Raw genomic sequence first — 264,439 nt, 5'->3', positions numbered from 1 at the left:
CAGATAGCACAGACTTGAGCAAATGCTGAGTCATGCTGAAAATACAAGAACACCGTACACCCCACGTGAAATTAGATCCGTATGTTCAGACCCATTAACATCCCCCTGCTGGTTTTTGTTCAAAACGATGTGTTCTCACAACATGTTGTTCCTGTGCTCATTGATGGGGTGCTAGTTTGAAAATTACTGTTAATGAAGTCTCTGTACAGCTAACAAAAACAGATAAGTTTTCGGGATAAATTCACAAACAGTATTATATATATATATATCTGAACAGTAGTGTGTTTCCTTGATGGGGTTCTGTAAAGCAATTATTAGTTAAAGGATGGTGTATTTGTTGAGTCATATATACATAGAATATCAAAACATGGAATGTAAGCTGCAAAGTTATGAGTGAGCTCTTGGGTACATGTTGGCCTACATGCAGTATCTGTATGATGGCCTGTGTAATCCCTGTGTCACGGTTTATCTGACTGACCCAAGTGTGAAACTGCAGCATCAGGAGCAAGTGATTCTGGAAATATTCCAGGCCTGGGGAAGGCCTTCTAAACAAAACTATATTTATTCAGAGGCCCAATGCAAGAGGAGAACTCTACTGTCTTTCAGTCAGAAGCTCATTTCACAGCTCTGCTGGCCACTGTTCGCTGAGGTGTTTGGATGTGTGGGATTTTTGCTTGACAAATGCACATTTTACAATCATAACTTGCTGTCCACTGTATTTCCAAAATCAAAAGGTCAGAAAAATTATATTTTTCAAAAAATATGAATATGAAATATGGATAGAAAGCGTTTACTCGTTGGGGACAAATATATATACACAGTTAATTTCTGCCAAGTAAACTTAATACTACACCTTATAAAAAACTACTCTCCAGAGACTGAAAATTTTCATTTCTAAACAAACAACAGTAGCCATTGCCCTCAGGACGAAGCACTCATATCAGGCTGAGGATACACACACATAACACTGAGATGAGATTTGTTGACAATAACAAAAATGTAATCGCCAGACTTATCCTTTAAACACTGAACATGTCCCAACAACCAAGGTGTTCAACTTGCTGTAAACAGCTAATTTATTGCTCCACTTCAGTAACTCTCTGATCTTTTGATTCTTTTCAGTCACACTATATAAACTGTAGGTTGGTTGATGTAACATGTTCTATCAAAGGTACAGCAAGATTCAATAATGGACAAATATAAAGAATTGTTGCAGTCATTCATTTTGGCATTTATTTATCATTATGTACAGCATATTTACAACTTATCGACCAGCAATAAATCATACTATTTACATACACAGACACATGTTATCCTATAAACTTCTGGCCATATGCACCACAAACACTGGTAAACTAAATTGCAAATTGTAAACAGTCTACAATAAAATGGTCACTATTTAAGCCTGTGTTGCCAGACTCAATCTGTCCACTGCTTTCATGGAAACATACCCTAAATAACAAATAACATTATGCTATCACATTATCCATACAGTCCAGTTCAGTCTTGTAAACATGAACATCCATCTTCAAAGCTCAGAGCCAGCTGATCAAGATTTTTGATATACATATGTGAATAAGCAATAAAGCATGACTTTCTGGAATTACCCTTTCACCTCCATTTCACATCCATCATTTAAGCCTGAAGGAGCATTTCTTTATAGAAGTGCACAACATTAGAGAGTTTAAAATGCCCCTTTACACTTGAATACTCCTGCCAGCATTGTAACAATACCAACAGAGTCAATGTACATTTAGGAATCAGTAGACAAACTCCCGTCACGATGAAGAGTCTTTGTAAATAACATGTGAGCTCTCTCCACCTCTGAGCTGCTACACTGATAGTGTGACCAAAGGCCTCTCAAACCTTTTGAAGCTCTCCTTTGGGCCTCCACTTGCGGGTGTCATATTCCAACCTATAAAAGCATGGGTCATCACTGGTCATCACTGCACCATAGTGAAGGCTATTTTCTTGTGTCTGTGCATTTCTGTCTGAAAAGCTGCGGTCAAAACGGCGACTCCCAGTACTGTGTTGCCCTGGTCATACCCCGTTTGATTTGTTCGTATGTCACAAACATCACAATGTTCCAGGAGCCCAGTCGCAGGAATGAGGGCATGAACCTAAAGCAGAAAAATGATATAAAAGTAAAGAAGGGTCCCAAACAAGTTATTTTATTTGGTATTTGTTTGGTTCACTGTCATGTGGCTAACAAGACATGTGTTTACCCTTTATAGAAGGCTGTGGGTCCTTCATGCCTCAGCATGTTGAGTGCACAGTTGATAGCGCTGTTGTACTGGCCAGAATGTGAATTCATGTACCGTGTTTTGACTACATCCACAGGGGAAGCCACAATTGTTGTACAGAAGCCTGCACCAAAGGCAGCAGTGAAGTGGCACGGCAGGTTGTCTGGAGGGGAACAGAAGCAACGTCACATCCTTCTACAATAATTCATATTTTGGAATCTCTGCAATTATTTGTTTGCTTTTACACCTCACCTGTCATTATGTCATACTTCAAGATGACTTCTTTGATCAAGTCATAGGTCACCAGCTCTGCACAGTTTACAATGGCATTACGGGTGATGTTGGGCATGCAACCTGGAAGAAAAGCAACAAGGGGAGAGGATGGTTACTTCAAAACCGGGGGAGGGATTTTTTATGATAAGTGATAAAATGTATGTAAATATTTGAAGTAAAAATGGCAAGCACCTTTCCAAAGGCCCCGTACCCCTTCATCTCGGGCAATTGTCTTGTAGGCATCCAAGGTGCCGTTGTATCTCCTCACACCATCAGCCAGTCGTACCTGGGCTTGGAAACGTACCTTCACCACATCTGTTGGTTGTGCAAAAGCCACAGCCATGGCTCCAGTTGTACAACCCGCCATGAGCCGAGTAACAATCCCAGCACCTGTGCAACATGTATATTTGTCACAATGACGAAGTTGGAGGGAAACCACGTTGTTCATGTACGACAATGAGGTTATGCAACTCACTATCAGTGCCTCGAGTGTAGAATTGCTTCATAGAGTCATAAAGTCCAATTCGGACAGAGGCAAAGCTCATCTGTCTCTGGAGTCCTGCCACCAGTCCATTGTAAAGACTCCGGGGCCCCTCTGTGCGCACCATAGTGGCAATGGTGCCAAACACTCCACGATACTTCTTTGCACTCGCCCCTTTCTCAGCCTCTCCCTGAATCTGGGCAACAAGATGATATTCAAAGATTCTTAGCAGCAGGTTAAAAAAAGGCTCAAGACTAAAATCGGATTTGAAAGATAAAATGTGCCAAGTCTTCTAAAACAATGCGCATCTAACCTGTAGTCTAACTTTGGCAGTGTCCAGTGGAAAAGTGACGAGGTCAGCAATGCAAGCTGCGGTGCCCGCTCCGAAGAACTTAACTGCTGCGGAGGGCACCAAGTCTTTGGGTTTCATGCCAGCCATTGCTACACCTGAGCTGATGACACAAATGGAAAAGTCTGCACTTAATGCTCTTTGCCCGGGACTGCTGTGCACCATATATAGCACCACACACACCAAAGAAGACCATTACTCAACTCAACAAGACAAACACTCAAAATATAACTTCAAATTTTATTTTTCCATGATGACACTTAAGCATTTTTGTTTGAACTGATTATAACATCCAACTGTGGTCAAACCTAAGTGTATAAGTAGTGTTGAGTGTACTAGATGTATTAATAACATTTGTGGTGCTCATACTGAACATTCAGCATACCTGCAAGAGAGGATTTAAAAAGAGCTTCAAGTTTTCTCGGGAAGCAAACTATTCTTTGTAAGTGGTTCTGCTGTGGGAATGTCTTGGGCCATAAACTGTGTTCGAAGTGAGCCAGCCAGCACAACACCTCTCCCTGAAAAAAAAAAGCATTTATCATTTACTTGTGATCCAAAAAGAATCTGTATTATAGGTTTCATGTATTTCATAGTGGTTTTATTTGTATAATGGCTGACTGATATATTATGCTTGAATGAAAAGGTACAAGAAACAATCATCAAAACATTTTAAATATTTTAAACATTTAGATATTTATTGTTAATATTTTAATCAACTACTTCAATATAAAATAACATAGTTTGAGTCTAAAACACATGAAAAAACACACTTTTGTTTTGATGTAAAAGTTTACCTAAATGTTCTCCAGGAAAGTTATAATCCAGGACAGTGAAGAGTATTTACAATCCTTTAAGTCATCCCGTTAGTGTCCTCGTCTCATGCTGTGTGCTCACTGCGCTACTGTTGAAGAGGCTCCTAAATTTATAGGCACCTTTTGCACATGACTACAGTGTAGGCTGACAAGTTTTACACACCTGTCATGTGAACCTCATCATGTTTACCAGAGTCTGTGAGACACAGACTGATATTTGAGCCCTTGTTGATGTGCGCCTATCAGTGTCCTTATGGCAGCCTGGTGTGCACTCATGTAAACATTTTGAATATTTTCTTGTCATTTTAAAGTTATTTTAACTTACACTTATTTGCTCAGATTATCATAAATATATTTATGTCAAGGTTAAATCTTAACGTTTTGAGTTTACATAAAAATTCATATTTAACCGGCTCATATTTCTACACTGACTTCCAGGAGCATGCCTCATGTTTCTAGTGGTTGATACTGTGTCCACAGCCAATCAGAGTGAGAGGCCTGTCTGGATTCCACGGGTGTTTTCATGGGGCATTGGCTGTGGTGAATAACATTTGCTCTATATCCGTTTTTCAATGTTAGCGCCCCACAACAAAATGCAAAACTAGTTCAGGAGTTTTAGGAATTCCCTCACACCCCTCCTCCCTGCAAGTAATAAAGTTTGAAATGTTCTGGGCCTAGGAACCGCCATGCTTTTCAGCCAATCCATACGATGAACAAAGGTGGGTGGATGCACATAGCATCTGTAAGCAATCAGTCAAGCCATTAGCATCTGTACAGGCAATCACCCAAAGAACCGGACACTGAATGGAAAGTGTTAAGAGAGAGGCGTCACTTTATTGGCAGAGTGTTGGAGTCTTGAGTGGACATGCCTCCATACATGTGACTTTCCACATCAGCTCCAGGTCATGGCCCCAGAAAACTTACGTCACGTCACGCGGTTGACTCTGCAAAATGTTCTCTCTAAATATCAACTATTTCACCTGCTGATACATGTGCCAAGATGTTACGTTCCAAAAACTGTACTTCTTATCCTTTACTTAACGTTCGCCTCCAGTTTTTTTTTTTTGTTTTTGTTTGTTTGTTTTTTTACCGTAAATGGACTGCACTTAAATTGTGCCTTTCTAGTCTTCTGACCACTCAAAGCGCTTTCACACTACAAGCCACATTCACCCATTCACACATATATTCGTACCTTGATGGCAGGCTGCCATGCAAGTTGCCGTCCTGCACATCAGTAGGACTGTATACTGCTGTTTTATCTTTTTGTCTTTATACTGTACTGTGCATATCTTCAATAATGGATAGACTTATGACATGTTTCCAAAAACTCTTGAGGTTTGGCCTATGACACATTTCCACAATTTACAGTATTTCCAACAATGAAGTGGCCATTAATTGAATGTATATGTTGACTGAGAAGGTCGGCTGCTGGTTGTGATTTTGGCACATGTGAGGACTGCAGGTGTCCAAGAGTCCAGCACCTTGCCTACATATAGTGCAACTGTGCAACTTACTGAAAAAATGAATGAATAGTGTGCTTTTATTGGGATAAATAGACTATTCTAATTATTAAGCTTTGTTACTATTATTATTATTATTATTATTAGTAGTAGTAGTAGTAGTAGTAGTAGTAGTAGTAGTAGTAGTAGTTGTTGTTGTACTATGTTCTAAGAACTTATTTGCATGTAAATACTTTGGTGACAGACAAAGAAAAGTTGATTACTGTGGTCACAGTGCTCAGATGTTTGGGCAAAGTAATCAATTGTATATTATTACTGCCTTTAAAAGGTTGGATTCATGCATTTTCTTTTCTTTAATTTGCTTTTGGATGTGTTTCAAGGCAAAGATGGAAAATTGCTAAACCTTAAACCCATCAACCCCAAGAATGATACGTAAAAAAGGGGAGCTGCTTTCCCCACCTGCTTCCTTCACCCCTAGCTAAATAAGGTTCCTGTGTGAGCCTGCAGCCAGACCAGTAAACAACCTGCCGGTCTGGCTTCAACCAGTCAGCGGTGACCTCCCCTACATTGCCTGAAAATGAAACTGAGCAGGCACACTCCCGTCACCACTATGTTCTCCCGCACTTTGAATACCATGAACTCTGAATCAGTACTGTGAGACAGCTAATCTCCACTATAAATAAAGACCATTACACTATAAATAAGGTCAGCCGCTGCGTCACTTAAAGGTTAATAGAGCACTCAGGAATGTTTTTTCCGTTTACAGACCCATTCGTCTGTGAACTTTTGCCTTAGTTTTAGTTGAACTAAATATTAGGGAAGAGATGAAGGGAGAGAAACTGAAAAACCATGAATATTGATTAATTTCTCAATTTAAAATCAAGTTCATTTACCAAAACTGAGCCATTTGCACTTGACTCCAGCTATAGAGTAATTTATCTTTACAATTGTCAGAGCTTTTGGAATTCATTTTGACATGCAGTATTTCACAGCACACATGAAGAGAATATTTCACCAGGGCAGCAAATGGCCGCACATACCAGGAATGACTTAGCTGTTTGCTAATTGTCTACACTTAGCTTTGACTGGCACTGTTGTTCTCATAGCTTTGTTTTATGTTTCAGCTTTCTGCACACTGTGTCTGTGGCTCTCAGTACATTTTAATAACACAACATGTCAGTGTTAAATGTTTCAAGATATTTCTCTATATATGAAAATATTGCACTCTGCATATCAGGCTGATATACTGTACCTCTAGTCTGTCAGAACAGGAGGTTTAGGTGTATATTGTTTTCTGAAGACATAAATGTGCTTCTAACATTAAGCTACATAAAGAATCAAACAAACAAACAACAGTTAAACCTTTGAGTCAGTGCATAATACCCAAATATTTAAGAGTGGGTTTGGATCTGCATCATCATAAACATGTTATCTTAATAATCTTTTGCCTGAAAGGAAGGCCAACACTGTCATAGAATGAAGTCAACATAAAGATGGCAAAAAAGAGATATGAATGAAATATATTTTAAACATGAAGGTAGAGAAAAACTATTAATTTCAAAAAGAGCACAGGGAGCAAATATCCCATCAACCCTTAATTTGGGCAGACTGGTGACCAACATGGCTTAAGTTAGACAAAGTGCCTTAAAGCAACCGTCCATGAGGTGTTCTGCAGCCGACCAACAAAGGCACATGTTCCGCCTCATGAATGTGCTCCATGTAGTACAGGCCACATGTTGTACATGTGAATAGATGATGTCTGTGCTCTGTTGGCCTCAACTCCATCCATTAACTCTGGCTGCACAGAAAAGATGTGCGATTTCAGCTGAAGGTTTTACAATAGTCAATAAACCTTTGTCACAAGTAGTTATTTTTCCTAATGCATCTTGGTGGTATTTTTGGAAATTATTGTTAATTATTAAGGGAAGATTGTGTGTGACCAGTTATGTCTATTCACCTTCGCCTCTTCGTGTCCTCTCTTGTTCCTCTCACAATCAAATTAGCAAGTCTGCAATTATAGACAATCAGCTGTCATAACATCATTCTCTTTATGTAACTATCTTTGCAAGTCTCTCAAATGCCTCCAGTTGCATAACAATGACTCAGAATACTCGACCGAAACTGCAGCTTGAGTAAAGTTTACAGTCATTACAATCACATGCAGAACTTTTCTTCTTCTTCTTGTCCTTTTTATTATTCTTGTTTATTGTTATTATTACTATTGTTGGATATTTCTCAAGAAGTTATTAACAGCGAACACAATCTTCTACACTTCCCCAAATGCAACATGATAGTATGTTTCATTATACCCTCCCTGCCCTTTTTATTCACAGGATGAGTCATACTAACCATGATGAATGAATGTGTGAATTTAAATTCAGGTGTAAAATTGGTGATGCCCTTTTTAAGTAAATAGTTACATGGGTAAAGTGTGTATTGCTGCCACCTTGTGTTCAAGGGTTCATCACACATCTACATACAGTATTAATTTACTGTATGAAGAGTATTCACAGTACTTTGAAACTATGGCCTTGATGTACAATTAAATTTACATATCTTAAACATTTACTATGTTAAAGATTTGGAGTAAGAACCTGTAGAAAGCTTGAATTTTAGAGGACAGGGCAGCTGGGTGTCAGGTGAATTATTAACGTCATTAAGCAGATGTAATAATTTAGATCATTCCCATACGCAACTGAAATCTGATCAATATGGTACTGGGACATTATTACTGAAGCTAAAGGGCAATTACCCAGTTTTATTGTTATGTAGTAAAAAAGGGAATAATTCCTTAAAACTACTGTAAATTCAAACCACGATAACCTGAATATGACACATTTGTCTCTAATCAATAAACACATCTGTCTCAATCTTCAATGGGCTTCTCTTAACTTCTCTTAACTGATATTTGCTATGTTAAAGTTACATGATAACATTGTAAATCCGAGCAAAGTTACTAAATTAAAAATCAAAAAAAGAAGGAAAACAAAACAGAATTTGTAGATTGAAACATTTTGTTCAAAAACTTAAATCTACAGTGGGCATGTTTTATTTTTAATATATTTGCTTTGTTCATTTTAAAGGGCAAGTTTTCATAAGACTTTTAAGACTTTTGTGACTCCAAAATGACAAAATTTACAGATAGGTTACTTTGGAGAAAGGCCTTAAATCTAACATGACTCGCATGAAACATTTGAAAACCATTTGAAACCAGTGAGAGCAGACAAAAATAAGACAACACTTTTCTTATCCAGTTTCTTTCATTGGTCATTATTTTAAACTAGACCTACATAGTGTTTAAGAGTCATTTTAAACTTTTATTTGCCTACCAGGGGATGCCGAGTTGCATCTGAGGAGTCAAAAAATTATTAAATGGATAATAAAGAAAAAGCTGTATTTGTCTTACACAAAATAACTTTTGGGGGGAAATTACTTTCACCTAAAATAAAACAATCTGAGAAGGGAAAATATCGCTCTTTGGTTGAACTGCTGGCAACCAGTGTTATTATGGTTTTCATTGTTTTTTATTTTTATTTTGTTTTTAATTTTTGTTTTCAATCCAGTTTAGTTTCAGTTTCCAGAGAGGGTTTGCACATTTCAGTTTAGTGTTTTTATATTGCTTAAAAATGTTTAGTTTTAGTTTAGTTTTTATTAGTTTCAGCATTAGTTTTAGTTTTATTTAATATGGGGGTTATTTGTCAGGGGCAAGATTTAAGAAGTTCAGAGTAGGTATTACAATACAAACACAACACTTTGTGACTCAATAAACATATACACCAGTGCTTCCTCATGCTTGTTGGATTGACAAATGTTTGTTTTTTCTGAAGTCAGTTTTTATTTTTCATTTCAATAAACTGAAATGTTTTTCCACACCTAGTTTAGATTTAACTATAATAACCTTGCTGGTTACCTATGTTCACATACGTGATGAGGGGTCACAAGGTGGAAAAATGGGTCATGTTTTTTACAGACAGTAGAGGGCGGTAGTGTTTTAACCTACCAGGAAACAAAATCAGAGAAGAAGAAGAAGGCCGACCCAAAATAATCACAGCAGCCGCAGAAGAAGAGCGATTAGCCTTTTATTAGCCTTTAGCTTGTCAGATAAACGTAGTAACGGAGCAGAGGAAATTCATCCAATGTCTGGCTAGCGTCGGTGCTGGTGTCGGAGAAAAATCTTATGCTGCGAAAGAGAAGGACAGTTCCTGACAGAGACCGACCCCGACTGTCGACAACATGGAGAAACGGCTGCATTTAAACCTGCTAGCTTCCAGACCTCCTATGGCAGGTGGTTTTCAGTCCAGCTCCAAAATGAAAATGGGGTGAGTTTAGCCTGCTCAGTCTTAATAGCATGTTGTTTTGGCTTGATAACGTGATATTTAATCACATCTGCAGTCACATTAGCTGCTCTCTGATTCGTCTGCGCCATCAACACAGCTGCTATGATGCTAACCTGAACAAACATCACATTTATGACAGGCAGCTAATGACAGAACAGCTGAACTGATAGCCTTAGCTACTGCTGCTACCATCAGTGGTGAATAAAACGCCATATAAACATTAATATGAGTATTTACATTAGCTGGCAGCTCTGCCATTCAGGTACACTGATCCTATCCATCATTAGCTAAGATAAGCTAATATTTTTCACTGTGGATAAAGAAAATTCGTCACTCTAAAGCAGTTTCTTAAGATGGTGATGTCAGTGAGGTTTTGGCCCATTTTCTTGTTAATATCAACTTATACAACCTGTGTAGTGAAGGTCAAGACTTGTTTCTGGCTTGTTTACATCACCATGATACAGGGATTTTTAGCAGAGATGCACATTCATGTTGACACTGCATGTGCTGACTCAGGTTTTAACAAACAAACACTTCATTTATTCAGTATTAAGAGCTGTGTTTGTAGGTTAGCAATTTAAACACTTTTATGTTTGGTCATTTTGGTATGATCTCAAAAGATGACCTCAGTAAAGGTAAGATGGACTTTAGACATATCATTTAATCTCAATGGGCCATTAAGGGTTTTGGTGTGGCAGCATTTGATCATGTATAGTTATCAGGGAGTAGTCACCCTCATTAAACACACACCTAATATCTATGTCTTGCTCCTGAACGTTAATGCTTCTGCGTATTTTAATAATCCTGTTTCCCTTTTAGACAATAACAGCCACAGCTTTGTTTACACTGTGCTTATCTTTCATTTTATACAGACCTGGACGGAAGAGAGATTTCACACCGCTGCCCTGGAGTCATTACTTTGAAACCATGGAGGATGTTGAGGTGGAAAATGAAAATGGCAAAGATATATCCTTGCAGATTGCTGCTTCTGTTTGTCTGCAGGAAATTCAACATGAGTGATTTATACTACAAATCCAGTTACAAATAGTTGCACATTTTCACATTATTAGGTGCATTAAGTAATGTTCAGTGTATGTCATGTATGCACTGGCATGTATTTCCTTGACTTCCTTGAACATTTTCAGACTTTACTGCAGTGGCTCCCATGGTCCTGTGCTGCTCCTGCTCCACGGAGGAGGCCACTCTGCTCTGTCCTGGGCGGTGTTCACTGTGAGCATGATTACACAAACTCTGTGGCCTCTTAAGTCTGAAAACCATGTGTTGAAATACCAGCAACACAACATATAATATTTTTGAAACTGTTCGTTTTTCTTCCATGTTTGTGTCTTTACAGGCCGTCATATACAGCAGGATCAACTGCAGGGTGGTGGCAATGGACCTTCGAGCTCATGGTAAATGGTATAGGTAGTCACAGGACACAAAATTAGTTACTAGACATGTTTAATACATAGTTGAGGAAAATTTAGGAGTTTGTCTGAGTCCATCTCAGGACACCTTGATAACACCTGTTCTAATATGCAGGAAAATTGAGGTCTTGAATGATATTTGTCAGTTCAGTTAGGTAGTAATAGCAATCCTCTTTGAATAACGATGAGTGATTTAACAATCTTCTAGGTCACCTACTGTCCTATCCTATCCTATCCTATCCTATCCTATCCTATCCTATCCTTACCACTCTTTGTGTCTTTCCAATTGCAGTGATGAAATAAAGCAGTGATCACTTAATCTTTCATACTGACAGCATAATAACAAAGGTCCTTTATCAGATTTTGCTGCTCACATAGCAGGTACAGTGCCATTAGTGTCATTAGAGGTCAACTTTCCCCACATCCTGTGATCACAACCCACCCTACTTCATTTGGCAGGTCATTCTTCATATTCATGGGCTCAGATGGAAGAAATGGTTAAATTTGCTTATGTCTTTTCCTGCAGGTGACACTAAGGTGAAAAATCCTGAAGATCTCTCTGCAGATACAATGGCCAAGTAAGTAGTGTGTGGGGGTGTGTGTGTGTGTGTGTGTGTGTGTGTGTGTGTGTGTGGGGGGGGGGGGGGGGGGGGGGGGGGGGGGGGTTGTTGGGTGGGGCAAAGGCTGACAATTATTTTGTGAAAAGCACTTACACACTCAAATTAATCAGAGTAGCAATGAACTCTGATTCACTGCTACTCTGGTTCATTGCTACTCTGATTGAATCTCACTAGTGTCTTAATTCATTATTAAATACAGTCTCAGTCCTGAGGTTTCTGTCTGTATATTTAGAAATACTGAAACAAATGAATGGAAATGTAACATGGTTAACAGGTTATCTCTTGCTTTTTCTTTCTAAAGGGATATTGGCAAAGTGGTTGAGGCACTCTATGGAGATAACCCACCACCAATCATGATTATTGGACACAGCATGGGTGGGGCCATTGCAGTTCACACAGCTGCTGCCAACCATATACCATCCCTGCTCGGTCTCTGTGTCATTGACGTTGTAGAGGGTAAGTGCTCCCTCATTGTCTTATAGGGGCATAACTTCGTTTATCAAATCAAAAGGTGTTGATGTTATTCTTTTAGTCCACAGCTCTAGAGTTTTTCAGGCTTAAACTGATTACATCTGCAGTGTATTTAAATTAGAAATACTCATAATTCTTTCAAATGATGTTCTCACTATTGTATTACCGGGTATAATAATGACAAATCATCGTGTTTGCATTCAGGTACAGCAATGGATGCTTTGAACAGTATGCAGAATTTCCTCAGAAGTCGGCCAAAGACATTTAAATCTCTGGAAAATGCCATTGAATGGAGGTAAACATACACACACTGACACTGCTACATCTTGGAAGTATGATTGTGCAAATTATTTGGTTAATGTTAGCAAATAGTGTCATAAACATGATTTACTAAAACTAATAGGAGCCTTGTTTTAAGCATTTGCAATATTTTGGGCTTGAAAAGGGTGTATTTTGATTGTCAAGTTTTCACTTGGTTGAACAGCCTCCATCCTGAGAGTTTGGATTAGTAAGATTTCATTAAATTTCATCCAGTTATGATTCTTGTACACAAGACATTTCTTTTCCTTTCCTTTTAGTGTGAAGAGTGGCCAGATCCGAAACATAGAGTCAGCTCGGGTGTCAATGGGAGGCCAGGTGAAAAAGTATGTCTGCTACGATTCTCATCTGTACATTTAGTGCTGTGCAGGTTTGCAGGTTTCATTTACTGTATGTTACTTTTCCTCTTATGACATTCGCAGATGTGAGGAATCCACGAGCAGTCCAGGTGTCTCTAATAGCATTGAAGGTATAATAGAAGAGGAAGAGGAGGAAGAAGTGGAAGAAGAATCCAACAAGAAAAGAATGAAGGAAGATGATCAAGAGGTTCTGTCTGTCTTAATCCTCGTCTTACTCATGTATCGTGTGTGTGTGTATATATAATGTATATGTCTGTGTGTTGGAGAAAGGTTAAAAAATATCTTAAACAGTTGATTTCTTTCATACAGATAAAAAAGGAAAGTGTCTTCACCTGGCGAGTGGAGTTGTCAAAGACAGAAAAATACTGGGAGGGCTGGTTCAGAGGCCTGTCTGCCCTCTTTCTCACCTGCCCTGTGCCAAAACTGCTCCTGCTCGCAGGTTAGATCAGTCAAATCACCAAAGTGATCACAGTGAACTTACATTATTATTATTGGTACTTCATACACGAACATAAATAAGATCAAGGATGGGCAGATTTGATGGAATTTCAGCGCAGTCTCACTAGATTGGATGAATGCAGATAATATAAAGCTTTTTCCTAAGAAATGTTGCCATTGACTGCACCGTTAACATCCCTGACTTGTTCCATTGTACAGGAGTGGACAGGCTTGACAAAGACTTAACTATTGGACAGATGCAAGGTAAGGAGTACAAACTGAGATTTTCGGAATCGTTTCCGATGATTGTCTGAGTTGGACTGTCACTATATACTTCAGTACACAATCTTAAATCATAAGTGTAGTCACAGAGTGATCAATAATCTCACTGTTTGTCCTCAGGGAAGTTTCAGATGCAGGTCCTCCCACAGTGTGGTCATGCTGTCCATGAGGACGCACCTGAAAAAGTAAGTGGTGTTTAGCTGATCATATGAGCTGTATGTATTATTGAATATGATGTTTTATGTGTGTGTTCAGCTGCCGCTCTTTGATCCAGATTCAGTTTGTTGCTATCTTTCTCGTCATCTGTCACCAGGTAGCAGATGCTCTAGCAACATTTATGGTCCGGCACAAATTCACAGAGTTTAAGGAAGGATATCTGTGGTAAGTGAACTTCCTACCAGTAAGGATGTATACACTATAAAAGATTTGTTAGATATTCAAGCAGTTCATGGATTGTATATACTCAAGGATAATAATCATTCCGAATAGGTTTTGTATAGAATAAAGACTGAAATGTTGAACAAAAAGTAAAAATTACATTAAACGGTTGAATGTTTCACAGGATTTCACAGAATATAGCTGCAATGTGTCAGCTGTTTGAGGACATTCTGTGGTCCTTTTTAAAAGAATTTACAATTAAATTACATTGTTTTCTTTAAAAAATGAATAATTGCAAAAACAGAGATGTAATGTCCACATTGTCTGATTTTGTGTAATCATCTTTCTACAGCTAATTTCCAGTTTTCAGCCTAAATATAGCCAGCAGCCATAGAAGAAATGTTACGACTCATCGGCATCAACATACAATTTAACAGCAAATTAAGGAAAATATAATAAGCATTATTATTATTATTATTTTATTATTGTTATTATTATGTTGCTTTTGTTATGTAGATACTTTGCCTTTCAGCTTTGCCTTATTTTTATTTTAAAACACTGGGATTTGATTGTATTTTTCCTTTACAGTATTTTTTTTTTTTAATCTCTGAAATGTAATGCTACCCTTGTTTTAATGTTTTATTTTGGGTGATTGCATCACTGTTATAATACATGTTTGTAATGTTTGAATCCAAACAACGATTAAAGATGGATGCAGCAAAAAATGTCACCCATGCTTGTACGTATATTTGGAATGTGTATTAAAAGGACGTCATGATCATTTTAAATGTGGTAGTTCATCATTACATTATGTTGCAAGATACACGTAATTGGTGTTTGAAATAAGTGACAAATACATCTTCTATAATTATACTTCATTATATGAAGTAATAATAACCATAAGTCTTCACACCGTAGCTGTAAATGATGATTGTGCACACTTCTCAACCCTCTTCATTTTTTATGTTTTGAGTTCTCAAGTCAACATCTGAAGGAAAATTTTTGGATTTTTGTGAAGGAAATATTTTACATACTTGTCCAGAATTCTGGATTTATGGACCACTTTAGCGTTAGCAACATTAGCAACAAGCAGCTCTATTAAGCATCTCTTTTTACAAGTTCTTCTTTCAAAGCATCCTAAAACAGAAGAAACAAATCCTGTATATCTTCCTGCAGTATCTTAAAAGTTCAGGATGCTGCAGAAGTAGAAAACAACATCACAGTTTTTTAAACTTTGATGGAAGTGACATGTTTTTTTTCATGTGCCTGATTTACTCAAGGGAAAGAAATGCAGGCTTTAATTGTCCCTCCACAGACTAACACACTCAGAAATATCTTGTAATGATGTGCAATATAAACATTTGAATTATTAATGAACTGTAATGACTGTCCTCCAAAGAGCTAAAGCCACTGAGACCATTATGTGACTAGAGTCTAAACAATTTGTGTCCTAAACAGAAGTTCTTTGGTTGCATCATTTTAGGCCTAAAACACATTTTCAACAAAACTTTAAAAACATATGGGTTGAAGCTAAGGCAGGAAAGTGTATTTTTTCCTGTTTAGTAAATATATCTTTGTTACCTTGTGACTCTACGTTCAATAGAAATACTGTAGGATTGACTTACATTGGAGAGATTTTAGTGTGTGAGGCAAGAAACACTGTTGACCCCGACTACTGATTCCACCTGGCATTGAGTCTTTAAACCTTATTTTTCTTGCAACAAATGAAAACAAATCTGTCAATAAGGATCTGTCCACAGTGACTAGACATGATGATGAATCACAACATATTTTAACACTCATTTGGGCACCTGACTGATGTTTTAAGACAGACTTTAAGTATTGTTTAAGTTCAACAATGTGAAACAACAATATAACGCATACAATATATTTTAATACAACTGTAAATAAGCTGTGCTTCAGTAGCACACAACTTCTCCAACTCTTACTCATTCAAAGAAACCACGAGCAATGCTGAACTTTGACTGGCTGTTCAACTGAGGGTTGGGGTGATGAGGTCAAGAAGACACAGATGACTTATAAAAAGGATGTGATGGAGGTTAATTCACTCCTCAGCCCTGTTCACCAAAACCTCATTGTCAAATGAAGACAGACCAAACCAGTAACATGTAAGTAATGTGTCTCGTACATACTGATGAGACAATACATATAATTTCATAGATTGTATTTATTTCTGAAGTATTTTTATTTATTGTGAGACTTTGCAATTGTTGATGTTTTTGTATAATTTTTTACCCCTGAATTTATGACTTTGTTTCAGACCAACATGCTTATTTAAGATATTGTGTGACAGAATCATCCTGAACAGGCTTTTAATATCTAGGAATGATTATTAAAAATGAATGTTCATAATATTTACTGTTGATTACAAACAGTAAATAGTTGTTTTTTTGTGTATGCCCTGTCTTTACAAATGCTGCATGAAGCTGTGGTCATGAATAACACAACAGAAGTAACCCAGGTGATGCCGTTTCAGACACCTATCAAAGCTTTGTTGTCCATGCTGCCGTGTCTCCTTTTCCTGTATGTAAATGCAGTCATGCTGTTCGCCTTGTTGAGGAAGCCCCTCTTACTGGAGTCCTCTCGCTACATCCTGTTCGGTCATTTACTCATCATCGACACCCTCCAACTTCTAGTGACTATGTTGCTTTACCTCTTTGCTGAGACCATGGTCAGAATGATCAGCTACGTTTGTGTAACTGTCACGCTGCTTGCAGTCGCCACTTACAAAATGTCACCCATCAACCTGGCTGTGATGTCTTTGGAGAGGTATGTTGCTATTTGTTTTCCACTGAGGCACACGGACATTACCACCAACAGGACGACGGGCACAGCCATCACTGTTATGTGGATAGTGGGCTCTTTGGACTCACTCACCCAGTTTTTCCTGTTTATCAGTCTGGAGAACACAGGTTTCATTCTGCAAAGTTTCTGCACTAAAAGCAATGTCTTCCGTCTAAAGATTTATTCAACTGTATATAACGCCTTCACCGCTATATATTTTGTGTTGGTGAGTCTGATTATCATCTATACATATATTGCTATCATGATTGTTGTAAAGTCAGCCTCGGCTAATGTTCATGAAGCCATGAAGGCCTGCAAGACAGTGTTATTGCATCTGTTTCAGTTGTGCCTTTGTCTCACCTCCACTCTGTTTAATATGATATCCCCCAATAAGATGGCGACCATAAATACTGCAATGGCTATTACTACTCGGTATGTCCTCTTTTTAAGTCTTATTGTCTTTCCTAAGTGTTTGAGCCCACTCATATACGGCCTCAGAGATGACACCCTCAGACATATCTTCAGATACTATTTCACCTTTGGTTTCAAAGTCACTATTAAGCCATCTCCAAAGTCTTGATAAATAAATAAGAATTAAAAATATGGTTTAAATGTTTTTTGTCTGTTTCTTAAAGGTAGTGTTCACTGATATGCTGATTTTAAACTTAAATTAGTGTTTGCATTTACTCCTATACAAGACAACTACAATGCTGTATAAAGCAGGTATTTTGTCAAGCAGCTGTAAAGTCTGAGAATTATTGTCTAAAATCATGTCTCCTCAATGAACCATGTCTATTTTCAGGGTAAAAGCTTGACTGTAATTAACATAGTGCATACAAATAAATGTCACCCTCAATACACCTTTTTTGGTGAAATGTGTGTTAATAAAAGACCTCATTTGTACACAGTAATGATGTGACAAAGATATTTGATAATACACTGTAAAAAAAAAAAAAAAAAAGATGACAAATTGTGTTAAATATCTAGTCTTGACTGTTGGACAAGTTTGTAATGAGACAAAACCCAGTAAGGTGTCAGAAGTGCACGATGCACTAAACGATTGAGTGTTTCAATCTGTAGTATCTTTAATTTTCTTTCATATATACAATTACCTGTTTTTACAGTATATTACACATAGTGAGAAACAATATCTATACAAAAGAAATAATGATCGATGTATGATTGTGTGCGTTTATATAATATCAATGATAACTCTACTGACAATAAAAGAAAAATGTGCATATTGTAACTTCCTTTAAAGTTACCATTAGAAGAGAAAATCATTCAAATATTTTACAATGAACAGTTTGTTGGTTGATGAGGTTTATTGATGTTTTATTCACATCATTTTGCTTTAGTGCAATGTTTTTGCATCTCTATTTTAACTTGTACACTCAACTATTTTCTGCCTCTTCTCCTTTGTATAAATATAATGCTGTCCACAGTGACTAGACATGATGATGATAGGATATGACGTGTCGATCAGAACAAACAAGACGAGCTTCAGGTTTGTTTATTCTAGTAAAAGTAGAATCAGGTACAGCTACAATTTAATCAGAACAATGTCCGTCACTGTCCGTGTTGTTGGCATATTGGTTCATGGTGAAATACTGTATCAACAATCTGGATTGCAATGAAATTTGGCATTTATGGTCTCCCGAGGATGAAACTGGTTTTGGTCCAAACTACACTTAAAGGTACCCTGTGGGATTTTTGACCACTAGTGGAACTATGTTTTTATGAGTGGGCCCCCATTTTGCGGGCGACACGATACACATTCCTGCCAATGGTTGCACATTATTCCTCCGATGTACAAAAATCACAGCCATTCACCCATAAGCCAGGGAAGAAGACTGCAAGCAAGTGAATAATTGATGTAAACAATGTGTAATGCTTTATGAGGAACGAAATAATTTAACATGTTTTTAGACCTCAAGGAGACACTGACAATGTGTTTTGGTGAGAAAATCAGAAATTTAGTTTACAAAAAACTCCATAAGAAGGCAGCTTTAAGTTTGTGACGGTATACCTTTAATACTAATGATGGAAAAGGTTTGATGCTAACATAGCATGCTAATGCTATTCTAACTCTACAGTAAGAAATGTTAGCATAATGTTAACAAATGGTTTTATGTTTCCTGCATCTCTGTGTCATGTTAATAACAAGACATGGGTAGACAAAAGAAGTAGCTCATACAAATGTAGAACATTATTTGGACATTATTAAAAACACATATGTCATAACTACTGAAGAAGGAGCTTTCAGAAAATTTCCACTCACAAAGTCAAGAATACATCAGCAGGTTGTTCAACTTTTACTTGTGAACAACCACGTAAAGGCACTGTAAGTCCAGCTGAGGTTGAGAACAGCTCAGACATTAATGTGATTCAAAGACTAACAACATAGAGCAGAGCCTCTAACAAGGTCAATGGGAGCATTCAGTTTTTAGGAGCATTTAAGGCTTAAGGTTTTCCTTTGACACTACCCTCAAGCCAACTGAAATTCACATTTTCATCAGTCAGTGTTTTTGCCAACGATATCTCAAGCTGAACCTGCACCAGTCTGCTGATGGTGAAGAGTAATTATGGGAATGATTTTATGGCTTGACAACCAATATGTGGTCAATATGTTGCCATATTCAAACTAAAAGTAACTATATAAAAATGCACACTTCTTGCTCATCTCTGCTGTTGAAGTATTGCCTAAACACATCTGAACAGGCTGTTTTAATAGGCTGTATATGCTGTTGTTTAAATATTGATGACACAATGCAACACAATGATTTGAATTTCCCTTTTAGTTTATAGCTCATCAGCTTGTCAGTTAACCATTTAGAAATCCTCTCACCAATTTTTTATGGATTTTGGCAAATTTTGCACCTAAAGGACAGACTCACATTTTTTCAAGTCCATCTTAAAACAATAGTCAGGTGCCAAAATGAACACTGACACATGTTTTTCTTGCTGTAATCATTCATCCTGTTCATACTGACCATGAAGACATCCCTTCATTATGCACTTTCACTAGAAGTGGTGGGGGTAAATTCCAAATCCCTCCTTCCATGCAAAAATGTATTTAAAGGTTTATTTGAAGCTAATATGAAGCTTCAGCAGTCTGAATTAGTCAAATCAAGTCAATATACCTTTCAATGTGACAGTCTTTTTAGTGCCAAATTCCTTTTTTTTGTTACTATCCTTCTACTGCAGCTGAAAAGGAAAACACTGTCTGTTGAGACACAAGGGAATTTTTACTAAAAAGACAAACTGTGGAAGATATCCACTTTATTTGACTAACTCGAACAGCTGAAGCTTCATATTATCCTAAGATAAACTTTTAAATTCATTTTTGTTCAAAATGAGGAGTGTCGATTTTGTCCCTCATCACATACATTGAAATCACATAATGAAGGGATCTTCTAATAGTCAGTATGAACAGGAGGAATAATTACAGCAAGAAAAACATGTTTTAACACTCATTTGGGCACCTGACTGATGTTTTAAGACAGACTTTAAGTATCCTTTAAGTTCAACAATGTGAAACAACAATATAACACATACAATATATTTTAATACAACTGTAAATAAGCTGTGCTTCAGTAGCACACAACTTCTCTGACTCTTACTCATTCAAAGAAACCACGAGCAATGCTGAGCTTTGACTGGCTGTTCAACTGAGGGTTGGGGAGATGATGTCAAGAAGACACAGATGACTTATAAAAAGGATGTGATGGAGGTTAATTCACTCCTCAGACCTGTTCACCAAAACCTCATTGTCAAATGAAGACAGACCAAACCAGTAACATGTAAGTAATGTGTCTCGTACATACTGATGAGACAATACATATAATTTCATAGATTGTATTTAGTTCTGAAGTATTTTTATTTATTGTGAAACTTTGCAATTGTTGATGTTTTTGTGTAATTTTTAACCCCTGAATTTGTGACTTTGTTTCAGACCAACATGCTTTGTGTGACAGCTTTTAACATCCAGGAATGGTTATTAAAAATGAATGTTCATAATATTTACTGTTGATTACAAAAACATGATATGTTTTTTTGTGTATGCCCTGTCTTTACAAATGCTGCATGAAGCTGTGGTCATGAATAACACAACAGAAGTAACCCAGGTGATGCCGTTTCAGACACCTATCAAAGCTTTGCTGTCCATGCTGCCATGTCTCCTCTTCCTGTATGTAAATGCAGTCATGCTGTTCGCCTTGTTGAGGAAGCCCCTCTTACTGGAGTCCTCTCGCTACATCCTGTTCGGTCATTTACTCATCATCGACTCTCTCCAACTTCTAGTGACTATGTTGCTTTACCTCTTTGCTGTGACCATGGTCAGAATGATCAGCTACGTTTGTGTAACTGTCACGCTGCTTGCAGTCGTCACTGTTAAAATGTCACCCATCAACCTGGCTGTGATGTCTTTGGAGAGGTATGTTGCTATTTGTTTTCCACTGAGGCACACGGACATTACCACCACCAGGACAACGGGCATAGCCGTCACTGTTATGTGGATATTGGCCTCTTTGGACTCACTCACCCAGTTTTTCCTGTTTATCAGTCTGGAGAACACAGGTTTCACTCTGCAAAGTTTCTGCACTAAAAACGATGTCTTCCGTCTAAAGATTTATTCGACTGTATATAACGCCTTCACTGCTATATATTTTGTGTTGGTGAGTCTGATTATCATCTATACATATATTGCTATCATGATTGTTGTAAAGTCAGCTTCGGCTAATGTTCGTAAAGCTATTAAAGCTTGCAAGACAGTGTTGTTGCATCTGCTTCAGTTGTGCCTTTGTCTCACCTCCACTCTGTTTAATATGATTATCTCCAATAACATGTTGAATATAAATACTGCAATGGCTATTAATATTCGGTATGCCCTCTTTGTAAGTCTTATTGTCTTTCCTAAGTGTTTGAGCCCACTCATATACGGCCTCAGAGATGACACCCTCAGACATATCTTCAGATACTATTTCACCTTTGGTTTCAAAGTCACTATTAAGCCATCTCCAAAGTCTTGATAAATAAATAAGAATTAAAAATATAGTTTAAATGTTTTTTGTCTGTTTCTTAAAGGTAGTGTTCACTGATACGCTGATTTTAAACTTAAAGTAGTGTTTGCATTTACTCCTATACAAGACAACTACAATGCTGCATAAAGCAGGTATTTTGTCAAGCAGCTGTAAAGTCTGAGAATTATTGTCTAAAATCATGTCTCCTCAATGAACCATGTCTATTTTCAGGGTAAAAGCTTGACTGTAATTAACATAGTGCATACAAATAAATGTCACCCTCAATACACCTTTTTTGGTGAAATGTGTGTTAATAAAAGACCTCATTTGTACACAGTAATGATGTGACAAAAATATTTGATAATACACTGTAAAAAAAAGTAAAAGATGACAAATTGTGTTAAATATCTAGTCTTGACTGTTGGACAAGTTTGTAATGAGACAAAACCCAGTAAGGTGTCAGAAGTGCACGATGCACTAAACGATTGAGTGTTTCAATCTGTAGTATCTTTAATTTTCTTTCATATATACAATTACCTGTTTTTACAGTATATTACACATAGTGAGAAACAATATCTATACAAAAGAAATAATGATCGATGTATGATTGTGTGCGTTTATATAATATCAATGATAACTCTACTGACAATAAAAGAAAAATGTGCATATTGTAACTTCCTTTAAAGTTACCATTAGAAGAGAAAATCATTCAAATATTTTACAATGAACAGTTTGTTGGTTGATGAGGTTTATTGATGTTTTATTCACATCATTTTGCTTTAGTGCAATGTTTTTGCATCTCTATTTTAACTTGTACACTCAACTATTTTCTGCCTCTTCTCCTTTGTATAAATATAATGCTGTCCACAGTGACTAGACATGATGATGATAGGATATGACGTGTCGATCAGAACAAACAAGACGAGCTTCAGGTTTGTTTATTCTAGTAAAAGTAGAATCAGGTACAGCTACAATTTAATCAGAACAATGTCCGTCACTGTCCGTGTTGTTGGCATATTGGTTCATGGTGAAATACTGTATCAACAATCTGGATTGCAATGAAATTTGGCATTTATGGTCTCCCGAGGATGAAACTGGTTTTGGTCCAAACTACACTTAAAGGTACCCTGTGGGATTTTTGACCACTAGTGGAACTATGTTTTTATGAGTGGGCCCCCATTTTGCGGGCGACACGATACACATTCCTGCCAATGGTTGCACATTATTCCTCCGATGTACAAAAATCACAGCCATTCACCCATAAGCCAGGGAAGAAGACTGCAAGCAAGTGAATAATTGATGTAAACAATGTGTAATGCTTTATGAGGAACGAAATAATTTAACATGTTTTTAGACCTCAAGGAGACACTGACAATGTGTTTTGGTGAGAAAATCAGAAATTTAGTTTACAAAAAACTCCATAAGAAGGCAGCTTTAAGTTTGTGACGGTATACCTTTAATACTAATGATGGAAAAGGTTTGATGCTAACATAGCGTGCTAATGCTATTCTAATTCTACAGTAAGAAATGTTAGCATAATGTTAACAAATGGTTTTATGTTTATTGCATCTCTGTGTCATGTTAATAACAAGACATGGGTAGACAAAAGAAGCAGCTCATACAAATGTAGAACATTATTTGGACATTATTAAAAACACATATGTCATAACTACTGAAGAAGGAGCTTTCAGAAAATTTCCACTCACAAAGTCAAGAATACATCAGCAGGTTGTTCAACTTTTACTTGTGAACAACCACGTAAAGGCACTGTAAGTCCAGCTGAGGTTGAGAACAGCTCAGACATTAATGTGATTCAAAGACTAACAACATAGAGCAGAGCCTCTAACAAGGTCAATGGGAGCATTCAGTTTTTAGGAGCATTTAAGGCTTAAGGTTTTCCTTTGACACTACCCTCAAGCCAACTGAAATTCACATTTTCATCAGTCAGTGTTTTTGCCAACGATATCTCAAGCTGAACCTTCATCAGTCTGCTGATGGTGAAGAGTAATTATGGGAATGATATTATAGCTTGGTCAGTATGAACAGGAGGAATAATTACAGCAAGAAAAACTGTCAAAGTCTGCTCTCCCCCTCACCTGTTGCTGTGGGAATTGTCCAGTCATTCAATCTCACTCTCTGCTCTGCCACACCCCTCATTAGTTCAGCCACTTTCACCTGGTGCTCCCACCTGCTCATCATCTCCAATCAAACTAGTATATAAGCTGCCTCAGTCCACTCCCTCTTTGTCAGATTGTCTATGCTGCTATGTTAAGTCGTCTTGCCTTCATCTCTGGACTGCCTTCCTGGTTCCTGATCGGCTCGTCTCCGACCATCGCTCCTCGTCTCTGCCCTGGTAAACCCACCAGCCTTCTGTCCCTGACTCTGAGTTCTGCCTGCCTGTTTCCTGGTCTTTGTCTGCTTGTGGTTGAGAGACTTTCCAATTCCTGCTCTGCCATCTTCTCTGGTTACATCTGCTCTGCTCCCTATTTACCTGCTGCTAAAGCAGCCCAAAGCCACATCTCTGCCTCCGTACCGCCCCTAAGACTGTGCTATTGACCTCTTGCCTGGGACTTCACCCCCCAAGGGGTGCCTGTACTCCCTGTCTGAGCCCGAGAGAAAGGCCATGGAGACTTACATCAATGACTCAACGCCTTCGAGCTGCTCCAGGGGGCCACCATTTTCACCAAGCTCAATCTGCGCAACACCTACCACCTTGTCCGTATCAGAGAGGGAGACGAGTGGAAAACGGCCTTCAACACCCTGACAGGGCAATACGAGTACCTTGTCATGCCATTTGGCCTCACCAATGCCCCCGCTGTCTTCCAGGCCCTGGCAAACGATGTTTTCGAGACATGCTCAACCGGTTCGTCTTTGTCTACCTGGATGACATTCTCATCTTCTCCCAGTCCAGAGAGGAACACATTCACCATGTCCAAGCCGTCCTCCAGTGCCTCCTTGAGAACTCCCTGTTCATCAAAGCTGAGAAGTGTGAGTTCCATGCCTTGTGAGTGTCCTTCCTGGGGAACATAGTTGCACAAGACAGTGTACAGATGGACCCAGCTAAAGTCTCCGCCGTCACCTCCTGGCCTGTTCCTGAGACCTGCAAACAGCTTCAGTGCTTCCTGGATTTTGCCAATTTCTACCGCCACTTCATCCACAATTACAGCTCTGTGGCAGCTCCTCTCACCTCCCTGACCTCCTCCAAGGTGCCTTTTCAGTGGTCACCCTCCACTGACAAAGCCTTCCAAACCCTCAAAACACGGTTCACCTCAGCACCCATCCTTCAGATGCCCGACCCTAATCACCAGTTTGTTGTGGAGGTGGACGCCTCTGATGTGGGGGTAGGGGCCGTCCTGTCCCAGCGCTCTGCCACTGACCAGAGGTTCCACCCATGTGCCTTCTTCTCTCGGCATTTGTCGCCTGCCGAGAGAAATTATGATATTGGCAACAAGGAGCTGCTGGCAGTGAAGATGGCCCTCGAAGAGTAGCGTCATTGGTTGGAGGGTACCAAAGAGCCTTTTCTTGTCTGGACTGACCACAAGAACTTGGAGTACATCTGATCTGCTAAAAGACTGAATTCCCGCCAAGCCCGTTGGTGCCTACTCTTTGCCCAGTTCAACTTTACCCTTTCCTACTGCCCTGGGTCACGTAATGCTAAACCCGACGCCCTGTCCCGGCAGTTCCAGAGAGCGGAGGAATCTGGAAAGAGGCCAGAGCCCATCCTCCCTGGGTCCTGTCTTGTCGCCGCAGTGACCTGGGACATTGAGGAGAGGGTGAGAGCAGCTGCTGAGGGACAGCCTGGTCCCAGCTCCTGCCCGCCAAACTACTTGTTTGTCCCTCCAGCCTTGAGGTCAGAGGTGCTGCAGTGGGCCCACTCCTCCAAGCTCTCCTGCCACCCTGGTGCTCGACAGACACAGCACGCCCTCCTCCAGTGCTTCTGGTGGCCCAATTTGGAAGAGGACACCCAGGACTTCGTCAAAGCCTGCCCAGTCTGTAATCAACACAAGACCTCCCGCCAGGCCCTGGCAGGACTTCTGCAGGCTCTTCCTGTTCCCCATCGCCCGTGGTCCCACATCTCCATGGACTTTGTGACGGGCCTTCCCTCTTCTGAAGGCCACACTGTCATCCTGACCATCATGGACCACTTCAGTAAAATGCTCTGCCAAGCTCCCTTTAGCCAAGGGAACTGCTCAGTTGGTCCTGCTCTAGATATTCCGTCTTCTCATGGCCTCCCTGTCGATGTGGTGTCGGACCGTGGGCCTCAAGTTGCCTCAGTTTTTTGGAGAGAGTTTTGCAGGCTCCTGGGTGCCACCGCCAATCTGTGCTCCGGCTTCCACCTTCAGACCAATGGGCAAACGGAGCACATGAACCAGGAGTTGGAAATGGCCCTGCGGTGCATGGCCTCCCAGAACCCCTCCTCCTGGACCTCACAACTGTTGTGGGTAGAATATGCCCACAACTCCCTCATCTGCTCTGTCACCAGCCTCTCTCCTTTCCAATGTGCCTACAACTATCAACCGCCGTTATTCTCCACCCAGGAGAAGGAGGTTTCCCGCCCGTCTGTCCAAGCCTTCATCTGCCACTGCTGCAGAACCTGGCTCCGGGCCCGTTCCGCCGCCAACCGCTGCCACACCCCTGCACCTACTTACCAAGCAGGTCAGTGAGTGTGGCTCTCCACCGGAGACCTGCCCCTCCACATGGAATCCAGGGAGATGGCACCCAAACACATTGGACCCGTCGCAATACAGAAGGTCATCAACCCCGTTGCCAGTCCATGACGCCCTGCCTACGGCCTTCCAGCAGTGAGTACTCCCTGCCCCTCTCTGCACACTGCTGCTTCTCCCGGAGCTCTGGACTAGAGACTGCTCTTGAGCAGTGTTGCGTCTTTCTCTTCTTTGTCACCGATCAAGCCTCCCGAGGAACTGTTGGACTGTTGCCAGCGCTGTGGTTTGTCTGCCTTGGGAGTGGAAGATCAGGGTTTGATTCCCGGTGGAGCCATACTCACCAGAACTGTGTTTCTCTGACCGTGCTACTATTGTCTTGACATTGTGTGGAATAAAGGCTGTAAAATATATACTGGTGTCGTTTGTGCTGCAATTGGGTCCATTCTATACCCGTTACAAAAACTTGTTTCAACGCTCATTTGGGCACCTGACTGATGTTTTAAGACAGACTTTAAGTATCCTTTAAGTTCAACAATGTGAAACAACAATATAACACATACAATATATTTTAATAGTGCTGTAAATAAACTGTGCTTCAGTAGCACACAACTTCTCCGACTCTTCCTCATTCAAAGAAACCACGAGCAAGGCTAAGCTTTGACTGGCTGTTCAACTGAAGGTTGGGGTGATGATGTCAAGAAGACACAGATGAGAGTGATAAGGTCTCCCATCTGCACTGAACCTCTTTTAACGCACTTAGACAATAGAAGGCACATATATCGAAGGACTAGTAGGGTGTGTGCGGATCTGACAACCCGGGCCGACAGTCATCTGAGCTGGTGGGGTTGATGGGGGGGGTGGGAGGCCTTGTGGGTCTAGGTTCACGCACCCTGACGCCCCCCCCCCCCCCCCCCCGGGTTGGATGGCACCTCGACTGGGTTAAGGGCCAGAGCATGCAGAGGAACTAACTGGCATCTCTATCTCATTCTTCAACTCTAAGTTCTGCTCTCCCCGTCTCCCCTTTCCAGTGAGCCCCACCTAAACCATACTACCCCAGATCACCATACTCATTGTCATATCTTCGGTACAGTGCCACCACATAACATTCCATACAATCAAACATGCACACATCCATCATACACACACACACTCACACACATCGTACACATACACACGCACACACCCACACGCACACACACACTCACCCTCACAGCCCCCCACGCTTATTTTACTTCCTTTAACAAGAAATCATGTCTTTGTCAATAATGTTTCTGTCTTTGTAAGGTCTGTGTATTTCCTACAATATCTATGTATGTCTAATAATCAATAGTCTCTGAAATACATGTATATGTCACCTATTGCAAAAAAAAAAAAAAAAATAGAAGTAAAAAAAAAAAAAAAGACACAGATGACTTATAAAAAGGACGTGACGGAGGTTAATTCACTCCTCAGCCCTGTTCACCAAAACCTCATTGTCAAATGAAGACAGACCAAACCAGTAACATGTAAGTAATGTGTCTCATACATACTGATGAGACAATACATATAATTTCATAGATTGTATTTATTTCTGAAGTATTTTTATTTATTGTGAGACTTTGCAATTGTTGATGTTTTTGTATAATTTTTAACCCCTGAATTTATGACTTTGTTTCAGACCAACATGCTTATTTAAGATATTGTGTGACAGAATCATCCTGAACAGGCTTTTAATATCTAGGAATGATTATTAAAAATTAATGTTCATAATATTTACTGTTGATTAAGGATGATATGTTTTTTTGTGTATGCCCTGTCTTTACAAATGCTGTATGAAGCTGTGATCATGAATAACACAACAGAAGTAACGCAGGTGATGCCGTTTCGGGAACCTGTCAAAGCTTTGTTGTCCATGCTGCCGTGTCTCCTTTTCCTGTATGTAAACGCGGTCATGCTGTTCGCCTTGTTGAGGAAGCCCTTCTTACTGGAGTCCTCTCGCTACATCCTGTTCGGTCATTTACTCATCATCGACACTCTCCAACTTCTAGTGACTATGTTGCTTTACCTCTTTGCTGAGACCATGGTCAGAATGATCAGCTACGTTTGTGTAACTGTCATTCTACTTTCAGTCGTCACTTACACAATTTCACCCATCAACCTGGCTGTGATGTCTTTGGAGAGGTATGTTGCTATTTGTTTTCCACTGAGGCACACGGACATTACCACCAACAGGACGACGGGCATAGCCGTCTCTGTTATGTGGATATTGGCCTCTTTGGACTCACTCACCCAGTTTTTCCTGTTTATCAGTCTGGAGAACACAGGTTTCATTCTGCAAAGTTTCTGCGCTAGAAACAATGTCTTCCGTCTAAAGATTTATTCAACTGTATATAACGCCTTCACCGCTATAAATTTTATGTTGGTGAGTCTGATTATCATCTATACATATATTGCTATCATGATTGTTGTAAAGTCAGCCTCGGCTAATGTTCATGAAGCCATGAAGGCCTGCAAGACAGTGTTATTGCATCTGTTTCAGTTGTGCCTTTGTCTCATCTCGACTCTGTTTCATATGATATCCCCCAATAAGATGATGACCATAAATACTGCAATGGCTGTTACTACTCGGTATGTCCTCTTTGTAAGTCTTATTGTCTTTCCTAAGTGTTTGAGCCCACTCATATACGGCCTCAGAGATGACACCCTCAGACATATCTTCAGATACTATTTCACCTTTGGTTTCAAAGTCACTATTAAGCCATCTCCAAAGTCTTGATAAATAAATAAGAATTAAAAATATGGTTTAAATGTTTTTTGTCTGTTTCTTAAAGGTAGTGTTCACTGATATGCTGATTTTAAACTTAAATTAGTGTTTGCATTTACTCCTATACAAGACAACTACAATGCTGTATAAAGCAGGTATTTTGTCAAGCAGCTGTAAAGTCTGATGTGACAAAGATATTTGATAATACACTGTAAAAAAAAAAAAAGATGACAAATTGTGTTAAATATCTAGTCTTGACTGTTGCACACGTTTGTAATGAGACAAAACCCATTAAGGTGTCAGAAGTGCACGATGCACTAAACGATTGAGTGTTTCAATCTGTAGTATCTTTAATTTTTCATTTTTCATTTTTTCATATATACAATTACCTGTTTTTACAGTATATTACACATAGTGAGAAACAATATCTATACAAAATAAATAATGAAATGTAATATCAATGATAACTCTACTGAAAATAAAAGAAAAATGTGCTTCTTTTAACTTCCTTTAAAGTTACCATTAGAAGAGAAAATCATTCAAGTATCTATATATATATAACTATCTATAACTATATGTAGTCTGCATCTAGAATCATTCATTCATTCTCTTTACACACTATAAACACTATATCAGCTGCCTTTAAACAAACTAGGACATGATGTCCTATTTTGCCATCAGCTGTTTATTTGTTGGCCATTGCTTGTTCACTAGTTTTTATGTTGCATTCTGGGATCATAGAGCTCTATACAGCACCACCTCAGGCTGTGAGACTCTTCAATTCGTCCTCCGCACTCCAATATAAAAAACAGTTTTATTTTTATGACTTACTATTAATTAATCTATGTATATAATTTATGTTTTTGTGAGTAGTATAGAGGAACTACAAACTACATTTCGTTATACAACCTTTTGTTGTAAAATGAAAATAATAAATTAATCTTTAATCTTGAATTGTGAATATAGGATAAAATAAGCTTCACATAAAAATTCAGACAGCACTGCAAAATAGCAAACTCACCAATAGGACTATGCAGTGAATAGTGAATATTTATCTATATCTTTTGACAGTGTTACAAACAACAGCTTTTTGAATGATATCATGTGGTTTGACCAAAACAGTTTTACACATCTGCACGCAGACTGCATTTGGAGCACAAACATATTAATATTTGAACTAAATATTTAGTGTCATATGTCGACAGATAATTTTCCATAACAGTTAACATTTTTAAAGTAGTTGTCATTTCTCTAGCTTACTTCAACAACATTATAAATACTCAATACCTTGTATTATGATAATCAGGCTAAAAGTCATGACGAGTTATAGCCAATTACAAAGTGACACAAGATGCCAACAGAATGGTGTTACAAGATGAAAAGACATATGTAGAGTGGTGATGTGAAGTCTGAATCTGCATGTAAAGAGTTCATCCTTTAGCCAGCAGATGTCACCTTTGGTTTGTATATGCTGTGGTTCTACAGTACACACTGTGACTTTAACTGCAGCCTTTAACTTTAGTCTGTAGTCTGTAAGCATGTGGCACCTGAAAAAACTTGTATGAGGTTATGAAAAATAGGCATTCTCAGTAACTTATGTTATTATTGATGAAATTCCTGTCCCCTCCTCTTTCTCACAGTCCAGATGGACACTTATGTAGGAGAGAGGATAGAGGCAGAAAGCAGAGAGAAACCAATTTATGTGGGTAAACAGGGAGGGAGGTGCTGACCCGTGGAATAAAAGAAGCGTCTGAGCAGGAGGTGGACTAATTTAACCGATCTTTACTCTGCCACAATCCTCAAGCCCTCTCAATACCTCTCTGGTCTTCATGAAAGAGCACTTGAAGAGTTGAAAAACATTCCAGAGAGAGAAAGTACCTGGTGACGGAGAGCAGCTTTAGAGCGAGAGCAGAAGAAAAAGGTTGTTATCACGATCACAAAAATCCTTCACATCCTCAACTGAGAAAATGGATTCTGTGGCTTTTGGTTTAATAATGGCTGATTTCATTAACACAGCTTCTGTTTTAGTTTTGGTCACTCAGGTTTCCAGTGTGTTGTGGTGTTTTCATTGTACTGTGTTCACGATGAGCACACCAAGAAAAGATAATTCATTCTGAGCCAAATGCATGTCATGTGAAGGTAGAGAGAGACAGAGACAAAACACTTATCTCTGTGTTTGCTATTTACCTGAGATTAAATTTAAGGGAAAAACCCTGAGGTATTTTTTCACACAAAATTGTTTAAACAATGTTTATATATTTGGATCCTCATTAGCTGTTACCAAAGCAACAGCTACTGTGTAACTTGTGCCACTGGGCTAAATGCAGGTAATTTTGTAAGAGCAAAGACTCTTACAAAACCAACTTTTTACAAAAAATACAACAATACATAAGCAATATAATGCAAACCAGTTAAGAGTAGCCCACAATAAACACTACCTTTGTGAAAGAAGTATTTGTATGTTTAGTACATTGAACTCTTTTGATACAGTGTCAGAGAGAAACTGAGTTCAAGTCAGTGGTGATTTGTGTTGCTCATCTATACATGTAGGAGATGGGCATAAACAGCTTACATTATAATACATCTATGTACAATAATAACAGAAGAAGTAAGAAATAGTTAAATGAACACCTCACTCCTTTATTACAGGGCTATATTGGATTGCACATGTGTTTCTGTTATTTCTATGTGTATTAGCTTAAAACACTGCTGGTTACAAAACATTTGACTCGGTTGACTTGGCAATTTCTACTCATGTTTATGAGACATTTGAAAGAAATGGAAGTTCAATTACAAAATAATAAGGTGCTGGTTAAAGTAAAAGGAAATATGATGCAAAGAGCAGAAAACATAATGACATACTAGCATAATAGTGGGGCTCATCATGGGCTAAATCATGTCTAATGGAAAAGTCTACGGCTGCATGAGGAGGGGTTGTGGAAAAGTCATGGGGAAACTTTATAACGTACAAATTCTGATTTGAAAAGAAACCCTTAAATTGAATTGTGGTCTTTAAGTCTCTCTCCCTCATCATAACTTCTTTGCTACAGCAACATACAGTATAGTTTTCATGCTGAAGCATTGCACTCAAGGCAGAATTTTCTGAATGAATTTAAGAACAATGAGAATATTCAATGCACTCATTTTATCCACTTCAAGATAGATTAAAAAAAAGACATGCTGTTATGCTCACATGCACATTCACGAGCACAAACGTTTGCACCATAGAGTAGCAGATGAATGGGATAGTGGGAGAGTAATTGTATCCCTTGTGGCTCTCCAGAGGACAGCACTGAGACTCAAATTAAAGCACTGACCTGGTTAGCTTTCTGTCAGCAGGAGGGGGTGCTGCCCCCAACCCCCACCCACCCTGACTTTGCAAGGATTAACTTGTTGACTGACTGAACTATGAGCGGCAACTTGAGCTACATATGTCTGTCTGTGACAGAGCCACACAGCCGTGACTGCCCACCAAAAGCAACAACCTTAATTTAGTGTCACTTCGACAATTCAGTGTTCGGTAGCCATCACCAATTCAAGTGTAAAAAAAATTATACATATATTCAGTATAATGGTAATTTTGGTAGTCTCCAAACATCACAGCGAAACACCAATTTAATGATACGATAGATTTGAAATAAACCTACCACCATAAACGTCTGTACACCACAAACACGTATTATAAATGATTTTTCATTAGGGACTGCCGTCAAATGAATAGACCACAGCCCGAGGTGACAACATTAACGATGGCTCAGTGTCCCAGGAAGCAGCAAACACTAACAAACCATCAGGTGCATCCCCTTATAAGAGGCCAAATTAAATGGGACATGGCAATCATTGACGCTATTAATTACACCCGAGCCTTTTCTGCAATGACATGTCACCTGTAAGTCTGTTATGAGTCAGTTATTCTATATATATTCACTTATTGTAAATTATTAATGTTGTCAAACAACATTGCACTTGGGAGGTTATCAATGTTTAAGATGTTTTTTTAAAAAGTAAACAAAGGTGATGAGTGATGAACGATATGCAAATTTGAGTTCCACAAAATGGGGCCTCTGTATCTAAATTAAACTTTATAATGACATTACTGTAAGATAAAGGAAGATGAAAATGTTCAGACTGTGTAGTACAATATGAATGAATGCTTGAATTAACAACAAATATGAAAAAACTTAGTTACCATGAGAACTGAAATAAAATTTTAGAAAATAAACAAATGCGTCTGTAGTTTATTGATACTACTGATGTGAAATTATGACATTTGTGTCATCTGCACAGTGTTGGCAATACTGAGTCAGAAACATTTGGCAGATAATTCATGAAAATTCAAAAGAGCAATGGTCCAAGAATAGAAGTATCCACCATGGTAACGTTACTGTAGCTGTGTCTCTTTTCAGACTTTAATGATTCTCGGGGGTCACAGTGATGACTATGATATCATAGTTCTCTGTTTATTATGATATCAGCGAGTATTTATATACTGAAATATCAGTTCAGGCAGAATCAGTTCATTTCACACCTTTTAACCGGTTAGAAAGAGACAAAAGTGTTCATCACTGACAGAGAACGACAGGAACATGTCTGATAAAGTGAATCATCAGTCCTGGACCCCGAAATGGAGGCCGGGCAGCGCATCGACTGCAAGATAAAAAACGAGGCTCTTTGGATACAGGTCGAGGTGCTGAAAGCTCACCTCCTTTCTGCAGAGCAACACATTGTCTGCAAGGAGCAAAAAGTTACTGAGCTCTCCGCCAGGCTGGAGGCAGAAACCAAAGAGAACAAGTTTCTGTGGAAAGAGGTGGTGCGCCTGAGCAATGAGATCCTGGGTGAAAAGGCCAGGAATCTAAAGCTCAGTGATCAGCTGCAGCAGGAGAGAAACATCCATCAGGATGTACTTGAGACAGAGAGGAATTCTCATGCTGAAAGGGTGAGCGAAGACCAGGAGATGCTCAATAAGCTGAGGGCTGAGCAGGAGGTCCTCCATCAAACCATGGAGCAGCAGTCAAAGAACCTGAAAACAAGACTTGAGCAACAGACCTCCACCAACCTTGAGCTTGCCACTCAGCTCCAGGCTGAGAAAGAGGCAAGTCAGGCCCTCCAGGCAGAAAATGCCCAGCTCAGGGAGAAGCTGAAGAAGCAGGAGGATAACAGCATTGTTGCTGTAATAGCCGTTGAAATGCTGGTAGAAGAAGAAGAAGTTTCTGAGGAGAAGGTCCCAAAGAAAAAGAAGAGGTGCTCAGTGTGGAAAAGAATCCGCCACTTCTTCGGTTTGAGGAGGAGAAAGAAGAACAAGCGGGAGAATGAGTCAACAATCAACTAAGACTCCTACACTGCAGTGACTCAGCACCCCTTGTTTTAATATAAATGTTCTGTATTATTGTATTTGATTGTGCTGTAGTTGTATTGTGGGAGGAGCAGGAGGAAAAGACCCTTGTTGCAATAAAAGCCATCAAAATGCTGCTAGAAGAGGATGTTTCTGAGGAGAAGATCCTAGAGACAAAAAAGAAGCACTCAGCGTTGAAAAAGAATCCGCCACTTCTTCAGTTTGAGGAGGAGAAAGATGGACAAGCAGGAGAATGAGTCAACAATCAACTGAGACTCCTACACTGCTGTGACTCAGCACCCCCTGTTTTAATATAAATGCTCTGTATGATTGTATTTTATAGTTCTGTAGTTGTATTGATGTATTGTTGAGTTGTTCTGTTTTCTTTTCTGTCTGTTATCACCCTCTTCATGACATACAATGAAGTCATTTACAGAACAGAAAATGTTCTGATCTTAAATTGTTGTCCAAACAGAAAATTAGAATCTCCTATGCTGGTACACCATCAACATTTGAAGGATTGTTCAGAGTGAGTGACTGCACATTTTATCTAAATATTGCAGTTGAATGATGCCTTCAATCAAGGCATTATGGCAATTTTTGTCAAATGTGCATGCTTACAAGAATTTGGCCTGGTCATATCATAAAAGTAATAGGCTTGTGGAATGCCAAAAAATAAACCACTTACCTTTTAACAGGTTCAGTCAAATTGAGTTATGTACCTAATTTTAGAACATTAGATTAAATTTGTAGCCTACACGTGGACAAGGAAAAAAAATGCTGCAAATACAAAATGGTGGAAAAGGTGGAGGTGGAAACTGGCGTGGCCAATATGACAGTCCATGGTTGGACCAAACAATCAAGAAAAAAAGTAGTCTCTATACTTCAAGGTTCAAGAGTTTTGAGATAAAATGTTAAATGCTAAGTGTATATATATGGTGGGCCCCATCTGCACCAAACATGTATCTTCTTCTTCTTCCTCTTCCTGATTAATTGGCCTTAATGAACTTTCCATCAAATTTGACTGAAATCTGTTCAACAATTTAAAGATCCTCTCCAGCCATGATGTAAGATGTATATAAAATACACTACTTTGAATAATAATTGTGTCTGATATGGTTTTTCCACAAAAAAGGGTCAGTTAAGTGACATCTATCCTTCTCCCTCATTTAAGATTACAGAATCTATAAATATGCAAAAATATTTCATTTCTGAAGTTTAACTGTTGGACACAAGATGTCTCATACATCACCGTAAAGTCCATTCTCAGTGTATGTGCACTGGAAGCTTCAAGTTTCCAAATCTCAATTGTATATTTGAATATTGGACCAGGATTGGCTCCAACCTAGTTGTGATGTCACAATTTGTGATGCTCCTTGGCTTGACCCTCAAAATTGGATTTTCAATCAACTCAGAGAAACTTTCCACTTTCAGCAGATGAATGTGAAAACAGCCTTCTAGTGTTAAACTATGCACATACATCAGTCTGTACAGTGAAGCTCAAATATCCAACTGAAGGAACAAGAAGAAAAACACATTTTTGAGCAGGGGGGGACTTTAAACAATCCTGCCAACTGATACAGAGGGGAGAGAAAACACATGAAAGTGTATGAATGTATACACTTTTTGGCAGAAGTAAAAAAAAAAAAAAACAACAACATATAGATTTATTTCAGTGAGTAGCGGGCAGAGACAGCAAAGAATAAAGTGATTTGATAAATCAATTATGTGGGGTTATCAACAGAGGTGACGTAATGTGTATAGCAATGGATCATTCCTAAGGGGGGGTGTTGCTGTAAAACCTCGACAGATGACCGTTTACTTCCATTATCAGGTGAGCTCGCGGTGTCCCCGCTCTGTGCTGTGTAGATGGTACAGTCCAAAAGCAGTCCGGAGTTGTTGCTGAGGAGCTTCTTCTGTTCAGCACATACCGTCAAAGTGGCATGCAGCCTACGCTTTTGTGTCCTGTTGCAAGAGATTGCATTGTTTGTGAAAATGTTACCGTCTTCTCATCGGAGTTACCTCGGACAGCACGGCAAGGTCGCGTTACTTCACCTTTTTTTGTGCAATATTACAGGTGAGTCGGGAATATTTTGTATGGTAGTTTTTTTTTATCCGCTCCACAACCGTTACACAGAAGTTTTGTGATGGAGCCGACTGTCTCAGCACAACTAGCTACCACCGCGGGCTTTAAAGTGGGGGTTATTTGAAGTAGCAAGTTCTTGGCAAGTTGAGCAGGTGTCATTTAAAACACCAAAGGAAACTTGGTTACAAGTTGACTTCAATGCCTCGGAGTGGTTGCCAGCCAGCCAGCCAGCGCCGCCGCCGCCACCACCGCGGGTGATGGTGCGACCCGAGGCTGCCATAGAAACCCTCCATAGAAACCGGCGAGGAGCAGAGGCAGGGATATCCAGCTGTATATACACTCGGGTCACTGCAGATTCAGTGGCAGCCATATTAGCTCCAGAAACATTTTCTATTAATGTAACATGGTGCTGAATGTGCCACGCCAGCTGCTTTTGCAAAACTGTTTGAGAAACTTGGATTTCTGTTGTCAGACAAGATAATGCTGAATACCAGAGCCTCCCAGGTCAGGATGAGGGTCAGCTACCATGTGCCTGCAGTGGAGCCTGAACTCATTATGGTTTAATTAAGGGGTGGGCAATTTACTAACTCCACCCTAAAACATGGCAACTTTGTTCCCAGTGCTGAAGTGCCACTGTATTAAAAACTCAAAACTGAAAAAGCAAGGATATTACAGTTTATCTCCAACTCTGTATGGAAACTGTCTTCATATCTATTCTCAAGTTAGCACATTGTGTTTAAAATGAACCAGTGAACGTGCATGGCTGAATATTGCAATATGTGATAAGATGTGTTGCTCACAGGCAGCTTTTCTAGACAAACTCCCTTCCCGTCTACAGAAAAGAACAAAGTGAGACGTCAATAATTGGGATTAATAATTAAGAAACGTGTTTGATAATAAAAAGCTTTTATCAAGTGTGACATGTGCATGAAACCAGGCTAAAGACTCCCTGAACTAAACCTCTGCTGTGCTCTGGTAGGGTCAATCAATAGTTTACTGTCCTGTCTTTGCAGCTAGGTGTAGCCTTGCTGACCAATGAGTGAACCAATGACCATAATATTTCAGTTTCTCCTCCACACTGTTTGTCTTACCATATCTGAAGGTAGGAAGAGCACGCTTGACTGATTATATTGCAAATACCATGATACTTACTTATACATGATAGCACTATTTCATGTTGGAGAGGCCGTCTTGCACTTGAGCCTCTTCACAGAAGTAGACGAGTGCTCACAAAGCTGTACAGTGTTCAGAGAAGAGGAGCTCTGGGCCACTGCACTAGGACTGAACTAGAGCTGCAACAACTAGTCAATTAATCAATTAGTCGATTGACAGAAAATTAATCTGCAACTATTTTGATTATCAAATAATCATTTTAGTTTTTTGGATTCTTTGGATGTTTGATCAGACAATACATTTCAAGAAGTCACTATGGGCTCTAAGAAATTATAAGTATTTTTCACAGTTTTATGATATTTTATAGACAAAGTGATCAGGTCTGGCGCACCCTGGTAGCCTACTGGTTAAGACACATGCCACATAACGTCTGTGGTTCGATTCTGACAGCAGACCTTTGTTGTATATCACCACCCCATCTCTCTCCCCTTCATTTCTTCTTGACTGTCGTCACTGTCGCTATAATAAAGGCATAAAATACAACCAAAAATATTAAATAAAAATAAACAAAATGATTAGGTCTGCAACTAACGATTAATCTTCAGATTACTTTCTCAATTAGTTGTTTGATCTAAAATGGTGAAAAATGTCTGTCACTGTTTCCCAAAGCCCAAGAAACAACCTAAAATGTCTTGTTTTGTCCAAACCAACAGTCCACAACCTGAAGATAAACAGTTTACTATGATATAAAACTAAAGAAACCAGAAAATATTAACATTTAAGAAGCTGGAACCAAAGAAATTGGGTATTTTTAATCAAAAATGACTCAATGATTAGTAGTTTATTAAAATTGTTGGCTAATTGTTGCAGACTTAAAAACAATGAATCAATTAATCTGCCAGTTATTTTCTTTATTAATCAAGAATGAAAATAATCATTAGTTGCAGCACTAGACTGAACCCAGAGAAGCATCTGAAGCTCTCTTGTTAAAGACTTGACTTGAGACAGAAGCCAGATTATGAATTGTGCAGCAAAATGTAATGTTCTGCGTGATCTGTCATGTTAACACCCGGATCCTTAAGTCAGTCCCTAAACAGACTGTTTACTTCCTTCAGAGTTCAGGTTAAGGAGCAGAGACAGGTGCCCATTTGTCCAGCTTCAGTTTAAGTCTGCTGTACATTTCAATAAGGGGTTTGACCTTGTGCCTTTGTTGAATGCAAAATAGATGCACACACCCTCTCACCTCATAATGTCCAGTCCTTAAAGGGGAACAAACACTGTTTCTCAACCAAACACATTCTTGTTTCATTAATACTTCATTAATCACATGTCTGGCCACTAAGAGGCAGGAAAACACCAAAACGAGCTGACAATACAGATACAAAGCCACACCATATCTCCAGCTTCTAACACTGTCTACACAGAAAACGTTTCAGCTGTGTTTTTCAGTTGTCCATCTCACACGTGTTTGACGGAACAGATACGTTCCTATTTTAATCAATCCAGCTGTTAACACAGGCCATGTAACAGGTCAGGTTTCATCGCGCTATATTCTTGTAACTGCGACCCAAAGTGTATTTTTACACTTCAAATCTATTTTCTTCCATTTCACTCATGTAACTATAGTGATTGTGTATTTGACTCTGAGAGCTGCCAAAACACTAGTTACCTGCACTCAATACTGTGCCTGAACGCATCCTGTGTTCACACAGATGGAGGCGTAACGTTGTTATGGTTAGCCGGTTAGCAAACGGTTGCTTGCTCACACATCCATTCAGACATGGAGCAACATTAGCATCTATTTGCAGTCGTTTTTCATAGGGGTTGGTGAGAACGGCCTTTACCTTCTAGCTTTTTAAATGATTTGTGAAATTGTGTATCACTAAGAGACATCATATAGCTGATCTGGCCCTTTTCATGTAGTAGACACGATTAAGGTTTCTACACTTGTGCATTACTGCCCTCTGCAGTCGGCTATAAATGCGTATCGCATCACCCCCTGTACACGAGAGTCTTTGTGCTGTAGATTATGAGACACAAATAAAATATACCCATTCAGCAAAACATTCCTGCACAGGCAGCGCCAGTAGTGCTCCAACACATTGTACCATTATGTGTGCACATACTTATAATGAATACAATGACAAGTTAGCTGAGAGTTTTTCTCGCAACAGAACTCAAACAAACAGGTCCTAATGAGATGCACCATTGATGGACAGCTTGAGAGAATCAAGCCATTGTAAAAATGTGTATGTGCATCATTTAAGTACAAAAAGTTGAATTAAAGAGAATCGGATAAGACCAGACTGTCAGGCGACCATTCAGTTGTTCTTTGTCTCACTCTGCACAGCTGGCTCTGCCACTTCCATCCTAACACCATCACCATTTATGTTCTGATTTCCACTTTTAACGAGACATGCTGCCCTCTGGCAAGACACACATATTAATACACTTGCTGCCACATAAGTGGTGCAAGTGAAGGTAATATTGACTAAAGTGAGAACGAGCAGCAGAGTGTCCCCAGGGTGCAATGTGTCCTTGATGCCAGGGTATCTATAATCTGTTTTCTTCTGTGTGTGAATGAGACACATTGTGTTGCATTTGCAAACCAAACTGAAAGTGCCTACAGTAGCTGCTCTCTTTGAGGATACAAGGATTGCAAGAACTTGAAGCAGTTTATTTTCTTTGTCTCTGAAAGCACAAGAAGAAGAGAGAAGAAAGGCTTATTGCTATGTCAAGATAGGCTGCATATAAGATCAGATAGACTTTGCCCTTATTTTCATCACTTCTTTATTCCGAGTAGGAGAAAACGAGGGCACGCTTATGTAAGGTTGTCGTCATGTCACCAATAAAAATTTAATACAGTCGCTATACCTCTTCCATTACATATTCAGTGCAGGAGAAATACTGCTTTCTCTCCTCTTACCATGCTGGTATTCTTACTATCGAGCCATATCGTTGTCCCTGACAAATACAGCAGGTCGTAAGATCAGTTTTCTACCGAGGAAGAGGCTCAATTACAGTTTATGGTACAGTAGTGGCCATCTGCATTCAGGTGTGGCAGTTTTCCATTTTTATAGAAACCACTTACGTTTTTGTACGTTTTGTACGATGTAACGTTAAGTAGAAGGACAAATATTATGCATTCATTCGGAAATAATGAATATCTCACTATGCGTTTCCACAAAAATGTTATATATACACATTTTTAATGGGTGCATTTGTGTTGACATTAACTGTCAATGTGCAATTAAGCAACAGTTTATTTAAATGTGTTGTCAGCTCTCCGCCTTTGTACTTGATCACCTGACTGAGTCCCTTGTATGGAGGATTCTCTGTTTGGGTGACTTACTAATTAACTTCAGCAACTGAACCAAATGCAAACATTAGCTTGGGGCTACGTTCAGAACAGCTTCACTCCTCCTCGGAGGAAGTTGTGAAGTGTGTGTAGTGTAATTCATTGGATGTGGGGGTATTCTCCAGGAAGGTAAGCTTCCATATCTTTTATCACAGCTGGGCGACTGGTGGCTCATTCAAACCACCCGTCATATCTGTCTAGGATTTTTACTACACCACTGAGTCCTGAACTGATCATCTGTTGGTTAAAAGCCACCACAATGTGTCCTTGATGGCAGCTGCCACAACTCTGCAAGCAATGTAACAGCAGTGATGAACTCCCAGTAATACTTGACATTAAAATGTAATTTGTGTGAACAAAGCCTTTAAAGAATGTAAGAGTCTGAATACTGTTGGCCAGCAGAATCAGATGTTATAGAATTTACAATGTTTTTTTGTTTTTTAACCTAGATTGTTGAATTCATATTTAATGATGTAGGATTCCACAAATAATCAGCATCCAGTTTTTCTCTTCAGTGTCTTTGTATTAAACAAGTTTTCATTTGTTTGTATCTGTATAGCAATTTCTCCTGCATTGTAGATGAGCTGAGTGTACTGTAGTGGCCTTAGCAGTGAGTGGAGGTTTTTGGGGTTTTTTGTCAATTTGTTATTTCTATACATTCAGAAATTGTGCTTCCACAGCTGAACATCTGCCTGTCCTGTGTCTGTATGAGCAAGACGATGACTCATGATCCTACTCTGCAAAAAATATGTTAAAAAAAGTTATCATGATTTAATATGAACAATTAAACATTTGGTTTATTCTTTAGATCTTTATTTACAGCCTAAACTGGGCCAACTTACAAAAAAGTGTTAAAAGGTTAGAAGTGTCAATCATTAAATTTCTCAAGTGGATTAAAAAACACAATATTTATTCTCAAATCAGATACAATTATCATTGCTATAATTGGTTTAGCTGTCACACAAATTTTTAGTAATTATCCAGAAGCATTTATTAACTAAAATTGTAATTAACCTTTTAACCTTATAACAGTGCAAACCTGAAGCACAATAATGTCAAATAAGTACTGTGTTCTCATAAATTCAGACTTTATTCAAATGGAATAAAAACTAAAAAAAGAATAAAAGACATTTGTACTTCATACTTGAAGGGAGGGAAATTTCTTTCTACAGTACTAATATTTGAGGACATGGACTTTTGGCCGGAATCAGAGCTGTTGTTGGCAAAACAACAATACAATATTTGGAGTCAGTTGCCAAGCAGCACAGCAGGTTTTGATTTATGATGATGTCTTCCTGCTCGCAGCTTGTTGCAATTAGTGATCTGGTTGAAGGCTTTGGCAGTCTAGCAGTGTTATAATTTCTTTTATGAAATTGTAATATAATTCTTTTTTGTTTGTTTACCAGGATCCTGGTGATACGTTTCCTCTCATTTGCGTTTCATACGTGACTTTGCGTTCGCCTTTTTCTCACTCTCAGCCTTCTTTTTCTTCTCTCAGCGATGATGTCATCTTTGTGTTAGCATATCTCATCCACTCTTTTTTTTTTTTTTTTTTTCCCTGCCTGGCCTGTTCTCTCTTCATATCTCTTTGACTTTCCTCAATAAGATGTTGAGCTCTCCGCTTTTGAAAGGTGCCACATTTCTGACAAGTGCAGGTGACAGACAGAGCATGGGTTAGTTATATTTGGACAAAGGACGTACACACAGCCTGCTTTTAACTCCTGAATTCGGGTCAGGAGGAGGAAAGCTTTAGAGATGAAACAAATTCATCAATTGAATACTCCGTCACACAGTCAGCTGTGTATTATTTGTTGAAAAGCTGAGCGCCTGCTGTGGTGGTATCAAGCTCTGATTCTAGTCTGATCCCCACAGATGTCACATGGTACTGAACTTGTACAGATATGAAATTGTTTTCAACAATTTAGGTCAGAGGTAACACCAGAAATATTCTTTACTCCCTGATGCTCTCATGGTATTCTTAATTTGTCACCCAGTATTAGATTGACGACTCGTCCGTTCTGATAATCCCATCTGACAGTATTAATTGGAAATGTAATATTCTGCATAATCTCTGTGTAGTGAGTAGAATAAAGCAATATACGTCTTGTCAGACAGCAACATTGTCTGCCATATCAACACGGCTGTAACTAACAATGTTTGTTATCAGTAAATCTTTCAATTATTTTTTTAATTACTCAATTAATCATTGAGTCTATGAAAATGGCCAATACAAGTTCTGAGAGCCCAAAGTAACATCTTGAGATTTAGTTGAGTCTGTTCAGTGAAACAAAAGAAAAGCAGCAAATCTTCACATTTTTTTATTGTTGAAGACACAACAAACAGGTGCACATTTGAGAAGCCTGAACCAAGCAGTGTTTATAATTTCTATTTCACTCAGGTTCCTCCTATTTTTTGCTTGATTAAACAACCAAAACAATGACTTGATTATAAAAATGTTTGCACATAATTTTCTGGGGATTGACTAATCAATTAATTGACTAATTTTTTCAGCTCTAATATCAGCATGAACTGAATTTTATTTACTTGGAAATAATGGTTTTATTTTCATAACCTTTTCCATTATCCAGGATAAAATTGCTACTCTACTGCTCAATATTTAACAAAAAGACTATCAATTATCTAGATTTTCAATTTCTCAAAGGTCTCAAGATGAGTAACGCTGTTAACATTCACAAGCGAGTTCTTTTAAAATAACAATTGCACCACAAATTAGGCAAAAAAGACTATGCCTCAAAAAAGTGGACATAATATGTATAATATAGGATGTTTTAACGATCAAAGGTGCAGTGTAAGTGCTTTTTATTCCAAGAGTTTTGATTAATGATGGTAAATTATCCAAACCTGGTGGCTCATGAGTATGATTGTTTCTGTGTCTCCTTTGCAGGTATGTGGGGCAGTCAGGTGGTCGTGCCCCAGAGGGTGAGTGCTGTGTTGGGGAAGAATATGACACTGGAGTGCAGGGTGGAGGTGGGCACAAACCTTACACTCACTCAGAGTTCCTGGGAGCGCCGTCTGCCTTCAGGCTCCGTCACCGTGGCTGTCTACAACCCACAGTTCGGCATTTCCATCCCGCCGGAGTTTAGCAATCGCTTATATTTTCGTTCACCCTCCTCTCACGATGCCACCATCGTCCTGGAGAACGTGGGCTTTGCTGACGTCGGGATATATACCTGTAAGGTTGCTACATTTCCACTGGGAAACACTCAAGCCTCCACTACCGTCACTGTACTCGGTAAGTATGTATGTTTACGTGAACACGTGTTTCGTTGTGCTGTGGGTTCCCGTAGGTAATGTCAGCTGAAACAATTACCAATTCACTGATTAGATGATTGTCAGAAATATGCCAAAAATATGAATATTTATCAAAATGTATGTCAAATGTGAGTATTTTCTGGATTTTTTTGTTTTCTATGATAGTAAATTGAATATTTTTGAGTTTCAGATTGTTGGTAGGATAAAACAAGCAAATTGTTATGGGGATTTTTCACTATTCATAGACCAAATGATTAACTATTAATAGAAATAATCATAAGTTGCAACCCTAACGTCAAGCTGTCACCACAATCCATTTTATTATTGTAAAAGGATTCCAGCAAGTCTGGATCAGATAGTGGTTGTTATTAGCTGCCAGATTGTTGAGTGTTTGCTGAATAAAAGAGGGCTCGATGATGTGGTTAAAATCAATATCACGGCATTAATATGAATATTTTTTTTGATAATGATATATCAAGATAACAACAAATGTTTACCAAGTCTCTCACAAAATTAGCAACTTGATATTCAGTGCAATTTCCGGTACTGTTGTTCCACTGGTTTGCATTACATCAACACATGTAAAACAAAAACTTCAATAACTCATTTTGATGGTTTTTCATTGCAACCTTTATGGATTTACTCATTTTGTTCAAGGATAACACCGTATCATATCATCATGATAACGTTACAATCGAAAGTCAATAAACAGTAATAATGGATTGTTGTCCAGCCCCGAGTCTCTAATGTGTTTGAAGTATAGCTTGACCTCCTCGGTGTGGTGGCTTTGAAAGTATGCCCTTCTGAAGCTTGGATTAGATTGTACTGCTCAGGTGTTCTTTATATTGTGTCCACCCTCTGCATGAACACACTGTACACTTTCAAGTCATCAGGGCTTTTGCTATCGTCAAGTATTAGTCTGCTCAATTTTGGAGCAATAGCAGTTTCTAATCCTGTGTTTTGAATTTTGCTGAAGGATTACCCTTTTCATTTGGATCACAGGTTGTCAGTGCTGGCACACGAACACAGTGTGTGTGTGTGTGTGTGTGTGTGTGTGTCTGTGTGTGTGTGTTTTCTCTCAATCCATTTTCACAGAACAGATCACAGGGCTGGCTAGAGCTGCTAATAATGGGTTGGACTGGGAGTGGAATGACATAAGTAGAGAGAATGCAAAACTGGTATTGATAAACTGAAATGTATTTGAGACTTTCAAACACTGTAATTAACTCAGTGAAATAAACTTACAATTTAACATTATAATGTGGCAACTCTTTTCTTTCTCCTTTCTTATCTTTGCTCTGCTCTCTGAATCAAAGTGGAGCCGAAGGTCTACGTATCTGCAGGATCGACTGCCCTGATTGATGGTGGCAATGAAACTGTGGTGGCCACCTGTATCGCTGAGCGGGCCCGGCCTCCCGCTGAGGTGTCCTGGGAATCCAACCTTTTCGGCCAGTCAGAAGTGCAACTATTTGATGACGTCAACGGCACCACAAGCACACAAGTGCGCTACCTCTGGCAGCCCACACGCCACGTCCAGGGCCACACACTTACCTGTGTTGTCCGCCACCCGGCTCTGCAGAATGACTTCAGGATCCCCTACCAGCTCAATGTGCAGTGTGGGTTTCTGTTATGTTATTTAATTTCCAAAAGCAGTCAGTTGATGATGCTTGGCCTTGTCAGTGTTGACATTTGATTTATTTGAAGCACTTCAACAACAACAATTCATTTTAGAAGGAGATGAATTGACAGATGAAGTCGTTACAGGTATTAATTATGGTTTAAGAAAGGCTGTCCTTGGTGTTTTTCTTATTTTTTTTACAAAGTTTTTATTTCTTTAGGTTTTTCTATGTCAGTACATTTTTGTATTTGCCCCTAAACTGTCAGAAGGGAAAATGTTCTGTCTGAGTCCCCATAGATGTTAGAGCATATATTCGTACTTTGTGGGGCACAAATGGGTCTCTGCATACCATCTGCAAGTAGACCGGTGAAAAGAGGTAAAATGACCTCCTTGAAAAATCTTGTTTCTTTGCATTTAATTTTGGTTCTACTTAGCATTTGGTGACAGCTGGCAATACAAAGTATTTTTATTCTCATTGAGTGTATGGCACAGTGAAAAAACAAAACTGACAGTTTCCTGCAATAAGTATAACAAACATTTTGCTACAGGACAATACCCTGAACTCTGTAATATAAGTAGGTGTCTGTAAAACAAATGCCAACTAACAGAGGAGTTGTAGACGGCTGTTAAAAACCATGTGATAGTTACTTGGCAATGAAGAATATTGGGCCCACAGAAGGGGAATAATGTTGATGATCTGCTTTTGAAATTGTGCAAACCATCATAACATGCAATCATGAACGTGCCCCGTAAGCTGTATTATCTTTTTATTGTATAGATTACAAAACACCTAAGTGCATATTTTGAGGACACCGGCTCATTTCTCTAGGCTGTAACCGACCTTGGTCTCCATATAATGCTGCACACAAGCTAGGCAAAAACGGTCATCTTACATGTATGCTGATATAAAGCGTAGTTTCCATGTGAGATTATGACCTTGTTATACAGGAAAGCTGTTAAACAGAGTTGTTCAGTGCAATTGAAGACTGTTTTCTAAGGTTGTAATTTGATTTTTTTTTGCTTGTTTTTTTTTTTTTTCTTCTCTCTCTGTAGTTGCTCCTGATATTTCAGTTGTGGGGTATGATGGAGACTGGTACGTGGGCCGGGAAAACGTTCAAATGACGTGCAAAGCCAACGCAAATCCGCCAGCTCATCACTTCAGATGGATCAGGTGTGTTTATCTGTATAACTGTGTGTGTAAGACGTTTCTCTCATGAGTTAAAACTGACAAAACAAACAGGCCAAAAGCTGAAACAGCAATGGTGATTTGTTCCCAAGAGTATTTAAGTAAGATTAACTGTCTTCCCTTCAGTTAAGGCTCTGTCCCAAAACACTTCATTGTAGCTTGAGGAGAGTCTGTTCAGTACATCAAAAATGCGCATTTAACCTGCAGGGATTTTAATTTAAAAGTAATGTAGAGCGTCAGTGTGATTTCAATGCACAAGTCAGCACGGTCAGTCCGTCCTGAGCAGCACACACGCAACAGACAGCATCTTCTGTTGTGTGTTCACGTGGAAAAAAAAAAAATTGAAGCACAGTTCTGGCACTAAAGAGCTGTAGTGTGGTCAATTTCACAAATCAGGCACTGCAAAGTTTTTACAGGCTGCTGAAAGCTGAAGAGAAGATTAGCAACTGAAGAGTGATGTTTGCTTTGCTCTACTTTCAAATATTTACTCACACAAAACCTTCACGTCGTTTTTCACAGTATTATTTTTTTAAACATTCAGAAAAAAAAACCTTCCTCCAAATGTTCATGTTTACATCATCTGCATTTAGCCGTGGGTTTGTCTAAAAGTTTTTGTCTCTTGGGTTCCCAGATTGGACAGTGAAATGCCACAAGGAGTGGAAATGATGAACAGCACTTTGCTCTTCCTGCGTCCCCTCCAGCGGAATGACTCTGGAGTTTACAGGTGTGAGGTTGCCAATGACATCAACCTCCGCAGTCGGGATGTGCGCATTCTCATACAAGGTGAGCGGAGTATACACACCAGAACACAGCTGACTCCTATTGCCTTCTCTTCCCTTAGGAAGCATTGTGCATGCACGCACGTCATAGAGGGTATCGCTGCCTGTGACATTGTCCTTCAAGCTGAAATGTGACACTGTATCACTCTTGCCCGTTCTGTACGTACTGACAGTCTATCAAGCAGTCACCCATTTTTCTCTTCAGTTCTTTTCAATCTCAGGGTCTGTCTATGTTTTAAGTGAACGGTTCTATGTTTTGACACTGATAATATTTGACCTTTTAGATCTAGTTTTATTGCATGTCGATTAGCCTTGATTAACATTAGGTCTCCAGATGTTCTGAAGAGGGAGTTCCTGGGCCAAACACATCTGCAAATGTTTAAGGGCTCTTCAGACCACAGTGCACTGCCTCTGCTGTGTCCTCTCTTAGCTTGGCATTAAAGTATGTCATGTCCCTCTGTTGTATATGATGAGCATGTTCCTCTGTTTTCGCCAAATCTGTCTTCTCTATGGAAACTGTCTTCCTGAATGAAGTTCTGATTATGATGTGATTTTCTTTTACGTCTCTCTCGCTTCTCCTCTTTCTTTTACTTCTGCATGTGTCATGCAGTAAGAGGCAAAAGCCTGCAGCCTGACTGTAGATGATGTCCCAGATTTATAAAACATTAACTAGTTCTTTTCAACTCCTATTTATTATTTATTATCCATATTTCATTTTCCTTTGAGAGGATCTGTACAGTTGTGCGCAAGCTTACACATGTTAGCGTACCTTCCGCTGTGTGTGTGTGTGTGTGTGCTTTGCTGTGGGTGTGTTCGCTGCCTCTGCATGAAGTTGTACAATTCATATACTTAGAGATTACAAACCTTGGGGTTCATGTTTCTCTTCTCTCAGATGTGAATATTTTCCTCACATCTGGCCTGGCACGGAGGTTAAAGTGGCAGAGCAATTTTGCAGCACTATTATAGCCTTTAGACTCAGATGCTTTCCATTACTTTAGTTCCTTCTGATCATGGCTTTTGGCTTTTCTGTTTTGTGGGCATCACCCCTGATCCAGTTCATTTTAAGGTTGGTGTTCTAATAGTGACATAGTGAAATAGTGGCAATGCATAATTGTACTTTCAAAATAGGGCGTAAAACATATTCTCATGCAATTTAAGCATACAGTACAAAATAATCTGGTTATTAAAATTGGCATCCCCAAACTTACTCTAGTCACAAAACCTGATATCATTATGTGTCCCATCAATGAGTCACCTCAGTAAGTCTCATATGTGCTTAATACATGTAATAAAAAATACTATGACTTGACATTATTTTTCAACATTTGCAAATACTTTTCAGGCTATAGGCTGTGTTCAGCCTAAAAAATACAAAATGTCAGTGTAGTTGAATCAACTTCTCTTTGAGTCAACAACAAAAAAACTGCAACAAGTTACACAAAGGCAGCATCAATGTAATAACAACTGTAGTGCTGAATGGTATTACGGAGTTTTGATTCACCAGATGACTGATGCTGATATATTTTAATCCATTTTCTTTTTTATTTGTACAAATATGACAAACCCATATCAATATGTCAGTCTTATTATCCGTTGACTCCATCAGCATATAAAGACCCCACTGAGGATCCTGACCACAAGATTGAGAAACTCTTGGATATGGGGTTTCAGTCCCCAACAGTTAGTTCTGTGATTTAAATTTGGATTATTTACTTTGGCAGTTGTAGAAATCAGTGTTTAATGGAGATAGTTACACAGCCAGAATCTTCTCTATCAACAAAGCAAGACATTTATTACACACCTTGTGTAAAAAAACACTTTATTAAACTGAATTAACATAAAACTAATTCTCAGGCAAAGTCAGCGTCTGAGCCAGTAATCTAAAATAAGACATGCCACCAAGGGAAACCTCTTCTAAACTAAAATACCAGTTGGAAATGATCAAGAAACTAGTGTTGTGTACCCGTAACCAAGTGACTTCCCCAACAAAGCCAGCTGAGAGCTGTTTGCAGCCTCAGGAAAACGAGCTTTCAACTGCAAAGTCATGAGACTACTGGAGAAGTCAACAGCCAACACACAGCTTCTGAGAGCTGTTAGCGACCTGGTGACAAGACCTGGTTGAGCAATTGTGACAAGTTTGAAAGGAAACTTTTCCTGTGTGTTCAGGTCTTTATAGACACATTGGCATATGTCACCTTGGTTACAAGTGACTCTGTTGATTTAAGTACTTGAAAGTGTTAATGATTAGATATCCAGGTGCAAAGTACTCTGGCAGAATTTCAATTCAAGAATGATTTGTGTTATATCCTCCATCTTACTTTCCTGTTGTAGTTGCGCCCAAATCCATTCACTCTAGTTGTAGTTTTATCGCCTGTGTACAATATGCTCTGTTCAGTAACCTTTTGGTTTGCTCTTTCTTATGTGTATTAATGTCAAATTAAGAAAAGTGACAATAAAATCAGTACCTGAAACTGTACTTTACTAAGATTTTGTTAGCAAGAATCACAAATGCAGAAGAATAGTCCATAAAAGGTTTGCAAAGACGTTTACCTTTACCTTTTTTTAAAAGATTTTATTTAGATTTAGATGTTATTTGTCAAATTATTGAACAAATAACAGCCTGCTTTGACCAAAGTAAAAGAATACAAAAAAATTGATTTTTAAAATGTATTTTTGTGTGTGTACAATTCAAAGGGGACATTTCAGATCTGTAATTACTGTCACATGGCTTTAATCTTGGGAGAAAAATGAGAAACTACAATGTTATAACGACAGTTTGAGAACCTTGCCAGGAAAGTGGTGAAATATGGTGCTCTTTATTTTAATGGAAGCACTGTTTAGACCCCTTGTGACAAACCCTCTCATTCTGCCATCATCTAATATATCTATTATGTCAGCCCTTTATACCTAATCCTAAAATGTTGATGTTTAACTCACTTACTGTTTAGTAATGCACTCACAATTGACATTGCAAACCTGAGGCTGCTGTGAGCATGTACAGTACTCTGTAGTTTAGTATGTGCAGTAGTTTAGTTGATGTTTTTGTCAGCCTGTCCCTACTTAGTAAAATGCTGATGTAGTTGGCATTGACATTCTCTGCTTTTCTGTCTGTTCATCTCTCCCTTCCACCCTCTGCTCCCCTCTCACCCTCCTTCCCTCCATTAGATCCTCCCACCATGCCTTCCACCATTACTGCTCCTGTCCTAACTGGTTCTGCCTCCTCCACCTTAGTGGATGATAAGCGCCATGTCCTTCTCAGCTCCCCCACCCTTGAAGCCCTACCTGAGAGTAATCTGGGTTCCATAGTGGGTGGGGCCGTGGGCGGGGCCTTGTTCCTGCTTCTGCTGCTGTGTCTGGTTGGTGTGTGTTACCTCCGGAAACAGCAGACCTTCCACGGGAACTACTACACCAAGCAGTACCTGGGCCCCAATGACCTCCAGAAAGCCCCCGCGCATCACGAGCTCCACCCAACCAAAGGTCGCGGCAGCTCCTACCATCAAGACCACGACCGAGAGGAGTGGGGCGACCGGGAGCTCAAACAAGAGCGTGACCGTCGTCACCATAGCAACTATAACGGAGAGGAATATCCCTCTAACGGCTACACTAGGGCAATGAGGGAGAGCAGTCACCACATCAATCAGCAGAATCACCACCACGAACACACACAGTATTCTAGTCCACGGCAGGCCAGATGTGCCAGATACCCTCATTCACCCAAGCCACTGGAAAATGGCTCCCCCTACATGTCAGACGACTGCTACGATAGCGGGCCCGAGGGCGATTACGTCTCTCACACAGACGGCTCGGTCATCTCTCGTAGGGAGTGGTACGTTTGACGAGCTACCTGGTCCCGCAGGAGCAGAAACACGACGGAAATTCAAGGGTTTCATTTATTAAATTTAGGAACACATTATTTCTCTTCTGTACGCACACTTCTACTAATCTCAGTTCTGTAGTTCCCTCGTTTTGTTCAAGCGCCCTGGTTGACACTTGAGATATGTGTCTGTTCTCGATATGGAGCGACTGTGGACTGCACGGCCACTTTGACAGTCAACTTCTACACGCCTGCAGAAGTGGGCGTGTTACGAGTTTGTGTGTGTAGAGACTAACTAAAGGTCATGATGTATGCGCTGTCTCTGCCTTACTACATGGACTGCCAATTTATTTAGAATTACTAATGTATGTCAGTTAAAGAAGCCCTGGGGGCTTAAAGATCATGTGGTTGTCTTAGAGGAAAGTCATTGTTTATTTATACAAAATCAGCCTTCTTTGGCTATGTGATGCTCAATTGTATATGTTGATACTGATTACACTGATTTGTTTAAAAGGCCTGTGACCACTGAATAGTGTTGGCTGATATTCAAGAATGGAATGAAAATGAATCCATGCAATTCAGATGGTCACAGGTCCTTTTCCCCAAACTCAGTAAGACAGCAAAGGCGTAAAGGCTAATTTAAAAAAAGGATTTGTCTCCCTGAGAAATCAGGATCCCTCCGTGATTGATGACCTCTCCACACTGATTCATGGTCATAAAATGAATTGCACTGCCGAATGCGAAACTTTAATGGACGACCACATTATTAGACCATTTGTTTTTCACTAAAATGTCTACAGTTTATGTAAATTACCATGATGGGAGACTTGGGAGTTTGAGGACTTGACCACTGATGTCTGAGCAGTGTCCTTGAAAAATGATGGCCTAGAGTGGGAACCTTAAGAGCATATCTACTGTACGTTCTCTGCTTGTGTTATCCCAGGAGGGAGGGACGGGGGAAGGGACGGGGGGAGGGAGGGCGAGCAGGGAGGCCTGCATGAATGAGGCTCAGTTCACTGTGCATATCACATATTCACTGACATATAGTGAAGATGTGATATGCACATTTGCTACAAAATCATGTCATCCAGTGCAAGTTTAAAAAGGTTGGAATATTATTACTTCTATTTAACTTTGTGTTTCTGGTTAGTTGTCCTCTTCAGTTAGCCACATACAGTCTCCTGTGTTTTTCTACACAATGATAATGGATGTGTTTGAGAAAATTTGCACTCTGGCACCAAACCAGGGCTCTTGGAAATTCAAGAGTGCTGTCAGCAGGGGCATTGTTTAAAGCAGGCTACAGTATGGCAGCCACCATACGCTGGCCTCCTAGTATTATGTTACACAAAGAAATCATTCAAAACTGCAGGCATTACACTCCACCACAAATAACCACCGATGGTCTAATTTCACTACTCAAGTAATCTGTAGAAACTAGACAACGTGACTGTGTCACAATTACAATCTGACGCATTAATAGGCTTATTGTCGGTTATCCATATACACAACTTCAAGCTCTAATCATGATCACCCGTTCTTTTCAAATTAAGCATTCATTATTACTACCAGTACAACAATAAAATGTACAGGACGTAGACAAATCAGGGTTTTTTGTGATAGATGTACTGTGGTTATCCAAGCATCCACTTTTTCATCCACAGCACAGCGCATACTTGCCAGAAGGGACAGACAATAATTCTGTTGCACTGATCATTAAATCTTTCACTCGCAATTATACTTTGAGTAGCTATAAAAAAAAAATACCCTCTGTGCATTTTTTCAAGGATTTCAGGGTGAATTTACAATTAAATCTGCATTTATTTGTTAACCAGCCACATCAGTCAAGACACTTAAACGTTGCAGGACGCACCAAGTACTGTGATTGAACTGAGGAACATGTGTTTTACAAGTCAGTGTCATTGGGCTGAGGAGCCCCAGTAGTTCAGGAGTTAAACTTGGATAAAACTATTATGGATTTAAAGATAAAGTATTTTGGCACATGCACCTCTTTACCAGATAGCGTGGAGGAGATCCAGCAGTTTCCTTCATGTACACTAGTGTTTGTGAATACATGCCAACTTTAGTAGTTTGGTCACTATACAATATTTGCTTCAAGATGCCAAATATTTGTTTAACTTGTATGTATAAATATGATGATGACAGTGTCTCACATAAGTATTACAGACTAGCTAACAACTGATTAGTAGCTTCTATTAACGTATCACTGTTGTATACAGGGTCTTGTAGCCTGAAATAGAAATGAAAAGATGCTTTAGGCCACTTTAATATTACCGTAACAGTTGTCAAAATGGGAATTAGTTATATTGTTATGAACCCTCACTAATCATTTGTCAAGGTGTGAATTTTGTGCAGTGAATAGGCTGCAGTTCTCATAGTGAGATTTGATAATGTGAGAATATGATCCCTATACTGCAAATCATGATGTTTCAACTGTGAAATGCTGCAGTACAGGAAAACTAATTTATCTTTGTAGACAGAAACTCATCATTCCAATAATTACCTTAATGTTAATTTCCACATTACAAAAACATATTTTCTCACTCACTTCTAGTGATGTACAAAGGTTTTAGTTTTATGTGCCCAGGTTTTGAGATTTCCATCTCAGATTTCTGATTTCAGATTTCTAATACAAATGAAGGTGAATGGAACTGTGTGAGGTTCAAAATATTGAAATATTACAGAAGCATGCTGTCAAAAGTTTTCATATGAAGTATTTCTCTGGTAGAACATAGTTCCAATAAAAAAAAAAACATTTAAAGTGCGGATTATCAAAAGTAACCAGGACACTTTCTGTAAAGAGATATTGCTGTAAAATGTTTTTTTTGTTTGTTTTTTTTATTGGAGTGGAGGCAAATCAGTCCAAAACTATCTGTACCACTAGATACGACAAAGTGTGAACATATTTCAAGTGAGAACATATTTCTTTTTAATTCGGGTGAACTGACCTTTTAATGGGACTGTCTAACATGAATGGAAGTGCACAGTTGGCAGTTTGTAGGCTGTTGAATTAAAAGTAATGTTTTCGGGAGGTGTGCTGCTGCCACCTGTTCGTTCTGCCTCTCTGGTCACTTTCACATATATGCAGAGAAGAACAGGAAGCACGGCAGCCTAACCCCTTCTTATGTTTGCCTCTATGCACTAAGACAGAAGTTCCACTAATCAATACACTATTTTTGCTTGACTCGTCAATTTGCATCCCTGCACCTGGATTAATGGAGTTCTTTTGTACTGTGACATTTTGTATAGAGGTCAGTCATCGATATCTTTACCTTGAGAAAATGTCCTTCACTCCGGGTTGAGAAATACAACTAGTGCCTTAGATACCTAGAAGAAGAAATTTAAGTGTTTTCTTATTATTGTTTACTTATTGGTGTAAGAACCTGTTCTGTTGCTCTGTGGGATTTATTTGTTGCCTTTTTATGTTTTGATTTCCACTACATACAGTACTGTGTGTTAGGACTCCGTAGTGCCATATTCACTTTTCTGCCCATGTCACCATGACAGTTAATGACGCAGTATACTTGCAAACCTAGAGGCATTAAAACACACGCAAAAAGACAAAAGCTTGGATGAATCTAGTCGAATCTTCTCTACTTCACAAGTATCACAGTAAACCATCAGACTCCGTGTCAGGGGTTTGGGTTTCTGTAGAATCACTACTGTTCAAAGGACTGAGGGGCTCACTTCAGTCTCACATTGTCATGAAAAGCACCTTGTGGTTTGTTTTTGTATATACAGAAGAAATGTAAGTTTCTTAAAGGGGGAGGCAAAAAAAAAAAAAAGATATTTATGTCAGTGAGAACAGTGGAGCATTCATTTGTCAATCTTTTTGAGAATACTTTATTTCAATAAAGCACCTTAGCACCTGTGAGTTATTTTCTCTGGAGGTTTTGGAGCTCGCTGCTCAGTCTCAGCCTCTTTGTGCTTCTATAAATGACATCATCTCTAGCTCCCTAACGCATAATGCTGCATAAGCCCACCCCCACCCCCTCAAATCCAGCACGCGCATGTGGGACGCCGCACATGATGTAATTCATGTTTCCTCACTTCACCTTATCTTCATCTCTAGTATCCAAGAATGATTTATGTAGTTAATTTATTGTCGTTTGTGTTTTATGGTTAAAACGGGAATCTTAAGCTTTTTCTCTCCACTGGTATTTTTATAGTTGAGGGGGGGAGATCCAGCATCTCCTCTGCTCTCTCCGTGCCCCCTTCAGCAGTCCTAGTTTGCTTTGTTTCAGGACAGAAAGGCCCTCGCTCTCCCCTACAGCTCCTTTGTGAATCCCCCCCCCCCCCCCTTCCTCCTCTCCTCTCCTCCTCCCCTTGTGTCTTTCTCCCACTGTCTACCAGCTGGTAAAATTAAACGCTGAGTGTTTATGTCTGGCCCAAAGTCCCCACTCTCCAGCCCATTGACTGTCCCCATGGCAACAAGCTCATCTGGAGCTGCTGATGGAGGCTGTCTTCCTGCAAGCTCTACCTGGCCACAGAAACCGGAGGGAGAAGGGATGCCGTGGGGTGCGCGGAGCAGAGAGGTTAACTGTGCTGCTGTGAGAGGCGGTGCAGAGAGAGAGAGAGAGAATTAACTACTGGAATTGAAAACGGCCCATTACGCCCCGCTGCACTACAGAGAGCTCCTCTCGCTGTAAGGACACATCACGCTGATGTGACCTTGACATTGTTTAGCTTGGAGGTCCTCAAGACACACTTCCGTTTAAAGTCTTTATTTCAGCTTGACCTCTCTGTCTTCTACATCATGGTCACAGCAGTTGTTGTCACTGCGACCTTGAAGAGGGGCGTGCTCCGTCTGAGAATACACAGTGGAGCTTAGAAAAGTGAAGAAGCTCCACAGCGGTGATGATGTCAGCCAGCAATGCTTAAATTAGTTTAAGACACTTGTGTTAGAAGATCAGTGGATCTGCTTTTTGCCTGCGACACAACAGTTTCCAAGGATACTTTTCACAACACACAAAGGAGCGAGCAAATATCTCAGGCAGCGGGATGCAGAGCTGACGCCTGTGTGAGAGAGAGACTTTGATATTGACTCCCCACTTTAGGTGGGATCAAATTGTCACCATCAGTGAGCTGAAAATATTGAAATAGATGTCTGAGAGATAAATCACAGACCACCTACTGCTCTTCCTCACCCGATCTGTTAAACACACACACACACACACACACACATGCAGTGAGCATCTGCTGCCTGTTGTCTGGTCAACAGCGTGACCCTTGACCCTGCTGTTGAGGTTTTAGGATGAGAAGGGGGGGCGGGGGTTGTTGTCTTGTCATCCCTCGCTCCCTCACTTCTTCTCTTCAGGTCACCCGAGTGTGTTGTGTTTAATTCATGACAAGCCCGTCTGCTATGCTGACCTGGCTGATGCACTTTTCTTGGCTTTGCAGCGATGATGTGTGTCGGATAAAGTGCTGAAGTAGGAGAGACATGCAAGAGAAAGAAAGATCCTTGCACCGGAGCCAGATCCCAGCAGGGACGGTTGAACCACCGCTAAAACAAGCCCCTCCAGGATGGATGATATTTGAAGCAAAGAAATGTTTAAACAGGAGAAATGAGTCAAAACACAACATGCATAAAATATTTATGCATATAATTGTCCCAAATCTTATTTTTAGCTAAATGACTTCTAAAAGCATGAAAGAAACACTGTGCATGATTTATTGATAACACATTTTCCCAAGCTGATACTTCCATTCACAATAAGATGTCCATTCAGTAGTCTAAATTTTATTTAATGAACATATTAAGTCATACTTTAAACCTCATGATGCTCCATGCATTTTGGGTTTAAAGCTTTTTTTATTCCTTGTCACATTGTGAATGTCTGTCATCAGACATTAGAGCAAGCAGCTTGATGAACTGCATTTTTAAAGGTGTTTTGATCAACTCAAGAGGCTCTTGTCATAGTTCAGCAGCCATCAAAGGTAATCGAACGGCTATTAACTGTTAGAGGACACGAAGGGAGTAGAGGGGGAGGGGAAAAAAGGAGGAAGAAGTGCCTGTATCGCTTTCAGGAGCGAGCTCAAAAAGTCTCAGCTTGTCCAATCTGCATCACAATTGAACTGTTATTTAGGATTCTCATCTCAGCACATTATTGATTTTTTTCCCCCACCTCAACAGCTAAATCAACTGGAATTGACCACTTTACCTTGTTTTTTCCTATCCTGTCACCTTTTGTCCTCCAGTTCCTTCAGTGCCACACAATCACAGTTTTACACATTACTGCTGATTGGCCAAAGCTTGCTGTTCTGTGGGTTTAATGCATCTTAATCACAATTAATCCTAATCCCCTCAGTGGACAGCATGGAGCGTATGAAAGCATATGGTCTAACTGAGCTAATTCAGCAGACATTACAGCAGCATCTTGAACTCCACAGACACAAAAGACAAAGAAAGGACAATATAAAGATGGAGGGATGGAGGGACGGAGGTGAAGATGTAACATGGATGTTTAGTAAGTAATAGAGTTTGGAGATGCAGGACCTCCACTTGAACTCAGTTAAACTGCAGCTCTATCCTTTCATATATATTAGTCATGTCTGAACATACATATTATCGTCCTGGACATAAAAAAACAAACACTGCAACCGTGGAAGAAGCACAAGTTTGATGAAGATCACAGCTTTTTGTCAACACTGTTGGAAGTGTTGATTCAACTCATCAGTCTTAATGCTGTTAAATATGAAGCTATACATGATAGCTTCATATATCATATCATATCATATACAGTGTATGTATATATATATACTGTATATGGTATAACATTTATATTTGTATTATACAAGAATATCTAGTTAGTGCGATGTTAGTGTTATGAGGTGGTAGTTTACTCATCTGTTGCTATTCAATGTGTAACCAACAGATATGTAAATGATTACAATAATAGCAAAGTTCATAGTTTTTTCTTTGGACATTTCAAACCTTGTTAGGACCTGCTCACCAGTCCTCTCCAGAGTAACCAGTTTGAGGAGAGAGGACACTTGATAACACTCAGAGCAGCTTGTACTCTTCAGAACAACATGTGCTCCAGTTAACAAAACTCTTAACATGTTGCAGGTTTAAAATCTCAGAAATGCACACAACCTCTCAAAAAGCAGCTACAAAATTAACAAACTTCAGCTGAAACACTCACTGACTTCGAATTGTGAGACATCTCTGTTGTTTGTGTTGATTGTAATGTGTTTGTTCTAAAAGTCTCTCTCCACTCTCAGACCAGTCTCAGGCGGAGAGGTCAAACTCTATTGCCGTGGCCGGAGCTGTGATGGGCGCGGTCCTCGCTCTCTTTCTCATCGCAGTCTTCATCATCGTGATCCTCACTGCTCGCAAGGCCCCATCAGTGGCCGCCACTGACAAAGTGTAAGTCTGACAAATAATTCATGCTGCAGAATATGCTCTGCTCGTTAATTAATGACATGATAGCTGGCGAGGTTGACTGAAGCCTGTCGGTGGGTTCAGGGAGTTACTCCTGTGGAGATACTGCAGCAGTGCGCGGCCTGGAGCAGGGAGGCTGTGGGACAAGGTTGAGGGGTGGCAGATAATTGCAGTCTTGGCAGCAAGCCCTTGTCCTGTTTTGTTCAGTCTGTTCCTATAGTGCACCGGCACTCATGTTAATGTTAGAGCAAAGAAAAATAACTTTGAGGTTAAATTATTTACAGAAGGAGCTGGGTCACACTCTGCCACATTCCTGTGACTGACATGAAATGCTTTGTGTGTGTGTGTGTTCTTTGTCTTGTCTGTCTCTGTCCTAAATAACTGTGACTAGTGTTCGAGTGCACAAAGATGAAACCTTGTGGGTTTGTTTTGATTAATTCTGCTTCTATTTAACATTAAAGTCTGCATAGCAACATTTAGGTGTTCTTTATGTGTCCGACTACCCCTTCCATACAAATCATTATTATGAGCCTGTGGGCCATATCTGCAAGGTTGCAGGTTGATCCCCTCATTCATCCTTATTAGTGTGTCATTGAGGATGCTCGCTCTGGGGAAACACAGTTATACGCTTCAAGCACGTCTCAAAGAAAGCAGCAAAATAACTATAATTCTCTGCTAAATCCTCCCAAAATACAAATTTCATGCCAATTACACAAATAAGTCAATGATGTATGAAAAGAGAATTGAAGCTGATTGGATATAGAAGTTGCAGCTTATAATTGAGGAGAACAAAGCTAAGAGTTGCTGAAACGCCCGACCAAAGAATGTTCATACATGGATTAATATTGTTCCACTCTAAAGGATTTTGGTTTATTTACTTTTTCTCAGCTACGATAACCCTTCTCTGACATCTCAAATTTTCTCTTATTGTCCCCAATAAAAGCAGTCTCATGAACCTCTGTAAAATTTTGCATTGTGATTCCATTGATAGCACCCTCTTCAAGTAAATTGTCTTATCACTAGCAGAAAACAGCACAAATTGATGGAATAAACACTCAACATTTGTGCATTGTGGGTGTTGGCCCTGCATCACTACATTGACACTACAGGATGGTGTGTGTTGGTCTGTGGTCAGTGCCACGACAAACTTAGCATCTTAAGCATGACCGTGGCTGAGGCGTCCCAGTGGGATATGACAGAGGGGGTTGGACGCAGGCCTCGTCCCTCTCCTTCATCACACACCGATGAGAGTGTAGGACAGCAGGTCACTGAGAGCGCTAACTGTAATGTCCTACCGCTTCTCATCTCAAGTATGAAAGAGAGGCGCTGCATCGAGTGATATACAGTGTTAGAAAATCAATGTCTGTCATGACATCGTTTTATGAATGGCCAAGGTCAGTCTCTAGGTTTCGGTATAGTAATGGGCGGGGATTTCAATGAATGAGACAATTACTCTGATAGTCAGGAATTTTTAGAACAGCTGTCAAAAGATCTTCCAATTTACTGTTATGTATGAAAGTCCATCACTCTTAAACCCACGTTGTCAAATATCCTAAACCCCACTGATTTAGCTATGGTGCCATTAGTGTGATTGCAGTAATACCAGCGCTTAAAGGGATAGTCCAGCATTTTAGACTTGTGCTTCCATAAAACTGGGGGACATGAAAGAGACAGATTAAAAAAATAATGGTTTAAATCAATGCAGCGGAGGCTGAAAAACACAGACTTTTATTCCCTAGAATGGGTTCAAACTCCAAAAAGTGCTGGATCCTACATTTCCCACAATGCAACTTGATGTAATCTTTCATTCAATCCTCCCTGCCTGGTGAACACAAATGTCTTTCAAACTCTAGGCCCTCATTTTATTGCAGGTTTTGTGATATACTTTTGGGGTCTCAGCCCAACCCAAAATAACCCCGATGACATCACTATGACATCATCAGGATTATTTCCACAGAGATTACTTCCTCCTCCACAGCCACAGAAGACATTATACAACTGTTTTGTGTTCATGACAAATAAACTGACCTTCATATGTAAAATCTTCTAAATGTCTGTCCATTCTGAGAAATTAAAATCTGAAATCAACGCCATTTCTCTCTCTTATTCTCTGAAGGATTGATCTTCCTCCAACACACAAGCCTCCCCCTCCCTACTCTGAGAGAGCTCCGGCCGTGCCTCTGGGTGTCCACGCGTCACAGGTGGCCTGGCTGTGTCAGGTGAGCCCCGCCCTCACCTCATAACCTATTTAATATCCTGTCAGTAAATTTTGGTTCATCTGAATCATCAAGTACTTGTACTACACCACAAGTTTATCACTTGGTTAGTGCTGAGTCAGGACAGGAAGTATCTGAGGTCATTATATGTGTGTATTAAGCAGGAAAGGTAATGTCTGTACTCATTTAATATGTAGGATTGTTTAAATTTTAATTTGTGTTCTCAGCTCAACTCAAGCCTTTACTTTTTTTTAGCCTCACCTACACAGAGGCGTAAAGGAAAAAACTTTTCCTATTTCTTGACTTTCTGACATTCAATTAAAACGACAATGAGAAGAGAAAACTGTTTTGTGTTTTGTGCCATGAAAGAAAAGCAGCTGGATGTGAATGACGTCACACTGTCTTTGGTTATTTTCAACATGCAGACTCGCAGGGCCGAGCGCAGGTACGAAGGGACTGAGAGGCAGCATCCACACCCAATAAGACCAGGACCGCTGGGGACTCAAAGCCCCACCCAGCAGCTGTCGGGCCTGGAGTGGGTTTGTCATCAGAGTGGCACAGACCGGGTGTACATCAACCACCGTGAACACTATGTGTGACACAGTCCACCGAGCACCTAGTAGTCATTCACTCTGACCAACAGCGAGCTCACCAGCTTCACCTGATTCACTGAGCCATCAATCCAGAGGAGGAAACAGCTGGCAGCACTGGAGGACAACGTCAACATGCAAGCCATTTTCAAATGTTAATCGACATTGTACAAATGTTTTTTGTCTTAAAGGAATAGTTCAACATTCAGGGGAATATACTTGTTAGTTTTCTTATGTGGTATTAATTTTCTCATCTATTGCTCAGCAAGAAAGCAAATAAGCTTATTTCCCAAAATGTCAAACTATTATTGTACTTCAATTCTTTTTTCTCTTTGTTGTTTTGCAAATATCCTGTATTTATCAGTATTTCATGTTTGCCATCATTTAGGATAAACAAATTATACTGAGAAAACAGATTATTAAGAGAGCAAAACTCAAGATATCTGCCCTCTAATCAACTACAGAGTAGCTGTGGAAAGAAAACAGTAAAGGGCTGTGGTTATCTACCAAATCCAAACACTATTTTCATGTTTTTATCATCAGAACCACAAAGCATAAATCTGACATGCTGTATCCTCACTCATATCACCAGACCAAACCAGATCCAAACTGCTGAGGTCCACTGAGACCGCATGTACTAACTGCAACACAGACCATGAAGGGATTAATTAAGGTATTTCTGTCCCAGTTCTGTGATTTGCTGCTGTAATGTTGTGACACTACGCTTTCTGGTGGCAGAAACTGCAGAATTGTAAATGTGTAAATGTAGCCTTTGTGTCGGGATAATTTTGTAGAGTTGTAATCTTCTACTTTACTAATCAGGGAATGATGTTGGTGTGTTTTATATATATACTGTAGAAAATGCATTTGTTAAGTGTTAACTGAAAGGTTGTGGCGAGGAGTTAACACTGCGACAGTCAGACTCCCAGTTTATTGAGCTGGATTTCATACAGCTGTAAAATAAACTGTGCCTGACTTTGATCATGAAGAAACAGAAATAACTGTTTTAAGTGCCATATTGACATTTTGGGGGTATTCCCCCTGAGAATTGTATGCTGTAGCGACTGGACAGTCATGAGCTGTTGTCTTGTCTGATTCATGTATTAAAGTGTAAGTTGTTGCCATATTTGCACCAGTGACATGATGCTGTGGCCTTACAGTGACAATGGATTAAAAAATCTGTTTCCCACTCCAAAGCATAAAAAATGACACAAAATTTTATAGATGTGAAAACAAAAGAAGCTGAAAGAAAGAGAAACAGAGGGAAGCAGTCTTCAAAACTGCTGTGTAAAATCAGATAGCTGCTGGCGTCCGATAAGCTTTTTAAAGTAAACAGTCTAAGAGGTGGAAGCTCTGAGTCACCACATGTGGAAACAAGAGGAGTCCTTGAAGGTTTGAGAGGGAGTTTGAATTGATGTGAGGAGGGTTTTTGAGGAAAATTTTTCATCTCAAGGTCACAGTCACATTGCTTCCACTGTGATTCTCACAGCAGAGGGAGAAGCTGTTTATATCACCAGGAACGTTCTGTGTAAATGATGATGTGTTTGTATGTGAAGAGGCGAAGCCCTCGTTGTAATGACACCACACTGATGGTGAGAATGTTTGTCAGGATTCGTTTATTTCTTTAAGCTCAGTCAGCTCTCGGTCTCTCCGTCCTGCTTATGAAGGGGCGTTGCTGACACTTTCCAAGAGCAACACCCAGTGTTCAAACATGTCAGTGCAGCATGTCCGTGTATCACCAGCACTCCAGATACAGTTTTAAAGTAAATATACAGTATGACTCTTGGCTTATTTTTGGCTTTTCAGTTAAAACTTGATAATGTGTCTGGTTTTAATGATAGAAGAATTATATCAGTAGATTGCTGTGTTATTTCCAAGCTCCACACCATTAAGCCACAGTTGGATCTTTCACTTAAATATGTTATGTATGATTTTTCAAAATTTCATATGGATATCTGTCATAATAGAAAATCACTTACTGATTACGTTGACATGTTGATGTGCGTCATATTGGACTTCAGGGATTTAGAAAACCCCCTGACAGAAATCCAACTGGGAATAATCGCTTTTGTAGTGTTAATTTAGACACAATTGTAAAGCATAACTGAAGATTTTACACATCGAAAAACAAAATACAATATAAAAGAATAAGAATAAATCATGGATGACACACTGTATCCTGGTCACATGTTACATTTTCCGTGATAACCTGCCGTTTGTTGCTTTGCCAAATGTAAGCCTTTCAGTCTTTGGTTTATTTAGCTTTATTAACTTTAAAGGTTTGGTTTCCTGTATTGATGTACACAATAGAAGAGTAATTTAATTAGCTCTTTTCACTGAAGACATTGTAACATGTCACTGTAGGAAAAACACAGGTGTAAATAATTAAATTCATGATTTCATTTAGCTTCTTCAGTTTCAGGGTTCTGGTTGTTCATGCTGGTTCACTGTCACACTGTCATAGATTACTGGGAGCTGAACCATCATTAATGTTATTAATAAGACCTGCTTTTCCTATTATGTCAAGGGAACATGTCCTTTCATGTCATTGTTAATGAAGTTAACACAGGTAACTATGAGGATACAGAGAGCTGAGCACCTTCATTTTTAAGTAACATTTTTATTGGGGAGCAACATAACAGGAAACAACAATAGAAAAAATAATACATATCTATAGAAAGAAGTAAACCAAAAAGTCCATGATTACACTTTTATTTAGTTGCACATTTTTACAGTTGTATTTATTCCTAGAAAAAAAAAAGATCACAGAGACGCCAGTTACATCAACAGCCCAAAATAGGCAGTAAAAATCATATTGTACTGATACCAATATTGCTTTTGAAAGGTGATATCAGCTGGTACCACAGTAAGCTGTTGCATAGGTGCATCGTAAAAGGGTCAGTTCACCCAAATTACAAAAAGACATATTTTCTCACTTACTTCTTGTAGTAGCAGTGGAGATAGTTTTGGTTTAATGTGTACAGGTTTTGAGATATTGTCTCTCTGCTGCCACCCCAAAAACAATGGAGGTAAATGGGATTTCATGTGTGGTGCTCAAATTATTGCAAAAATGACAACAACCTCACTTATCAGAGATGGTTACTCTGGAAATCTATAGACTTTACTTTCAAAGGTGAGTGAGAAAATGTGTCTTTTCTGGGGTTTTTTTAATGATTTGGGTGTACCAACCCTTTAATTTTTTTTCATGCTGTTTCACCTGGGAACATAATATGAAATTACAGTAAATAACTTCAGCTCATTAAGACATGTTAGTATGAGTGCAGCTGCGTTTTAAGTTCTGAAACATCGACCACTAGAGAGCACCACACAGTCACTGACATTAATCTGACGTACAAACAGCAGCTCACTGGCTAAACAGCTGCATTGAAATATCTGTTCTACAGCACTGTGGGCTCAAAAAATGAATACTTGGACACAGAGATGTTTCCTTAAAGGTTTTCCAACATTTTTCATCTCTGTGACAAAACAAAATGCAGCTACAGTATGTTGCATTACAACGACAGTAGAATTAGGCTTCATGAGACTGTGTTTTGTGTAATTTTATGGTGATGTCTTGGTCATTTTTGGTGCTAATGGACACATTTTTGAATTGTTTTGTTGATTTGGAAAATGTTGACATGCAGTTGTGGAATTAGATCCTTGCTGAAAAATTGTTATACTGTGGCCTGACAAAAATATCAAACAGAAAGTTCTTGAGTAATATAATTTTCTTGATGTTGTTGGAGCGATTTCCTTTATTCTGACTTTACACGATGTTGAGCCTTTCCAGGAAATCCCTGAAATAGAACGGCTTGCTAAGATCAATATTTTTGTGTTTGCCAGTGACCTCCGCCCCCTTGTCAAACTGCCCCTCAAGCTCTTCACAAGCTGTCAGCGGCATGTAGCACTATTTGTTGGTTTGGCTTTAGAAGTAAGCAATGAGAGCCCAATGACTCCTTATTTGGGTAATAAGCTTCCAGTTTAATGTCTAATAATGAATATTTCACAAATGGTATAAAATCTGTAGTTGTATCTACTGAAATGTTCTCTGAAGGCAGTTTATGGTGCATCAGGTTCACACAAATATCCAGCTGAAACAGGGTGGACGAGCTATATTCTCATGAGGATAGTTGTATAGTTGAGTAAGGTATAAGACACAAATCATAAGTGTCCTAAGAACAAATGTAGGCAAATATAACAACAACGTAAACTTAAGTACTTATTCTTCCTTTGCTCCACAAGTGTTTGAATAAGAGACAAATAATCATTATTCTTATATCAACAATGGATAACATGACTACTTTTATTGATATTTCTACGAATCATGACCGGACTCTTGAGATTTAACTGAAGCCAATTGTTCTGGTTTTCTGGCCTGCAGCTTTATTTATGGTTCACTCCCACTGCTCTCATCAGCATCATTTTCAGCTGCTTTGAAAGAAAAAGCTCTAAAAAAAACACATCTGTACATTATCAGCTGAGCACCAAACAGCAGACAGGCAAAGTTAACAACTAGCTGGTGAATGTAGCGGAACATTTAGCAGCTAAAGAGTCATATTTTTATCAGTAGTTGGTGGCGAGAACAACACAGCTGAGGAGAATGAATATTGAAAACACAACTCAAAATAAATGCAAATGTAGCTCATTATCTGCTGGATGTGTAAGGTCACTGTTTGCCATCAAATCTGCCCTATCAACTTTATAAGGTCAGTGTCAGTTATTGCAGGTTTAAGTATGAGAACAGAAGTCATCTCTTATCTGCAAAGTAAGAATTGTTGCTGTTTTGAGCCATAAAGCAGTGTCTTTGTGTTGTTATTCAATCTACATTCATTTGGAGTTGCTGAGGACATTTTAGGTCGCTCTCACTTGTGAAGAGCTGTTTTGTTGCTACACTTTCTACCTTTAATCAGCAGACTACCCCAAGAGAAGCAGGGAGTCACAGTTTGAACCTGATTAAACACAATTTACATGAAGAGCAGAGGACAATCAGCTCTCATTATTTCTTATATAAGTCTCATTTAAGTTGTAAGGAGTTGCTTAAGAGAAAGCTAATACTAGTACATCAACATGGCAAGCACAAAGCTATTAATGTTAATTAATGGCTGGTGATGTTCATGTCAGTTTTATTCTAGCAAGCTAACATTAAATGATGCTAAATAATGAAAGCAGCAATAATGCTTCATTGCTTCGTTATGAATGATTCTGCAGCTCAACAGGAACACGGCAAACGCTACTTGTGTAAAAAACAGACCTGTTGCCGCCAAAAAACACAGTGATCTTCTGTGTTGTCCCTGCTCAGAGTAGATGTGTGAACCGGTTATATTAAACGCTGCCCACAGAGAGCATCTCAGTAAATAAAATTCCTCTCCTCATACAGCTCCCCTCCCTCCTCATGAGTGAATAGCAGCTTTGTTTCAGCTGTCAGGGTCGATTAAATCTTGCTCCCGTAAACAAACATCATGGCGGACAAATGGAAATGAGTGGCCCCTCCAGCGGCCCCACAGAGGATGTAGCATACCATTCCAACATTTTCCAAATCCCAAATCCTGGGTGCTTTCAACATGCCACCGACGTGTTACTTTGACTTCACTTTGTGTTTGGGGGCAGGCGCGGGTGCAGGGGCGGGGGCAGGTGAGGGACTCACTGTATCATACATACTGAAAAACCTGCAACAAAACAAAGGACATCACATGACACAAGATCATTTTAAATTATTCTCATATTTTGTTTGCATGATATTAAGAGCAGACATTATATAAAGAGCAGGATACTTACATGTTTCTGATTTTCTTTACAAAAGCTTTCACCGCTCTAACAAACCTCCTCATCCGCAGCTGTTGTCAAAATGACAGATGGGTCAGTGCATTCAGAGTCTATTTGTATCAAACTGCTCTTTCTCTGCTATCAGTAGATGGTTTAACAGATTATTTTCTGCTTGAGTAAATATATTCAGGTTTGTTTTGAATCTCACCTGCTGTTTTTTGTACAACAGAGGAAAGGAAAAAACAGTGATCACGGCTGTAAAACAAGGACACAGGAATAATTATTTTCATCACTTTACTATTGTACAAGTCCATTTTAATTTGTGAATTACCATTGAAATACATGCCATACAAAACCATTTCTCTAAGCAACATATCTCATCCCTATCTCTCAGGATAAAGTCTGTGTGGATGAATGGACACATGAACTGTGTGACTTTGGCACAGGAGAGTGGCTCCTGTCAAAATGAGTTTCTTTTCACCATGACCACAATGTTTTACTGACTGTAACCAACAGGTTTCATTGGAAGGAACTGGCACATTTAAGTTGAGGAGACACAAATGCAGGAAATATGTTGTGTAAGTGTGAGGAGTGAAGATGCACAGTGAGCAAAACTCACCAGCTATCAGCAGAGTCAGTCCGTTGGCTATGATACCGACGTAGGTCAACAGATACAGAAGCACAACAAACTGAAAGAAAGAGCAGAGAAAATGTTTTGAAAATTGATTTTTAAGTTGTATTATGCAGTGATGTTAACAACTGATTAATAATTAAGTCATGTGAATGATTTGATTGTACTGTTGATCCCACTGAGAATCAACACCTGTGCAGCTCTGCTGATTTCAGGTCACTGTTTTCAATTGCTGGTCCACCCCAAACAAAAACCATAAGTTGATTTAAAACTGTGGGAAGATGCTCACAGCTACATACAGTTGCCCTGTTCTGGGGCAGCATTGCTGGCAGCCACAGTGTCTTTTTTAATACTATCACCAGATGGTGCCAGAGTCAGAAATCTTCAAACACACTGTACATGTTTTGGTTTTGTGACCTATGATTTATGGACTTTCAACACTGGACTTTTTTGATGTTCATATATCTGTCATTATTTTATCATCACACACAGACCTTAATAGAGTCAATCATGCTGTCGATGAAAAGAAGGCGTTTGATCTCTGTGACAGCAAACGCGACCAGTAACACCGTCTCCTCTACCAGCATCACTGTCTCCTTATCTGTCAGAGAGCTGTCGTAATCCAGATGGGACCTGAGAAAAGAGATGCACATACAGGCCCTTAAGTACATGAACAGCAATGTGCATCTACCACAAATGAGGCCCTGTATTTGTCCAGAAGTAGCCAGTTAGTGACATTATAGAGAGCAGTGCAGTGGCATATTTTTCTCCCATATAAGATTAATTGTGGGCATAATGTCTAAATCAACATAAATGGACTCACTGGAAGGGGTGCTCCCCCCTGGGGTTCCAGCGCAGCAGCTCCAGCAGCTTATAGTAGAGGCGGAGGGGGAAGGTGACACACATGACACCCAGACAGATGTGGGAGATCACGGTGATGGCACTGAGCTGGAACATACTGGCCAGACCAATCACCAGCCCCGTAAATACCACACCAGTCTTCCTCACTTTCCGCCAATACACCAGATCTACAACTGTAAAAGAAGGTGGACACATGTAAGAAACAGTTAATAATGTGTGATGACACACAGTAAGAGCTTGAACAGTTAGAAACATTTTTTTTTTCTCCTCATAAATATTGTTTGTTAATTTATCAGATGCTTCTGTTTTTGATTTTGGAGCAACCTTTGTTGATCGTTTCAAGGTTTTATTCTGCATCATCTGGCTGTGAAGCAGTCTGGCAAGTAAAAATAAACAGCTTTTTCTTTGCTTTCTTTGATTTTCTCTGCAACATTGATTTTCTATGGGGCTTTTTTTTAATCATTATTTAGCCATAGTCATTATCACTAAGAGAGGAACAAAATAATCAAGACTCGATGGACACACTGGTGCCAGGTATAAATATTATTATACATATTATACAGATGTTGTGGGCATATGAAACACACCATTAAGCTGCATCATGGCAGGTGTAGATCCAGTGTTTTAGGAGCTTGAATCATAGGAAGTAAGTCAGGATGACAGTTCTTCTTTACAATCTGTCTCTTGCAAGTTCCAGTTTTATGGAAGTGTAATGCTAAATGGAAGGAGTACATCTCTCATTGTCATATTAAAATAACACACTGGCCACACAACAAACGAATAGCCATCTTGTCATCATATCAGAATGTCATCAATCTGTTACTGTGAGAATCAGTGTCATCAGCCTTAACAACATACAATATAAGGCATAAAAATGGTCATTTGAGTTTAAATTTGCACAGATTGAATCATATGAAGCTTGTCCTTCCTTCACTGTAAGCATTGTTGCAGTTATATTTTTTCTTGCCCTAAATTTAAATGAGGGAACACATGTTCTTAGTTTTATAAACTACTGTGAAAGTTACACCACTTAACTCTGTGATTCTCAACACTCACTCCTCACTCAACGACCAAGATCATCTTCTTGTGTTTATTACAAACAAACCTGCTGCTGCCGAGACGCACAACAGTCCCTCTGTGCCAGAGACTGTTCAGGTGTAAATGACAGAAAATGCAAAACCTGCCGTGAACTCACTATAGTTTGAATCACTGTTAAATGAATAGCAAAAAGTTAATTAAACACACTGCTTTTGTACTTTAAACATTAGAGCAGAGATACCCCTCATTTGAACAGTTTAGTGAAATGGTATGGACCAATATGAATCTCTCTGGCTGTATATCTCAAAAAATAAAAAATAAAAAACAAATAAAATGTCTATCTACAGAATTGCTTTTTTAATAAGTAAAGTAAGGGGCTGGAGAAAGGACAAAAATGAAAAAAAAAACAGTAAGAAAGCTCAGTACAGAAGGGCGAAAACATTAAAATAATCAATACTAACCAGAAAATCTATTCTCTGCCAGGTTTGCATACACAACACTGGTTTCTTTGTTACTCAAATCAATGACAGTAGCATATTTTTGTTCATATCTTTGTGCCAAAAGAGAAGATATTTCAGGAAACAAATATGTCTTAATGAACGCACTGCTTTTAGTAATGCACTTACTGAACATTCAGAATCAATTATAAATAAATGAATAATAAAACTGTGAATCACTGTATGGTATTAGATCTTCAACTACCAAAACATCTAATGAGCCTACTAACTCCAGCGTTAATCTTGAGGCAATTATCTGATTAAAACAAACCCTCGGGCATCTTACACTTAAACATGTACACACACACAACTCTTTTTTTCGCAAAAGACAATGTGCAAGCAACAACAACCCTTCTTAATAATCAGGTTTCCAGACAAATCTGTAGATGAACATTTTTCAAGTTTTCTTATTTAACAACAAATTTGGACAGAACAGAGACACTCATACTTATGCTTTTACACCTATGAAGTCATTTTCCTCAACACTTAGCATGTCATAACCATAATCTAACTCAGATTCTCACCCCAATAACCAAAATATAACCAATTTTTTTTTTTAAATAACCCTGACAAGAAAACACTTATCAGTCTCATTTTCTAATGAGACAAAGTGGACCTTTAGGAATGAAACAAACATTCAATCAGCAGCAGAGTCTCATTTAGCTGAGCCCCATTCTGTCCACGAAATGAAAGACATGCTGGACTCAGTGTCGGACTGGTCATCCTGTCTGTAATCACATCTTCCCAGCAGAGAGAAGAAAAAATTAATTCTTTCTTCCTCCATCTGACAGCAGACCAATTCACTCCAATTCACTTAACTCAAAGCTGTCACTATTTATTTCCTTACGTTTGGTGGCCATTTCAGCGGCAGTCCTGCTTGCTCTCCTCTCTTTCTTGAGCTTGTTGGCTTGCACTCCAGGCTTTTTTTGGCCACCCCAGCTCCGTCAGCAATATAAGGCCTGGCTGGCCTAATTTTATCCTGTATTGGATATCCCCTGTTTGGATTCACACACTCACTCTCACACACACACAAATTGGGAACTTGAGACGTCAGCATACATGTACTTGTCCCTCGGCTTTCAGAGACTCTCAAGGTTCCTCTGCCTGTCAGTGGCTGACCTGCACCCAGAGGCCTTCAAAGTTAGTTAGGAACAGCTTTTAATGTAAAATTCATCACCAATCAGGATTAATAAGAACACAACCAGTGTTAGTAGGTCACTACAGTATCTCCTCCAGCTGAGTATGCAGCATTCATAACAAACTAATGAATTTATTATAGAGCTTGAATCATAACACGGCACACTGTAATAGAAAAACGATTGAGATGGTTTACCAATCACATTTTAAATGCATGGAAGACATATTTCTCTGCAGAGCACATTATCTTCAGCACATTTCAGCTCCTTGTGACTGTCTCTGTTGACATCTTAGAGTCAGTCAGACCAAAATCTGGAACCACACACACCTCTCAACTCCGTAAGTCATTACTTAACCAAATAACTCACACCTTATAGTTGGAAAGATATTGATTAGTTCTCTAATTTGTTTTTAGAAGCAGATATTCTCATGTTGCAGGCAGATAGCTATGTTTAAAATGTCTACTGTACATCACAGTATCATCCAAATTATTATTATTTTTAGCACCATGCGCTGTACTGTTATAGTTTGTCCCTCTGATCAGTTTTCTGTTGCCATTTCAGAGTATTTTTGCTCATGTTTTGACAGATCATTCATTTTGCTGCAGTATGATGTGTCTGCTCAAGCTAATATACAGCTGTATAATAGCACATTCTTGCAGCAGTGAATAGAAATGTCAATCTAAAAAAACATTTTTGCAAGAATGCACAATGCTCCAGGGGAATTTGGAGCACACACATATACTCACGGGTCTGTTTTCTATTGGTTTTACCTCTGAGACTGAGCTGTTTAAACACTATCATGACTAAGGAGTTATCCAACCTTTCCTGCCTGGTCACAAGAGCATGACTGGCAGTGAGCGTCAGCCCCTTAAATCAAAGTATGTGGAGAATTACAGAGAGCGGTGATGTCATCCTGGCTGACTGCACAGATTTAAGCAGTTGTTTGGGGAACAGTACCAAACAAAAACTGCTGTAAGTCATGTTGTGGTGGCATGCATACTCAAGCAAAACCAAAATCAAATTTCTGCTTGTTCAAAATGAAGTAAACAGATAAGACATGAAGCAATCTTTGCCCCTTTATCTCTCTTTCACATTGTAGACACAAAAACAGTCCAATCTGACTCAACATTAAAGTCAGAGTGCCACTCTGATTTAAGGTCTTAATGGTCTGTCAGTGTTGTGGTGCAAGATCAGTTATGAAACCCTGCAGACGTGCATACATGCACTGTGACCATGTTTAACACACAAAAGTGAAACATCAGTTGAAAGAGATCATCTGTGCGCATAATGAAAATAAGCCTTCTTTCCTTCCTCCACCCTCCACCGTCTCTGTGTCTCCTCTTGCCTCCGTCAGCCACACACTGTGTGCTAAATGGCTGACTGTCCTGTAATCCACAGCACTGCAAGCCTATAATCCAGACCGATCAAAGGTTGAGATTACCAGAGAGGGTGGGATAGTCCAGAGCTGCAGACAGGAGGACAGTGAGAGAGTGTCGATGCAAGACAGGCAGGGATTGGTGCACACAAATAGCCAGCCAATCACAGAGGAGGCAAGGAAAATAACAAGGCAAAGGGAGAGCTGGTGAAAGAGGGAAGAGCTATGAAAAAGCGAGGGAGAAGGTGAAATCACAGCAGCACAGAGACTAGAGACCAAACAAGGAGGAGAGGAAGGATGAGTGGAGGAAAGAGCGCTGATCAGTGAGGTCTCCAGAGGGGGAGAAGGAGATGAGCAGGGAGAGGAGGGTGAGCAGCCAGCACAGAAAACATCCATCAGCGCAGGCAGCCATGCTCTGAGCCCTGGAGCAGAAGGGCTACGCAGACACTGCACAGGCCCAGCATCAGGCCTAGCTCAGCCCTCCATCCCAGCCGTAAACACCGAGGCAGGGACAAAAGAAGATTCTCCACGTATCAGCTGTGCATAAGAGCCATGAGGACAGCCAGGAAGGGAAGTGTGGAGATGCCTGCGTTTGTGCGGCAGCTGGTGAAAGAGACTGAAAAGAGAGTCAGCTCTTTCTTCAAAGGGGGCCGTGGAGGAGCAGCAGAGGGAGAGCAGCCAGGGGAGGGGGAGAAGGAGGAGGTCATCCCCAGCCCCTATCTGGACCGGCCGGTCTTGGACAAGCTGACAGAGGAGGGCTGCGCCCGCTGGGGCCTCACCTACGCTCTGGGAAGCATGCAGGGCTGGAGGGCCAACATGGAGGACTTCCACAACTGTGTGCCACAGCTGGGTGGAGAGCTGGCCGACTGGAGCTTCTTCGCTGTGTTTGATGGTCATGCAGGCAGCACGGTGGCACAATACTGCTCCCAGCACCTCCTGGGTCACATGCTGGCAACAGGTGAAAAATATGGATTTAAAAATGAGTGAATGATATGAATGTAATATATAGAGATTTAATCAAAGATGCTTGAGTCTTTTAGAAGGGAATACAAAGAGAAAAAGCTCTTCTTACAGTGGTTGATGTAAAGAAAGAGAGAGGAATGCTCCCTGTTATCAGATATCAATATCATGACTGATAATTTTTCATTGTATTCTGAAAATACAGAGTACATTGTATGTAATGATATGTTTTTATGGGATGCTTGGATTCTTAAAGTTTTCCATCATTGTATCTGTTTGTGCACACAGGTGGAATGGGACCAGAGGACGACCCCGAAAAGGTGAAAGGAGCCATCATAGAGGGCTTCCTGCAAACAGACAAGCACCTGCACTCTGTGGCACGTCGTGAAGGCTGGGAGAGAGGTGGCACCACCGTTGTGGCCACTCTCATCTCACCGTATTACATCTACTTCGCCAACTGTGGTGACTCAAGGGCCATGCTGTGTCGCTCTGGTCAGGTTTGCTTCTCCACTGAGGACCACAAACCTTACTGCCCTCTGGAGAAAGAGCGTATTGAGAGTGCAGGAGGTTCTGTCTCCATCCAACGGATCAATGGCTCCTTGGCAGTCTCCCGTGCCCTGGGAGACTTCAGCTACAAGGGCGCAGAGAACCGGACGCCCAGCCAGCAGATGGTCTCACCAGAGCCAGAGGTGTGTGTAGTGGAGCGCTCACCAGCAGATGAGTTCCTGGTGCTCGCCTGCGACGGGGTGTGGGACACCATCAGTAACGAGGAGCTGTGCGCCTTCATCCACAACCGGTTGCGTGTCTGCACTGACCTGAGGGATGTCTGCACTCAAGTCATTGACCTCTGTCTCTATAAGGTCAGAACCTGCTACTATCCCATTATATTACAAAGTGATTCAGCACTTTTACATAGTGTTCTGTAGTGAAACTGAAAATACTTTTAACTAATTGTAAACACGAAACACAATTTTAGTTTAAAACGAGTTACATAATTTTTAATGGGCTGTTGATTTTATGTAATAACCTAATCCCTCCAACTGTGACTGTGTTGAGTTAGGTTGGCTGGATGTGAAGGCTGCCAGGATCAGCCCACTTTTTAAAAAAAAAAAAATCCCAGCTTCTTTAAGATAATTCAATGACCGTTTCTATTTAATTAATAGTACACAAACCAAATTGGTCGTAATTTATTTTCCTTATAAATTTCACTCAGGCTTTCAAAAAACTCACCTTTTCTCATATCTAACTTTTCTGTCCAGCTGCTTTGAATGGACAGGTGATACATTTAGTGAGATCGGAAATTTTCAAAACGTGTTTTACTTCATACTTTATGTTTTTTCAGTATTGCTGTAATGGGCTGAGTTACATCTTTAAAAGATAAGACACATGTTGTGAGCACTGGGGATGTACAGAGCCTGGAGTCCCACAAGGGAATGAGCTGGATCCTCTCATTTTGCTTATAATAATCTGAAAACTTTCTTTCTACATACTGAATGCAAATGACTTGGTGGTGCTATCACCTTTAATAGTTGGCAGATTATTTAACACATAGTTGCTTAATTAGCAGATAAACAGTAATATTAGTATTCCAACGGGCAAATTTAAGTCTAGTGTTCACTCTCCTTTCGCTTTAGTTTTTTTCCGGCTCTTAAGAATAACATCTGTCTCTTTAGCTAGGTGTTCCACTTTCTTCACCAGGTAGTTGCAACGTTATCTGCTGCTTGATGCTGGGCTGGTAGTGTACAATGGATTTTAAAGCTTTTTCACTGAACATAGCTTGCTGCTACGGTGGAAAAAGACAATGTGAGAGCAGTGAGAGAGTGAATCTAAAGTAAAAAAGTTAGCTAAAAGTTGCTATTAAGCTCCGTTTAGCAACCACTTTCACATACGAGTAGTCATGTGATCAATCATCAATATAAAATTATTAATTATAGCTGCTTTATACACATTTGTGGCCATATGGATGGGAAGGTCTAAAAGTAAATCAGAGAATAGTGTCTTTGGTCTTAACACCACAGATTTACACTGAAAACGCAGCAGTGACCTCTGCATGAGCTTTAGTTCGGTCTCAATTAGACTGTGGCTGCTGTTCATGATACAATAGTCAGACATACCACCTTAAAATAGACTGCAGAGGTGTCAGAACAGGTTAGAAAGGATTATTCTGGGTTCCAATGAGGACTCATTTCAGCACCTCTCACTTTGATAGTGTCAGACAGTTGAAGGTTGTTCAATAACATAGAATTGTTCGTTGTACCATCCTTATACATGAGGAATAATTTCAGACTAGTGAAGGAAAAAAAGTATTATTGACAGCCAGCCAATAATACTGTTTAATGAAGGACATATTTCACCATACAGCAGAAAAGCTTCATCGCATTAAGTTGTGGCCTTTTAAATTAACTGAAAGGTAATTAATATATGAAATTGTATTTATAGTCTGTCTTGTGTTTTCTTTAAAAGCAAAGAAACACATCAGGATAAACATGGGCCACATGTGCACAGGCTAACAGCCGAGCTGCACTCTGTTTGGCCATCACGTCCGTCATATCACCCGGTTATGTAACAGGGCTGCAGCTTGGAGATGCACAATGACCTCAAAATGTCACAGCTTCCTCCACACTCCATTTACATTTTGCTGCTCCGCTGCATCTGTGTGACACTGGTGTGCAAACCTTGAGGTGAAAAAGATCTATTTCCAACATTGTTCACCCAGGATGAAATAATGTTTCATATGATGACCAGTGAGGTCTGCCATCATAACTCACCTCTGTTGATGCCGCTCTGGTCCACAGGGCAGCTTGGACAACATCAGTATCATCCTGCTGTGCTTCCCTGGAGCCCCCCAGCTGTCAGCAGAGGCACTACACCAGGAGGCCGAGCTGGAGGACCTGCTGGAGTCCAAAGTAGCAGGTGTGTGGTTATACATGATGTGCAAGAGAGGCTGTAGGTGCTATATTGTCAAGGATACCTTGTTTTTTCATAATTTAATGCTGAAATCTTTTATGGTTTGTAGTTGAAGCATATTGAGCTGAAACTCTTCTCTGTCCTGTTTTATGAGGGCAGACAGCCTTGTGGTGACTGCAAGCCTTTAATTTTTATTTCTAATACAAAGATTAATCTAATACAAAGATTAATCAATCAACATCTCTCTTACAAGCTCCCCATTTTAATCCTCTAAAGGATAACGCTGCACTATTCTATATTTTTCTTATTGTCAACAAATCCAATGAAAAGAGACCAAAACCAACAATGAATTGATCCTAGTAACAAGTATTTTACGTGTATCTGTAGTCTATATCTATATCTATATAATATAGATTAATCCTCTTTGCCATAGAGCTCCGAAACTATTAAAAACACATCAGGGAGTCACACTGTTGTACTGGGTGACGTTCTTTCATTATGATGAACACAGTCACTCTAGTTTATTTTGAGTCAATCCCACACACACCTTCCCGGTGTCCTAAATAGTCCCTAACACCAAATGTGTATTGATCCTCTGCTGAAAATAGTTCCCACCAAGTGCACTATTTACTCCTGTTTGAGTAAATTTAGCTAAAAACTAGTCTCCAGCTGTTAAGGGAAATTACTTCACATTAGTAAAAATGAAAAACAAACAAAAAAAATACATATGTGACCCTTTATTAAACATGTTATTCTATAGGAACAAATGGGTGAGTAGGGAAGTCAGAAATTATTGATAGACTAACACATTGTCGTTTTTTGTTGACAATGAGAAAAATATCAAATAACACCAGCCTTCTTCTTTAAGCTGTCTGTAAAACTTCATGAAAAACTATCCAAATGTGCTTGTATGCCTGTTTCTATGTTTGTGTTTTGATATTTGACAGAGATTTATGATGAGCTGTGTGCCAGAGGAGAGGAGCCTGACCTGTTGTCTGTCCTCACAATCCTCGCATCCACCGTCATCCCTGGATTACCACCAGGTGGAGGCATACAGAGCAAGTAAGAGACATAATGTGTTTATGTCTGTGTGTGTGTGTGTGTGTCTGTACACTGTTACTGTAAATTACATCATGCTACTTCTGTGTGTTACAGAAGGAACTGCATTATTTCTGCTTACTATCAACAAAGAGAGACGCACAAGCCCACAGTACCTAATGTAAGTACAAAGTAATCATCTGTCCCACTCTAACCATTAGAAGACATGTTATTTCCATCAGTATGCACAGTATATTTCTCACTCCTTTACCTGTCCATCCAGGGACTGGGAGGCTCCTGAGAAGCCCAGCTGGATTTTGCCACAAAGGATCCATGGAGGGACTGTAATTAATGTCAGTATTAAAACTGTTTTCTTCATGTGTGTAATTTGACAAAAAGGGAGATAATGAACAGACAAGGGTGTTTGTTTACATCATGCTAGCAAGCAGCATCTTGTCAGAACAAATACAATGCAAAAATAGAGGTAATAAAGCCTGATACATTTTATATTTATACAAGAAGGACATTTTGTAAAACTTACTCAGAGACACTGACCCAGCAACAAACCTCTGCCTCATATTCAGTGAAGAGAAGATACATGATGATCAAACGACAGCCTGTAAAACTCAACATCAACCAACTGTGAAATTGTACATTTTCATCAGATATAGTAAGAAATGTGAGTATATGTAAGGTTGTATTTTAAAGCTGAAATTAAAGGTTTTAAGAATGGTAATAATAATATAATGTATTCAGCAGCCTTTCCTCAATAGGAGGGGAAAGTGTGAAACATTGTCAGTGCTTGGCAAAAGTTAGCGTGCAGCTAACATATATTCATTTAGTTTCAACAGGAAACAGCGCCATCTTAGGCAGTTGATGGGAATGCACAAATGTATCTTTTCCCCTCATGGTTGACAGGCAAATAAACGTTGATTAAATATTGAATTCAGCTAATTAAAGGTGCAGTGTGTGTAGGATTTAGTGGCATCTTGTGGGAGAACCTACAGTGGACTCATTCTAAGCTAACGAAAACACAACAATTCTTATTTTCAGGTGATTATATGATAATTAAAACATACTTATGAATATTATATTCCAATTCTCCATTCCGATAAATGCCACCAAATTCTACACAGTGCACCTTTAAATCTCAACACATACACACATTTGGTCAAGAAAAAATACATTTCACACATTGTCTAAAATCTCTCTGAAGAGGTGTTTACTTTTACATTTCTGTGTATATTTTAAACAAGTAGAATCAGATCTACTTGGCTGAGTGATGTTTGGAAAATTTGTTAAAATAATTTGTTACACTGCAATCAAAAGAGCTATACAGCATGTTAAGGTTTGATTATTACTTATAAACCAAATTAGTTTTGGAAAGCACATCTTTAAAAGTATCCAAATATATCTCTATATTTACTGACCAATCAAAATCTATTTATATTAAGAGATTCAACTTATAAACATTTTTTGCAATTCTTTCTATGTATGAAACATATTTCTAAATCCATTCTTCAGTACAGAGCATGTGAAATGTATTTTTTCCATAAGTTGGATATGTACTGTGCTGCCTTATTCATCAATTATATATTTGATAAAACAAACAACAAGCATCAGAACGGGTCAGTTTCAGGATGGGTCAATTTATCAGCATCATGCTGCATTGTTGTATTATTTCAGTGAGTAATTTTCTGTGTATAGACATTACATGTTAAGAGTTATGATTGTTTTCAACCTAAATAAAGAATATTTGACTGACTACTTGCAGTATTTTTACCCACAGTAACTGACTAAACAATTTCTCTCATTGTTTTAAAATGAGTAACAGTGAAGACAATTGTCAAGCGTGACCACTAAAGGAAAATGGAAGATTTTGTCTACTCTAAAGATCGCTCATTCATCATCTAAAGCGCTGATGAAAATCTGCCATGTAGAAATGACAAAATGACACAAAACGGATTCAAATGGGTTTTCTTGCATAGTGAAGGATCTCCTCCAGCTACCCAAGGAGAGCCTGAATCTTGCCTTCCACTCCGTTGATGTGATCCGGTGACTGTCTGTACAGCACTTATTGACATAAGGATGTCCTCTACGGGCCTCGTTTGATTAGATGTGCTCTATTTAAAACCCTGGATCTCAGTGCACTCTTTCATGATTGTGAATTTCAATGACATGCATTGATGAAACAAGACGGGCGATTTGCAAGCAATCAACAAATTAAAATGTTTCTTTCTCGGTGCTCGTGAGCTCCTGTAGTGTGTTTGAGGAGCTCCTTTTCAAACACAAATCACAATCAACATGTTTTATACATGCAGATAGTTATCTAAGAGGAGACTGTAGATACTGTGTTCCTGTCTGCATGTTCACTAATACTGGCTGCCACCTCACATACAACCATATTTGTCGAGGAGCTAAGGGGACATGTGCGGCACTCTTAAATCAGCGGTCCCCTTTAAGTGGTCCTCCACTGCTTCTTTCATCTGATTGCTTTTGTATGAGCCAATCACTTCAGGACATCAGACCCCTCTTCACAGTGATGCTGAAATCTTTAAATTGCATTCGCCTTTTGGCTCTCTGTCTCCTCTCAGAGCAAAATGCGAACAATTATTTGATGTCCAGAATCCACACTGGAGGTCTGCTATTATCTGCATAGACTTCCACTGAAATTGCTCAGAGAGGTGCTGAACAGATGGTAATTGGAGGGGAATTATTCTATTGTGAGAATTTGGTTTTGTCATACTGAGAGGACAAATGATTTTCTCAGAATCACTCAGTAAGGAAATAGTTGGATTAGGGCTCCAATATAGAGAACCCAAAGCATACAAGAATACACATCTTGGTGTTATACAATGTGGTGCTACCTATCCACACTGGTTTCCTGTAGGCGATTATTCATGATGGCCAAGGCTCCCACACCGCCAGAGAATCCATTTTGATGACCATAGCTCTGCCGTGGGCCCTGATGAGCTGTTTCGCTCAGCTGCTTCTGCAGCAGCGCCAGAGACACCTTATTAGACACCATGAACTCATTGACAGAGATCATCTCTCCTGACAGCCGGCGGCCTACATAAACCCCATCAGCCACTGCACCGGCTTCTGTCTCGCTGTCACACACTGTCTCTACTGAGCCCTCCGTGTAGCGGTGTCTTCCTGCAGGGCAGTGGGATGAGATCGGCTGCACGGTGTTGCGTTTTAAGCGTTTTTGCCTGAGGTGTGCAGTCGGACGCCTCTGGCTGCGATTTTTCTTATGGAGGCAGGGGCAGCAGAGCCACCAGCAGCCAGATGTAGAGCAGGAGCAGGACTGATGCTGCCCGGAACAGACAAGCTTACCCAGGATCCAGTTGAGAGTTTGCTTGATGATAATAGAAATGACATTAAAAAGTGAGTAGATGCAACATACTCCCATTAAGATGAAAAGGCAGTTCCCGAGCCGGTAAGCCTCCTGAGACTCGTACTGCTGTCTCTGGCTGCTTACTAGGTCCCCGAAGCCGATGGTGCTGAAGGCCACAAAGCAGAAGTAGAGGGAGTCCACATAGCTCCAGTTCTCCATGGAGCTGTACAGAGTAGATGCACTGCATGCGATCACAATCGAAGCCACTCCCAGGATCAGCATCACATAATAGACCGAAGGCTTCCAACCTTCTAAACTGTCCTCCTCCCGGGACTGCTCCTCCCCGCTCGACATAATCCCCACCCCAGCACATCGCAGCCGACGCTCATGACACCAGCGCATGATGTAAGCTAACATCGTGATGATCCTCTCTAGGAAGAGGTTAAAGAAGAGGATGGTGGCAGCACAACCAATGAGGCCGTAGAAGATTAGGAATATTTTCCCAGCTATGGTCGCTGGTGTGGTCATGCCAAAGCCTAGAAAGGAAAAATAAAAGTTTCAATGGTCTTGAATGATATGCAATACAGTTCTGGAGTTGGTATCTCATAAGGAACATCTACGAACTTCTGAATCAGCATCTCAGATAAACAAAAAAAGCTGCAAGACTTACCAATAGTGGAGACCACCGTGCCCACAAAGTAGAAAGCTCCAGAAAAGTCCCAGCGGGGCCTCAACGCATCCACTCTGATCCCGGCTCCGTTTGCCTCCTCGTACTGGCGCAGCAGAGTGTGCAGGGCCCCCAGGTTGACCCTGTATCGCTGGGTGAAGTTGTCCAGCTGCTGCTTCCAGAGGCGGCGGGCACGGAGCTCGAAGGGGTGTTCCAGGGCTGAGAAGATGGCTGCCCCGCACAACAAGTAGAGCAGGATGAGCCCGGCCAGCAGGCAGAAACGGGCGTTGTCTTCATTCATGGGCGCCCTGGGGCAGCAGCAGCCACCAGCAGCCCTCCTCTGAGCCATGACCACAGCAGCAGCACAGATACACCACTGTAACAGCATGCAACGCCTCTGCCAGTGCTACCAAGTCACACACTCACTGTACGCGTTGCACGCATCACCCGCCACACAACATACATGCGCAAACTATATGAAACACACCTGGTTTACATACACAGCGATGCATTTGGCTCGGGATTGAAAGACATCTCTTGCAGGAGGGCTGAGGGCTGCTTTGATCATTTAGGAGAAAAATGATGCATCTGTAACAAAACAAAAAGGAAAATCTCTCAATATGAATATTATTAATACTAAAATGTACATATTTTATTATTTTATTTTGCATAAGTGTATTGTTTATTCATGCAAAATGATTTTAAACCACAAAAATCTGAATGACAACATGCACGACTTTTGGCTAAATCAATATATTATAAAGTTCATGGTTAGTTAACACTGTAAATTAAGAAAAACTGTTTATTCAATAGCTGTTTATGATATGTAATGTACACACAGGTCATGTAGTCAAAGTTTAAAGTAAAAAGAAACACATAGTACCTGTTGTCGTTCCCTGAGCGCTGCTGGTCTGCTGTGTTCTTATGGATCTGCAGAACAATGACCAGCGAGAGGAAGCCCCTTGAGTTTTTTGTGCAAACCGAGAGGCTGTCTGATGTTTTGTCTGTCACATACTGACATCATCATCCCCTGCCCACCCCCCTCCGTCTTTGAGCACAACCCGATTGGTGCTGTCATCTCTTCGTTTTCAAAGCACTACTCCTCTTTTCAAGCCTTCATCACACCTCAATTTGACTTCTGCTGAAAGAGCCACATGTGACAAAAGGTTTGCTTTCAAAAATTTGTCCAATCTGTGTTACATCTACCAAGCATGGATCAAGGAATTTCAAGTCCTAATTGAAGTCAATCTGGACTCCTCTCTGCAGCCATGTTAGAAACATTAAAGGAGCGCCACATAACCAGATGCTCGCCAGTCTAACAGGACAAAGTTGAGTGGGTACTCGACTCTAAACTGCTCCAGTGGGTTTTGATCAGTAGCAAATAGATCAGACTGTGGTTGTACTGTGCAGCTTGCAGACCCTCTGAGAGGGTTTTTTGTTGTTGCTGCAGACTGTGTGGGAGGATTAGTTGAACATGGCTATCAGTTTCTCTGTCTGTTGTCATCCCTTTAATCTTGTGTGGTGCAGCAGGTAAGGGCAGGGGTTCCCTGTGCCTGCCGTCTGATGGCTGAATGACCATAGAGGACAGGTGTGGACGACAGAGAGCACATCTGCCTTCATCTCACCAGTCAGCCCTCAATCAGGTGTTCAACTTCAGTTTGATTAATATTCTGATGTGTGTGATTCTGACATGATAATTTAATGACTTTAAATGTTAGTGAAAGCACTGATGTAACAGAATTACAGCATGTTTACCAATAAACAAACATTACAATATATAATTACTTTATTAAGAATTGTATACGATGAGCTTAATTTTGTGCTTCATTTAACAAACCAAAAATGTTAATGTCCATGTACAAAAGATTCAACTTTGCATGTTAAAATTCAGTAAAGCCAGGATCTAAATATGACATTGACACAAAATTAACAACGTACTTTTTCAAATATTCTCATCCTTAAGTAATTTACTCAAATACAAATATTTTTATTTGCTTATTTGTTGTCTATTGGTTTATTTATGAGTGTTAAATTTAGCCAAAAGGGTAACTTTAATCCAAAGTCAGTCTGCAATTTGTTAATTATTTTGACTGATCTTGTATGAAGGCAGGAATACAGAAATCACAATCTGCTTGATTGTTTTCAGTGATCCGAAACAGAGTAGAAACATTAAATATCATCGACCTTCATCCCTCAGAAGAGAATAAAAACACTGCGATTAATAACTGATACTGAGACAGATACACATTTCAACCAGATAGTTTCTGTCAAGGTGTCAGCAACAGAGAGAATAAATGAGGACAGTTTGTGTCCAAAAAATATCAAAATGCCAATGTGACATTGACAACAAACTAATCATAAGATTTTGTTAACAGCATATAAAAGCATAAATTCTACTCACTAGTAATTAAATCGATAAATGTAGAAATATTGTGTTGCAATATTACTCATCATGGTACTGAAATACAATGCATCATATATGTTTACCCACTGTTGCTACCTTTGGGTCTTAAGTTGGACTTTTAGGTGAAACACAAACATTCATTCCTCATAGTTAAAAGTACAAAGACAACCCGGAAAATAATATAAAACGTAATGTGAAAATTAAACCATCAACCCCATAAATCACTATAGTATATGCAAAAGTCTAATTTTGTTGGACTACAAGGAACACTAATACTGACGCATGAATGGTGAAATTATTTAACAATCTGATGTGAACATGTATGTGTCACTGTGTAATAAGCCACAATACCGACTGTTCTCATTCCTACACAGCAAAATATCATATCTATGCAAATTATGCATTTAAACCTTAGCAAATACTGATGGTGAAATAGTAATGAAATAATGAAATATCAGTTCACTTTTTGGCATCATAGTTTTAGCACCATTTTAATGACACAGTGTGACATTTTAACTAGTGATCATCTTAAGCCAGAGGAGGCATCCATAGTTTTAGCTTATAATTGCAAGTTCCATATGTTTCCTGAAATAACAAGCAGGACATCTCAACGCAGTAAGGTCGGACGTCTCCTGGTGAAGCTGTAAACTGAGACTGTGTTTGGCTCAGTGTCAGCGAGCGCAGCTGAGTGTAGGTCTAAGCAGTGGTCACACTGGATTTACTGTAAAGGCTCAGGTTGCTCAGGGATCTCATAAATTACTAATGATCATTTAATCAGAGTTGTGTGCCTGATTTACTGATAAAATCTGTTCATGCCAGCTTTCAGTTCATTTTTGCAATATTTCTTGTTATTGTAATCAACCACATCTTCCATTTTACACCCTCATTACTATATTTTCCTCTAAAGTTCATTTCCTCAATTCTGACAACACAACCATTTCAGAAACCAATCCATCTGCAGCAAGAGGTGAAGGAAGGATTGAGAGTAAATTTCCACATGTTTTTCATGTGGTCTTTTCAGGTCAGTGGCAGCATGTTGGCCAGTATATCAATGAGGTTGTCCAGACCCCACAGGTAGCCATCTTCTCGATTGCCCTCCACCCAGGGAGTGCGGTGGTCCAAGGTGAGGGGCGCCGGCAAGGCCACTGTCTTTCCAAAGTCAATCATCCAGATGCCTGTTTGGCCATTCCAGTCGTGCACAAACAGTAAGGAACTACCCACAACCTGCAGGGACACAGCTGTTAGGAAAAAGTTCCACCAGTGGACAAATGTAAGACAAGAAAATGGGCTCAAAAACACCACCATACATTTCCAGTATAGCTCTTTTGGAACAAGGTCAGTGGGCTTTTTTTCCCTTTACATTTTCAAAACATCTACTACATCCTACCTCATGTGTCCTGAAGAAGTGTGATGTCTCCAACGCCTGCCGCAACTGTTTCAGCCGTCTCAGATAGCCCCACTGAAGGGAATGACACAAGATTAACAAGAGAAGAGAGAAACACAAATATACAAATGAATCAGTCATTGAAGGTCACACTTACCACAATGTGTGTATTGGACTCAACAAAGTTGTCAAGTGCCTCCGTCACTTGCTCTCTGCTTTTGGTCCTTTTGAAGTTTGTGTGACATTCTTCATTAGCTTTCTGCGCAGGACATTTATACATTTTGGAATTACAATGAAAAGAGACATTTATTGCTGCAAAAACCAAAAAATATTTTTTCAAAGGTTGTCAACCTAACAGCGTCTATGAATTCAATGACCATGACTCCATTTTGGAGCTTACCCTGAATCCTTCGATACGGAAACCCAGAGTTGCTGTGGAGCTCAGGGTCTCCCTCCACTGCATGTACCTGGTTTTCAGCACTGCCTGCTGGGCTCGTTCCTGGTCTGTTGGGGCCTCTGGGTCCACAGCCACCATTTTCTCGTACATGTCCTTACGAGGCTGGGGCCGCTCTTGGGCCATCAGCAGCTCCTCCTCCTGGTATGTGCTGTCAATAAACACACTGCCTTAGAAGCCGTGTTTCCATTAGATTAGCAAGATAATTTTAAGCAAACTTTTGAAATGTCGCAAAAAGGAAAATGTGAATTAGGTGCGTTTCCATCAACTGGTTTGACGCGAATAAACTAGGCTACGCAACACATAGTTTCATCAGTAGATGGCGGTATAGCCTTAAATAATACGCCAGTAAACAGAGTAGACGAAGTAGAGGTTGGCAACCAGAAACAAAACAAATAGCTATCTGGAGATGCCGGAAGACACAGAGAGCGGAAACAGCTGATCAGTCATGTGAGTTAAACGTTCACTACGTCACTATTTATTCGACAAATGCATTTCCGTTACCCATTTTGTGCATAAACTCTTTTTCGACATTTCCAAAATCCACCTCAAGCCAGCGTAAAAACTTTTTTGCGAAATTGAGGAAGTTTTTTTGAATTTTGGCATTGCCATTAAGCTTTTTTAATGCGATACTTCAAAATGCGCATAAAAATAGGTCAATGGAAACACGGCTAGAGACTGGAGTCTGTCACTTACATATAAATTGTATTTAAGGCTTATACTAAAGCTTCAAAGAGAAAACTTCACATAAGACCCAGTGACATAATTTGTCGTTACAGATGCTCATTTGTTATATATTGGGAAATAATCTGTTCTTTTTCTGCTGATTTTATCACTAAATTATTATTTTTTTGTGATGAAGTTATTCAGGATCTATCAAAAACTTAAAAAAGCCCCTTTTAAGGATTAAGTGTTGCACTAAACATCTCCTCCTTCAATTAGCATTTGTTCAAACTTACCGGCTGCCCATCTTGCAGTCCATGATAGCAGGTGTGTTGAAGTGGGTCAGCAAGTTATCCATCATGTTGTAATCCTGCTCGTCCCGCTGCACAACACCGTGGTAGGCTGGAACAAAGGGCCTGAGAGTGTCCTCCATCAGCTTCAGGTAGCATTGTCGCTCCCCCTCACAAAACCTCTTCAGCAGCGTGCCATAATCCCCAACATGAAAGCACCCTGTGAAGAGGAGCAAGGAAAGGGAGACTCAGAGGAGAGGAGACGCAAAAAAAAACCATACTTATTCCATGAGTTACTTTGAGAATGTTTCACTGGGAAGCAAAAGGGAAGATAAACAAACCTGCATGTCCGACCACTTGCAGCCACTGCTGGGGGTTCTTGGGGGTCATAGGAAGAAGAGATGAAGTCCCGCAATTTTTGTGTTTCTTCCATGCGGAGTTCTGCATGGGAAGACCGAAATCCTCAATCCTCATGAGATGACAGTCATTCTTCAGCACACACACACTCCAGGTCACACTTCCACACTGCACTGTGTTTTTCTGCGTCTCTACAGACAGACAGCGATGACCTCAGACTTCAGACTCGGTCAACTTTTTTTCCTTACGGGTGAACAACGTCTCCGTGGAAACAGCCTTTCACCAAGACTGAGTGAAGACATGCAATGGACAGGGTCGGCTCTGATCTTACGCAACAGGTTCAAACATTTATTAATCATTTACAGGAAGCACTTGTTTTCTGTAAATGTGCGATTAACCACTTAACAAAACAGGCTGAGCACGATGATGTTGATAATGTCAACAGGGAAGTTTGTTCAGACACAATACTGTAAATTAACTGGTGGAAAATGTATCTTCTATTTTTATTTTGACATACCAAAAAAATGTGAAGAGTTGCTTGGTTCTGTCTGTTCACTAAAGCATTATACACAGTCTGTCAACACACCATTTGTCATTTCACACGATGGTGCAATGACAACTAACAAAACACAAGAACTAGTCATTAACACATTAAACACACCCCACACCAGAGTGAACCCCACCTCCATCCAGAGCAAGACAGTAGAACAACTTCCAATATCTTGGACTCAATTTAGACAATAAACACAACTTTGATCAACACATCACTGATTTCTATAAACAATCCCAGCAGAGACTCAATGTCATCCACAAACTCAGAACACTTTCTGTTTATGCTTTAGAAGCATAATCCAACCCTCCAAACTGTTTCTTTACCGTTCTAACCATCTCCAAAGAAAACAAACTTACCAGGATCACATATGCTGCCTCCAAAATCATTCACTCCCCTACGCCCAACCTCTCAGAAATAAACAACAGACCCATCACACGTCTCACACTCAGAATAGCGAATGACACTGATCACCCCGTCAATCCACACTTCACACTACTGCCGTCAGGCCGTAGATACAGGACCCTAAAATGGACACAGTGTATAGATCAAGAATCACCTTCGGGAGTGCAGATAAATGTGTATGTGTTGGGATACAGGTGGAGGAATGATTGTTATGTGTTTATGTATATCAGTATGTTTGCAGTGTGGCTATCTGTACAATAAAGACTGTATCTATCTATCTATTATAATTTAGACACTTTGGGTGTTTTGGCTGTCGGTCGGAATTTGGAAATTACAGGGCACAACTTTGGGCCTGGGTCATGATGGCAATTTGTCAAAATTTTTGACATTTTATGTAACATCTCATTTATGAAACATCTTGTGTCCAACAGTTTAAAAACTTCTGATATTGAATATATTTGTATATTTATAGATTCTGTCATTTTAAATGAGGGAGAAAGAGAACATGTCATTTCAAGGGTTTTAACAAGATAATATGAATATCAGACATATAATATTATTCAAAGTAGGGTATTTTATATACATCTTAAAACATGTCTGGAGGGGACCTTTAAGTATCAGATACGTCTTCCTCCACTGTTACAGTATATTTCAGCCTTATCCTGTACACCATAGACTGTATATGTTGTACCTTGCTGTACTGTGGAGGTTACTGTCTGTTTGTTACTGTCTGCTTGTTACTGTCTGTCTGTTACTCTCTATTAGTTACTTTATGTCTGTTACTGTCTGTTTGTTACTGTCTGTTTGTTACTGTCTGTTAGTTACTGTCTGTTTGTTACTGTCTGTTTGTTACTGTCTGCTTGTTACTGTCTGTCTGTTACTCTCTATTAGTTACTGTCTGTTAGTTACTTTATGTCTGTTACTGTCTGTTTGTTACTGTCTGTTTGTTACTGTCTGTTAGTTACTGTCTGTTTGTTACTGTCTGTTTGTTACTGTCTGCTTGTTACTGTCTGTCTGTTACTCTCTGTTAGTTACTGTTTGTTAGTTACTTTATGTCTGTTACTGTCTGTTTGTTACTGTCTGTTTGTTACTGTCTGTTAGTTACTGTCTGTTTGTTACTGTCTGTTTGTTACTCTCTGTTAGTTACTGTTTGTTAGTTACTTTATGTCTGTTACTGTCTGTTTGTTACTGTCTGTTTGTTACTGTCTGTTAGTTACTGTCTGTTTGTTACTGTCTGTTTGTTACTGTCTGCTTGTTACTGTCTGTCTGTTACTCTCTGTTAGTTACTGTTTGTTAGTTACTTTATGTCTGTTACTGTCTGTTTGTTACTGTCTGTCTGTTACTCTCTGTTAGTTACTGTTTGTTAGTTACTTTATGTCTGTTACTGTCTGTTTGTTACTGTCTGTTTGTTACTGTCTGTTAGTTACTGTCTGTTTGTTACTGTCTGTTTGTTACTGTCTGCTTGTTACTGTCTGTCTGTTACTCTCTATTAGTTACTGTCTGTTAGTTACTTTATGTCTGTTACTGTCTGTTTGTTACTGTCTGTTTGTTACTGTCTGTTAGTTACTGTCTGTTTGTTACTGTCTGTTTGTTAGTCTGTTTGGAGGTAGTGTCTCTTTGTTACCTGTGGAGGGCAGCGATAAGCCTGATAGGCATCGAGCCTCCATCCAAATAGAAGCAGAAGAAGAGGCAGCTGAGGTAGAGCAAAGTGAAGAAGAAGAATTTAACGGTTCCCGGTTGTTGAACCGCTCCAGTGTCTGGTCTCCACAGTGCTGGTGTTTCACAAACTGTTTTTGAACTGGAGTGTATGGCATCAATGACGCTGCTTCATTTAACTTAACCGAGCTATGTCGCCGCAATGTTTTCCCAACGAGCAGCTCTGTCGTTGACAACTTAAACCCCATTAAAGGAGCATCGCTGCACCCAAAGGTAACGTTAACATCTTTTTTCTTTGGCGGTTATCCGCACACTGAGAGACGTTATGTGCTTCACTTAACAGATAACTCGGTTGACTAGCTGCTCACCAACGGTAACGTCCATGCTAGCTAACCGTAGCTAACGACGAGTTAACGTTACCGGAGCGGGGATGTTGTTGACTCCGGCTAGTCGACGTGTTCACGGAGAAGCAGAAAATAATCCGCATTTATCAGCTTCAAGAGCCTCAAACTTAACTAAGATAAGGTGAACAAGCTGAACAAGCAGGTCCGTGTGTGTTTATGTGCAGTGAAAGATAAAGACGACACTCTCTCTTTCACTCTGCACGGGAGAAAGTGAAGCTTAACCGCATTATAATGCAGCGAAACAGACACAATTCATAACTTACCTCGTAAAACATGACTGAAGACCTCTGCAGAGTCCTCGACATATGATCATTTATGACCCATCAACCCCAACTTTTCAATAAAAACGATGAGACCTTTTGAAATGGACTCGCTACCGCCCCCCGCGGTGTGTTTAGGACAAGACAGGCTGTATGAGAACAAGGTGAGCCAGGTAAGATGAGACAGAAAGACTCAATAATTATATGAATGTGTTAAAAAGGCTCATTTATGTAGAAATATAAGATCAAAAACATCCATCTAGGGCTGCAACTGAAGATTATTTACCTAATCAATAATCTGCAGATCATTTTCTTGATTAATCGTTATTGTGACCTGTCAGAAAAAAAGTGAAAACTAGCAAATATTCATTCACATTTGAGGAGCTAGAAACGGCGTATCCTTGGCATTTTTAGTTATTTAATTAATCGATCATAATTGTTGCGTCAAAAATAAACTAGTCAATTAACCGACTAGCCGTTTCAGCTCAGTGCCTACACCCCCTCATGCTATATATTTTTTATATTACTGAGCAAAAAATCTTCAGGGCTGCAACTAATGATTATTTTCATTATCAATTAATTATTATTATATTGTTAATTATTTTCTCAATTAATCGATTAGCTGTTTGGTGCATAAAATGGCAGAAAATGGTGAAACATGCTGGTCATGGTTTATCAAAGCCCAGGGTGACGTCCTCAAATGTCTTGTTTTGTCCACAACACAAAGATATTCAGTTTACTGTCATAGAATATAGAGCTGCAATGATTAGTTGATTAATCGATTAGTTGCCAAATATTGAATTAATTGCAAGCTATAGTGGTAATTGATCAATTGTTTTTGAGTCACTTTTTTAAGAACAAAAAGTCCAAAGACTCTTGGTCAGGACAAAAGAAGACATTTGAGGACTTCACCCTGGGCTTTGAGAAACAGTGATCGACATTTTTCACCATTTTCTGACATTTTATAAACCAAACAACTAATTGCTTAATCGTCAGATTAATTGATAATGAAAATAATCATTAGTTGCAGCCCTAATAGAATACTAGAAAAAACAGAAAATATTCACATTTAAGAAGATTTTGTTTCTTTAAAAAAAATGACTCAAAACAATTAATCAATTATCAAAATAGTTGCCAATTAATTTAATAGTTGGCAACTAATCAACTAATCGTTGCAGCTCTAAAAACAGTCTGGTGACTAGAAACAGGACATGCAGTACCTAGTTTAATGTTGAACCCACTGGTGGACGTGTGAAATCTTTAGCAGACTTGGCAGGATGCTGAAAATTATGATGTTATGATCAGGCTTTAGAGCTTGTTGTTCGTTGCTGGCATCAGATGTATGCAGCTCATACATAAGCTTATACCATGTTGTATGACATACAGAAGGTTGTAAAATCATCCACTAACATACCCAGCTGTGTTTTTTTAAATAGTCGCCTTTAATTCATAGAAATAATTTATTTCCCCTCCACAGAGCCAGAGCGATGGAGGAGCGCTCTGAGGTGACGGAGGATATTGTGTTTCGTGGAGTGGAGTTTGCGGTGAAGATAGAGGTGGAGAAGGGTTTGCTGATAGTGGAAGTCTGCGACTCTATGACAGCGGATCAGTGGAGGGGGGAATTCGATCCAGCATGTAAGTAGCATCAATTTATCATAGATTAAATGTCATCACAGACACAAATAGTCCCACTTGTGCTCTTTAATTCTTCTTTTTTTTTTCAGACATTGAGGATCTTACCCGCAAAACTGGCAACTTTAAGCAGTTTCCAATTTTCTGTAGCATGTTGGAATCAGCTGTTAGAAAGGTATGTCTGAAGGTGAACTCACATAATGCAAAAAAATAGAGGTAGCTAAAGTGCATACAAAGCCACTAGAAAGATGCGAGCAGACATGGATTCGCTCCAGGCTGTGTGAGCTGAGGCAGAGACTCGTTCATTCGAGTTCAACGTTTCCACTTGAGCGAAAAATCCACAGTCATCCTGAGCTGTCTTATTGCCTTTCTCCTTTCCATTCACACACAGGAACAGAGGGTCAAAAGGAGAGGGGCTGGAGGAAAGTGAAAGAGACTATTGGAAATTTTGGTACATTAGTAATCTTAGTCTCAACTGGACTGGCATGTACATACAAACACAGGACACGCAGTACTGTCTGTCAGGAACATGTTCATTGGCTGAACCATGAATCACACAAACTACAAAAACAGTTAAATTTGTGCAAAGACAATGACACAAAAAACTGCTTCATGTTGTATCTCTTAATATTGTAATATGATGCTTACTGAGATACTTTTTCCTCTGAGGAAAAACACAAAATCTTTACTAATTTTGTGTATTTAAATGATTAACATTTTTTGTTGCTGTACATACATAAGTGTCAAGCCAACAAGAAAAAGTAAAAACTATAATTAGGAGGCCACCATCATAAAAACATTAACAATCTTTTATAAGTTTTTTTTTTTTTCTCCTATGTTGATGGCCATGAAATCTATTTGATCTCCGATGATGCAAAGTTAACTTTAGCTTTTTCTGCAGACGAGTGATTCTGTTACGCTTGACCTCCTGACCTATGCCGACCTGGAGCTGCTTCGTAACAGAAAGGCCGGAGTGGTTAGTCGTCCTCGCGGCCATCAGCAGTCGTCTGCTCTCACTGCCAAAAGATATCTAATCCTCATCTACACCGTGGAGTTTGACAGGTTGGTCTCTTTGGCAAAGTTCACATAGTCACTTGTAAAACATGATTTAGATCTTTTTTTCTCTGTATTTTGATTGTGTCAGTGGTAATATCTGTCTCAATTTGCTTACTGTTTTGTATTTGCAGGATACACTACCCCCTGCCCCTGCCCTATGTGGGTAAGCCTGACCCGGCTGTCCTGCAGAAGGAAATCAGAGCCCTGAGGGCTGAGCTCAGCGCTCTCACCTCTCATGGAGTTAATAAATCTGCAGAACTAGAAATACACCGGCTACGAGCAGAGTAGGTTGCATTTGCATCACCATGATCAATATGAAAGGATGTGGGACCTTTTTTTTTTAATTTAGATGTCTCTACTTTCTTAAAGGCTGGCTCTGGTGAAAGAGGAGAAAGAGGCAATCGCCAAGGTTCTGGAGCGACTGCAGGTCAGCGGAAGTGGTTCCACGCCTGCACGAGAGGACTGGCGGGGCAGAGATGTGGTGAGGACGCTGGAGGAGCAGCTTGTCAAGGAGAGGGCCAAAAGCCAACGCTCAGCGAGCAAGAGATGCCAGGAGCAACGAATCCTATTGGAGCAGGTGGATACCTTCTGCTGTGTAGTAGTCCGTTAAAATAAATGTCCAATTGATTTTATTTGTTATTCTAGTGGTTTTAACTTTTTCTTTTCTTTTTTTCCCTCCCTCTGTCCTGGCTAGTTGGAGGAGTTGAGGTCATCAGAGTGCGCTCTCCGTGTTCGTGTCAAGAGTCTCACCAACGAACTGGCGATACTACGGAGAGGGTTAGACAATCTAAGCGTGTACTATATCCTTATTCTCTTTACTCTTTCAATTATTCACTTCCATTGTGGACCAAACATTTGAAATCTGAAATCTTATTTACTCACTTAGCACATACCCTCTTTGTGTGTCTGCAGCAGAGTGACGCCTGTTTCCGGTCACACCAGCTCTCGAGTTGACGGAGAAATCTATCGCTCGCTCTCTCGCGAGAGGAGGTCCGGGTACGGGACCGTCAGGGCTCGCTCAGGATCCAGAGAACGGATGGAACAGAGGTCAGAGGAGAGAGGAAGAAGAGCGGACTCCTCGGGACCTCGCGCTCGGATACCAAGGGCGTCACCTTCTCCCACTGGTACCGGCTCTGGTCATGATGATGTTGATATGTAATGAAGTATTTGATGATTTTGATGATTTTTTCCTCTTTAGTCATCACAAACCCTAAAAGATGCTTTTGTAGATCCGAATGAAATCATCAGTTATCAACCACATTGACTAAACTGAGTGATAATCTGTTTAGACCTCAATTATTGCCACCTACTATCTCGCAGGGTCACGGGCAACACGCTTTGACCCGACCGCCTACATCCAGGACAGACAGCGCAGGCTGAAGGAAGCAGAGCTCAAAAAGTTGGTTTCCTTTAATATTTCCTCTGACATCTTCGATAGCACGTCCTTATTTGATGTTGTAGCTGTTTGGAACAATAGTTCAACCTTGTGTCATGTGTCAGACAGAGGAAAGTGCGGAGGGACATGCTGACGTCACCCATTGTCCCTGAGAGAGGGCGCTCACGTTCCAGAGAGGCCTATCCTCACATGACCCGATCTGGCAGCAGAGGCAGGAGTTTATCTCTGGAGCGGAGAGGCAGCAGGAACTCATCCGAAAGCTCGTTAGTAGATATGGACGAAATGGCCAAAACTCTGTTCAGGTGAAGTTCTGCGTGCGGGATTATGTCTGTTGTTTGAAGTTTTGTTTTAGCAGTTTATTTTAACACGTTTTCTGTGTTTACAGAGGAAGAAAACAGACTTTCAATGGTCCCAGTGTGGTGAGTGACATGTTATTAATGTAACTCTGGTTCACTGATGATTGTTGGTCTCTTATATGTATATTTAATGTGTGATTTATCTGTTAATAGTCCAGAGGAGGCCTTTTGAGCAGGAAGCCATTATGCAGCACTCCAACACGCAGAATGAAGGATAAAGGTAACCCATCATAAGTCTTTATTATGTTTACTGGGTTTTAATGATTTGAAAAAAAAGAATCCAGCATCTTAATATCATTTTACATCTCAAACCCCAGAGAGCTCCATGGATACGGGTGCTGAGCTGTCGGAGATAGATGCCAGGCTACAGGCTCTTCAGGAATACATGAGGGACCTGGATACAGGACACTAACGATGACCTGCTGCTCACACCACACGTGGATATGCTCCCTAATGACTGCGCAGCTTTTTTTTTCTTTTTTTTACTGTGCACCCACTGAAGGAACATCAACATCAAACATGAGCGATGGGTTAACCAGTGTGGACATGTGTTCATGTAAGAGACTAAAACTCCCTCTGGACAATCAGACTCCCAGGTTTTCAGGAACTATTGCCATCACTGTGAAGGTCATTGGACGACCTTTTGTGAACTGAAATGATTATTTTTTAATATAATATGTTTTTATTAACTTAAAAGATTATTGTGTCTAAATGTGGTGTTATTTCCTTTCTTTTTTTCACCTCACCAACCCAAACAAGTGGATACATGGGTGTAAAATTTGTCCGTACCTGAGTATTTCCTTTTTTTTTTTACTTTTTTAATAAGTAACAGTGTGGGTTGCGTTCTTTCACAGGGCTTAAAGATCAATTGTTGGTCATTTAAAAGCACAACATATCTGTTGTATGTCACATCTTCATTTCTGGACACATTTAAGTACTTAAACTAAAATACCCACAGGGTGAATGTGATTGTGTGATAGTAAATAAACCTTGTGATGGACTGTTGTCTCTTCCACCCGCGGTGTGCTGGGATTGACTTCAGCTCCTGAACTGTGAAACGTGATTTATAAGTAGAGGAAATGACTGACTGCATGCTTGTCACCACAGGATTTGATGGTTAAATGTCATTCTAGCTGAAGCCTTTTTTTCCATCTGTATGTTTTAATGTTTGTTCTCTTTCCTGCTCGACTTCAGACTCAGCATTACCAGTGCTTTTTAAGCATTATAGTTGTTCTAGTTGATCCACCTTGTGCATTAAAATTCAGCATTTTCTACTCTTTTAATGGACCTAATTCCATTTGAAGTTATATCCCAAACTCAAACTGTGAAAGATATTTAATCTTGGACAAAATTCAAATGCTATTAATCAGCATTTGAGAAAGGAAATAAGACATAATGAAGGATGAACTATGGTCAACAAAGCTGGAGTTGTTTTAGACAGACTATGGATTTTATACACTTTCATGGTGATGAGTGTAAGCATGGATATACTGACACTATGTACGCCAGCACCTTTTTTCATTTGATGAAATTGCCAAATTTTATGCATGAAACTGCTGTACATGTATGTGCACAAAGACTGTAACTCCCATTTTTACCTTGTTTTATACACCCTAAAATATAATTTATAAGAAATGTTTCCTCTGTGTAAAGACATTTTTGACATACATACGATCCAGTTTTGTACATACTGCTTCCCTTTGCACCAGCGTCAGTTGAGGTGGAGCCTGAGGGGAACCTTGAGGGGTTTCCACCACTGCAGCTGGCTCGGTTTCATTAATTAACAAAGGGGAACACCTCAGCGTCTGAACAGCTGCGCTCTGTTTCTACTGATACTCGAGAGGGAGACATGAAGGCCTTCTGTTGGTTTATGTCACGAGGAAAGTTAACTCAGCACTAAACAGACTTTGAAACTGTGGCAAGGTGCACGAAAAATGCACAAGATCATATGTCAGACTGGTGAAGTTAAGGTTTTTTTTTTGTAAAAACAGAGAAGAGATATAAAACTGCAAGCTAGTGCTAGGTGTTAGTACATTTTCAGCTCCCGAATCTTGTTGATGTTACAAAAACTTAGATACAAACAAAACTACAAGAATCATATTTAATTACATAATCTTAGCAACTGGTAGCAAAACATACTAATAGTAAGGCACGTACAGTAAATTTCCAGTGTGATATCCATCAAACTGATGGCTTGACACCAAACTATTATGTAGTATAGATAGTATGAAGCAGCTGGCGAAGTAGTCCAGTTTTTGCAAACTTTATAAGGTAACTTAACTTCACATCTGGTTTAAGTTAAAGTGCTCAGTGTTAAAAAAACAAAACTATTGGTGCATCTGAACATCGCTCTTATAAATGACACTTAAAAATCCAAAAGGAATGAAAAAATTGTTCCTTAACATTGTAACATACTGCTGTTATGTTGCTCTTGGTACTCAGTGCATCCTCGTTATTATATAAACATATGACTGGTAGAACAGTGGTAGAATAAGGTCACTATTATGTGATGAAGAACAAAAGGCATCGCTTTCATTTTCAACCACAACATGGTTTTCTTGTTCATGTCTGCCCTTGCTGGTTCGCAGTGGTCGCGGTCGTCTGCATCAGTTGAGTCCTGCGACTGTTCAGCATGGCCTGGATATGGAGAGTGAGCTGTCGAGGAATGTTATTGAAACATGAGAATGACTCTATACGCTACACAGACGCACACACACACACACACACAGACACACTCACAAATGTGTAAAACCGGATCAGGACTTACTGAGTGTTGCTTTTCGAGGACGTCTTTATAAAAGGCCTGTCTGCGTCCCAGCTCCTTCTCATCAGACTGTCTCCACAGTTCGGCCTTCTGTCTAAGCTCTGGCTCGGGCAGGTTGGGATATTGTTGCCGCTGTAACATGAATAAATTAACGATTACATACATACATACACAGGATATTACGAACTATTAACTAATTAATTATTATCATTATTAACTGGTCCATTTGCATCTTCTGTTTTCTGTAATGTGTTATGATACATTTGACCAACTTCACTTTGAATTCTTGAATTCTCACATGCTCAATGAATTGATACTTATACTATACTGTACTATACTATACTAATACTATACTTATATTTAAACTATGGAGATGCTATTTGATTGCTATGGCTACTTTGAATTTGTTCTACTTTTTTCCATTAGTGGAGGTAGAGTTGAATGATATGATGATGTTTACCATGAAATGATCTTATTTGAGAGATTTCTGTTTATTCCTTTATACCATGTTAGTGTTTTAATACTCTAAGGTATTAATACTTTAATACCTCCGGTTGTATCAGACCACTGTGGGAAATGATTCAAATCAATGAGCAGAACTTTTTTATATTCTTGTCTGTTAATTTGATCCATTAATAAGCATTTATTTTCTATCACAGTAGCTATTTATCAGTATTGGCTAGTAAAGCAAGTAATCTGCTCAGTAACATTAATGCTGAATAATTTGGCTCTACTTCATCATGAAAAGCTGAGAAACACCAGTGCAGACGCTGCTGCTCTTCTCACCCGGTGAATGTGAGAAAATGTAAACATGATTATTTCACCTAAAGAATAACACGACTCAACAGTCTCTACACTGAAAACTCCTCATTGTGGTATAACAACATAATCCAGAAAACATCCATTCATGATTATCTTTGCTGTATATTTAAAAAACATTTTGTTGGTGTCAGACTTAAATCTCCTTTTTCAAGTAGTTTTCAATACTTGTAGCTTTATTCACCACATTATCACGAGACCATCACGTCACTCACCAGCTGCAACATGTAGGCGTCGATGGTGTGAGTCGTGATCCTCTGCATTGACAGAAAGGCCACTGATACATCTGTTCTGGTCCTGTTAAGCAGTTTCTGCAAAGAACATTTATCATGTATCACGATTAAATACAAACAGCACCAGTAGCAATTCTTAGCAAAGATTTTAGAAAGTTATTTATTTATTTATACCAATAGCTCTTCATTGGTCTTTCCATCCAAGGCGTTCTGGCTCGAGCTCACCGAGGGGGTGGCTATGTTTGACTGAAAACACAAAAGACACATTTACATACAGTGAGCACATCACAATCATCATGTAAAACATCACTAGTAAGCCGTACATACTGCTGCTCATGATAATTTATTCTTTGCAGTGTTCAGCTCTTTACCTCGGCCTCGTACTCGGCCCAGGCAGCTTTGCGTTCTGCTTCGCTGAGCTCCTCCTCTTGTTTATGGTCCAGCAGAGATTCGTGCTCGTGGCAGCTCACTATCTGGTCTTTACAGGTTTCTAATAGCATCGCCAGGACGTTATCCTAAAAAGAAGGAAGGCACAAAAAGTCACGCCATATGTGAAAATTATACAGTATAAGCTTTTGCCAGACAGCTATGTGTCATATTTCGGTGGCATCAAAGCAAAAGAAAGTCTCACCTTTGGTAAAACAGAGGTGGTTCTCTTGCTTTTCTTTGAGTTGGGGTCATCCAGCAGGTCTGGCTCAAATATGTAAAGTTCAGTCAGTTCAGAAAGGGTGAAGTGCCTCTCAATCTGTTGCTGATCCACCACTCGGTACGACAAAGACTGCTTAGTCACCTGACGATCGTAGATCTTCTCCTCCATGGTGCCCTGGAGATGAAAATTAACAGCAATAAGGTTCAGTCAAGATCAGGAGATCAATGTCAGAACACCTTATTTTATGTTTCCTGTGAAAAACTGTTCATGAATTTAAATATTCAGGCAAATTATCAATCAGGATTCATTAAAAACATTAAAAACTTCCAGCAGTCATCCATCAATGTTAAACCTTCACTCTTTTTTAGTCATTATATTCTTAATATTAAGACCTAACATATGCAGAACTTAGTGGTTTCCAGTATGTGACCCCTTAAAATGAAGCACTTATGACTTCTCATCATAAGTTGCACGTCTCCACCAAAGAGTGATTTTCACTCTAAATATCTCGGATTGTTTCATTAGAATATTTACTGTCAATAAAAACAAAACTATCCAGTATTTCTCAAGATAAAAAAACAAAGATTATAGGAAAGTCACAAAAAAATTAAAATAAATGTATGTAGCAGAATAGGAGTGTCTTTGTTCCTATTTCACTTATCAATAAAATAATCATCGAAAATGTATCTTCTGACTTATTGACCCCGAGTTGAGAACCACAGATACATACTGCAGCTCAAGAAACCTGACATTGTGTCCCCAAAACACACATGACACTTCTGAGTATTCATCACATTGGAGGGCAGTACCAAAACATGTGTGCTACTGTACATGAGGTAATGCTTTTCACCAATACTGTTGACTTAACACATTTTAGGTGATACTGAATGAAGACCGGTGAACTCACCTGAGCCAAGAAGCGGTAAACAAACACTTGTTTGAGTTGACCAAAGCGATACACCCTGTATATGCTCTGTATGTCATATGAGGGATTCCACGAAGCATCGAAGATAATCACCCTGTTGGCGGCAACCAGGTTGATGCCGAGTGAGCCCGCTCTTGTCGAGATGAGAAACAATCTGCCGCTAAGGATAGAGATCGATAAAATACAATCAGAGGAAAAACTTTCTTCTGTAACCTTACTCCAATATGATCAATATATGAAGATGTAAAAGTAAGATCATCTGTACCGGACATTGGCAGGATTATTGAACTGATCAGCCCATTTCATCCTCAATACAGCGTTGGTGGAACCATCAAGACGAAAGTAATCGACATTTTTAATCCAGCTGCCCGCTGTGAGAACAAGGAAGCACAAAAAATCAAAAATATAGTATCAACAGGGAAGTAAGACATATTTTTAATGAATAAATATTTCCTTATACCTTTGAGTGATGAATCTCTGGCATGGTGAGAAGCTGCGAGGAAATCCTCAATTAAGTCTAATGAGAGCAACGATTGACTGAACACAAGCCTAAGAATGCAAAAATGGATTTTGTTAAGAGTCCGGTCAGCATCTCAGTAGAAAACTCACAATGTTTCAGTGTTCAAACTAGCTTCAGCTGAGAAAAGACACATACACTTTGTCCTCCAGGTCTTCGGCCATTCTGAGGATCTCGAATAAGAGCACCATCTTCCCTGAGTGCTCCAGGATTTTGGCATCACTTGGAGACAGCAGATTCTTGAACCAGCCCTCACCTGGACTCTGAGGCCTCGAGTTGACGGACGCTCTCTCCCCTGCAAAGAATGTAACATGGGACAAACTACATGAGTTCATACTTTGCAAGCTTCAGTGTTGGATTTAAAGACTGACGCACAGAGTCTCAGTACCTCCTGCTGCTGGAGCGTCTTTGACCACGTCAACAGTGAGCGCCGTACTGTTGTCAACATTCACTTCTTTGTCTTTGTTCTCGCTCAGTCCGCTACATCAGGCAATAAAAGAAGAATAATAAAATAAGACTGGGAAAGCTGCAGTCTAAGTGGAGCACAGAAGGTCTCACAGTCTGAATATTTATATATATTTATTAGACACCAGCAGCACAAAAGCTTTAATAAGATACAAATGAAGCGACTGTGATTTGTTTAGGCAGAGTAGGATTACGGAGGCCTCACGTCTTAGTCACAGTGGATTCCTCAATTCTCAGCAGAGCAGCAGCTTTAACTTGATTCCTCTTTCCAAAGTAACCCTGTGATTAAAATCCAGTTAAGTGCTGATTCACATTTTAAAACACTAATGAGGAATCGACTCAAGATGATTTTGTCATTTTACTTTGTTTTCTTTGCTGATGTAGCTGAGCTGAAGGCACCAGGGATGAGTCCAAATTCTGCCGAGCACCTGAAAGTCCTTGAACAAGTTTGCTCCCGTCCTCATCTTTGCTCTGTTAGTCATGGAGCCCACACCTGGAAAAACAAACATCTGCTTAACGTAGTCGAACATTTCAATGAAACACACATTTTTTGGTAAAATCACTATAAAGAAAAAACATTGTAGCATCAGACATCATTACTAACTTTTTTTTTTTCCACTGGCTGATGATGATCATATCTCAGCCTTTCATTAATTAATAGTCAAGTTATCACTGGGCAACTGTTCACAGTGTGAGTTCACTATCATTTTCTATGAATAAACTACAAAATGGGAAAAAATGAGTTTATAAGCAACAAATAAATACAATAATATAACACTGGGACATATTAGCTGAAGACTAAACTAGAATTCTGAAAGAAAACATAAAAACCATATTAAAACAGTCTTGACCAATTAATCAGCAGATTTAAGTGACAAATCTATCACGTCACAGAAGAGCAACTTTAATTCTGAGGAAAACACCATTTTCTCTTCAGCATATATGTTCTTCTATAATTACTGTATATCTACACTGCTTAGAGAAATAAATGTGAAGATAGAGTCTTACCAGTAACGTGGTCGAGGTAGTAGCGGTACAGCTTATACTGAAGCGGGGACACCCTCACTGCCACCACGTACTCGTGCTTTGGAGGTAGAAACTGAGTCAACTCTGAGTAATCTCTTCTCTGTGAAAAGAGAAATCATAATTTTAGAGCTAAAATATAAAACCAAACTGTAAATGAACATGAACAGACATCCTGCAACTGACATTAGTTTGTTTTGGGTTGTTTTTTTTTTTTTACCTGCACACATCCACCCAACATGGCATGAAGGACATGTGCACGCTTCTTCATGATTCGCACGTCTCTTGGTGTGGAGTCGGCACACTGGCCGTTCTGTATGGGGTTGATAAATCGGTTTCTGAATTCGCCCAGTGAGCCCAGAAGATTCTTCTTGATGAAATTGACCATGCAGTGGTCTGTGGGAACAAAATATGTTGTATTGATATGAAGAATTTCATTACAAACTGAAACGTCTGTCAAAACATTGTGCCAAAACTCACTTATATCTAAAAGTGAAGCAGATTTTATTATAGTACAGCGATGTTGGATTGTCTTTGACTTGTTTTTTTAAACATTTAGAAATACTGACTGATGTCTTCAAGTAGCCCTGATGGTCCCATATATACTGTATGTCTAGACACCTAAACCTAAATAAACATACATCACTACAGTCAAACTGCTTCCACAAACCTAATCAACAAACAGTAAATATATGAACTGGGATAGTGGCGAAAGATCAAAACAATCTACAAATACTCTGGTTTTCGTCTCAGGCTTACACTCAACCAGGTTGTTCTGCAGCGGTGTGCCCGTCAGCACGACTCTTCGTCGGGTCTTGATGGCATTCGATGCTTTGGAGATGTTGGACGCTTCATTGCGCAGGATGTGCCCTTCATCACAAACCACAAAGTCTGGACCTGAAAAAAGAAAAACACAGCTCACAACCGTTTCAATGAGGAAAGCAATGACACATAAAACTGAATTTTTTAGTAGTATCTTGTTACTATTGTTACTATTACTGTACATTTACAGTACCTGGATCCACCAGCATGCTTTTAAACTCTTTCTTCCACTGCTCATTCTCGATTTTCTGGCCAAGTGACAGGTTGCGGTACATTTCGTATCCCATTATCATAACACCTCCAGCAGTCTGCCACCTCTGCAGAGCGCTGAGTCGTTCTGGAAGACTCTTTTTCGTAACCAGTTCTGTAACCTGAAATATATTCAGTGTGTTTACACAATAATCACATATGGACATGTGTTTGTACACATATGGTAAAGGATGAGACATATCTGAAGCAAAAAAAAATACACATTACTTTAACTTTATCCTCTCCCATGTTGTCTTGCCATTTCTTGAACTCGCTGACCCAGTTGAGGACAGTGTTAAGAGGACACATGACCAGAGCCGTTCTGAATTTCAGGTTCTCTGACAGCAGCACCGTGTGGAGGAACGTTACCACCTATAAAATAACACTGACTATGAATACGAAAGCGATAGAAGATAGACTGCAAACAGTAAAGCCCCGCTCAAACAAAGAAAACAATAAAAACAGTCAAACACCAAGTTGAGGGGGGAAACTGAACCAACTTTTCATCACTTCTGGACAAAATGTTTGGTCTTGAAATGTTTTTTGTATGTCTTTGTCCAGGATAAATGGAAGCAGAAGTATGTCTCTCTATACCTGAAGAGTCTTTCCCAGGCCCATGCAGTGTGCAAGTATACAGCCTGATCCAAGAGAAGAGTTGGCCTTCTTCACAGACTCACAACAACTGTCCCAAATAAACTGGACACCTGTTGGAGAATAAAGAGAAAGAACAGTCTGAACAGAAAATGAAATGGAAATACAAAGCTAAGATGTGAGATTTGTAAAAACCTTCATTAGTTCCTGCTCAAAAAAACTGACCAATACTTGAGTCACAATCTTCTCATTGAAACCAGGCAGACAACTTCACATTTTGTGGATTAATTGGTATCCAACAGTTCATAATTTCAGACTTTTTTTCTCAGATACTCGAGGTGTCAGACACAGTGTTTGAAGAAGCACAATCCAAATGTATTAAGCAACATCCGCCTCGGTGTAAGCGAAAAAGAGAGCGCATACTAACCGTCCACCTGGTGAGGCTTCAGTCTTGTCACCAGGTTCCTGTGCACCTGAAGAAAGGGCTCCTTAGTCTCCTCATCCTGATCCAGGACCAGCTTGGTGGTGACGGGACACGACTCATTCTCTACATCAATGATCTGGAAAACAATGCCATACAGTCAGTGTTTTTTTCTGAATGCTCCTCCACTTAGAAAACTCCCAAACTGATGATGCTTTCCAAGATGTTTCACAACTTCTTAGTACCGAGCTTTTTGTCGTTAATTGTTTCACATTCTGTGTTAAACTAAACATCATCAAGGCAGTAAAGGTTTACGACCCATTTGATCTGCTGTGTATACAGTACCACTCTCCTGTCCTCCATCTGTTGCTCCCTGTCCGCCAACCGTTTGCACCTCTCCTCCTCCTCTCTCAGCGCTTCCTGGGTCTCGGCACGCAGATTCACATCTTCGATGATTTTGCGGATCTTTTTGCGTCCTTTGGGGGTGCCTTTACTGTCGCCGTTCTTGTCATCTGCATCCTCTCGATCGCTCTGCTCAAATATGGGAAGATACAACAAGCGGTGTGACCACTAGACAACGCAGCCCTTTTCCTCGCCAGATGAGCAGAACGATAAGAATAATAAACAAGTCAGTTAAAACATCAACTGCTACCTTTTCAATGCTGGAGTCAGACAACCAAATGCAAGGCACTTGTTTCTTTTTTTCGTAACTACGTAATGATTCCTTCGCTTTAGTGGATAATCTGGAGCTGAAAAGAGTATCAGAATTAAAAATATTATTAATAAAAATAAATATGTACATATACACACTTAAGTATGAAAACTGAAGTGCTGATACTGCAGTATTCATTTATACTTTCACCACCACCTCATATAAGTAAATACTGCACTTAATAGTCCACAACATTCATTGTATCTGACAACTGTTCATGAGCTTTTATGTAGAAAATAAAAAACAAAAGACAGGCTAACAAAATGTGATGCATTATTAAGAGTTTAAACTTGCTAGTTTGACAGACAGGAAGGTCTTTACTTCAGACAAATTTTCTGTTTTTTGTCAAATATTTTCTAATCGCAGTGTGAAGGTATCACAAAGTTAATTATTCAGTGTAAAAATGTGGTCCAATGCAAATCTGTGTTTAATTAAATGATTTCATGGTAATGCTCCTGGCCTCACACAATGCACATATACCGATATTATGAACATCCGAACATAATCAATTAGATCAGTAATGCAATTAAAACTTTGAAAGTCAATCTTGAGTGAGTTTATATTATTTATGATGTATTTATTATCATTATTATTGTAGTACTGGTAGCTGTTCCTTAAGCAAGTCACATGAATACATTTCTCAGTGTATCCAGTCAAGTCTGGGTAGATTGACATTTATCTTATACGCACAACAAACAAAAAATGAAGTAAAATTAGAATAAACTGGATTATTGTTATTAACTTTGTTGTTTTTGATGTTATCAACGGCAGCGTTAAATGACTCTACCTTTTAAGCTTTTCTTCATCGGCCTCATCCTCTGACTGACTCAGCTCCTCACTCATTTCGAGGTCCTCCAGCTCTAACTCACCGTCACTTTCACTATCAGCTGGACAGGATGAAATCATACATTAGAGAAAGGTGCGTATTCCCTCTTCAGACCAATCAGTTTGTCACACCAGACGGATCCTTACTGCTCAGGTGTTTGCGGCCGGCCTTTTTCTTGCTCTCCTGCTTCCCTGCTTCACTCTCTGCTGCTGCTGCCTTGTCACCTGATGTTCCCTCATCTAGGGTGAGTTTGCGGCGGAGCAGGTGGTGCCTGGATTTGGTCCCTTCTGACCCAGAGTCAGACGACCCTGAAGCCAAGTCTTCCCCTGCAGCAGAATTTATAACTACTATGCATAACCCAGGGACAAATAGAAAAATTCCCCAACCTGTATCTTTTGTTTTAAATGAAAATATAAAATTCATGTTAATGATTAATTAGGGTGCTTAAACTTGTGCTTATATAAAGATGCACAAGAAAAAAAAGGGCTAAAAATGTGCTACTTTAAAAGTCTTACTTACCATTTTCATCAGTTCCATTATCCTCATTGGTTTGTTTAACCTCGTCACCCTCCGACTCAGATTCATCCTCCTGCGCTTCATCATCCGATGAGATATCATCACCCGAGGAGTAGTTGGCTTTGATTTGGGCCAAAAGTATTTTCTTAGCGATTCTTTCAGAAATAGAAGAGAAGGAAAAGGTGCCTGAAGTTCATTTTGTGATCAGTAACATCGTCTTCAGTCTGATATATTTTAAGCCAAAATCACATGAAAATGTAATGACAGTTGGACTAAATACTACTGTAATAGGTGCCAATAGTCCGTGAGCTCTCAGCCTTAAAAATAAATGAACTATAATTATGATCAAATATCTATCTATATTTAGTGAGTCACTTCTGATTAATCCACCCTATGTGTCAATACCAAACCCCAGATAAGGCAATATAAAGCTCCATTAGTCAAGTCATAGACCAATTCAAGCGTACGGCCACAAACACCGGAAGACATACATTTAACATAATAGTATAAAAAGATCAAATGAGACAGAGATGTTTGAAAGAGTAAAAATTTATTACAAACAACAAGTATTCTTCACAGATTCCAGTAAAAACAGAAAGATATTCAGAGTGTATTCCACTTTGTGTGGAAGGATTTTTTTCTCTTTTTTTCCTACAATGTTTTTTTGCTTGCTTGAGTCTAACACAAACATTTTTGCAGCGGAAAAAAAAATAAAATACAGTTTATCTCTAGTTCATCCAAGAGTGTTAAGCCATGACAGTTAAGAGTTAAGGAGCTATGGGAATTCTGATCCAAAGATCGAAACGTTGTCTTTGATCAAGTAGGTCAAAATGTTTTGACCTGACAGATCCGATGGCTTAGAATAAGTGTGCAGGCGTTACTACTTTTTTTTTTTTCATTTGTATTAAAACAAACGTTTCTACAATCCTACTCAGATCTTTGTCAGGTCATATTTTGTGGCATGAAGTGTGCAGGCATTACTACTCTTCTCACTGATGCTGCTTTTTTTTTAATAGCCTCGCACCTACGTGATGTGCACAGAATGACTCTCCTTCAGATTTTGAACACAAACCCAGAGTCTCCTCTGGTACTATCAGCAAATTAATCTTGTCTTAAAGTGGAGAAAAACATGTAGAACACATAAACAGCAAATTTCAAAGTCTGTACATACTTATTTACTAAGAATGAAAATGTTATTGCAACTGTTTTAAGCTGTTTATACTCTGGAGGAGTCAAATTTCAAAAGTGAGAATATCTGTAGGTCATTATGTACATAATCTGATACAGTTTGTGATAAACATGTTTTAAAATGTCTAATAGTTTATGGTTTTTAATACCATATAGTGTTTTGAACACTCATTATTACATACAATTAGTTGCCTTTTCTACATTAACTGTGTTCAACACGCTTTCTCCAACACGGGCTGACCAATAATTATCCACAATAAGATGTGTTCTCTCCAAAAAACGTGCAATGCGTGCACAGGTCCAACCTTGATCTAAGCGTGTCGCAGGGTCACTGGACACAGGACAGCTGTCATTCTCACTGCCATTAAATTCCACATCCAGCGAGAGTTTGTCAAAGAGGTATTACAGTATCTGCAGGCAGCGGCAGACAGCAGCAGACAGCAGCATCAACAGACCAGAGCCTCAGATCTCTCATGACATATTTTCAACTGGGAAGGACTAAACAGAAAAAAGCAGAAAAACACTGAAGAAAATTAAAATACTGCCACACAGCAGTTTGGCCACTGTTGATCACACGCTGAGTGGATTTCTAAGGAACAACAGTGAAAGTATTTTTCATGCTTTAGCCCACTAACCACAAACAACGTAAACTTTACATTTCCGCCGACCATTTTTCTAAAGATCGTAGTCTAAAAGTTGACCTATCGCTGCAGCTGAAAACAGACTTTCGAGACAAAAAAAACAAAACAATTGGTGCTGGCTACAATATCCCAGATTTTAGAGTTTGTTGCCTAACAACACTGCAATCACTGCTGTGCTGTCAGAAAATCCAACCTGGAAAAAACATAAGAAACAAACATGGATTACATTAAAAGCATAAAGAGAATTTGTTCGCTTCTTGCATTTATAATGGTTGTTGTTTCACAGCCCACTCTCGATTCTCAGATATACGTTCTAATCGACAGTTTAAAAAAAAGCACTGACCTGCAATGTTTTTAACACAAATTGTTTTTATCTTTGAGGGAAAAAAAAAACGACCGCTTGTTCGCCTGTCAAGCAGGGTTCAAGTCTGCAAGTTTGAATAGAAGCTACAGTATGCTTTAGAAAATGGTCAGCGGTAATGTATACTCTGTGCATAGAAAGTGGGGTAAAACATACAAAAACACTGGTATGGTCCCGAAAATAAAAACTGTTAAGGTCTGTAAATGATTTTTGATTAACCAGGACGCTGTCTCTGGAAGGACGAGTTATTCAAATGTCATTCTTCAGTGCTTTTTGAGCATGAATGTACTATGAGAGCCGGATACTGTGCTCCAAAATGGTGACATTCACTGCTCACTGGGCGCATGCTGTGTACTGCAGCACCCGCAAAGCTGAGGCTTCCCCTGGCTGAGCTGGCCAACTGCCCGTACACACATGAAAGGCAAGAAAATAATATGTTGATACAGCTTTTCATGCCTTTTTTTTTGGCACTAATGGTTTAAACTGTAAATTATACAGAGTAATTTCTTCACTGTTATACAGCTGCGTATTTTGTAATGGCTGCGTATGGGGAAAAGCCTTTCTGGGTCAGAGTACGTCACATGACTTCCAGTCTTGGCAATGGGTGCGCTGTTCCTCAGGGCTTGGCCTTGAACAGAAATAATGAAATGTCATTCACCTCCATTGTACCGGGGTGGTGTCAAACATCTCCCAGTCTGATATCTCAAAACCTCAGCACATAAAACAGAGATTGTGTGAATGGATAGATATCACTACAGGTACAGCGAGTGGAGAAATATGTCTTTGTAATTTGAGTGAGACAACATTTTAAAAGGAAATCTGTGTGAAAGCATAGATATACAACTTTTTTTTGGTAGGGGACACATAACCTGAAAAAGACATCCCAGCTGTCTAAACACTATAATATAAAGTACATGTTCTCTAGCTCCAGCAGCACTTTGACCACATGTATCCGTATTTTAAATATAACATTAAGAGATAAAGACAAGACCTGAGTCCACTGATGCACAGATGTGTAAAGAGAATAGCAGCAGCAATAATATCAACGACAGGAAAGCTGAACAGCTCCACCCATCAAGACTTACAACGGGACTAACGTCGTCTTAGTATTGAGATGATTCTGGGGGAAAAACAGCAGCTGGGTCTTTTGTTTTTTAACTTTTAACTTGAGACTCTTGACACAGTCAATGAAGCCGGTAATACACTGAACGCTTCGGATGTTCTGACTTCATTTCAATAGCGCACATAAGCACTCAAAGCATCCAGCTGTCAATCTTGCATAGTGTCTGCTCTGATTGTTGTATGATGTCACTTCTTGATGTAAATAAAATGTGTTGTAAAAAGGGAGGGCACAATAAGCTGTAGCTTCAGCCTACACCTAGGCTGCAGAAATCATTATATATATATTATATATATTATATACATACATACATATACACGCACACACAATCTAACTGTCTGTTAATAATAACAAGCCAAAATAAATTTCAATAAATTCAATAAATGTTAGTTGTTGGTGTGTCGGTGGCCAGCAGGGATGTTATTTGCAGTTTCTTGAGCTGCAGTAAAACTTTTTTTGAGAAGTAGCTTGTGTGTCAACTAGTTTTTTTTAAAAAAGACAGACTAAATACCAGGTTATAAAGTATTATATCACAATAAAATTTATTATTCATCATGGTTTCAAGTGTCAAGTGCAAAATCCAGAGCCTTTATGTTGATGCCTTAAATCTATAACTACAAACTAAGCATAATTTAAACAATCAAATAAGGAATGTCAATTGACATGCAGCACAAATTGCAACTATTGACTCTTTTGTCGACTATGATTTGCAGAAAACGTGTCAGCAATGGAAAATAATCTTCCGTTTTCTGTTTATTGTACTGTTTGATTAGTCACTAAAGATGCTTCAACACAATAAAAGCCCACTCATGAGAAGGCAGTTAAGCTCAAGTCATGTTTGGTAGAAGATAAAATATATATTATATAAAATATATTTGTGGCCAGAATTTAACAGGAAAGAAATTTAACTTTTTTTTTTTGCCATCTTATCATATTTATAGAAAAATGAAACTGTCATAACATAACTGTGACCCATTAAGGGTTAAATTACGACAGAAAATCAAAAAAAGATGGTTTTGAAGGTGAAGCATTAAAGTTTTTAACAACGCTTGCAACTTGCAAGCCTTGCCTTCCATATGTAAACACAAAATGTTGCTCAGTTAATAGAGATTGAAAACAAATTACAAATTTGTTTTTTTTAAAAATGTAAACGTGTGCAGATAAGGTGGCGGGCAAGTATCAAACTTTATACTTCACCTGTAAATAACAATATTCAATTTACTTCCATTATAAGTGCTACTCAACAGAGTACAACAAGTGTTTAGTTTGTGCATTCTGTAACAACACAGAACAGTAGACTGGACTTTCTTCATAGGTTAAAATATTATCACTCAAAATCTTAATACATTAACATTTTTTTTAAGGCAACATCACTTCCATTCGTACTCAGACCTCTTTTCAGACGGCCAACAAGGTTTTCCCTTTTGGATAAGCTTGGTATGCCAGGAAGAGAATACTAGTATGGTATAAGAAATAATAACATTTTTTATAAAAACGTATCTCTAGCATTTACATGTATACTGGTTGAACACTTAATAATAACAGAAAAGCTGAATATGCTGCTCATTATTCACAAGCCTGTTTTAAGCACAGTTCAGTCTCACTGCATCACGATGTGGGCCCAGTGCCTCTAAAATGTGTATTTGATTGCTGGGGCTCTACTGCAGCTACGTTTTGGTCGTGTTTGAATAGATTGCAACTGAGTCTTGATGACATGGGTGTTGCTAGATTTTGCGCAGAGATCAGGGTTCGAAGTTGCAGCCTTTCTTCCACACCTATGGTGTTTTACAAATTCTACATCCGGGCTTTTAGAACCATACCTATTTTCTTGATCATCATCATCTTCTGCTGCCCACGAGGGCCCAGATTGCTCCTCATCTCCTGCAAAAACAAGACATTTGAAACATAAATTGTTTAAGTAAGAACGTCTTGCTGTTTCAGCAGATAAATAACATCTTTTTCTCAAAGAACAGGTGCGCTGCAAGCTGCGGTATACTGACATGCCAAAAGAAACGACCTTGTATTTATTATCCCATGACAACCAATATGCAGACCGTTAGGTCACAGCATGTCCTCTGTGCAACTCATTAGCCACAAAAAATCCCCCTGAGACAACCAGTGCTTGATGAGTACTTTACAGGTTATCTTGTGTTCTGAGTAAATCTTGCCAGTATCAGAGCATTCATTTCTAATTTGTGAAAATGGCAGCAATTATTATATTGTAATGTGTGTTTATATCTTTTATTTCAAAGGTTGAACTATTTGACAGACTGTGTGTGTGTGGTTTAAATTTTCCACATCACACTTCTGCAAGTTGCTCATATGTAAATGTTCTAAACTCGGGTTTAAAGTTGTTTTCAGACAGAAAGCAAAGCAAATTTTCACCTGCGCCCATATTTGACCACTGGATGGTTTGTTCATGTGCTCCAAACAGCCAAAAAAAAAAACCCCAACAACTGTACATTAGCTGCAAACTAGCTAGTAACAGATCTGTGCTAGTCAAATGGGGTGTTTGTGTGTTTTTATTCATATCACACTCCGACTGAATTCACCAAAGATTGCACTTCTTCCTGTTATTTCCAGCCGGCCATCTCTCTCCTTTAACTCTCATCTTTCTATGTAGAAGATTCACAAAGCTCCGGGATACACACACATTTTTTGGCTGAACATTTGGCTGAACATTTTCATCTCGCATGGACGCATCATTGTTTCAATTTGCAAACCAAATTTGTGTCAAATCACGTCTTTCCTTTGACTTTGTCGATCGTGCCGTGTCTAAAATTCGTTTTGCGTTCTGTCTGAACAAACAGTAAGAAGAGAGAAACTTTCTCCCCCTTCAGCAGATGAAAAAAATCCTTCTAGTGTCAAACTCTGCACAGTAAATCATTCTGCACAGAGCAGGTCCAACGTCCATGTGACGCAATAAACAAAACACACTTTTGAGAGGAGAGGGACTTTTTCCAGCATTACAGAACAACCATTAACAAGATCATCTCACTAAAGCTGGAGGTTTTTTTAGTGAAAGCTGTGAAATACATGAACATCCAGTCCAAGACTCACCGGATGATTGGTGGAAGCCTGCCGCCCCCAGTAAGGCCACGTCTTCGGTGATTGGCTTCATCTTCTGATCATCTCCGTCACTCCCAGAGTCGTCATCGTGTTCGTCTTCGCTCGATGAGGACGACGACTCCGTTGCTTCCTGACGAGATTTAGTCTTCGTCTTCCTGGCCTGTATCCTCCCCTGCTTTCTGGCCGCACCTTCCTCCTCTCTTTTGACGAGGTGAGGCTTCCCCATTGACCTCAGCGTAACCAAGTGTTGTATTTTCTTCTGCGAGTCTTGATCGTCGCTAGAGGAATCTGTCTCGCTTTCCCTCCGAGCCTTGACTCTTCTGTCACTCGAGTCAGAGTCGGGGGAACGGTCCAGCATCTTGCGTTTACGGCGAATCTTCTCCGGTGAGATCGGGGTGTTCTTAGTGAGCCAAAAGAGACATTTCTTGGCCACCTTGGTTGACGCTTTGCCACCGTCCTCGTCGCTCTGGGGTTCGTCAGAGCTTTGCGTCATAGCCGCTCGCTCCAGCAGAGCTGCGGGGACTTCGTCTGAGTCCGAGTCGTCTCTTGCTCTGCTTAGACTTTGTTCTTCAGTGTTTTTGGCTGGTACTGTGCTGGGGGTTTCCTCGGGGTCCGAGTCACTGTCACTGTCCGCTGTCGAAAGAGAAGGTTTGGCCTTGACGTCGCTCGGTCGACGCAAAGGTGTGGTCTTCAAGCGAGGAGACCGTCTGTTACCTTGTTCCTCTTCTAGAGGCAGAGACGCGTTCGAATTGTCGTTGCTCATCTTGCTGTCAGCTTTAGCACACGCCACACCTGACTCTTCATCTTCTGATAAATCTTTTCCCTCTAACTTCTTATCCTTGATATGCATGTCTGTCTCCGTCTTCGGCGCGTTGGAGGATGACTCCTGTTCCACAAGTACAGGTGTGAGCTTTACCACTAGTTTTTTAGTCATGTTGACCCCACTTTCAGACGGCTTCAGGCCAATCTTTTGCGCCCTCTTTCTGACTTTCCGTGAAGATGAGTCCACACCTCTCCCGTCTCCGTAGCCTTTAGAGTCAGAATCGTCATCTTCCGAATGTTCGGCCGCCAACTTCTGCAGCTCGCTCAAGCATCTTTCATCAGCCATGTCCAGCTCGGCGTCTGCTTCCGTTACAGGCTGCGCGTCGAACTCGTCACAAAGTAACTTTTCCCAACAGTTCAAGACATCCAAGTCGTTAAATTCTTCCTTCAGGCTATCCTCGAGGGCCGCGAGAGATTTCCGCAAGCCCTTTACCACCGACAAAAAAGACTTCAGATACAGACTGCGAACACCGGGCGTTTGTTTGTTCCTCGTCACAGAATGAATGAAACTGACAAAAGTTCGGTTTAAGGTGTTTGTTGAGTCCACTAAATGTTTGGCCTTTTTGGTAGTATCCTTGGAAATCTGCAGTGTGTTATAGTTGAACACCACATTACCATCCATACCAGAGTGATCCCATTTATCCAAAGGAATGTTTTGTGGTAAGTGTGGCAGAATGTCATAAAGTTCAGATTTTTCCGGCTCTGCTCGGTTCCTCTTGCGCTGCTGATGCCACATACGCTCCATGCTCTCCAGGACGCTGTCACAGGCCATCACTAGGTCAAAAAGGGGCTCCGGGCTACAGACATAGCAGTACCATTTGCTTTCCAAGATGCCAGACAGCTCCTTCCTTCCCAGATTTCTGAGAATACATTTCTTGCAGAAAGCATTACTGCAGAAGTCACAACAGATCAAGTTGCCTCCTTCAGCACACCATCTGCATGAGGAAAGAATAATCAAGAGTAAATAAATGCTTATTACAAACTAAGTGAAAGAAAATGTTTGTATTTCAGTTTAAATATTAAATACAACAGATCCTACCTGCACTGCTCGTCCATTCCATCGCCATCCTTACTGATGTCATCACTTAAGTAATACTTGTAGCAAGACTGACAAAACAAAACATCAAACTGAGGAATTACAGACAGCTTGGATGTTAAGTATATTAGAAACACTCAAAGAATTACCCTGATGATGATGAAACATTAACTGCTGTGTAAATGATTGTTGTTTCTTTAAATCAAGCATTTAAATAATGTCAACCAGATTGATCCAAACAGCCAAACAGTTACCGACTTAGCACGGTGCATATACATATATTATCCGTTTAGGAAATGCCAATAACTTAGGCCCTGTTAACACCTGGTATTAACATCCGTCTCGGGTGATCCGATCACAAGTGGACAGTTCTAAGTACAGGTGTAAACACACTCAAGACGCATTGAAGACGGATTGAGATCCGATCACTCAGACCACATTCGGAGGTGGTCTGGGCCACATGTGGCCAAATTCATTTAGCAGTGTAAACGCAATGCATCCTGGGCCACATTGAAGGACCGCCTACTAAACTGACGTCCTCTATTTTCTGGCAGACTAGACACAGGACCCTCCGTCCAAAGCTGTTCAAGTGCTTTGATAACAGGATAAACTAATTATTTCGCTTTTCATGTGAGTTAAAAACATAACCCACGTCCTGTTTTTTGCTGTTTTTCCGTTCCCCTGACCGGTTTTCCTCTTCAAATCGACAATTAGAACAGATATTAAACCATTAATTTTTCGCTTGTCTGTCTAACAAAATATTTCAGACACTAAACGTTGCTGGATGTTTCCTCTGTCCTGGTTGATAACTACAGTTTTTATTTTTGCTGCGCTGCTCAACATAATGAGCTCAGGATTTATCAGGAGGACGGCTGCTTTGGATGTGTAGAAGAACACAGAACATTAATTAACATTAGATCCTGAACGATGCTGTCAGTGTGTCGGTGATTTAAATAATCAATGAAGTTATGCTGTTGTGTCTTGTGCGTAAATGCGCACAGTGTCTCTGAATGGAGAGCTGCGGGGAGATCGCTGCATAACTCTCTCTCTCTCTCTCTGTTGAACACAGCTTTGGACGGTAGCAGACCCTGGTCTGGTTAATAACGAACAAATTTGCTTTTTGAAAATGGAAATGATGTCCATGTTTATTTGCATATAGAGAGGGGAAGTGAGATCGGATCACAAGTGGTCACTCAGGACACATGTGGAGACGGATGTTAATACCAGGTGTAAACAGACGTAGTTAGAGCTGTCCACTTGTGATCGGATCACTCGAGACGGATGTTAATACCAGGTGTAAACAGGAGCTTAGTGGCTAAAGAGCCCACTTACTTTAGTTTACAGTCAGATACCTCTGAATTTTTACATTTGTTTGCATAACAATAATAATAATAATATTTTGCTTTTACGTTCCCACGCAAACTCAAGATTTTACATTTTGATTTCAATGCATGTGAGGTAATGTTATAAGGTTTCTGACTGTTGGAGAGCTGTACATGTTCATAAATACTGATTTAAAGGTCACACATAATGGTGCAATAAATCTCAATAACCTTCTAAAGGTAGAGGAATCATTTCTGACATATCAATAAGTTGACTCACCTTGCAAATAAGTACTTTCAGAGCTGGATGCCGATACAAGGAATCTCTCTGGAAGTGGTTAACTTGTCGGCCACATGCGGTGCAACTGACAATCCCCATGTGTTCAACTCCTATGAAAGCACACCACTGTCATTAGCTACAAAACGGTTGTTAATATGGCTTGATGGATTGTTTAAAAAGTGTGAGAATCCCCCTTAAATCAACCACGTCCCCCCTAGTAAGATTTCTATGAGCAATAGTACTGGTTGGAATACAAAAACTTGGCGTAATCAATACAGAGGGAGTGAAGCACTTGGAACAGCTTTTCGTCAGTGATCTCGCTCACAATTAAATACGTGAGCCAGCTGCATTTAGACACGAAGTGAGGTGAATGTTTTTTAGCTTGCTTTGACTGCTGGACTGGATTTGTCACTCTGTGCATCTTTTGGCCAAAAGTTCATCAACGGATGTGCCTCCTTTTTGTTTCATTTGTTGCTAAATTGGCCAAAAATGTGACCATTATTAGGTTCTATTATGTTGATAATTGAAGTAATGGCTGTCTAAATCATCATTAAGTGGTGTAAAATTTTACAATAATATCCGCCGGTGGTGACTGACCTCCACGTCTTCTTGAAAACTCTTTACGCAGTACACTGGATTTCCGGCTGCGAAACTCTGGACCCCTGAAGTCATCTCTTCCATTTTCAACAGGTTCAGGCCGGACGAGCACAGTGCCTAAATATCACAAAGCATAACACCATTATTATATTATTCTATCATTATTAAATATGTAATTATAACGTAAATCTGGGGACAGACTGGAATACTTTTTATGTCCAATAGATAGTATAAGACAAAACGCACATTTATAATGACTGCATCAACATACATGTCATTCTTTAGTTTTGAAATCAGCACATACAGATACTCAACAACTAAGCAAAGACAGTGGACAACACACTTAGCAAAAACTTCAACAGAAACATAAATTCTTCTGCAAGAGTAGACACAACACCAATGGACACCGATCAACAACTGACATGATATGCACTGCAGTTTGTTTGCTATGAGGGAAACTTTAAGACCCACCTTTTGGCAATCTATTGATATCAAGTTGACCATTTGCATTGACTGGTAACTCCATGTCCTCACTTCCATTTGAGTCCCCAGATTCATCCAGTCCAGAGTGCTTTATAACAACAGAGGGTTTTCTGTAATATCAGTGAAAGAGGAAAGATTTAAATCACAGATTATTAGTAACATTTCCCACAGTCTGGCAGTTTGCTTTGACATTGAAAGAGGAGGCAGGGATTACTGATTATCATTGCTACCAGTTATGGGTATTATAAACCTACTATAAACTAACGACATTGTAAAAGTCCTTTCAACTCATTATTGAGAGTTCTGTTTCAAGCTTTCTCTAGTTTTTGTGCCACCGCAGACAAGCTGCAGCTTTAATAAGCAAAAATTGTGTTTATCATTAGTCCAATGTATTACAGACGCTGTAGTAGGGCTGGGCAATATAAACAATATGTACAATAATCGCAATATAAAATTTAAACAATAAGAAAATTAGAAACTAATAACTGTTGATAGGAAACATTGCCTGAAAATGCACAACAGCCTATCAAATCACAGGAACACAGCTACTTGTAACCAATCATACGGCAGTATTTTAAACAGCCCACAGCACGGTTGGTTGACTTAGCTGAACAAACCACATGCTACTGCTTTGATTATGCGAGAGAGTAATGAAAGACATGAGCGCTCCTTCAGAGGAAATTTCAAGTGTTGCCAAAGATAGCAACATCAACCGTTGATATTGTGGATAAACAAGGTAAAAAGACGATTAGTGGCCTGGCGGTACTTAAAGACCAATCGCAACAGAGAGGAGCTTATATTGTAAACTACCAAAAACATGCACCAACTAAAACAGGAAATACTACAAACGTGTCCCATCACTCAAAACACTGTCACCCAATAGTGGACACAGAGTGTGTTTACAGTCACAACCACCGACAAACTCGTCACCTGGAACGAGCAGCGAGCTGCTGAGAGAAAAGTCCCGGCAACAAACTGAACTGTCCTGTCTGCATTTTCTAGCATTTCACCACAAAGCAAAGCAAAAAGTCACACAAACATAACACACGCTGTTGCTTTTTTCTTTGCGAAAGGCCTGATTCAAGAAGCTGATGAAAGTAATCGACCCGAGAGCTGAAACAAAAGCAAAGTGTGTTCTGACTTTGCACTTTTGGAGACCAAGTTTGTGTAAGTGTCCTATGTCCTTTAGTGTCCTTTAGTGTCCTGTAATGCTTGAAGGCTGTTGCACAACAGAGTTTACATTGAGAAGATTTAAGTTTATTTCTGTAAAATTTCTTTATTAGAGTTAATTTGGTTTGCAGCTCAAACCATTCTTGGTAATTTTTCACATTCTGAATCCACTTAAAGGAAAAACCTATAAGAATTTTAAGTTTAAAAGAACTCTGAAGTTCAAAAACTTCATTCATATCATACGTATCAATATTAACGATATTGATAGCCATATCACCCAGCCCTACGCTGTAGTTCAAAATATTTTCAGCAACTGGCTCTGTTATATATTTAAACATTAAATCTGACTGTTAGAAAGCTGTCATTGCATCACCCTCTAGTTTCATGCATTATTAGGACTCATTGGATTCCAGAAACTTAACTTTGCACAGTTGGGTCTCAATACATCTAGGCTGACCTCAAATTACTGACACTAAATGGAAAACACTGATGTGTGACACTGTGGCGCTTTATTGATGCTCGCAGGGTATAAATGAAATGCCAACTCACCTCCTGGAGTATCTGGTATCCGCTCCTGCCTGCAAAGGAAGATAATTAGTTTAGTTCTTCCTGGTAATCAGTGACGCTTTGGATGTTGAAACCAACACAGTAATGTTCCAAAGAGGACAGCTAATATATTACTCATTTATGCAGAAAACTGTGAGTCATGTGAATAAAACGATAGTATACAGGAATACCATTTCCCTAGAATACTAAATGATTTGAGCGTATGGATACTTACACTCCAAGGAGTTAAACTAATGTTCAGAAACTACTCGTTAATGCCAGAGACCATGAGAGAATGACAAGACTGTAAGTCTACAAACGCTTATAGTGACATGCAAGAAGGAGCTATTGAAGCGAACGTCTGGTTGAATCTCTCAGCAGTGGGCTGGAACTTCAAAAGACAATGTTGGATTATATTTCTGTCAACTAAAAACATAAAGATGAGGCTAAAGTGGGAACATTTATCAAAACTGAAAGAATGAACTGAGTTAGAAAAAAAAAAACGCTAAATCAAGACATGATGTGTTTCTGTTTTAACATGCTGCTGCCAACATTGGAACAAAGTAAGAACGTGAATCCATGGATCTTTCCGGCCTATTCTCCACAATCCAAGTTGCTAACAGCTGTGCAGTGGTGTTGATAATGATCATTTGGCATACATCAAAACACTGAGCAAGACTACTGAAATAATACAGCACATCTACATAGCCGGAAAAGGTGTACTGAGTCATCTATCCTCTATCAATGGATACTTTCAGGTGGAGAGCAATTTCATTAAGGAAGCACTGACTTTAATTCACTCTGGAGGCAAATGCAAGAGCACCTTTTGGCACTTTTGTGACAAGACGTGCACGGGGCACATGGAAACGGGTTGGGACCGAATCTAAGCAACGGACATGATTCGGTTCTGCCATATCACGCAATTCATTACAGCTAGTCATCCTCTGTTAAGAATGACATCATCTCCAACACTACTATTAATCTGTATACAACACCATAATATAACTAACATGTGTAACATGTACGAGAGCATAGATGTTACTGTAGTTATTCCGCAACAGTCTGCCACTTGTTGCGCTTTAATCCATGTGGACTATAGTGGATATAACATGTGTTATTACACATTGACACTGCACATCACTCAAATTAGATGGCAAAACAACCTCCTGCCTTTATAGCTGTGAAGAGAGCTAATCAGCTGAGAGGAACCAGATATTCATTTTTACTCTTCCTTCCTGTATTATTGCCATAAATTATGCACCTTTGATTCAAAGTCATTCAAAATTAAGCAGAGAAAGAAAACAATCATTAAGTGCATTTCTTTCAAACAATTTATAATGTATTTAATTATTTGCCCTTTGTTTTTTTCTCATTCCCTTTGTTAAAACCGTAACCCAAAAAGTGGCAAAAATCTACCATCTTGGCATGAGGGAGGCTTTTTGAAGTTAACTTTTCACTAGTTTATAGGATAGGCAAGGACTTGAAATGAGGCTTTTTCAGTTTATAAATGCATTGTATTTATAAATGGACTTCAAAAGCATTGAAAACATAGGCCTGCGCAACTACTGCACCAGCAAAACCTCCTTGGCTCCCTACTGAACAGTGGTGAAAAAGAAATGTTAAATGGTCCAAACTAAAAACCAGCTGCAGCTGGAAAAAGCCTTACCAAGCTGGCAGATTTTTACTCATTATTGGAAAAAAACAAGAAAACTGCAAAAGAAAGATTATTGTTTTAAGACTGTTTAAGATGGCTTTTTCTTATATTTGAAGCAGTAATTTAACTTGCCTCTTACAGCTTCACATGGCTTCTTATAGACTTTTAGACATCATTACTGCATTAAAACTGGGGCAACTGGAAATGTGTTATTCACTGGTATGTTTCCTTATGGGAGTTAGTCATCAGTTCACTGCTAAACATTAAGAAAAGAAGTTATTCACTTATCTGATGCAAGTTTTGCATCAAACAAAAGACTGTTTAATGTCATTTATGACAAAATCTCCTGTTTGGTTTGCTCCTGCTTTATTTTAAAGAGCTGTGACTAAACACCACATTGGACAGTAATGAAAAGAAGCAGAGCTAACTAGAAACACTGCCTTGTGGTTGTACGCCTCCACCAACCAGTCAAGTTGCAGGTTACATCCATGTCTGTTCAGACTCATATAATATTTGTAGTGAAGATTTTGAAGGAATTTAATAAAAAAGGTATTAAGTGTATTTTTTGGCAAATGGAAGTTATCACTATACTGACATGTATGATTCCAGTGAATAATTTCCAGTGAGAAACATGCTGTCTTCACTTAGAGACTATTCCTAAAGGAGTGCAGAGGACTGATAGAGAGCTTCGTCACATAGTGTAACAATAATCACCTGAAGCTCAATATCAGCAAAACCAATGAGCTCGTGTTGGACTACCAGAGGAACTGGAGGCCTCCTGTCCTGGTTGTCATCCAGGGAGGGGAAGTGAAGAGGAAGGACTCATAAGAGTACAAGCAAAATGCAAATAAGCTACAAATTCAAACATATGGATGCTTCACACATCTTCAACCCGGCAGCACAGAAGATCTAAACAATCACCACAGTTTCAAGCTGGGCACTAAGATTAGTGTCACCAGATCAGTACCTAACCAAATGTGAAATATGGTCACAATCTCCCCCTCTGTTCCTGAGTTATGGTGTTGAATAGCCAGAAAAGTGTTTTTGATGTCAGTTACCTCTGATCCAGGATGACCTGTTGAATTTCTCTCAGGAAACCCCGTGTTTGTAAGACCTGTGAAGAGAAGATCAATTCACCAAAATTCACACATTGAACAAAAATGCTGTAAATCATGTAAACATAATGTGCATTTTTCAGTCACTCATTAATTAGATTAGTCAGAAACTGTACCATCAGCATCCACTGAGGATGGTGTGCCATTGCTGTCCTCGATGGTGGAATGAGCCAAGTACTCGTGCAGTTTGTTGACCAATACATTCAACTTGCTGCTAGTGGTGCTACAGTCAAGAGGGGAAAAAAGCACAATTATGGGGAAGTTGTCAGTTAGAAATTGCAACCTAATTTATCAATTTGTGGTTAAAAAGCCTTATTAGTTCACTTTGTTTTGGTAACATAAGTAGTGCAAAGCCAATTTGGGAGAATCAACTGTTATCGCAGTAGACTTTTGCTGTCCATTACAATTTATTTACTTTAAGATATGGAAAGAAAGTATCATGTTTCAGCTCTCCAGAAAGAGAGATGAATGAAACCCAACAAGACTATTTCATTTCAAAGGCTCAAAAAGCTGCAAAGAAATGTAGCTGCCTTTTGACCCAATTTGCAGGACACGTCCTGCCCTTTGAAAGCCTCAATATTCCACAGTCCGCTGTGCACTGATCAAATGTTTAAAGGAGCATTTGTGCGATTGAAAAATCTAGAAATATGTGATTTGTGTCCAGGTAGTTTATTCATCATCATATGAGTCTGTAACATCAACTAGACCAATGAAAAAGCCACCGTAGGGCCAGTTGATCATAATGTCTTGTAGTGAAACATTACAACTCTGGTATCATGAGTTGTGGTACTTTGTTGACTTTTGAGGGCAACTAATAATGGTGAACTTTTGAATCACTATCTTAGACATTGAGAAGACGAAACATGAACATATCTATGAGGCTGCAACATCTCAGTTTGGGAAAAAGTACTGGCTCAATCTAGCCTTCAGTGGACCCACCTACATAGGCTGCATGATGGCCAGGTGGGTTTTATTCATCCAAGCCTTGCAGCACTTACTGCAGCAGCTTGGGAGAAGAATACAGTACTTTTTTAACATCGTTTGTTGTCAACAGGTGGAGGATATTTGGGATTTGAGCTTAAACATCCATGCAGCCACACTTCAAAAACCAACTTCAGTTTTACACTCAGTTGCCAATTTATTAGGCAGCCCTTAGAGCAAACTAATGCAATATAACACAACAGGCTTACAATAAATCCAATTTCCTTCAAGGTTATAATGTTCAGTTTTTGTTGAAGAGTGGTCTTGATTCACCTTTGTGGTCATTTTGGAGGCTGTAGTTTAATGCTAATCTGCAAAGCGTCATGCTGTTGTATAAGTGTTTATATAGTCTACACAAAATAATATACACGGGATAGACAAAATATTAGAAACACCTCTCAGAATAAAGTATTACAAATTCAACAGCACTGTTAACTACAGCCTCCAAAATGACCACAAAGGTGAATATTACAACCTTCACGAAGGTGGGTTTTATTACAGGTCTGCTGAATAACATTGGATTCATTTTAACAACATGTACCAAACTAAATGTCGATTTGTATCTAGGATATTGTGTACTAAATGTGTGACCTGACAGCATATTATGATCTACGTTAGTCTGCGTTCAGCTCAGTAACGTTACATTATCTTTAATGTGTCGTTAGCAAAAGCTAGCTTCAATTAGCTCCGAGAAGTCATGGAAATATGATTTTCAAATCCACATAACCTTACATGCTATGGTAGCTCTGTAAACAATACTGAGTTTAAGTTAGTAGCTAACTTAAATATAATTATGTAATGGTTTAAATCTGTCTGCTGGCTGATGCAGCTAATCTAGCCTGTTGCTAAGCTAATAGCGAGCTGTTATACTTGCTAGTAAACAGCCGCAGTTCAGTCCACAGTTTTTACCTCAGCATCGCCGCAGACATATCGGGGAGAAGGTGAACAACCGAGGCCGTTCAAGTCTTTATCTTCTCATTAAAGCAAAATTATGTGGTAAAAAATGGCGCTCAAATTTGCGTTCAGCATCAGATCACAGGCAAAAGAGGCAAAACATAAACCACCAGACAGTCCGCTGTTCTTCTTCTTCTTGTGTTCTTTGAGTCACGACGTCAACATACCGCACATTAACGCCACCTGCTGTCCCGGAGGGAGGATCAGCTGTTAAAAGACAGGTTCACAATTTTTCAAGTCAGTCTTAAAACAACAGTTATGTGCCCTTATAAACACTGAAAGAGGTTTTCCTCGCTGAAATCATTCCTCTTGTTCATACTGACTGTTAAAAGATCCCCTTCAGTGCTTTCAATGTAAGTGTAAATGGAGGCCAAAATCCAAAATTCATTTTGTGCAAAAATGTATTTAAAACTTTATCTGAAGCATAAATTTCCCAGTGAACCCAGCACTTCACCGTCTTAATGACTTGTCACTCCTGGAAAAAGGCACACAAGATATGGTTGGCTGCTATGTCAGCAGCAAAGAAGCTTATTGCATGTTGGATACATTGGATATCCCCACAAACTTTGATAGTAAAACACTTGCTCAACACCCTTTTGGACATTATGTTTCATGAACTATCAGCTGCGAGAATAAACACAGCCTCTCCCTCCACTGTAGGTCTGTGAGAAGATGGAATAGTGGCCATGAAAAACTTCCTATAAGCAACAACTAACCCACTTCTTAAGTTCTCTCTTGACCCATCATTATATTTGCATAGATTTACCATTTAAAATCCTGTACTTTCTTTTTTTAAAAAAACAAAATCAATAAACACTGAATTACAAAAAAAAAAGTTTATCTGAACTTATATGAGGTTTCACCAGTCTGAGTTAGTCATATCAAGTGGATATCTGCCACATTTACAGTCTTTTTAGAATCAAATTCCCTCTTTGTGTTTTGTCGGACAGTGTTTACCTGTTGAGCTGTGTTGGAATTATAGTAACAAAAAGAGAGACTTTGGCACTAAAAAGAAAGACTGTAATGTTGAAAGATATCTACTTGGTTTGACTAATTTGTTTAATGTTTTTATTAAGAAATATGGCACATGAGAAGAAAAAAATGTCAGTTTAATAATAAGAATCAGTTAAAACATAGAAACATAATAATAATAGTATAATCAAAGTACTGTGCAACTCAATGGATCAAAAGAAAAACAAGCCATACTTTCTGCCTTTTTAAAGGTGTTTTTATACTATTCAAAGTTCAAACCCACAAAAACTAAACAAAACAAGAGACAAACAAAAGAATAAAAACTGGATGAAGCTTCATATTAACTTCAGATAAACTTTTATATAAAGTCTTGCACAGAAGGAGGACTGTGGGTTTTGGCCCCCATCACTTGAATATTGTTTTCAGACAGATCTGTCCTTTAAAACATATTGTTTCTTTCATGAGAATAATTGTGTCAATGTTCCTCTCCCCTCTCTCAAACAGCTCCTAGTACATTATGTCACTTATACTTACTTATACCATACTTATACTATACTTATTTTTTGTATATTCTTGCGTATTCTTCATTATCAGACAGTTTAGCTCTCATCTTCCTCCTCTGTGTCTCATATTTAAAGCAACACATTTACTGACTTCTCTTTCTTAGTACAACCTGTTGTCATTATGCCTTCCTTAACCTTCCTCTACTGCTATACAATTGTTGTGTCACACAGAATAGTAATAGGAAGAAAATTTTACATTTTATTCAGTTCAGTTGCTTCCACCTACTATCATCAACACTGTCTACATCTACAGTGTGTATACCACCATGTTTTGTGTTTACTGTACTACTTACTTTCCTGGCATTGTGACAGTAAATCATATCATTTGCGAGCTACTGAACTATTTATGACACTCCAATTGTCAATAAACAGATCCTCATCACATGTATGTCTTTATTAAATATTTCTCCTTTGCTGATATGTTTTGACAATGAAAAAATGTAAAACCCCCTGGTAATATTCATGATAGAGATGACCATTTGTGTTTTTGAGCATCTAAATCACAATCACATGCCCTTTAATCCAACTCATCAATGGCTTCTTTTTGCTGATGGCATGCTTTATATTTCTCCTAGTCTTAACGGAGCCATATCAGTAGCAGACAGTGACCCTCTTGTAGGCTACTCTTCCAAGAAACATCACTGATGGATGGCTGGATATAAATTATTTAAAAGCCCACTACCAAGCCACTACACACTAATTTTGTGTGTAAACTCATTTCAATCTCATATTCCGACTTTGTTGGTTCCAGGGCCAGCCTTTAGCTGTTTTAGGCCTTATATGAGATTTTTCTTTGAGAGTTCCCCAAGCATCTTTATCTTTTTCTGTAATGTTAAAATGCCATCTAGATGGCAACAGTTAAAACTGGAAGTGTTTTGAGTACATTTTTGTCCTGTATGTGCATGGGGTGGTATTGCTACCGAAGATTTTGGGCCTCGTGAGGCTCAGTCTGTTTTGTGATGAAACTGTTTATTTGCTGTAATTACAAAAAGTTGAAACAGTAAACAGTATTATGTCTAATCTTTTTAGAAAAACTCATGAGATAAATCTGTCAATTCTCATGGGTCATGGGGGGGCTAGAGTCTATCTCAGCTCAAAAGTGAGCTTCTTCAGGCAATGATGTGGCACTGCTGGCCTTCTTCTGGCCTGGACAAAATGGATGTGAGCCTGAAATGGCCCGCATGTAAAATAACAAATATGGCCCAAGTATCCCTGATCAAATGTGGGCTTTTTTTGGTAAAGATGCTGTGCTCTCAGGTATGTATATTCTGGATGTGGGCTGGTTCTGGTTTATCTGGTTTGTTCTTGGTTGACATATGGCTTGCTTGTGGCCCAGATCCGGGAAACAAGAGCGGACCGCCCAAGCGCCATCATTCCACGTGGTATGTGGGCCGGATGAAAGTGCCGAAAATGTTGGGTGTGGGCCGAATCTGGGCCACAGCAATTTTGCTATCTGGGAGGTTAAGTTGGGTTAGGTTGGGTTAGGTTAGACTTTATTGTCATTATATAATACAGCAGTGGTATGCAAATAGCAGTCCTTAGGTCAAAACCGGCCCTTAAGCAAAAATATTTGGCCCCCTGAAGTTTTGGTGTGTGAATTCTAACACTGCTTTAATTCCACAACTTTAGCCTATTGGAGCATAAAAGATTTGTTGTTCACAGACACAAATAGGTAGTGTTTATAACTCTTTTAGCCTTCAGTTACAAGTGGGAAAAATAAAAATAAATTAACAAAGAATAGAAGCTTTTGTTTCCACTTTGCCTGTTAATGGCCTCCCGATGTAAAATCCTGAAAAAACTGGCCCATGGTTGAACCTAATTGCTGACCCCTGCAATACATGATTTCATAATGAAATGCAGTTGTAACCACCTCAGTAATACACACACAGAAATGGTTAACACGAGACAAAGAAATTAAATTGGTCAAAATTATAAAGAACAAGATAGAATTTAAAAAAAACTAAAGTAATAGTAGCACGGAGGGTAGAAACAACATGTAGCTACATGCAAACAATATGTACAATAACATACATATAATACCAAAACCAATCTAAGCTGACATTGGGTGAGAGACGGGGTACACCAATCACAGGGCTAACATATAGTATAGATATATACACCTACGAGTAATTTAGAGTCACCAATTAACCTAACATGTTTTTGGTCTGTGGGAGGAAACTAGAGCATCCGGAGAGAATGGGGAGAACATGCAAACTCCACATAGAAAGGCGCCAGACGGCCAGTGGTTCAAACCCAAAACGTTCTTGCTGTGAGACGACAGTGCTAACCACAATGACCCCACATAAAATATGTACCCTACAAAATGTACAAAACCGTGACTGTTTAAAGTTCCCCTCCCCTCAAAAATGTGTTTTTATTCTTGTTCCTTCAGTTGAATGTTTGAGCTTCACTGTGCAGATTGATGTATGAACGGAGTTTGACACTAGAAGGCTGTTTTCACATTAAACTGCTGAAAGTGGAAAGTTTGTCTGTGCTTTATGAAAATCAGATTTTAAGGGGCGGGTCTACAAGCATGATTTGTGACATCACAACTATTTTGAAGCCAATCTTGCTCCAATATTCAACTTACACAAGTGTGATGTGGAAACTTGAGGCCTCCAGTGCACAAACACTGAGAATGAACTTTACAGTGAAGTAAGAGACCTCCTGTGTCCAGCAGCTAAACTTCTGAAATGAAATATATTTACATATTTATAGATTCTGAAATTTCTAATAAGGGAGAAGGAGTAGATGTAATTTTTAAGGATTTTAACAAGATAATTGAACTTTTTTTGTGTGGAAAAAACATATCAGACACAAATTATCATTCAAAGCAAAATATTTAATATAGCCTACATCTTAAAACATGTCTGAATGGAATCTTTAATATTTATAAAACATCCTCAGTCTTTTATGAATATATATTTTTCTAACTTTAAGTTTTCTTTCAGTTTTTTTATTTTGCCACAGATGAGACTCCATACCAGACTCAACGTCTGGATGTGACGTCACCGGCCGGGCGGGGCAAACATTCCTGCTGCTGTCTACTTTTGTCTCTACGTGGAGGAGGCAGGACCGCAAACTGGACGCTGTCTGGAATTTCAGGCGCACCGACAGTGAGTACCAATTTCCTGGCAACTTCTTAACCAAGAGCTACTTACAGACAGAGTTTGTCTCAGATGTATTTTTTGCTAAAATAGCACCTTTGTCCTAACCCTTCTCTTTGTTTGAGAGCCGTTATCCACTGTTTGGACGGTTGGATTTGCAGGAGTAAACGGATAGTTTCCTGCCTGTAAAACTTGCACGTCTGGCGCTAGCCGGGTAGCTTTAGCTACACCTTCACTGTAGCCTATTCATCCCATCAGGGCGCTGGATAGATACTAGAAATACTGAAATAAAGTAGCCTTTGAGCCCTACAATTTGACACCAGGTAACGTTTAGTAGATGTAACTCTAAGACATAATTAAAGTAACTTAAAATAAAAATAAAAACCTAGATATAAGTAGCTATAAATTCAGTATACGTTTTGAAAATTATACAGAAAGTGTATGCTCTCTTTTTAAGTTTGGAAATATCAACATTTATGAACATGAGGCAGGTCGGTTCCGTTAGCATACCGGCGCCTACCGGAGGAAGTCGCATAGGTGGAGCCTTACATTTAAAAGATCTCCACATTAGCATTGAGCCATGTAAACACTGATTATAGTCAACTAAAGCCTTGTGTAAGATTTCCTTTCAGTGCTAGGCGTGTGTGTTTGCTCTTCTGATCTGTTTTCTTTCTTTTTCTTGTTGACACTTGAGGCAATATGATGCATGCATAGCTCTAGTAAATGATTTACCCTTTGTTTAATTGATCTTTCCCTCCCTCTCTGTGTGCCACATTTCTTAAAATTTATGGGACATAGAATTGCAAAGTGGAGTTTCCCCTCACTGCACATCAACTGGTATATCTGATACTTCAAAAGACTTAGTCTGGGTGTTGCAGTATATTGGGAAAGGCCAGTGATTGTTTTAACAGTGAAATGAAGCAGCCTCTTTTGTTACTCAGTTTATTTGTGCCTGTGTAAAACAGCGGCCTATGTAATGTTGTTTACTACTCTGAATGATTTACCAGATTTTTCCTGTGGATCCATCTGGGGCAGCAACACACTTACATCTGGGATCCCAATTGTGGATCACTGTTGAGAAATAGTTGAACGACTCTCTATCTGATGGTGTTGGAGAAACCCACATTTTAACTCGATAAATATTGTTACTTGGAACAAGAAGTGTGTTGTGAATACAGCTCCTCATCAGTGGTCATTTCCCTTCCAACAGTTCTTGCTGTCTGTCCTTGGTGAAAGTCATGTTTTCATTTGTATGGAGGCGTACTTTGATCATGAAAAATGTTTAATTATTAAAGAAAGTAACAGGACTCAGCGGACATAGTTTTGTTCAAGTGGAAAAAGTGTTGTGTGCACTTCCTTTTGTGGGAAAGAGGGGAAAAAAGAAAAGTTAATTTGAACTCTGTCTGTCATTAACCTGATTGGTGTGTTCAAATCGCCCATGAATGTGCATGTGAGGTATGTATAGTATGTTTTACGATAGCTCGAGTAAAATGTGAGATTCCCTTGTTCATGCTGTGGAGAACCACATGAGAGCAGAGCATGTTGGTGATTTAAATACAGACATTACGTGTCTGATGTTATCTCTGTAAAGACAAACCAGACAGTCAAGAAGGAGGAGGAGGGAGGGTGCTTATATTCGTGGTTCCGCCCTCGCACACGCTCACACCTGTGCGAGTGAACAGGTTGCTCCACTTTCTGTGCTGACGGGCTTTTAAAACAAGTGCCTCCACTTGTTTTTCAAAGGGCGTGAAAGTGATCGAGTTATTTATAAGCTGCACCTGTTTTCACCTGATTTGTTTTTTTACTCTTAGTTCTGTAACTGTTTTGATTTTTTTTTAAATCAGATTAGCTGTATCTGTTCTTAAAACTGAATCTAGTCACAGTTAATTCCAGAAAGTACAATCTGAAAATGCACATTTTGAAAATAAAAAAATGTTTAGAAGTTTTTAATCTTGATCAACACTGAAACACAGATCGTGTTAGATAATCTAACTATAATATTGGCTGTAAAAAAAACATGATCTCTGAGTCACCAAAATTCGGTGAAGGTTGGCTTTAGAAGTTATGTGAAAACACAACCTCCTCTGCGGATTACTTTTACAACAAAAAATAATAACGTAATGAGGCTCCAAATAGAAAGTCTCTCATTGTTTGCATCCTTTGTTTGGAAGTTCAAGTTCAGCTACATAACAATGGCCTCGGAACAAGGAGGGATACAGTGTCTTGCTCACAGGCACTTTGGCAAAAAGGGTGGTATTTTACAGTTAAATGTGCCTTGTGCAGTCTGATTGCAGTGTTTAAAAGATAACACGTTACAGTATTTTTGTTGAGTAATGACAAACCTTTGTAGGTGTGTCTGCAGAAACGGCCTCAACTCAACTGATTCAGCAGGACCTCAGTAACCTGTCCAATGACATTTTTAAGTGATGGGTGGTAGTGATTGCAGTGTTAACACCTTTTCTAGCATGACCTGTTGCATTTACTCTCTATATCTTCCTTCCATTTGGTGAAAAGTAGTTTACTACGGAGAGCAAGTTGTTCCAGTGGTAAAGGTTAGCAGCTCACCATTTCATTTGAATATTTCCATGATGATTCACCATATTTGTACGCTTTTATAATACCCCTAAACCCTGGCCCAGGATGCTATGCATGCAGCTGTACATGATGTTAGAGTTAGGTAAACTCTACATACAATATTCGTTGTCGTCGCCTTTTCTTTTCCTGTCAGTATGGCTGCGCTTATCTTATCCACTCAGCAGTCACAGACTGTATGGTGTTTATGAGTCAGTGTGCTTCACATCTGCAGGCGATTGTCACTAAGTAAAAATGTCCATGTTCTTGCAGACTCTGTTGGGTGTGTGCATATGAACTTGACCACACTTGGGAAGGCTGCCCAAGCTATTTGTGTGCTTCACATTTCCCATGTAACTGTGTGGATAAAACACTGGCAGGGCGGGGTGTGTCAGCTCTACACATTTATTTCGGCCATCTGGGACCAGCCCTCCGCTTTAAATTGACTGAGAGATCCATCAAAGGCGATTGTAAAAAGGCGTAGATGTGCTGTTTTTGGCTTGACAATTAAAGCTGGTGTTTGGAAAGAAATACTTGTGTATGGGTGATATCCAGGCGTAAACTGGAGAGCAAGAGAACTGAGAGAGCCTTTTGGATGAGTGTTGAAACATTTTCAAGAGTAAATATTGTTTTGCTGCTGCTAGATATCACATGACCTGGCTGATTGAAAACCTACACACACTACAGCACTTATATTTAATGAATCTCTTTCAAAAACGTCAAAGTCTTGGAATTTGGAAAATCTTTTCCCAAGATGTTTTGCTTTGTAATGAGTCCAATCATCTGTCAAAAGTATGAAAGCATTTTTCTTATCTATCGAACTCTTGCACTGCAGCCAAGCACTGAAATTTCAATAATGTGCTTGAACTCTATCACGAGTATTGATATGTTTTTAGGCAAACATGAGCCACTCCATTTAGGAGGTTGCTGTTGCGTTCAGAGGAGCGCAGGAATAGTCTCTGCTCTCAAAACACACAGTCCAGCTGTCAAAGACAGCAACTGTCTTTGGAGCCTGACACTCAGAATTCATTTTCTAGCGTTACACAGGATTTATGCGCCATGTTGTAAGGGTGATTACAAATGCTCTATTCTTCTGTACCACCAGTGATACGTCTCACATTTGTCCGCTGCCATCTGTGCCCTTGCTCCGTGTACTTAACCCCTCTTCTGTTTCCACTCTGCCTGTGTCGAGGGTGTGACAAGGGCTGGCAAATGAGGTAATGTTTGTCGGCCCTTATTGTAGACGGGCCGACTTCAGCGGCCACATTTCACATCCTTGTGGAGAAAAGTTAAATATAGCAACACACGCATCGTCATTTTCCTAATCGTTTAGTCAGGAGTTTGTGCTTGCCCTGATTTAGTAGCAGTTTGTGTAAGAAAAACACTCTGTACTCTCTGATTCATGCCACTGTATGAATCAGAGAACAGAGAGAACTTTGATCTCCGTTGCTGATTAAAGTGACAAATCTGACCTTATTATATAGTTATCTAGAACCAGTTTTCTACTCTATATTTTGCTTCTTTATTGTAAACAGAATGATTTCATCTGAATGGCTTCGGTTGGGGAAACTCATTCTTCATTACAAAGACAGGGTATTTAATTCCATCACTTTGTTTTGTTTGCCAGAATAGCATTATAGGAATTGAGTCACATCACGGAGACCACATGGCTACTGTTGATTCATCTTTCATGAATACTATTAATAGTTTCATTCAAGGAGGAGGATGCACGGTTACTGGACTTTTGTCTATTGTTTGTCTTCTTGAATGTGCATCTGTGAGGCTGCTGTGGCCTTCGAAGCCAATTCACCAGTCCAAGCAAAAATAAATACTTTGAATGTTACTAACAATCAGGTGGATAACAATCCATCTGACTAACCGGATATTCAACTATTCCCTAATATGGTTTTACACATGTTGCACTCTGAAACGAGAAATGGCCTTGCCCAGGATTTCTGAGTAATACGCTGTGAAAATCAACAATCTGTACTTAACATCAGGAAATGGGAACACTTTTCTGTCTGGAAAAATCTGTGATCTTTAGTCAACTGCAGCGTAAACCTCATCTTTGTTTTCTGAACACTTGTGTTAGAGAGGAATGCCATCACACCAGTTTAGCCTCGGAGAGCGAGGCAGCACTCCCTGCTTACCTCTCTGTAACTGAAGCACGATCTGCCCAGGCCTCATGCATTCCTCCGCCGCTACAGAACGGGAAGGAGGTACTCGGAGGAATTCCTTATTTTCAGATGGTGACTTTGTCTCGGAGGAGTTTTGGAACACAATGTTTTTAGTCAAGCAAAATAATTCAGATAGTCTCACTCATTTTAGTCTTGTTATGTGATTTGTCTTGTACACATTCAAGTCAAACTTTTTATACTCAGATTTAACAGCTTTATGATGAACTGGCATCAAATTTTTGACAAATAGTCCAAACACAAGGCTCACAAATACTCCAGATGTTATGTTCTCCCATAAAACTTCATCGCTTTTCATTACAGGTATTTCAGTTTGCATGAAAGTTCAACGCAAAAATACAACTCATTAAATTTGATTTGTAGCGCAGTTAAAAACTGTCAGTTTTAGAGGATTTGGAGGATGTGCTGTTGCAGTACACAGATTTATAAGTTTTATGAAATCACCTACTGTAAACAATGAAGTGCTGTAGTTGCAGCACGTCTGGCAGTTATTTTACAGTACGGGCTCATTGCTATACAATGCAACAACAGGAAATTACTTTGATTATGGGAGAGAAAAGTGTTTGGAAAAGGAAAAGAGCTAAAGAAAGAAACCAGAGAGAGCAGTAGATACGATCAGTGGGGGTGGGGATCAGCCTGGATTAGCTAGGAGAACTACTAGTTTTTAGACCTGACAGAAGATGGGATGTGAATTGTGTCTCTGCCTGGGGATGAAAGGTCAAATCCGTGCTGGCAAAGAGGCGGTAGAGTTGAGACTGCTTGGCGAACCACGAGCAGCGAGGTTATTGACCGGAGTTAGCGGTGCTGGCTGAAGACGCAGAAGGTTGCGGCAGTCTGGATAGGTAACAGGGCTGAAAAGAGGTTTACGGAAGGCTGGTGAGGATGAAGTTACCTCTCGAGTCCTTCCTCCTGTCATTTAATGACTCAGTGCTCTTCTTCTCTCTCTGCAGCCCCACCTTTCTCTGACTGACCACCTCAGGTCAATCACAGAAAAATGTCTGGAAAGATAACAAAAGAGGAGATGGAGGAAATGAGGGAGATCTTTGGGAAAATTGGTGAGTAAAAGCCATGTTAGATTAAATTAGCTTCAACTTTACCGTCAATGTGCAGAGTACGGACACAAAGCCAATGAAACGCAGTTAGCATCCAACCAGAAGTGCAAAAATATAGTATTATTTACAGATGAGTGCAGGAGAGTAAGTGCTCCTGCATAAGTGATGCTGTATCTTCCCATATGTACAGTGATGTACATACAAATATTATATATGAAAATATTTTAAATATGTATAAACTAGAGCCTGACCAATGTATCAGTCAGCATATATATGATTTTTTTAAGTTATATAGGCATTTTATGTATATTTGATCCTTTTTCTTAATTCAAGTTTAATATCTATGTACATGTTTTCTTTGTTCTGTGTTTTTTTTTTTATTTATAGTTATTTATAATTCTTAAATTCCCAGTGAGGTTTACTGTTTCAGTGCACTGATGTCATTTTACACAATAAAGTTTATTGTTTAACTGCAACATATCATGCCTCCATTACATATCCTTGCTACAAGAGTTTTGACAACCACATTTGAGGCATCATTGCAAAAAAAAAAGTACATTTATGTATATATTCCGTATAAGATTATCAGCCAATATATCGATATCGGAATTTTTTTTACTCCCTAATATCAATATTGGTATCAGCATCAGCCCCAAAAGTCCAGTATTGGTTGGGCCCAAGTATATACAGAGGAGAAGTGGATAGAGATAGATTGTATGAACAGCATGTCTACATTTGGTTAAGTATGTAGAATATAAACAATACATGTAGGCTATAGGGTTCAGACTGTGCAAAATATGAATAGTTTAAATTATTATTATTTATGTGTTCATGAAAGTACTGTAAACAGTGCAGTAATGAGTGCAATGATGCTATTAGAGTGGTGGTGTGTATTTCGGTTTACCATGACAGGATGTTATTAATTAAACCATTTTAATGAGAACAAACACAAAACATTTGCTGCTTATTTTTTCACTGTAACAAAAAAATGATTTTGAGATCTCACAAGGCTCAATTAACTTCTGATGGGCATTTATTATTATTTCTGACATTTTTTTCTGACAAATGATTAATCAAAAATATAACTGACAGTACAAGTTGTGAAAATAAGTCCCCCTGGTGTCTAATGGTGCTTTTTGTGTTTCTGTAGATCTCGACAGCGATGGATACATCGTTGATTATGAACTCCATGAGCTCCTCAAAGAGGCCGGCCATGCCCTGCCCGGATACATGGTTCGAGAGATCATCCAGAAACTCGATCGCAACAAGGACAATAAGATCAGCTTTGAAGAGTTTTTGTCGGTACGTTAAATGGAGCTCAGAAAAACTTGTTGCTGTTGATCTGCTCGGAGCTTTTTCTTACTGTGAGTTTGTTTTCTGCTCTGCCTGAAGCACCTCGCCCTCCTCGGCTCAGCAAGGCAACTTTTAGCAACTACATGCTCAACAGAGTTGAAAGGCCTCTACACACACACACACACACACACACACAGACTCAGGGAATGTGGAAGTGAGGTCAGCAAAGTGGTGTGGCTTCCAGTATTTTGTTTCAGTGGTGATGAGGGAGCAGTCATTTCCAGAGGCAGCTTCTGGTACAGAACTGCAGCAGGACTCAAACTGTTACGATCAGGAGGGTCGACCACAATGTAGCTGTTGTTCTTTGACAGTTTAAATGTGCTGCTTTAGGATATGTGACTGTTTATTTAGTCATTAGTGAACTTAAGGTATGAAATGACTATGAAAACGACCAAGTGAAACGAATTGAAGTGGATGGTCTTCAAACTGCGTTGTGTCTGAATCTCTGTGACTGAACGTGTTTTGGACTTTGGACTTTAGGCGAGTTTAACTAACTGTAGACTCTGTAGTAGTAATAATAATAATGATCAACTTTATTTATACTGCTCCTTTTTAAAGCAAAGATATACATGTGTAAAGGCTACAAGGCCATTTGCATGTAAAAATCAGCATTAAAATATTTCAGGACAATTAAATCATAAAGAGTGAAATAAATAAAGCAGATAAGACATATTAGAGCTGGAAAAACTAGAACTAGCATTAATAGAAGGTGTTTAAAAAAAAAAAAGATGTGAAATGATTATAATGTGACAAATCCTTTGTCTTTTAATTTTCTCTTATAGATATGACATCTGATTAAAAATAAATAAGAGTATATTTGTGTCTTGTTACTTTCTGAAATGAATGAAAAATGAACAACCCCACTGTATATGTAATGTGTGGAGATAATCACTCTTATGCTTAAGGATTACCTGATTGATCAGTTGATTATTGCGATGATGCGATACTGCGAGTTGACTGTTGCAGTCTGTGATGTTGTGTTCATGTGCTGGCGGGAAGGGACGACATCCGGGACCTCTCAGTTGGCTGCTTGAAAGCATTGTGCCATTGTTTCAGAGAGGTGTGTGCTCCACCACAAGGCTTTGATAAAACTCCACTATACAAAACATGTTCCTACGGATGATAACAAACCAGTTTAAGTGCATGCAGAGTGAAAGTGAATATCCTCCTCAGTGCCCATACATGTGAATATTAAGCTTTAAAAAAAAAAAAAAAAAAAAAGCTTTTAGCTGAGTTGTAGAATTGAGTGGAAATCCATATTGTGTGTGTAAGGTCACGATTGTCTTGTTGTGGTTACCTCTTTTACCTAGAGTGCACAAAAAAAATGCAAGTTGGCACCCTGTGACCTTGTTTATGTTTGTGGTTAAGTGTGCTGTGCTTTTTAAACAGTGCCAGGCTGAATAGCTCATTGTGCTCGAACGCCACACAAGGGCCTGTTGGGCTGTGGTCACTGATGAAGCAGCAATAACTTGAGGTTCAGGAAGTGTCGGACGTATTACCATAGAATATGTATTGTCAAAGCGGCTTTGTCTGTAGCCGATCCGGTGCATCACTGATAAGCTTCATACAGTACGAACGCACATCATAAAGCTCTTTATGGTCCCATTAATTGTTGGTGAGCCTGATTTTAATGTTGGGATGTGGCCAAGTTTGAGGGCGGTGTCAGTGTGGAGGATGATAACGGCTGTGTCACTGTTGATAACCCTAATGACACAATAACACTTCAATACCTATTATTTATTTATTATATTTACTTATGAGTCAATGTGTAATGAAAGCACAATTTCACTTTCAATAACTACAGTGTATTTAAATGCACAACACAACATTAGTTACTATTATGAACCTGACTTCTTCTACTTGGACCTTTTTTATTTTAATACACACTGTTTTTTTTCTGCTTGCTTGTTTGTTTTTTTTTTAGTCCATATATATATATTGTTCAGAAACTCATTTACGAGTCCAGATGTTTTCTCAGGCCTGTAGCTGGTAGGTTGGCTTTATGTTTCATGTCATTGAGAAACTCCAGCTGCACTCCTGTGTCTGGCTGACCTTGGCTGTCATTACGGATAACAGGAGCTCAATAAGACAGCAAGGGATGCAAACAACAGTAAAAGGAGAGAAGATGATTGAGGCTTTTAAAATTGCTTTTACAACTGTATGGCAATTACCCATCATAAGTTTTATGTGTGAAAGGTGACGGTTACAAATCAATTCACCAGAATCATAATATAATAAATCACAACATGTAATTTATCTGGTTGTGAAGTTAGTGCTTACAGAGATATTTAGTCATAATCTCTGTAATGCTGACACGACAAACGTGCTATTAGTAAAATATTAGCCGAAAACACGATGAACACATTTTAATTGGCCAGAGCAAGTTATAGTGGTAAACCTCTACAACACAATCGTTCATCTACAAAATTTCCATAAATATGTCTTTAAACAGTAATGTAGGATCTAAGAGGCTTAGTGGTAATTGGTTTCTGAGTATTCTTTGTTGTTGTTGCAGATCATCCAGGAGCTGAGGGGCAGTGAAATAGCAAAAACTTTCCGCAAGGCCATCAACAGAAAAGAAGGCATTCTGGCTATTGGAGGGACGTCGGAGCTGTCAAGCGAAGGCACACAACACTCGTTCTCTGGTACGTTGGTCTGTTTCCTCCCTCCAGCCGCTGCTAATGTTTGTCATAAACTGTTGACTTTGTACCCTCTTCAGGTACAGACGCTTCGTTTACCATTGAAGAAGCCCATAAAGGACGATATAGCCTACTTTAATGAGTCATTATGAGCAATACTGTGACATTAACTGATACCTGTATATGTTCACCCTTACAGAGGAGGAGCGATATGCTTTTGTAAACTGGATCAACACTGCTCTGGAAAAAGACCCTGACTGCCAACATGTCCTGCCCATGGATCCCAACACAGACTCTCTCTTCACGTCTGTCGGAGACGGTATAGTCCTCTGGTGAGTGTTCCTGTTTTCACTTTTTCACAGGCAGCAACTCCACTATCCCCTCCCTCACCTGCTGTAGCTACCTCTATGAAATAAATATCAAATACCTGCATCTGACTGCACTCACTGTTGTGTTCACATTACGGCTGAATAAAAGAGCCTGTATTGGTCGTCCACAGCAGTGTTTTACCTCACATGACAGTGGAGATAGTGATACTGCTACATTCATAAAAAAATATTCAGAAATTAATACGTATTGTTCCAAATCTATCTATGTATATATGTCAGTAGAAACATTAGTGATTTTTTTTTTTTTTTTTTTTTTGTAAACAGCAAAATGATCAATCTGTCAGTGCCAGACACCATCGATGAGAGGACTATAAATAAGAAGAAGCTGACACCGTTCACAATACAGGTCAGTTAGAGATCAGTGCTGCTTTTTTTCATACTTTTTTTATGTGTTTTTCCTCTCAGCTGACGCTTTATGTACCTTACAGGAGAATCTCAACCTGGCCCTGAACTCAGCTTCTGCCATTGGCTGCCATGTTGTGAACATCGGCGCTTTAGACCTGAAAGAGGGGAAGCCCCACCTGGTGCTGGGCCTGCTGTGGCAGATCATCAAGATCGGCCTGTTTGCTGACATCGAACTCAGCAGAAATGAAGGTACAGGGCATGGTTGAGATTTCCGTTTACATAACGCATGTTTGAGTCTGTGTTCCTATCACTAGGGTTCCCTGGTCTGTTGTCAGGTAGCTTTTAACTGATCATTAACACCCCTCGACAGCACTGGCAGCATTGCTGAGAGACGGGGAAACCCTGGAGGACCTGATGAAGCTGTCTCCAGAAGAACTGCTGCTACGCTGGGCAAACTTTCACCTGGAAAACGCTGGCTGGCAGAAGATCAATAACTTCAGCTCTGACATCAAGGTAGTGCTACTCACTAAAACTGAAAGCACTTTGTTCACACTGTGTATTTAAACACTAAATGAATGCACCTCCTCTGCAAATCATTTTCTAACATGTGCTTTTCTAACCTTATTTGACACTCATTTATTTTCACTTCTTTAGTAACCAGGTCCACTAACACAGGTGTCTATCAGCACACTGGTCCAGGCAGTGTTTGCACAAACTCACTCAAATATCCGCCTGCACTGCTCCAAAAATAGGATTGAATTGTTAGTGTCCCTGTCAGCTAAGATTTCACAAACTGTCAAATGTGTATTTAAGCATTTAAGATATTATTTTGTCTCTCTGGCAAAATGCACTATAGAAGTTAGCTATAGAAGTTCTGATAGATAATGGTAACTATTACAGATTGAAAGTGTTAGTTGGTTGGAAAATGTCATTAAACTTTTCAGCCATAAATCAAGCAGGCAGGTATACGAGGAGTTACTGCACCTGTCCCTGTCTGATCATCCGTGTAATTATTTTCTCATGCTATCGCTTGCTTGACTGTTTTATAGAAATCAGACGTTTTCTGAGAAACCTTTCATTTTCATTCTTTTTATTCTTGTTAGTGTTCAACAAAATATTTTACATATTCTTCAACAGGACACTACATTTTACAGATTAAATCTCTGAAATGTCATTTTAAGATTCATTATTTGTTTCTGCGTATAGTTTCATAGCTGATAGCTTAATATATACCAAATGTAGTGTTCATAAAGCAAATCTAATGCTTACACAAGACTACACGCTCGAAGAAAACATTTAAATACCTCATAGAACAGGTGATGGACAAAATACAAAACAATTTGCTCACTGCAAGTTAAGTTTAGGTTTATCAATACCTCAAAATGTTGCATTTATTAGAGTGCAGCTATCGTAATGAGACAAAAGTTACAGTTATGTTACACAGTGGAATTTCTTTTTTATCAATTAGTAATCTAATTGTTTTTGTTTGTTGGTATTATCTTCCAGGACTCAAGGGCCTATTTCCACCTCCTGAATCAAATCTCTCCAAAAGGCACCGACGAGGAGCAGCCACGCATAGACATCAACATGGCAGGCTTCAGTGTAAGCGCATCGACGGTTGAGAATCTACACCACATGGTGACAGCTGTACAGCATCTCTGATCGTAGTGTTTGTTCTGTGTGTTGTTCAGGAGAAAGACGACATGAAGAGGGCAGAAGCCATGCTGCAGCAGGCGGACAGGCTCAGCTGTCGACAGTTTGTCACCCCAGCTGACGTCGTCAGTGGAAACCCCAAACTCAACCTTGCCTTTGTGGCTAATCTGTTTAACAAATATCCAGCTCTGACCAAACCTGAGAATGAGGACATTGACTGGGGACTGTTGGAAGGTGGGTATGGAGAGCAGGAGGAGTTTACTCAAATTTCAGATTAGAGCTTTGTAGACTTTTCACAAGTTATCCCATATATGTGTCAGCTGCTATCATGGAGGTCTACTGGAGAATTGGCTTTGATATTTATTAACATTACAACCTGGATAGAAAAAATCCTCTGTAACTTGCAAGTGAATTCAGTAATAATAAGAAATTTGTTTGATAAAGTGGATTTTTTTTTTAATGTAGACTAAATTGAAACAAGAAACTGTCTTGTCTTCCATCTTTGCCCCAAAGCTCAAACACCAAAGCAACAGAGTTGCAGCCTAAAAACAACCAGCTCTGAACAAACAACAGTTTTTTGTTAGCTACCTAACTGGCCTACAGGCTTTTTTTGCATAGAAACTCGTTTTCATTAGGATGTGACAACAAAACACTCCTAACTTTGGTTCCCATTGTATACAGATCACATGTTTACAACAAGTCAGTGACAACCAGATAACTGTGGTTTGAGCTAACAGAGTGATATCAGAGGCATCAGAAACGTAAATAAGAGCAACAAGCTGCATGTTTTAAACCACACTGACTATTACTGAGACCTCCAGTAAATCCCATGATCCTTTTCTGTCTAGGTGAGACACGAGAAGAGAGGACGTTCCGAAACTGGATGAACTCCCTGGGGGTAAACCCACATGTCAATCATCTTTATGGGTACGTACCACTGACGAAATACGAGGAGTTTGTTTCACTCCTGCATACACTGGCATCTGAATATTTATGTAATTTTAATAAATATCAAACACAATATTGTCTTGTAGAGACCTGCAGGATGCCATGGTCATCCTTCAACTCTACGAGAGGATTAAAGTGCCTGTTGACTGGAACAACAAGGTCAACAAGCCGCCTTACCCCAAGCTGGGAACCAACATGAAAAAGGTAAATTAAGATTTCCATTAAACATTATCCAAGAAAAAAATCCTCAATGGCTGTCTTTTGCCAATTATTTTATTTTTCTGCTCCAAGTTGGAGAATTGCAACTATGCAGTGGAACTGGGCAAAACAGCCAAGTTCTCCCTCGTTGGCATCGGCGGGCAGGACCTGAACGACGGCAACGCTACCCTGACTCTGGCACTGGTGTGGCAGCTAATGAGAAGGTGAAACATCACTTCACACTTCGTTTTTCCAAGTCTTTCAGTAAAAAAAACATAAGTTAACCAGAGTGTCCAGTTCACATGCATAATAAATACAGTGCCTCTCCTCTCTCTCAGGTATACATTGAATGTACTGGAGGAACTGGGCGATGGACAGAAAGTAAATGATGACATCATTGTAAAGTGGGTCAACGAAACATTGGCAGAGGCTGGAAAATCAACTAAGATTTCAAGCTTTAAGGTGAACCAGTCTTCCCACTTTTTGCTTACATTGCTGTGAAAATAACTGTGAATGTAGATTAACCAAAAACTGGGAGCAGATGTTAACTTGGTGTAAGGAGCTTTAACGTTTTCACTTCTTTAAACTGCAGATAAGGATCTTTATCTCTGAGTCTCAGTGCAAACCACTGAATTTTATCCTGTGTGTTTGATCCTTGATCTTTGTTTTGTGTGGTGATCAGGACAAGGAGATCAGCAGCAGCTTGGCAGTATTGGAACTGATCGACGCCATCCAGCCCGGCAGCATCAACTACGACCTGATAAAAACTGGCAGCCTTTCCGAAGACGACAAGCTGGAGAATGCCAAGTAAGATTTTTCTGTGAACAAAACCAGAAAAACAACCAGCCACTTGTGATTTTATTTCGTTCACTACGTTTAAACAGTTTCATACAAGTAATCCTCTCTGTCCTTCCTTAGATACGCCGTCTCTATGGCGAGGAAGATCGGAGCTCGTGTCTACGCTCTCCCAGAAGACCTTGTGGAGGTCAAGCCCAAGATGGTGATGACAGTCTTTGCCTGCTTGATGGGTCGGGGGATGAAGAGAGTCTAAGAGACTGGCTGCGATCATTGTGACACTTACTATACTCGTACCCACAAACCATTAGTGTTTTGAAAGAGCCCCCAACTGAAGGAATGAAGAATGTTTTTTTGAATGAGTATAACATGAAGTCAAAATCAGAAATTTGCATGCACCCCCGCCTCTTTTGATTAACGGAGGTGTTACCTGAAGAATCATGTCCTGTCCTCTTATTTAAAAATGAGCCCACATTATAAATTTCAGAAGAGCTGGGCCTCCTGTTACAGGACAACTTGTTACTTTCAATATGCAGAACTCTTGATTAATGTATAAGAATGCTGTTTTTTAAAACGAGTATGCATATTTCCAGCTGCAAGGTTGTTTACATATTTTTACTCAGACTGATAAGTAAATTATATCCTTGACTAAGCATCACACATTCCTGAATACCATACTTATGAGTAAATGCTTGACAAGGCAAAAGAGAGGCAGGATGTTTAGGTGGAGCACATGTCATATAAACGCCTAAACATCCCTTCTCACTCAATGAAGTACAAGCATGTCTTAATAACTGGCACCATAAACTTCTACATATCTGTATACAGAAGCCATAAGGTCAAAATATAGTAATGACCAGCCTGTATGTGCTGTCTGTATTCCTGTACTCGTCATTTGTTTTGTTTCTTGGGATTATTACGCGAGGTAAAATGCTGTTTTTTTTGTTTTTTTTGGGGGGGTGTCTGGTCTTTGTTGTATTGGGCTTCTGTTTTTGTCTGTTACGTTGGATAAGGAGCAGGCTGACTGGACTCTCCTGGCTTCTGCTGTGCCTTCTTGTCTCAAAGATGATTTGTACTTGTACTTTGAGGTTTTTCCCTTTTTTTCCCTTTTTGTATTCATCATTACCAAATATAAACAGTAACTTCATTCCAGGTAGCTTCATGATATTCTATGACAGTGGCCGAATTGTATTTGGTCTCGTTTTCATGTCTACTCTTAAAGCGCTTCACATGTAACAATAAATATGACTTTGAAAACGACTACAGTGTTATATCTTTGTCAGAGTCCACCACAATCTGTAAATCCACTGCTGTTATCTTGACTGAGCAATGACAGTGAATCAAATGTGCTTATATTATTTATCTCTCTGGTTTAGAACTATTTTTAAATGAAACCTCTTTAAATATCACAGTCAATATCTTCTGAAATTTAACACATATTTGCCATGAACAGTTTATGATAAGAGAATGTGTAGACTTTTAAACTACATTTTTCTTACATATAAAGTTGTATATCTTCACATGAATTTTTCCCCTTTTGAAACAATGCTACAGGTATGTCATGGAAAGAAAAAGTTCCCTTTTTTTTGTTTCACAACCCTGTTAAAATATCAATAATTAGATAAAGTGAACTTTAAAGCCATGAAGATGCAAGACCAGAGCTCAACATCTGATCATAAATACTGTGTAGCATCCTTTTAGCATCATTCAGGCATCTGTTCAGGCTAATAAAGTCATGTGCACACTTGCTTTTAAGTAAATGAAATGTTGAATTTGAAAGTTGTTGAGTTTGAAAGTTAGTTCTTTACCTCTGAAACAAGTTGTCTAAAGAATCTCAACGCAGCGTCCATGTAGAAGTTGGAGCTTTCAGTCACATCACACTCATCCTCATCCTCAGCAGAAGGAGTTGTCATGGTATTGTAGATGTTCAAATAAACTACTAGATGGACCTTGTGGTGATATTGTTTTTGTCACCTGCTGTTTCCAAAGTCAAAAACAAACTTAAATCTCAATTTTTAAGCAAACGTGGACGAGACATCCTTCAATTGTTCAAAAAGAAATTTCTTCAAAAAATGTTCAAAGAAATTTTAACATTTGTATTTCCATTTCTCCATTTACTGAGAAACATCATGTCATATGATTAAAACCTTGTGGTGATATTTTATTAGCTGAATTACATTTACCTCAAACAACAACAACCTGCCGGAGGAAGACAGCAGACACTAACTTCTTTTTTTATGATCTGAGCTTCACTTTTTACTGCTGTCTGCTTCTCCTTTCTCTTATCTAGCTTTTTGTTGCTGCCATCATGCTTTTATGTTCTTCCCTCTTTTGCATTGTAAAACACACCTGTAAAATAGCACCTCATAAAAAAGATTTATCGTTATTTGTGTTTTTTGTACCTGCTGCTATGTGATACTTATCCAAGAGGAACGGGGTACTCAATAATTCAAGATTTCTGCAAACACTTAAATGGAGTATAAGCGACAATAGTTAATACATTAACTATTATTCTGGGGACAGTTTGAATGTTTTTGATAATTTATAACTATCATCTGTTGGCTCTTCTCTCTAGTTGACAAGCAGGATTTATTTACAGTCCATCAACAGTCTTGTAGCACAACAGGGGACAGTGGTGGCAGATTGTAGTTTACTGTTCACTGGCCTGAATCTCAGTCACATGTAAAGCTTCACTCCCTGAAGAGTTTCTCAGTAAGTTTCCAGCAGTCCCCACTTCTCAGGATCTGGTTAAAGCTGACAGACTCTGTCAGAGAGCTGGATGATGATGATGAGGACGAGGAGGAGGAGGGGGAGGAGGCAGCGGTGTGTCTCCTGTGGCCTTCATCATCTGGATGTTCAAGCTTCATTTGCACCAGTGTGTTTGTGTGATATTGGAAGGAGAGTTTGGATTTTTAAAGGTAAGATTGGACAAAAAGGGAGTCAAATCACAAATACCTCAGACCATTAATAGAGTAGCAATGATTAACTGATTCATCAATTAGTCGTTGATCAACAGAAAATGAATAGGCTACTATTTTGATAATCGAATAATTGTTTCAGTCATTTTTCAAGCAAAAATTCCCAACATTTACTGGTGTGACAGTTTTTCTTTGTCGTACATGACAGTGAATTAAAATCTTAAGGTTCTGGACTGCAAGCAAATTGAAAATGTCTCTGTGGCCTCAAAGAAATTTTGAATGTAGTTGTTCGCTATTTTTTTTTACATTTTATAGACTAAATTATTAATCAAGAAAATTAATGACAGATTAATCGATAATGAAAATAATTGTTAACATCAATAATTGATTTTTAAAAAACACATCCATCCATATCTTTTTTTTTTTTTTATCAACAAGAGAGGTTCAAATAGAGAGAAAAGAAAAGACAACCAGTTCAAGTCTTACAGTAAATACAAACTGGAAACAATCTTCATCTTTTTAAAGAAAAACAAATAATACAAAAAGATATGTTTCAAATGTCTTCTAACAAAGATAGGACAATTGACTCAGTTATTATTAAAGACCTATGAAGTAAATAGTCCGATATCAAGCTAATAACTGAAGTAAAAACTTGAAGTAAACAGTCAGACAACATATCAGGGCAGTATTATGATGCACTACAAATGAAGGCAAATGTAAAAATAGTGGAAACAGATGGTTTTAAGGAGATGTCACATACATAACCTGACATGAAACAGTACAATGCCCATAAAAAGTATTCACCCTCCTTGGTTTTACTGTAATACATACATACATATATTGAGGCAAAGTAGATTTAATGTGGCTTTTTGATACTGATCAACAACAACAAAAAAAACCTTTACTCTCAAAGTGAAAATAGAGCTCTACAAAGTGACCTTAATCAATTACAAACAGAATACAAAATACTTGTTTGCAATGAGCTGTTGTATTGAGTTGTCTATAAAGATTCAAGCACAATTTTATTTATATAACACCAAATCACAATAAAAGTTATCTCAGGGCAGATTTCACATAGAGCAGGACGAGACTGTACTCTTTAATTTGCCAAGACCCAAAATTCCTCCATGAGCAAGCATTTGTCAACAGTGGCAAGGAAAAACTACCATTTAATGGAAAGAAATCTTGAGCAGAACCAGGCTCTAGGTCGGCGGCGATCTGCCTTGACCAGTTAAGGCAGTCATCCAGGTCATGGTTATCCAAGGAAGGGTTGAATCAAGGGCAACTGGTCTTGATTGTAGATACCTGAAGACGTTTTGCCACCCATCCATGGGGCTTCTTCAGTTCAACTGACTGAACTAGAACTAGAAGATCCTGAGCTTGGAGGGATAGCTCAGGGCTTATGCTCTCTTCTATCCATAGTAGGTGGTCTTATGTCTTATTTGGTCTTGGTTGGCAGCAGGAGAGGCAGAAGGAGCTGGAAGACTCTTGAGGTTGGAGGACACATATGGGCCAAGGCACAAAAAAAAGAAAAAACCTTGTGTGCATGGTGTGTGTCACTTACATAGATGTATGTGTGTGTATGAGGGTGATATTAGGCAGCAGTGGTGAAATAGTATTCTGTACATATATGTTTGGTTACTCAGTTATGGGGGGATGGGTTGCTGGAGGGTTTTGGCCAGCTGTAGAATGAATGACAAGGGGGTGTCAGCTGTTAGTTTTGCTTCCTTTGTAGCTTTTTGGAGGGCTGGATTGTTGATTGTCTTCAAGTATTTCAGCGCTATTACTTGATGTCTTTGTCTTACAGTTTGGATTCCTGTTATGGTGTGTATGTAATAATTACTGATGTAGAAGGGGAGCCTGTGTGTCAGTTTTAGTGCTTTGTTCTTAATTATTTGCAGGCGTTGTAGCTGGTTATCAGAAAAGGTGATTCAGGCGAGGACAGAGTATTCAAAGAGTGGTTGGATGCATGACAGGTAGACTTTGATGACTGTAGAGGGTGATGCACCATGCTTACCACAGAGGGCTTTGAGATAGTTGAGTCCATTGTTTGCCTTTTGTTCCAGGTTATTGATGTGTTTTGTCAGACACATTGTGTCTTGGCAGGGTTCAGTTTGATTCTCCACATATTTGACCAGTTTTCTATTTCATTTATGCATTTGTGAAGTTTTTTAGCTGCTAGTTCTGGACTTTTGGACCTGGCTGTGGGGGCTAGGGGGTTATTTATGTCAAAAATGTATAAAAGAAAGAGAAGGATCTCAAAACTGCACCCTGAGGAACTCCTGCTTTGGGGGTGAAAGGTGTTGAGATGGTGGAGGCAACTTTGGCAGTTGTTGAGAAAACTTGAGATGATGGATTGGGTGGGTTTTGAGAGTTTGAGATTGGTGTCCAGTTGTCTGTATTTGAGTCCATTGTCCCATACCTTGTCGAAAGCTTTTTCTATGTAAAGAATACTGCCAGAGTTATGTCTTTTTGTTGAAGTTTCTATGAATGTCTTCTGATAATCAAAGGATGTTGTCTGTGGTGGGTCTCCCTTTCCTGAAACCAGCTTTGTGAATTCCTCGGAGGACCATTGACTCAATGTAGTTGGTGAGGTGTGAGGTGAGTACTCTTTCAAACAGTTTTCCTATGTGACTGACAAGGCTTATGGGATGGTAGCTTGTGGTACCGTGCAGGTCTTTTCCTGGTTTGTAGATCATAGTAACAACTGCAAACCTTCCATGGTGAGGGGAAATGACCAGTCATGAGGCAGATGGAGAAGAACTGTCCAAGGTGCTGGAGGTAAGCGACCGGTGCTTGTTTTATCAATATGGTGTCAACATTGTCTCCCCCCAGTGCTTTGTTTTTCATTTTTTTCAGGTGCAGTTGTATTTCTTGAATGGTGACTGGCTTTGTGAGGGGATGGTGCTCTGCAATTGGATTGGCTATGTTTGTCTCTTTTGTGTCATGTTTTGCCATTTCTTTGTCAACCAGGTCTTTCCATTTATTGTTGAAGTATGAGTAATTTGGGCATGAGTGGATGTTTTCAAGGTGATTACTGAAGAGTATGGCTTTTTCTTCATTGCCACCGATGATTGTGCCCAAGGATTTGAGTGGTGGTGTGTTATTGTTTTCTGAATCTCTATTTAGGCTCTTTATTTTTTGCCAGAAAGTCTGGGGATTTGTGTCAAGGTTGAGTTTTTTGTAGAATGTGTTCCAGGTGGGGTGATCTGAAACTGGTGAATTCTCTTTGCAGCTTCCTTTTGAGGTTAATGTCTGTGTCCGTGTCTTAGCAGAGTTTTGGGGAATTGTTTCCTCTCTGGCTTTAGTTTTTCTTCTATGTTTGATCTGAATATTTCACATTCTGCTTTTTTTGGTAGTTATACTTCTTCCTTGGGGTTGCTTGTAGATGAAAGTAGAATGTGGTAAGAACAGGAAAGTTGTCACTGCAGAGATGGTTTGTGGTGGAGAAATTGAGTTTTGAAGCCAGATCAGGGGAGCACAGAATCAAGTCCAGAATGTCTGTGCTGCCTGTTTGGGGAGACATATAGGTGGGTTTGTTTGTGTTGATAGTTGACAGATTTGTGTTATTTAGAATCTGTTTTAGTGCTATGCCACTTTGGTTTGTTTTTTGCAATTGAAGTCTACATGCTGAAGATCTCTCATTATGAGGGAATGACTGGGATTGGAAATAGCTTTAAACAGGGCCGCTGAGGGTTTTGTTTCAGGGGAATAGTAGGTTCTGGTAACTGTGATAGGATGATGCGAGTGGATTTTCATTTTGGTTGCAACATACTCAGTTTCCTTTTCCTTTCAGTTCCTAACTGACTGGTGGGGATTCTCGGGAACTTAATGTCTGTGGGGTCATTATCAAGGTCATTGCTACCATGTGGTCTGTTAGTGCTCTTGGCGGTGGTAATAACAGTCGTTAGAGTCATTGGAATGACTTGAGGCCAAGTGTAAACGACAGTCGTTGGAGATGTCACAGGAGGCCAAATGTGAATGGTTGTTATGTCTCCTAGGAAGGGATGAAAGGCAGCATTGTGGGTGGGGGATAAGTGGTGTCCTAGACCTCCTCCTCTGTTGAGGGATGGTTTCTCTACTTTGACATACACAACTTCCTTCACTCCTCTTTCAAACCATCTGTCCTCACTATCTAAAATATGTACGTTGTTGTACGTAGAGTGTCACTTATCTTTCAGGTGTAGGTTTACTCCTGAGACCTGAGGAGTTAGCCTTCCTGTGTTGAGCTATGTATTTGTTTAATGGTTGTTTAGTTTTCCAATATACAAGTCATTCCTCACCGCAGTGGACTGCGCACATTAGATTGCTTTTCCTGTGTTTGGTGTGCAGTCTTTCAGGTGGACCAGTTTCTGTCTTAGTGTGTTGCTGGGTTTGAAAAACACTTGGATGCAGTTTTTGTTGAAAATCCCCCTGAGTTTCTCAGATACTCCAGACACGTAAGGAATGATGATGTTGTGCGTTTATTCTTCTTTTCTTCACCACCCACAGTATTGGTGTTCTTCCTGGATCTTGTGGCTGTTTTCACAAAGGTCCAGTTAGGGTGTCCACAGGCTTTAAATGCATCCTTCAGGTGTTTGCACTCCTTCTCTTGGGCCTGGGCACTTGTTGGTACATTATCAGCTCAGTGGTGCAGGGTCTTGCTAACTCCTAGCTTATGCTCCAGTGGGTGGTGTTGTTGTATTGTGTTGCTGTTTCTCATTATTCTCAAGTGTAAGAGAGAAGAAAGGTGCTGCCAAGAGATTTTCCCAGAAGACTGCTCACTCTAAACCTGACATCTGGGCTCTTAACCATTCAAAGATCTCCCCGCCCTGCATCTGTTGCTGCACCTCTCCTCCTATCCTGCCAACCTCCCACACATGCTCAGTCCATCAGAGGACCAGGTGGACCACGTGTCCACTCTCCTGAGAGGAAGAGGGGAACACACTTGAAGAGGAGGCTCACAGAAAATGTTGCAAGAACGGGACATGTGAATTTCTTTTTTTTTTTTTTTTTGTAGGAGTAGCTAGAGGATGCAGAATTTTTTTCCTTTCATAACATCCGATGTGGGCACGGAGGATGGATTGGCCGGGAAAGAGCTGCTCTGGGTGTGTCTGTGTGAAGTCACCATAAGGATTTTACTGGAGTAACTGGAGGAAACTAAAGGTAGGACCACGGCTGTGTGTCAGTTGATTTATTTTTCCAGGATTTTTTGGCATACATTGATTATGATGCTAATAATCCACACTGCTCCTTTTGTGAAGAATACAATTTGATTACAAATAATGACAATTTCTTTGCTGTGTTATAATGTAAATGTAATATTGTTTCAGTAAAACAGGTTTTATGTTTAGAGAGCTAGTAAAACAAATAGAAGCTCTGTCTTATAACGTATTAAGTCAGTCAAATTAATATTTATATGCAATTGTAAGGAATATATTTAAGTGGAGTTAAATATTAAACAAGGAAAAAGCTTTTATTAGGGGTTTGTAATTTCCTAAAGATTTCCTTGGAAATTTCCTAAATGTAACTATGTAATTTTGTAGAGAAAATAAGAATTTCCCTGCAAACCCCAAGTAAATATTTATTAATTATTCATTTATTATTGTCAAATTTATTCTCCATATATGTCATATTGTATGCTTGCCTGCAGACAATCAATTAATTGGAAGTGTACCAATTAAACATTGTCCCTCATGTTCCTGCAATTAGTACCAAATGAGGATAGGAATAATTGGGAAATTATGGACTACAGTGTTTTTTTGTTTTGTTTTTTTTAAAGTTGAGCTACTTTTTTAGTCCACACTGACAGTAAAAAAGTGTAGTTTGTCTCTCTGAAGTTGGATAAATGAAGGTTTATTTAACTCAGCTACCATACAGTCATGATACATACATGACACACTTTGCTTTCAGTCAGCACACTGGTTTCCTAAGTGATGCGGCTCCTGAGGGAGAGCAGCTGATTGGCTTGCTGAGCCTCAGAGCCTCAGGCCGACCGTGTGTGTGTTTTCGTTAATGATCCACCAATTAGTCACACAATGGTAACAGTCGTCTAAACACCCCATCATCTGTCTGTGCCTCAGAGGGTGAACGCATGTCACTGCCCCCACGTTTGGTGTGACAAAAACTGCTTTTTGTGGTTGGAAATGGATTTTGGGGTGAACTTCCTCCCCAAATTTCAAACAATGCTGTGTCCACATCGTGTTGCTGCACTGACTTCCTCTTGTAGGTTGCTTCAGTCACCACGGTAACCACCTGCTGTGTGATGGGCCAAATGAGAGACTATGGCAGACAGTCCCAGTCGTCCCCCTGTCCCCTGACTATAATCTGTCATACGCACCATAAACACTGAGACTCCCTGAGAACTATCAACACTTTCCTCTCCTCAATTGAAAACATGTTCAACAATCCCAGTCATTACATGGGAGGCTTTAAAGGAAAATGGTCAGGTGCCCATATTAACATTGAATAGTGTTTTTTCTTGCTGTAATCATTCCTCCTGTTCATACTGAACAATTGAACGTGCTTTAAGCGATAGGGGGACAAAATCCACAGCCCTTGTTTTGTGCAAAAATGTACTCAAAAGTTTATCTAAAGCTTACATGAAGGGAATTTTATACTAAAAAGATTTTAACTTTGGATGATATCCACTTGACTTGACTAATGTGGGGGGTGAAGCCCCATATCAGATAAACGTTTGAATATATTTTTGCACAAAACGAGGACTGTGGATTTTGTGAAAGTGCATTATGAAGGGATCTTCTAATGGTCAGTATGAACAGGAAGAATTATTACAGTCAGAAAAAAAATATTTCAATGTCCTTATGGACACCTGACCTGACTTGAAAAATTGTGAATTTATCCTTTAATATGAGTGTTTGTCCTCACTGGAAGATCTGAAGATGACGGGCCAGTCAGCGGAAAGAGATCGGTCGCCCCACAATCTGTCAGTGAAGACCACCTTAGAGGAGGAGAGCGAGAGAGCTGAGAGTATTCTAAGCAGGTGATGACAATTAAATCATGTTGTTATTTTTTTCATAAGTCTGTTTGAGAAAAGCAAAATGTGAGAAACACAAAGAAGCAGCTTTACAAAAAAGTAAAATGTTACATGTGTTTTGCTCTCAGGGTGCCATCTGTCTGTGATGACACATCCTCAGAGCTACAAAGAGTCGCTGCTCTTGATCCTCACGGAGGCAATTCCAGAAATTCTTTTCAAAGAAACGGAGCTATCTCAAGGTAAAATTATCTGACAGCTGAGCTGTGGTACATCAACCTCCTTCACAAAGATTACATAAACTGACTGAGCAGGGAGGAAGACACATAAAACAACACTGCTACCTTATCTTTTTATAGTGAAGGTTGTCTGGCCTTTTAAAAAATAGCCTAAGACTGCTTTTTCAGACAAAGTGAATCTTTTCAGACAAAATTAATACACAAAGCATTTTGTTCAAGTCTTTTCAACATCACAGGCTGACAAATCATATTTGTAAAACTTGTAATAGGAGCATAAAAATGGCCACTTTGTGGTCTTCTGCTGTCATTGTATAAAACTCTGACGGGTGTTATAAGCTTTTTGATGCCCTTCTAGCTGTTTCAAGACTTTTATAGTATCTTGACAAAAAAGTACAATAATTTGAAGAAAAGCAAGAAACTTTGGGATTCAAGAGAGTTTATGGTGGAAACGGGAAATTCTCTCTACCCCATTTGATGGATGATATTTTCATTTGTTTAAAGAAATATTTAAAGATTAATTGGTAAACTAAACATTATGTTAAAATGGAAATATTTTAAAGCAAAGGCTATATAAAGTAATGTATCCAAAAATATATATTTAAGTTTACATACTGAGAGCAGTGTCCTCTTCCTTATTTGTGTCATGAAATGACAGTCTGATGGTGTTGATGTTGTTGTGCGTTAACAACAATTTTATTGATCTTTTAGAATTAATATTGTCGAGAGACAATACAGTACAGATACAGTATGGTTTTCTTTTCGTATCCAGTATGCTGTTGAGATATTTCCACACATTTTTAAAGAGGTTGTACATGTCCCCTATTTGTGTGTCAGACTGGTGAGCCTGGTGGTGAGACTGAGGGAATGGGCACACAGGAGCCTGATAGAGGAGGAGGAGCGGCCAGACTCCTTCCTGGAGCGCTTTCGTGGCCCCGAGCTGAGAACTGCCCCCAGCCGCATCAGCAACACGCAACCAGATGCCAATGCCAAAGGGATGTTTAAGTATGTCTGCCTGCTTGAACCACCACAAAGCACTTTGATGACTATATGCATTGCAATGGGTGACCAAAAATTGGAAACACCTGGACTTTGTAATCTACTCCAGCACAACAGTCCTATCTGATATTGTTGATATCGCACTTTTTAAGGGTCACAGCGCTAAAAAGGGGCACCTCTCCTGTACAGAGGATTACTACAAGTTAAAACTGCCAAAATAACAATATTCATTGTAAAGATATTGTACTCCATTGTTTCAATATGTCTTTACAGTAAGGTATACTGTACTGTGTCTGACTGTATTATTTGCAATCTGTTGATGTTTTCAGGAAAAAGTGGGATTTATTTGTGGTGTCCCCATCCGATAACGCGTACTACCGCTGGTTATTTGTTATCGCCACAGCAGTGCTCTACAACTGGTTCCTTGTTGTAGCGAGGTAATAACACTACAGTCGCTGTGTGTTGGGGCAGCTGCAGCCTCAGAGATTGGTGATGGATGTAGTGAATGGTTGTTCTGTCCATAACTTAGATTGAAGCAGTATATCATTTTTCTTTTTTCATCCACAGGGCATGCTTTGACAAATTACAGGTGGGCAATTACATCTGCTGGCTGGTGTTGGACTACCTCTCTGATATTGTGTACATAATGGACACTTGCGTCCGACTTCGCACAGGTGACCTATTTCAAAATATAGCTTCTGGCCTCACAACACGATGCAGTTGTATTGCTAATCCTTGAAGGTCCTTGTGGGGACTTTTTATGCAATTAGTCAAAGATGGATATTTTTCTGTTTGTAGAAAAAAAGGAAACAATCCTGGTGAAAACTGGCATAGACTATGCACTTGGTGTTATACAATTAGTATGATCTATGTCTGTGAGGATTCTCACAGGATAGACAGAAGTGATTACTCAAAGGCAACTGGACTTACATTTATAGTGTTAATTAAGGCAGGTGAGGTGAGTCTATGCTAAAAGAACTTTAGTGCCATTTGGGCCTATTATTATGGAAAACAGAATATGGGAGCTGAAATCTTTTTTTTTCAGGTTAGGTTTAGGGTTTGTTTTTACCTGGAGAGTTTTAGCAAAAAGTTGTAATTACATCCAGAAGACATGGAGCAAAATTCATTTGGAGCTGTGTTTCTGGCCACCTGACTATTGTTAGTCTAATTAACACTCTCATGTCCATCGTTTTTGGTCTCCACTAACTCCTGGGGGAAATATCTGGCTCTTTAGCTGCTAAATGCTCCACTATGTTCACAAGCTAGTTAGTAACTTTGTCTGCCTGACATTTGGTGCTGGTCAGGTGGTGCATGGTAGGTTTACCAGAGATTTGTCACTGAAAACAGCTGCCTGCTGCACAGCTGCTGGAAACAAAATTAATAAGGGCAGTCAGACTGAACCAAACAGTAAAACCAAAACAATAAGTTGAAAGACACTAAAATGCTCTTTTGCGAAGAGGAACTGCAGATGATAATTCTCTGAGAGTTTGCCACTGCAAGCAAAGCTTTTCATGTTAAACATAGTTATTTGAGACACTGTTGATAGATATTGCATTGTGCAGCTTTAAAGTGCCAATAATCAATGTTTTTTTTTAATGACAATGTATCAAATGACAGCGTAATGTCAGAGGCATCGCTCATAGTAATGAGTCTACGTTATCACCCAATTCTGCAGCTCTCCTCAGCTTTAAAGAACTTTATAGTGACTTTCAGCCTATTGTTTAGCTGTCCGGTTGCAACTTTACTGTTTTGGTTCACTCTCACCACTCTCATAGCATCGTTTCCAGAGAAAAAGCTCTAAAAACCACTGTACACAACCTGCTCAGCACCGAATGGCAGACACACATAGTTAGCAACAAGCTGGTGAACATAGTGGAGCATTTAGCAGGTAATGAGCCAGATATTTCCCTCAGGAGTTGTAAGAGAGCAAAAACAGAGCTAAAAGAGAGTGAATATTGGACTTCTATTCACCCAGTGGATAGAAACACAACTCCAAATGTAAGATAATGTTGCTCCGTAAGTGCTGGATGTGTAAATAACTGTTTGCTAACAAGTTCAACATATCAGCTAAAAAGGTGATGATATGTCAGTGTTGTGTTCACAACTTGTTTCTGCAGGTTTAACTTTTTTCATACACAGTTCAGCTTCATCTCATGATAAGAACTGATTTGCAGACATATAACACAACAGTGAGCTGAGACATCACTGCTCAAATGAATTTGTGCTCAATTTTTCTTGTCTCAGGGTTCCTGGAACAAGGTTTGATGGTGAAGGACCATGTCAAGCTCAGAGACAGCTATGTCCGAACACTGCAGTTCAAGCTGGACGTGGTATCCATCCTGCCCACTGACCTGGCGTACATCTCCACTGGCATCCACACACCACAACTCAGGTTCAACCGTCTGCTGCGCTTCCCACGCATGTTTGAGTTCTTTGACCGCACTGAGACGCGCACAAACTACCCCAACATGTTCCGTATCTGCAACCTGGTGCTTTACATCCTGGTCATCATTCACTGGAACGCCTGCATCTACTACGCTATATCTAAGTCTTTGGGATTGGGCTCGGATACTTGGGTGTTCCCAAACATCTCCAAACCTGAGTATTCCTCCCTGACTCGGAGTTATGTCTATTGCCTGTACTGGTCAACTCTTACTCTCACCACTATTGGAGAGATGCCTGCACCAGTGCGAGATGAAGAGTACCTATTTGTGGTCTTTGACTTTCTTGTTGGGGTGCTAATCTTCGCCACAATCGTGGGAAACGTTGGCTCTATGATTGCAAACATGAATGCCACCCGCGCCGAGTTTCAAGCTCGGATTGATGCCATCAAACACTACATGCACTTCCGCAAAGTCAGCAAAGAACTGGAGACACGTGTCATTAAATGGTTTGACTACCTCTGGACCAACAAGAAAGCGGTAGATGAGCAGGAGGTGCTAAAGAACTTGCCAAACAAACTGCGTGCAGAGATTGCAATTAATGTACACCTGGAGACCTTGAAGAAAGTACGCATTTTTCAAAACTGTGAGGCCGGACTGCTGGTGGAGCTTGTGCTCAAACTACGCCCGCAGGTCTTCAGTCCAGGTGACTACATCTGCAGAAAAGGGGACATAGGAAAGGAGATGTATATCATCAAAGAGGGGAAGCTGGCTGTGGTGGCTGACGACGGGGTCACCCAGTACGCTCTCCTCACCTCTGGCAGCTGCTTTGGGGAAATCAGCATCCTGAACATAAAAGGTAGTAAAATGGGAAATCGTCGGACAGCCAACATTCGCAGCTTGGGTTATTCTGATCTCTTCTGCCTCTCTAAGGATGACTTGATGGAGGCAGTAACCGAATATCCAGATGCTAAGACTGTGCTGGAGGAGAGGGGCCGGGAGATCCTGATGAAGGAGGGTCTGCTGGATGAGAACGCAGAGAGCGGCGGAATGCAGAAAGAGGACACAGAGGAGAAGGTGGAGAGGCTGGAGTCCTCTCTGGACACCCTTCAGACTCGCTTTTCCCGCCTTCTCAGCGAATACACACATACTCAGCAACGGCTGAAGCAGCGCATCACTCTGCTGGAGCGGCAGCTGAATCAAACGGACTGTGGCGCAGATGCAAATGATGACATGGATGCAAATGCAGAGACGGTCAACGAAACAGACCCTGGGCCTGTTGCTCATACAGATGGGTCTCCTCATCGGAATAATGTGCAAAAAGAGGGCAAAAAAAGCCCAACGTCAAAACATTAACCAAATCACCAAGGAGCTTTTAGATCCATTTCTCCTGAAGTACTTTGATTCAGACTCAGTGAGAGTATAGAAAAACTTCATGACGTCCCTTTTTCACTTACATTGTGAGGACGTTCTTTCAGTTTAGCTGAGTGTAAAGGGATGTCTGCATGTCAATAAACATGAAAAGAAATTGGACAAAACTGCTATGCCCATGCAGTCTTTAACCGATGTGTTGGATGCGTGTGTCAATGGTGGCTTTAAAGTTACTTCATGGATGCTTACTCAAGCTAAAGGAGGGTAGAGGGCGGTTTCAGCAAAAGTGGGACATCTAAGCATTGGCTTATTTTACTAATTGACTGGATAGAAGCAACAAGGTTTTTTATCCTGAAATCTTGCCACAACACTATTTATCACTGAACAATCACTGCTATTGCTTTGACATCATCATTTTAGGTGTGGCTGGAAGTCACACAAGACTAACTGTTCGGCATGTGCTCAGGGAAAGTGGAGTGGCATAAGCAAAAGGGAAAAAACATAAGGGATTAACCAACTACAGCAGACATATTATCTTATTAAAGCCATTATGACTCCCCGTTCAAAATAAATATGCACAATATTGTCTTTAATTTGCCTGGAAACTGCCCCTGGTGTTAACCAAAATCGGGACACTGTTTTCTTGTAAAATGGGACACTTTTCTAAGCATGATTCATGCAGTATTCCAGCAATATCATATATTTTAGTTTAATAATGGACAAGTCTGATAAGGCAGGTACAGTGGCTGGAGATTTTAAAGCCGTGAAGCAGAGGTTGCTAGTTCAAGTCAGATCAAGGAGGTCAAATATTTGATAATTATTTAATTATTTTAAAAAATCTATGTCTATATGACTATATTGTCTATTTATTTAGCCTGCTATATTCTTTTTAGTTCTAGTTAAATATATATTAGTCTACATACAATAGGGTCCAAAAGTCTGAGACCACTTTCCCATTCACTTCAATGGGAAAGTGGTCTCAGACTTTGGGCTTTGTATTTCTAATAGTAGGTTATCTGTTACAAAAAAAATGGCCTCCATATTCATTCAGTCAGTTTATAGGCAAGGAGAGAGAGAGATGCAAAATAGCAAGAACAGAAAATGAAGCAGGAAAGTGTTGTCAACAGAAAACTTGGCAAAACTTGGAAAAAGGCAGAAATGGAGTTCAATTAAACCAGTGGATTGAGGAAAAAGAATGAAATGAGTCATGGATGAGTATAAGGAGTTGCTTAAGGTCAACCTTTTCTAAAAGAGTCAGTACTTTGTCTTGTCTGTAAAAGTCACTGTAGATCAGTGTTCCCGTGCAGCAGATAAGCTGTCCCACTAAACCTGAAAAAGGGGGTTCTTGTTGGGTTTGAGAGTCTGTTTAAATAATGATCAATTACCTTTAAAACCTTACATAAATGTGTTTAGAAGAGTCGTACCATCTCACAAAAACATGATTGGTGTAAGTAAATATCTGTTATGATAGTGTCCAAGGTGCATTTGCCAAAAAGTGGCCCACTTTTGCTGAACCCATCTTGCTGAACACATTACTGATAAGAAAAATAAGTAAAAACTAGAGCACTTAAAAATCTGCAAATAAAATTGCTAATAGTTTCACTTTTTGGTCACCTGTAAACATCCTGTGTTTGGTTGCATCAGCAGAGGGATTCAGTTCTCTAGACATGTTACATTGTGCTCTGGTCCTGTACACGTTGTCTCTTGTGGCTCCTCCTGGGGAAGAAGTCCAAGGAGAGAGAGTAGAAGGTGATTTGCTGTGTTCGCACACACAAACACAATTATTTTCCAGTGTCCTTATTTCCCAGGTTAGACCTGAACCACACACACCATGCAGCTAAACTTTGATTATCATTATAATCTTTTGATATTTCCTACTTTGGCTTTTTTAGGATATTTAAGGAGAGTTCTTAAAATGAAACTTTTGATGAAATGAACCCTCACACAGCAAGCTGCATGTTAATATGAGTATGGTGCTTTGTCTCAGTTTGCACTTAGTTTCTCCCATTTCTGTTTTGCAGACTCACTCCCTGAGCTGAAGGACTGGGGATTTTCCAGTTATTCAGCCGCTGCATTCCAGGATACAACTCAACCACATGAGCTGTGTCGATAAGCGCAGCTGGAACAATGCCTCTGCAGCAGAGGTGGCTATAATAAAGAGGCAGGAGGTAATGAGTGCATATCCCCTGCAGCCCCTGAAGGACTGGGTGGGATCAAGTACCGTGGACAAGTCTCCAATTACCTACAGGCTTGTTAAACTGCATGAACAAATATGGTCTCTCTTTTGCATCACATTAGAAACAAATGGCACGTAGAGCTCTTGATTGATGCAAATATCAACCACGTGATGTTTGACATTTGATAAAAAGTACATGAAGATCTCAATCTTGGTCTAAATATAACCTTAATATGACATAAAAGAGATATGAGAAGAAATGAGATATGATTGATTTGCTAAACAGAAGATGTCTATGTATGAAGTTAAGTTATTTGAAAAGTTTAACATTTTGAGATTTCTAGGTTACATATAACCATTATGTGTAACATAGTATTTAAATTACTACTTCCATTACTATATTTCAATCAAATGATTGGCTAACTGTAACTATATCATTGAAATGCAGTTGAAACAATGGTTTTTATGTAATCTAGACAACACATTTTTGGATATAAATCAACAGCAATAGAGAGAAGGGACCCATGTGTGTTTTTTCAAGGATTATGAATAACTTTTTTATGAGTTGTAACAATAAAAGCAGCATCAACTTGCATTAATCTGTCAAATTAAGACAATAACAAAATAGTTTCCACCAATCACAGCTGTAGCTTACCTACAGAAATGCAGCCCTTCATGCAGCAACCTGCTTTGAGTGTTTGGTGGGTGATATATACAGTATTATCAAAAACTGGATCCAGTAATGTATATTATGTTGGATCCACATACTTTATGTTAGAAGCATGAGCTCACTACACTAGATTGATTGGACTTGCCCTGCAAGCTCCCAAACTGCAGCTAATGTGCTAATTCAGATATAACTAAATAAATGAAATTTCATTCTGCGTTACATGCAGCTGTCTGTCGTGTTGTTAAATTGTGCTTGTAACATGCTGCTCCATCTGCCCTTGCACTGGTGTCGACACCCTGCAACTCCTTTAACAGGTGCACTGAGCTGTCCTGTACCCTTCCCCCCTCTCAAACTTTTGCCACCACATGTCGTGTGTGCAGGACAACTGGTGCCGACAGGGCTGTATGTGCAGTGACTTGAAAATGAATTGTGGAAAGAATAACATGTAGCATCTCTGAGCAGGAGGTTTTTTTTTTTTTATACAGGAAACATGAACTAAATGTATCTGTTTATACCATATAAAGCATAAACATGACCTGTGTTGTTGATGTTGTTCATGTGGTGATCACAGGCAAAATATAAAAGCAGAGAAAAACATTTCACGCACCATATATTTCTGAATATAACTATATTGTTTGTACTTTCAAAGTGTAACAGCTTACAAACTGCATTTGAAAATCAAACGGTATCTGTCGCTTTTCATTTGGACATAAGATCCCCTGATCACTGGGATTCTCTTCTGTATATGACAAAGTGTGACAGCAAACATAGACCCTTTCATAGTAAACACAACTATTCGTTTTACTTTAATACCTCAAGTCAGGACACATATTTCAACAGAAAGCATCACCGTCTGAGATATTTATGATCACTGTAGAAATTAGACCAAAGAAAATATGATTTTTCCCATAATAACTGTGATTGAATGTGAAGATATAGAGGAAACGGTGCAGGGCTGCTCATATGTGTCGGAGCTGGACCGCAACATGCTGTCTGCGGTCTGTGGACTGATTGGCTGAGAGTATCCACTGGCGCGAACACCCTGGCTAGCGCATTCGCATGTGCAGGCTGTGCTTGGGTCCGTCCACCCGCTCCAACTTCTCAAAGTGTTTCCTAGCATTACGGATATTGATGAGAGTGGCTGCAGATGCTGGAAATTGGAGACACGGATTATTATGATGTTGATTCAGTCTCTTGACTTAACATTCACTGCAGAGAAATGTTATCTTCACTACTTACGGATGGAGGGGTCCGACATGATGACCATAACATATGTGTTGGAGGTGAAGACGTCAATGAAGGCCGCGAAGTTGGAGTTCCTCACTTCCATGCTCTGGAAGGAGGCTGCAAGTTTACTGTAATATAAAAAATATAAATATATCAATAGAAAATGTCATAAAAAAAGCAGCAGGTGATGTGCGAGGTGAAGGTGATGTTTTTGTAAAGTGAACTCACCTACAGCTGAGTTTGAACTGTTTGATAATGTTACTGATCTTCTCAAATCGGTGAGCATCACGCTGCTCTTTGCACTGATAGTGGGAGATCACCTGCATTTACAACACACAATAAAAAAAAACAAACAAAAAAGTGCATTTTTAGATTCAGATTTTCTACCCAGACACTGTTTTGCCAGAGGTGGTGGTGGCTGCTCTCACCAGGAAAGTGGCTCTCTCAAACAGAAGAACTTCATCTGCCTCTATGATCTGCGCAAAATTTCTCAGGTTTGTCTCCAGCTGCTGGACGTTTGGGATGAGCTGGTACACTATGCTAGACCAGGCCTGCAAAGACATGAAACAATGTTACAAACAGCGTCAACGTTATGACCTGACATCTTAACATACAACCAGTCAAATATCGCAACCTTATACAGGGTTTCGTCCCAGATTGATGTCCGGAAGCACGTGCAAGCCAAAGGTCTGGACAGTCTCTTCAGGTCTTCTTCACGCTCCTTAAAGATCTGTAAAGACCCGAACAGTCACACAGACAGTAGTGAAGCAATTTGATTTCAATTTGGGTCTTCCTCAGTTCAACATCACTATCAAGTGAATGCATAAATAAATCACATAAATAGAGAAATATGGACGTAATAGATATACAAATTGGAGCACAATTATCATCACTGGTAGCTTAATTGATTTTATTTATTTTATCTTTTACTGTCACCTCGTGGCTTATCGTTGTCCAATAGGTTTATTTCAAAAGGGACAACATAAATATTAAAAAAAGAGCTAAAACTGTTAAGGTTTTCCAGTGAAATTATCCATGAAGGCTAACTTTCATATATTTAAATGCATGTAAAAATCCAATAGAAGTCACATTGTTCATGTATCCATTCCTCAGTATTTATCTTTACTATGCAAAACAGTGCCTGTGAAGTTTTAGGCAGAATTGAGCGATATGTTACTGATACTGACGTTAGGAATCACAACATGATTCAAGTGTGCTCATGTGAGTGCATTTGTTAATATACATATTATCTAATGCACATGTGTGGATGTAAGCAGCTTAATGGTGATGAAAACAACAAATTACTGTACGATCTTATAAAGATTGTAAAGGTAAATTTATGGAAACACTGATTTTAGTGTCACGATTGGCTCGTTTAAAGAGTTATTGTGTCATTTGTTTCTACTAAAGGGTTAATCTAGTGAGCCTTCAATTAAATATTATAATATAAAACATTATAACAATATTATTCTCTGTCTTAATCAGTTTTAGGTAAAATGACGTCAGCAGCAAGGTTTCTGGTAATACTGTGAACATGACTGTCTGCATGTTTACATGTCTGTGTGTATATTTCTGTGTGAAAGAGCACAAATGTGCATGAGAGAGTGAAAGAGCACTACTGGCAATGAAAGAAAACAGCTGTTAAATTTACCAAATCTCTCTGGTCTTCCTGCACCAGATCCATTTTGTGCACAAGGCAGAACACTTTAGCATCAGGGGAGTTCTGCAGGATGGCCTCCAGACACGACTGGTAGTAGTGCATGTCTTTCTCCAGCTCACGGCTCTCGACGTCGAACACATAAATAAGCACCTCTACATTTCTGAAAATGTTGTCCCTCTGGCTGGTGAAGTAGTTCTCCATGAATGTGTCCTGTCTGGTGGGTAAAGGGAGCACGGAGCAACGTTTCACAGAGGTTTTCAGATTAGGTGAAAGACTCTGAATTATCAAATAATGAACAAATGTACTTTACCCTCCACAGTCCCACAGGTTTAGAACCAGATTGCCAAGAAACCGTACGTGGGAGTGTTCCACGTCAACTACATTTAAGAAAGGATGAGAGGATTTTTTAAAGATTAAAAAACCAGCCTCAAAGAAATGTATTTTCATGTAGAATCTTTCTTTAAAGTGCTCTTACTTGTAGCTCCAAGGCGGCGTGTGTCTCGAGCTATGTAATTGGCAAAGATGATTGATCTCATACTGGTCTTTCCAGACCCACTTTTTCCCATCAGTAACACCTGAAAGCACAAATCCATCAGATCAGATCATCACTGAAGTTAAGAGTATTGTTTATACTCCCATCTACTCCACTTAAACTCTTGATCTACAGTAACTCCTCCTCAGGTTGTTAAAATTGCCAAAATCATTCAGAGAATGATACTGATGAGGGTTTGTTTGTGCTGGAGGTGAAAAACAGAAGTGGGAACTTTCTTTGTATTGGTTCAGAAATCCCATTGATTCCTGGTTTATGTTTTTTAAGGGGACAGGTCTAAGACACCAAATACTGCATATCAGAATGTGCAATTCCCATTATTATTGTTGTGGGTATGACTAAAGGCATTGGAAATAATCCAAAATCTCCAAATTTCAAAGACTGGTGGATTGATGAAATGGAAATACTCAAATAAAGTACAAGCATGTCAGAATTGTACTTAAAGGACGGGTTAAAAAATTTTCAAGTTTGTTTTAAAACAACAGTCAGGTGCCAATATGAAAACTAAAATAGGTTTTTCTTATTGTAATCATTCTCCTGTTCATACTGACCATAAGAAGATCCTTTCATAGTGTACTTACAGTGTAAGTGATGGAGGCCAAAATCCACAAGCCTCCTTCTGTGCAAAAATGTATTTAAAATTTTATCTGAAGCTAAAATGAAGCTTCAGCCGTCCAAGTGAGTCAAATCAAGTAGATATTTTTGAACAATAGACTTTTTAGTGCCAAAGTTCCTCTTTTGGTTTCTATACCTCCACCACAGCTCAACGGGGAAACACTGTTCGCGAAAACACAAAGAGGGAATTTAACGCTAAAAAGTCTGTAAATGTGGCAGATATCCACTTGATATGACTAACTCAGACTGCTGAAGCCTCATATAAGCTTCAGATACACTTTTAAATTCATTTTTGCAAAAAAAAAGAAATAAATGACAAACTGTGGATTTTGGCCCCCATCACTTACATAGAAAGTGCATTTGAAGGGGATTTTTTAACAGCCAGTATGAACAGGAGGAATGATTACAGCAAGGAAAACCTTTGTGTTCACATGGACACCTGACTGTTGTTTTAAGACTGACTTGAAAAATTGTGAACCCGTCCTTCAGGGTTAGGGAAGCATCCAAAGCTCCATTTTAAATGACTGGGTAGATGCTTGAAGTAAAGTACAAGCACCTAAAAAATTGCATTTAAGAACAGCACTTGAGTAAATGTATTTCACCACTACAAAGAGTCCATGAGGAGTTTCACCTTTTTCTTCATTGCTGTGCTTGACATCCCCCCTCAGCAGAAACGATGTGGAGTATTTCTCTGAGCTGCAGGTCAGATGACTTCAGTGTGTGTTGCAGCAGCTCTCCTCTTCTTCTCCTTCAGCTGCTGAACAAAAACACAAATATTTTCACCTAGCTGTCAATTCAGCTGTAGCTCCACTGACAGAAAACAGATATAACTACAAAAGACAAGTTTGAACGCTTAAACGACGAACAAATCATATATGCATAACCATCCATATGCTTATTAAACACAGAAGAACATATACACAGCGAACTAACTTTATTTAAACTCTTTTCTGTTCCGGATAAACACCTAAGCTAATGCTAAGTGAGTTAGCACGACACACCGTCCGGATAAACGTCAGGTAGCTTAGCCGAGCTAAACGGCTAGCGCAGCGTTAGCGTGTTGTCTTACTTACCCCGACAGGGTAGAACGGTTACTTATATTCAAGCACTTTAAGGCTATAGTTTTTATTTGCTTTTAGGTAAACAGTTGTATACATTACTTGGTAGAAACAGGCAGTGAAGTCAGAATCAGCTGCTTCCTGTTTACGCCAAAGTCACATGATGAGTTGTCATGCTTTTTTGCCCTGAGTTTTGTCTGACGGAAGGCTCACAGTTTGTCTTTACCTTTAAAGGATATATCTTATTACATCATGCGTGTATGAATTTTATTTATTTTTATTTCTTAAAACTTTATTTAATCAGACAGTCTCATTGAGATTGATATCTCTTTTCCAAATGAGACCTGAGAACAAGAAACAGTCATAAGACAAGAACACAATCAGCAAACAGAAACAACACAACTTCACAATCACTAAGGAATTAATAAAATAAAATAAAATAATAATAAACCTTTAAAATCTCCAAGTTTGGGGGCAGTTTGCAGTTTATTCCATTTAAAGGTGCATAGTACCTGAAGCCAGTTCAGCCAACATTAGTGCGTACCTGAGGGATATCTAAGGTTAAGTAGTTACTGGATCCTGTACTGTGGTTACTGGATTTAAGTGAGAGAGGAGATGTGAGGTAGTTTAGAAGCTTCAACAGTGGAGCTTTATAGCTGAATAACATGAGATGTTTTTTTTTCTTCTTGACTGTAAGGAAGTCCATCCAGCCGTGTGATAGAGAGAGCAATGATAAGTATGGAATTTGTCATTTATGACAAATCGTAATTCACTTTGATACACAGGGTTTAACTGCTGAAGTGTTAGACAAGGACAGACATGAGGGTTGACTGCACAATAGTTTTACAGTGAGAAGAAGACAGACAACATTTAATTCTATACAAAAAGCCTAGTTTGAATAAATGCAGATACTAATACAATCTAAACATATATCAGTGTTAGTCTTGGAAATATTAAGAGTGGCACTAATGACAGTAATGATTTTAATATCTTTATTTCCCCACTGAAAAATATGTTGAGTTGTAGTTTAGCAGAATGACCACTAGATGGCAATAAACATGCTGTCTCTGTTCATGTCTTATGGTTAAACTGAGGTTACTTTGTTCCTTTGTGAAAGTTTTCACCCAGTGTTAGTTGCCATCAGATCAGAATAATAAGGAGCAGATTGTGCTGTTTGACCAGTAGTTAGTTGCTGTATACCAATAGTTACCTTGCTACTCCTTTTTTCTTTTTTTAAAAACTTATTTTAACTTAATTTATTGCAAAAATTGTTTCTGTTTTGAACCTGAGTGAACCACACAAGAATTCCAACATGCATGTACCCAGTGCCTGTGCAAATGGCAATAAAATGTCTTGAATCTATTGTAAAAGGAAAGAAGAAGGTGGGAAATGCAAAATAAATGATCAGCAGTGGGCCAATATTGCAAAATTATTCACCTATGGTATTTATCCTGTTGACTAGGACTGTCTTTAACTACAGAAAATCTTCATTAACAATTATCATCATCATATTCACACAAAGGCACTTGACACCGTGGACATGGTTCACTAAATAACTACATATGATAGCAACCTTCCCAGTAGAAGCCACAGGAAACGTCATTGACGTCTCTCTTGAACAGAAGCAAAACATAATTTTCTTACACAGAATTTTTTGGGCCCACCGTGATGGATTAGCTCTGATATCATCTGCATGCAGTGGAGCAGATAATTCAAAAATTGATTTAAACCAAGTCCTTCCCCAAGAAGGGAATTGCCAGAAGGGACACGGTGACAACAGACAGAGGACAGAGAGAGAGAGAGCAGCTTATTTGGACCACTTGTCTTGGACCACTTAGTAGTTGCAGGATAAATGAGAGAAATCACTGTTAATGACATGATCAGAAATAATCATTTGGAAATCTTACACTAAACCAAGGAAATGCATTTTACACACAGCAGAAATACATAGTGTCACTTTTTATGTGGTTTTATTCTTTTTAAATTATTGTCCTCTATTGTTAATTTGCACAGCATTTCTGACAAATGTTTTTTTATTCAATGTTTAAACTGTTGTAGGTATTTTATATTAATTATTATGTGTTTTGATTCTCTGGAGACAGTAGTTATATGTCATTCATATTCCTTTTTTCACCTTGTGTAGACACACCAACAGATCATAAGTGATAACTCTACTTGTTTTTGTTGTTGTTATTTTTAACATATATTGGTACCTACATAATGTTAAAATCACACCCTTCATCTGTTGTTCACTCCGACAGCTAAAAGTTGCAAGACTTCAACAGAAAAACACACTGCAATTACCGAAATGTCACAGAGCCAAAGCTGTTATCTTTGTAGTTGATTTTTGAAATGGACTTTTTACTGCAGCTGGAATAGAGCGTTATATGGAATTTTTTAAGGAAATTAAACAACTTATTGAAAAGGCAACAAGATACAAGTATTATAAAATTTTATTGTTTACTTACTGTATGTAATATCCAAACTGTAACCCCTTCCCAAATGATCAGTGAATATACTAAAGATGACCAGCCAAACACACAGGCTTACCATCTGGCATCTTCTTAAAATATCCGTCAGAAGTAATTTACAGCAAACCAACACAAGAAGTCAATTCACCAGTAAGGGGTAAGGTCTTTCACATTCTGCTACCAAGAAGAGAAAATGAATATATGTTTGCTGCAATCATGCACATAGAAACAAAAACTTTAACTCTACCATCCCAGACTCTTTTTGACCAAAACTTATTCACAAGTATATAAGAATGGCCTATAAATACATTTTAATAACTGCCATGCTCCATTTTTTAATGTATGGAGTTCTTAACTATACATATATAACAAAAAAGTTAAATCTTTTTCATTGGTAAATATGTATATTTAAGAAGTACATCAATTTTCCGTAACCAGCATTTCTGTTAGTTTATAGAAAGGTGTCCAAAGAATAATTCTGATCGCTGTGAAGTTTTTATAAACACAGAACCATCAGTGGCCATAATCTAGGAGAAAAATGAAAATGATACAGTATCTCCTCGACAGAAACACATGAGATGTAAAGAGGAGAAAAGACATTATGCAAATAAAAGGTGTTTTGGAGTAATATTCAGGTAGTGTACGGGCGTGTCAGCGCTCTGCATTACGATGCCAGTCCACTGCAGTTGTCCTTCACATTTGATCTCTGAGTTTGGCGAGCCTTTGAGACAGTTCGTCCTTTGGACAAGAGAGAGCAAAGCCAGGCGTTAGTGATGAAGATGAGAATGAGAGAAGAATCCATTCCACTAAGCTTTCAGCAAACACACTTGTATACTTGTATACCTGTTCTGCCGAGGCCACGCTGGTACCCACTGATCCCGTCTGTCCCTGAGGGAGCTCCATGTTCAGGTCCAACCTAAACATAATGCGCACGTTCAAAAAGTACACTTTCAGATTTAAATGAAATGTCTTTGCTTATATAATACTGTGTAACACTGTCGAAAACATTCCTCAACTTAATTTCTATTATTTGCAATAACAGCCACTATTTCAGCTTCAATCTGTGCCTGTTTTATCATTTCACAAGACTGTTGGGACAAAAAAATAAAACATTACCCTGCTTCATCAGCCATTTCATGCAGCAATGACTCCACTTGATTCTGAAACACACATCAGATTTACAATGAACGTGTTTGTCTTTATAGGACACTGTCAGACAACAACAACAATCAGAGCAGTGAAACGTACCTGTGGTGTTGTGAGTGTTGTTGTGCTGCTCATGGTGTCCTCCATTTGGGCAGTCTGGACATCCAGAGTTTCAAACTGGTGTTCAAATTTGTCCATGAGAGATGAAATCTGGAAGATGGATTGGGAAATAGTTTTATTACTAAGGAATTTGTTGCCAACTGTTAGTACAATTACGTTGTTTCTGCTGAAAAAGAAATAAATGTATAGTAATAGAAATATTATGAGCATATCGCAGGTAAAAGGAACTCTACCTTTTCCAGATTCATGGACTTCAGAGTGGCATCCATGCCTTTCACCACTCCAGCCATGGATTTTGTGACCTGTGAAATAGCACACGGTTACTAAAATGGAAGCCAGAATGTTTTGTTCTGAACATAAAATGACAACAAACAAGCTTTCTTAAGTCTGAAAAGCCAATCTTCAGCCTGTAAGTAATTTTGTAGGCCTACAGCGGTATGTAGTGACCCAGTATTCAAAGTACCTGGTTCATCGTAACTGCAGTTTGGACCCTCGCTGCCACTGCATCTACCCGAGCGCTCATCCTCAGGAAGTTCACTGACTGGTTCTTCTGTCTGATGGCGTTCTCTGCGTGGATCCTCGCCACTTCCATATTCCCCTTCTGGATGGCCTGGAGATGACACAAAAACACAAAGGTTCAATAAAATCTTCCACAGCCAGAAACATCAAGTCAGCCATTGTTCAGTAAAGTGAATGACAACTTACTTTCTTGACTTTGGCCTTCTCTAATTTTTCCTCTTTGTCACATTTCTTGGAATTTCTTTGGAGTTCTTTGGCAGCAAACTTTAAATTGAAAAGATGTTCTGTGGTGTAAGGTTAAGGACAAAAAAAGTCCAAACAAAAACAACAGGCAATGCAGGCACTTTGGCCTTTTGATCACTGTAGATAACCCTAAAAAGACTAGATTGTGATAGACACAGGCCCTCAAGGTTTGGTAATAATACAGGTGTCAGCACCAATGCTGACTAAATTAAGAGGATGAGGTATCGGACATGATGTGATCAATCCAAATTAGATACAATCTGTTTGTCAGTGTCACTATAAAGTTCAGTGTTTCTGCTATCACGTTGGGCCACTGACTAGTGAGACAGCTTTTTTTTTTCAATCTGAAGAACGAAGAACAATTCACTCAATTCACTTTCTTACCTTAACAGGTTTAAAATATTTGGCATTCGCTCTGCTATTTAAATTAATTTGACTGTCATTTGACTGTCACTAGCTATGCAGAGACAAATACAGGTTATGTAACTGATATTTTACTATAGTTTTGCTATGTTAGTAAACCATTCCTGTGACAACTTCATGGTGATGTAACAAGATTACCTTCTGATACAGGTTAAAGATGTCGCCTATGCCACTACACACAGTTGTTTACTCTGTCATTTCGAGTATTAACTAACACCCTGACTACAAGCTTTTGAATATTTCTAGCCATTAGCAGTGAAGCTTTCAAGGCCTTCAGTCCAGTTCAGCCTCGAAACGACGCCTGGAATTAACTAAAAAATGTTCGGGTTGATCAATAAAGTAGCATTTGTGTCTTTGGTCTGAATCTGACCCACTTAGCGATGTCTCTGATGTCTGTAACACATAAATCTCATCAGTCTCGTCCTATAACTATCTGGTTACGCTCGGTCTCAGCCGTTGTTGACACAATCTTACGTCCCTCTCTCACCACTTTTTTCAAAAGGATACTCTCCATGGCTGGCATTTTGAAGCGGCTCTTCGCGAACTCAAGAATTACACAGGTAGATCGCGAAAAAAGTCGTTAAATCAAGCTGAACTTGTCAGTAAAAACTTCAACTCTTCGGTGTTTCGGTCCGTCGTCTCTTTCTTCCGCACTTCCTGGTGTCTTACCAAAATATGAACGACGTCAGTGTCACGTGGTGACGGTATTCCATTCGACGTCACGAGGAAGCCTTTCCTCCATCCCGCAAAACGTGAATGAAAAGAGAAAAAAACTAACCGTGAACATTAAAACACGACAATTTTACTGTTTTGACTCTATTCTCTGCTTTTGTTACACTCTGTGGAGTGTGTGCAGGCAGATAAAAGTGAACGCGGTGTTTAACCGGAGGAGTAGTGGGCGGTGAGAGCGGCTGATGGATGATTAGATTTACGGTGTGGAGCACGGCGGGGAGAGAGGATGACTCACTCCCGTCTGATGTGATGTTTCACCGCGCAACAGTGCGGTGGCACGCCGGTACCTCAGCCTGACACATCGGTGTTTGCTCCGTCAATAAAAGTCAAACTTAAGCAAACTGTTAAGATGCGTTTGAATGACCCTAAAACACGATGTTTGTTTCCAACTTGAGTGCTCGTCACTTGGCAGTTAGAAGAGAGACCGAGCGTCGTGATTTAACGTATATTTCGTGACGCCTGATTGCCATGGCAACAGTGCTCCTGCGCTGAGAGGAAACTGTCCGTGTTAACTTCAGCATCAACCTATTCAAGGGGTCGGATAAACCTGTTGGATATTTCTCTGTGTGTTTTTCTTTTTTGTGTGCTGCTACTCTGGCTTTACTGCATTTTAATTTGGCCACAAACAAGGTGAGTTTTTTTTAATTGTGCGGTTGTTGTATTATCACGTCGTCAACGTTACTGTTTCAGCCTTTTCATTTAACCTAGACTGACTGTCAACTAGTGAGCTGCATTCATTGCAACGAGTACACAATCTGTACCATAAAATAAAGATGACTCAATTTGAACTGATTGATGATTTAGCTAGTTAGTTGATACATTTTAAGTTCAGTGGCTTGACAACATGAAAAAAACATTAAAGAACAAATAAAGTGTCCTGTGCAAAATGTTGTTGGCCATATGTTTAGCAAATGACCATCAATATGTATGTCTCCAGGTCACGACTGTCTATAGGCTGGATTATATAGGCTGCAATATGCTATATTCGCCAAATACATTCACCAGTCTTACTGGTTCAGTCATTTTTAAAAATTTCACAACCGTAAACGCTGCCTTATGTGGTGCATTTTGTGTCGTTTTTGCGCACAGGGAAATAAATCCAGGAGGAGCCAATGAGCGGTGCTTCATTCAGTAGCTGTATGACTCATATAGTCTTATCTATAAAGAAGCCAAGTGGCAGGAGAGCAGTCCTGCTGCAGGACCGAGCTGATGTAACCCCTGAGATTCACTAGAGGCTGCTGTGGGCCATGCTTCCCAGTGCTCCCAGTCACCGTCACCACATGTACACTGATGACCACTAACACTGTCACAGGCTGTTCATACTGTGCACCCAGCAGATGCTGTTTACATGACCTGGTCAGTCTGAAACAATATCAGTAAAATCAAGAGGGTTGGCTACTCTTTTATTGACTTTTTTAATTGAGATGAAGCACATTTTGAAAATGATTTAAATTAAAATTGATTAATTCTAGTTGTATTTAATTTAATTTATTAAATGCAACATGTTTTTTTTATAACAGGTGCATCTTATCTAAACTATGTGTAAAAATGCACAAAAAATAGAATTGAATTCTATAAAAAAAGATAAATTGGACCAATATCAATGTTATTTTAAAGCTTATATTGGCTGATATTGATAATGCTGATCATCTCTAATTACACATTTGACACATTCTTGGAATCAGTTTCTAATTAAGTATTGACATTTAACCACATTTTTGGTTAAGTGTATAATAAAGATGTTAACAGGAATCACCTCTGACCTCTTCCTCAAAATGTGTGATAAGGTTTTGCTTGAAGCAACAAAGGTTTCATGACCTGAAAATTGGTGCATCCTCAGATTTTATTGCAGCCTTTAGGAAACTACAATGATTCACGGAACGGGGACATTTAACTCAAACAGGAAAGAAACAGCAGTATAACCAGAATAGATTTCCCTGTTTATATACTGTACATGTAATATACACTTAAATGTATTTTTGAGATATATTCCTTTAAATTATTTGCCTCAAAACTAAAAAAAAACTAGTAAGAAATGTCTAAATTTAATCATTATCCTTTTTGAAAATGTATTCATATTTTCAGCAGTATGTGTGGATGCTGAATGAAACATTAAAGCAAAAAAAAAAGAAAAGGTTATATTTAAAAGTAGATAATAAAAAGAACTTAATAACAAGTCCATTATCTTTTATTGCATCCAGTATATGGGATGATGAGAGCATTTATCCTTCAAAACACCCTGAGGATCCTCCACGTTTCCTCTTCTATCTTTAACTGATCCCTGAAGTTGTCATAAAGCTATCTGAGAGTATGAAGCTCTTTTTAAAGGCTACTAAAAGTCTGACATTTGCCTCTTTGGTGAGTGAGTCAGCATACATTAATGATGACGTACCTTTTTCCCTCTTACAAATACAACGTTTTAACAGCAGGAATAAACAGCAGGAGTAAACACACCATCCATCAAGAGCGTGCTGTTTATTAGCCACATTATGGAGTCTTGTTTGCACATTGTTTGGCATGACAAGCTTAGATTCAGCACTTCTACTTCAGAGGAAGCGAGCTTAAACATACAGGTACAATATTATAGAGCCACTGAATGGTTGACACAGGTGAGTCACCTGTAGCTGGCAGACAAGCATATGAGGACATGGAGGACTTTCAACATGGCGAATACTGAATGTTTACCTCGTGGTACCAACAAGTAAAATGGCATAAGAAACTGCTGGTGACAGTCATACTGTTACTGTATTGTTCCTTTCAAAACTCAAAATGCAATGTGGGAGGGGTTGTAAAGTGGAAGCATTCACTTACTCACAGCTCAAATAGTCACATCTTACATAATTATCCTTTGCTTTAGATTAGTTGACGCAAATATCTGTTATTTTTATATCAACCATACTGTCATTGATCTGTAGAATACTCTGCTATAATCTGTTAAAGAAATGTGGCATTTTTATTTGCACGCTGCAAATCAATCTGTTGTTGAATCTCCTTGTGCAAGTTCACTACAGAGTTCAACATGGGAAAATTAAATTAGCTACAGTGCATCCTCAGTGGCTTATGTTGGAGCATTTATTATGCAATTACTGTAAAGTATGTAAACCATTCAGCTGACATCACCACATGCTATGATGCTGTTGCCACCGAGTTAATCACTGAGACATCCTCAGACCTCAGAGCTGACATACAGTATGTTTCAGGCCATTATGCTGGATATTGAAGGGAATCAGAGCAGTTGCTGTGTTTCAAATGAAGCACGTATTGCAATCTGAGAGAAACAAGGGTGAAAATATCTCCATTTATACGTATTTGTTTGGCTGCATTTGTGCATCTGACACTTTCAGGAGAAGAGGAAAACAAAAAGGCAAATGCCAAGTCTTCGAAGGCATAGACTTTTGAGTAAACAAATGAGTCAAAAATATACTCAGGCAGAGGGATGTAGACAAGGCGCTGGGATGATGCAGACAACGTGTAAAGAAAAAACACATTGCCATTTGAAAAGGGCATCCTGCACAGAAAACAAAAGGGCACAACTAATGGATTATGTTGCTCTAGAAAGATAAACAGTTTTTTTTTTTAAGGTTGCATTATGTTTTCTAATCTGTTGTACTGCTTCAGTCTTTCATACAGGTGAGAATTATGGAGCTTCAAACTGAGAAGAGGTTCCACAACTTGACCCTCGAGCAGGTCCAGGCTCTGGACAAAGTCTTGACTGAGGTGATCCCCATCCACGGACGAGGGAATTTTCCTACATTGCAGGTGAGAGCGAAAGACATCATTCGTGTGGTGAAGGATCGGCTGGTGGAAAGAGACATCCAGGTTAGAGATATACGCCTTAATGGCGCCACTGCCAGCCATGTCCTGGTGAGGGATAACGGCCTGGGCTACAGAGACTTAGACATCATTTTTGGAGTGGAGCTGCCCAGGCAAGAGGACTTCCAGGTGATTAAGGAGGTGGTGCTGGGCAGCCTAAGAGACCTCCTCCCTTGTGGAGTTAACAGACGGAAGATCACCTGCCTGACAATGAAGGAAGCATATGTGCAAAAGATGGTCAAAGTTTTCAATGAGCATGACAGATGGAGCCTTATCTCACTGTCTAACAACAAAGCTAAAACCGTGGGGCTTAGATTTGTTAGTGCCCTTCGAAGACAGTTTGAGTTCAGTGTGGACTCCTTCCAGATCATATTAGATCGCATGCTGGAGTCCTACTGGGAGACTGAAAGGAGACAAGGAGGAAAGTTGGCATTGAATACTCAGAATTTGTCAAAAAGACACAATGAGGATGAAAAAAAAGCTCGAGAGCAAACAAGCATCCCTCAGGTTGCTGCGGGGGATAGCGAAAAAGACTCAGCAAAGGCAGCCGGTGGAGAAAGTCCATCTCAGGATGAAGCAGTTACTGTGCTTGAGAAAGAGCTTCCACATACACAGGCTGAGCATGAAGATGGAAAGCATGACGCACAGCAGGAACCTGAGGGCATTAGCTCAAAGCTAACATCTCGGCAGGAGGAAGGGGAAGTGGATGGCATAGAGGATGTTCATTCAGAGGAGGACATTGTTTTTGAGCTATGTGGAGAAAATGGCGAAGAGAAAGGAGAGTTTCACAGCGATTATCCTTTAGTTTCATCCCCTAAAACATTATTCACAGATGTCAGGAATCCGCTGATGATGCATGCATGTTTAAAGCTTCAGAGTAAAGAAGAGCTATCAGAGTCACAAATTTCCCAGACAGCATCCACAGAGCATACGGAAAATTCAGCCCCGCAGGAACGAGTCCATTGTGAAGAAATCACTCAGTTTAAAGTAGACGCTGCTGTCTGCAGAACTGAAAATACTGCAAACCTACAAGATCCACATCTTGAATTCTCCTTTCCTCCCCCAGCTAAGAAAACTTGCAGCACATCACAGGATATTGTACCAGACTATTGCCCCTCGCCAAAATTGCAAAGAAAAATGTCTCGGAAAATGCTCAGTAAGCCACAACAACTCCCTGAGAAATGGTCTTTACTGACTGATTTGTCAGATCTTACAACACAGCTGTTCCCACCGATAGAAATACCCAAACCACTTCAGCCAAAGCCTCCTTTACCGGACAGCGCTAAAGTTAATTGCTCAAATGTACCAGGCTCCATGCAGGAGACCTTTGAGGGCACAGACACCCTCACAGTTCCCACATACAGTCCAGCCAGCACACCTCAGGGTGGGACTGACTCAAATGAAACCATAGAACAAACTGTTAAGCCAAAACACTCGAAGAAGCCTCCCGATTCAGAGATTCCAAGCCACACATGTGCAGCAAACATCCCCACACAGCCTCAGGTTGATGAGCAGAGACATGAGCTGGCAGACACCGTCCCAAACAGCAGTGGGTTGAGCTCATGGGCCGGGGCGGCAGGGGAGTCCACCATCACTGTGGAAGCAGAGTGCATGTACGGAGACTTTGAGCAGGCGATGGACCACCTCCGCCACCGCCTCATTGCCACCCACAACCCAGAGGAGATCCGAGGAGGGGGCCTGCTGAAGTACAGCGACCTGTTGGTGAGGAACTTCAGGCCAGCCAGCGAGACAGAGATCAAGTCCTTGGAGCGATACATGTGCTCCCGCTTCTTCATTGACTTCCCTGACGTGAGCGAGCAACAGCGGAAGATTGAGGCGTACCTGCAGTGCCATTTCATCGGCAACGAGGAGGCGAGCAAGTACGACTACCTGATGACCCTGCGGCGCGTGATAGACGAGAGCACGGTGTGTTTGATGGGACATGAGAGGAGACAGACGCTCAATATGATCACAGTCCTGGCCCTGAGGGTGTTGGGCGAGCAGAACGCCATCCCCAACACAGCCAACGTCACCTGTTTCTATCAGCCGGCTCCGTACATGACAGAGCCGATTTACAGCAGCTACTTCATCACCCAGGCCCAGCCCCCGCTCGTCTACCACCCCTACCCTCTCCATGTCCACATGCAGACTGGCCTGGTGTAGCTACAGTGACATGCCCACAGGGAGGCATGAAGGCTGCTTTCAGCATGGTGCTCTGCAAGCAGAGGCACAAATGGAAGTTTTAACAACAACAGGCAACCACGGGCGCAGTGTTGTTTAATGCTTTGAAATCCCTCCTGATTATGACATGAAAGATCACGAAAGGTCAGAACTGAAAGGGGTCTGGATGCAAAGCATGTCACCCTTTCGAGATGAAGACTTTTGAAAAGGAAAGAATCGCTAAGAGCCCACTTTTCAGAAAGCTCAGAGAGAGGATTTCAATGAACCTGAGGGACTTTGTTTCTGGTTGTTTCAGCTCCGTTTTGGCGGGGCTCTGTACCGGTCACCCTCCCCTGTTGAGGAGAATGTGATAATGTAATGTGATGATTCTCTATGGCTAGAAGATAAACTCATCTAACATATAAAAACATAATCTATGAATCACCTGTTGGCAGCAAACATCTTGATTTGGTTAAAGTTTGAATAATGATAAATCCTTAATGTATCTGAGGGGTTAAAACCCCATATAGCTGTTTTGTGAATCATCATTCTCTGTGGATTAAATTTCAGCACGTAGTTGTATTCACTGTATAGAAATATGACACCATTTACTGAGGGCACACATTCTCAAATTAGCTGTGGTGATATTGTCAGTTCTGTATTTGTGAATGTAAACACCTGATTTCAAAGGTATAACTGAGATCCAAATTTGAGTTTAATTAGGGACTGTATGCAAATTATTGAGGTGGTGAACTTTATTCACCTTGTAAAAAAGCAAAACTCTCCAGAGTTATTATTTTTTTCTTTAAACCTTCCTCTTGATTTAAAAAAAACCCTGCAAGATCTTCCCCACAACAATTCAAAATAATATAACATTGTGTTAAATTGGTACAACATGCAAACCTGAATTATATCTTAATGGAACTTCTGAGTGTGTTTGAGAAAGTGCACCTTTATAAACCACCAAGTTAAAGTTGTGTTTTATGTAACTATTTATTAACTATTAACTATATTGAAAAGAAGGCTGAAGTAAAATATTATAGACCATCCCCTACTCTCCCAAAAAAGTCAGGCTACCCTACCATTTTTTTGCTCATATGTGACTCAGATCTGTTTTTTCATAACAGTGTGAACAGCATAAATCACATCAAATCTGATCTGTTCGATTCTGATTTGGACCACTGTCATATGTGGTCCTAAATCAGATACAGGTCTGATTTTTTGCAATGCGACCTCAGTCTGAACAGTCATATTGGAATTTATATGACCTTTACATCACTCCAGACAATACGACCTGACTACTACATGCTTTCTCGGTGAGATGGGTCGCCTGAACTGAGTGTCCTGCTGTGAGATTCTTGTGGAGAAGTGCTGACAGATGTAGTTAAAAGTAGCCCCTTGACTTCCTGAAATATTGGATGAAATCTGTTTCTGTGAAGCCATTCATCTCATCATTTCCACCACTCCTGTCTCCGACTCCACATCCACACACACCTCCGTACAGAAGTAGCAGCCATTGCTCCACAAAAAGGCAAAATTAAAAATTTGGCTCTCTTTCTCCTCATGCTCGTCCTCGTTATCATCCGCTCACAAATTCACTGGCTTCCACTGCTCAGTAACTTATAACTGAAACTATAAACGCTGATCTCAGCGGCCTCATACGACAGTGTGCTGCGTGTGTTATTGTTCTTTTGGGCATGCGGGTCATTTCAGGACCGTGACCAGTTCACACTGGAATCTGATATTGGCCACATTTATAAAAATGATGTTAACAGCCAGACAAAAAAAACACATCTGAACAATAAATCCAATTTGAACACTAAGGCTTTCATTATGAACGTATCCTTTCAATTCCCTTCCCCTTTCTGATCCCTAATTCCCTAATAACTTTACAACAGTCCCTCAGACTATTGAACAAAACCCAGATTTGCTCTGTTAACAATCAGTGACAGGTGTTAAGGTCTTAGGAGGTGTTTAGTTGTGCTTTTGCATTGTAATAATTTTGACTTTTTGCTTGGAATTGTGCCCGTATCTCCCTGAATCCACCCTGCATTTTGTCAGTGTCAAATCAATTCTCTTATTCCTCATCAGCATTACAAGGATTTGCCTCCTAATGGCAATACAAAGAAAGTCTCGGCTGCCTTGTTTTTCGTTTGGGACAAAATATGTTCATAGAGTGAACAGCTGAAAATGCAGAAAGCATGATGAGTTCGATTTTGTAACAGATTTTCCCCTCAAAGTGGCCATTTCCATCCTCAACGTGCTGAACAGATTCCCTGTGTGTAATTACATGGTTACTGTTGTTTGTTGTAGTGGACATAGTGGATGTCAATTCTGTCTGAGTTTTCCATTGTGTGCAAAAATGTTACTGCACATTTAAATTATTCAAGCAGTACGATGCAGCCAGCAGCTATTGCACTCTGTCCCTGTGTGTTTGTTCATTGCGTATGCATAGTGTGCTCGGTATTATAAAAAACAAAACAAATTTAAAAAAGGACAATGTAAGCACAGGTTAGCGTATGTGGGCTGCTCACACTAATTCTGAGACTGAAGCACAATGTAAATGCACATAGCTGTTGTTGAGTAATGAAGGTGTTTCCGACATGCTTGTGATTAAGTACTGAAGACATCTAAAATACTGCGTGCAGTAGTGCCATATGTAGCTTTACAGTGATTGTATCTATCTTGAGACTTTGGGTTTATTGTGTGTCATTAAGGAACTGTTTCACCAGTAAAGAAATCAAAGTATTCCTGTTTAATGATATCTAGTTGCTCAGTTTGTTGTGTTATTGTGATAATAAATATAACACAACAGCTTTTTGTCTGGAGTCTTCTCTTGGTGGTCACATTTTGACAAATGCTGACCAAGAACCACAGGGGTTATTAAAGGTCACACATCTTTCAGTCTGTCTTGAAATTCCCTGAACTCCCACTACTGAAGACACGTTGTCACAGTTGTGTCTTCATTAAACTGCAGGGCTGATCATATGTATCATCTCTGCACGCGTTTTCAATTAAATTATGGAGCATAATCACATCTCCAGTGTTACTATGAGCAACTTCACGTTTTACTAGATCGTCTCTGGCATTGTCATTGTTATCAAATGTAGGTTTCTTGGTGCCGTGACAACATTATTGGCATGCAAGGGACACAAATGTTTTTTTTTTTTTACAGGCAACTTTGTAGTAAATACTTGGAAAAGTTGGAATTAATATTTGTGTCTTTATACACACGTATGATTTAAGATGATAACTGAGGCGTTAAATTTAAACTCACTTTCAAACACTCTCATACAAACTCATAAATGCATCACAAGTGGACATGATACAGCTTTTCTTCTCACTAAATAAAGACTGAAACTTACCTTTGATCCAACGCTTCCTTTCTAATTATGTAAAATAAATAAAAAACCCTTCCAATCAGGTCAGTTTGTAGCATTTGGATTTGTGGAGCTGCTGTTTTCAGCCAATCCAGTGTGGTTCAAAATGATTATTCTTTTAAGTTAATTGCATTTCATTTCCAAATAACCAAGTGGGTAAGAGTTACGATTATAACCTGTTGATGGTCAAAGCATTATAGTTATAGTTGGAACTGCAAAAATATTTGCAGTTCTGCTCCATTCATTGCAAAGCCTGCATGCTTGGTCAGCCTGTACGCCCACCGTCCTGCTGCTACTCTTCAATACTGACATATGAATATCCTGCTCTTAAAGGACAGGTTCACAGTTTTTTAAGTTTGTCTTAAAACATCAGTCAGGTGCCCAAATGAACACTGATACTGGTATTTTTCTTGCTGTAATCATTCATCATGTTCATACTGGCCATTAAAAGATCCCTTCCTAATGCGCTTACACTGTGATGGGGGACAAAACCCACAGCCCTTGTTTTGTGCAAAAATGTTTTTAAAAGTTTATCTGAAGCATATAGTTAGTCAAATAAAGTGGATATCCCGCACAGTCACAGTCTTTTTATTAAAAATTTCCGTCTTTGTGTTTCCTCGGAGAGTGTTTTACTTTTGAGCTGCAGTGGAAGGATCGTAAAAAAAAAAAAAAAAAAAAAAGAGGGAATTTGGCACTAAAAGACAGTAACGTTGGAAGATATCCCCTGATTTGACTGATTTGGATGGCTAAGCTTCACATTAGCTTCAGATAAATTTTTAAATACTTTTTTGCACAAAACAAGGGCTGTGGGTTTTGTCCCACATCACTTACATAAGGGAAGGATTAGGAAAAGATCTTTAAATAGCCAACATGAACAAGAGGAATGATTACAGTGAGGCTGTTGTTTTAAGACAGACTTGGAAATTGTGAATCTATCTTTTCAGGACACTGAAGACACTTGGAAACTGATATTAAGCTTCAGCTTCACCTCTTTGCACAAAAAATGGTACATGAGACAGCTGTCTTATTTTGGATCATATGAAGGTTGATGAGTGTGTTTATAAAGATTATACACACTCTTCTAGTAACACGACTGAGTTGTTCCACTGCTAATAAACCAGATGTTTTACAAAGCGCCACTTGTCTTTTGCTGCATTTATACATAGACAATATAATCCTAATCCTGGAACTATTTTTAATCCTGGAGAAATAAACTGTAGAGCACATGCAGTCTTTGCCTGAACCCTGAACCAGAACATGTGCACACTGTGATCCATATTGATATTATCAGCACTGCAGAATCCAAACTAATTGGGGCTGATTTTCATTATTCACTTGACACATATTTGCAATCAGGGTGTTTCTGGTGTCCATAACTGTTTAACAATTACAAAACACAGCTCCTTTAGACCTGTCACCTTTTCACCGAACCGCACACATGCAACAGACTTGGCTTTGCCCCCTTGGCGTCCTTCAAAGTGACCTTTACCACTTCCTTGATCACTACATTGATCCTCCAGCATCTCTGCAGTTTCTAGGTGTGGCAGAGCATGGTGCGTCACAGCTCAACCTTGTTTGTTCCTCGTCTGACTCACCCCAGCTTTCAGCACATTATGCAGTTAGGCAGTTGCAAATGTTAGAGTCGGGTTTACGACTGTCTATCACGGTTGCTAATATTCTGAAACTACTGAATCTTTGCCTTGGGTACATTTTCACGATCCATCATAAAGACTACAGATGACTCAGTCCCAGTCCCTCAAGTTGTAATATCGGCTGCATTTAAATGGATAGAAGACAATTTATGTGGGTGAAAATCGACCAACAGTTGAGCCTTTTGAGAAAATGTGACATTAACAATATTTTAAAATGAAATCTAAGCAGCAGACCAAAATGAACAAATTCATTTTTAAGAGAAATCACAATTTTATTAAAAAAATCCCACATACAATCAAAACATTGAGTATAAAAGACAGTCACATAAGCTTATTCCACCTACAGTAGAATGTTATTTGTATTCGTCATCAACTAATCTGATGCTTAGAGGCGAGACTAAGAGCCATCTACTATATGAAAATAAGATTTCAAAATATGAATCATAGTCTTCTCACACTCAACCAGAATAATTTCGAGACACCAGTTAATGCTGCTGCCCAGAGCACCCGAGATGCTGATTTGTGTTTTATCTCGAGTACTCAAACCAAACTCTTCAGTCCCAAAAAGAAATGAAAAAAAAAAAAAAAAAAGCCTCCGAGGCCTCTCTCCCTCACGTCGGTGACCACACAGAGAAATGAGGAGGTGTGTTTGGATTAGAGCCCCCAGTGTTGAAATGATTATTTGTGAGTCAGCTTTTCTGGAGTCTCCTAACTGGACTCTGCTGCTGATTCAATACAAATTCAATGATTTTTTTTTCCCCCCAAACCAACGCCTGCACAAGCTTTAAAGTAAACATTATCGGTGTTAGAAAAAAAAAAAAACAAAAAACATCTTTTTTGCAAGAGAGACAGCTTGTAATTGGATGCGAGTCCACTGGGAGACTTCAGAAACACAAACAGATCTGTTATAAAACTGGGGAGAAAAACTGGACAAAATGAATCTGACACCCACTAAAACACCTGATTGCAGTATATCATGGAGAAAAAAAGCCACAATGTGTGCAGTTGATCCACCCAAAAGCTAGAAAACCCATCAGTCCACAGATGGTTAGACAACAAGGGGGGAGAAAAATGGCACAACACACTAAGAAAGGGCTGATCCTTCGCTTTAGGCCAAAAAAAAACAAAAAAAAAAAAACATGATGCCAATCAGATGAGGCCTTGAGCTTATAATACTATCCACAGGTTGATAGGGGTTTCTAGTTACATCCTGTTTTATTTGTTCAAACTTTAAAACATTCTTACACAAAATTCATGAGAGGTTTTGTCCCATTTCTCTTTCTCTATTATCTTTATTACTCAGCTGCCACGTGGAGTAGATAAATGTGCAAAATATTTCCTTTTCCTCATCGCCATCAGTTAAGGTAACATAAGTATAATACAATGGAAAAATAAATATTTCTGTGGAAGAGAGTTGGCCAGGGACCCTTTGCCAAGAAGGTGTCGCGGAAGCAACCATGAATGGATCCATCGCTGTGATCCATCAGGGAAAACAACCGTACAAAAAAACAGGATGCAGTGGCTTTTTTTTTTTTAACCCAAGATAGAAAAGAAAAATCACTTTTACCCTAAAAAAAAAAACAAAACCACCCAATTCTACCTAAATAATAGAATCAAAGAGCCAAAAAACAGTCCACACCATCAAAAGGAAGCAGGAGAAAACATTGAACATTCACAGGCCGAGGTGGTCAAGTTGTCCGACAAGGGCTGTAGGAGCTGAGATATTACTACGTTACTGTATCTGTTGACTTTAGCCGCTCTGATGCTTCAGTATTGCTACTCCCCAAACTACACTTGTCTTGACTCCAGCCACAAACAGAGAGACAAAATCTGAATGACGTGAGCTCTGAAAACTAAGGCTTGTGGTAGTGAGGAAATACCAAGTACCAAAAAAGTTGACATCAGTGACCCTAAGTGATCCTGTGTTTCATGGCGGTCGTGACCGAGCTGGCGACCGCTAGCATGAGAGTTTTGTTGATTTCTTCATTGAGAAACAGAAAATAAAATATGAGCACCGATTTTTGGCATCTCCGCATCCTTCTTTGGTGACCAGGAGTAAGAAAAGTTGTGGGTGGAAGGGATGAGAGGAGTAGAAGGAGGTGTATAGTGTTTAGTACTGGGTGTGACACGAGGAGGAGGAGGAGGAGGAGGGAAGCAGTGCCGAGTCTAGAGGCTCCTCCAGCGAGCAGTAAGGCTGAGGTGAGTTAGTCCGGTTGGAGAGGGTCCGTGTTGAACAGTAGCTCTGTCGGCCAGGGAGGGAAACTCCCCGGCAACACGTCATGAGCACCAGCTATCAGTTTGAGAGTCATAAGCAGTCTCAGATAAAAAGAAAATTATATATATATATATTTATATATATATATATATAAAATATGTATATATATACACACACTTGTACAAAAAGAAAGAAAAAAAATCCCTGCAGTATTCCTCGTGTTTAAACTGTTTTTTACTGAGGTTTGAAAAGGGGCGACGTGTCAGTGACTCCAGCCCATGAGGTGGCTGACACGGGCTTTCTCAGTCATACGGCGTACCCGTCCTGAGCGGGACATGCCCAGGTTGAGGGGGTCATCCTTCGACCCATGGCCATCATCCTCCGAGTCGTCCCTGTAAAGAACTGTCCTGCGGCCCTGGTTGCGTGTATTGACCCGCCGAGACTTGCACTGGTTGCTTCTCGGACTGTTAGCTGCTGCTGCTGCTGCTGCTGTCGCCGCAGCCCCTCTCTGCACCTCATCAGAGTTGTCGTCATCATCATCATCCTCATCGTCCTCCTCCTCTTCTTCTTCTTCAGGTTCCTCTTCCTCCTCAGGTTCCTCCTCCTCTTCCTCTTCGTCCTCCTCCTCGTTCTCTTCCTCGTCCTCTTCAGGTCTTACGTCCACCTTTTGTTGCTGCTGCTGCTGCTCTTCTTCTTCTTCCTCCTCCTCCTCCTCTTCTTCTTCTTCATCCTCTTCCTCCTCCTCTTCATCTTCCTCCTCCTCCTCCTCCTCCACCGGCAGCTGCACTCGTGCTTTTTTAGGTCTCTGTGGGACTTCCTCTCCTCCTTTGTGTTTCCTTTTCCCTGAGGCTGCCACCTTACCCTTAGCCGAGAGGCGCACTGACAGGCAGGGGGCTTTGCTGTAGTCGTGATCTCCCCCCTCCACATACTTCTCCATCTCAGAATCTGAGCCGTTCTCGCTGTCGGATGATGACGAGGAAGACGAGGACGACGACGAGGTGGAGGACGACTCTGACGAGGAGCTGGTGGATCCCGACGCCCCCTCGTCCTCGTCGGACTTCAGCGCTTCTCGCCCGTGACGCTGCCTGGAGCCGTTACTCAGATGCGAGCTGCGCTGGTGCCCTGATGCAACACAAGAGGAAGACTGATTCATGTCTGCATCATAACTGTAAATGTCACATCACATTGAAAGATATTAATAAATTGAAGTTTGAATATACGGTTTCTAATACCTGACTTCTTCACTGGAGTTGATTGGCTGCGGGTCACCCGTTGCGGCCCCTGGTTTCTGCTCTCGCTGCTCGTCCCTGAACTTGGGGAAGAAGGCTGCATGTCCTCTTCCTCTGCTACACTGCTGCTGTGTTGAGCTGAAGCAATAACACAGTGTTAATTACCAATCGGGGTTGTAATCAAATTACTTTTCACAGTCAGCAGTGTAATGCATTATGTTTTTTTTCAGTAATTACATGAACAATTCCTGGTTCGCTGAAAATTGTGTTACCGCCTTACGCATATAAATACTAAATGCTACAACATGCTAAATTAAAACTTGTGTCAATCATTTTGCCTTGGCTCATTTCTTCAGGAAACTAACAAAGCTTTGAGAAGTGGTTCAGTATTTTCTGTGTAAGTCATGTTAAGATAAGACTATAACCATAAAATGTGAGTTGGTTATTTTTCCACAGCAGAAATCCTCTTAAAGTTTGTCTTAGAGACAACAGTGAGAATAACTCAACCCTGCTAAAAAGGCTACTACAGGTAAATTCAGCTTTTCACCTGCTGTGCAGCAATAACACAGAGAGGCTTCCAACCTCTTCAGTAGATCCACTGTCTCTCAGTGAGATTACTACTTATTTTCCCCAACTCTGCTACCAACACAATTTACAGCAAGATCCTGTACGACATGAGCCAGAATAGAGCAGTCATACCTTGATATGATCTCTGAGAACGATTCTTCTTTGTGGTCTGGGATTTTTTCGACTTTGATACCTTCCCTGACTTGTGCTTCCCTTTAGGGCTGGATATACGGAAAGAGAGAAAAGAAGAGAGTCATGAATTGCATTTTATAACTGCAGCTTGCCAGAGTGTCCGCAGCTTTCAGCAGCTTAAATTTATGGTTTTGTAATACTTTTAAGGCCAGTTTTGAAATAAGAGACTCTAATGAAAGTTCTGTAACCATTAGAATATCGTTTCAATGACCAGACTGAAAGAGAAAACACCAATAAAGCCCATTTTTAAGATTTAGTGTAAAACGGGCCTCGAGTTTAATGCATCCCATTTGAGATGTTTTCAGGAGCTGCGGATACACCGCGTGCACTGGAATAAAAAAAATGATTTGATAAAGTGGCGTGATGAGTGACAGGTTTGTGAATGAGGCTCGGTACCTCGGGGATGGACTAATAGGCGGGGAGCTGCCTCCGTTGTGCAATCTATTCCTGTAACTGAGCCTCTGACGGACCCGCCGTTCGTTCTGAAGGGCAGACTTGAAGTCAGAGATGATGGAGATGATGTGTTTTTCAAAGAACGCCGACAAGCTGAGGGTCATGGTGTAGATCTGAACATAAAACAAGAAAGTTCAGTACTTCTGTTGGTCTTAACTCGGCCGTAATAACAGTACTCGCTCAATCTGATGGCTGCTGCTTCACCTGTGATTTCTTGTTTGGTGTGTATGCTTTAGAGTTGCTGAAAATGAGGCGGATGTCTTTGGCAAACTCCATCGGATTCTCATAATTTCCCACAACCAGCGCTTCTGACACTGTACCCAGATCCATGGGAGTGTCAATGATGTCTCGATAGTCCTGGAGAAAAAAAACAAAAACAAGATAGAGATGTTCATTTGATCGCTGCCTTTAAGTCTACACCTGTTATTTCATGTTGTATGAAGTGTTTTCTGTTGTTTTACCGGATACTCAAAGAGATCCACAGGCTGTCTGAATGGTTCTGAATCAGGGGAGACCATCATTCGACGCAGCAGCTCTCGACATTGACTTCGCCACGCTTTCACATCTAACGAAACACCACGCTTTGCTCCCTGGAAGAGAGAAAGAGCGCTCTAATACACAGCTGAAACTCACTGAGACCAGAGCTACTGCAGATGCTTAAGTTTCCTGACTCCTTTCATACTTTAAGATGAATTGTTGTGGTACACTAGACACTGGAGCCTCTTACCCCATGTCCTGTAGATGTCCCCGGAGTGTCAGAGTCCACATCCAACTCAGCGCCCTGCAGATGAACACACACACGAACCCACATTATTATTATTTATGGCAACAAAAACATCTGAAGAAAAAGCAGTGACACAAAAAACAAACCCCACTTTAACTACAACATCAAACATATACTCTACACAACCCAGCAGCCTTACCTCATCTTCTCCGCTGCTGATCTCACACTTCAGTTTGTGATACAGATCCAGGATGTCTGTGCAGCTCTGATCCCTGAGCGAGACAGAGCACCAAGGAATCAGACATGCACTCCATCATTCCAGTGTTTTTTATTAGAAGTATTAACATAAGGAGTATAACATGAACTTGTAACTCGGTGGGGTCTTACCCGATGTAGTGGAGGAGAACGTCAGTCACCACCTTGGCGGATGCTACAATAGGGCTCTGGGGCTCGTTAAAAGTGCGGGCATTGTGTTCAATGTAGCGCACCTCCCACATTAATGCAGAGATCCGCCTGCGGCAGAGAAGAACATCGGCACTTGAGGCTCAACACTTTGGTATCAAGACTCTGTATTTGTGGTGGGGAGAAAAAAAAAGTTTCTGTTTCGGGTTACATGTGCTGCTCTACCTGTAGAAGCGGTTCTCCAGTCGTTTGCGGATAGTGCTGAGGTCAGTGGGGTAAGCCACGGCAGTGCAGTACAGAGGGTAGTCCCGTAGATTTACAGGTAAAGCAAATGCCTTGGCTACATCTGTAGATAAACAGAAAAGAAGATCAAACCTGGAACATGGTCAGAGTTTTCCCTGTAGCAAAGAAACGGTTATCAACCGTTTGGTGGCCTACCCAGTGTAAGAAGCTGATCGATGCCTTGGATGACTCTCTCACAGTCTTCGTCCCGTGTGTGAGCCCCCCATTCTCCTTCCTGAGGCGTGTAGAGCAGAGCCTTTAACTCCTCCTCCGCCACCTCCACCCCATCACCAACCTGTTCTGGCAACGCAGCTGATGACACAACAAAAGTCAGCAAATGACAGAAACTGAAGCAGTATTTAGTTGATTGACTGCTCAACACATATAAAAGCTACTGTGAATTATGAATTAGCTGCATAGTCCTGATATAATACTTTGTATGCAGCTAGAGGTTACATTTTCTAAAGGAAAACTCTTTCTAGTCTCTTAAAATTCAAGCATAAGGATGTAATGAAATATAAACATATCCGTGTTTTGTTCTTGTTTAAGTGAAAAATCATCATATTGCTACTGAATTTAAAGGGAGAATAAATCTGCAATGAGCACATGAAAATGGCAGTATTGTGAAAATGAAGACTTTTATGAGACTGACATGCCTGTTCCAGTTTAAATATAAATAGACTATTTGGCTGTCAAAATTGAAAAAATGCTAATTGAAAAGAAGCAGCGAGTGGTTTCACATCCTAAGATATAGTCATAAAGTCTTTTGTGATAAGGAAGGAAACCAACTGTTAACTATTCAAGAATATATGAGTGAGCGCCAGTATGAACAGGTTGAAGCCTCTCGATGATAAAATAATAAACCCTTTTGTCCTGAAAACAAGTGGTTATCCTTTTTGAAAAGTAAATGAGATATTGTTTCTTGCCTCTGCAATATGTAAATTTCTGCGTATTTTCAACCTATGCTCTCACCCACAGAGCTTTGGACTGAATGCTAGAGCTGGTTAATGAGTGAAGCTATTTTACTGGTCGGCTATAAAATCATTATTCTGTACGTGAAGTTCTTTTAGATGACAAAGAAAAAAAACATAAGCTGATAAATGCGTCTGGTTTTGGCAACATTGAGAAATCTTTTGTTGAGACAAAATCAATTTTTTTTCTTAGGAATGACAATAGGGAGTTACAGCTTTTAATAAAATCCCTGGAATTCATAAAAAAGAAATAGTGTGTGGATGCTGAATTGATGAGCAAAAATCAAACTATTATTTATTTATATATATATATATATATACACGATTTATTTCTTACTTCCCCTGTCTTTTGTTGAGGTACAGTTGATTTTAATGAATAAACTGCTCTATACTGACAGTTAACTGTAAGATTTTGCAATATTTTGACGTACGCTTGCATTGTTTACTTGAAATTTTGATTCTTTCTCTCAGCATGTCTTTTCTGAGCAGCCTCTCTCCTTTACCTCATGGTGATTTCTAATGAGGTCATGACAGTGAATAGGAAGGAAAATGTTGCCCTGATAATGAATTCACAACCACTGTGAACCACTTGTTGGCCATACAAATAAAATGTACTTCAATTTTATTTCAAAACAAATTTAATGAGAGGAAATTTATCAGCCATTTTTGGAGTAAAATTCTATGACATTTATACATTGTTCTGTCTAATTTGAAAGGAAAGAGTAAATTATAGTGTTGTAAGTTAATCTACAGTGTTTATGGTGTATAATTGTCTGTAATCTAACACACCATCATATTAAAAAATGAACTGCGCAGGTTTATTACCAATGTGGAATTCTCATATTACTACTACTGACCTTCCTCAGGAATAGGCTCCATGTCCCAGGGACTCATTTTCTCCCGCTCACCATTATCCCACCTGATGAAAAAAGAACATTCATTAGTTAATCAGCCTCACAGCGTGAGAGATTATTATCACTTAATTTGATTTAATTTAATGAAAAGTGACACTGGGTCAGCAAAGAAGAACATGATATTAACAGGAAGTGCCGTTTGTGTACTCCACAAACATTGCAGAGACACAGAAACTTACTTCACTGCATAGCACTGAAACAGGCTATCTGGATACTCTGGCTGCAGAGGCTCCTGGTCCTCCACAGAGCCAAACCACCAGGCGTCATCAATAATGCTGCGGAACCTCATACCTGAAGAGAGAAAAGTGAAGAAAGGATCAGACGTAAGTGAAGGACAGGACATTGTCCACAACAATAAACAAAAGCTGAGGGATAGACTTACCTGGCTGCCAGTTGTGCTCTTTAGCCTCATTGTAAAACTGCTGCAGGACCAGAAAATCTATGACATCAGGCATGTCATGGTACCTTAGGAGTGTGGGGAAAAAAAGTTGTCAAATACATGTGCTTAAATTAACTGATCATCTATCATCTAGTATACACTGTATGTAAATACTCACTTTAAGGAGAAAGACTCATTGGTCATCTTCCCTGAGACTGGGTCCAAGAAAGCCAGTTTTAGGCAGCACAAGGTGGGAGGTCCCACTTCATACTTAATTCCCACAACCTTCACAGATTCCTGATCCTGAAGGGGCAGAAGAAAGGTCACAAAAGATAAGACTCGAGATGAATGAAGCTTTTCGAAAAGAAAAATGAAAACAAGGAAAAGCTACAGTTACACACGGAGTTACATCCTCAACACAGCGAATACAATCTGTTGTTGTAGCTCGTTTGAGACGAAGTCCCGTAAGTGGCGATCAGTGGCGACATTCTGCACACTGATGTTAAATTCAGATTCATGATTCTTTCTGCAGATGCCAGATTCTTGGCGTTCTCCACAAGTTTCACCACAAGTTGTTTTCATTTGTAGCAACACCCACAACAGCTTTATGGGAGACGCTAGAACCAGCAGACCTAGTGCCAACTATCATGCCATGATAAAAGTCACACAGTCAGCCCATTCCAATGCTGTAGATGCCAAAGAGCTGACTAACCGACACTACCGTCCATAGATCCATGCCACTAGTGTGGCTAAAAACTAACTGATGTTAGAGGCACTGCCTGGTCTATCTTACATACTGCTGTAACATGCCGTCATATGGTTTGTTGGAATAAATACTTTGTGTGAAGGCAGCGGTTAACCTGATAAACCTCTAACTCAATAACAATGAGCCTCACCCTGAGGTTGAGTCTGTTCCAAGGCTGTTTCTGAGGGTTGATGCTGTAAGCTTTGGCCCTGCGGACAGCCCGGACGTATGCCTGATGGCCCTGTTTGAAGTAGATGAGCTGGAGGAAGAAAAGACAGGACAGTCAAGATCAAAATGTAACGACACAATTAACGGCAACTCCCCCAAATAAAAGATATACTGAGTAGCCAAAAGACATCATGAAGACACTATGTTGCGTACCTCATCTCCCATTTGTGGAACAAAAGGAGAGCGGTGTGGGATGGTCTCCATTATCCATGATGGTGGTAACCATTCCTCCGCATCAAGTCCAGCCAGAGAGGATGTGGGTTTCTGAGTATAGAGCACAATGTTTAAGTACAGAATTTCTCTGCATCAAAACCAGTGTTTTCCACTGTGAAGACAGGATCTGCAGGTGATGTTAGCCCACCTGTTTGGTCTCCTTGGGCTTCTTTCTCTTCTCATTTTCCCTCTTCTTGGCCTCGTTTGCCTTGTCCTCACCTTCTTCCTCCTCAGAGCTGCTATAATCTGGGGGCTTTACGGGCCTCCTGGTTGGTCGCTTCGGTGGCTGGAGGTTGATCCCAGCATCGGCTGTCCAATCTGAATATTCACTGGAGGAGTCACTGGAGGAGAGTGACAGACGGGGTGTTGTTAGGTGGGTATATATCCTGGAACTGCATCTTCAAAACACCACTCAGCCAAAGATACGTACGTACCTGGAGCTGCTCTCACTCTGCCACTGAGCTTCACCGTCAGACGAAGCATCGCTGGGCTCCGCTTGCTCTGCTGCCTGTCAGCACACCAAAAATCACCTTTATCATTATGAATGATAGATAACAGACTGTTTATTTCATGAGTCGCTCTGGTTTGGTGGCATTGCACACATGCACAACATGTGTCATGCTTGGATGCAAAGTGTAGAGAGACGGGACATACATCTCTATCGCTGTCCGAGTCTATCTGGCTGTCAGAGTTGCGTCGGTTGCCGGGATTTCGACTCCTGTTCCTGGGACGGCGGACTTGAGCTGAGCGGGTCTGATAGGCGTGACGCTGCTGCTTTTTCTTTGCTGGCCGCAGGGAGCGCAGGCGTGAAGTCAGCAGGTCAGTCTATAAAGCGCAGACGGAGGGAGGAAAATGAGCAGAGCAGGAATTGGCATGGACGGTATTTGTGATATTTGAGAACAACTGTGAAGTAAAGAATAGTGTGTCGATGGCACCCACCTTGGGTGTGCAGTTCACTGGTTTCTTCCTCCTCTCGGCATTGTACAGAGAACATTCCATGTCGCCTTTGGCTTGTCTGCACTCCTCCATAACTCTAATGAATCAGTAATCATTTCCATCATGAAATATGCACAATTACTACAAAAAGTGAAAAAAAGTTTTCTCTGATGACATTCCCTCCATCCGCCTCACCTGAATGTCCCTTGTGGCACTTCATTAACCACCACTCTGCGGCTCCAGGCCAGCAGGTCCCTCTCAGTGGCCACCTGACTACGCAGGGCGTTATGCTGCATCTGCCACACCCCATCAACCTGCCCACTCCTGCGGGTTTCGACAGTCGGAGAGGATGCCACCACCTCTTCTGCATCACCAGCTAAAAAAAAAAAAAAAAAAAAAAATCATAGAAGAAATGAATTTGCTATGACCTAGTATGTGACGTTAAGTAATACAGAAAATTGGCAAATAGGAAATATGGCTTTAGGAAACAATTGAACAACTCCTATTATCAAAAATACAGTATCCACACAATTCTCATGCTCATAGTTTCATAAATATCTCAGAATTTTACAGCCATAATTTAAGGCACACAAGACAAACTAAAAATATGTTAAATTGTATATCACTGTAGAAACTGGAACTGGAAAATAAAATGCTTACAGTCTTTGCTTACATAATCTAGTCACCACAGATTCCTCTCAAATCTACCAAAAGCTGTTATTTGCTCAACAATAGATTTAACTCCAATTAGCTGGTTTGAAAAGTAAAACATACCCTCTTCTTCCTCAGCCTCCTGTTCTGTGTTCTGACGCTCATCCTGCTCGTTCTGCAGCTGTCTGATGAGACTGTCCAACAGACTTTCTCTGTTTTCTGCTGTTTGCTGGCCAAGTACCTGCTCAACCAACTCTCCTTCACCTAAGCAACAAAGAAGATGATCTTGGGTCAAACAAAATCTTGAAGCGTCGGTTATATTTCCGAAATTAAAACTATGCAAGCGTTCTGAATGATGTGAGTAATGAGCGAGCAGGTTTTACTGTTTGCCATGTATCCTAGCTGAGGTATTAGCTGATCCTCCTTGCAGTTCTCTCTTCCTGGCACCAGGCGCTGGTAGTGAGAAGGGTGGGGATTCCCATCAACATCCACCAGGAAGGGTGGAGGCATGAGGTGTGGGGCCTGCTGTGTCTGCTCATCCAGGACGTAGTTGTTAGAGTCACGAATAAGAGGTCGGTAGTCCGTGTGGAAAAACATCTGGTCAGGAATCTGGAGGGGATGAAGAGTACATTTGTGTTAACAGTGAGACAAAGACAGTTAAAGCTGCTGCTGGATACTTGGGGTTTAAATTCAAGTCTTAGGAATAAAGAACAGTGTGTTTAACTACAAATCCACCATGCAGTCTAACTATATTGATTCTTCTTTAAAAAATAAATGGAGTGAATGTTAAGAGCAGTGGTGCCGGATTCATTTCAGAAGTGTGCGTGCGTGTGTTAGCGCGTGTATATGTGTGGCGGTAGATAGACCGAAGACTCTCACTAAACTTTTGCTCAGTAACTATAGCTTGCTTGCACCACATTAGGTACAAGCTTTTTTGTTCAATTACCCAAAACTACGAGTTTTCAGGACAGTAACACTTCAAATGATCAACATGCCACACGGTTGTGAAAATGTCATTCATAGTCTAAAATAGCCTAAATAAACTTTGGGAGCACCTTGATTGGCTTTACTCAAAAAGGAAATGCTTTGGACCTGTCGTTTCAATGCGATATCATGAATTAACATATTCACATGAACAAGTACCAATTGATGTGAACTTTCAAAACGTGTGTGTTGACTGGCTGGTTTCACCGATGGGCGCAAGTGTCTAATTAAGAAACAGTCATTTCACTTAGAACTAAAGTTACAGCAGCATGTCATGTTTATTTTACCTAATGTCTTAGAGTGGACGAGAATGATTGAAACGTCTTTTTACCGTAAGTGATGCAATATAGGGGCATTTACGGGGATACAGTGATTCACGACTTAAAAAGAATGTGGGAGGAGGGTAAAGTGGGAGGGCCAATAGCCCCTTATACCTCCTACTTCTGGCACCCTTGGTTAAGGGTAAATATGTGACAACAAACAGTTACCTTCTCATATGGTCTGCTGCAGCCGAAGCCAAATATGAGCAAATGGCCGTGAGAATCAGTGCAGGCAAAATGCTGCCCATCAGCTGAGAACTTGCAGTCATAAATAGCACCGTGGCCTTGTCCTTCAATCTGGAAACAAACATTTTCATATGAACTCAATGAAAAACAAAAACAGTACTTGTGATTTTTTTTAATAATTCTCATTGTCGATCAATTACCATGTTGAAGAAGTTGCGGATCTTAGCTCCCTTGGTCAGGTCCCAGATGTAAATGTTGCCATCATGACCGGCAGATAGCATGATGCGGGAGTCAAACGGGTGAGCCTCCAGCACAAACACCTCATCGTCATGACCCTTGAACACAAAGAGAAACATTCAGAGTGGTTTGAGACACAGTTTGTCAAAAACAGAGTTTAATGAGTTGATTTTTTTCATCTTGAAGGAGCAGCACTCACAGATAAAACATGCAGCAGCTGTCCAGTAGTTGTGTTCCACACTTTGAGCAGGAAGTTTGACACCGCTGTGATGATGGTGTGATCTGCACGGTCCCAGGCCACCATGGTCACCACCAGCTTGGTTTTATCATCTCCATTGGCAACAGAACTCCTGGAGGGGAAACATCCCATCAGACACAAGCACACTAGGCAATTTACGGAGACAGAAATGGCAACAGGAAACAACAGGAACTAATAGTGTTTACTCTCTTACCCAGGCAGCCTGGCAGCCATGTCTAAAGAGATGCTCTTCCACTCTTGTTGCTGGTAATGCCAGATCCTGGCTGTGCCGTCACGACTGCCGCTCACAAACCTTAGGCTGAACACACAAACATAAACAACTGTCAGAGGCTCCAAAACCACACAAAAAAGTCTAGTAGATCTGAGCACACACACTCACCTGTCGCTGTTATTGCTAAACTGGACTACTACAACTTTATCCTAAAAAAAAAAAAAACAGAGAAAGAAAGACATATATTAAAAAGGTAAGGAGGAGGTTTAAAGGAGGTTTGAAGAGTACAACTTAAAAGAACAACAACGATGGAGCTACTGCGTTCTGTTTCTTACCGTGTGAGCATCCATCTCGGAGACCTTCATAGGAGTTTCAGCACCAAGGTAGTAAACCCTAATCATATGATCAGTGCCACCAGTAGCCATGAACATACCACCTATTAACAATAAACAGAGCATGAAATGAAAGTCACAAGAACACATTCAGTCAACAAGAATATCCATAAAAACATATCCTCTCCTCCTGTCGCTATTTACATATTCTAATTACATCCTCAGTCTATCTTAATACAAAATATCAAAGGAAGTCCCAGTTTGCAAACAAATGCTTACAATAAATCCATTCAGGTGGGCCACAATGGCAATCTCCTTTGCATAATATATATATGTATTTGGCTATATGTCATTCAAATGACATTCTTAAACTGAGAGTTCCTGTTTATAGCACCAGTCAAAAGTTTAGAGACACCTTCCCATTCATTTCAATGAGAAAGTGTGTCCAAACTTTCGACTGGTGCTGTATTTGTTGCAGTAAGCTCATGTTGATTCAGAAAACTACTACTTCAACACTTCCTGTGCTTCACAATAAATGCAATAAAAGTTTACTTACAAAACAGATACATTTGATTTTTTTTAACTTTTAGCAACTGGGAGTATAAAAAAAAGACACAAAACATGACGAAAAAGTTATGTAGTTTGTGTTTGGAAAAGTACATTGGACAATGAAATATTACCAGGCAAGGAAATGTACTTACCACTGCTGAAGGAGGAAGTGGAGACCTGTACACCTGGACGTGACCGCTCAACAAATTTGACTGGCTGATCACTGAGGACAGATAAAAAACACCAAGAGCTGTAGTTATTTCCATGAAAAAATAAATACATTCGTGGAACAAACAGCATAGCTAAAAAAACAAAACAAAAACAACTACAGCAGATGTCTCAAATACTTACTTGAATTTCATGCTGAGTGAGTGCCACTTCCAGAAACACACCATGCCGTCTGCACCTGTGGAGGCCAGGTACCGTGTCGTCCCTTTGACTGCCGGACAAAACTAAAAAGGGAGAGAAAGTCAGTGTTTGTTAATCACAAGCAAGTAGTGACCAACATTTAACACAAGAGCACTACAGCAGTGAACAACTGATGCTGTGAAAGTTGACATGATACAGAACAAGAGCGGAACATCTGGGAAATTAATTTAATATTGGACTTTGAGACCTAAAGTCAAATAATTTTGCTTCCATAAACTTGCATTGTGCTGAATGATCTGACTTATTTTTATGGTCAAATCAGCTGTTATGAACTTTATGTTCCTGGAAATTAAAGCTAAACTCTGATATTCCTTTTAAATGTAATCAGTCTCACCTGTATGGATGTGATGGACGCAGCATGAGCCTGTAGAACAGTAATGGGGGCGCAAGTACGTAAGCACCACACTCTGATGACTTTGTCGCAGCTGGCCGAGGCGATGAGAGTATTCTCGTGGTTGACGGCCATGTCGCAGATCTCTGCTGAGTGGCCGCGGAGTGTTGAAAGGAGCCGGCCGTCATCTGTGGCCCAGATTTTTACCAGGCAGTCATCAGAACCCTAAAAAACATGAGACAAGACTCATCATGTATCTCCATGAAACTTAAAAAAAGGCTTGTTCATTGTGTTTATCATGTCATGGTGTCAGGCAAAAAACAAACAACTCTTTGACACATTAAATTTCAAGCTTGATACACAATAAGTCTGCGTGGCACATATGTTTTCCAGTAAATACAGCCTCCCATTCTGAGTCCAATGATGACATACTCATGGCTTTTTTTACTCTACCGAGCTAGCTGAGGGGGCTGTTGCTCTGTTATTATCATCTGTGTCCTCAGAAGCTGTGGTTTAAACTGCATCTGTGGTTTAACTATGAACCCAGCTGCTGTGTCCTGGAGAAATCACCTAAATGCCACAAGAGGTCACTGTATCCGACTTCACTTAAACCTACTGCAGACACGAGGTAAATTAAGTTTAGGGTGATAAAATTCAGTATAAGAAGACAATTTCAGTTTCTTTGGCTAATTCTGTTACCTGTCTAGAAACGCATAAATTTGGAGAACCCCCAAATTTTCGACTTTGCAATAATTACCTGGCCAAAAAAATCATTACTCACCGTAAAGATGCGACGGCCGGTGCGGTCAAAGGCTACACAGTAGACTGAAGAAAGATGGCCAAGGATACGTTTGTGTATCTTCATGTGTTGGTAGGAGGAAGACGGCAAGGCCTGGCCGAAACGAGCTGTGCCTGTGGCCTGGCGAGCACCCATGATGGACACTAGATATAAAGACACATGAGAATGATTAGTGAAAGCAATACACTGTTAAAGCAGACTTAAAGGTACCCTGCAGAGTTTTTGACCACCAGTGGGGCTTTGGAGTATATTTTTGCCAATGGTTCCACATTATCCCACTGACCTACAGGTGGTGGTAATGCACCAAGAAATGCAGAAATGCGCCAACAAAGGCAGGAAGAAGAAGACTCCAAGCAAGTAAACATGGATGTAAACAATTTGGGAATTAATTCAGCATGTTTGGTAAGTTTTAAGGATACACACAATGTGTTTTAGTGAGTAACACTTAGTTTGTTTACAAGAAAACTCCACAGGGCATCTTTCACTTCAAACTCTGTCCTCTTAATTGGTATAAATTTAAATAAATTTCACACACCGACATTGGGAGAGTTTCCATTGCTGACTGGAGGTTCTGGTGGACGTCCTCGGTGGAGTGCAGCAACAGCGGAGCCACTGCATACTTTGTGGCTACAGCCTAAATTAAACAAGCAGTGGATGAGAAAAAATAATGATTGTTGACATGAAAACAGATCTATTGCCAATAAATCACACAAAAACAATACATCTAAAAATGACAGCAACATTGGAATGTCGACCGTCCATAAATACAGAGAGCGAAGAACAATGGTGAATAGGAGAGAAATGCTCACTTTTGGTGGTACGAAGTAAGGACTGTCTTCCCAGTCCCAGAAGTGTTTGGACTCCAGGGACACTAGGTGGGATCTCCTTCTCTATAAGTGGGCCTATCCGCTGACAAATGCGCAGCAGATAGTCTGCAGGAATGTGCTGGTTCAAAATTACCTGCAGGAGTCACAGACAGCTATTAAAAGGTAATACAACAAATATACAAACACCAATTACAGACACATAAACATTATCATCTCTGTTAACATTATCAAAAATGTTGAGAACAAACAACTTACTAGATTAAGTCAATCATAATATTTATATACGGATGGATATTGAAGTTAAAGTAGACATATCTACTTAACTAGAGCTGCAACAATTAATCGATTAGTTGCCAACTATTTTGATAATCGATTAATTGTTTAGAATCATTGAACATTTTCTGGTTTCTTTAGTCTTCTATGATAGTGAGCTTAATATCATTGGGTTGTGCACAAAACAAGACATTTAAGGACGTCACCTTAGGCTTTGGGAAACAGTAATCTATGTTTTTCACAATTTTCTGACATTTTATGGACCAAACAACTAATTGGTTAATTGAGAAAATAAATGAATCGATAATGAATATAATCGTTAGCTCGATGGCGCCGTGGATGGCTGCCTCTGTGATGCACTCTCCCACAGACACAGACTACAACAGACCGTTAGGTCTGCAGAAAAGATTAATGGTGCCTGCCTGCCCACCAACCAGGACCTGCACACCCTCCAGAGTCAGGACACTGGCAGGGAAAATCATTGCAGACCCCTCACACCCTGGACGTAACCTGTTCCATATTCTCCCCTCTGGTAGGCGCTACAGAACACTGTACACCAAAACTACCAGAAACAGGAACAGTTTCTTCACCCTTGCCGTCACCCTGATGAACAGTTAACTCAGGCACTGTCTGTGCAATAACCCTGGAACACTATAATACCCACTGCACCTACAAATTATATATATTTATTTTAGTCTGAATACAAAATATATGTCACTCAGTACTGTATATTTGAACAGGCTGTATATATTGTACATAACCATCGACTATATGTATATAAAGTAGCATGTCACCTTTTTTTTTTTTTTTACCATTTGATATTTATCTCATCACTCTGTGCACTCATTCACTTCTTTGCACTGTTTGTATCCTGTTCACAGTTCACAGAAACAGTTTCACTTGTGTATATTTCTGAGGATTGTTGTGTTCTTATTCTGTGTAAGTACACTGTGAGCCACTAAACCGCGGTCACATTCCTTGTATGTGTAAACATACTTGGCCAGTAAAGATAATTCTGCAGCCCTATATTTAATATTGCATTACTGTCCAGTAATGCAGTAATAAGAAACCTATTTAAATCAACTTGACTGCTTTGTTATTTTCTTCTCTCCTTGTTTATATATGCTCATGATTATAACTTTTATCAAGTTTTTTTATAGTGCAGCACAATCCAGAGAAAGAGAGGGAGGGACAGAGAAGCTCACAGCCAATCAAAAGCGTCTCTTGCAGCCGCGCTCTCATAGGCTCCAGGAGAAGACTGACAGCTCTCTGCTTCTGGTTCAGCCTATCACAACCTTCCCCATTTCTATGTTCCCCTCCTACTGGCCCACACAATAGCAAAGCCTGTAGTTATTTATCAACAGGCCTATACTGATATAAATGTTTAAAATGTCTTATAATAAATCTAAACACATCGACATTTAATAGATAATCATCTAGATGGTCAACTGAATTAAAAATAATAAACATCCGCATAAAGGAAAATTGTCGATTAAAATAGAAGTCACACGCTCGTTAGATTAAAAAGTTAATTAAGCCAATTCACACTCACCCAGTCGTGGAAGGTCCGTTTGTATTTCTCTCCGTCCCAACTCCATCGCTGCGGGACCAACTAAAGTTAAAAAAGATAAGCTGGTTTAAGAGGTGGCTAAAAACTGCCAGTGTCGTCCCGGCTCGGTAATTCAACACCAGCTCAAAATTACTGAAAAGTTGCACACAAAATAGGAAGCAATACGGAAACCAGACACGAGAATAAACAGAGAAAAGGTGCAGCTGATCATACCTCATACTGCTCCAGCTCCTCAATCAGGATCTAACAACACACACACAGGGAGCGTTAGCAGCTAGCTTCATATCTGCTCGGTTTACAGCCGGTATCTGTTCATATATCTAGTTGTTATAGGTAGTGTCTTACCTGTGCTGCTTTCTTACAAGGTCCAGACTGCAGAAACCTGGCAATGAGGTAATACAGCTCTGAAAGGAAACAGAGGCATATTAGAGCCTGGTTAGTGGTACTATCTGATGTTTCTATTGAGCTAACGTTAGCTAGCTTCGGGTTGACACACAACTGCAAACTGTCTAAATGCAAACATGTTTATATGGCTCAGCACTCACCAGCTTCGATCTGTGAACACCCTTCTCTGGCCATCACTTGATAAGACAGGCGACATGAAGACAAACTGGTGTTTTAGCTTGCTCGTTAGCCGCCGGGTAGCTAACAGCAGCTAAAACAGGCTAGAATGGCCTCCTCCTGTCTCGAGTTGTTCCCTGAACCACCTGGTGCTTTGTGTTAGCGCCCTCCAGTGAAACAATGCAACACTGGACGGCTTGTTTTCTTCATAGAAAATGAATACATATGACAAAAAATCTAAAGATTCAAATTCACAGCCTTCAAACCAAATATTTCAGGCTAAAATTAGGTTATTATTAAATTATCCTCCACTTCAGATACATACTACTTCATATTTAATGCAGGTTTGTACATATGTTGATATTTTTCTTAGTGTGTTTTTACTATTTTTTACTATATTATATTACAATATATTTACTGTATTGTGTCTTATGTGTATATACTGTCTGTTTTATGCCATGTATGTCTCTATGTGCCCCTTCACCTTTGTACTGTTTTGATGGAGCTGCAGCCCTCCTTTCATTACATATGTGCCTGCACAATGTGTTATGACAATAAAATTGAATTGAATCATGTCATCATGAGATAAATATGTACATTTGACTACTTTTGTTTTCTGACAATTCAAGAGAACCCAAATGATAATAATAATAATAATAATAATAATAATAATAATAATAATACATATACTACTACTAATAATAATAATTATTAATTATTATACATTATTATGCATTAATTCATGCATAAAATGCAACACAAAGTGCTTAGCACAAAGGCAGATAATCATAGCATTTCGGATAAAACAATAAAAACAAGGAAAATAAAAAATAAGATAAAATGAAATTAAAATGACATGGTAAGACAAGATAACAACTGTTGAGTAAAAACACTTCATTGGTAAAAAGATGTGTTTTGGGGTGTAATTAATGGAGACTGCCTCTCCAGGCCTTTTAGTTCAGTTCAGTTCAGTTCAGACTTTATTAAGGACACAACTCATGGGGGTCCATAGCAAAATAAAATACAAAGGAAAAAAAAATGAATAAATAAATAAACAATATCCAAAAAAGAAAAACAAACACAACAATAAAAACAAAAGTTTAGTTCCAACCTCAGTAACAATTGAGGTTTGACCCAGAGTTGTCTTGTGGATGAAAAATCTTTTATTGGGGGTACAGTACACCCCACCCCAATAAAGATTTACATGCTGATGTTAATGATGGGTAATGTAGACTTGTGATGTTTACACTCAGGTCAAAAATCTTACTCATCTCTACATATTTGGATTCAGAGACTGTTTACAAAAAAGCTGCTTTGTAAAAATGCATTCCTGTCTCATACTAGGGCAGCTTTTGGGGACCCTCACCCTGGGGTTAACATCTGGTTTTAATTTTCAAAGAGGCCTCCTTGACCTCAATGGTAACAAAGAGAAGGTGCAGGTTATATTCTTAAATGTTAAACTCATACATTTCCAGCCTTAGCAGTTGGAACCAAATCACCCCTGCAAAATATCCAGTATTTTTTATCTCTGAAAGAACGAGTCTTAATGATTATGATTGATGAGTAATTGAACATTATGGTTCATCTATATCTTAGATTAGTTGGGTCTTGTCATATGTTTCTACTAAATGTTAAATTACACTGAGGAACATTTCATCAGCTTTTACTCAATAATAACAAATTGGGTGGATATTTATTGGTAATAAATGTAAATACAGTTATAGACATGCATGCCTTATACCTTTATACTCTATTTTTGCACACTGTCTTTTGGAACTGTACATTTTCAAACAACAACATTTTGTTAATTTTCAACACAATACAGATTAATAACCAAAACAATGCTTTACAAAATGCTACTAACTTAAATTGAAAAGTGCACAAATGTGGCATATCTTCTATAATAATGTGCTATAAAAACTATTCTTTACACATGTCTATATAAATCCTTATAAAGTCTCAGTGTGATTCGGAGACATTCTTTGAAAATTGCAAATTGACAGAAAAAACAATTGAATAAGCTAATTTTGCACGTTTTTTCCCCTGCATGCATACATTTGCTTAAATAGAAGCAGTCATGGAAATCTTGAGAACATGTCTGAGTCTCAACCAACATCCAAGGCGATGCCACTAGTCACGGAAAACTAAAAGTAAATGTTCTACGATTGAAAAATAAAACTCAAATTCAGAATTAGGCCAGACTGCATAATCTCCTTTTAAACGCGTTTTAAAATGGTACCACTGTGGTCCACAATGTTAGTAAGGAAGTGCATGACTAACATTACATCCATCATGACCTGGTATTACAGCTGTAAGGCAGATTGATTGTTACTGGGTTTGTAAGTCGTGGTTGCGCACACACTCACATGTTCACTCGCTCTCTTCAATGGACATAAAAAGGAAATTCTCTTGAATAGCATGCACAGCGGTCTCTTCAGTAATTGTGCCGGCACACTCAATAGAAATTTCTCCATTCTTAGCTGCCCTCCTTTACCTGTTCTCAACACAGTGTATACACATTCTACTATTTCAGACTCACCAGACTTCAAGACCTATCCATATACTGGTATTAATAATCTTAATACAGATTGTATCATTGTAAATTGTTATTACACAATGAACCTTAGATATGTAACCCACAAACCTGAGTCTTTCTAGACTTTTTTTGAATGTGCACAGAGGCAAAAAGACAAGTTTTGAAAGCGTCTCTTGATTCAGAACAGGCACAGGTACAATTTAAATGGTGTCTCCATAATATGCAATCAGGAAGTTATGACAAAACATAAAAAAACAAATGAGTAATGCTGAAGCAACCAAATGGCACCAACCAGACAGTCCATCCAGGCAGTTGCTTAGGGTGGGAACATGTAAGAGGTGACAGATTTAAAACATGCTCACTCAGCATCACTCTGCGCAGGAATAGGTATCAGCATGGGAAAGGGAACATTTTTATTTTCTCTTGTTAAGGAAAATTTTACACAGCAGCTGGTTGACTCATGAGCCTTTACCCATATTTAAAGAATAGCTGTTCTGCAAAGAGAAAACTATCTACAACCATTTGAAAAATATTCTTCTAATTAAATGGTTTCTCAAGGGTTTTTCGTTAAACAACTTTCAATGACCCTTTTAATAATAAGTGTTTTCATGCAGAATAGTGTAGTCCACTTACATTTACCTCTATCAGGATTTCCACTCTGCTGTGCTGCTGAGTCACACAGTGCTTGTTTAAGCTTGTGTTTAACAACAACTGAAGTTTTATCCATAGGCTTACTGAGAAACCACTTCCTATTTGACAAAGTGTTCTACTATGTGCCATTATGAGTGTTCTCCTTTCCACATCTCCTGTCCATTGTTCAGGCTTAGTCATTCACAGTTTCATTGTACATATCTACAGTATAAGAAAAGCACTTATCACAAAAGAGCTATCAGCTCATTTAAAGCCTCATCCTGAGAGGTGTGGGCAAGTGGTGGCTCCTTCAGGTGGAAGTTGAGTCAGCTCATGGAAAGTAACTTATATATTCAAGCATTGTATGTCTAATTGCTCGAGTATTTCCATTTTATTGCTACTACACCTCTACTCTGCAATAAATTAGTAGTTATCGTGTCATCTTTGACGAGTTTCACTGTGAATATTGACAGTTTGCAGATTCAAATTTTGCAGTGCATAATATATGATGCACTGTTATAAATTTCCCAGCAGTATATAAAGTAAATAAAATTAGCTCCACCTCAACCAGCTACAACTAAAATGCTACTTACACAATATGCATTAGTATTAACAATCCAGTAATGTAATATATAATAATGTAACACTCACAGGGGCCATTTTTCTGCATGAGTACTTTTACTTTTGATACTGTAATATAAGAAATATAAAAATTACTCTGCTTTAGATAATAATTTGTGTCTGATATGTTGTTTTGTTTTTTTTTTACATAAAAAGTTCAGTTACCTTATTATAATCCTTAAAATCAAATCTACCCCATGTCCCTCTTTAAAAATCCAGAATCTATGAATATGCAAGTATTTTTCATTTCAAAGGTTAAACTGCTGGATGCAAGATGTCTCCAACTTCACTGTTTCTCCATGGATGTGCACTGAAGATTTCAAGTTTTAACCTCACACATGTGTGGGTTGCATACTGGACCACAGTTGGCTCCAAACTAGTTGTAATGTCCCAAATCCTGCTTTTAGGTTCCTGTCTTACTCTCAGATTTTCAGTGAGCACAGAGAAACTTTTCACTTTCAGCAGATGAATGGGAAAACAGCCTTCCAGTGTCAAACTCTGCACATACATCATTCTGCACAGTGAAGCTCAAACATCCAAATGAAGGAACAAGAAGAAAAACAGATTTTTGAGTGGAGAGGGACTTCTTCCAACACAAATTGCACTGACTGACCCAAGGGTGATACTATACGGCGTCTCAGTGTTTGTTGAGTTTATGGATTCTGTGAAACCTCAGGTTTTCTACAGCATTTTTCATAATCATCCTGATCAGCTCAAACCCACATAGACCATGACATGTTATAATCTGCTATATCTTGGCCTTTGAAAGCATGACTCAGAGAGCAAAAGGTATGACTCACACAAATAACAACACACCAGTGTACTGTGTCAGTCTGTTTTTGCATCTAGGCCCATAACCTGTTGAAACTTTGTATGATCAGGCAAATAGAATAAATAATCTCAAACAGATCTTAAGGGTGCACTAAAATTTCCTTACTTACTATATGTATAATATTTTTAAAGAAATGATTGAAACTCACCACACACACACACACGCACGCGCGCGCGCACACACACACACACACACACACACACACACACACACACACATAGTTGTGTCTCCATCACGCCAGAGGACATTGACTTACATTAATCCTAACCATAACCATAACCCCAATTTAAGCCTATACTTTAAGCTTAAAACAAGTCTTCACCCTAAAATGATTGATTTACCTTTTTTTGCCCCCAAAAGTGAGGCAAGTCCCCATAATGTGAAGGTGTATACAGCTTTATGTCCCCGCAACATGAATACAAGCACACACATACACACACACAGGTTTACTTATGTGACCTTTGAGGGTATTTACATAGACTTACATTAATTTCCTGGAGACTTACCCTAACCTAAACCATTGACCCAAAAATCAGCGTTTTACCAATTGGGGACACGACTTTTGTCCCCCAAGTCAACTGGTGTGTGTCCCTGAAAATAACTGAAGTCATACCACACACACACACGCGCGCGCACGACTTTATTTAGTATATAGTCCAGTGGGCGGTACTCTGAGTTGTGGACGCACACTGGCTGCAGAAACACTCTTCATTCAGCCTTCATGTGTGTCTGTGGGTAGGGCGCGTTTTGATCGGTGCTCAGTCATATGAAGACGTAAAATGTGAGGTGTGTATGCTTTATCAGGATCAGGATCTCCCCCTCAACAGGCTGTCACACCGCGAACAGTCAGTCACAGACTGAGTCGGCAGCGCAGTTTCATCTCTGGGCAACTTTTTGGGATATAGGACGTCGGGTTATTTTCTAGGTTAAAGCCCACATATTTTCCGTTTGGATTCGTCTGACCCTTATTTCACCGAATAAGGTAAGTTTCCAGCTTTGTGCTGTCTAAAGCTCTCTAATGGTTCCGTCCATATAGCGCCTGAGTCGTTAACGTTACTGAACGTTACAGCGAGTAACGGTTGGTAACTGTTACAGATTTAACGTTAGCTTAACGATAGCTAACGAAAATCTTCTTTTTCACATCGTATATACTCAGGTTTTACTTCACAATATTTAAAGCAACTGTACAAAACCAGACATTTTTATTGTATTCATGTTATCAGTGTAACAGTCTGTTGAAATTGTTAAAAGCAGAGTGACAGTAAATGCTCTTCACGTTTTGGCCAAAATCAAAATTTTAAATGTCGGTAACTAACTTACATGTACAGTAGAAAACATTAAGGTCAGCTTTTTCCTATTTTCTTCGACAGTTTAGTAAGTTGTAAGTAACTTGGGAGAGCCTGTGTGCCATTGGGTGTATTAAGAAGGTGGTATTTTCTCAGGTATTGATATTGTGTGAAGCTGCTGTAACGTTAGGTAGCGTTCATTTAAGATTTAAGTCCCATTTAACTCTAATTTAATGCTGTTGAACTATAATGCAGAGTGTGTGTGTTGAACTATAATGCAGAGTGTGTGTGTTGAACTGTAATGCAGAGTGTGTGTTGACATACCTGGAAACCAGCTGTTGGTTCAGGGCATACACAAAAACATGAATTATTAGCTATATCTGAAGATACTTTGTATGACTTAAGGTGAATGAAATATATGGGTAAATGTAGCCTAATTGTAAGTGTAAGTTCATGCATAAAATGTTGTGTAAGAAGGGTGAGACACTTAGACTTCTCCATAACTTAGTGAGACATGCTGGAATATGTGATTGGGCAAATTCACAGAGTCAGTTTGTTCAGGGACTTGATACACAAAACATTTCCAGGTTGCACTGGTTGAAAGGAGCCAGGCTCTTGCAAATAATGCCCAATTGTCAGTGTGCAAATGAGAATCTCCATCTACGTACAACCGTGTTGAAGCTTGAGGCATTTCGCCGGCTTGCTGCGTCAGTGCTGAGGTTGGCCTAGCAGTCATGAATAGTGATGAGGATGTGTGCTGACAGCTGAGTGGGACAAGATGGGCTGCTCCATGACTGACTGAACCGGGGTGTTCACTGCACCATATGCTCCTTTTACATCATTCTGCTAAACATTTGGGCCAGCCTCATGACTCATGATACCCTCTCCCCTTCAGCTAATTTTTCAAGTCCTGTCACTAAATCCAAACAATCTGAATTTACACCATGGGCCGGATAGATAGGTGTGTCCCATTTTGGCACAAAACAAGACTTGCTTTGTCTGCCACCATGGAAACATAGTTCAGGAGTCAATCATGGTTTCAATAAATAAATTGTCTTAATCTCATATAATTAAACCAAGACACACTATGTGGTGCAATGCTGTTACATCATAATTATTAGATTTGTTGAGTAGAACGGGTATGCAGTGTGTTAGCCTTTGCAGTCGCTGTGAGGGTTTGACTTTTAGGTTAACCTAGCAACTCTGAGGAATGGTTTTTGGGTATCAGGTTGTCGGGTTTAACAGTTTATAGAGCAGTTCACATGATATATGGACTGTAAAGGCACGGGACCTGTACAGAGAAAGCAATCCTTGCAGTTAGCCTAGATAAAGGGTTACAATTTCAGTGGGAAGTTCTAGTAAAATACTGTGTAAATTATGTGAAGTTATTGCAGTAGGAAATGCTGTAAATAGCCATTATGAGGTTCTGTTTCATAAATATGACTTAGTATGTCATAATAATGTGAAACAGAAGTCACACAAGAAACTTTTTATCTCGTAGTTCTGAGAAACTTTGCCTCAAATATGATTAATCTCTTATACAACTTATTTTTATAACTATGACTTAGTATCTCATAATTACTCAAATCTTTCTCATAATTCTTTGTGATTTTTCCCTCAAATTCTTTGTGACATTTACTTTCCTTATTTCCTCATTTCTATTTCTGCTTTTCTCCACTGCTTTTCTTTTTTTTAAAATGTAAAAAATATAAATCTACTACTTCACCCTTAAAAGGAAACTGAGCAGGAGGTTTTATGGAGATTTCTTCAACTGTGATTGGTATTTTATTTTTTCTCAAGCAGTGCTGTGCCTGGGTTTTTGCCTCTCTTTGCTGAAACTATGCTGTGGTGAAGGTTAGTTAACTGATGACACACAGCCTCGTCTCTGATGTTACAGAGCATGTTGTGGGGAAAGTAGGTTACTGGGCCATGTCCTGCAAGCTTAAACTGAACGCTAGTCTGAATATTGCTAGAGCTGCTTAGTGTGACTAGGCATGCACAAATGGTGGATGTCTGTGCAGCGGCGAAGGGATCATTTCTACTCTCTGTCTCTTTAAGAAGAGACAGAGGGTAGAAATGATTCAAAACTTAGATTTCTTCCTCTATACATTTCAGTGTTTCTCGGTATTCAGATGTGAGTAATAGCATGAATCTCAGGTTAAAGGTATCAACATATTAACACATTTCTGACCTGCTTTAAGTAGCTCTGCCTCGTCGACAGAATTTATCTGGCGGTTTACTTTGGCTTAGTTGTAAGTAAAAAAAGAAAAAAAAATAGCTGACATTTCCCTGCAAGCGTGTGTGTGCGCACAGCCTAGGAAGTAATTGTTACATTTGCATTCACACTTCAAAGCCTCAATAAGCAAATCTAATAATGAGGCCTTAACTATTATTAAAACTTCATGCTGATTCATCTCAAACACAACAACAAATGGAGGAAATCAGGTTGACCAACTTTTGGTCTTCACATTGTATTTATATTTACAGTTCATTTACAGTCTTTTTTTTAAAGTTTAGAAATACAAAATAAATTCTGGTGTAGCTGAAGCTACAGAAACATGTGGCTTGATGCTATATTGTGTGTAAGGAAGTTAAAGAAATAAATCATACAGTTTGTTTCTCTATATTTCAGACCTTTGGAATAATGGTGGAAGAGTTAGTTTAGTATTAAATGGAAACTCTCGTGTTACGTGTACACAGATGCCTTTGTACATGCTTCCTATGTGTACCGTATAGCCTATATGGGTGTTTTTTTCACACTGGGCTGTGACAATAGTTTCACTTGGGAATAACAAACTTGATCTTGTGGCGTATGCTATCACAGTGTTTTGCTTTACTTTATTTAACATAGAAATTCTATTCTGCACAAAAATTGCAGTTGTTATAAAGCAATGTGAAACTTTTATTCAAGTTAGTGCCATAGAGATCAATCATCCTGTATATGAGAAATACCTGACCTAGACGTCAGAGGCATGCTTAGTCAGAGCAAGAGTGAAGACATTTTTATAGGAGGGGATTAAGTAGAAGCTCAGAGAGATGAGAAACAGTCACTCTGACTACATTAAACAGGCATTTAAAGAATTTGTCATTTCCATCAGAACCAGACGAGACTTCCATGCGCCTTAACAACTGCTTTTAATAGTTCCTGATATTTCAAGGGTTTTTAAAGCTCTCTGTCCAATACTTAGAGACAGTTTGCACTTTCCCAAGGAGGAAAAAGTCCTTGAATACCTTGTCCTGCAGGTGTGACAATCCTAATGAGCAACACTAAACACGAACAGACAGTGAACATAGAGGAAAACAGAACAAAAATAATATTCCCAAACAAAAGTCGTCATGTGGCAAATGTCATCAGTACATTAAAGGAGAACACAATACAAGAGCAAAAGCAGAGCAATGATTTTGTAGCAGAAGTGTAATTTAGTGACATTATGCTCATAGCATCAGCATCATCCTTGAATTTAAAAAACATTGAACCATTATGTGACTTTTTGCTCTATGAACTCTATAAAATTCCCCAGAATATCCTCTATAAGAGATTGAACCATATCATTTCGTTACACTAAATTTGAGCAGTCAGCGTTCTCTGTAAAAGCCACTACTTAGTCAAACATACTTGAAGACATGAAGAGCTGCAGCTCCTTCAGTACCTTTAAAACCAAATATAAAAAGTTTACTAAAATCTACTCAGCTCTGTAACCACTGGTATTACATTTTATCCTATGGTCTTCTTATGAACACAAATATTCTTGATTTCAATCGGACAAGCATTCATTATCATCATTATCAAGTCATTCTAGTTGACATTATGGCTGTGTGTGATGTGCTATTGTGTGTAACTTTGTATTATTTTGTATCCTTTGTACTATGTTTATTCTGTATTCTTTATCCTGTTGTTGACTAGTACTGTGCTGTAATATGTTTTGACTGTGACAAGGGACTACAGATGAAAAATAGCTATAAGCTAACTCTGATAGAGGTGCATAAAATGTCAACATTTATGTTTAAAACTGTACATGGTCCCTTTAAAAAACAAAACAAAACAAAAAAAAAAAACACTGAATACAGAGGCTGTTATGAATTCTCTATTAATGTTTCAGCAGCGTGTACTCTGTCAGTTCAAGACCGTCATTTGAACTGAGCTTTTAATAAAAGGATCGCTTAAAAGCTATGAACAAGGTCTTAAAATGAGTATGGTTAAAGCTGAAATCCCTAATGTTATTTAGTAAGGCTGCAACTGACAACATCAATTCATCTTTTGATGTTTTTTTGATTAACTGATTAATCATTTAGTCTATAAAATGAGAAAAATAGTGAAAAACATGTTCTTAATTTCCCAAGGTGACATCTTCATATTGATTGGTTTGTCCAACCAACAGTCCAAAACCAAAGAGATTTTCTATTTACAGTGATATAAGAGAAAAAGGAAGCACATCATGTTTGCCTGAAAAATCACTAAAATGATTGTTCAATTATTCAAATAGTTGCTGTGACGATCAACTAACAAATTAATTGACTAATCATTGCAGCTCTAGTTGTAACCATCAAATGTTTGTCATTTTTGTTTCATAAATGATTCATTATCAAAGTAGTTGGTGATACAGTTTAAGATCAGTTTAAGGGTTCACTTAATCAATGCAAGACTAACAGAAACCAACCAACCTGTAAACCATTTACATACTGTGTTTTGGTACTGCTCAAGTCTTGTTAAGTTCTGATCCAGTGGAACAAAACCGTCTCTCCCAGCCTGTTTGTGTGCAACTGTTGGTCCTTTGGTACGAATGGACTACTTACAGTATATCTGATGAGCTGGATGGTGGGTTTCATGTGAGAGATAAGGGGAAATCATACATTTTTCATATGTTTTTTGTTGTGAATAGTTGGTGAGGTTCAGGTTATAATCATCTTTTGTTGGAGCCTTTCAAGGCAACAAAAGATAGACACGCTGATCACTCAATACAACATGGACATTCCTTCTGCCCCGTAGTCCAGTATACTGATGCCTGCATTGGTGAACCCGGCTGCCAGTGGAACTATGCTGCACATGACTCTTGAGACTATGACTGGTATTCATGTCACCCTCTTTAACCTTGTAACTATGACAGACAAAATGTTCAGCTCCAGTTATATAACTGCCTCTACAGACGTCATCATCTTTGCTGCTGTCGCTGATCTCTTGCTCCATAGCACACAATCATTGTCCTCAGTAGCTGCAGGCTTCGATGCACTAGGGCATGATTAAGACATTTAGCTGCTTTTTTTTTTTTTTTTTTTTTAAAAGAAGTTCCCTTCTTCTGGCTCTTATCACAGTACATGCATTTGCGTCCTCTCTTTTAATCTGTGGCATGAAACAAGCGGCATTACCGGAGATAAACATCAGAACATTAAGTGTGAAACCTTTTCAAAGACACTGCACAATAGGATCTCTATTAAGCAAAATTTATGCATTTAATTTTCTGAATGGCTTTTAGTTTTGTTCATTCATGGGCGTGAAGAACTCAGCCATGTTATTGAGGTTTATTAGCTATCAGGTGAAATTAATTCAGCTGCTGTTTGAGTTACACAGTCATTCATCTATTATATTTAGCTGAATCATAGTACTAAAGGTACATCTTTTATCTTTCTATCACAACAAAAAGCCACTCTCAAGATTCGGGTGTGGCTACACTTTGTATTCCAGAGGCAGGAAAAAAAAAAAAAATGGTTTCACAATATGTGTGGGCTCGGCCCCTGTGTGTGTGTGTGTGACCTAGATGCGATTCAGATCTTTTGCTCAGGGTGTTGGCTGCATGTGCATTACGACGTGGTTTGTTTTTCTGTTGAGTAAAATACACAACATCACAAACGAGTGCGTCAGGTCTGATTCTGAAATGAAAAGAGATTCCTCATCCCTTTGACGCTCAGTAGGTCGTCTCCAATCTGTGATGTCAAGAGACCACTGTGATACTTGAAACTGAGAATCCTGAATTATAGTTACATTGACATTTACAAGACCTGGATGCTCCTGCGCGTAGAGCACAGTGTGCACGTTTTCCTTTTCCCCAGTGACATCTATTCCAGTATTTTAAATATTTAGTTAATAAACTATGTATCTCATAAGACCACACACACGATGATGCTTTTTGAAAATCTGTTGGGAAATTATGTTTGTCCATCCATTCACAGGGAGGTCAGAGGGCAAGGTCCTTTAAAGAACTGGAAGGGATTTAATGGTCGGCACAAGGACACTTCAGCAAGGCGAATGAGTCATGAATCATTATCGTAGTGAAACATGTTTTCTACTCTCACTACACCGATCGCCTTCCCCGTTAGTATGAGCTTTGTGCGCACACAAAGCTCATACCACTCAGGGATTGTGGCCTTTTGTAAGCATCCAAATGAGCCGCATTTCACTGTACTTTAATCAGGCATGAAGCATTAACCAGTGTGTAAACTAGTCACTGTGATTATATTTTTTCTAGACTACTCATGATCCAGCCTTTTAACATTAAAAATGTAGATGTTATTAACCCACTTTCTTAGCTAGGCATCTATTATGATTATATGTAAACTCATTTTTCTCAGCGAACAGGCCCTCAGGTGAAAATAGAGGCCATCCACAGCTGATTTTATGCCCTATAGTTCAACTAAAATGTTAATTACCTTAAAAATATATGAAAAATTAATGTGCAGCTGTCAATATTGTCAAAGGTTCTTTCATGTGGGAATGGAAAATGTCTACAGCCCTGTACTTTTGGTTTCTGTGGATTGAAAATGAGACAGAATGGATGTTTGGTCGTAGTGCGGTTCAATATTCAGCTCTTTGTGTAGCTGTTTCCTCAAAGAGATAAATGTTTTTCATTACAATCTGCTTTACCTCTGTTAAGAGAAGACCTGAATCCAACAAGAGAGATTTGTCTGCTTTCAGGAAGACGCTATGCAGTGCTTCATAACAAGGAAAATGAAATAGCAATAGATAGGAATGGAGACATAAGGTCATTTTTTCCATGGCCTGCTTGCAAAAGACTATTTGAGTTCATTTCAGAGTCTCTGCACAGAGCGAGAGAATGGCTGGTTGCGGTTTTACAAACACTCACCGATGAATTGGATTCATAATGATTATATTATTCTGTTTGTCAGCACAAAATGTTTCTTTGGGCCATCGTAAAAGAATCAGTAGACCTCCACAGCTAGGAATTTAATCTGAGATGTAACCTCCGATCTGAGCTTGAGACAGTGGCACAAAGAAAGAGCTGCATTGCCCTTTCCACCCGTGCCCTAGAATTGTGACCCACATATTTGCTCACACACTGCCTTAGGTAATTGCATCTTTTCCTGAGCAGCAGCAGACAATAACAGGCCTGGAATAATTTGGTGATTCATTTAGAATAGTTGAAAGAATATAATTAAGAGGAAATTTCAGAGTAGATCTACCTGGTGAAAGGATGTTTGCTTTATACGTCTGCTTTCTCATTGAAATGATGCGGCCACCCACAATGCTGTGTGGTGAATGTGTAATTACAAGGCACTCTAGGTAAAGTATCACCAAAATCATTGACAAATGTTTTTGTATAAGCATAAGGAGTAAACATGGAATAAGTAAAAGAAACAGATACAAAAAAATGTACAGTTAGACTCAGCAGGATTGAGCTCACTGCACAATACCAAACATTACTGGGGTAATTAATCAGTTTTTGATTAGTATTCATTTATCATCTATAAAATGTCTACAATCTTCAATCATTTCCATTAATCAGAAGTGATGTCTTCTAATTACCAAAGTGTCCAATTTGTAAAGGTGAAATAGAAAAATACTCTACAGCTACAGCCATCAAATGTTATGTCAGTGGTAATTTTGCTTGATAAATGATTCAGATCATTCATATTTTGATCGACTAATTGATCATCTAACAATTTGAGCTAAAAATATATAATTTAGTTACATCATTCAGCTCGTTATGAAAAGCGTGGAGGAAGGGCATGTGTTTTTCGGTGCACAGCAGGTGAGGATGTGTTAAACTGCACTGTGACAGGATTGTCCAGCGGGCAGAGCTCAGAGAGTGCAAGGGTTCAGCTGTTGCCCAGGGGGAGGATTAGCGTGAAGCTGCTGTTTCGTTGAGACGGACACCGCTCGTGGGAAAGCACTGCTGAGGAGTTGCATGATGATTTGTTTTCCTCACAGACCGGGGCCTTTTTTTTTTTTCTTCTTTCCATCGGGACACTCAATGGAACAAATGCTGTTTGGGGTGAGAAATGTCCCAAATAGTTCCTCCTGTGATTTTTTCCCAATTTTCTTGCCCTGCTGTTGGATAAGGTCTGAAGTCGTAGCTAATGGTGCTCCATCTATACTGAGTTACATGGTGCAAAATGTCCTTGACCTGGACATTGTGTAACTTCAAACCAGCCAACAGTGAGAACGGACTAAAGAATGGTTACGCACAGTTGAAATGAGACAGCATTTCCGGTAATAAGGTGATGTTCTTCAGATGCTGACGTGATGATGTTATATTCCTGGGAGAAGACAAAGCTCAGGTGTTGGAAGCTTTCATTTGAGAAATTCTTCATATGAAAAACTATCTAATATTAAAAAGGAAAGAGGGAATGACCCATCTTCGAGCCCAGTATTAAATCATGTATCACCACTGTTTACAATGTGTTGAGGAGGTTTACGTTTTAATAATAAAGAATCAAAGAATACAGCCTGAAAGCTTCCTGCCACTTTATTAATATTCATCAGACTAATAAATGTGTTTCTGACGTGTGCAGGAAAAATCTCCTAGACCTGAAGAAAATGGAAACCAGTGGCTTGATGGACATAGCTGCCTTGGTTGGGGGAAAGTAGACACCACACATTGTTACCATGGGAACACAGAGCGAACAGCAGTGCCACAGTCTAATTAATGACAGTCAGTGCTTCAGCAGAGGGCCATGATGACATCATCAATACCAGCATGACAGATGTAGCTACAGGCAATATGGCTTAATGTCTTGGTGATTATCTAAGTAATTCATTTTTTTTTTTTTCTCACTGACGTAAAGGCGAGAAGTCTGGATGAAGGTACAGGACGTCAAGAAGCCAACACTGAGCATTTATTATGTAGTGAGGTCTGCTTATGAGCACTAAATGTCATCTCATTATCCAGTGGCATGACCTACATAAAAGAGCGGAACTAATCTCTATGTAGGCGGATGGTGAATAATGCAGTAAAATGTGGGAGATCTTTATGAATCTTAGATGTCTCACACTTGTTGGTCGCTGGCATAGCAACAGTGTAGTTCAGAACGATCCTTTATCATCACTCTGGCATCATTCACTTTCTTATCATTGTGTTATATTGTGCATACAGTATGTAAGCTACCATATGACTGAGCACATGACAAAGATATTTAGATGTTCTTTGAACATAATTTAATTTGAATAAGTTGACTTATTTTGTTATATTAAATAACTGGTGGCAGTTGTCCCTGGATTAAATGTCATTAAACTGTTAAGAGTTTTTCAAAAATACCACTCTGGAATATCACATATCGATATCAAGGAGTCTAAGAGTCTGCAGCCATGTTGGCGGCTCTGTGAGGCTGTACTTGGACACAGTAGTGCTTTAAGGTAACGTCTAAATGCTAACATGTTGATGTGTAACAGGTATAATGTGCACCGTGGTTACCATCTTAGTTTAGCTTGTTACATGCTAATATTTGCTGATTGTCATTAAACCATGAATGCATTATAGGAACTGGATAATGGACTCAAAGATGGCACCCATTCACTTGAATTAAAATTGAGCGCCTGGCGCATAAACCAAAAAAAGTTTTCTAGCCTTTTCTAGACTTGACATTGGGATCACATCACAAACTTTAAAATTGCCTTTCTATGCTCTGGGAAAGGATTACAAATATAAAACTTTCATGGATTAAAAATTAATCGTCGCGTCCCGTCGACAGTTTTATAGATGTCTCTTTTATAATGGTGTTCTATGGGGAAAATGCCTTTTGGGCCATGTATTAAATACAAAGTACAGCTGAGCTGATGGGAATATCATTAGTTCTGCAGATATTTGATCATGAACCAAAGTATTGGACAACTTAAAATTTGGACCTGAAGATGTGATTACTATTCATCCTGAGGGGGACATCAGTGTGTGTAACAAATTTCATGGCAAGCCATTCAATAGTTGTTTGGATGTTTCATTCTGGACCAAAGTGGAGGACTGAATGACAGACTAAAAAACACCAGTCAAATCACAAAGTGGGGCTGCAGAGTAGAGCATCACATCCTTGCTAAATAACAGTCAACAGTCAGATTTGCTCGGTTGGTCTCTTTAGTATCCTTTGGTGTAAAGCAATCACAGACCAGACAGGTTGGTAAATATGACTGTGCTGTGTGCAGTTTATTGACATTGTGTGGCATGATTTCTGGGTGTTGGAGGTCAGTTGAGGTTTTTAGACGGCTACCTCTCACCACCCTATAGAGCCGCCATGTCTCTCTGTGGTCTAATTATATGCTGTTGTTTTTTTTGCTGTTTTTTGAAGTTTTGCACCCCAGCATCACTCATTTATCATCTATGTCTTTTGTGCATTTTTATTACATTTCTAGCTCTTGCAAACTTCAGTACTTTCTAGCCAGCTTTTATTGTAGTTTTCAAGATCTGATATCAATATAAACAAAGTCATATCGTCCTATCTGACATCTTACTTCATACATCATTACATTTGACGCTCAACACTGTGTTAGAATAACCTGATGCGCCAGATGGTTTGTTACACAGAACCATCTGAGAAGTCGCCCTTGCAAACTGTTTAGAAAAGGGCAGGCACTTTAAAAAATACTTGGCAGGTGATTGGATGAACCATCTGTCTATCACAGTCTATCACAGTCTTACTTTGCAAGGCAGCTGGATTTGTGGGATCATAACAAGAATCCTCATAGGACGCTGCTTGGTTCGAAACACCGGTGGTTTGGACACAAGCGCATAACTTCAAGCCTGACAAGATGGATTCTTGTATGATCTCTTGATCTTGCAAATCCAGCTGCCTCGCAAAGTAAGTGTTCAAATGATGGTGCAATTTGCTCAAGAGTTTACTTGCTTTTAGAGGTTGAGAATATTAACAATAAGTTTTATTTAGACAGTTTAAAGAAACAATTATGAGAGTGACCTCTTGCTGATTTCCTGTTTTTTTCCTGATTTTCCTGTTGTTCCTGTTCACAGTAAAATGAATTATGTGTGTTTAGATATGGGTTTATGGTTATCTAAACGCAAGATAAAGTAGTTTAATGTTGGAATAATGTTCTGACACTTCTACTTCTGTAGAATAGTAAATAATAATATTGTTAAATGTTGGCAGATATACAAAAACTGACACATCTGCTACCTAAAACTCTGATAAGTAATCACACTTGATCGAAATATGAATTATAACTATTATTAACTTATTATTTATCCTGTAACTCTGAAAACATGGCTTTCAAATGCGGCCACAAACAAGGACACTGATTGTTGCTTTGGTGTAGCCCTAGGCCTGCTGCTGACAAGTAAAAAAAAGAAATTGTCAATAGTATTTTGTTTGACACTAGTTGCAGGGTTACTGACACATGCATGGTCAGTAATTTCATACTCTGTGTATCCACTAAGACAGAAACACCATTTCAGGTAATTGAAAGGAATAGTTCTGTTTCCGGTCTTGTTTCACGCTGGCTGACAGCATATTTTGCATAGTGCCTTTTCCTGAGTCGAGTCACTTTTATTATATCCAAACCACCTCCGCATAACTGATGTTGTTTGTTTTCTTTAGCCAGCAATTTCCTCATTTGTGAGGATACAGTAACAATAGGTCATCATCTTTGTTCTACTTACATTTTCTGGTACCACTTTGTGGTCAATTACTGTTTACTAATGGTTGGCTGCACCGTGCAAGCAGCCCGCAGCCTGATTAGCTGCACTGTATGGGCTGTGATCTGATCAGCTACATTTCTGCCATCCACCTGACTTTCATGTCTTACGCACATGAACTGGAACAACCAGTGTGGACATGCAGTGGGAGCTCCACACAGAAACAGCCAGGGTTGTGGATTGAATGTGGCCAATATATTGAGGTCGTGAGTGGTGCCTGGTGGTCTTGCTGTGGTTGTAACCATTACAGAGCAGAGGAACAATGATTTTCTATCATATGTGATTTACTGTTGTTGTGCTCATAACCTCCAACATAATTAATAGTCTACTTTCACATGCATATAAGAAGCATATGTATTTATTTACATCGCTGGATATCCAAGGTTTGATTCAGACACTGAGCTACGTCGTCAGTAGGTTACCAGTTCTCAGCATTGGATTTTCACATCCCTTCTTTATGTCTGGCATGAAGTAGAAGTTTGAGCTGTTTGGAATTAGTATGAAAGTAAATTGTTACAGACAAAGCTCAGTGGCGTCATCTCACTTTATCAGCCATCACTTTGGCTAGACTAAGTGTGGAACACAAGTGACATGCTATAGACTTGTGTGCAAATCTCAAACTCGCTACCTGGTGTGGAACGGCCTCTTTGAGCAGTGGAGTTCTGCTATTCGATTTCTTGCCAAAGATTCAAGATTCAAAGTCACTCGGCTGATAAAGGACGCATAAGTCACTAGAACCAGACGACCACAGAGACTGGCTCCATGTCTCACAAGCTTGTTAAAATAGGATCATACTGGGACCACATCACAAGCCAGATCACTCATCGAAATCTGGACTACTACAACAGCTGCAGTCTGAATCAGCTGTGGGAAAATGTGACTCATTACATGAAGATGGCCATTGAGACAAGTAGTCTGCAAAAGCTAGCTTTGCTGCAACTCTTTCTCAACGTCTGGAGAGAAATTCTGATCAGAAATGTCGAATACCGAGGACCGGCAGAGCCAGAGGAAGCCATTTGGTTGCTTTTGACTTCAATTCAGATTGTACTGTGTGTGCAGTTTTTAATATTTTGTTATATTATTATGTCTTACAACTTGTTCTTTTTCACTCTTAATATTGTCCTGCATGTGCTTGAAGGGGATACAAAACATTTCAATCTTTAGCTCGTACTCGCAGACCAACACTCGTCTCCTCCATAATGAGGAGCCCCATTTGTCTAAATGCACTGAAGTTTTTCAGATGTCGTGGACTAACTTGTCAAAGCAGGATATTCTTATGTGCTCTGTTATCTGTACTCTTCACTCACATGACATCTGGCCTTTATCACAAGACCATCTATTAGGGAAACTTTTCTCTGCAACCTACAGACAAAAAGCATCAAAGTAGCATATGCGATATACAGCACTAAGGCTTCGTCCATAATATCAAAGTCCTGACAGGGGTACACATCTCTTGTCAGTAGTCTGTCTGACATAACTACGTCAATACAGGCCAGAGGGAAAAATTCTTGTAGTGTGATTATCATGATTTACAAATAACTTAGAAAGGAAGCAGCTGGTGTCCCGGTGGATCAGTGTCATAAGAGTTGTACTGTGTACAGGATAGTGATGTTCTTGGTTTGAATAAGACTCTGGAGCATTGCTAAATGTCATCCCTCCACACTTAGCATGGCTAAAATGGGATGGCAATGATAGTGTGCCGGGCGGTCGGTCCACCACTTTGGTCTAGACTGAAATATCTCAACAAGTAATGGATGGATTTCCATGAAATAGACTTTTCATCTGGTGTCACCATCAGGTCAACATTTTAGTTGGTAGTTTATAACAAGATGCCTCCAAAACTAATGACAACCAGTACTGTGTTTAGTGCTAACATGTAAATATTATATCTGCTTAGTGTCATAATGTTAGCTTTGTCATCGCTAGCGTTGACATTTAGTTCAGAGCACTGCTAGCCTCACAGAGCTGCTGTTACTGCTGTAGATTAAAGTCAAGTCAATTTTATTTGTATAGCCCAATATCACAAAACACAAATTTGCCTGAAGGGTATTCACAATTGGTACAGATATCTTGTTCTTGTTTCACTGTAAACTATTTCTTAAGAAGGGAAAAAAAATGGCAAAAGTAATTAAAAAGAGAAGCAAATGAAATAATGATTCAAAAATGCTAAATATGAACAATGTTCTATAATTCCAAATATGGTTTGTTCAGTTGTTTATGAACAATAAACAGACATCACACTGCTTTAAAATGGCCTACCAGGGTTGACAGTGTGAAAATGTCCTTCTGTTTTGATAAGAAACACATTAGACTTTGAAACTTCTGACTGTGAGAAGACTTAAAATAAAATTGCCCCTGTTCAAATTGTGTTTCTTTAATCAGCTGAAAATACATACAGGACCAAATTCAGATTTGTTATGAAAATCAAATGTGCGGCATTTAGTCAACATGAGAGAGACTTTGATCATGAGACTTCTATCATCTATTAACACCTATTGAAAGTCAAAGTGTTTCATTTGTCAAACGCACAGTGTAACAGGGTCATTCTGAGCAGTGAAATTCATGAGACATGGCAAGCAACAATTATATAGTGGGCATAAAAAGAAAAATCAAATTATTAAGAAAATCACAAATAAGGGCAAGAATAGCAAAAATATACATAATATAATAACAATAATATATATAACAGTAAAACACTAGCAGCAGTCTCAGAGACTGAAAGCATTGGGAATGTGGACAGTAAGAACAGAGTATTAAATATTATAAATATAAAGTGTAGGAGTGGCAGTGATTAAATTGTGGTGCCATACATTGAATGATCAATGTGATCACTGAGACTAATGTTGCTGGTTGAGAAGCCTGATGGCCTGGGGGATAAAACCTGTTAGTGAGTCTGGTAGTCCATACCTGGATGCTCCGGTAACGTCTACCAGACTGCAGCAATGTGAAAACAGTGCATAGCCGGAGTGTCTGCAGTCATTCGTGATTTTCCGTACTTTCCTAAGGCATCACAGTGAAATGAGGGCTATAATCGGTGGTAGTGAGTTCCTGCATTCAGTCACTCTAAACAAAAGCTGTTTTAATCAATTTCAGGATTTGTCAACAATTTGTGAGATACCGTGTAGACTCTGCGGAGACTGCACAATTAGATTAACTGAGGAATGATTAATGCACTGATAGTCACTTTGCTGATTATGATAAACAAAACACTGATAGGGTTGTGTTAGAGTCTAAAGTTTCACCTCCTGCTTATTATCTCAACACAGTCTCTTAAGGTAAACAGATTAGCTCACTTTCGGACACTTTAATGTTTTTAAAAAGTTCACAACGCTTGTGTATACACCTGCATCTGTAACCATTTGTGTGTGATCATTTGACAAAAGCAAAACATTTGGAGCCGGTCCATCATGAGCCTTTGCAATTAGTCATGCAGGCTGTTGACCCACATTTGGGACTTCAGCTGAGGGAAAAGGCAACCAGGAAGTCGTAAAAAAACGTAAGGAAGTACATGGGGAAGCACTTGAGGGGAAAAACAAAAGCTTGTTTTGCTTGTGTCATCTTATTTTTCGTATGGCCTGTGTTATGTTTTTTTTCTAGCTCTAAATACATTGCTAATAAACTTATTATGAACAGGGTCAGACAGGCTAATCTCTTCTGTCTTGCTTGGCCGGTAGGAGACACAACTCACCTCTCATCCCCTCTACGTGTGATTCATTTGCCTTCATACATACACAGACACTAAGGATCAGCTCAGGCCACCTGATCTATATTTTCATAATGTCACTGCTCTTTTTCGGCGAGTTTACACCAGGTTGTTAGCCTAATAGATTAAAGGCTACTTGTCATGCTTCCCAGTGGTATTAGGCTTCACTTCAGACCGTACCATTCACAATTTCACACCCTGAGTTTCCAAGTGCGGCATTATTTCTAGATATAAGAACAATTCTCCTTCACAGCACTCAAAATGACATTCAGCTGGGGTGCTATTATACATTTAGCACGTGTTAAAGATTACAATCTACCCCCTCCTCCCGGTCACTACAGGTTTCTTTCGGTTGCGTTGCACAGCCGGCTGCTTATGCTGCTGCCGTCGTTAGACGAGAATTGAGCTACCAGCTGACCTACTTTCTCTGCTCTCAGCTCACTCGGTCCTGTTTACAAGCCACTGCCAGCGGAGGATGTGGAGTACCGTGCCTGGAAAATACACGGACACTGGCCGCAACTAGCAAGGAGCACGAATGGGGAATTTAGTCGTGTGTTGTTGATAAATTAGGAGTGCCAAAGCCTCAGACAGCTCACCGGCGATTAATAACAGCGCGTTATTAACTTAGCGTTGTTATGCAATTTAACGCTTTCGGCTCTCTCGCCTGGTCAGTCAGGCGCTGGTAGTTGCGCTCAGCTGCTATGCTGTAGTTTTATTATTATTTTTTTTATTTTTAAAATGACTAGATTGGTTAAAGTTAAGTGTGGATCTTTATTTCTGCTGGAGACCCGTTTTCAAGGTATGTGAGATTGAATTTAAGCTTCCAGTTTTCTCTCTTTCACTTTGATAAACGAGCGCAAAATGTTGTCATTGCCACCCGTTTTTCAGTGTTGATAACGTCAAAGTTCACGAGCGGCCTCTTTCCAAATTAGAGTGGAGGTGGTCGACCACGTGATTGGCCCCTCTCAAGATCTAGTTAATCATTAGAGCCTGACTGTGTAGGCTGAAGATATATTTTAGTCAAATACAGTCAGCCTGCATGTACCTTAGCGCTCTTGAATGCTGCTTACATGTTTTCAGCTCACAGTCATCAAGTGTCCTGGTTACAAGGTTGAGATAACCTATTTTTTTTCTCCGTTGGATCACTGCTTGATGACATTAGAGGCAAAACATTGAAGGGATTTTCGTCATTGGCTCCTGTAAGACACCACATAGCAAAATGTTAAATGTCACAGGAAAAGAAATCCTTAAATAATTTCTCAGCAGGTTTAGGTCAGGCTGATGTTACCCAACCTGGCAGATTTAAGTCTACTGGAGGTCACATTTCTCTCACTAACTCGCTGTTTTTTCCTTCACAAGGGATTTTGGGTTTCTTATTCGCAGTTGACACGGTTGTCTTATAGAGTGAGATTTCTTCTGTTTGACCCTGAGATGAAGTGCAGCAGAATTACTTATTTACTATGTGCCTACTGGGAAGTTAAAGGGTCAATGTGTGCACTCATTGGCCTTCCCACTGTTTTTCATTTGTAGGCGTGTAAATACTTCCTGTTTCCTTGTCACTTAACAAGGGCTTTACCTGCACCAGAATCACAACATGAAACTGAGTTTTTTTTCTTTCAGATTTATAAACTTGTATTTGTTCTTACATTTTATTAGAATTTAAATGGATTTTGACAAAGTAAAAAAAAAAGTTTTTGTTTATATTTACATTTTGTGTGTATATACATGTAAATTCTGTACATATGCATTATATGTTGATATGACAGAACATCCAGTAGCTACATTTGTGATCACATAGATGTTGAATATGGGTTAAATTGTAAGTTTTTAAATAACCTTTTTTTAAATTTACCATAATAACAATCTTATGGAGAAGTGAAGCACATGAGTGAAGGGTAATTCTCTACAAATGTGATTTCAGATTACATACAATCCAAGCAACCAGATTTAGATACATGTTAAAACAAACGTTTTCAGATTGACTGAGGCTAAGCCTGTGCAGGCCCAGTTAGTGTTTACTTGACAGCTTGAGCTGTCGGCTCAAAACCAGATGCAGGTGGAGGTGGTCAGGCAATGTAAACTTCTAGATAAGCAGACAGTAGCAGTCACGACCCCAGACACTAAGGCTGGATCTGCAAGCAGCTTAAACTCATCTATCAAAACAAGAGCAGCAAAAACAGTCTGACTGGGATAGCATTTTTGTTTTTGAAGAATGATGCTGGCTTTCTGACAGCTTGCAGATGCCCCTTTTCTCTCTATCAGTCTATTTCCTGATTCATTGTTTTGTGAGCGAGCAGGAGAAACATTAACATGAGCATAAACACTGTCTATTAGTTATTTTTCTACTGATCCACCCTAGCACACACAGTAAATATATTCCACCAAATCAAAACACACATAGGCCTACATCCAGAAATGACAAAACACCAGGTGATAAAATACCATTTTTGTAGTTGCACTGCATGGCAAAAATACAAGTATTATGGTGATAACTTATTGTATTAAGAACTAGGACTAGGAATTATATAAATATGGATTTTATATTGATGTTGTGATACATTTTTTGGAAAAGCATTTTATGGATAAAGCATATTTTTGGCTAGCTTACGAATTAAACACCAGACAATCATTCAAAAAGAAATGTAACTCTAAAGTACTTCATCACTTTGACGCAAAAATCCAGTATTACCACTGAACAGTCCTGTTTCTTGACTTGAACCATTTCCCAGAGTGGCCGAATACGCTCAGAGATATTAAAGGGATAGCTACACATTGTAAAATCTGTGATGCTTGACAAATTTAAATATTCTTACCATATACATTTCACAACCCTAATAAAAACCAAAAGTAAGTAGAAAATTCATGATGAATTAATAATAAATTGGGTCTGTTTAAATGCAATGGAACTGTAAATAGGGCTGCTACTAACAATTATTTTCATTATCAATTTCATTTCATTTCATTATCAATCAATAATCTGTCGATTATTTTCTCGATTAATCAATTAATTGTTTAGTCTATAAAATGTCAAAAAATGGTAAAAAAAAAAAACAGTCTGTTTCCCAAAGGCCAAGATGACGTCCTCAAATATCTTTTTTAGCTCACAACCCAAAGATTTTCAGTTTACTGTCAAAGAAGACAAGAGAAACCAGAAAAATATTCACATTTAAGAAGACAGTTTGGACATTTTTGTCTCATAAATTTACTCAAAATAATCAATCGATTATCAAAATAGCTGGTGATTAATTTAATAGTTGGCAACTAATCGCTTAATCGACTAATTGTTGCAGCTCTAATTGTAAAGTCCTAATTCTAATTTGTGAGTTGTATAATAAATTATGGGCATGATAATTACACAGTTCTTGTCCAGTATGATGCCGATGAACAAAGTAGGTTTTCTATTGATCAAAATAGTCTTTGGGATTGTCGTAGATTTAAGATAAACTGCATTGTTGTATGATTGCATGTTGTATTTACCCTGTAAACACCATATACAGTACACTAAAACAATCTTAAGCATTATAAAGTAAAAAGTCTGTGCTTATTCTTATTTACTGCATGGTTTTGAAATGACTGAATTGATTGATTGTAAGGTGGACAATAATATCTCAAGATGTCCATGTGATAATATTGTAATAATATTGTGTGTCAGATCTTAAAATAATGCTCAGTATCGACATGTTGTGCTTCAAATGCAATGCAAGCTTACCATCAGGGGGACTCAGATGTTTATTTAATTTGTACCAGTTCACATGTGGCAGTAAATCATTGCAGCTGCTATCCTTATATGTTAAAACTGATGGACACGCCCCTATCACGGATGGTATTTTGTCTGACAGCTTCATGGAAATGTCTGTCATCTGTGCTCAAGCCTGTTTTCTTGGTAGATATCATTCAACATTAACTAAGAGCCACAAGCACTTGTTGATAATCTATAAAGAGGATCTCTCAGACAGCATGACGTAGTAGTAGTGTCTCAGATATTTAAGATTTGCATTCACGAGGTGGCTGTGGCATGTTTGTAACTTGAAAGTGTAGTGCAACCTTGTCCTCCTGGTTGGTTAGGCTTTTTGTTGGCTTGTGCTGAAAGGAAAAAAAAAGTCCAACCTGTTGTCATTATATGCCATTTTCTTACAGTAATTGATGTTCAATTACAGTAATTGTTGTTCAATTACAGTAAATGTTGTTCAATTACAGTAATTCTTGTTCAAAGACCAGCACCAGTATATGTTTGAAAGAGGGAAAGGGAAGCAAAAAGTGAAGAGGCAACAAAGGCCTTTCGGATGTCCTTTTCTGTGGGGGAGAATTATATCTTCACTGGAAAGCCAGCTGTTTGGTGTCTGAGGTGACACCAGCACACTTTTTTACGCCTCAGCGCGGGCGACAGCCATGATCGGAGGCAATATGTTTTTGGTTGTCCTTCCGTCCGTCCCATGCTCATGAACATGATATCTCAGGGCCTTGAGGGAATTTCCTTAAATTTGGCACAAATGTCCACTTGGACTCAAGGATGAACTGATTAGAATTTGGTGGTCAAAGGTCAAAGTCACTGTGACTGTAACTCAAGAATTCAGATGCTAATTATGACAGTTTCGCTCAAATGTCTAATAGGATAAAATGATGAAGTAGTGACATTTTATATCCAAAAGGTCAAAGGTCAACTTAAGTGTGACATCATAATGTTCTGTAAAAACACTTTTCTGGCTGTTATTCAATGCCATAACTCAGGAACAGAAGGGATCATTGTGATTGTGTTTCACATTTGGTCGGATATTGAACTGGTGACACTGATCTTGGTGCCCAGCTTGAAACTTTGGTGATTTATAGATTTTCTGTGCTACCGGGTTGAAGATGTGCTTGAAGCATCCACGTTTTAGAATTTGTAGCTTCTTTGCAGCAACATCCATATCTGAAGCATCGTCTACTCTCATGGCTGCAACTTTGTGCTTAATCAGAAGCTGCTTTACTGACCAAACATGTGAACACATACAAGGAATTTGACTCTGACAATGAATAACAAGCTAGACAACAACAAAAGGAATAGTTTTCCAAATACACTTGACTAGGGAGGTTTGCTTACCACTGTAGCTGAGAAAACGATCTTGTGATGAATGGGTGAAGAGCCAGGGCTTAATTATTAACTTCCATTTCACCACAAAGTACACTTAATAACTTTTATTAAATTCCTTCAAAGTCTTCACTACAAATATTATGAGTCTGGTAAGACATGGCTGGCGGAGGCATACAACCGCGAGGCGGTATTTATAGTTCTTATCGTAGCCATTAGTGGTTTAATGACTGCACACTAGTGTTTGAAATGAAAATAAATGAATAGTAACTTTTAAAATCTGCTGGATGTTTAGGAATGCAACACTGCATGCAGACTTTAGATGTGCTAGCGCTGTGTACCGCAGGAAAGCTAGTAAACACAGGTAGTGAGCTTTAAATTAAATATACAAATGGAGAACATTATATCCCATAACAAGCCATGGGGTGAGGTGTGAGGTTCAGTTGTGGCAGCAGGTGTTTTTCCTCCATTAAACTTTAAAATGAAACCTACACTCTTTAAAGAAAAACACTACTTCTTACAGCGCGTTTCCTTTTGGAAGGTTATGTGCAATAAGAAGTCATTTCTTATCAGCGTAATAGTCTCCATCTCTTTTACAGCCTGTTTACATACAGCATTTGGTCGTGAACTTGAACTTGAACAGTATGTTGACTTCTGTCATGAGTTCAGGTTGCTAAGTTTAAGGCTTTAAATACCTCGAGGGCACGAGTGTAACTAGACTCTGGTGTTTTTAGCTGTTAACCTTGCTAGGTGTGGTTTAACCTCAATACATTACAAGAATGCAGGCTGATGTCTGAGGTTTCAATTTACACAGCTTTGCAGATTATCCACATTAGCATTTTCACAGTAAGCTCAATTAAATCATCAGTATTAATAGTATTTATTTAACTAGACTTAATAGTTCAGTACTGTCAAAGAAAACTGTCTTTTCTTATTTTGTCAATATGCGCAAAAGCGTCACATTTTGTTACCGTGTCAACATTTCAGGAACTTATTTATTGGAGTTCACATAACAACACATAAATGCAGAAGTAATGTTTCTGATTAAGCAGTATTGTTTCCTTCAGTGACAGCAAATGTTTTTCTGGCTGAACATGAAAAGAATGTCATGCAGGATCAATTTGGGAAATATTAAAATAGTGGCCAAAGCCCTGCGTACTCTGATTGCCAAGTTTCTCCCTGCTGCTTTCAGTTCTCGTAGTCATGTGTGTGTGTGTGTGGACTGGGGAGGAAAGAAGGAGGTATTCGTTTGTTTACATTAATTAAGACTCAAGGAGGTGTGTGTCAAATGAATTGGTTTGTGTGAAGCAGTGCCTGAACATATTGGACAGCAAGTCTTACCTTCTTTGAACTCAATAAACCTGGAGGTGGGGTGAGAGCATGGGCATCAAATAGGGGTGTGTGATTATAGAAGACATAGATAGCTCACCCTTAATGTTTATCTCTCCCCAAGTGTTTGATTGATATATAACAAAAAGGAGCCTCACTGTACTAACATTTTCTGAACAATATGAGATTGTGACAACTCAAGATTATGTTTAGGCAACTAAAGCAGAAGACTATGGGAATACTGGGGACATGGCAACAACATAATCAGTGTTTCCCCTAGGTTACTTGCTTTGGGGTGGTGGCTGGGGCGCAGGTGGCGGCTGAGATTGACACTAAAATGAGAATAGCTTGTCCACCTTAAAGGTCAGTCCACCTTAAGTGAGCCTGGTCAGGTTAGGCCAACCCAAACCTACTGCTAAACTTTTTCCTCTGCATCGCTCGCATTCACCACCACTTTTCTGCCACTCGCTTTCTTGCTCAACTACACACTCGCTACGCACACAGATTACACACTGCTCTATTCCTTAAAGGAGCTACGCTACCAAGAGTTTCCTAGGCAACGACACAGAACAGCGCTGCACAGAAGCTCCCAAACGCTATTGATTTCTGAATGAGTGGATATTTGGCGTTATGTATTTTTGGCATTAAAAAAATATTTTTTTGACCTGGCGGGGGTTCTCATTGGCCTGGTGGCCCGCCTTTGTAATTATAGAGGAAACACTGATAATAATAAGTTTAGACAATATAAAGCATTAGGATGGTTCCAAATCGAAAAGAATGACTGAAAGAAGGAGATTGGATGTGAAACTGGGCCTCTGGTGTAGAATTCAAACACTTTTGCGCCCATCCATGCTACTTCCTGCATTGGAAATAAATGCTCTCAGTCAAAAGTAAATTATGACTACAAATGACTTGTATATGAACAAGACATAATTATCCCCTGGTGGCTAATGTGTTTGGCAAAAATCAACTGCTGCTTCACATTAAAAGACCTTCCAGTCCTGTGTCTCCTTACCTGTTGCCACTTCCCAAGTGGCTCGCTCCCTCTCACCCCTTATATTTGATTGATTGAGTGGAGACAGGTGTGCTAGAATCAGAGCAGAGCCCCACCAGCTGCAACCCCTTCGATAATCAAGACCTCTACTTATACTCAGCCCTGTTAGATCCACACTGCCAGATCGTAGTCTCTGCACCAGTCAGTCTACGCTTCAAACCGTTTCTCCTGCATTTGTCCCGTTATCTTGTTGTTGCCTGTTTTCCTGGTCTAACTCTGTCTCCTGGTCCATGCAGTCCTGTCTGCTCTGTCTCGTGTCCCTATCTCCTGTCCCTCGTCTTGTCAGCCCTGCTTCCCTGCTCCTCCCAGCTTCCAGCCCCAGCCCCAGTTTCCCAGCTACATGTCCAAGCTTCCCCAGGCCTGCATCCCATTTCCGCCTCTCTTTGCAATAAATACCTTGTCTGCACTTGGGTTCACCTGCTCCGCCCTCCACGTAACACCTTTAGGAATGTTTCCTTGCTTTGTGCCTTTGTTTTATTTAATTTGATTCTTAACTCTTTCTGACCTGTGTGATTTTGGTGTGTAATAGAGAAAATGTGAGCAATATATTCTCTTGAATTAAAAAAAGAAATTGTGGGTAAATTATCGATTGTGCCCGCGAACAGGATTTTTGATTGTGGAAGGATTTTACTGTATTTTACAGTTAAAGGAGGCATAGGGTGTTCTTTTTTTGTGCAGTAAAGCACAAAAAAGGAGAACAAATCAGAAAACAGTGATGCTGCTATTTGTCAAATGAATTGTAAGGAGAGGGAGCATAACAAAGTAGCATAACAAAACTGTTTTGAAGACAGTGCCTGGTTGTAAAGCAGCATTTAGGTTTTGAATAGAGTAGCTTGAAAATATTCAAATGAAAAATCAAAGCATGAATCATTTGCGTTCTCTGAGAGGCATTCTTTGCAATTTTCAAATCCCACACGTAAGGGGTTTAAATCAGTGTGTGTCACCTGATATTAGAGCCTGAATTTCAGAATTTTAGTGTTTCTTGTTGAGACTACTGAAAGATGAAGTCTGATGTAAACTTTGATATGAAACATTCAATGTTTTTGCTGTTTAGAAAGTATAGTCACACAAATCATACAAGAAAAGGTGATTTGAGAATTATACTTTATTCTTTAAAATAGAATTATGAATCATTGATCCATACACATAATCTGTAGTTGCAGAGGGAAAATTTGTCCCAGGTCTAAGCAGTTTTTTCAGTAGGAAGTTCCTGTTTAGTCATAGCATGATTTGAAGACACCTTTTTGTGTGCTTCTGATGTAAATCAACCTCCAAACAGTAATACTGATTAATAAGCCAACAGCAACTCATTCATTATATATGTTGGCTTTTAGCACCTGGATGCAAACTGTGTCTTGAGATGCATTGCCCTACTTCGTCACTTGAAAATGTATCTTTTGCCAATTATAAGCCTGCACATATTTACATTTTTATAAGTCGCGCAGTGTTGGTGAGCAAGTGGTCTGTGGCTCAAGCCGTTTTTGATGGCAAATTCCCTCCAGCAGCCAGTGATCATTAACTGAAGTGCTGCTTATGAATGTAGAGAAAGAGGAGTTAAGAATGAAAACTCAAGATAAAACCTTATTCCTATAAATAAAATTAAATTATGACATATTATATATATATATATATATATGTTATAATTAGACTCCTTTTCCATTACAAAGGTGTAAGAACCAGTCAGAGAAGGCAAATGCAGGATGCAGACCTCCAAATTTAGATATTTTTGTTTGACAGAGAGCTATAATCTTTTGGGTAGTTAATTATTCAGGGTTGCACCACACCACGCCTACATTTCCATTAAATTATCCCCACTCTTACAATGGGTCTCATTTAGATAAAAAAACATGGAAAATGCAATAGTATGAGGCTGAGCCACTTGTATACATCACTCAGTGTACTTGTGGAATAAAGACAAGCCCACATATACAAAAACACTGATGACTGCCTGCATTCAGATTAACCGCCAACTGTAATAATAACTTGGATATAATTGATATATAATGTGCATATTTCCAGACCACAAAACCATAAACTATTTCAATCAAGGTTAAAGGAAACTATGTGCATGTTGTTTTTTCTGCTGGAAACACTGCAGTTAAAAGTGAACGTGGCTTGGAATAAAATAATTAGTCTTTGTTATTGTGACTATTTCAGACAGCTGAAATTGGGCAACTAAGGTGATGCTTTATTAACCACATAAAGAAAAAAATGAACTGAAGTGCAGACTGTATGCAGACATCTTATTAATAACTGTAATTGAATACAGTCTCATGTTGATTCATTGCAGCTGGTCAAGGCTCCAGTCTGTGAGTTCTTAGTTTGGTTTATAATAGAGGTGTCTGCTCCATGTTGTTTAAGCTTGCCTTCTACAGAGATTGTAAAGGAGGTGGCTGCTCTACACTCTTTTTTTTTTTTTTTTTTTTTTTTTTTTTGCTGGGTTATCAAAAGAGGTGTTTGCTTCAGACATTTTTCTAGGTCAGAGGAGCTCCTCCTGTGCAAAAACACTTCTTTAGTGTTGAAGTACTGTACGCAGGTAGAAACTGAAGATGGTTAATGCACTTTACGTTGTATTATTAATGATTATCTGTCAAAACACATTAAGTCTTCACTGTAAAAAACTATTTACAGATATTATTTTGTACAGATGAATGGAGGTTCTTGTGTTTTTTCCTTATCTGCTGTCGTCACAGCCGATACGTTAACATGAAATTATACAACACAGTTTTCATCCTCAACAGAATGCTCACTTTCTGGATGCTCTAATCCATTTTCTGTGTGTTCACAGGATTTGCCGTTTCTTTGGCAGACTCAAAGAGGTGGTGGCAGTAGGTTTTTCCAAAAGAGTGTTCAGACGAGGTCAGCGCGGATGGGACTTATAAGACTTCAGAAAGGGCCTGGTTGGGAAAGGGAGTGAGTATGGACAACCTTTCTGACTTCGGTGGCCCCTGTCCGTCCACCCGCAGGGAATGGGAGTAAGTATCAAAAGGAGTTAGCTTCAGTTTGTGATCTTTATTTGATATTCTGCTCCATATACAGTACTTAAGTTATTTATAATAATGTCACTGCGTTAATACATATAAAGGGTGAAAGAAACCTGTGCTGGGATATGTTTCCAGTATGGATAGTTACGTTTTAACATGGTATAGTTGGGCGTAGGGTCTTTGATTGTCAACCACATTAATGGGTGAATAATTAAACATCTAAAATACAAAATGTGTATATTTCCTTGAAAGCTTTATTTAAACAATTAAATTGCTCTATTTTTGATGTATAAATGGTGTTTAAAATAGGACTGCAACTAGATTATTTTCATTATCATGCAGAATATTTTCTCAATGAATCATTTGGTCTATAAATCATCAGAAAACAGTGAAAAATTCTCACAAAAACCCTAAATGCTAGAGCACAAGGTGTGTTTTGTTCGACTGACAGTCCAAACCCCCAAAATATTTCATTTACAATAATGTAAGATCAAGAAAAGTAGCTGATTCTTATACACTATTCTCACTCTTAAAAATAAAACAATTCATTGATTATGAAAGTAGTTGCTGATTAATTTTCTATCGATCAAATAGTCATTGCTGCTCTAATTTAAAATAAGACAAATGTTTGATTTATTAAATGCATTTCTTCCCTCTTAGGTTAACTTGAACGTCTATCATCCTGAATAGGACAGTACCACTGGCAACTTCAGCTGATTTAATGCAGACAAGATGTGAAAAAATAAATAAAAAATTGTTGGACAGTTTTTGCTATTTTCTCCTTTATAAAATACCACAGTGACTCCTCTTCATCCACCACTATTTAATATTGGAGTGGTTGGCTTGGCACATTATTTTCATTCATCATTTGAGCACCATCAGAATTGTATCTAAAATCTTTTCATAGCTGCTTAATAATAGTTTGATGTGCTGCACAGCACTTTCAGAGGTGAAACATAGGCTGTCTGTGAATGAACTGAAAGCACTCATTGTGTTCTAATATTTCTGTGGAACATATGGTGGTAAAAACATGAATTTTGAGAGCTACTTGTCAGAGTGTCTGAAGAGATGTTTTTCAGTCAAACGGTGGTAAAGAACTGTATAAAGAAATGGACGTGAATGTGGGTTGACTATGGATTAAGGAATAAAAGGAGAAAAGACAAGCATATATATGAAAGATATTTCTAAGAAGGATTCAGCTGACTGAGAGTTTCACAAAAATTTAGCATTTAGAACATTTCTTCAATTCAACTCTTTAATTTTCAGTGTATAAAACTACAAGGCATAAGTGGCAATGTTAAATAAACACATTCCACAAAGTCATTTAGTAAATTTCTGAGCTGAACAATTGAAGAAATTTGACTCATGTACAACATTAAACTCAGTTTGAATAATGTGCTACTATTTTCTGACTATACGCATACAACTCGCAGTGACATTTAAACACAGTGATCAAAGCAGTTACATTCATAAAGGGTTTCAATGAATCACTGTGTGGTTATATTAATAGTGATCCAACACAAATAAAGAATTATACTCACTCACAGGATTTGGAATACAAGCACACCATTTATTTCTTAAACTTTTCTCACAGTTTGCTCTTTGTTCTACCTTTAGTTTCCATGATGTACTGTATTTCATACCACTTAATCCATTTATATACAGTAGGCTTTATACAATTCATTTATGAGCATTGCTTGTCTGTTAGCTCTGTTAGCACACATCACTATAGACACAGTGTTAAAGGAAGTGCTCTGTGGTGGTACTATATCATCATATTATCATATGGTCATTACTGATATATTGTAACTATACATCTCAAATCATGTAGATGTAAAAATACTGACTTACTGCAATTTATAAATAAAAACAGGCATCTACTCGCAGAGTTTTGCGCAGGCTTAAAACCTGAAGCTATATTTTAGCTTAATTTCATCCATCACTGACGGTTAGCTTGCCAAGTTAATGCTACACAGTCTTTTTTTGGTCTTCCCACTGGGCATCTAGGCATATCTACTTGCACATGACATACATGGATGTAGACAATTGGCACAGTCAGAGAGAGAAGTAAGACAGGTTTTGGTTAGCAGAACTATCTTGTTTCTTCTGGCTATATTCTATCTTGACTATCTTCGTCTTCTGGCACTCCTTGAAATTGTGGATCTGTGGCTGTACTTACATGTAAATGCACAGAGTGACTGGCTACTGGCCATACTCAGGTTAAAGTCGTATTTGGGTGAGACTAATACTTCATTGCCTTATGACTCAGTATCTCTATTGCCATTAATGAAGTGGTACTAGTACATAAAAGTTCACTCGTGCTCTTCTGGCCTCAGATAGTAAATCTACTAGCAATGATGTGTAAAAAAAGATAAAATCAGCTGCAGGCTTAGCTCTGCCTTTGCTCTTTGACAGGGTTGTTTCCCAATAAAATGTGACGTAAAATGTGATTCCACAGGTTGAACTTGCCACCAAAATATGGAAATGTAGTAGGACTAGACCTGCAATGATTAATCGATTATTCAATCGACAGAAAATTAATTGACAACATTTTTGATAGTCGATTAATTGTTTCAGCCATTTTTCAAGCAAAAAAACAGGAAACCGGACCCAAAACCTCAGACAAATTATGATTGTAATTTTTTCAGTTTTTCAGCATTTCACAGACTAAATGATTAATCAGTTAATCAAGAAAATAATCTGCAGATTTATTGATAATGAAAACAATTAGCAGTATTTGCAGTAGTATGATGTTTACATGCCACAGTAACCTGTTAAATATGGATGAAAACTAGGCGCTTCAACTGGGTTACCAGGTTACTGTAACACAATTATGTCATTAACAGTGTAGATGTAGCCAGTGGGATCACAGTTTGTGTCCTTCAAGCTATTGAATGTATCTGACTGATTTTTATTAATCACTGAATGACCTCTTTTCTGCTTGTGTCCTGACACCCAAGATGCAAGTTAATGCTCATTGTAAAGGTGCCAACAATGTATCATGCCAACATTTAAATAAGCCATGCTGTAATCAGTTGTCAGCCATGTGGACGAGGCATAGAAATCATTTTCTTTTGATGACACTGTCAGATTATCAGCAACATTTTAACATGTGCCCTTCTGTTTCTAGCACCAACAGCTGCGTGGAAGATTTAATGGATGAAGATGAGAAAGACAGGGCAAAAAGGTACTCCACCCTGTATATATGTGTGTATGTGTGCATTTCTCAAATCAGACTGTACTGTACATACAGTATGTTATATGTTCACATACAGCAGTTTTAAATAATTTGTAGTCTCTCTCTGGTTCTTCAGTGTCAAAAGAATTTCTTCGTAATAACCTTTAAAACAATAGAGACCGGAGCCGAAGTATCAAAGTTTAACAGAATTTATTGTCTTGTACAAGAAGGAGCGTTTCACAGTGCAACACAAAACAACAAGGTTTTATACAATATAAGTGGGCGTTTCAGTTCTTCCCCTAATCTATGAAGTATAGACTTTATAGATAACGTCATGACTGTTTTCAGTTCTCCAGTTGAGGAGCCAACCTGCAAAACTGACCCCCAGATGACATGTCTCGCCCTGTCTCCAACAATTTTTTTTTTTTCCTTTTTACAAATATAATGCTGAACTTCCTTTAACCTTAGCTGATGAATCTGCTGATGTTGCAGAGTTGCAGTACAAAACCGGGACAATTCATCATGATTTGTGTAAAATAGTAACACACATACACAGTGTAATCATAATTTTCATAACATTCAGTAATAGGGATGGAGAACTGACATCCTTGGTGATAGTTCATCCTTTTAAAACTTGAAGCTCCAATGTCATATTATTGTTAGGAACGATGTCCATGAAAATGAAAGGATATCTTAACATAGGTTTACATAAAAGATGGATATAGTTCAGGTAAAACACATTCAGAAGTGATGATTTCTTTATGTAAACTCTTGGCCCTTTTGGTGGCTATATATATACAATTTTATAAGAAGTTTAATTCAATTTTTAAAAATACTATCAAAAGGACTTCATTTCTCAGTGTCTTATCTCTAAAAATGAGATTTGTTCCAGTTTCTCCAAAACACCTGCTCTGACCCCTCTGATGAAATGTGAAGTTTGCAGAAATACATTTCTAAGTACACAAAGTTTGAATACAATAAAATAGTGGATGGGAATATTCAAAAGTTTTACAGCTTTCTATAATTCCAGATTAATCAATATTGAAAGAGCCATCTCAAGTCACAAACTAAATTCTTTCTTGTATAAAAGCTGCATTATTCGCTTTTGACCACAAGGGGCAGAAGAAATCTAAAACAACCATCAGTTGTTACGGCAAACAAGATAACAGCTAGCAGTTGCCAGCTTACACGCCAAGCAGACACAGAGAAACATAATCATTCATTTGGAGTTGTGTTTCTGGCCTCCTGATGAATATAAATCCAATCTTCACTCTTTTACCTCTCTTTTTGTCTCTACCAGCTCCTCAGAAAAATATCTTAATTTAGCTTGCTAGCTTGAGTTTCTTCTCTAGCTAGTTGCTCAGAGTAACTGTGCTTAAAACAGCTGCCTGTTGCTGCTAAAAATGGCCGTGACAGCAAATTTTTAAAAAGAGCTACAAAAAGGTTCAAAAAGCTCCGCAGAGCTGCAGAGCTGGTTGATAATTCTTTGTGTTCATCACTAAAAGTGACCCATTTTACACTGCAGTCTTAGTCATTTGAGTCAGTATTAATATAAAATATTGATGGATGAGAAAAAGCTGAAAGAAACAAATTAGTAAGGTAAAAGTAAACAAGTAGGATGTACAGTGAAAATTTGGACCAATTAGTAGTATTGTATATGCTGTATGTATGTCTGTGTTTTATCACCTGATTCATCTGTTTGTAGAAAATCCACTTCTGGGTTTGAGCCTGAATGTTTTATTGTAAATCATATTATATGTAAATGTCTGTTTGAACTGTTTTTATTCTCCTGTCTGTCTGAAACTCAGTATGTCTCTACAGTCTTGGCTGGCTTTTGTTTGTAAAGGATCTACAGTCTAGCAAGATAAATAAATGTTAAACTACGGTTGCTTGATTAGCTGAGCGTCCCCCCGTTACTCCACTGATTTATAATTGTTTTCATCTGTTGACTGTTTCAGGGCATCCCGTAACAAATCGGAAAAGAAAAGAAGAGACCAATTCAATGTGCTCATCAAGGAGCTATGCACCATGCTGCAGGGTCAAGGCCATCCGCGCAAGATGGACAAATCCACCATATTGCAGAGAACCATTGACTTCTTGCAGAAACAGAAAGGTAGGAAAATGTAATGTAATCTGTATACAGCAAATATTCTAATTTGAAATGTTATCACATACTGTATTAAAACTGTTGATGTTTAAAAATGACAAACAATGTTTCTACTTTTAGACATAACTTTATATATTTTCCCTTGATTGCAGTCATTGACTAACGCAGTTCTTCTCTGGCAGAACTTTTAGTTTCTATCATTTGGTAGAAATAATCCTTATACTTTACTTTCCATCTTTTTCAGATATCACTGCACAGAATGAAACTTGTGATGTGAGACAAGACTGGAAGCCTTCATTCCTCAGTAACGAGGAGTTCACTCAGCTAATGCTAGAGGTAAATCTCAGGGGGATGTGTTTGTTGAACAGCCCAAGTCTGAAGTTCACTAATGTTGATAATTTCATATTTTAAAGTAAACATCCTCCTTAAATCAACCATGAAGAAGAAATAGAGATAGATATTTCCTCATCAACAGTAGCCTTGATCTTAACACAGTCCAGCCACAAAACATATTTGGTTGCTTTTCCTTAACTGGAAGAAATCTTGCACCGCTATCGCTATTGTTCTCTCCAAGTGCCCCAAAAAAACAAGTTCACATCCTTTGTAACTGCAACTGTAACTCATTTTCAGAGTGACCACTCTCTCCCTTTTCTTACAGGCCCTAGATGGTTTCTTGGTAGCATTAACAACAGATGGAAACATCATATATGTATCTGACAGTGTGTCTTCACTTATTGGCCATTTACCGGTAAGTGAGAGAGCTTAAATGAGTAACTTTAATTCTCTTGCTAACACTTCACTGTTTTGCCAAACATATGAAGATATTTGTCTGTTAACAGCATGTTGTCACATAAGTATAAATGGTTTGTTTACTGATAATTATCGGCCAATATTTGACTTTCACTGATACATTGATATCTGTAGTGAATCTAGGACGTACTGGCAGGTGATTTTTTATGTTTTCCTTGATGTTCATTTCATTTTTGTTCCTGAAACTTATCTTACTTTATGTGTAACTAAAGAGTGATAGTTTGAATACTACACAGATATTTCAGCTCATGCCTCCAAACTTACTTTCAAACTCTTAAAATTCAGATATTGAGATATCCACCAGTATTTGAAGATAGTATGATATGAAGAGAAAAAGACCTGATGAGAAAAGGTGAATATTGTTGTGGAAGATGGTTTTGTAGCTATCTAGCATACTGCACTAACCATGTAATGACCACATCACCTGTAAAGCTATTTCTACAGCAGCATTGTTGCATATGACATATATGACTCTCCAAAAGACTGATCATCATACATCTATCCTTTTGCACCAGTCAGATATGGTGGACCAAAATATCTTGAATTTCCTCCCGGAGCGTGAACACGGGGAGGTGTATAAGCTGCTATCATCCCACATGCTGATGACTGACCCCATTGCTGCTGACTTCCTTGACAGTGAGTATCCTACTGAGCTCCACACATATCCGGCCCCTGTCTGCTTCTAACACCATGTTGTGGCTGGTTCATCTCCTATATCAGGAGGTCAGAAGTTCATTACTCTGTACGTAATATTCAGTGTTCGTTTTCACATGAAGCTTAAACTTCTACAGGTCTTTGTCTGAAATACAAAAACAACACTTGGCTCATGAGATCAGACTTCTTTTTCAATCATTTTTCTGTTTGAGAATCTCTCAAATGATTGTTCTGACTTTGAAACCTGACTTGAAATTCTTTATATATATAGAGCAGGTTGCTGAATTTGGGTCTGTAGTTTATTGGATTGCTGATTAGTGTGCGTCTATGATTAGCCTTTTAGCTAATAATAGGTGCTAGCTTAGTATCATAGTTAAGACTTTAAATCACTGTTATGTTAGCACAGTAATCCAAAGCAATGTAGTATATGGGGCTCAAGACGGTGACCTTAATCCTGCGTTACTATTGGGCTTTTCTGAGGAAGAGAGGTGGTGAGTGGCCAGTTTCTCGGTCTGTTCTTAAAAGCCTAAATAGCAAACTGTCACAGTCACATCTCTCAAGATGGCACCAGCTTTTTTTCTCCACTGGCTGAAAGCACATAAAAGGCTTTCTCAAGCGGTGCCTGAACTACCTTTGCGTGTCCACCCAAAACTTTTTGATTCAGGAGTTTCTGTGGAAGAGATAATCACCTGCCTGTAACTGCAAATTATGCACACTTCCATAGTAAATTTGCTGGAAAATCTTAAGTCTTGTAGGTCAAAGTGCTCCATTAGTAAGTTTCTCCTTCAGTGAGTTCACACTGAAGCTTAAAGTGTGCTTGTTATGTTGTCAATCCCAACTGCAAATTCATTTCCTTGACTCTTTCAATGGATGCAGGAAATGTAAAGACTTATATAAAATATTACATAATCCAGTCTTTGTGGATCAGAAACCTCTTTTCAGGCTATCTAATACTTAATAGAGAACATTCTCTATTGTAAGACCTATTGAAGTATGAATTGTGCTCTTTTCTGTAATTTAAATTTTCACTTACATACTGCAGATCTGCGACTACTGTGTCGATAGTGTCATACAAAACACAAACCTGCTCAAGACAGTTTGTTATAAAGATGCATATAAACTGTTTCACAAATAAGCCAATCTGCCCTGTTTTTCAGATGAGACCCATATTGAATTTTGCTGTCATCTAGCAAGAGGTAACATTGACCCAAAGGAGCCGCCTGTATATGAGTATGTCAAGTTTGTCGGAGATTTCAAGTTTCATAACAATGGTAAGTATTTTCATATTCTCCTGGTCGAAAGGCTTTAAAATTCAGTGCAATCTGTGACCTTCATGTATTCAGTAAACTAAACACTTTGAGTTTCACTATGAATCAAAAGTCTGGTGCAAATGAAATGTATTATTATTATTAAACAGTGTTGTAAAGGTTCCTGAAACATCTTCATTAATTCAACAAACAGTTATTTTTTTATTGATACCATTTGTTATGTCTGAAACAGACACATTTGAATGTGAATGGTGACCAGAGTCTGATATTAAAGGTTATAATACTTTATATCACCATTGTGCAAAAAACTCATCTATTGCTTAAAATAAACTACAAAAACACAACACAGAGTAGAATAACATGGGATACACTTAAAATGGATGTCACAACCATCAGTAGCCACCACCGTATCTTGTTTCCTATCACACAGTGCCTACATCTTCTTGTAACGGACTTGAGTTGACGTTACCAAGAAGCCTGCAGTCATCGCTGGAGGAGCAGGTCTGCCTCATAGCTACTGTACGATTAGTCACTCCACAGTTTCTAAAGGTAAGATCAAGTTTGTTTTGGATTGCTTTTTAGGTCTTAAGCTTTTACTTTGTTGGATCTTAAAATGTGCTCTTTGTTTCTCAGTTTGTGTCATGCGTCTGGTGTCCTTACTCTCAAAGCTTTTGTCTGATTTTGTCTTGAGGGATCACAGCTTAAGATACACTTACAGTAGCTGCTTGACAGGACTTAATTTGGATGTCACACATTTCGGCGCTCCACAGTGTCAAGCACTCTCCGGAGATTTCTTGTGGCACACTGTGTACCGTCTAACAAATAACATCATTAAATTAAATCACATCCCAAAGGTCTTCTGAGTTGAAATCCGTGCACTGTCGTGTGGTGACCTTCCTGAGATCTTGTGATGTTGTGATTAACTCCGAACACAATACCAGTTTTATGTTTGCCTCTACACTTTGCAGACAGAAAAGCAAAGTTTTCTTGGCTTGTTGGTTAACACAATAAAATGGTACACATCTCCTGTGATGACAAAAAAATGAAGGATTTTTTTTTTTTTCAGAGGCAACATGACAGGTCTTTTCATTTTTCTTTTCCTGTTTTAAAATGTGCTGGAGCTTAGAGAACAATGATGCCAGAATAACCAGATCTGTTGGAAAGGCTTCAACTCTCCTTCAATACCTATTCCAACATTTAAAATGCACTGATTACACAGATTTGCCAGATGGAATGACTATAACAATAACTTCTGGACCATTTGACATGGAATATTTTCCCCTCAGATTCTCAGACTCAAGACATATCCATTGCAAATACCACATAAAAAATAAAAAAAACTCAATACAAAACATATTTTTCACAGTTTCTTCCACAGACTAGTTTCAATTGTCATAAGCATAACGTACAGTACCAGTCAAAAGTTCGGACATACCTTCCCGAGAAAGTGTGTCCAAACTTTTGACCTGTACTGTACCTAAATGTTCAGCATTCATCACATGCAAACTGTTTGGCTGTGACACACACAAAACAATTATAAAGGCATGTTAACAAGGCACCACTGCCAAATCCTTGATGCTGGGGGCAGAGAAGCCTAAAGGAAACGACTGATGATATTCTATATTTTTATTTTTGTCAACAAATGACATGAAAAGACCAAAACCAAGAATTTGTTAGTCTGTCTCTCAATACTCTCTGGCTTCCCAACCGTTTCTCTCAGCCCCAAGCAGATTTTGTCCTACTGAAGAATTCAATCTTTAAAAAATGGGTCATGAATATTTCATTTCATTTTTTAAAAAGGCTCCCTAATTCATCCAAAATGTTGGGCACTGTAGTTTTTAGCAAATGTGACTCAGTAAAAAGTACATTTTAGGGGACTTTTCAGCTGCTAGCAAATATTTACTGCACCAGGAAGGTGTATGTGGGATTTACTTATAATATACTACAGTGTGCATGTTGATGGAGATGAAGGAACATATAGTCATTTTTTAAATAGTTTTTGGACAACAATGGAGCTCTATGGCACAGATGTATAAACTACATCAGGCTTTGGCAACACAGACAATACTTGTTAGTAGGAAAAACAGACTACCGCTTTAACATACTGTTTTTGTGACATGTTCCATAGTACAAGCATTATGCCAACCTTGCAATAAGATTTTAATCTCTCTTACAAAAAATATTTAATCGCCACAAACTTTTGAACACAGCATATTTGAAGTACCCACACACATACTTGAAAACTACAATCTGTGAAAATGATCAGTTTAGCTGTTCCATATTTAAAAAGTTGATTATTTGAAAACAAGAAGTGAGGCATCACTTCCAACGGCTTCACCTTAAAGTAATTTAATTTAGTGGCTAAGCTTCATATTTCCCAATTACGTAAACAAAAAGAAAATATAACATCAACAAGCAGCCTTTCATAATAGACCTTGATCAGCGCTCCATAATTCAATGCGAACATCTGTAGCATCTGTAAATGAGGCTTTTTTTAATTCCATTCTTTGCTGTGAAATCCCAATATTGACTTTCTCCATCTGTGACTTTTGGTTTTGTTTAGGATTTGTGTAACGTGGAAGATACCTGTGACGAATTCACATCCAGACACAGCCTTGAATGGAAGTTCCTGTTTTTAGATCACAGGTAAAAGAGATGTTCATGATTCCATCCCCCATTAATCAGCAATGTAGATTTTTTTTTTTTTTTTTAGCAGTAATTGGTTTTCCGACATGCTTATCATCTTCTATTTTTGTTTCAGAGCTTCACCAATCATCGGCTATTTACCCTTTGAGGTTCTTGGAACTTCTGGCTATGATTACTATCATGTGGATGACCTGGAGCTTATCGCTCAGTGTCACAAGCAACGTAAGTAACTCTGTCTGTTGCTTCTTTCTTACCAACCTTCATCACCAGTAGATCCAGGAATCCATCTCTGAAAAATAGGTTATAGTTACATGCATTCTTCCACTGCACTAGTGCACAGAGAAAGCCTTGACCCCCTATTTGCTCTGGAGTTTGTCAGCCATGCTCCACTGTTGAATCTTACAACCTTATAAGCACCACTGATGCACTGTTGTGCTCTTTCTGTTTTCTCTCCTCAGTAATGCAGTTTGGAAAGGGTAAATCCTGCTACTATCGCTTTCTGACCAAAGGCCAGCAGTGGATCTGGTTGCGGACGCACTACTACATCACTTACCACCAGTGGAACTCCAAACCTGAGTTCATCGTCTGTACTCACACTGTCGTCAGGTGAGCCTTTTTTTTTTTTTTTTATCCCTGCTTGTGTTACTCTAACGTCTGCCAAGGGAGGGACGTGTAAACTTGTTCAGCGTCCTGGGATTAGGGATGTGTATAAGGTGTGGGCTGTTTTGGCAAATATAACAATATCTTTAGATTAAGTTAGATATAAAGTAATGCATCCGCTTTCTATCTGTTGTTATTCAGTTATGCTGAAGTGCGAGCTGAAAGGAGGAGAGCGTTCGGCCTTGAGGAGTTGTCGCCACCTGAGATAGCTCCCTCTTCTGTGAAGGTAAGACTCAAGTGGACTCGAACATTCAGTATGTGACTTATACAAGGTCAGTCTTCATGTCCGTTTCAGATCTGACCTTCTGTATTGTACATTACTCTGTGTTACAGGCTCAGGAGCTGTACTTGGACATCTGTTCCACACTAGACCCTCCACGGGACAGAAACAGCGGCGCACGTTCTGTATCCTCCCACAGCTCCCGGAAGTCCTCCCACACAGCGCTGTCAGACTCTGCATGTGAGTCATCCTCTTCTCCCTAAAGTGCTAACTCATTCTACAGCAGGTCAATATGTACAGAAATCCTTCTCCTGTGTGGCTGTAGGAGCCGTTGTGTTATTTGACTTGAGCAGAATAAATTGGATTTTCTCTGTTGTTGATAGATTAGGCAGCAGAAAATGTGACGCCTCTCCTCTCAGGTTTTCTGTAGGTTTAACGTGGGAATCCTCATCATAGTAATGGAGATGCTAGATCCTAAATTTAGAATAAAATATTTTGAGAAAATCCTATTATGTATCTTTTGTTTTATAATCTGAGAGGACTTTGTAATTAGGAGGTAAAATATCTGTTAGACCTGCATCTCACTGGTCCTCAGTCAATAAAACACCCACCTTAATATACAGTATGTGGGCGACAATGCATCTATGAGATGTTTCCAAAGCTTACTTTAGCTCGCCTTGTTTGTTTGAGCCTCCAGTCTCTCTGACTTGAGCCGTTCTTCCACCCACCGTCTAATGTACTAAACACCTCACTTCTATCTGCATATTTATGAAAAAAAACACAGTTGCAGTGGAAGCTTTCTAGACTTATCAGTTTCTCTTCATAGAGACTAAGCATTGTGCTGCAGTCTTCCCTTAACCCACACACACACAAACACCTTTCATTATTTTCAAAGACATATTCATAAAACTGCATCTGTCAGAAAACATTGTTAGTAGAATTTGTTTTTTCTTCTTTTGCGTTGGTGACTATGAAAAAAGATCCACAAGTCTGTGGGTTTCAGTCAGAGGCAGAATGAGGTGGCAATCAAGAGCCAGTGAATCAGCAATATTGTTATAAAACCCGAAAATAAATGCATTTTGTAAATTGTTCTGCCTTTATTTCAGGAAGGTTAAAGTTACTCTGTTTAGGAGGAAACACAAGGAAGGCTGTCTTTTTGTAAAAGTCAGGGAAATTTAAGCAATGTAGCACTATTCTGCTAAAATAAGGTTTTTGATCTCTAAGATTTTTTTAAGATAACTTTTTTATAACATCTTAAAAGAACTGAGAATAGACAGGATGTAATCAATGTGAGAGGGATGCACAGTATAATGAGGTACAGTTTTAGACACATTTGCCCTTAAAAGTTGGGAATAAGAAAAATGGGATTATATGTTATACAGTACAGTGTTTGTTTCCTGGGAATTATAGATTATGCCATTGGATCCAGTTATATTTGTCACCTTTTTCTTTCTGCAGTGGAACAATTTTAAGTAAAATATCCATAAATACTTAACAGTGTATATGAAAAGATCCAAAATAGGAGGGTTTGAAGTTAATTTTTTTATTTGCTGTTAAAACAATCTTAAAAAGATAAATATCACTTTTACTCATAGAACTTGTTGCACCAACCAGAAAATGACATTATGGGATGTACAAGAAACCGTATCTCAAAGTAAAGTCGGACGAGGACCCATGCTTAGACAAAATGTCCATTTCTGTCGGGGGAAATGAATATTGATGATCAAAGTGTGTCTCTTCTGCAGCAGCTAACTCCTACACTGAGGCCTGCACACCATCATGGCAGTCTGCTTCCATCGGGACAGAGAAGACGGCTGCCAGACTCCAACCCAGCAGTTCCAAGGTCGGTTTATACAGCAGTTACGTGTGTCTCTCTGTCTTTTGACACAATATGGTGTTAATTGTAAAACTTTCATTTTATGTCATTTTATTTTACCCTGTAGAATTTGGCACAAAGACAAAATTCCTTTGACCTCGTTCCCCAACTGAGCCTCCCCCTTTCTCCTACCTGCAGCAAGCACTCCGCAATGGTTAGTGTCTAGACTTCCTTTCCTGCCCGTTGCCTTTCCCTCTTCTGTTTGTGTACAATATCTTATTGTTATGACTGTTGCTGCTGCTCTGGGTTTATTTCTGCTGTTATTTCTACACAGTGCCTCCAGACCCAGTTAAGACTGTGTGAAAAAAGTAGCAAGATTACATCTGAAATAGAAACATATTGCTTGTATATTTCTCAAAGAAATCAGACATTCATATCACTTTTAGACTTGGAAAGCCAATGTCATAGAAAAAAGATCTTGATGTGTTTTCACCCTCACAAGAATAAACCATTATATGACTCATGCTAACTGATTATCTCCACACATAGCGCATTTACAGTAACTTCTTCTAAAAAAAGGCATAACTGAAGTGCTGAAGAATACTGCCAGGTTTTTCTCTTGTCTGTTTCCAACCACTTTTTTTTATAATCACTTGTTTTTAGCAACAACAACAACAGCAGCAGCAGCAGCAGCAGCAGCAGCAGCAGCAGCAGCAGTCGTCTGTGTATCAGCTGCAGCAGCCCCAGCTCGGTGTAATGAACCAGCTGAAAGAGCAGCTGGAGGAGAGGACGCGCATTCTGCAAGCTGACATTAAGACGCAGCAGCAGGAGCTGCATGACATTAAGGAGAAGCTTCACCTGGCTAATCTCCAGGTAACACTCCCCACAAAATACCACTTGGATGTTTTCATTTGAAGACAAAAGACGACATGTAAGCACACATTACCTAAACCTTCACAGTAATGGCAGAATGGCCCCACCAAGAGGCCAACAGTAACCAGTTAAGCCAACTAGTGCTCAAACCACTTCAGAGCATTCCTACATGACCCACATGAAATACCCAGTAGAGTCTGATAAAGATGGGTTGTCTCTTTCAAATCAAATCTCATGCTGCCTTCACACCAGGAGGCAATGACATTAAACACACACATTATTGGACAACACTATAGCAGAATAGAGATTAGCATTTGAGCCACATTTTTGCTCTTTTTAAATAGGAATTATCAAGAAGAATCACTGTGGAAGTAAATCTACTTTGTAAATTAAATACATTTTTAAGTAAATGAAGGATACATTTATATTTTCTGTTTATGTGTGTGTGTTAGATGTTGTTACAGCAGCCTATCCACAATGACTTCGGTCAGGCGCAGCAGCCCCAGCAGCCCCAGCAGCAGGGTCCAGGCCGGCCGGCCCAGCAGAGCCAGTCAGGGGTCATCAGGCAGCTCTCGGGCCACCCTAAACCACCATCCTGTGGGGCCCACAGTTCGTCTCCTCACTCACTCCTGAGAGAGAATAGCTCACCCTCAACGCAGGTACACAGCCTGGAAAATCCGTGACAAACTGTCAGAAAACTGCATCTCCTTAAATTGTTAAGATGATTGATGTTTCAGGTGATTGGAGGAAGGTCAAAACCACCTTGGTTTACTCAGAAAAACATCAAAAATACACTCTTTGCTTCTGCCTGTATATATAATAATATAATCTCATGTAGGAAGGAAGTATCAGCAAGTAAAGTGACAAATTATTATGTTGTTCACTCTGCTTTCAGACTGAATTTGCTCAGATTTTGAATTAGTTGGTATGTATCTCCTGCGTGTCACCGTAGGTCCAGCAGAGGATCGCACGGAGCGGGCAGGTGCAGTCAGTGAGTTTACCGGTGCAGACCAACACGAGTTTGACGATGCCCTTCTACAGCAACCCCATGATGTTCTCTCAGACCAACACTAGGCCTCTGCAGGATGCAAACCAAAGACACACGGACAGCGAGTTCAACCAAGATGGACAACTACGGTGAGAGACCCCAAAAAGACGCATTATGTTTCACACCATGACACATGAAACTTAACAACAGCACTGGTTACATCACCGAAAACTGGTATGGTAAGTGGTTTTCTTTAGGAGTCATATTAGCAGGGAAAAACATATTCCTTCAAAACCTTTTAGGATCCTGGAATGACGCGACATACTTTAGTTCTGACCTCAGATGTGCTGAATCTTAAATTATACATGTTAACCACAAAATTTATTCATGAGTCTGGTGCTAAATAATTTCAGAAATAAAGATCCCCTGCTAAGATCAAAAATGCCCTTAAGCGCCTTTTTAGTTTTTATCTGATGTACCACCAGGATATTTTGTCAGAGTAGGTTAAAGTTAAAGGTTAAAGTGCCCACCTCATGCTTTTTGACAGCATGCCTTTTGTCACTGTACAGACTGAGTCCTGGTTCTGTCAGTAACAGATTTTATTTCCTGCAGCATGCTCCTCAACCAGCCAATGCAGACACTGGTTCCCCCTAGCAGTGTAACCTCACAACCGTCCCAGTGCAACATGGGCATTTCCCAAACCATGTGAGAACTGTTTAATTAGACCGCACACACTCAACACAAGAGTCTGTCCGTGTGGTGTTATCTCACGTTGTGTCTTACCTCCTCGTTGTTTCCCACCGTACAGATACACCTTGGATCAGCAGATCATCGCCCCGTCATTCTCCATGCAACAGGTCAACTGCAACGCCGTCCTCGTGCCCTCTCCGGTCTTCACGTCCCCCATCATGATCCCTCACAACAGTTTCATCACGCACCAGTCTCAGTCGGCCTACCACACTCAGCCTCAGGCCTCTCAGCACTCCCTGCAGCTACAGCAGCCCCAGCAGTTCTTTCAGGTACGACGCTCATCTGCTGTGTAGTGATGCTGTGTGTAAAATTTTTATTATTGACTTCAACTTCACTCATTAGTGATGGTGTTACATAATGCTGTTCAGTGTAATTATCCAGGGCTTTATGTTTACTGATTCATGATCACTTTACTCACAATGCTGCAGCTGAATCCCTGGTTACCACAGCAACGAGCTGCTGTTTAATTCCCACAGGCTGTTCACCAGGAGATCAGTGTTATTTTCAATCAATGTGCTTTAAATTCATTAGGTCTGAGTTGTTTGCTCCGGACTTGTTTATCATTTTTGTCCAGAAGTGTCAACGCAAGTCACCAGTGGACAAAAAAAAAAGTATCATAGATGAATAGTGTGAGTCTGGTGGAAAACACAGTTCATAAGTATCTTACCTCAATCCTTCCATACAGAAACATCCAGAGAATATTGCATCAGTTTATTGAGTCACTTCATAGATCATAGACACTTTAGTCATAGAGACATGTGGGAAATACACTCTGATTGTGCCTATTATTGAACTGCAGATTTTTGCCATTTATCACCAGAAAGTAATAGCTGTATTTCTGTTTTGTATTAAAAATACAATTAAAAGCCAGAATGATGGCTTGCATGACATGCAGTCAACTTCTCAACATTCACAGATAGCACTCATGTGTCAGGGATTAGATTGGCAATATCTCCTATAAAACTTGGCCAGAGTGCATTCATATTCTCTTGTGTGTCCGCAGATGACTCAAGGACTTGTGCACAGTGGACCTACTCCAGCATTCTTACACACCACTAATGTCCCACAGCAAAGCACTGTGGGATACATCCAGCAGCAGCCGCAAACACAGCAACTGCAGCAAGCGCCACAGCCACAACAGCAGCAAAGACAATACCAACATTCCCAAAACCAGACTGGCAGTGTGTCAGACTTCCGAAACATGCTGACTCGGTAGCGCTGCGGACTACGTCAGAGCGCTGAGATTTCACTCGGTGTTGCCGCCGCACGGGCGGCAGCCCGCTGTGGCATTTGGAAGTCAAAACTTGACACCGAGCTGTGCGGCGGAAACGCTCGAAAGCAGGAAATTGCTACTAGTGACCTTACGTTTGATGTGAAGCCGCGTGTCCAGACGAAGCCGGTCTGTGCGTCACTGGAGTGAAACCACAAGCAGAGGCTGCACTGACCTGATGTCACTGCCAGGATCTGAGGCGAGTCTGAAGTGCAGGGCCTTCATCGCCAGCCAGCTGCACACTCAGTCTTCAGTCAGTAAAACTGCTGGAACAAGTGGATTATCACAGCTCTCAAGAAGACATTGCTTTCATCTTACAGAGAGAGTTTATTTCTAAGTGTCTGTTTGCACTTTGTTATCACCCCCTACCCCAAAAGTAGAATATTTATTTTTGCTCATAAATTAATATTCTATTTTCCCCACTAATAACGGCTTATTAGTGAGATTCTTTTCAAATCTTTAGCTCGACACCCCTCCCCAGTGACATCACATCATCACCCCTGTCTGATTTTTAGCTCCACTGAAAATGATTCCTTACCAAAAAAGGGATTTATGTGTGTGTGTGTGTGTTTCAGTTAGCAGACATCAGATGTTGCTCCAATTTTGTCCCGTAAACAATGATTAATTGCAGGTATGTTCATGTCAAGTCACCAGAGAGCGGCTGTAATGTGAACCATCACAACCACCATATCTAAAATCAGGTTTGGTAAGAATTTTGATGTAACACGCCACACTGGGAAGATGAGAGGGGGGAGGAATATTCTCCAGTTATTAAAAAAAACATCCATCTAGATTTTTAAAGCCTCAATCTGGGACTGAAGAAGGGCTGCTACAACTATCCCACCACTTCTCACCGAGAGTGACGACAAAGCTCCAAAGTCACGACTGTAGGTGGCTCTGATGAGCTCTGCAGCACGAGTCCCTCAGTGGTAAACGAGTTACCAGAGGGGGGAAAAAATTGTGCCTTTAACCATGGTACAGTTGGTCCATGGTGCGGTTTGATGGTTGCGTCTGATTACGGCTTTAAAAATCCAGCTCAGGTCCATTTGGAATACAAAGTTATATTTTCATAGGTCATAAGTTATTTTCCGCATCAGATCTAGATTTGTATTGGATATATTACAAATATATATTGGATGCCTTTACATGTCCAACCAGTAAAGTCCAAACCCTTTTTGAACACTTTATGTAATGATTTAGAGATATAAGATTCTTTTATCTATTTGCTGAAACCCTAATGAAATAATTTTCATGTTTATTTATTACATATATATTTTAAACAATATATGGGATTAAGAAAGTGGTTTTATACACAAAAGAAAAGAGTTTATGTGTTCATTTGGACATTGAAAGGTCAATACTGGTCTTGATGTCTCACCCCTCCTGGGTTCATGGTTTTAAAGGAAAATATTTTCACAAGAACAGTGCATGAACTCTTGGCCACCTCTGATCTGTGTGTGACTCATTGTTGTTTTTCACACCACAATACAGCAAACTACTGCAGTAGGGTGGGCGTGCTGGTTTGAATATCTTGGAAACAGCCAGAAATGATTTAAGAGATCTTGCCTGTGACATGGATATGGATGGATAAACAGTATTGCTCTGTTTATTCAAGTCCACTCATTCATTTTGTTTATTTGGCTCCAACCACTGACCAATTAATAATTGCCCTGAAATTACACAGTAGTAACCTGCATTGTGTTGTGTTGAATAACAAACACTTAATTCTTCATACATCTGAAAGTAATTTGCAGAGTCAATCCTGTCCAACGTTAAAATCAGTCCTTTTTATACGTTGTGTATGACAATCTTTTGAGTCCATCATATTAATGAGAGATTGTTTTGTTTCTCTATCGAAGGACAACAACTGTTTCAGCTCTTGTAACAGCACTTCTTAATCAAACAGTCATTTCCTATTCAAATATAAAGCGGACTTTATACATTTGTTGTCTAAAGGTATAACAGGGAGGTTTGGAGTGTATTTCTGCAGCTGGATTAGCAGTTGAACACTATAAAGCAAGGACACACACTAGACAACATACAGTACATCTCTCTCTTTTGTTGATGACAATCAGACAGACATCTTGCAACAGTACGCACAAACTGTTCAGTAACTGCCTGCGCCACAGTCACAGATTGTATGAATTTATCATTTAAAATCTTTAACCTTTACCGTTTGTCTCCTGGGTTACGTAGTTGTACCGAGGTAGCTTGTGACTCAAGAATTTCCTGAAATTCTCATGGTGGAACTTGTGCTACACTTTTTTTTTTTTTTTTAAAAAAAGGAGCCCTTCATGCTCGATGTGACAGCTTGGTCTTAAAGTCTCAGCCACCTCAGTTGGACACGTTCACGTTAGAGGCGTCACAGTCCCTTTTAAGACGGGCGCCGTTCATACTGGACGACGAGACTCAACTGTCTGAACACTCTCAGCATGTACGTTCAGTGCCGTTCTACACTTTACTATGTGCAATGTCGATTTGAGAAGAAGAATGTTAATTTATACAGTTTTAAATGTTTCAGAACAGATGTATACGATGTATATAGAGGTGTATAATAAGCCATTGTACCATGTAAATTATATATGGAATATGGAAGTATTTTTTTAATGAAAATGTCCTAACATTCCTTCAGCCGTTGATATCAGCAGTATCTTTTCTAAAGATACACGATGTGTCCACTGAAGACTATATGATTACAATGACTACAGCTTGTACACAGGACTTTGTCTGCATGGGAATGTGGTGTAGAGTTGTTTTTTTCCCCAAATATGAGACAAAACCACTGACAACAAAATACATAAACTCTGGACTAAAGAGGTCGTATGTTCACCATGATCATGAAAAAAGAAATGAAATGAGGAATCTTAATTGTTATGTTTGTGTCCAGACACTGTGTGGTCACTGCTAGTGATAATAACATCTTTAAATGGTAATTCAGCCAAAATTGACTGCAAAAAGGTCATTTCAGTTTAATGGGTTTCAGTTTTGTAGCTTTTATGAAAAAGTGCAATTGTACATCATCAAAATGATTTTTTTTTTCCGATGGCTGAAGTTTCAGCTTCAGTCCTTTTATCCCTTTTTATTTGGTAAAGAAATATTAAAGTGACTGCCCATAAAAGTTCAGTCCAGGCAGCAACTCAGAGGTGCCATAGATGACTATGTTTTTATTTTCCTTCATTGCTACTCATTACTCAATATTATAAATCACACTTTTGTAGAATATCAATCTTTCAGCCAGTGGCAGTGAAATTCCCCATAAAGGTTGTTTTTCCATCTAAACACATCATTCAGAGAAGATTTCAGTCCACGTCTGTATACAAAATAACTGTTATCATTTTGTTATTTGCCTTGCAAAGGTGGTTGAGGGAAATTCTGCTAAATTATTTTGCTCTGGAAAAAAAAATCACCCATTTTCCACCAGATGAGATGATTTTTAGAGCTTTTAAGGTGTGTTTTGCAGTTATTGTAAATAATCCGCCTGCTCAACGGTACTGTTTTTCTTTGTAGTCGAGTTAAAACTCTCCATCCTCCATCAATAGTTGTCGCACCTTTTTTTTCTCAACTTTCAGTTTTCTTCTTCATGGGGTTTTTCTTTGAGTGTCAATGTTTTTGAAGGTATGTGATCTTCATCACATTTAACTTTTCTGATTTGTAAAATAATGACTGACGAGTATGAGAGGGCAGTCACATCAATACTTTCTGTGTAAGATACACCAGGACATGAACAAAAGAAACCTGGTACACAGCCATTTCTGCAGTTTCAGTGCAGAAACAAACATTGAATATATTGTATAATAGAATGTAAAAAAAAAAAAAGTTTAGCCTATATAGTTGTTTATTTTATATGTCTAATAGATTACATATGTATGTTACATGATTTTAAAATTAAAGTAATTTTGTAACAGATAATGAAGTGTCTTATTAGAGGAGGTGAGGCTTTTTTTGCGTTCAAGTTGGTGTTGCACAGTCACTTGTATGGCTTGTTTTTTTCTGTATTTACCATCAAAATAAGCTTTAAAAAATATTGTTAATATTGTTTTAAAAGAAATTAACAAATTAAGTTTACATTCTAAAATATCTTGATATTAATTATGTTATATTGAATTATTTATAAAAAAATCAACATGGATATTGTGAAATATTTGAAAATAAATATTTTTAAACATATGTATTGTTATTCTGAGCAAACTGTTTACTTAGGAAATGATTTATGTACAAGAATGTTTCTCAACTTTGTAAATTTGGTCTGACGATTAATGCAGAGTCGTGTTTTCACACCAGAGAGTCAGGCTGGTATCAATCTATGAAAAAGACTCAGCAGGAAGAAAAAGGATGTCATCAGCATTAAAATAAAATCCAACACATATTCTACCAATATACTGTATATTGTGTCATTAGAGCATTTAAAAACTATTCAGACCTTGGTAAAGAGCTTACAAGAAAATTATCTGATGCAAAACAGCTGATATTTGTTTTTAATGGGATAATGATCCAATTTCGGATGTGACATCACTGTGTTAACGAGGACACAGCAGAGGGAGTCCGTATGACCCAGTCACACCTTTTTGATTTGATTTTCACAGTGATTCATTTGATGGTAACGATCCAAACACCATCTGTTTCTCAAAAGTCTCACAAGTCTGCAGTTAAGATTTCCTGTTTGAAGGAGTTCAAACGTGCGGTGTGCAGTAAACTGACACATTATTTGTAGCCTACTGTACGCCACGTCTGCCAGTCACAGTAAATAGTTTGATTTTGATAGTAATAAAATATGCAATTTTATAGATTTCAGTGTTTTAGTAGATTCAAAAGATTAAAGCACAATTAAAAGTGTTGTATCACATTTACTGTACATGTGTAACAAAAAATTTACAAGCAACTTTTAAAGGTTACTGTATTTATCCAAAATAACTTTCTAATGACATGATTAATGCACGCTGATAATAATTACAAGATATTCTCACAGAACTGAACGTGTTCTTTTGTAACTCCTAGTCAAGAGAAACCTCCGTCACTCTGTACACCTTGTTGATCAGGATCTCCACCTCATCTCCACCCAGATGACAAAGGTCCAAGATGCAAACCACGTGTGTGTCCTCCAGCTCACTGGCAGTCACCAAGATCTCCTCTGCAAGACAAATATTTGACATTATAGCATCTACTGTCACACTGATGCTAAATATGATTACATGAGTTAATGGTAAAAGACTTCACGTGTCGAGCCAAACTGTGCAGTGATTGCTTCTTGTGTATTAGTGTGGTGGCTACCTGGCTCAGGAAGTGTTGCATCACTGTGGTCCGCAGCGTCACTGAGAGGGCAGAGGAATCCTGACGACAGGCAGGACAGCATCGTGTTGCCGTGGGGATCCCGAGGAAGACCAACAGCCCTGGGCTCGTTGGAGCACACAACAGGAAAATACGCAGCATCAACAGCTATCTGCTTGTTTATGCCTGTCAAAAAGATTTAAAAAAAAAAGATTTTAACAAATGATTTTAATGGTCAACATCACCGTTTGAAGGTCAAGACAGGCTCTCAAGGTGGTCTTACATGACTGTGTGCTGGTTCAGGTTTATAGGATCTAAGATACAGCTAGTGCATTCATTCATAATGTGACAAATAGAAGGTGAAACGAGGGCAGTAGAGCACTGAAACGGTCAGTGTTTGGTTTCTAAAAGCTGCTATTCGAAGTTAAAACTCTTCAACTTCACATTTTGTTGAAAACAGAAGGCAGAATGAAAGACAAATAAAGCAGAGTTTTATGAATTTCTGTGTTTTCTAGATGTGACTGTGCAACTTAGTCTATGTTCACATTACAGGCCTTAATGCTCAATTCCAATTTTTTAGTCAGATCTGATATTTTTGTGTTGATGGTTCACATTCATGTTTGTAAGTGAAATGTATCCAGCTCTGGTGTGATCACCGTTGAGGTCCCAAACTGCCACGCATGCGTGCATGAGCTTTAACTGAAATGTGAGCCACATGTGTACAAGAATAACGACAGTCAAATCATAAACATGGACGCCATGGCTGTGCTTAGAATACATGTCCAAGATTATTTGTTGTGGAGGTCGGCACACAATACAGATGAGGCAAATCACTCGGAGGCCAATCAGCATGTAACATGAACGTAACCTTGGTTTCCAATGACAGTAAGTCTCTACCTCAAAGTGACTCGTTGATGACGTTAAAGGTAATACAATAAATCACAGAAGGTCAGTTATCTAGGTGCACACTACTTTGAGACTAACTGAATTAGACAACAATTTTTGGAGCCATTAGTAAAACAGAGAGCCGAGGCCTACGTCCTCTGAATAATTTAGAATATTATGTGGGAAATAAAAGGATGTTCTGACATGTTGGGCAACAGAGGCTGAAATATTAAAAATGACAGCAACAACAAACAGCACGTGTTGTTTTTCAGTGAGAGGATTTCCACAGATCAGAGGAATTCTTACAGTAAAACATTACTTTACCTAATATTGTTATCTGGTAGAACCCCGGACAAACCACGGGTGGGATGGTGTCAGCGCTTTGTTCCGGTGTCCACCGCATGGCCTGAAGGTTACTCCACTGCAGAAGGACGTTCTTTTCATCAAACGTGAACCTCTGAGAGATGCTGTCCTGGTACAGACCGCCTAGACGCAAATGTTCAGACACTTCTTGTTGTTGCTTCAGCCAGCTGCTGCTTTCCCAGGACAATATGTCAGAGTCTGGCGGAAACAAACACATCTGTGTCAAAACCGTGACGCATGCAAAATCATAATCTGACAGTAAATCAGATCACAGAAGGAACACAGAGTAAAGTTGCAGCTCCAGTAATGCACCTTGACTTTGTGGTTGTGGGCCATGTTCGACATCCTGAACTGCCTCCGATTCAGAGTGACCCTCTTCTCCTTCTCGCTGCCCTCGTCCTTCCTCTGTATTTACATGTCCAGCTCTCCTGCAGGAGCAGAGATAAATGAGCACAGAATGGTTGAAGTGGGTTACTGATGAACAAAACCTGCTGAATCCTCAATACCTTTTTGTTGGCACGCTACCATGACTCGAGGAGGACTGCTTGGCATTTCTGGAAAACATGTTGATATGTTACTTTTTAAATGTAGCCTTCACTCCTACTAGCCACAAAAGTGTTATTTATGTTTCAATATGAAGCTCACATGTGTTAAAATCATACCTCATTCTTCTTTTCCTTTTGCTTGCTGAGATTTCCTCAGAAGAGTGAGATGTTAAACTGGCCAACAGTGTCTGCTCATCAGTTGTGGGATCATCGTGTGTGTCTGGCACAGCTTGTTCACACGCATCATTAGAAACATCTGGTACCTGCAGGAAACCAGTTGATTTATTTAACAGTTTTAATGATCAGCGCTATTGGGAAGAGACTTTAAAATAATGTCCATTACCTCTTTCCCCACTGGGCCTTGTGACTCTGTGGTCTTTGGGCTGTTCATGTATCGCACTGCCGTGATATGTCCTTGAATTGCAAGTTTTTTATGTTCTCTATATTGAAGGGTCTCCAACTCCTTCTTCAAGTCAGCCGCAGCAACCAGAGGAACTTGTCCTGCAGATGTAGCATAAGGATTTTAAAATAACAAAAGACTATATGGACAATATAACATAATTATGTTTACTGTGTGTTGCAAAATTTTAGATGTAATGTTTATTCTGTTTTACAGGCCAAACTATCGTCTATATAAATAGTTTTCTTAGGGTTGCTTGAAAAAACAGTTTTAAAAAATTAAAATAAAATATAAAGGTACACTCTCAACAGCTGTGTATGCATGAGGATACAGACAGAGAAGGTGTTCACTACAAATATTTTATTTGAATTATATACCACAATGCAAGTCCACCATCTGCATCTTGTGGCAGAGCTGCAGGAGAATGCTGACCCAGATTTTATTTGATTCCTGCCACCCACAAGAGAACTGACTGCATCTCATTATGGTTCAGTGCTGAAGCAGAGTTCATCATTTCATGCCTTGAAATTATAAAAATGGAAGCTGGCCATTTTTCTGGCATTCTGAAATGAATCTGTGGTACATTTAAATTCAAAAATGTGTGAATATGTAATAAAAAACTATTAAATGTTTAAATAAAACAGCAGTGAAGCCATTCCGTATTTTTCCCTCACCTGAAGCATCTGCTGTTGACTGAGTAAATGTCTTCGAGGCATGAGGATAGCAATAATGGCCACCAACAGCAGTCTTCTGGAGGATGACGTTGTCCTTCAGGGTCTTGGTCCACTGGATGAAGCTCTTCACTCTGGGGTCACTCACATATGGCTGACCTTTGTGGTAGCCTGTTGTGCAGAAAGACAACAAATACACAGTTCAGTTCAAACTGCACTGACTAACACTGCCACCCCATATATACAGCATATAGATTATCAGGTAGATATTGTTAGTGTGCTAACCTGTGATGAACATCTCTGTCTCACAGCTACTTGTGAGGTAGGGCAACGAGCCTTCCACTTGACACACCCTCATCTGAGTGCACACCAGGTAGGTCACTTAGGACGAGATGGTGATATATTAAGCAAAGTGAAAAGCTTGCAACAGATATGAAAAGATATGAGCTACAGTTGACTTACTCGGGCATATATGACTGAAGATTTCAGGCTGAGAAGAGGAAAAAACCTCCAGGATAAAAGGCTGGTCAGTCGTTCCATCCACTGCATGGACCCAGCGGTACGTCCAGAACTTCTCTGGACCTAAAACAAGGGTTCAAACAGTTTTAACTCAACTCAAATTAAAAAAAGGAAATTCAGTAGCTTTACTTTGGTTTTAAAAATGATTTCCAGTTTATAGATAAAACATCAACATTCTCACCCTTGTTCCCTTTACTCTTTACTCGTTCAACACGGCCTACAAACGTTACCAAACCAATGATGTCACATGCAGCATTGTTGGCCAATTTGTCCAACTCTGACCTGTAAGATACATACTGTACATTACATGAAGGAACGCCACATTTTATTTGTTAAACTGAACAAAACCGAACTCATAATGATACATGATCAGCAAGCAAATGCAGTATTTGTATGAAGCAAAACAGTGAAAAAACAGCAGAGCAGACACATCTCAATTACAAGGTGAAGATGGACTTACAGTGGGGTCCAAAAGTCTGAGACGACATTGAAAATCTCTAATATTTTCATGTAAACTTGGAAATAATCATTTAAAAAACACAAGAAGTTATGATATGTAAAATGAAAAACTATTTAAGATTCTGCACTATTTCTAGGTCAGCAATCAAATTTAAGCAAATTTGTCATTGACTACTAAATAGCAACGGGATTGTGGGAAACATGGCATCAGAACTAAGTGAAAGTGTCAGAAGACAAATTGTTCTGAGCAAAGAGGGGCTTTCTCAGTGTCACATCATGGCTAGACTAAAGGTTTCTAAGGGGGCAGTTCATGGAGCTCTTTGCAGAAACTGGATCAGTTGTATCCAAAGCACGATCAAGCAGACCGAAAGTAACCACACCATCAGAGGATCGATACATCAGGCTTAGTTCCCTGAGAGATAAAAAAGCAACTTCATCACAGATACTGCATTTGCCAAATAAAGAACGCAAGACTGTAATCAGCAAAAGTACTGTCTAAAGAAGGCTGTGTTGTAGTGGTCTCAGAGGACGAGTAGCAGTTTCTAAACCACTTCTCATGCAGGGAAACAAGGCCAAACACTTGGGGTGAAATACCAGCATTTCACAGTGGATGACTGGAAAAAAAGTCCTTTTTACTGATGAATCCAAGTTATAGATTTATGGCAGTAACAGAAGGGTGTATGTAAGGATGTAAGGAGACAAGCAGGAGAGAGAATGATACTGCTGTCATTAAAGCAAAAAGGGGGACAAACCAAATACTAAGATATATCAAAGATTCAACTTTTCACTAAAATTGTTAAGCTGATATTATCATTTGTAATGAAAAACATAGTGTTACATTCGAAAAACAAATGCAACATAGAAGTATCTTGGCTAGTGGTCTCAGACTTTTGGACCTCTCTGTATATATGGCATTGTTTTTGATAGAATTACAAAACAATGTCAATTCATCACCTGGTGTTGAACTGGTAGGAAACCTCAGGCAATCCCCACTGTGGCAGTACACTCTTTGGTGAGACCACAGTGATGACTGACGCTGGGTTGCGAGGATTCAGGCAGATTTCTGGGAAAAATACATATGAGGACTGCATGAAATCTTGTGACTGAAAAAACCTTGTAGTAGTTGTAGTTAGTTTGACTTACAATTTGGATATGTGAGGTTTGGACAGACAGGACGACAGTGACAATTGTATGCCCCATTTCACAGCATTTGTGTGTGATATGGGGCACATTTGGGTTTCAGACAACAAAAAAAATGCTATTCACACAAAACTCTGGCACAAAACTTCAAAATGTGACACTGTGGTCAGTAGTTTGTGTACATACCTACAGAGTTAAAGCTCTTGATTCTGTAATGGTCCATTTGCGGGCGTGACCGGTTTGAATAACTCTGCTTCAGGGTGTAATTTTGGAGGTACAACACTGTGCCTACATTCAATCTCTGGTAAAACTCTGGACAAAGTTCGTTCCACAGCACGAGGGACATTGTGCCACTCTGATCAGCAACTTCAAAGTATGCCTGAAATATGACAACACATGGAGATGAAAAACTGTGTCACAACACAACAGCAAAGTATTAGTAAGAAATATGGAAGCATGATCCTCTAAGATCTTTTTGTTACTGAAGTGTGTGTTTAAACTCACCTGGTAGGGGTAATCAATCTTGAGTCCAAACTTCCCATAATACCGTAATCTGGATTTCTGTATTATCTTCACTAGGAGAGGAAGAGATTTCCATGTGTTTCTAAAGGATGACTCCAGACTACTGAGAAGAGTGATCTTGGACACTGTTGAAAAGACATTGCGGAAAACACATTATCAGGATTTTATCTTCAATCTGGTAGCCAAAGTTCATGCAAAATAAACATAAAATAAATACACGTTTTTAAAACAGAAGCATTAGCTGAAATGGACAGAGTGCCAATTTCAGTGAGTGAACAATAATGTCTCTTGTCTGCTTGGTCGTCATAACTGTACTGAAATGAGTAGTCAAGTAATCTATCAACAGAAAATTTTAAGACGATTCTGATCATCAACCAATCATTTAAGTATTTATTAAGCAAAAAAGCCAAGTTCTCTCGTTCCAGCTTCTTTTATACTATTACAAATTTAATATCTTTATGTATTCTGGGGACAAAACAAGATGATTAAAGGTTGGGTTCTGAGAAACTGTGATAGGCATTTTTTCCCATAATTTTCTTATGTTTTGTTGCCTAGAAGATGCATCAAAAAATGATGATAGACAAATTAATGCTATAAATAAATGTTAGCTGCAGCCTTGCATCATATTCAAATGATTAAATATCTCCTGAATAATTTGTGTCTGATATGATTTTCTCATTAAAAAAGTTCAATTATGTTGTTAAAATCCTTAAAATGACATCTACTCCTTCTCCCTCATTAAAAAAATCCATAGTCTATGAATATGCAAATATATTTCATTTCAAGTTGTTCAAGTGGACACAAGATGACTGAAGAAGATTTGTGCACTGGAAACTTCAATCGTGGACCAGAACTGGCTTCCAAACTAGTTGTGATGTCACAAATCATGTTCATGAGCCCCTAAAAATTGGGTTTTTAATGAGCACAGAGAAACTTTCCACTTTCATCGGATGAATGTGAAAACAGCCTTTTAGTGTCAAACTCTGCACATACATCATTATGCACAGTGAAGCTCATACATTCAACTATGTGTACTCAGTGGAGGGAGACATTGAATTCAATAAATTGTCTTATGTGTGAACATATTCTGATTGCTGCCATCCTAAAATATTATTACATGATGGGAAGGTATTGGGTCAAACATATTGTGATATATGACTTAGATGGTGTGCTCAGCCTAATAGCTGAAAAGCAGATAACAAAACCCCACCTCAGTGATGTAAACAGATCAGTGTGTGACAAAGTGCAGTATCTCACCGTCCAGCACTGTGTCAGATGAGGGGGACCGTGAGGTCCACATGTCTCCCTCTGGATCGTCGTTGTTCCACAGAGACAGGTAATGTTTGCGGTTCACCTGAAGAGGCACATCACTCTGCAGCAGCACGCTCCTCTCCATGCCGTGCTTAACCAGCAAGGGCAGTGCACTCACATCCTTAACCCGGGACAGGACTTCAGACCTTTGTGCACCACAGCTGAGCTTCTCAATGCACATGTAACCGTGGCCCAGTCTCCTCTCGTTGTAAACAAAAGAGCACTGCGTGATGCTGATGTCAGTCCCAGTCCTCAGGGTGTTGTTGTGCACCAGGTGATTTAAACTGGAGTGAACAAAGCATTTAGCTCGCCAGACTCCGTCAGTGACCGTCACATCGTAGCTGTAGCTGTCGGACTGCTGCTGTCCCTCAGTTTGCTCACTTAAGTACCTCTGAAGTGTGATAACAGCGACCGGAGGCGCCTCCTCAGCTGTCAGTTTCAGGCACTGCGTGGACGACAACCGCTCCAGCGTCCTCTGGAGGAAAGGCGCCTGAGGAGGACCAGTCACCGAAGAGCAAGACGAGTTATCCTCCATTATGGACAGTTAACTCAACTAGTTGGCGGTTAACTTAGTTAGTCGCTGCTGTCATGAAGTCATCTCATGTTAGCTTGTTGGCTAACTAACGTCTTCCAGTCAGTATTAGCAACAGTGTCGCATATGCATTTAAACTTACGCATTTACTACAAACTACCGGTATCTGAATAAATGCAAGAGAATACTTATCTAGGTAGTATACCATAAAAAATTGAGTATTTTTTCTGTTGTTTTTTTTTGTTTGTTTGTTTCTCAGAGTAGCTGGAGCACTAGCGAAGTTACCGCTGGCTAACGTTACTAACTCCGGTGCTGTTTGATTGCGTCACTCTATGTTTTGAACACCAATAAGTGCGCAAAGAGAAAGAAATGCATCTTGAGGTAAAACACTTGTTTCTACCATGATCAATAATTTAGTTTGACCTACAAACTAGCCGGCCAATGTAAACAGGAAATTCCTCTTTTTTAAATTCCCCGCTACCTGTGCGGAGAGTCGGACTAGCCTGACGTCATCGACGCGACAAAGTGCGTTGTAGTCCTCAGGAGACGTGAATTTGTAGTTCGTTTTTCAAAAACTGATTAAAATGATCACAGTTTACACTACAAACAGTTTTAAGTCGTGGTCTAAATATATTTTTTGACAGATGTCAATCTACCAGTTATTATGCAGATAATATATATGTACAGATTATGCCAGCACTATGTGGCTTAAATAAAATGCAATAATCAAATCATACTCAATTTTATTAATAATGGCAAAATATTTCTGATAAAGGCAGGTGAACAGATACTTAAATAAATGGCATTAAAATAGCATCCTTTTGTATATAGTTGCA

At 39.4% G+C, this 264,439-nt stretch overlaps 20 protein-coding genes and 1 long non-coding RNA gene across 38 annotated transcripts; 12 read left to right on the top strand and 9 right to left on the bottom strand.

The window, feature by feature from the left end:
• Window positions 1-1,219: 1,219 nt before the first annotated feature.
• On the bottom strand, window positions 1,220-4,252 carry LOC122995494 (mitochondrial uncoupling protein 2-like). Of its 2 annotated transcripts, none has more exons than XM_044370772.1 (8): window positions 4,141-4,252; window positions 3,732-3,864; window positions 3,311-3,449; window positions 2,992-3,193; window positions 2,709-2,906; window positions 2,496-2,597; window positions 2,226-2,406; window positions 1,220-2,120 (listed from the first exon to the last, which is right to left on the bottom strand). In XM_044370772.1, exons 3-8 carry the CDS (start codon window positions 3,434-3,436, stop codon window positions 2,006-2,008), a joined length of 924 nt encoding a protein of 307 aa, XP_044226707.1. In that variant the 5' UTR covers window positions 3,437-3,449; window positions 3,732-3,864; window positions 4,141-4,252; the 3' UTR covers window positions 1,220-2,005. The 2 variants fall into 2 exon arrangements, with proteins under 2 accessions (XP_044226707.1, XP_044226708.1); XM_044370773.1 differs by having other exon boundaries at window positions 3,311-3,444.
• A 5,379-nt stretch (window positions 4,253-9,631) lies between these two features.
• Window positions 9,632-15,036, top strand: ppme1 (protein phosphatase methylesterase 1). Its single transcript, XM_044371608.1, has 14 exons — window positions 9,632-9,937; window positions 10,828-10,921; window positions 11,093-11,185; window positions 11,310-11,367; window positions 11,909-11,960; window positions 12,304-12,458; window positions 12,678-12,768; window positions 13,052-13,117; window positions 13,214-13,337; window positions 13,460-13,589; window positions 13,808-13,852; window positions 13,991-14,055; window positions 14,184-14,251; window positions 14,601-15,036. Exons 1-14 carry the CDS (start codon window positions 9,852-9,854, stop codon window positions 14,602-14,604), a joined length of 1,131 nt encoding a protein of 376 aa, XP_044227543.1. The 5' UTR covers window positions 9,632-9,851; the 3' UTR covers window positions 14,605-15,036.
• Window positions 15,037-16,703: 1,667 nt separating this feature from the next.
• On the top strand, window positions 16,704-17,633 carry LOC122995783 (odorant receptor 131-2-like). The gene has a single exon (XM_044371154.1). The coding sequence runs from the start codon at window positions 16,704-16,706 to the stop codon at window positions 17,631-17,633; it is 930 nt and encodes a 309-aa protein (XP_044227089.1).
• A 3,520-nt stretch (window positions 17,634-21,153) lies between these two features.
• On the top strand, window positions 21,154-22,083 carry LOC122995782 (odorant receptor 131-2-like). The gene has a single exon (XM_044371153.1). It carries the CDS (start codon window positions 21,154-21,156, stop codon window positions 22,081-22,083), a length of 930 nt encoding a protein of 309 aa, XP_044227088.1.
• A 6,371-nt stretch (window positions 22,084-28,454) lies between these two features.
• On the top strand, window positions 28,455-29,493 carry LOC122996044 (odorant receptor 131-2-like). The gene has a single exon (XM_044371567.1). It carries the CDS (start codon window positions 28,507-28,509, stop codon window positions 29,491-29,493), a length of 987 nt encoding a protein of 328 aa, XP_044227502.1. The 5' UTR covers window positions 28,455-28,506.
• Window positions 29,494-36,667: 7,174 nt separating this feature from the next.
• On the top strand, window positions 36,668-63,374 carry nectin3b (nectin cell adhesion molecule 3b). Of its 2 annotated transcripts, XM_044369811.1 has the most exons (8): window positions 36,668-36,890; window positions 44,276-44,623; window positions 45,960-46,259; window positions 47,315-47,432; window positions 48,079-48,230; window positions 59,283-59,427; window positions 61,559-61,661; window positions 62,084-63,374. In XM_044369811.1, the coding sequence occupies exons 1-8, from the start codon at window positions 36,683-36,685 to the stop codon at window positions 62,255-62,257; spliced, it is 1,548 nt and encodes a 515-aa protein (XP_044225746.1). In that variant the 5' UTR covers window positions 36,668-36,682; the 3' UTR covers window positions 62,258-63,374. The 2 variants fall into 2 exon arrangements, with proteins under 2 accessions (XP_044225746.1, XP_044225745.1); XM_044369810.1 differs by lacking the exons at window positions 59,283-59,427; window positions 61,559-61,661; window positions 62,084-63,374 and adding an exon at window positions 51,392-55,932.
• Window positions 63,375-65,410: 2,036 nt separating this feature from the next.
• Window positions 65,411-72,576, bottom strand: rtn2b (reticulon 2b). Of its 2 annotated transcripts, none has more exons than XM_044369817.1 (7): window positions 71,886-72,576; window positions 69,466-69,676; window positions 69,137-69,275; window positions 68,631-68,700; window positions 68,220-68,266; window positions 68,024-68,082; window positions 65,411-67,914 (listed from the first exon to the last, which is right to left on the bottom strand). In XM_044369817.1, the coding sequence occupies exons 1-7, from the start codon at window positions 71,896-71,898 to the stop codon at window positions 67,824-67,826; spliced, it is 630 nt and encodes a 209-aa protein (XP_044225752.1). In that variant the 5' UTR covers window positions 71,899-72,576; the 3' UTR covers window positions 65,411-67,823. The 2 variants fall into 2 exon arrangements, with proteins under 2 accessions (XP_044225752.1, XP_044225751.1); XM_044369816.1 differs by lacking the exon at window positions 71,886-72,576 and adding an exon at window positions 70,091-70,330.
• A 120-nt stretch (window positions 72,577-72,696) lies between these two features.
• Window positions 72,697-80,222, top strand: ppm1nb (protein phosphatase, Mg2+/Mn2+ dependent, 1Nb (putative)). The gene is made up of 6 exons (XM_044369815.1): window positions 72,697-74,510; window positions 74,801-75,372; window positions 77,308-77,425; window positions 78,367-78,481; window positions 78,575-78,638; window positions 78,741-80,222. The coding sequence occupies exons 1-6, from the start codon at window positions 74,105-74,107 to the stop codon at window positions 78,756-78,758; spliced, it is 1,293 nt and encodes a 430-aa protein (XP_044225750.1). The 5' UTR covers window positions 72,697-74,104; the 3' UTR covers window positions 78,759-80,222.
• Window positions 80,223-80,301: 79 nt separating this feature from the next.
• Window positions 80,302-82,893, bottom strand: kcnk12l (potassium channel, subfamily K, member 12 like). Of its 3 annotated transcripts, none has more exons than XM_044369813.1 (3): window positions 82,465-82,893; window positions 81,786-82,330; window positions 80,302-81,692 (listed from the first exon to the last, which is right to left on the bottom strand). In XM_044369813.1, exons 1-3 carry the CDS (start codon window positions 82,847-82,849, stop codon window positions 81,321-81,323), a joined length of 1,302 nt encoding a protein of 433 aa, XP_044225748.1. In that variant the 5' UTR covers window positions 82,850-82,893; the 3' UTR covers window positions 80,302-81,320. The 3 variants fall into 3 exon arrangements, with proteins under 3 accessions (XP_044225748.1, XP_044225749.1, XP_044225747.1); XM_044369814.1 differs by having other exon boundaries at window positions 80,302-81,638; XM_044369812.1 differs by having other exon boundaries at window positions 80,302-82,330.
• A 1,336-nt stretch (window positions 82,894-84,229) lies between these two features.
• On the bottom strand, window positions 84,230-91,500 carry itpkca (inositol-trisphosphate 3-kinase Ca). 3 transcript variants are annotated; one of them, XM_044371813.1, is made up of 7 exons: window positions 91,292-91,500; window positions 87,998-88,097; window positions 87,663-87,876; window positions 86,650-86,854; window positions 86,407-86,508; window positions 86,253-86,324; window positions 84,230-86,103 (listed from the first exon to the last, which is right to left on the bottom strand). In XM_044371813.1, exons 1-7 carry the CDS (start codon window positions 91,331-91,333, stop codon window positions 86,029-86,031), a joined length of 810 nt encoding a protein of 269 aa, XP_044227748.1. In that variant the 5' UTR covers window positions 91,334-91,500; the 3' UTR covers window positions 84,230-86,028. The 3 variants fall into 3 exon arrangements, with proteins under 3 accessions (XP_044227748.1, XP_044227746.1, XP_044227747.1); XM_044371811.1 differs by having other exon boundaries at window positions 84,230-86,089; window positions 91,292-91,485; XM_044371812.1 differs by lacking the exon at window positions 91,292-91,500 and adding an exon at window positions 88,923-89,086 and having other exon boundaries at window positions 84,230-86,089.
• ccdc61 (coiled-coil domain containing 61) lies at window positions 90,626-97,367 on the top strand. Of its 2 annotated transcripts, none has more exons than XM_044371809.1 (13): window positions 90,626-90,897; window positions 92,766-92,923; window positions 93,013-93,095; window positions 93,822-93,982; window positions 94,108-94,260; window positions 94,346-94,553; window positions 94,671-94,771; window positions 94,889-95,100; window positions 95,297-95,375; window positions 95,477-95,674; window positions 95,758-95,791; window positions 95,882-95,948; window positions 96,046-97,367. In XM_044371809.1, exons 2-13 carry the CDS (start codon window positions 92,776-92,778, stop codon window positions 96,138-96,140), a joined length of 1,539 nt encoding a protein of 512 aa, XP_044227744.1. In that variant the 5' UTR covers window positions 90,626-90,897; window positions 92,766-92,775; the 3' UTR covers window positions 96,141-97,367. The 2 variants fall into 2 exon arrangements, with proteins under 2 accessions (XP_044227744.1, XP_044227745.1); XM_044371810.1 differs by having other exon boundaries at window positions 90,628-90,897; window positions 94,671-94,753.
• Window positions 97,368-97,815: 448 nt separating this feature from the next.
• On the bottom strand, window positions 97,816-124,742 carry LOC122996205 (transcriptional regulator ATRX-like). Its single transcript, XM_044371808.1, has 35 exons — window positions 124,555-124,742; window positions 122,781-122,887; window positions 122,608-122,663; window positions 119,899-119,927; window positions 118,168-118,289; window positions 117,697-117,813; window positions 117,100-117,209; window positions 115,501-115,568; window positions 113,631-115,396; window positions 112,391-112,451; window positions 107,264-107,415; window positions 106,891-107,070; window positions 106,706-106,805; window positions 105,859-105,955; window positions 105,552-105,737; window positions 105,213-105,345; window positions 104,789-104,898; window positions 104,423-104,566; window positions 104,139-104,316; window positions 103,883-104,020; window positions 103,344-103,519; window positions 103,109-103,226; window positions 102,463-102,593; window positions 102,306-102,379; window positions 102,024-102,115; window positions 101,774-101,930; window positions 101,579-101,667; window positions 101,384-101,489; window positions 101,101-101,278; window positions 100,176-100,367; window positions 99,916-100,059; window positions 99,719-99,790; window positions 99,527-99,622; window positions 98,496-98,624; window positions 97,816-98,383 (listed from the first exon to the last, which is right to left on the bottom strand). Exons 1-35 carry the CDS (start codon window positions 124,572-124,574, stop codon window positions 98,291-98,293), a joined length of 5,721 nt encoding a protein of 1,906 aa, XP_044227743.1. The 5' UTR covers window positions 124,575-124,742; the 3' UTR covers window positions 97,816-98,290.
• A 4,403-nt stretch (window positions 124,743-129,145) lies between these two features.
• LOC122995555 (plastin-3) lies at window positions 129,146-144,639 on the top strand. Its single transcript, XM_044370862.1, has 16 exons — window positions 129,146-129,250; window positions 134,958-135,062; window positions 136,210-136,361; window positions 138,928-139,057; window positions 139,251-139,383; window positions 139,705-139,786; window positions 139,869-140,034; window positions 140,156-140,298; window positions 141,292-141,387; window positions 141,477-141,672; window positions 142,287-142,365; window positions 142,473-142,590; window positions 142,678-142,808; window positions 142,923-143,046; window positions 143,267-143,391; window positions 143,503-144,639. Exons 2-16 carry the CDS (start codon window positions 135,002-135,004, stop codon window positions 143,633-143,635), a joined length of 1,869 nt encoding a protein of 622 aa, XP_044226797.1. The 5' UTR covers window positions 129,146-129,250; window positions 134,958-135,001; the 3' UTR covers window positions 143,636-144,639.
• A 6,186-nt stretch (window positions 144,640-150,825) lies between these two features.
• Window positions 150,826-159,147, top strand: cnga2b (cyclic nucleotide gated channel subunit alpha 2b). The gene is made up of 7 exons (XM_044369624.1): window positions 150,826-151,442; window positions 153,171-153,279; window positions 153,402-153,512; window positions 154,344-154,511; window positions 154,835-154,942; window positions 155,073-155,179; window positions 156,750-159,147. Exons 2-7 carry the CDS (start codon window positions 153,179-153,181, stop codon window positions 158,240-158,242), a joined length of 2,088 nt encoding a protein of 695 aa, XP_044225559.1. The 5' UTR covers window positions 150,826-151,442; window positions 153,171-153,178; the 3' UTR covers window positions 158,243-159,147.
• A 139-nt stretch (window positions 159,148-159,286) lies between these two features.
• LOC122996028 lies at window positions 159,287-161,898 on the top strand. The gene is made up of 2 exons (XR_006406915.1): window positions 159,287-160,006; window positions 160,279-161,898. It is a non-coding gene; the product is annotated as an uncharacterized LOC122996028 (long non-coding RNA).
• On the bottom strand, window positions 161,715-166,421 carry rraga (Ras-related GTP binding A). Of its 3 annotated transcripts, none has more exons than XM_044371547.1 (10): window positions 166,316-166,421; window positions 165,787-165,909; window positions 164,466-164,565; window positions 164,301-164,367; window positions 163,982-164,204; window positions 162,965-163,060; window positions 162,759-162,881; window positions 162,559-162,650; window positions 162,343-162,458; window positions 161,715-162,253 (listed from the first exon to the last, which is right to left on the bottom strand). In XM_044371547.1, the coding sequence occupies exons 2-10, from the start codon at window positions 165,811-165,813 to the stop codon at window positions 162,150-162,152; spliced, it is 948 nt and encodes a 315-aa protein (XP_044227482.1). In that variant the 5' UTR covers window positions 165,814-165,909; window positions 166,316-166,421; the 3' UTR covers window positions 161,715-162,149. The 3 variants fall into 3 exon arrangements, with proteins under 3 accessions (XP_044227482.1, XP_044227483.1, XP_044227481.1); XM_044371548.1 differs by having other exon boundaries at window positions 165,787-165,912; window positions 166,316-166,391; XM_044371546.1 differs by having other exon boundaries at window positions 166,229-166,346.
• A 2,227-nt stretch (window positions 166,422-168,648) lies between these two features.
• Window positions 168,649-171,833, bottom strand: LOC122995614 (charged multivesicular body protein 1b). The gene is made up of 8 exons (XM_044370932.1): window positions 171,643-171,833; window positions 170,656-170,753; window positions 170,414-170,560; window positions 170,184-170,252; window positions 169,933-170,040; window positions 169,801-169,844; window positions 169,528-169,600; window positions 168,649-169,422 (listed from the first exon to the last, which is right to left on the bottom strand). Exons 1-8 carry the CDS (start codon window positions 171,656-171,658, stop codon window positions 169,378-169,380), a joined length of 600 nt encoding a protein of 199 aa, XP_044226867.1. The 5' UTR covers window positions 171,659-171,833; the 3' UTR covers window positions 168,649-169,377.
• Window positions 171,834-171,999: 166 nt separating this feature from the next.
• LOC122995613 lies at window positions 172,000-178,281 on the top strand. Of its 2 annotated transcripts, XM_044370930.1 has the most exons (3): window positions 172,000-172,497; window positions 172,957-173,223; window positions 175,486-178,281. In XM_044370930.1, exons 2-3 carry the CDS (start codon window positions 173,158-173,160, stop codon window positions 177,841-177,843), a joined length of 2,424 nt encoding a protein of 807 aa, XP_044226865.1. In that variant the 5' UTR covers window positions 172,000-172,497; window positions 172,957-173,157; the 3' UTR covers window positions 177,844-178,281. The 2 variants fall into 2 exon arrangements, with proteins under 2 accessions (XP_044226865.1, XP_044226866.1); XM_044370931.1 differs by lacking the exon at window positions 172,957-173,223.
• Window positions 178,282-183,119: 4,838 nt separating this feature from the next.
• Window positions 183,120-202,179, bottom strand: brwd3 (bromodomain and WD repeat domain containing 3). The gene is made up of 40 exons (XM_044370609.1): window positions 201,826-202,179; window positions 201,626-201,684; window positions 201,494-201,523; window positions 201,263-201,322; window positions 199,420-199,570; window positions 199,146-199,244; window positions 198,593-198,753; window positions 197,815-198,036; window positions 197,403-197,503; window positions 197,204-197,274; window positions 196,506-196,606; window positions 196,339-196,379; window positions 196,153-196,257; window positions 195,900-196,050; window positions 195,664-195,798; window positions 195,446-195,574; window positions 194,357-194,582; window positions 194,097-194,237; window positions 193,518-193,698; window positions 193,326-193,419; window positions 193,041-193,211; window positions 192,821-192,894; window positions 192,535-192,727; window positions 192,327-192,437; window positions 192,097-192,204; window positions 191,379-191,503; window positions 191,204-191,286; window positions 191,001-191,112; window positions 190,765-190,826; window positions 189,093-189,248; window positions 188,880-189,000; window positions 188,640-188,765; window positions 188,452-188,524; window positions 188,256-188,309; window positions 187,990-188,118; window positions 187,733-187,885; window positions 187,472-187,641; window positions 187,016-187,104; window positions 186,320-186,454; window positions 183,120-186,209 (listed from the first exon to the last, which is right to left on the bottom strand). The coding sequence occupies exons 1-40, from the start codon at window positions 201,857-201,859 to the stop codon at window positions 185,350-185,352; spliced, it is 5,397 nt and encodes a 1,798-aa protein (XP_044226544.1). The 5' UTR covers window positions 201,860-202,179; the 3' UTR covers window positions 183,120-185,349.
• A 4,952-nt stretch (window positions 202,180-207,131) lies between these two features.
• npas2 (neuronal PAS domain protein 2) lies at window positions 207,132-255,366 on the top strand. Of its 6 annotated transcripts, none has more exons than XM_044369963.1 (22): window positions 207,132-207,442; window positions 233,556-233,742; window positions 236,882-236,938; window positions 238,888-239,042; window positions 239,281-239,372; window positions 239,695-239,784; window positions 240,362-240,482; window positions 241,658-241,771; window positions 242,199-242,317; window positions 244,332-244,414; window positions 244,530-244,636; window positions 244,873-245,020; window positions 245,216-245,300; window positions 245,408-245,534; window positions 247,040-247,137; window positions 247,238-247,324; window positions 247,774-247,983; window positions 248,436-248,642; window positions 248,936-249,120; window positions 249,584-249,676; window positions 249,780-249,990; window positions 250,725-255,366. In XM_044369963.1, the coding sequence occupies exons 2-22, from the start codon at window positions 233,687-233,689 to the stop codon at window positions 250,935-250,937; spliced, it is 2,658 nt and encodes an 885-aa protein (XP_044225898.1). In that variant the 5' UTR covers window positions 207,132-207,442; window positions 233,556-233,686; the 3' UTR covers window positions 250,938-255,366. The 6 variants fall into 6 exon arrangements, with proteins under 6 accessions (XP_044225898.1, XP_044225899.1, XP_044225903.1 ...); XM_044369964.1 differs by lacking the exon at window positions 207,132-207,442 and adding an exon at window positions 223,660-224,115; XM_044369968.1 differs by lacking the exon at window positions 207,132-207,442 and having other exon boundaries at window positions 233,620-233,742; window positions 247,043-247,137.
• A 449-nt stretch (window positions 255,367-255,815) lies between these two features.
• radx (RPA1 related single stranded DNA binding protein) lies at window positions 255,816-264,113 on the bottom strand. 2 transcript variants are annotated; one of them, XM_044369969.1, is made up of 15 exons: window positions 263,018-264,113; window positions 261,743-261,885; window positions 261,425-261,617; window positions 261,053-261,161; window positions 259,821-259,921; window positions 259,583-259,702; window positions 259,406-259,501; window positions 259,124-259,291; window positions 258,393-258,550; window positions 258,167-258,312; window positions 258,011-258,058; window positions 257,817-257,932; window positions 257,466-257,702; window positions 256,260-256,442; window positions 255,816-256,119 (listed from the first exon to the last, which is right to left on the bottom strand). In XM_044369969.1, the coding sequence occupies exons 1-15, from the start codon at window positions 263,604-263,606 to the stop codon at window positions 255,983-255,985; spliced, it is 2,544 nt and encodes an 847-aa protein (XP_044225904.1). In that variant the 5' UTR covers window positions 263,607-264,113; the 3' UTR covers window positions 255,816-255,982. The 2 variants fall into 2 exon arrangements, with proteins under 2 accessions (XP_044225904.1, XP_044225905.1); XM_044369970.1 differs by lacking the exon at window positions 258,011-258,058.
• Between the last annotated feature and the right edge of the window lie 326 nt (window positions 264,114-264,439).

This window comes from Thunnus albacares, chromosome 13, assembly GCF_914725855.1.
Source record: "Thunnus albacares chromosome 13, fThuAlb1.1, whole genome shotgun sequence".
NCBI lineage: Eukaryota > Metazoa > Chordata > Actinopteri > Scombriformes > Scombridae > Thunnus > Thunnus albacares.
The sequence above is the reverse complement of the archived record's forward strand: the minus strand, read 5'-3'. Positions and strand labels throughout refer to the sequence as shown.

What these genes read in the sequence shown, in the direction of transcription:
- LOC122995494 (XM_044370772.1), bottom strand. Translation starts at nt 3,436, where the DNA reads ATGGCTGGCATGAAACCCAAAGACTTGGTGCCCTCCGCAGCAGTTAAG. An exon ending in GGTACGGGGCCTTTGGAAAG is followed by an intron (nt 2,598 to 2,708) that starts GTGCTTGCCATT and finishes CTTTTCTTCCAG; the next exon opens with GTTGCATGCCCAACATCACC. An exon ending in GAAGTATGACATAATGACAG is followed by an intron (nt 2,407 to 2,495) that starts GTGAGGTGTAAA and finishes GTTCCCCTCCAG; the next exon opens with ACAACCTGCCGTGCCACTTC.
- ppme1 (XM_044371608.1), top strand. Translation starts at nt 9,852, where the DNA reads ATGGAGAAACGGCTGCATTTAAACCTGCTAGCTTCCAGACCTCCTATG. An exon ending in AAAATGAAAATGGCAAAGAT is followed by an intron (nt 10,922 to 11,092) that starts ATATCCTTGCAG and finishes ACTTCCTTGAAC; the next exon opens with ATTTTCAGACTTTACTGCAG. An exon ending in AACTATTGGACAGATGCAAG is followed by an intron (nt 13,853 to 13,990) that starts GTAAGGAGTACA and finishes GTTTGTCCTCAG; the next exon opens with GGAAGTTTCAGATGCAGGTC.
- LOC122995783 (XM_044371154.1), top strand. Translation starts at nt 16,704, where the DNA reads ATGAATAACACAACAGAAGTAACCCAGGTGATGCCGTTTCAGACACCT.
- LOC122995782 (XM_044371153.1), top strand. Translation starts at nt 21,154, where the DNA reads ATGAATAACACAACAGAAGTAACCCAGGTGATGCCGTTTCAGACACCT.
- LOC122996044 (XM_044371567.1), top strand. Translation starts at nt 28,507, where the DNA reads ATGATATGTTTTTTTGTGTATGCCCTGTCTTTACAAATGCTGTATGAA.
- nectin3b (XM_044369810.1), top strand. Translation starts at nt 36,683, where the DNA reads ATGGTACAGTCCAAAAGCAGTCCGGAGTTGTTGCTGAGGAGCTTCTTC. An exon ending in TTTTTTGTGCAATATTACAG is followed by an intron (nt 36,891 to 44,275) that starts GTGAGTCGGGAA and finishes TCTCCTTTGCAG; the next exon opens with GTATGTGGGGCAGTCAGGTG. An exon ending in CATCACTTCAGATGGATCAG is followed by an intron (nt 47,433 to 48,078) that starts GTGTGTTTATCT and finishes TTGGGTTCCCAG; the next exon opens with ATTGGACAGTGAAATGCCAC.
- rtn2b (XM_044369816.1), bottom strand. An exon ending in AGGGGGGAGCACCCCTTCCA is followed by an intron (nt 69,276 to 69,465) that starts GTGAGTCCATTT and finishes CTCTTTTCTCAG; the next exon opens with GTCCCATCTGGATTACGACA. An exon ending in TGTTGTACAAAAAACAGCAG is followed by an intron (nt 68,083 to 68,219) that starts GTGAGATTCAAA and finishes TTTTGACAACAG; the next exon opens with CTGCGGATGAGGAGGTTTGT.
- ppm1nb (XM_044369815.1), top strand. Translation starts at nt 74,105, where the DNA reads ATGAGGACAGCCAGGAAGGGAAGTGTGGAGATGCCTGCGTTTGTGCGG. An exon ending in TTGACCTCTGTCTCTATAAG is followed by an intron (nt 75,373 to 77,307) that starts GTCAGAACCTGC and finishes TCTGGTCCACAG; the next exon opens with GGCAGCTTGGACAACATCAG. An exon ending in GGTGGAGGCATACAGAGCAA is followed by an intron (nt 78,482 to 78,574) that starts GTAAGAGACATA and finishes TGTGTGTTACAG; the next exon opens with AAGGAACTGCATTATTTCTG.
- kcnk12l (XM_044369812.1), bottom strand. Translation starts at nt 82,849, where the DNA reads ATGCTGTTACAGTGGTGTATCTGTGCTGCTGCTGTGGTCATGGCTCAG. An exon ending in CACGGTGGTCTCCACTATTG is followed by an intron (nt 82,331 to 82,464) that starts GTAAGTCTTGCA and finishes TTTCCTTTCTAG; the next exon opens with GCTTTGGCATGACCACACCA.
- itpkca (XM_044371811.1), bottom strand. Translation starts at nt 91,333, where the DNA reads ATGTCGAGGACTCTGCAGAGGTCTTCAGTCATGTTTTACGAG. An exon ending in CTTCAGTCATGTTTTACGAG is followed by an intron (nt 88,098 to 91,291) that starts GTAAGTTATGAA and finishes CTTCCCATGCAG; the next exon opens with AACTCCGCATGGAAGAAACA. An exon ending in AGTCCAATACACACATTGTG is followed by an intron (nt 86,325 to 86,406) that starts GTAAGTGTGACC and finishes CATTCCCTTCAG; the next exon opens with TGGGGCTATCTGAGACGGCT.
- ccdc61 (XM_044371809.1), top strand. Translation starts at nt 92,776, where the DNA reads ATGGAGGAGCGCTCTGAGGTGACGGAGGATATTGTGTTTCGTGGAGTG. An exon ending in TGGAATCAGCTGTTAGAAAG is followed by an intron (nt 93,096 to 93,821) that starts GTATGTCTGAAG and finishes CTTTTTCTGCAG; the next exon opens with ACGAGTGATTCTGTTACGCT. An exon ending in GGGTTAGACAATCTAAGCGT is followed by an intron (nt 94,772 to 94,888) that starts GTACTATATCCT and finishes GTGTGTCTGCAG; the next exon opens with CAGAGTGACGCCTGTTTCCG.
- LOC122996205 (XM_044371808.1), bottom strand. Translation starts at nt 124,574, where the DNA reads ATGTCTGCGGCGATGCTGAG. An exon ending in GATGAAGAAAAGCTTAAAAG is followed by an intron (nt 105,956 to 106,705) that starts GTAGAGTCATTT and finishes TACTCTTTTCAG; the next exon opens with CTCCAGATTATCCACTAAAG. An exon ending in AGATGGAGGACAGGAGAGTG is followed by an intron (nt 105,346 to 105,551) that starts GTACTGTATACA and finishes ATTGTTTTCCAG; the next exon opens with ATCATTGATGTAGAGAATGA.
- LOC122995555 (XM_044370862.1), top strand. Translation starts at nt 135,002, where the DNA reads ATGTCTGGAAAGATAACAAAAGAGGAGATGGAGGAAATGAGGGAGATC. An exon ending in ACTTCAGCTCTGACATCAAG is followed by an intron (nt 140,299 to 141,291) that starts GTAGTGCTACTC and finishes ATTATCTTCCAG; the next exon opens with GACTCAAGGGCCTATTTCCA. An exon ending in TCAACATGGCAGGCTTCAGT is followed by an intron (nt 141,388 to 141,476) that starts GTAAGCGCATCG and finishes TGTGTTGTTCAG; the next exon opens with GAGAAAGACGACATGAAGAG.
- cnga2b (XM_044369624.1), top strand. Translation starts at nt 153,179, where the DNA reads ATGACGGGCCAGTCAGCGGAAAGAGATCGGTCGCCCCACAATCTGTCA. An exon ending in TGGTTCCTTGTTGTAGCGAG is followed by an intron (nt 154,943 to 155,072) that starts GTAATAACACTA and finishes TTTCATCCACAG; the next exon opens with GGCATGCTTTGACAAATTAC. An exon ending in TTGCGTCCGACTTCGCACAG is followed by an intron (nt 155,180 to 156,749) that starts GTGACCTATTTC and finishes TTCTTGTCTCAG; the next exon opens with GGTTCCTGGAACAAGGTTTG.
- rraga (XM_044371547.1), bottom strand. Translation starts at nt 165,813, where the DNA reads ATGTCAAGCACAGCAATGAAGAAAAAG. An exon ending in TTGAGAGAGCCACTTTCCTG is followed by an intron (nt 162,651 to 162,758) that starts GTGAGAGCAGCC and finishes TTGTAAATGCAG; the next exon opens with GTGATCTCCCACTATCAGTG. An exon ending in CAGTTCAAACTCAGCTGTAG is followed by an intron (nt 162,459 to 162,558) that starts GTGAGTTCACTT and finishes TTTATATTACAG; the next exon opens with TAAACTTGCAGCCTCCTTCC.
- LOC122995614 (XM_044370932.1), bottom strand. An exon ending in GAAATGGCTGATGAAGCAGG is followed by an intron (nt 169,601 to 169,800) that starts GTAATGTTTTAT and finishes CATTATGTTTAG; the next exon opens with GTTGGACCTGAACATGGAGC. An exon ending in GCGTGGCCTCGGCAGAACAG is followed by an intron (nt 169,423 to 169,527) that starts GTATACAAGTAT and finishes TCTTGTCCAAAG; the next exon opens with GACGAACTGTCTCAAAGGCT.
- LOC122995613 (XM_044370930.1), top strand. Translation starts at nt 173,158, where the DNA reads ATGACCACTAACACTGTCACAGGCTGTTCATACTGTGCACCCAGCAGA. An exon ending in GATGCTGTTTACATGACCTG is followed by an intron (nt 173,224 to 175,485) that starts GTCAGTCTGAAA and finishes GTACTGCTTCAG; the next exon opens with TCTTTCATACAGGTGAGAAT.
- brwd3 (XM_044370609.1), bottom strand. Translation starts at nt 201,859, where the DNA reads ATGGCCAGAGAAGGGTGTTCACAGATCGAAGCTG. An exon ending in CCGAGATGGATGCTCACACG is followed by an intron (nt 196,380 to 196,505) that starts GTAAGAAACAGA and finishes TTTTTTTTTTAG; the next exon opens with GATAAAGTTGTAGTAGTCCA. An exon ending in GGACATCTACAGGACATGGG is followed by an intron (nt 188,119 to 188,255) that starts GTAAGAGGCTCC and finishes TCTCTCTTCCAG; the next exon opens with GGAGCAAAGCGTGGTGTTTC.
- npas2 (XM_044369963.1), top strand. Translation starts at nt 233,687, where the DNA reads ATGGACAACCTTTCTGACTTCGGTGGCCCCTGTCCGTCCACCCGCAGG. An exon ending in TAGCTCCCTCTTCTGTGAAG is followed by an intron (nt 245,301 to 245,407) that starts GTAAGACTCAAG and finishes TCTGTGTTACAG; the next exon opens with GCTCAGGAGCTGTACTTGGA. An exon ending in GCAGCAAGCACTCCGCAATG is followed by an intron (nt 247,325 to 247,773) that starts GTTAGTGTCTAG and finishes ACTTGTTTTTAG; the next exon opens with CAACAACAACAACAGCAGCA.
- radx (XM_044369969.1), bottom strand. Translation starts at nt 263,606, where the DNA reads ATGGAGGATAACTCGTCTTGCTCTTCGGTGACTGGTCCTCCTCAGGCG. An exon ending in CTTCAGTCATATATGCCCGA is followed by an intron (nt 259,502 to 259,582) that starts GTAAGTCAACTG and finishes TCTCGTCCTAAG; the next exon opens with TGACCTACCTGGTGTGCACT. An exon ending in CCCACAACCACAAAGTCAAG is followed by an intron (nt 257,703 to 257,816) that starts GTGCATTACTGG and finishes TGTTTCCGCCAG; the next exon opens with ACTCTGACATATTGTCCTGG.